The sequence below is a fragment of the Pleurodeles waltl genome, chromosome 3_1 (genome assembly GCF_031143425.1).
Source record: "Pleurodeles waltl isolate 20211129_DDA chromosome 3_1, aPleWal1.hap1.20221129, whole genome shotgun sequence".
In the NCBI taxonomy this organism is placed as follows: domain Eukaryota; kingdom Metazoa; phylum Chordata; class Amphibia; order Caudata; family Salamandridae; genus Pleurodeles; species Pleurodeles waltl.
This window is the reverse complement of record NC_090440.1, coordinates 480,359,314-480,647,671: the sequence shown is the minus strand read 5'-3', so window position 1 is coordinate 480,647,671 and position 288,358 is coordinate 480,359,314. Positions and strand designations below refer to the sequence as shown.

Sequence of the window (288,358 nt, the reverse complement as noted above, 5' to 3'; positions counted from 1 at the left end):
CAGAGCAGGGTCTGGGGGTTCCCTGAACCGGTGTAGACTGGCTTATGCAAGAAGGGCACCATCTGTGCCCTTCAAAGCATTTCCAGAGGCTGGGAGAGGCTACCCCTCCCCAGCCTTTAACACCTATTTCCAAAGGGAGAGGGTGTAACACCCTCTCTCAAAGGAAATCCTTTGTTCTGCCTTCCTGGGACTGGGCTGCCCAGACCCCGGGAGGGCAGAACCTGTCTGTGGGGTGGCAGCTGCGGTAGCTGCAGACAAAACCCCAGAGAGCTGGTTTGGCAGTACCCGGGGTCCATAGTGGAGCCCCAGGGATGCATGGGATTGGCACCCCAATACCAGATTTGGCATGGTGGGACAATTCCATGATCTTAGACATGTTACATGGCCATATTCGGAGTTACCATTGTGAAGCTACATATAGGTATTGATCTAAATGTAGTGCACGCGTGTAATGGAATCCCCGCACTCACAAAGTCCGGGGAAATTGCTCTGGAATATGTGGGGGCACCTTTGCTAGTGCAAGGGTGCCCTCACACTTAGTAAATTGGCACCTAACCTTCACTAAGTGAAGGTTAGACATATAGGTGACTTATAAGTTACTTAAGTGCAGTGTAAAATAGCTGTGAAATAACGTGTGCGTTATTTCACTCAGGCTGCAGTGGCAGTCCGGTGTAAGATTTGTCTGAGCTCCCTATGGGTGGCAAAAGAAATGCTGCAGCCCATAGGGATCTCTTGGAACCCCAATACCCTGTGTACCTAGATACCACATACTAGGGAATTATAAGGATGTTCCAGTGTGGCAATTAGAATTGTTGAAAATTGCCACTAGCCTATAGTGACAATTTTAAAGGCAGAGAGAGCATAAGCACTGAGGTTCTGGTTAGCAGAGCCTCAGTTACACAGTTAGGCACTACACAGGTATACACATTCAGGCCACAAACTATGAGCAATGGGGTCTTGGCTAGCAGGATCCCAGTGAGACAGTAAAAACACTCTGACATATACCCACAAACAGTCCAAAAGTGGGTGTAACAATGCTAGAAAGAGGCTACCTTCCTACACTGCCCACAGAGGAGAGGCTATCTTTATTGGTAAGTGCAAAAACAACAAGGTGATGGACAAGGTGATGGATGGAATGCTTGAATTAATCTCAGCCACTGGCAATTGCTCAGGTCCCAACACAATCCATAATTTATTTGCCCACCATGCCACTTCAGTTTGGATCCAGCCAGATGAAAATCAGTCTTGACCCCGCTTCTCATGGGAACAGTCCAGCCCGAACTGCCAGGCCAGGTCCTCCTTGAACCACAACACAGGTAATCTAATTCCAGTTTAACCATGGTTAGGGCTCTTCATCCATGTATAGCTTGGTTCCAGTGGCACAGTGAGCCCGGAACCCATGTCTGGGCATACCCAGAAAGGCAGCAAATGCAAAAACAACATGGGGATGGATGGAATTGAAATAATCTCAGTCACTGGCAATTGCTAAGGGCTGCATCCAAATCCATCATTTTTTTGCCCACCATGCTACCTCAGTTTGAATCCACCCATATGTAAATCGGGCTTGACCCTGCTCCTCATGGGAACAGTCCAGCCCTAGTTAGGACTCATCAGCCAGGTATAGCTTGGTTCCAGTGGCTGGTCTATTCCCATGAGGAGCAGGGTCGAGACAGATATGCATATGGCTAGGTCCAAACTGAGGTGGCATGTTAGGAAAAAAGCTATGCATTGGGATGGGGCCCGAGCAATTGCCAGTGGCTGAGATTAATACAAGCATTCCATCCATCACCTTGTTGTTTTTGTATCTTTATTTGAAAGCATATTAGCTGAGTGTCTACAAGTGGCAGTCAGATACAACAGGTGTTGGATGGAGTGCACGATTAATGAATCACATGTGCCACTGGCCAGTGTGTACGCTCCAGTTGAGGGTGATCCTGTCCCATTTAATAAATTAATTTAATCTCTAGTTAATGTTGAGGGAGGACTGTTTATTGGAGGAGATTATATTCTCTTATAGAAGCCAGGCCTTGATTCTTTCTCCAATAGAAGGATGCAATTGCAGCCTAAAACGGCAAAAAGCCTGGGGAAATATCAGAGGACTCTGGGGCTAATCGATCCATGGAGGACAGTCAATCCTTTTGAAAGAGAATATTCTTGTCTCTCAGCTAGGCATAAAACAGAAGCGTGTTAGATGATTTCTTAATATCACTTTCAGTTGGGTTTAAAAGTTTGAATATGTTGCCTAATGGTTTTTCTGATCATTCCACTCTGGAGTTAGAAATGTCTTTAAGGAATCAGGCCCTAGAAATTTGACATGGGCAGTCAATAAATGTTATTTAGAAGACGAGGACTGTGTTAGGTCGAGATAGAAAGCTTATTTAATCAAAATAAGGGCTTTGCTTCAGTCAGTATGGTCTGGGACGCCATGAAGGCATCCTTGCGTTCTTTTTGTAATTTCTAGAGATTTAGCGTATTTAAAATCTTTGAGGGAAGAAGAAGTTAGACTCAAGAACCAGGTTGATCCTGAGCATAGAAGGTTTTTCCAGCACAGTTCGGATATTATTTGGAATGCAATGGCGAGAAGCAAACGAGGGCCTTCGTGAATAATATTACAAAAAATGGTGTACAAACTCAAGTTATTGAGAAGATTTACAAAGGAAGTAACATTGCGGGCAAATTCTTGGCCTGGCAGGAACGGGTTATTTGCAATACAATTGAGGCAAAAAAGTGCTCCAGAAAGGAGAGATATTGCACTACAGATGATGATATCAAATGTCAATTATGTTTTTAGAAAATATTAGGATTATTTATAATACCTCTCCCAATAGTAATTTGTCTGAATTGAGTACCTTTTTAGATTCTCTCCCAATACTGCTTCATTTGAATAGAGATAGAAGATTTATGGATAGTCATTTTTCACTAGCTGAGCTAGAAGAGGTGATAAGCAGCTTGCCCAGAGATACAGTCTGCGGCCCTGACGGATTCCCTGAAGATTTTTATGAGAGCTTTGCAGTGGTTTAAATCCTTATGAATTGGAGGTCACTAATTTAATTTTAAAGGGGAGCTTGCCCCCACCGTCCTTTAAGTTAGGGAATGTCATTAGCTGTGGTAACAGGAGCAAGGATTGAACTGACCCTAGTTCCTATTACCTGATTAGGCTTTTAAATACAGATTACAAAATTATAAGGACATTATAAGGACATTGGTGGTGAATGGTATAAAGTGGCCCCTTATTTAATACACAAGGACCAGAATGGTTTTATAGTGCCTGACCTCTTGGGCCGGTCACAGCTCCCCAGCCGCACCTCAGCCATCCTGCCTCTCTGCCAGCTCTGCCTGCATCTCTTTTACATCTGCTGATGCCACTTTCCTGTCGCTAAACCCCCGCCCTCTCCCACATCCTATGACTCATAATGGAGGCTGCAGCGCGGTCTCGGTGAGCAGTGCCTAACCTCTTGGGCAGGTCACAGCTCCTCAGCCACACCTCAGCCGACCTCGCTCTCTGCCAGCTCCGCCTACATTCCTCTTGCATCTGCTGATGCCACTTTCCCGCCACTGCCATTCCTGCCCTCCCGCCTCCTGCCTCCCCTCTGACCCTCCCACCTCCCAGAACTTATAGTGGAGGATGCAGCATGGCATACTGTGTGTGCGCTGCGGGTTCACCCATCTGCGGCCGTCCATGACTGGACCGCGCCCAGCACCAGGACCCCTGGCCCTTCCACCTTCTGCTGTTACAACACCAAGGATCTCTGGGCCCTGAATGTCAGACACCTCAACAACAGCTGCTTCATAGCCTAATCATGGTCCCCCAAAGGACACTTGACCTGCTGACACTGCTGCTTCTCCTGCAACTCTGGCCCACCTCCCCACACTGACACCCGTGTTGCCTCTACGCAGAAGGCTACAGACACCCACGCTACCTCCACGCAGAAGTCTACGAACAACCAGAGCCACTCCAATGCATCCTGCTTAACGCCCTCTCCCTCTGCAAACATGGCACAGAAATCTATAATAGCATTACCACCCACAGTCGGGACATCACCTTCATCACTGAAACATGGCTAAAAACCTCCTCAAACCCTGACGTCGCCACAGCCATCCGAGATGGCTACAAGATGATACACCAAGACCGCACCAACAAACATCGCAGGGGCATTGCCATCATCTTCAAGGAAACCATCCTAAGCACCACCACCAACGACAACCCAATGCCTCACATGGAACACCTCAACTTCCGACAACAAACCAATGCAAAGACCGCAATGCGAGGTACCCTCATCTACAGACCCCTGGGACCACCACAAGCCTTCTGCAATGCCATCTCCAGCCTCATCGCCCACTACACCATCGACTTCCTCCATTACGACCTATTCAGCAATCTCAATTTCCACCTCAACAACCCCAAGTACACCAACGCCACCTCCCTCCTGGAGAACCTCAGCAACATCGGCCTCACCGAACTGGTCACCAAACCCATGCACAAGGCCGGACACACACTTGTCGCCATCTTAACCTCCAGTGGTAGAATCAAATTTCCCCGCCTCACAGAACTTACCTGGATGGACCACAACATCATCCACTTCACCATCTCTGACGCCCAGAACACAATCTCCAAGCACCCCCCACCAGAGCTAGGTCAAGTTAACCGAGACCCAATGAACTCAGGCCATAGGCATCTCTCAACGCGAGCATATGGCAGACCCCAACCAAGTCATCCAGAACTTCACCGACTGAATCACCGAATGTGCCAACAGAGTTACCCAGCTAAAACCAGCAAAAAACAACACCTCCAAGCTAGATGGCACACTCCTGAGTTCAGAAACACCAAATGCAACAGCCACCGACTCGAGAAGTGCTGGTGCATGACTAAGGACTCCTCTGACGGAATCACTCACAGGACAGCCATCAGCAACTACCACCACCACATCAAGGCTCCCCAACCCAGTCAAAGATCTTGAGAAAGCCAACAACCAACAGGAACTAAACCATCTTCTCGGTGTCTCACAATCAGGATCTCAGGGAAACCACAGCACAGAGACCACACTGATTGCTGCCACGGACAACGTCAGGACCCTCCTCGACCAAAGTGAAATGGCAGCCCTAACCCTGCTTGACCTCTCTGCTGCATTCGACACAGCCTCTTTACAAATTCCGATTGATTGACAGCTGGGCTGAAATTGTGTTCCAACAGTAATTATTTAATAGAATCATTGAATATGTTCACGGTTAACAAGATCCCAATAGGTTTTTTTTTTGTTACGTGCAGAAAAGGCATTTATTTGACCTGGTGGTCTGGGAGACCCTTTCCGTCATTCTAGGAAAATCTGGATTTTCTCCCCAGATTACACGCTTTATTAAAAAGATGTATTTGAGCGTAGAAGTTAAACTAATTTTAAATTTTGCTGAGGCAGACTCCATTAGGGTTTAATGAGGAACAAGACAGGGCTCCTTGCTTTAACCAGTCCTTTTTACCTTGTTTATTGAGCCCCTGGCAATAGCTGTTCCCAATGATGCACTAATCTAAGCACTGGTACCTTCAATAGTTTAAATCAAGCTGTCCCTGATGATATCATGCTTTTGCTGGCCCCTAGGAAAGAAGTGCAGGGTAGAGTGCTTGAAATCCTCACAGCTTTTAAATGCTGGGAAGATACAAGGTCAATAGGGAAAAAACAGATGTTATTCTGAGTAATTGCACAGCTGCAGAGCTTCTCCCAGAGCTTTAGCTGTGTTCAGGCTAGCCCTAAGGGTTATTTCGGGGTATATTTTATGGTGGACTGAGCGGTTTATATGATTTGAATTATAGACCACTATTGTTCAAGGTTAAAGATTTATTAACTAGATGGATGTTGCTTCCTCTTACATTGCTGTGGCAGGTGGCCCTAATAACAGTAACAGTCCTCCCATTATTTAACTTTTTATTCACCGCTGCTCTGTGCACTATTACTTCAAAATTTGGTGCTAAAATAAATTTGATTATTTCTTCTTTTTTATGGAATAAAACCAGCCCAATGATTATTATGTAGACACATGGAGGAAGGGGGGCTTGCCCTCCCCTGCCTTAGGACTTATTATTTTACATACTTTGCACAGCACATGCACAGGTTAAATAAGACTTGTACTTTGCATAAACACCTTCATAACAAATTAGTTGATAAGATGCTGGAAGAAAATCAAATTAGTGCCCTTCCAAGACTTATTAACTACCCAAAGAAAGTCTGATATGGGACACTACAAGGGCTCCTCAAGAACATAGCACAGTTTTATAAACTTTTTGGTATTTCCTATATGAATTCAGAAACTTGCCTGAGTCAACTAGAGTGTCAGAGTCACCAGATCCTCGGGGTCTGTGCACGTTCCCAACACTTCCACCACAAGACAGCTCCAATACTCTGATTAGAATTGTCACAGAGTCTAAGAGAGTCCAAGTGGGAAAAAGGGGATTAGGAAGGGAACAGCTGGGAAGAAGACCTGTAGGAAACAAAAATGTTAAAACACACAATATCAAGATTATATCATATTAATCAGTACTAGGTTATGACTCTAAACATTGTCATTCTGAAAACATGGACAACCTAAGCATAGACTTAAATAACTAGGCTTCAAGATGACTGGATACCTGTGAGGGAATCAAGAAAGGTTAAATGCTACTTTCAAATTCAAGTTTTATCTTTTGCATGAGGATCAGGAAATAATCTGAATGATTTCCAAACCATCATATGAATCGTGTTTGAGAAACTTATTATGTACATACAACATTACATCTAGAACTCTAGCATTTTTGTTTTCTCAAAATTGCCGGAACATGAATTGCGCACATTGCAGATTTTCACAAAGGTTGTAAATACCATGGAATGATTGTGCACCATAAATAACATAATTTAGACTCGAGAAATAAATCACGCGTCTTGCTAACTCGAAAGCCACCAAGTAAATGCCATGAAGTGGTAGCGCATAATGAACACTGTGATTTTAAACACAAGAAATGAATCGCGAGTATTGCTGATTCGAGCACCCCCAAGTAAATGCCATGAAATGATAACGCTCGCTGAATAGCATGAATTCAACACAAGTAATGAATCGCGCGTTCTGCCGATTCGAATGTCAGCCAATAAATGTCATGAAATGGTAACACACAATGAATATCATGAATTAGACACAAGAAAAGGAATTGTGCGACTTGCCGATTCGAATGTCACCATATGAATCTCAGGAAATGGTAGCGTACAATGAATAACATGAATTACACACAAGAAATGAATCGCGCGTCTTGCCGATTCGAATGCCACCATGTAACTGCCAAGAAATGGTAGCGCACAATGAATATCAAGGGTTAAAGCACAAAGAATGAATCGCGCGTCTTGACGATTCGAATGCCACCATGTAACTGCCAAGAAATAGTAGCGCACAATGAATATTAACGGTTAAAGCACAAGGAATGAATCGCACGTCTTGCCGATCCGAATGCCACCATGTAACTGCCAAGAAATGGTAGCGCACAATGAATATAAAGGGTTAAAGCACGAGGAACGAATTGCGCATCTTGCCGATTCGAATGCCACCATGTAACTGCCAAGAAATGGTAGCGCACAACGAATATCAAGGGTTAAAGCACGAGAAACAAATCGCGCGTCTTGCGGATTCGAATACCACCATGTAACTGCCAAGAAATGGTGGCGCGCAATGAATATCAAGGGTTAAAGCACAAGGAACGAATTGCGCGTCTTGCCGATTCAAATATTAACATGTAAATGCCAGAAAAACCCAGAGCACATTCACACACACAAGGTAAAATCTCTCAACATGAAAATTAGGCTCAAGAACTCGGATGCCTTCGAAAACAGGATTGAGGGCCCAGCCCGATCTCTGTCTTACCGCCCTGATCAAGGATCACCAATGTAAATGAAGGGCAAAGGCCTGGAAGATCAAAGTAGGCCTCCGGAAACAGGAGCTCAGGAAGTTGCTGCTGCTCTGCACCAGGACTTCTGAATAGTGAGCACATGGAGTTGGGAGGGCTCCCTTTTATAGAGTCTTAGCCCAGCCCACCAACCACACCCAGGCATGCTGCAGGGAAAGCTTCTAGAAGGCCCTGGAAGGGGACCACACCCTGACACAGTCTGAAAGCCTGCAGCAGTACATTACATGTGAACAGTATTTATATGCATGCTGAACATAAGTCTTCAGGATTAAACTCTGCAATGCAAAAGGTTAAACAACATCATATCAGCACAATGCATAAATTATGTTAGCTTGAAATTTTTAGGTTTTTGCATTCTAGTCACCCGTAGAGCGTGCACTGCCCTGATGTTGACATAGAGTTAGATGGAGGGGTAACTGTAGATCGAGTAATAGTAGCTATATAGGGACTGAATAGATTTTTTAAATTGGATAATTTCTTACAGAACGGTAGATGGAAAATTTGGTGTGAGATTGAGCCGCTGATAACCTATGAGAAAGAATGTTTGCAGTGGTCTTATAAAACCCTGCTTAGGGTGTTATGGAATATTGACCCCAAAGTTTTGTCAAGTAAGAAGGAGCTGGTACTGAACTTAGTGGAAAGTTTGAGCATCAGGAAATGAAGTTTATGGAACTGATACTGTGAGAAGGTAGATCTGTATGAGCAAGTTTCAGGGAAATAGCATAGGGAAGAGAATATCACAATATCTAAGGAGCTTTGGTTAAGAATTCATGAGTTTAATTTCTCAACCTTAAGGGGGGGTCAATTTTCACAAAGATGGCCGGCCAAACACACAAGCGCACTTAGGTGCACTCTCTCCTCCTCCCCTCACCCCCCTCCTGTGGCCCAACCCTACCACTCCCTTAAAACGGTAAAGAAATATAATTTTATTTTTCAGCTATTGGCATAGCCAGGGTGGTGATGTTCCTTCGCCATTGCGAAGGAGCCGCCCCTGGAAATGAGGACTCGCAAGGGTAGATATATTGTCTGAGGATGTAAAGGTCGGTTGAAGTTCAATAATTGTTTGTTTCTTTGTATACTGCATCTTATGTATTTATTTATTTATATATTTAATTGTTTATTTATGATGTGTCTAGATGATTGGCTTGCTTAACAGGACAGTAAAGCACTCTACCTCCACTGAAAAATAAAAAAATACAAATAAAAGCAGTGATGAAGTGCACACAGTGTTAAAGCCAACATAAATGGGTTCAGCTAAAATAGAGGAGTGAAGGCAAAAAGTCTAAGAGAACACCAAACCTAAGATATCTGGTCTTACATTGATGTTATACTTAGATGAAAATGTGAGTTAAAGTGTAACTTGTGCTTCCATCATGCTCTGCTTATGACCTCACAGACTGCATCACTCATGACATGTTCAATTACATCATTGATGGTATCACTGATAACATCTCAAATGACATCATTGATGATAATACTTCGCACAGTGGAAGTTCAAGTACACAATGAGTGTGTGGTGACCCCATAAATGAATTCAAATTGTTCACTCATTTTAGAAAAAAGTCTTAATTATGCCGGTGGTCATGGATTAATTCATAAAGCTTACTGAATAATGTGACTTATCTCTGGGAAGGCTGGGTGATAAGGAATCATGTAAAATGTTTTCCAGTGGCCTTAAGTACCAGCAATATTACTGTCTGACTATATAATTAACTGTTTGTTTTTGAGCACTACAGTTCATGTCCTTTCCTTCTTTCCTTGCATTATCCACCTGCCAGAGGCCATGTCCCAGTGCCCCAGTGGGAGACAGTTGCTTGATAGCCCAGATTATGGAGGCCATTGCAGTGGAGTACTACATGCAGGTGGTCCTGGAGGAAGAAGAGAAGAAGGCCACCGCCTCTGGTCATGAGGCAGAGGAAACCCAGTCAGCCAAGGTCCTAAGTCGCCATCCCTTGCACCAAAGATCCACTCCTCCAATGGTCTGGAGGAAGTCCAGGAGGGCCAGCATCGACTAGAAGAAAACCAGTGGGACATGTTAAAAAGGTTGGAGACAATAGAGGCACATTTCTTTAGGGGATTGGACTTGCTGGGGGAGGAGAGCCTGGGAAGGACAGTTGGTGACAGGGTTTTTATGGTTTAAAGAGAGGGGTTAGGACTGTTACAGGAGATGGGGCGAGGGGTTCGAATATTTTGTTAAGAAAGGGTGTATTTTTTCCCTTCATTATGTCTTTTTTTTATTTACTACTAGGTTTCACTGGCCATTGTAGCATCACTGTTAATTAAACAGGAAGCACCACCAAAGTAGTGACGGCTAAGGCTGAGCTCTGCACCTGGACAATCACAAAGCAATTGTCCAACTGTATCCACCCCCTTCAGCGTTTCTTTAGTCTCTCCCTTACCGAGTTCCCTTGACAAATTAGGTAGTTTTTTTACCTTACATCCTCCAGCCCATCCTTTACAATCAGTATTAGAAAACTGTCAGTGATTCTACCCACCATCCATTTAAAATCTTGATCAGGCTGAGCAACATACATCCTCCCATCAGTCATATTCACATACATTTTGCCCTTGCTTTACCCTCTGTAACTCTTGTCCAGTAATGGAATCTGCCAACACAGAATCGAAAAACAACAACCCCTCCTTCACATCATTAGAACTTCATTTCTTACCCAAGTAGAGAAAGTGATGTTTGCTCCCTCCCTCAATCAGCCCAATACCTTCAGCAGGGGTTTCCAAAGGGCCTTCCTAATGCTGGTGGTGGGTGGCTCAATTGTAACAGGAAAGATATCACAGTAAAAACAAAGTTCTTCTTATTTAGATTGAACATGTGAACCTGCTAACGGATTTTCTTTCTGCACCACAGGCAACACTGCTAAAAAAACCTCAGAGTGAATGGAAATCCAAGATAGGGACAATCATGATAAAACAACAACTAGCAAAATAGTGTTGATGTATGTACTAAAGTAACCATAAAAAAGCCCTCCATTCTCTGGACCCCGGAGAAGGTCACATCAGTAGAATCCATAGGGATTAGACTGTGGTTAAAAACACAACTTCACAATACCTATCCTTGCGCAACCATTGCTGTAATTTATTCCCTTCACTATGATTTCCCTTCTTGCTTGGGTAAGAGAGAGAAGGGTTAGCAGACATAAATTTGCAATGTTTAGTAACCTCCTCCTTCAGTACCAATTAACATAGCTTTAACCACATCCTCTCTTCCGTACACAGGGGTAGGCCAACTTTGGCTGTTGTCAATGATACTTTAATATGATTCATCCAAAAAGAGATCAACCTGTTGAACAAGAAAATGGAAAGAAATTGAGTATTATTAAGTAGATAATCTGAGTGGTCTCAGAAGAACCTAAAGATGATATACTTAAGTTAACAAAAGAACAATTAAGCAACGTAGTTATCCCAACAAGCATAGATCCGTAATGTTCACCCAAACATTACATGCTAAGTTTAGTTTACCCATAAGAACCACCCCAGCCATCACATGACTCATCATTATATGATATCCATTGGTACAAGCTACCTGTGTCAAGTGTGGTGTCCATGTACCTATATATCTCTCTTTCCCATGGAAGCGATACACAGTACAGTGCAGTGTTTTACATCCTCAATGGCTGCCCAGAATGAGAATGAAAAAAATGATAATGATGGGAGGCATCTTCTTGTTCTCTTATGAAATGGGGCCTTCGTTTGCAGACTGACACAGTTGCTCTTTCCAAAGTCTATGGCTGACCTGAAGGATGAATTAGTCTTTTTCACCACACTCCTCCGATGATTCAAGCAAGATGCATATATAGCTCATGCTATGTTGTCTAACATTTACAACCATCATGAACAAAGAAATGTCATTAGATGGCAGTAATGTCTCCTTGCCTAGTTATGTGCATCCAATACAAGGAGGATCTAGGACCCCAAAGGACATCACACAACACAATGTTAATGAATACAACATATAGTATTGGTCACCAATACCTGGTCCATGTACTTACCATTGGTGTCAGACAGACTGCAACAACAGGCACACAAGAAGTCTAATTGGCACACAGGAGCACATTGTAGCCTCTGAGAAGGGTAAGGATGGTGTTGAACAGAGTCAATTGTGCACAGGAGGTATAGACCTGCCCCTCTGAAGAGCCACAGAGCTGTCCATACAGGGGAAGGCCCTCATTTACAAGCCGGGCAGGGGCCCTATCACTTACTGGATGATAGCTCCCAGAGGTGGCACGCAGCAGCTCAAGTAGTGGAGGTGTTGCTGGCAATAGTGCCAGGAGTCAAGTGACTGATTTTGCACAACATAGCGGTCATCACCACCGATGTACACAGCCATTGGGCTGTGACCACCACAGGCAACGTTAGCCTATGGTTGTGTCCACCATGGATGGAACCGTCTACTGCGCAGCAAACATCCACCGGCGGTCGCGGGGGGTTCCTAATGTCCAGTGGAGTAGGTCGGACATCGTCATTTTGGCATTCTGAAATATTGTATATGGCTTTGCAAACTGCATCACACCTACAATATATGTGTTGGATCATCACAAACACCCTTATTCTGTCTTGTTATGTAGATCCTACTACACAACCACCAGTATAGTGTGTTACAGGGCACAGATGGCATATGACGTCAGTGCGCGGTCCACCGCCGCCAACGGTATTGTTAGCAGTTCGAAGATACAGTTACATTTCGAGGGGCAATTGAGTAGCAGGTAGTTGGGTTTCACCCAAATCCATGTGGTGGACACATGTGTTGACAACCACTGGGGTCACATGTGACCCTTGTGTGCTTGCCAGCTGGGATGGGTGTCACGTCTCTCCAGACAGAAATTCTTTCACATGATATTGTTGGCATGCATCATGTATGTTGCTGTGGACACACTGACTAATCTTCCAAATCATGTCTTGTCACACATAGGTACCCTGGGAGAGGGAGGATGAGACAACCTCCTGTCTATCGTCCACTCCCAGACCTTCAGACCATGAAGGAATGCCACATCATCCAGTTATACCGTCTGGATAGGCAAGCAATAGTGGGCATATGCCTTCAGTTGGAGCCAGATCTGATGCCAGCTAAAAGTAATCTAACCTACATACCATCCATTGTACAAGTCATCTCAGTATTGCACGTCCTGGCCACAGGGTCCATCAAACATACAGTGGCCCTATCTGCTGGTATGTCCCAACCTATTTTCAGTCTGGTGTTGAAGGATTTCCTCTCAGAAATGGTGAAACACATTGACAGCTATATCACGTTCCCCCGACATGAGGGCATAGCCAATGTGAAGGCTGTCGTTTATGGTTTTGCCCACCTCCCGCATGTGGTGGGGGCCATTGATGGCACACATGTTGGCTTGGTGGCACTGCAGGTTACTGAACAAGTCTATCGCAACAGAAAGAACTTCCATTCCATCAACATGCAGGTTGTCTGTTTGGCGGGGAAACGCCATCAACGCCGACCCCTAAACAACGAAGTCCTGTTTAACGAAAGCGGAACAACGCTTTCGTTAACCACAACTTCGTTTTTTTGTGCCTTAACCAAGCATGTGCTGAACAACGCACATGCGTGGTTAAGGCACAAACAAGGGAGTCGGCTGAGGAGGACGACGCGAGGATGCGACAACTCAGGTAAGTGGGGCAGGGTGGGCGGGGGTCTGGGTTTTAGTTTGTTGGGGTGGGGCGGGGGGTCGGGGCATTTTCTTGTTTGGGGTCGGGGGCGGGTGTGGGGGGTCGGGTTTAAGGTTTAGGGTCGGGGTGGGGGGTCAGGGTATTTTCTGGTTTGGGGGTGGGGTGGAGGTTGGGGTATTTTCTGGTTTGGGGGCAGGGGTGTGGGGGTCAGATTTAATTTTTGGGGTGGGGGGTCGGGGTATTTTCAGGTTTGGGGTCGGGCGGGGGGTCGGGTTTAAGGTTTAGGGTTGGGGTGGGGGATTGGGGTATTTTCTGGTTTGGGGGCGGGTTGGGGTGGGGGTTGGGGTATTTTCTGGTTTGGGGCGAGGGTGGGGGGTCGGGGTTTAAGGTTTAGGGCCAGAGGTGGGGGGTCGGGTATTTTTTGGTATGGGGGCGGGGTGGGAGGTTGGGGTTTAAGGTTTTTTGGCCGGGGTGGGGGTTGGGGTATTTTCTGGAATGGGGGCGGGGGTGGGGGGTTGGGGTTTAAGGTTTAGGGTCGGGGTGGGGGGTCAGGGTATTTTCTGGTTTGGGGGTGAGAGTGGGGTGGGGGTTGGGGTATTTTCTGGTTTGGGGGCTGGGGTAGGGGGTCGGGGTTTAAGGTTTAGGGCTGGGGTGGGGGGTTGGGTATTTACTGGTTTGGGGGCGGGGTGGGGGGTTGGGGTTTAAGGTTTAGGGCCGGGGAGGGGGTATTTTCTGGTTTGGGGGCAGTGGTGGGGGAGTGGTGGAGCATGACCTGAAATGACATCTTGCCACCAGTGCAGCCAATACAATGGAGAATCAATATATGTCTTTCCCATTTTGAGGTCTAGTTGAGTGTGATGCAGGCACACCCAGGAATGTGTTGCATGTGAGCCTGGAGTCATCATGTGCACAGTGGCGTGTCAATGTTTCTGCTGCTGCTGCCAATCTGGTGATGCATCATGAGGCCTTATGAATACTTATTGTAAACTTTGGGTATGGTGTCATTCTTGTCCTCAGTAGTTTCATCTTGGCATAGCAGGTTAGGATGGAGCTAGGTAGGTAGACACATCTCTGATTTGAGCATGATCTGTGACTAAACTTCATTTGTGAGTTGACAAACGGGGTCTTTGGACAAGAGAACACTGGGCTGGTGTTTGGAGTTCCTGAACAGAGCATGCTGGGAGTTGCAGTCAAGTAACTCCCTCTACTCCACAAACATTTACATTTTAGGACATATCATGGATCCTGTAATGTGTTTTTGTTATTTTCAGATTTCAAAGCCCCATTTGAACATATGGCATGTGATGGGCCTTGGTAACTGTGATGCTGGGTCCAGTGATGCACATTGACAGTGTTAAAACACAGATACTCTGGTTATTGAATGTTGGTGGGGTAAATGAACAAGACAGTGGCAAAAGGTGAGCATGCATTACATTTAATTTTTATGACATTTTTGGTTTTGTAACTTACTAGACTCCATTCCCCCGGTATTCCTTTCAAGACCTTCTCTTCCCAAGGAAAGAGTATTAATGGGGCACAAGGAGGGCCACCGCCAGTCTTCTTGGCCTGCAGTTTGTGCCTGGAGACCAGGGAATGGACCTTGCCCCTGAAGTTGTTCCTTCTCTTCCTAATGCCCTACTTTGTGTGCAGGGTGGTGCCTACGGCATTCACTCTGTCTATGATCCTGTCCCAGATTTCAATTTTCCCAATGAGAGATGTAAGCTGGACTTGTGCTCCAAACAATTGTGGCTCTACTCTTATGATTTAATTCACCATGACTCTTACCTCATCTTCAGAAAAACGGGGATTTTTTTAATGTGACATGGTGGAAAAAGAAGAAGAAGGGTAGCAGGGATCTATTTAGCAGGGAAAGTGCAATAGAGTGTGAATGGACAAAAGTGTGTGCAGGGTGTTCTATGGGATGGTGAGAAAAAGGGGTGCCTAATCTATGTACTCTACAAAAAAAGGTGCTCGGGCTTTGTTGCCTTGCAGTGGAAATGCAAAGGATTGAGGTCTGTGAAGGGTGTGTTTTATGGTGTCCTTTGCAGATGGGTCCACTTGGTGATTGTGTGTCAGCTGTGTTGTTTTTTAATTTATCCCATGTGCAGTTGTCTGTTAATTTGCTGACCGCGAGCCGCGGTGGTTGACCGCCATTGGCTGACCACCACAAGGAGACTGCCGCAGCAACCGTGTCACTGTGATAAGCTCGATGGTTGGCTGCGGCACTGACGGCGCTGTAGGATAGACCACCTATGTCCAGGCCGTCCTGTCCTGGCGGTCTGCCTTTTCTGCTTGGTTGTTGGAGGTCCTGCCTGTATGACTCATAATATGGTGGTCTGGGGGTCTGCGAACGTGGTGGCCTTTTCAAGACCGCCAACATGGCGGGCTGGTGGTCTGACTGCCAAACTCATAATCAGGCCTATAGGCTTTAGTTTTGGTGGTAGTGCTGGTGATCCTCATCCAGCCACTTTGTGCCCAGAGGAGGGTGCAGCAAGTAAATCTCTTTTCCAGAAAAATGAGGAGGGATTACTGCCAGTGGTGACACTGGACAGAGACATCTACTTCTCCTCACTGGCCACTTTCTTAGCATGAACTTTCAGCGTTGCAGCCAGCTTCTTTTCCTTTATTTAGGTTAGTAATGAGCACAAGCAGAAGCACTTAGTAGAGGACTCTAGTGTCGCTGTCAGCTAATTTGAGACTTCACCCTATTCCAGTATTGTGCATTGCATGATGTCTCATGCACCTGCAGACACTAAAAATGAAGCAGAAAGTCAATGAAACTTACACAATATAGCCATTGTAGTATATGTCATCATAATCAATGCTTAGCAGTAGTGTACCCATGCATAAACCATTTTTTACTAGACATTACACAAGAAAGGCTAACTTGGTGCACCCACAGGACCCATGGGAAGCGTATTGGAGGCAGAGGGGGGAGGCAAATATCGAATAAACAAATTAAATAATAGCATGGGACCCTATGGAATGCAAGGTGACAGGCACAAATATAATAAATGAATTAAATAATTGCTGGTGTCCCTCCAGGGCCCAAGAGGACCCTGTTGAGGGCAGTCATGACTTAAACAAATTTATATTGCTGGTGTTGTTCCAGGGCTTATGGGGACCAGGAGGTGGTCAGGCAAAAATCAAATAAACTAATAAAAATATTGCTGGTGTTCTTCCAGGGCCAATGGGGACCATATGGGAGGTGGGGTTAGGCAAAAGTCAAATACATTAATTCATTATTTGCTGGTGTCCCTCCAGTGTCAGGGCAGGCAAAAATCAAATAAATGAATTAAATAATTGCTGAATTGCTGGTATACCACCAGGGCCCATGGGTACCCAATGGGAAGCAGCCAGAGATTGGCAAACATTGAATAAAATAATTAAAATAATTTCTGGCGCCCCTCCAGAGCCGATGGGTACCCTATGTGAGGTGAGGGACAGGCAAAACAAATAAATACAATAAATAATAGATACTTTGAATAATTGTCGGAGGCCCATCCAGGCCCATAAGAGGTAGGGCAGCCAAAAATGTACTGTGTCCCTCCAGGTCCATGGAGGAGGCCCATGGGAGGCAGGGTGATGGGGTCTGGGAAATATCAGAGAAATTAATTAAATAATTGCTGGTGTGCCTGGGGCGGGCAAACATCAAATAAATGAATACAACCATTGCTGGTTTTTCTCCAAGGCCCATGGGAACACTACGGGCGGTGGGGGCGGGTGAAAATCAAATAATTTTATAAAATAATTGCTGGTGTCCCTCCAGGGTCCATGGGGGCCCGCACTGGAGGTGGGCTCAGCGAAAATCACATAAATCAATTACGTAATTGCCAGTGACCCTCAAGGGTCCATGGAGGGAATCTGTGAGAGGGCAAAAATTAAATACATGTATAAAATAGTTGCTGGTATCCCTCCAGGGCACATTGGGAGACATTAATGAGGGGAGGGGTCATTGAATAAATTAATATATTAGTTGCCTGTGTCCCTCCAGGGCACACGAGATGCAGAGGTAGGTCGAAACTGAAGAAATTAATAAAATATTTGCTGGTGTACTTGGGGGCACTATGGGAACTGATGATTTTCCTTCAGGGCCCATTCGTGATACAATCCATGGGAAGTGAGGACAGCAAAAATCAAATAAATGAATACAATAATTGCTAGGGTCCTTCCAAGGAACCCGATTGAGGCGGGCCAGGCAAAAATTTAACAAATGAATAAAGTATTTGCTGGTGTCCCTCACCCTAGTGAGGTGAGGGGTGTTAGAAAGTAGCCTCTTTCTAGCCTTGTTACCCCCACTTTTGGCCTGTTTGTGAGTGTATGTCAGGATGTTTTCACTGTCTCACTGGGATCCTGTCAGCCAGGGCCCAGTGCTCATAGTGAAAACCCTATGTTTTCAGTATGTTTGTTATGTGTCACTGGGACCCTCCCATTGGACAACAGTATAAGATTATTGATGTCCATAACTCCACTAAGTTTCTTCCCTTAGCTATAATTCAGTTTAGTTGGGGTGGAGTTACTGGCCCTAAGCAGGTGGTGGTATCACCTAGCTTACCTGTAGACTGTCTCTTAGGTAATGACCTAGAGGCCTCAGGTTGGGCTGATGTAGAGTTTTATGCCCATGCAGCCATGCTGGGCATCCCAGAGGAATTGTTCCCTCTCATTTCTACTGAAATGAAAAAGCAAAGGAGAGAAGGCCTGAAAACTCAGGATCCCTCTCCAACAACAGGTAAAAAGGGTATCACAGTATCCCCTAACCACCCTGCCAATCAGGATATCATTCCTGTGGTGGGAGAAACATCTCCTGGAGTGGCACCTGTTCCAAGGGAAGCATCAGCTGGCAAAGCTGTACTCCCTGAGGTGGAAGTACCTCTCTGTGGGATAACTAACATTGGTGAGAAAAAGAACACCATTTTAGTTAACATGGAGCATCCCTCCAACCCTCCCAGAGAAACTTTAGTGCAGAAACTCTGCACTGCCTCACAACACTTAGGACAGCATCCCTGCCCTAGTGTGGAGCTCATAGGACAGCATCCCTGCCCTGCTCCACCTCAAGAGATACAGCATCCCTGTTCTCTCTTCCAGCCATATGGACAAAGTTTTTGCCCAGCTATGGCTTTGCTGAGACAGCATCCCTGTCTGGCATTTCCATCACTACAAATAGGTTCAGTGGACAATTCCCACTGCTCTAAACTAAAACTTACTGATAGAAACTCTGAAAATACATCTTCACATTGTTGCTTAGCTAAAAAACTTCAAACAGGGTGGTTTACATCCCCACAGGGAAGTAACCATATAGTGGATGATAAAGGGAGTAACCAGTCTATTGCAGAGCTACTCTCTACTTAGCACCACGTAGACAATAAAGTCTCAACTGGCCAAGGTTAGCCTTATTGTCCTTCGTTTGGGGGGGGGTTGTGTGAGAAAGTAGCCTCTTTCTAGCCTTGTTACCCCCACTTTTGGCTTGTTTGTGAGTGTATGTCAGGATGTTTTCACTGTCTCACTGGGATCCTGCCAGCCAGGGCCCAGTGCTCATAGTGAAAACCCTATGTTTTCAGTATGTTTGTTATGTGTCACTGGGACCCTGCCAGCCAGGACCCCAGTGCTCATAAGTGTGCATGAATGTGTTACCTGTGTTATGACTAACTGTCTCACTGAGGCTCTGCTAATCAGAACCTCAGTGGTTATGCTCTCTCATTTCTTTCAAATTGTCACTAACAGGCTAGTGACCAATTTTACCAATTTACATTGGCTTACTGGAACACCCTTATAATTCCCTAGTATATGGTACTGAGGTACCCAGGGTATTGGGGTTCCAGGAGATCCCTATGGGCTGCAGCATTTCTTTTGCCACCCATAGGGAGCTCTGACAATTCTTACACAGGCCTGCCACTGCAGCCTGAGTGAAATAACGTCCACGTTATTTCACAGCCATTTTACACTGCACTTAAGTAACTTATAAGTCACCTATATGTCTAACCTTTACCTGGTAAAGGTTTGGTGCTAAGTTACTTAGTGTGTGGGCATCCTGGCACTAGCCAAGGTCCCCCCACATTGTTCAGGGCCAATTCCCCGGACTTTGTGAGTGCGGGGACACCATTACACGCGTGCACTACATATAGGTCACTACCTATGTGTAGCTTCACAATGGTAACTCCGAATGTGGCCATGTAACATGTCTAAGATCATGGAATTGCCCCCTCTATGCCATCCTGGCATTGTTGGTACAATCCCATGATCCCACGGGTCTCTAGCACAGACCCTGGCACTGCCAAACTGCCTTTCCCAGGGTTTCACTGCAGCTGCTGCCAACCCCTCAGACAGGCTTCTGCCCTCCTGGGGTCCAGCCAGGCCTGGCCCAGGATGGCAGAACAAAGGACTTCCTCTGAGAGAGGGTGTTACACCCTCTCCATTTGGAAAATGTTGTGAAGGCAGGGGAGGAGTAGCCTCCCCCAGCCTCTGGAAATGCTTTCATGGGCATACATGGTGCCCATTTCTGCATAAGCCAGTCTACACCGGTTCAGGGACCCCTCAGCCCTGCTCTGGCGCGAAACTGGACAAAGGGAAGGGGAGTGACCACTCCCCTGACCTGCACCTCCCCTGGGAGGTGCCCAGAGCTCCTCCAGTGTGCTCCAGACCTCTGCCATCTTGGAAACAGAGGTGCTGCTGGCACACTGGACTGCTCTGAGTGGCCAGGGCCAGCAGGTGACGTCAGAGACTCCTTCTGATAGGCTCCTTCAGGTGTTGCTAGCCTATCTTCTCTCCTAAGTAGCCAAACCCTCTTTTCTGGCTATTTAGGGTCTCTGCTTTGGGGATTTCCTTAGATAACGAATGCAAGAGCTCATCCGAGTTCCTCTGCATCTCTCTCTTCACCTTCTGCCAAGGAATCGACTGCTGACCGCGCAGGAAGCCTGCAAAACTGCAACAAAGTAGCAAAGACGACTACTGCAACTCTGTAACGCTGATCCTGCCGCCTTCTCGACTGCTTTCCTGGTGGTGCATGCTGTGGGGGTAGTCTGCCTCCTCTCTGCACTAGAAGCTCCGAAGAATTCTCCCGTGGGTCGACGGAATCGTCCCCCTGCTACCGCAGGCACCAAAGAACTGCATCACCGGTACCCTGGGTCTCCTCTCAGCACGACGAGCGAGGTCCCTTGATTCCAGCAACTCTGTCCAAGTGACTCCCACAGTGCAGTGACTCTTCAGTCCAAGTTTGGTGGAGGTAAGTCCTTGCCTCCCCACGTCAGACTGCATTGCTGGGAACCGCGACTTTTGCAGCCACTCCGGCCTCTGTGCACTTCCAGTGGAAATCCTTTGTGCACAGCCAAGCCTGGGTCCACGGCACTCTAACCTGCATTGCACGACTTTCTAAGTTGACCTCCGGCGACGTGGGACTCCTTTGTGCGACTTCAGGTGAGCACCGTTTCACTCCTCTTCGTAGTGCCTGGTCTGGCACTTCTGAGGGTGATGCCTGCTTCTCAGAGGGCTCCTTGTCTTTCTCGACGCCCCTTCTGTCCCCAGACACAATTGGCAACATTCTGGTCCCTCCTGGGCCACAGCAGCATCCAAAAACACTAACAGCACGACTTGCAGCTAGCAAGGCTTGTTGGCAGTCTTTCTTCAGGAAAACACTTCTGAACAACTCTCCACGGCGTGAGGGATCAGTCCTCTAAAGGAGAAGTTCCTAGCCCTTGTTGTTCCTGCAGAAACCTCAGCTTCTACTGTCCAGTAGCAGCTTCTTTGCACCCACAGCTGGCATTTCCTGGGCATCTGCCCATCTCCGACTTGCTTGTGACTTTTGGACTTGGTACCCTTGTTCCACAGGTACCCTCGACTGGAAATCCATTGTTGTTGCATTGCTGGTTTGTGTCTTTCCTGCAGAATTCCCCTATCACGACTTCTATGTCCTTTGGGGAACTTTAGTGCACTTTGCACTCACTTTTCAGGGTCTTGGGGTGGGCTACTTTTCTAACCCTCACTGTTTTCTTACAGTCCCAGCGACCCTCTACAAGGTCACATAGGTTTGGGGTCCATTCGTGGTTCGCATTCCACTTTTGGAGTATATGTTTTGTGTTGCCCCTATCCCTATGTGTCCCCATTGCATCCTATTGTAACTATACATTGTTTGCAATGTTTTCTAATACTATTACTGCATATTTTGGTATTGTGTACATATTTCTTGTGTATATTTGCTATCCTCATACTGAGGGTACTCACTGAGATACTTTTGGCATATTGTCATAAAAATAAAGTACCTTTATTTTTAGTATATCTGTGTCTTGTGTTTTCTTATGATATTGTGCATATGACACTAGTGGTACTGTAAGAGCTTCACATGTCTCCTAGTTCAGCCTAAGCTGCTCTGTTAAGCTACCATTATCTATCAGCCTAAGCTGCTAGACACCCTATACACTAATAAGGGATAACTGGGCCTGGTGCAAGGTGCAAGTACCCCTAGGTACTCACTACAAGCCAGTCCAGCCTCCTACATTGGTTGTGCAGTGGTGGGATAAGTGCTTGCAACTACTTACCACTTTTGTCATTGTACTTTTCATAAGAGAAAAATATACAAAACAAGTTCAGTGTATGTACACCTAACCAAAAAGTTTTGCATTTCTTTTCTCACTTCTTTTCTAAAGTGCTGAAAAGTACTTCTAAACATTCAAAAAGTTCTTTAAAAGTTTTTTTTAAAAAATGTTTCTGTCTTTCTAAAAGTTCTGACAAACTTTTTGTTCCTTTTTCTATCACTTTAACACTTTCTAAAAATGTCTGGCACAGGCCAAACTGTTGATCTGTCCAAACTTGCTTATGATCACCTTAGCTGGAAAGGAGCAAGGAGTCTCTGCATAGAAAGAGGTTTAAGTGAAGGGAAGAATCCCCCCAGAGAACTGTTGGTTAACATGCTTATAGAACAGGATAAGGCCAGAGGTGCCCCTTCTGTTGAAAAAGTAGCTAATGGTTCCCAATCTGATCCAGGGACTCCCCTAGAAAAAGATTCAGGAAAGAAACTTCCTAGCCTGCCCATTACAAGACAGCCTAGCATAGTTGGTACTGATGTAGAGTCACACCATACTGATAGTGTTGTCTCACATCATAGCAAGAGTATTCCTTCACATCATAGTAGAAGTGATGTTTCTGTTAACCAAGCTGTTAGGATGCCCTCTGTAAGGGATGGCTCTCCTTCTGTACATTCTCACCATACTTCTGTTTCAAGGAATGTCCCACCCACCCACCCTGATGACAGAGTGTTAGAAAGGGAGCTCAATAGATTGAGAGTGGAACAAACCAGACTGAAGCTCAAGAAGCAACAGCTGGATTTGGATAGACAGTCCTTAGAAGTGGAAAGGGAAAGACAGAAATTGGGTTTAGAAACCCATGGTGGCAGCAGCAGTATTCCCCATAGTCATCCTGCAAAAAAGCATGATTCTAGGAATCTGCATAAGATAGTTCCCCCTTATAAGGAGGGGGATGACATTAACAAGTGGTTTGCTGCACTTGAGAGGGCCTGTGTTGTACAGGATGTCCCTCAAAGGCAGTGGGCTGCTATCCTATGGCTATCATTTAGTGGAAAGGGTAGGGATAGGCTCCTTACTGTGAAAGAAAGTGATGCCAATAATTTTACAGTTCTTAAGAATGCACTCCTGGATGGTTATGGCTTAACCACTGAACAGTACAGGATGAAGTTCAGAGAGACCAAAAAGGAGTCTTCACAAGACTGGGTTGATTTTGTTGACCATTCAGTGAAGGCCATGGAGGGGTGGTTACATGGCAGTAAAGTTACTAATTATGAAAGCCTGTATAACATAATCCTGAGAGAGCATATACTTAATAATTGTGTGTCTGATTTGTTGCACCAGTATCTAGTAGACTCAGATCTGACCTCTCCCCAAGAATTGGGAAAGAAGGCAGACAAATGGGTCAGAACAAGAGTGAACAGAAAAGTTCATACAGGTGATGACAAGGATGGCAAGAAGAAAGATGGTGAAAAATCTCAAGATAAGCATGGGGATAAGGGTAAAACCAAAGATCTCACTTCAAATCGTAAACACTCTTCAGAGGGTGGGATAAAACAAATTCTTCCTCTTCTTCTCAACCCACACACATTAAAAAGCCTTGGTGCTTTGTGTGTAACAACAGAGGCCATAGGCCAGGGGATAAGTCCTGTCCAGGTAAACCCCCTGAGCCTACCACCACTAATACATCAAGCTCTAGTGCCCCTAGCAGTAGTGGTACTAGTGGTGGGACTGCTGGCAACAGTCAAGTTAAGGGTGTAGTTGGGTTCACTTATGGGTCCATAATAGAAACTGGGGTAGTCAGTCCCAAGACAGTTTCTGTCACACCTAGTTTCATTGGCCTTGCCACACTGGCTGCTTGTCCCCTTACAATGGATAGGTACAGGCAGACAGTTTCAATAAATGGTGTTGAGGCCTTGGCCTACAGGGACACAGGTGCCAGTATCACTTTGGTGACTGAAAACCTAGTGGCTCCTGAACAACACATCATTGGACAACAGTATAAGATTATTGATGTCCATAACTCCACTAAGTTTCTTCCCTTAGCTATAATTCAGTTTAGTTGGGGTGGAGTTACTGGCCCTAAGCAGGTGGTGGTATCACCTAGCTTACCTGTAGACTGTCTCTTAGGTAATGACCTAGAGGCCTCAGGTTGGGCTGATGTAGAGTTTTATGCCCATGCAGCCATGCTGGGCATCCCAGAGGAATTGTTCCCTCTCATTTCTACTGAAATGAAAAAGCAAATGAGAGAAGGCATGAAAACTCAGGATCCCTCTCCAACAACAGGTAAAAAGGGTATCACAGTATCCCCTAACCACCCTGCCAATCAGGATATCATTCCTGTGGTGGGAGAAACCTCTCCTGGGGTGGCACCTGTTCCAAGGGAAGCATCAGCTGGCAAAGCTGTACTCCCTGAGGTGGAAGTACCTCTCTGTGGGATAACTAACATTGGTGAGAAAAAGAACACCATTTTAGTTAACATGGAGCATCCCTCCAACCCTCCCAGAGAAACTTTAGTGCAGAAACTCTGCACTGCCTCACAACACTTAGGACAGCATCCCTGCCCTAGTGTGGAGCTCATAGGACAGCATCCCTGCCCTGCTCCAACTCAAGAGATACAGCATCCCTGTTCTCTCTTCCAGCCATATGGACAAAGTTTTTGCCCAGCTATGGCTTTGCTGAGACAGCATCCCTGTCTGGCATTTCCATCACTACAAATAGGTTCAGTGGACAATTCCCACTGCTCTAAACTAAAACTTACTGATAGAAACTCTGAAAATACATCTTCACATTATTGCTTAGCTAAAAAACTTCAAACAGTGTGGTTTACATCCCCACAGGGAAGTAACCATATAGTGGATGATAAAGGGAGTAACCAGTCTATTGCAGAGCTACTCTCTACTTAGCACCACGTAGACAATAAAGTCTCAACTGGCCAAGGTTAGCCTTATTGTCCTTCGTTTGGGGGGGGGTTGTGTGAGAAAGTAGCCTCTTTCTAGCCTTGTTACCCCCACTTTTGGCCTGTTTGTGAGTGTATGTCAGGATGTTTTCACTGTCTCACTGGGATCCTGCCAGCCAGGGCCCAGTGCTCATAGTGAAAACCCTATGTTTTCAGTATGTTTGTTATGTGTCACTGGGACCCTGCCAGCCAGGACCCCAGTGCTCATAAGTGTGCCTGAATGTGTTACCTGTGTTATGACTAACTGTCTCACTGAGGCTCTGCTAATCAGAACCTCAGTGGTTATGCTCTCTCATTTCTTTCAAATTGTCACTAACAGGCTAGTGACCAATTTTACCAATTTACATTGGCTTACTGGAACACCCTTATAATTCCCTAGTATATGGTACTGAGGTACCCAGGGTATTGGGGTTCCAGGAGATCCCTATGGGCTGCAGCATTTCTTTTACCACTCATAGGGAGCTCTGACAATTCTTACACAGGCCTGCCACTACAGCCTGAGTGAAATAACGTCCACGTTATTTCACAGCCATTTTACACTGCACTTAAGTAACTTATAAGTCACCTCTATGTCTAAACTTTACCTGGTAAAGGTTGGGTGCTAAGTTACTTAGTGTGTGGGCACCCTGGCACTAGCCAAGGTCCCCCCACATTGTTCAGGGCCAATTCCCCGGACTTTGTGAGTGCGGGGACACCATTACACGCGTGCACTACATATAGTTCACTACCTATGTGTAGCTTCACAATGGTAACTCCGAATACGGCCATGTAACATGTCTAAGATCATGGAATTGCCCCCTCTATGCCATCCTGGCATTGTTGGTACAATCCCATGATCCCACGGGTCTCTAGCACAGACCCTGGCACTGCCAAACTGCCTTTCCCGGGGTTTCACTGCAGCTGTTGCTGCTGCCAACCCCTCAGACAGGCTTCTGCCCTCCTGGGATCCAGCCAGGCCTGGCCCAGGATGGCAGAACAAAGGACTTCCTCTGAGAGAGGGTGTTACACCCTCTCCCTTTGGAAAATGGTGTGAAGGCAGGGGAGGAGTAGCCTCCCCCAGCCTCTGGAAATGCTTTCATGGGCACACATGGTCCTCATTTCTGCATAAGCCAGTCTACACCGGTTCAGGGACCCCTCAGCCCTGCTCTGGCGCGAAACTGTACAAAGGGAAGGGGAGTGACCACTCCCCTGACCTGCACCTCCCCTGGGAGGTGCCCAGAGCTCCTCCAGTGTGCTCCAGACCTCTGCCATCTTGGAAACAGAGGTGCTGCTGGCACACTGGACTGCTCTGAGTGGCCAGGGCCAGCAGGTGACGTCAGAGACTCCTTCTGATAGGCTCCTTCAGGTGTTACTAGCCTATCTTCTCTCCTAAGTAGCCAAACCCTCTTTTCTGGCTATTTAGGGTCTCTGGTTTGGGGATTTCCTTAGATAACGAATGCAAGAGCTCATACGAGTTCCTCTGCATCTCTCTCTTCACCTTCTGCCAAGGAATCGACTGCTGACCGCGCTGGAAGCCTGCAAACCTGCAACATAGTAGCAAAGACGACTACTGCAACTCTGTAACGCTGATCCTGCCGCCTTCTCGACTGCTTTCCTGGTGGTGCATGCTGTAGGGGTAGTCTGCCTCCTCTCTGCACTAGAATCTCTGAAGAAATCTCCTGTGGGTCAACGGAATCGTCCCCCTGCTACCGCAGGCACCAAAGAACTGCATCACCGGTACCCTGGGTCTCCTCTCAGCACGACGAGCGAGGTCCCTTGATTCCAGCAACTCTGTCCAAGTGACTCCCACAGTCCAGTGACTCTTCAGTCCACGTTTGATGGAGGTAAGTCCTTGCCTCCCCACGCCAGACTGCATTGCTGGGAACCGCGACTTTTGCAGCCACTCCGGCCTCTCTGCACTTCGGGCAGAAATCCTTTGTGCACAGCCAAGCCTGGGTCCACGGCACTCTAACCTGCATTGCACGACTTTCTAAGTTGACCTCCGGCGACGTGGGACTCCTTTGTGCGACTTCGGGTGAGCACCGTTTCACTCCTCTTCGTAGTGCCTGATCTGGCACTTCTGCGGGTGCTGCCTGCTTCTGAGAGGGCTCCTTCTCTTGCTCGATGCCCCCTCTGTCCCCAGACGCAATTGGCGACATCCTGCTCCCTCCTGGGCCACAGCAGCATCCAAAAACGCTAACCTCATGACTTGCAGCTAGCAAGGCTTGTTGGCGGTTTTTCTTCAGGAAACCACTTCTGAACGACTCTCCACGGCGTGCGGGATCCGTCCTCCAAAGGGGAAGTTTCTAGCCCTTGTCGTTCCTGCAGAAACCTCAGCTTCTACTGTCCAGTAGCAGCTTCTTTGCACCCACAGCTGGCATTTCCTGGGCATCAGCCCATCTCCGACTTGCTTGTGACTTTTGGACTTGGTCCCCTTGTTCCACAGGTACCCTCGACTGGAAATCCATCGTTGTTGCATTGCTGGTTTGTGTCTTTCCTGCAGAATTCCCCTATCACGACTTCTATGTCCTTTGGGGGACTTTAGTGCACTTTGCACTCACTTTTCAGGGTCTTGGGGTGGGCTATTTTTCTAACCCTCACTGTTTTCTTACAGTCCCAGCGACCCTCTACAAGGTCACATAGGTTTGAGGTCCATTCGTGGTTCGCATTCCACTTTTGGAGTATATGGTTTGTGTTGCCCCCATCCCTATGTGTCCCCATTGCATCCTATTGTAACTATACATTGTTTGCACTGTTTTCTAATACTATTACTGCATATTTTGGTATTGTGTACATATATCTTGTGTATATTTGCTATCCTCATACTGAGGGTACTCACTGAGATACTTTTGGCATATTGTCATAAAAATAAAGTACCTTTATTTTTAGTATATCTGTGTCTTGTGTTTTCTTATGATATTGTGCATATGACACTAGTGGTACTGTATGAGCTTCACACGTCTCCTAGTTCAGCCTAAGCTGCTCTGCTAAGCTACCATTATCTATCAGCCTAAGCTGCTAGACACCCTATACACTAATAAGGGATAACTGGGCCTGGTGCAAGGTGCAAGTACCCCTAGGTACTCACTACAAGCCAGTCCAGCCTCCTACAAGGGGGCAGACAAAATTTGAATAAGTTAGTATAATACTTGTTTTTGTCCCTTCAGAACACGTAGAGGCAGGCAGGACAGTCACAAATTGAAGACATTAACTAAATAATTGTTGGGGTCCCAAGAGGGTCCATGGTGACCCCAGGGGAAGCGTAGGCAGGCACCAATTGAAGATATTAATACAATACTTGCTGGTGTCCCTCCAAGGTCAAAGGGGGCCCAGTGGGAGGCAGGGCAGGCTAAAATGGAATGAATGCATATAATAGTTGCTAGTGTCTTGCCAGGGCCTATGGGAACCCTATGGCAAGCAAGCAAATATTGAATACATAAATAAAATAATTTATGATGTTCTTACAGGGCCCAACGGGACCGTAGGAGATGTGGGAGGACAGAAACAAATTGAATAAATTAATTAAATTATTGCTACACGTGGCCAGCAAAAATCAAATAAATGAACTAAATAAGACAAATATTGAATACATGAATAACATAATTGCTTGCGTCCCTCCAGACCCATGGAGGCCCTACGGGAGGTGGTGGGCAAGCACCATTTAAATATGTGAGTGAAATAAATGCTGGCATTCTTCCAGGGCTCATGGAGACCTTATGAGAGACGAGGGGCAGAGCAAAAACTGAATTAATTAATTATTGCTGGTGTTCTTCCAGGGCCTATAAGTAGAATGTTGGAGGGAGGCGGGCAGACAAAAATCAAGAGAATTAATTAAATAATTGCTGGTGTCTCTCCAGAGTCCATGGGGGTACTCTCTGGGAGTCAGGCAAAAAATAAATAAATTAATAAAATAGTTGCTGTTGTCCCTATATAGCCGACAAAGGGGACTCATGGGAGGTGAAGGTGGAGCAAGCAAAAATTACATAAATTAATAAAAATAAATGCTGTTGTCCACTGGGGCTCGTGGAGACCCTATGAGAGGCGGGGGAAGGAAAAGACATCAAATAAATTAATTAAATAATTTCTGGTGCCCCTCCAGGGCCCATGGAGATACTATGGGGGGAGGGGTGCAGGAAAAAACTGAATAAGTGAATCAACCACGATAACACTGGACTATAATCAGCCACACACAAGAATACCTACAGTATATTACCAAAGAAATTAACAAAAATAACTTGGATTTCTGTTCCTATCTGTTCCTAGAAAATAGCATTTAAAAGTGAATAGAAGGATTGACACACATACTGGTTGCAGAAAAGAGTAGTAGGTAGATCATCCATCACATGGCAAGAGAAGGAGGTAGCATGGAAAACAAAGATAAAATGGCTACCACATACCCATTCTCACTGGTACCACAAAATGGTGTCTGCAGCATGCCCAGCAAAGAAGGAGGCACAAAGAACAAAAAAAAAGTCCACTGTGTGCATGTGTACACACACACACACACATACACACACACACACACACACACATTACCCAAAATGACCACCACCGCATGGGCAGCAAAGAAAGACACATGGAGAACAAAGAAACAATGTGGCCTATGACAAATACACACACACTGTCTACACAAGAAGCCCACTGCCCCATGGCCAGCTAAGAAGAAAACATGGAGAACAAAGAATGTGGTTGGCCTGGAATACCCTTGTCCCCCACCCCAAACAAAGTTGTGTAGCATTGTAAAGAAAAGATTACACAAGTATAAATAGTTTACTAAAAATGTGTCTGGGACCATACATGGGACTGTCCTTTACACACCATCAGTATATCAACAATGTCAGAAAAGAATATTAAGTAAACAGTAGAGAATCCACAACTACAAACAGCTCAGGGCAACATCAAAATATCAAAAATACATTTAAAAGTTGCAGAAAGTGTAAAACACAATAAAAACCATACCACAAACACACAAACTCACATAAAAATGTTGGGCAAGAACATGGGAAAGAAGGTAACTGAAGAGAAAGGAACATGTCTGGCTACATTGACCTAGATTCCCCAAACCACCCTGATCCTTGCCACCACTAAGTACATGCAGACAAAACATATCCTACATTTTGCATTTAGGATAAGGCCATACACAGCCCCCTATTGTGATTTAAAACATATATCACAGCAACACTGAGAATGTCAAGATACATTAAAATAGACCCAAGATCTACTGAAAGGCAGATTAGACCCCAAAAGTAAAACAACAACACAGTAAAATGATTTACAAATATGTAAAAGAAATCCACAAAAATCCCAAAAGGAAATGGGGGAAAAGTATTTATAACATAAGGCCTACACCATCCCAAAACTATGCAAATATTATCCTTTAAAACAACTTAATTCCATAAGGGGCCTTACACCTGACCCTAGGCTATTCAACAACAAACAAACATTAACCTCTTAAGTGCGGGCGTCGGCCACTGGCCGACACCACACACCGTCCCTGGTGCGGGTCACGACCAGTGGCCGACACCAGGAAGGGCATTAATAAATCCTCGGGTGCGTCGCACCCGAGGATTTTATTTTATTTTTTTCCCCCCCCCGGGAGACACGGAAGCTACCGTGTCTCCCCCCGCCCCCCACCCGCCCCTTTGTGACGGCGCGCTGACGTTGCAAAGGTGTTTTCCCCATGAAAGCAGGAAGCAGCCTTGCGGCCGCTTCCTGCTTTCATGGGGAAAACAGCCTTTTACACGTTCGGGAAGGCCTCGTAAGAAAGGGGAGAGTCTCCCCTTTCTTACGAGGCCTTCCTGAAAGTGTTTCCTGGCCCCCGATCGCAGCCGGGAAACACTTTCAGGAAGGCCTCGTAAGAAAGGGGAGACACTCCCCTTTCTTACGAGGCCTTCCTGAAAGTGTTTCCTGGCCCCCGGTCGCAGCTGTGCTGCGATCGTGGGCCAGGAAACACTTTCAGGTTTCCTGGCTCCCCCGATCGCAGCACAGCTGCGATCGGGGGGGTCAGGAAACATTTTGAAAAGGCCTCGTAAGAAAGGGGAGAGTCTCCCCTTTCTTACTAGGCCTTCTGAAACAGTTTCCTGGCCCCCGATCGCAGCACAGCTGCCATCGGGGGCCAGGAAACCCCACTAGACACCAGGGATTTCACTTTTGGGGGGCGGCCCCCCCCGGAAAACGGGCGGCCCCCCCCGGCATAATTTTCATCAAAAAATAAAAAGGTAGGTGCCCCCTGGGGGGTGGGGGGGGCGCGATTGCGCCCCCCCCCCGGGGATTTTTTTATTTTTTTGAAAAAAAAGAAGAAAAAAAAAATAATGAAATGACAGGGGGTCGCCCATGGGCAGGGTGACCCCCTGTGGGGGCAATTTTTTTTTTAGATGTTGTAGGGTTTCCCTGGGGGCCATTTTGGCCCCCAAGGAAACCATACAACAACTAAAAAAAAATATATGTATATATCTATATATATATATCTATGTAGATAGATATATCTAGGTACATGGATATATCGATAGATATATCTATGTAGATATATATTTATATATATATATATATATATATATATATATATATATATATAGGTAGATCTGTATCAAAGAGATTTATAAAGCGCGCTACTCACCTGTGAGGGTCTCAAGGCGCTGGGGGGGGACGGGGGGAGGGAAAGGGGCTAGGAGGTTCACTGTTCAAAAAGCCAGGTTTTGAGGCCCTTCCTGAAAAGAAGTAGGTTTTGGGTCTTGCGAATGTGGGTTGTGAGTGCGTTCCATGTTTTGGGTGCAATGTAGGAGAAGGATCTGCCCCCGGTGGTGGTGTGTTTGATGCGGGGGACAGAGGCGAGAGAGAGGTCAGCTGAACGGACATTTCGTGTGGGGGTGTGGAAGGTGACTCTCGTTGAGGTAGGCAGGGCCTGTGTTGTGGAGTGATTTGTGTGTGAGGATCTTGAAGGTGATCCTTTTGTCAATGGGGAGCCAGTGGAGGGATTTGAGGTGTGGAGAGATGTGTTCGTGTCGGTGGAGGTCGAGGATGAGTCGTACTGCTGAGTTCTGGATGCGTGTAGTTTGCACTTGAGTTTTAGAGTGGTGCTGGCGTAGAGGGCGTTTCTGTAATCAAGCCTGCTGCTGATGAGTGCGTGAGTGACAGTTTTTCTGGTCTCTGTGGGGATCCATTTGAATGTTTTTCAGTATACGGAGTTTGTTGAAGCATGAGGAGGTAAGAGCGTTGATTTGTTGGGTCATAGAGAGGGAGGAGTCTAGGATGATGCTGAGGTTGCGTGCGTAGTTGGCGGGGGTGGGTGCAGGGCCTAGCGTGGTGGGCCACCATGGGGGGTCCCAGGTTTTTTTGGTGAGGGCCAAAGAGGATTATTTCGGTTTTGCTTGAGTTGAGTTTCAGGTGGTTGGCTGTCATATATACATCACTTTTGTCAATATGTGTGTGGTTTCCCTGGGGGGAAAAGGGTCCGACTTGACTAGTGGCAGTTTTAGTGCCATAAAGAAGCGCAGAAGGTTTATATGCCTACTGCAAGGAGCACATCTGTATTTTATGTAAATAGCTGAGTACATTAGTAAAGTCTATGGAGAGATGAAGGGCACTTTTGCTGGGTGGTAATGAGGGAATCCGAGGAGGAGGGAGTGGGAGCACCAATAATGATTGTTGGACTGGGCGCAGGAGGTGCTAAAGACTGTGACGAATGGTATGTGACAAGGTGTTTTTTGAGTGTCTTGAAAGTACGTGCTGATTGAGGGAAGAAGCGCAGGTAAGGTGGCCTCTACTGTTGTACGTATCTCACACACACCATCGATTTTGTGACTGTCTACGTAGGCTAGTGTTTTAGAGCAACAGTTTAGCCAATAGCAGAGATGGCATCTTGATGGATGACTGCTGCCTGCACTCGGGTTATAGAGGACCGCTCTGACATAGGATCAGAGACTGAGACATCAGATACTGAGACAGCATCTGAGGGATAGGACAATGGCGCAGACTCTGGGAGTGATTTTTCAGTCAGAGGAGTCCCATTCGAAAACTCCTCTTCCAGTACATTATGAGGGAGGTGATGAGGACAGTCCTGCTGTCCCTTCGCAAGCTGTTCGTGCAACTGGGTAATAGTGGGTTAGGCCAACCCAGAGAGCAGGTGAATGCGGCGGCAAGCAGAGAGAGAGTGCTCTCTTGGGAGCTCACCAATTTAGTTCAGCCCCAAATTCCACCACCCAAATCATATTGTGGAGACATCAAAATTATCTATGGCAAAACAAACTGGTTTTGTAAGGCAGGCACCTGTGTTTTTGGTCCTGGATTCGGCGGCCATATAGAGAAACACACTAAACCCAAACATTCCTGGAAACTAGACATTCGGGGGAGTCCACAGAGGTGTGACTTGTGTGGATTCCCCAAAGTTTTCTTACCCAGAATACCCTGCAAAGCTGAAATGTTGAAAAAAAACTCTATTTTTCTCGCATTTCTGTCACACAAACTACAGGAATATGCTGGGATCCACAACATTCCTACCACCCAGTGACTCCTCACCTGTCCTGATAAAAACACTACCCCACTTGAGTGCCTACACCTAGTGTCTGTGTCAGGAATGGATCACCCCAGGGTCAACAGCTGCCTCACGTAAGGACCAACATTGACCGTTGTGTGATCTATTCCTGTCGCAGGCACCAGGCCTAACCACACAAGTGAGGTATCATATTTATCGGGAGACTTGGGGGAACGCTGGGTGGAAGGAAATTTGTGGCTCCTCTCAGATTCCAGAACTTTCTGTCACCGAAATGTGAGGAAAACGTGGTATTTTAGACACATTTTGAGGTTTGCAAAGGATTCTGGGTAACAGAACCTGGTCCGAGCCCCACAAGTCACCTCATCTTGGATTCCCCTGGGTTTCTAGTTTTCAAAAATGTGCTGGTTTGCTAGGTTTCCCCCGGTGCCGGTTGAGCTAGAGGCCAAAATCCACAGGTAGGCACTGTTTTCTATGAAAAAATGTGATGTGTCCACGTTCTGTTTTGGGGCATTTCCTGTCGCGGGCGCTAGGCCTACCCACACAAGTGAGGTATCATTTTTATCGGGAGACTTGGGGGAACGCCGGGTGGAAGGAAATTTGTGGCTCCTCTCAGATTCCAGAACTTTCTGTCACCGAAATGTGAGGAAAACTTGTTTTTTTAGCCACTTTTTGAGGTTTGCAAAGGATTCTGGGTAACAGAACCTGGTCCGAGCCCCGCGAGTCACCCCTCCTTGGATTGCCCTAGGTCTCTAGTTTTCAGAAATGCACAGGTTTGGTAGGTTTCCCTAGGTGCCGGCTGAGCTAGAGGCCAAAATCTACAGGTAGGCACTTCTCAAAAAACACCTCTGTTTTCTTCCAAAAATTTGGATGTGTCCACGTTGCGCTTTGGGGCGTTTCCTGTCGCGGCGCTAGGCCTACCCACACAAGTGAGGTATCATTTTTATCGGGAGACTTGGGGGAACGCCGGGTGGAAGGAAATTTGTGGCTCCTCTCAGATTCCAGAACTTTCTGTCACCGAAATGTGAGGAAAACTTGTTTTTTTAGCCACTTTTTGAGGTTTGCAAAGGATTCTGGGTAACAGAACCTGGTCCGAGCCCCGCGAGTCACCCCTCCTTGGGTTGCCCTAGGTCTCTAGTTTTCAGAAATGTACAGGTTTGGTAGGTTTCCCTAGGTGCCGGCTGAGCTAGAGGCCAAAATCTACAGGTAGGCACTTCTCAAAAAACACCTCTGTTTTCTTCCAAAAATTTGGATGTGTCCACGTTGCGCTTTGGGGTGTTTCCTGTCGCGGGCGCTAGGCCTACCCACACAAGTGAGGTATCATTTTTATCGGGAGACTTGGGGGAACGCCAGGTGGAAGGAAATTTGTGGCTCCTCTCAGATTCCAGAACTTTCTGTCACCGAAATGTGAGGAAAACTTGTTTTTTTAGCCACTTTTTGAGGTTTGCAAAGGATTCTGGGTAACAGAACCTGGTCCGAGCCCCGCAAGTCACCCCTCCTTGGATTCCCCTAGGTCTCTAGTTTTCAGAAATGCACAGGTTTGGTAGGTTTCCCTATGTGCCGGCTGAGCTAGAGGCCAAAATCTACAGGTAGGCACTTTGGAAAAAACAGCTGTGTTTTCTATAAAAAAAATAGGATGTGTCCATGTTGTGTTTTGGGGCATTTCCTGTCGCGGGCACTAGGCCTACCCACACAAGTGAGGTATCATTTTTATCGGGAGACTTGGGGAAACGCCGGGTGGAAGAAAATTTGTGGCTCCTCTCAGATTCCAGAACTTTCTGTCACCGAAATGTGAGGAAAACTTGTTTTTTTAGCCACTTTTTGAGGTTTGCAAAGGATTCTGGGTAACAGAACCTGGTCCGAGCCCCGCGAGTCACCCCTCCTTGGATTGCCCTAGGTCTCTAGTTTTCAGAAATGCACAGGTTTGGTAGGTTTCCCTAGGTGCCGGCTGAGCTAGAGGCCAAAATCTACAGGTAGGCACTTCTCAAAAAACACCTCTGTTTTCTTCCAAAAATTTGGATGTGTCCACGTTGCGCTTTGGGGCGTTTCCTGTCGCGGGCGCTAGGCCTACCCACACAAGTGAGGTATCATTTTTATCGGGAGACTTGGGGGAACGCCGGGTGGAAGGAAATTTGTGGCTCCTCTCAGATTCCAGAACTTTCTGTCACCGAAATGTGAGGAAAACTTGTTTTTTTAGCCACTTTTTGAGGTTTGCAAAGGATTCTGGGTAACAGAACCTGGTCCGAGCCCCGCGAGTCACCCCTCCTTGGGTTGCCCTAGGTCTCTAGTTTTCAGAAATGTACAGGTTTGGTAGGTTTCCCTAGGTGCCGGCTGAGCTAGAGACCAAAATCTACAGGTAGGCACTTCTCAAAAAACACCTCTGTTTTCTTCCAAAAATTTGGATGTGTCCACGTTGCGCTTTGGGGCGTTTCCTGTCGCGGGCGCTAGGCCTACCCACACAAGTGAGGTATAATTTTTATCGGGAGACTTGGGGGAACGCCAGGTGGAAGGAAATTTGTGGCTCCTCTCAGATTCCAGAACTTTCTGTCACCGAAATGTGAGGAAAACTTGTTTTTTTAGCCACTTTTTGAGGTTTGCAAAGGATTCTGGGTAACAGAACCTGGTCCGAGCCCCGCAAGTCACCCCTCCTTGGATTCCCCTAGGTCTCTAGTTTTCAGAAATGCACAGGTTTGGTAGGTTTCCCTATGTGCCGGCTGAGCTAGAGGCCAAAATCTACAGGTAGGCACTTTGGAAAAAACAGCTGTGTTTTCTATAAAAAAAATAGGATGTGTCCATGTTGTGTTTTGGGGCATTTCCTGTCGCGGGCACTAGGCCTACCCACACAAGTGAGGTATCATTTTTATCGGGAGACTTGGGGGAACACAGAATAGCAAAAGAAGTGTTATTGCCCCTTATCTTTCTCTACATTTTTTCCTTCCAAATATAAGAGAGTGTGTAAAAAAGACGTCTATTTGAGAAATGCCCTGCAATTCACATGCTAGTATGGGCACCTCGGAATTCAGCGATGTGCAAATAACCACTGCTCCTCAAAACCTTATCTTGATCCCATTTTGGAAATGCAAAGGTTTTCTTGATACCTCTTTTTCACTCTTCATATTTCAGCAAATGAATTGCTGTACCCAGTATAGAATGAAAACCAACTGCAGGGTGCAGCTCATTTATTGGCTCTGGGTACCTAGGGTTCTTGATGAACCTACAAGCCCTTTATATCCCCGCAACCAGAAGAGTCCAGCAGACAAAACGGTATATTGCTTTCAGAAATCTGACATTGTAGGAAAAAGTTACAGAGTAAAACATAAAGAAAAATGGCTGTTGTTTTCAGTTCAATTTCAATATTTTTTTATTTCAGCTGTTATTTTCTGTAGGAAAACCTTGTAGGATCTACACAAATGACCCCTTGCTGAATTCAGAATTTTGTCTAGTTTTCAGAAATGTTTAGCATTCCGGGATCCAGCATTGGTTTCACACCCATTCCTGTCACTAACTGGAAGGAGGCTGAAAGCACCAAATATAGTAGAAATGGGGTATGTCCCAGTAAAATGCCAAATTTGTGTTGAAAAATTTGGTTTTCTGATTCAAGTCTTCCCGTTCCTGAAAGGTGGGAAGATAGTGATTTCAGCACCAGAAACCCTTTGTTGATGGCATTTTCAGGGAAAAAAACACAAGCCTTCTTCGGCAGCCCTTTTTTCCCATTTTTTTGGAAAAAACTAGATTTTCACTGTATTTTGGCTATTTTCTTGGTCTCCTCCAGGGGAAACCACCAACTCTGGGTACCATTAGAATCCCTAGGATGTTGGAAAAAAAGGACGCAAATTTGGCGTGGTTAGCTTATGTGGACAAAAAGTTATGAAGCCCTAAGCGCGAACTACCCCAAATAGCCAAAAAAGGGCTCAGCACTGGGGGGGGAAAGGCCCAGCAGCTAAGGGGTTAAGAAAAAGCTAAAAAAGTGCACAAATAGTGGTGCCTGCCCCCTCAAAAACAACAAACATTTTGTATGATGATGCATTGAACTTAATGGATTTACCCCAAATGTCCAAGGGTGTGAATGCAGCAGAGATTTTAGACAAAAAAATCTAAAATGATCAAGGACTGAAAAAAGAAGAAGAGAGGAGTCTCCGATATAGAAAGAGGAAATCGCTACTGTATGCACAGTAGCCTCCCAGTGTCTCTCCTTCTGTTCATAAAGAAAGAAAACTGCTTTTGCACTCAAAATCTATTTTAAAAACATTTAGGTAATTTGGGTAATAATTCAACTTGAAAATATAATTTTGAGTTGATTTTTTGGTCGCTTGGACTAAAAGAACTGCTGCTTGCATTCAGAATTGAAATTTTAGCTCAGAAAGTCACCCTGAAATATTTGTCGACCACACACGTTGAAGGAATTGACAGTCGTGTTGAGAAGATGCTGCTCATGTTCATGCCAACTGTGTTGCTTCTGTGCATCTCATTTTATTTCTCCCTGTGCTGAAGTTTTATTATGCGATATGGTATAGTGGTATAACCTTGTTAATTACATGTAATTTTCATTAGGCAAAATTACCAAAAGTATGCCAATTATGCCAGCATAATAAAAAAAAATCCCAGGCCTAGTTATTAGGTCTGATTCTACAATGAGGTAGGTCTGCTGTGCCAGAGAATGGGGTTGGAAGTTATGAAGAAGCAGCAAGGATGAAAAGCCTGAAATAGCTCAGGAAAAAAATGTGACTCCAAAAATTATTTTACATGGTCACAATCTGTTGCCTGCACTATTGACCTAACCAAAATATCCTCAGAGTAGACTCTGATGGGAGTTGGCAATAGGCATCCTTTCAAATATTTCAATTTATGGAAAAATGACTGAGAAAACAAAATAAAGCAAGTCACAAGGTAACACACAAAGTTAATTTTTGCACAAGTGTATTCTGGGTGTTTAATGAATGTATTTAAGGCATCCTTACCTTTGTGGTAGAACCTGTTCACTGATCATGCAGACCTTGTCCTTTTTTCTCCCATTTTGATCAGTACTTCGTTTTAATCAAGCCTTGGTCTATTCTTTAATGTATACACTTTATGAACAGTATGTTGTACACCAAGTAGTCCAAATTGTTTGTCTCTTTGCTTTCCTTATATAGCAAAGAATCCTAAAGCCAAATCCCAAAGTAAAAATTCTGGCAATTCTAATTGAAAGCAAATGCTAATGTGAAGTTGCATCTTTCTCTTGTTCATTCCCACAACTTCACTCTGAAACTTTCTCCAGAGAATCTCACAGTTGCTCAACCTAGACTCTAAGTCTCAACTGTGTCATAACATGCAATACATGATCATCTGAAGTTGTAATAACTTGACAAAAGTGATGAAAGTAAACTCACCTACATAAGGACACTGAAAGGTGTATGTGCAAATTTCTTAATTTCTTACATCAAAACCTCTAGCAATTTCCTAAAGAAACAGTTTTAAAATATTGTTTGCCAGTGTCCTCATATTCCCTAAGCATATATTTTGATCACTAACAATACTTTTTTTATTTCACTGTATGATCCAATTAATATATTGCATTATTATACATACCAATTGTAATTGCCCAATTTCACCTATCTATTGGTGCATATTTCCCTCTTCCCAAAGTTAAATGTCCAAATCAAATAAACTTTATTATGATGACAGAGGGTATACAGAGCAGAGTCAGGGCACAACACTAAGCAGTGTCCAAGTGGAGATGGAGACAATTAGAAGGGAATGGGGATGCCTAGTCTCAGATGCGATGCTAGACATTTTCCCCAAAGCTAACCTGGACTCCAAGCCTTTTGTCAAGAGATTAATATTTTTAAAAGCTGTAGATGATACATTTTCCCAAGAGGACTAGGTCTCAGGAATGCATCAATTTTGGTTCAAACACAGGATGCCTAAAAACGACATGGTCTGCAGAACCAAGATTGTGACCAATGTTCATGGTATTTCTGAAAATCTGACTTGGTAGAAATAAAGCACCTGATGCAAGGTCGGGGATGGTGTTGTCCTCAGGTACACATGAGGAAATGTGCTCCAAAAGATAAGATGTAAAACAGCATTTTAATAGCAGTAAGTAAAATAAGTCAAAGCCTATTTCGCAAGCATTGGCAAAGCCAAATTCCCATCCATACAAGAAGTATTGGCTTTGGCAATGTGTGTTTGCCAAGTTGTATACCAGTGTAGCTGCTGTTCAGCATGGCTAAACGTTAGTGGCATGGAGTGTCCTAGACTGGAGTGTGGGAGTAGAGTATTCTAGACTGGATTTTTTTGGAGTAGTGAGCCATGGAGTGAAGTAGGGGGAGTAAAGTATAGAGTTGAGTAGAGGGAAGTAGAGGTCAGTGGTTCAGTGGCAGAGAGTGTTGTAGAGTACAGTGGCGTAGAGTGGAGTGCATTGAGTGGAGTGGCATAGAGTGGAGTGGAGTGCGGTGGAATAGGGTGGAGTGGGCTGAGTGGATTGAGGTAGTGGGGGGAATTGGATTGGGGTGAATTGGGATGAATTGAATTGGGGTGGACTAATTGGGATAGAGTGGGTTGGACTGAGTGGAATGGGTTGGATTGGGGTGGGTGGACTGGATGGAGTGGATTTGATTGGATTGGGGTGAATTGAAACACAAAAAGGGGGTTTGGATTGGGGTGATTGGAATGGGGTGAATTAGATTGGTATGGGGTGGGTGGACTGATTGCAGTGACAGGATGTGGGTGGGGTGGATTGGATTAGAGTGGGGTGGTTTTGATTGGGGTGAATTGGAGTAGAGTGGGGAGGATTAGACTGGACTGCAGTGGGGTGGATAGGACTGGACTGGAGTGGGAGGATTGGACTGACTGGGGTGGGTGGACTGGATGGGAGTGTGGTGGATATGATTGAAGTGGATGGAATAGCAGTGGGTAGATAGGAGTTGATTGGAGTGGTGGATTGGACTGGAGCGGGGTGGACTGGACTGGAGTGGGATGGACTGGGTTGGATTGGGGTGAGATTTTTATTGGAGTGGGGTAGATTGGAGTGAGGGTGGATTGGATTGGAGTGGGCTGAATGGATTGGATCAAGTGTGATGGACTTAACTGGAGTGGGGTTGATTGGACTGGGGTAGAGTAGGGTGGACTGGAGTAGAGAGGAGTGGATTGGAGTGGAGTGGACTGGAGGGGGTAAACTTGATTGGGTGGATTAGATTGGAGTTGGGTAGATTGAAGTAGGGTGAGATGGGGAGGGGCGGGGTGGATTGGATTGGGGTGGAGTGGAGTGGAGTGGGGTGGGGTGGAATGGAGTGGGGTGGATTGCATTGAGGTGGGGTAGATTGGAGTGAGGTGAAATGGACTGAGTGGGGTGGTGGATTGGATTGGAGTGTGGTGAACTAGACTGGGATGGAATGGAGTGGGGTGGATTGGAGTGGGGTGAAAAGGAGTGGGTGGAGTGAAATGGGGTGGATTAGATTGCGTGGGGTGGACTGGAGTAGAGTAGATTGGATTACAGTGGGATAGACTGGACTGGAGTGAGGTGGATTGGGTTGAGTTGGGTGGATTGGATTGAGGTGGACTGGTTTGGGGTGGATTGATTGGGGTGGGTGGATTGGATTAAGGTGGAATGGCCTGGGTACGGTGGATTTGAGTGGGATAGATTTGATTTAGCTGGATTGTGGTAGATGGGATTGTGCAGGATGGATTGAATGGGAGTGGGTGGTAGGAGTGGGGTGGGTTGAAGTGTGCCAGCTTGGAGTAGGGGATTGTTTTGGATTGGAGTGGGCCAGATTGTTTTGGATTGGAGTGAAGCAGAAGGAGTGGGGCAGATTGTTTTGGACTGGAGTGGGGTAGACTGGTGTAGGGCAGATTGGAGCGGGGTAGATTAGAGTGGGACAGATTGGAGTGGGACGATTGTTTTGGGAGTGGGGTGGATTGTGGTGAAATGGAGTGGTGTGAATTGGGATGGAGTGGGTGGATTAGGGTGAGGGGGACTGGATTGGATCTGGGTGGACTGGATCGGGTGGTTTGGAGTGGGACAGATTCAAGTGGGAAAGAAATGTTTTGGATTGAAGTGTGGCGGATTGGAGTAGGGCAGATTGGAGTGGGCAGACTGTTTAGGATTTGATTGGGGCAGATTGGAGTGGGCAGATTGTTTTGGATTGCAGTGGGGTGAATTGGAGTGGGTTGGATGGAGTGGGGTGGATTGGATTGGGTGAGGTGGACTAGGATGAGGTGGATTGGACTGGAGTAGTGTAGATTGGATTGGGCTGAAATTGGGGTGGATTTGATTGGTGTGAGGTGGCTAGGTAGCAGTAATTCTTTATTCGGTTTTTAAAAACAAAACACAAAAGCACAGATACATACAATAAAATCATGTATAAAACATAAAATCTATTTAGAATTACATACCATAATGCAACAGAAATCCAGTTAATAATGATTAGGAAACATTTAAACCTAGGTACAATAGTTCATATATAGAATCGCAGAGTAATAACTATATAGTACTCATGTGTCAAGAGTCTCCTATGATACTAACCCCTCATTAATTAGGGCATTTAAGCCGACCAAAATAATTTGTAATTAATTCTTTCCTGTTATGTTTTTTATAATAGCACATCATTCATCGTCAGTAATACAATTCATTAGAACAGGACTAAAGTGCATATGTGCGATAGATTTCTAAAGTGCAAATACAAAATGTTAAGTACTAATCATTGCCAACAGATATCTATTACATATCCTGACATCCCTCTACAAATCCTTGCATCTTAAGAACCAGGCATATACCAGAACTGTAGAGTGCAAAGCTGAGCTATTCTGTACTGTCTCTTCTAAGGATTCTAATAGTAGTTGTTTGAAATGGGGTCTCTGGTTGGCAGTCAGTTTGCACACTGTTCAAGTAGAATTCCTCACTCTAGTCAAGGCAATTGAGATACACACTTAAGATAACCCCTGCTCACCCCCTTGGTAGCTCGGCACAAGAAGTCAGGCTTATATCAAAGTCAATGTGTAAAGTATTTGTACAAGCACACACAGTAATGCAGTGAAAACACTACAAAATGAACACCACACCAGTTTAGAAAAATAGCCAATATCTACCTAAATCAAACAAGACCAAGATTACAAAAATCCAACATACCCAAGTAAAGTTATGAATATTTAAATTAAAAAGAGTCTTACTCCATAGAAAACAATGAATGGATGCATTGATGTTACACAAAGTACCTGGTTTGCGTCAAAAATAAAGCTGCACGAATGAGCATGCATTGGAAAAGCCAGTGATGCGTTGATTCCTTAGTCACAAGTGAGGCCGTGCGTAGTTTCTTCTCCAGTTGGGTAGGTGATGTGTCATTTTTCTCTCCCACAAGACAGAGATGCATCGATTTCAGGACGGGTAGGTTTACGTTGATTTTGACGCCCAGCGATGATGCACACGAAATCTGGCCACACGGTGATAAGAAACCACACAGCGTGGGGTTTGCATCCATTTCAGCAGCCGCAGGCGGGTGTTGTGCCATTTCTCCAGCCACAAGACAGGAAATGCATCATTTCTCCAGCCGCAATGGAGGTGATGTAGCAATTTCCCAGCTGCAATGCAGGTGGTGCGTCGATTTCGCTGCCACATTGCAGGTGGTGTGTCAAATATTTCCCAGCACAGCTCCTGTGCATGGATTTCGGTCTTGGTTCCACCAGCGGCATCTTTCAAGGGCACAGGCACTGGAGTGTGAACCACTTGGCAGGTAGGAGTCTCAGCAAGAGAGTCCAGGTGCTGGCAGAAGAAGTCTTTGATGGCCCTGAGACTTCAAAACAGGGGGCAAGCTCAGTCCAAGCTCTTGGAAACACTTCACAAGTAGGAATACACCACAAAAGTCCAGTTTTTGTCCTCTTTCAGGCAGAAGCAGCAACTGCAGGCCAAACCAGCAAAGCACAGTCACAGGCAAAGGGGCAGTACTCCTCCTACAGCTATTCAGCTCATCTCTTTGGCGGAGGTTCCTCTTGACTCCAGAAGTAATCTAAAAATCTAAAAGTGTGGGGTTTTGGGTCCACTACCTATACCCCTTTCTGCCTTTGAAGTAGGCAAACTTCAAAGGAAAGTTTCTGTTGTTCACAAGATTCTGTCTTGTCCAGGCCTGGCCCCAGACACACACCAGGGGTTTGGAGACTTTCAGGGGTAAGTGTCAGCTTCTCCCTCCCCACTCTAGCCCAGGAGACTCATCAGGATATGCAGGCCACACCTCAGCTCCCTTTGTGTCACTGTCTAGAGGGAATTCACATCAACCCAACTGTCAGTCTGACCCAGACGTGGAATACATAAGTAGGCAGCGGCACAGAATGGTTAAGCAAGAAAATCCCCACTTTCTAAAAGTGTCATTTTCAAACTGACAATCTAAAAAACAACTTTACTAAAAGATGTATTTTTTAATTGTGAGTTCAGAGACCCCAAACTCCAAATCTCCATTTGCTCCCAATGGGAAACTGCACTTAAAAGATATTTAAAGTCTCTAGTCTCCATTTTACCCTATGAGAGAGATAGGCCTTGCAACAGTGAATACTGAATTTGGCAGTAGTTCACTCTCACGACATGTACAACACATCAGTGTATGTCCCACCTTTAACATACACTGCACCCTGCCCATGGAGCTACCCAGGGCCTACCTTAGTGGTGCCTTACATGTACAAAAAGGGAAGGTTTGGGCCTGGCAAGTGGGTACACTTCCCAGGTCGAATTGGCAGTTTAAAACTGCACACACAAACACTGGAGTGGCAGGTCTGAGCCATGTTTACAGGGCTACTCATGTGGATGGCACAATTAGTGCTGCAGGCCCACTAGTAGCATTTGATTTGCAGGCTCTGGGCACCTCTAGTGCACTTTACTAGGGACTTACTAGTAGATCAAATATGAAAAGCCAATTACACATACAGTTTAGACAGAGAACACTTGCACTTTAGCACTGGTGACCATTGGTAAAGTGCCCAGCAAAAACAAAGTCCAGCCCACAGTCACAACATAGAAAGCAGAGGCAAAAAGACAGCGGAGACTACGCCCAGGATGCCAGGTCTAACAATAGTCTTCGAATGTCTCATAGATAAAACACGACAAATTGGGATTAGCCAATTTCTCCTAATAGCAGTATACCTAGAGCAAAAAAAACTGTATTGGATGGGGCAGATTGTTTTTGGATTGGAGTAGGGCAGAACATTTTATGGATTGGAGTAGAGCAGATTGGAGTGGGGCAGATTGTTTTGGATTGGAGTGGGACAACTTGGAGTGGAGCAGATTGTTTTGGATTCAGTGAGGCAGATAGGAGTGGAGCAAATTGGAGTAAGGCAGATTGTTTTGTATTGGAATGGGGCAGATTGTTTTGGATTGGAGTGGGGCAAATTGGATTGGGGCACATTGTTTTGGATTGGAGAGGGGCAGATTGTTTTGATTTGGGGTAGACCAGACTGGAATGGGGGAATATTGGAGGAGCAGAATATTTAGGATTGGAGTGGGGCAGATTGGAACAGGTAGATTGTTTTGGATTGGAGTGGGGCAGATTGTTTTGGGATTGAGTGGGTAGATTATTTTGGATTGGAATCGGGCTGATTGGAGTTAGGCAGATTGGAGTGGGGTGAGTTGGGAAGATTGGAGTCCGGTGGATTGGAGTGGACTGGATTGTTGTGACTGGTATGGATTGGAGTAGCATGGGGTGAATTGGTCTGGGGTCGACTGGATTGAGTGGGGTGGATTGGTGTGGGATGACGTGGGGTTGGATGGATTGGAGGGGGTCGAACTGAAGTGAGGTGGTTTGGGGTGTACTCCACTATTATATGTCAAAGCATAATTTCAGACATTACACTTAAAAAATGAACAATGTTGTTTTGCAGCATTAAGAACCTATGAAGGTGTATTAAAATATAAAAATTCAGTACAGAAGTCAAAACATAATTAGTTACAATGCCTAAAAATTCAGCCATAGAGAAATAGCATAAAGCTCACAGATTGGTTACAATGAAAGTTAACAGAATTAAAAATAGATGCAGCATGAGACAAATCTGCGACATAGTCCAAGGTCAGAATATACAGCAAATAAATAGAAAATCGAGCAGCATCCTTAGAGGCTTATAGGAACATTCACAATAGAAACCAATGGAAAGTGCACAGTCAGCATAAAGTGAGCAAAAATGCATTACATATTGACAAATCATACAACAGCATTATAAAAACGTTGTATAATTCCACAGCAGTGGCGGCCGGCAGCTTAAGAGGGAGGGTTCGGGCGGGAGGCACACACACACACACACACTCATTCATTCTTTCACACACAGACAGGCACGCACATCCCTTAACAACACTCATACCATTCAAACATGCACGCACGCACCAAACATTCATTTTAAAACATCACACACACTCATTCTTTCACACACGCACGCACGCACATCCATCAACAACATTCATACCATTCAAACATGCACGCACCCACCAAACATTCATTTTAAGAGATCGCACACACTCATTCTTTCACACACACATGCACGCACATCCATTAACAACACTCATAACACTCAAACATGCATGCGCGCACCAAACATTCAATTTAAAATATCACACACACACACTTACCTTCAGCTTCCAGGCCAGGTCCAGGTCAGCCAATGAGGGAAGGCAGCAGTCCCAGCCTCGTCATAGAGTGGGATGGGGTCAGTGAGACTGCTGACCCCACCCCACTCTGTGATGAAGTGTCACTGATTGACACTCGCCCTGGGCACTTCAGGGCTTAAACCTGAAGCGCCCAGGGAGAGTGTCCATTGGTGACGCTTTCCCCGTTACACAAGGGAGGGCCTCGAGGCACCTTTGCTGAGCCGAGGAGGCCACGCCCATAGGAGCTCCTCAGCCCAGCAAAGTTCAGCTCAGTCCGCCAGGAGTGTGCGCAAATCGCGCATATCTGCTCCTGGCTGCCTGAGCAGAACATGGAGAGTGTCTGTCAGGCTGACCTTTGTTCAGCCTGACAGACACTCTTCATGAGGGGCAAAAGGTGGGGGGGGGGGGGTGGCCCCTCTGCCCTAAAGGATGGGCCGCCACTGTTCCACCGTCCTAGCACTATTCCACTTAATGATAATAAGTCTCCTCTGACCTAATGTTATCGGCCTGCTTATACAAATCTGGTTACATTAACAATGAAGGTCTTGCGAATGAATAGGCCTACTGGGATCTGAACAGGAAGAGACCTTGGAGTGCAACAGTTTAACCACAGAACTTTCTGTGATGCTCTCCAAGAAGCGCGTGTCAATTAAAAGCATCACTGAAGTATACGGTGTAAATGAGAATGAAAACATGATGAAAAACATGGCTACGTCGAGGGGCGGCTAGTGCTAATTTGCTTGAAGGGAGTTGCCCTAGTATTTATGTGGGAGGAGGCAGCAGCATAAGGGGCATGCAAGTCAGATGCTCAACACAGAGCTAAATCGTGTTGAAAAACAACGTTCCAGTATTAGTTGAAGATCCAGGGTTATCTAGGCATGTGCCAGGCGTATGGTGAGACTTGCCCTTGAGGTAGAAGCCATCATGGTGATGTCAGGGTGGTAGGCATGTCAATTTTTAGCTTGGCTTCATATGTTGGCCATAGGGCGTTGGCTGATGTAGCCCAAGGCTTGGTTAGCACCACAGAGTGACAGCAACAGGCAGATTGAAAAGGCCGGGCAAGGCAGGTCAGCGATCAAGGGAGTCGGTGGCGTACACTGAACGGAAGGCTCCAACCACCTGATGGTTTAACTGCTGAGAAGGCAGGCTGGGTGAGGAGTCCTTCACCTTTGTCTGTGGGAACTCGGCATGTAAATTAAGCTGGGTTGGTAAGAGTGCTTGAGACACTTGCGCATCCTACTGTCTTCCCATCTGCATCTATACGCGCCCTTTATTTGTATTGGGACAGGGCCTAGAGAAGGCATGCCTTTGCTTCTGAATAGTGCACCCGATCAATTTACATTGCCAGCCCCATCCCCAGCCTCTCTCTGCCCGTGAACAGGCCGTGGGAAGCCCTAGATCAGTGATACGGAAAGTACGGCTCGGGGGGCCTCATGCGGCCCTTCTGACATTAACATGCGGCCCCCTGGTGAACAGCAGCACTAGCACTAGTATAAAATGATGTTAAATAAACAGGCAATCATTTATTTAAAGGTTAATGAAGTTAAAAAAGGAACACCTTCATTTTAAAGACATCTTGCAGCAAAGGTCCCTTCAAAACTCAAACGATTCTTTCATTTACAAACGTGCATTGACAAGTATATTTTTTTAAAGAGATAGTTTCAAAATTTTATTTAGAAGCATTCATCCCCCCCACAACAATGTGACTAGTGAACTAAGGCGCAAGCCTGTTGGTATGTGCACTCTTTGGGTGGCCCGGGTTTCTATTATACATGAACACCATTTTATTTATTAAACCAAACACAGGATAAAGTTTTGTACCGCACATATCCTGAAGTCGTGCATTTTAAGGCCCTCTTATATGTGATAATGAAATAGAAATAAAACAGTTGACTAGAATCACACAATTTACTTAAGTGGGGAAGCTGGGATTAATCTTAGGTTTTCTGGTGCATCGCAGCCACTAAATGTTTATGCTTTGCTTCTTCCCACACCCACCTTACTAACAACCTCCCTTTTCCAACTGCGCCACCTCCCAAGCCCCTGACTGGTGGCATCAATGCGGCCCTCGGTCACATCACAGACCAAACATTTTGGCCCCTGAAAAGATATTTGTGAGTACCTGTTACAAATGGAGTCTTTAGTTGGCAGTCAGGTTACCCCCTGTCCAACCAAGGACCCTCACTCTAGTCAGGGTAAAGAAGAATCACCCTCAATTAACCCCCACTCCTCCTCTGGTAGAGTGGCACGAGCAGGCAGGCTTAACTTCAGAAGCAATATGTACAGTATTTGTACCAACACACACAGTAATACAGTGAAAACACTGCAAAATGGACACAACACCAGTTTAGAACAATAGGTAATATTTATCTAAACCAAACAAGACCAAAATGACAAAAATCCAACATACAAAAGTTAAGATATGAATTTTCAAAAGAATAATCCTTAGAAAACAGTGAGAATGTTGTTGTTAAACAAAATACCTGGTTAACGTAAAAAATAAAGCTGCACGGGCGAGTGTGCATCGTAAAAAGATAGCAGTGCGTCCATCCCTTATTCGCAAGTGAGACCGTGTGTTGTTTCCTTCTCCGGTCTGGTCGGCGATGCGTTGTTTTTCTGCCTCGCAAGTGAGCGATGCGTTGATATCCGGACGGGGCACCTTGAATCCACACAGAGTCGGGTTGACTTGAATGCCCAGGGACGATGCGTAGAAAATCCGGTTGCACGGTATCAGAAAACCGCAGGGTTTGCGTCATTATCAGCCTCAGTAAGCGGGTGTTGCATGTCATTTCTCCAGCCTCGATGCATCGATCTCCAAGCCACGATTCAGGTGGATCTTTGATTTTAGCCGCGAAGCCGGCGGCGCTTTATTTATCAGCCACGTTGCGGAAGGTGCATCTAATTTTTCCCTGCATGGCGTTCTGTGCGAGGAATTTCAGTTCTTATCTGCCAACTTCAACTTTCAAGGGCCTAGGGACTGGATAGGGCACCACTTGGCAGGGCAGGAGTCTCAGCAGAGAGTCCAGGTGCTGGCAGGGGAAGCCTTTGAACGCCCTGAGACTTCAACAACAGGAAGCAAGCTCAGTTCAAGCCCTTGGAGATTCTTCTCAAGCAAGAATGCACAACAAAGTCCAGTCTTTGTCCCCTTTCACAGGCAGAACAGGCAACTGCAGGATAGCCCAACAAAGCACAGTCACAGGCAGGAGCAGCACTTCTCCTCAGCTCTTCTCCTTGCCAGAGGTTCCTCATTATTCCAGAAGTGATCTAATTTTCAGGGGGTCCAATACTTATACCCCTTTCTGCCTTTGAAGTAGGCCTACTTCAAAGGAAAGTCACTGTTGTTTACAAGATCCTGCCTTGCCCAGGCCAGGCCCCAGGCACACACCAGGGGATTGGAGTCTGCATTGTGTAAGGACAGGCACAGCCCTTTCAGGCGTGAGTGAACACTTCTCCCCTCCCTCCCAGCACAGATGGCTCAACAGGATATGCAGGTTACAGCCCAGCTGCCTTTGTGTCAATGTCTAGAGAAGTGCAAACAGCACAACTGTCAACCTGACCCAGACAGGGAATCCACAAACAGGCAGAGTCACAGAATGGTTTAAGCAAGAAAATGCCCACTTTCTAAAATTGGCATTTTCAAACACACAATCTAAAAACAACCTTTACCAGAATTACCTGAAATTGTAAGTTCAGAGACCCTAAACTCCAAATTTCGATCTGCTCCCAAAGGGAATCTGCACTTTAATAACATTTAAAGGCAGCCCCCATGTTAACCTATGAGAGAGATAGGCCTTGCACAGTGAAAACAAAATTTGGCAGTATTTCACTGTTAGGACATATAAAACACATTAGTATATGCCCTACCTTAAACATACACTGCAACCTGCTCATGGGGCTACCTGGGGCCTACCTTAGGGGTGCCTGTAGAAAAGTACCATCTTTCTTGGCATGTTACCCCCATTTTTACCTGTATGTCAGTATGTTTTTGCCTGTCTCACTGGGATTCTGCTGGTCAGGACCCCAGTGCTCATAGTTTATGGCCTAATGTGGGTGTCTATATAGTGCTTGACTGTATAACTGAGGCTCTGCTAATCAGAATCTCAGTGCTTATGCTCTCTCTGCTTTTAAATTTGTCACTATAGGCTAGTGACTTCATCTACCAATTTCAATTGGCACACTGGACCCCCCCTTATAAGTCCCTAGTGTATGGTACCTAGGTACCCAAGGCATTGGGGTTCCAGGAGATCCTTATGGGCTGCAGCATTTCTTTTGCCACCCATAAGGAGCTCATAAAAACCCTTTCACAGGACTGCCACTGCAGCCTTCGTGAAATACCACACATGTTATTTCACAGCCATTTTCACTGCACTTAAGTAACTTATAAGTCACCTATATGTCTAAACTTCACTTGCTGAAGGTTAGGTGCAAAGTTACTAAGTGTGGGGGCACCCTTGCACTAGCAAAGGTGCCCTCACATAGTTCAAGGCCATTTCCCGGGACTTTGTGAGTGCGGGGACGCCATTACGTGCATGCACTACATATAGGTCAATACCTATATGTAGCTTCACAATGGTAACTCCGAATATGGCCATGTAAGGTGTCCAAGATCATGGAGTTGTCTCCCCATTCCAAATCTGGTATTGGGAAACCAAATTGCATGCTCCTGGGGGCTCCACTATGGACCCTCCGTACTGCCAAACCCGCTCTCTGAGGCTTGCACTGCAGCTACAGCTGCTGCCACCTAACAGACAGGGTTCTGCCCTCCTGGGGTCTGAGCAGCTCAGTCCCAGGAAGGTAGAATAAAGCATTTCCTTTGGGAGCAGGGTGTTTCACCCTCTCCCTTTGGAAATAGGTGTTACAGGCTGGGGAGGGTTAGCCTCCCCAAGTCCCTGGAAATGCTTTGACGGGCACAGATAGTGCCCTTCTTGCATAAGCCAGTCTACACCAGTTCAGGGACCCCTTGTCCCCTGCTCTGGTGCAAAACTGGACATAGGAAAGGGGAGTGACCACTCCCCTGTCCATCACCACCCTAGGGGTGGTGCCCAGAGCTCCTCCAGCGTGTCTCAGCCATCTTGCTTTGCAAGGTGTGGGGGCACTCTGGAGGGCTCTGAGTGGCCAGTGCCAGCAGGTGACATCAGAGAATGCTCCTTGTAGGTCCTTACCTGATAAGGTAGCCAATCCCCTCTCAGGGCTATTTAGGGTCTCTCCTGTGGGTTCTCTTCAGATTCTACTTGCAAGTTTCCAGCAGGAATCCTCTGTAATTACTACTTCATCCTCTGCAACTACTACTTCATCCTCTGCAACCACTATTTCATCCGCTGACCTCGGATCAACTGCAGCCTGCTCCAGGAACCACTGTAACAGCAACAAAGTATCCACGAGGGATACTTTTCTTCTGCAACTTCAGCTCCAGCCAGCAACTGCAACAGTTTCCATGGTGTGCACGCTCTAAGGACTTCCTGTCTTTACCCTGCACCAGAAGGACCGAAGAAATCTCCCTTGGGGTGACGGAATCACTCCCCTGCTCAGGTAGGCACCTTCTAAGTCGATGACTGGTTCTTTTGGACTCCTCTCACAGCGACAAGCGTGCTCCTTGGAACACAGAGGGTGGACCCCATTGACACAGACTATCCTGAGGTCCTGCTGTCGCAATTTGCCTTCCCTCACAATGACAGTACCCCTGTGCACCACGTCTTCTTCACCTCCTGAGGCCTCTGTGCAATATTTGCAAAATTCCCTTGTGCACAGCCTGGCCCAGGTCCCCAGCACTCTATTCTGCGACACTCAACTCGCTGAGTTGTTCTCCGGCGGTGTGGGACCGTCCTATGTAGTGCTGCACCAACTGCATTTTGCACCTCCTTTGTCCTCATGTCCTGGGACTCCTGTGGGTGCTATCTGATGCTCTGAGGGCTCTCTGAAGTGCTGAAAGCCCCCTCTTCCTCCTCACACAGAGTTGAGGCCTCCAGATCCCTCCTGGGTCCAGATAGCACCTAGTTGATGCAAAACGCTACTTTGCCGGAACCAAGGCTTGTTGGAGGAATTCAGCACCAAAACTCGCCTGCATCCAACTGCACAACGTGGGACATCCTTTGCATCATGCAGGAACCCTCTGGCATCTTCCTAGGGTGCATTTCTGCAGTCTTTGTCCAACCGGGCACTCTTCTTTTGCACCCTCTTATGGGTTGGCAGGGGCTCCTGTCCTTCCTGGAACTTCTTTCGACTTCTGGACTTGGTCTCCTTCTTTTGCATGTCTTCAGGTCCAGGAATCCACTGTTTGTTGTTTGCAGACTTGGTTAGTTCTTGCAATCATTCCAATGTGTAGTGTGTCCTACAGAAACTTGCAGTACTTTACTCCTGCTTTTCTGGGCTCTGTGGTGGGGTAAGTAACATACCTTTACTGTATTCTTACTCTCCCAGTGATTCTGCACACACTATACTTGTCAAGGGGGGAATTTGTGATTTGCACTCCACTTTCTTACTATATGGTTTGTGTTGCCCCTAGACGTACTTTCTCCCATTGTATTCTATAGCATTTCCTATTGTTTGCACTATCATATGTCGAATTACTTACCTTATTTTCGTGTCTAGTGTATATATTGTGTATAATACTTACCTCCAGAAGGAGTATTGCCTCTAAGATATTTTTGGTACTGTGTCACCCAAATAAACTACCTTTATTTTTGGTAGCACTGAGCATTGTCTTTACTTGAGTATAAGTACTGTGTAACTATAAGTGGTATTGCATGAGCTTTGCATGTCTCCTAGTTCAGCCTAAGCTGCTCTGCTATAGCTACCTCTATCAGCCTAAGCTGTTAGAACACTACTACGTTTCACTAATAAGGGATAACTGGACCTGCTATAAGGTGCAAGTACCCAAGTTACCCTCTACAAGCCAGGCCAGCCTCCTACAGTGCCCTACTTGTATGAAAAGGGAAGGTTTAGGACTGGCAAGTAGGTACACTTGCCAAGTCGAATTGGCAGTTTAAAACTGCACACACAGACACTGTAGTGGCAGGTCTGAGCCATGTTTACAGGGCTGCTCATGTGGGTGGCACAACCAGTGCTGCAGGCCCACTGGTAGCGTTTGGGTTAGAGGGCCTGGGCATCCCTATTGCACTCTACTAGTGACTTACTAGTAAATCAAATATGCCAATCATGGAAAGCCAATTTCATATACACTTTATATAGTAGCACTTGCACTTTAGCACTGGATAGCAGTGGTAAAGTGCCCAGAGTATCAAGAACAGCAAAAACAGAGTCCAGCACACATAAACAACCTGGGAAACAGAGGCAAAACGTAAGGGGAGACAAAGCCTAGGTTGCCAAGGATGCCAAGTCTAACAGTACCCATGCCCGAGATAGTCCGTTCTTCATTGCTTAGTGTTTCCAGTGTCTGCCTTTCTGCCCTCAGGCCTTGGGTGACTTACTGGCTGAGCTTAGCCAGAGTGCAGAACTGGCACTGCAGCAGCTTCCACTCCAGAGAAGTGCTTCGGATGGCAGTTGAGAAATCCTTTTATCATCATCCTGTGGCACCACTCCTGACCACGGTTAGAAAAGGAGTAGGATTAGACCTAACATACATACTGTTGACAAAAAATACACTTTTTACTTAACAAGCACATGTTAAGGTTTGTAGCGTAACAGCTAGAGCTGCTGACTTTGGAAGTGGGGAGCCAGGTTTGAGTCTTGGCGACTCAACACCCTGGTATTCTTGAAAAAATACTTAACCTTCTTGTGCCTAAAGACAAAAAAACTATGACCTTGTGTAATGTGACTGGTACTCATCTAAAGTGCTGCAGTGCCTTTGGGTCGAGTTTGCGCTCTCTATATAGAACTGCAAAAAATAATCATTTGCAAGAGCAGACTGTCTAAGTCTCTCCCAAGTGTTTATAATATTTCATTGTTAGATACAATTATTTAGTGTACTAAACAAACATACTGAAATATATACCGGCCATATGGCATCTGCAGGACCTTATCAATTGCTGCTTATCCAGAAGTGTATTGGGTGTCTGGGCTTAGTGTTTTATTTATCTATTACAATTATGGTCCACAAGTCTCCGGATGCAATATGCACCAAACTAGTAATGCCTTGCCAAATAAAAGTTTATTTTTTCAATTGTCTAGCACCAGTTGGCAACTTTGCCTCTAATTGTGGATTTTAAGGCTCAACTTCTCGCAAGCTCTCGCCCTTACATGGATCTGAAACATACTAAGGGCCAGATGTATCATCTGATTTTGCACTCGCAAACAGCGAAATCGGTCGTTTGCAAGTGCAAAATCAGGGTCTGCAATACATCAAATGCATTCGCAGACCAAAAACAGAAAGTCGCAAAAATTGCAATTTTCTGCGTTGCGACCTGGATTTTGCAAATCGCAATTTGCGATTCGCAAAATCCAGGTCGCAATGCAATTCTGCAAAAAATCGCAAATTGCGATTTTTCGCAGAATGGTATTTTGCAAGTGCAAAATACCATGAACTGCAACCAGGTGGTAACCTGGTGCAAAATTTAAAAATGCAGTAAAACTGCATTTTTTTATTTGATATGTAAAGCACACATGCCCTTTTGGCATGTGTGTACTTTACATGTGGAAAATAAATAAATGGGGTGCAGGGGAGGGGGCCTTAGGCCCCCAGCACCCTGGCCCTTTGCTTTTTCCAAATTGCGATTTCTGTTTCAGAAATCGCAATTTGCGAAATGCAAAAAATGTGCAGCTATGGGCCAACAGGCCCATAGCTGCGAATGGGGCCAGTATTGCAATTTGCGATTCGGTAATTGCATTTGCGATTTTTAAGAAATCGCAATTACCGAATCGCAAATGTGATACATGGCCCTTTGCGATTCGGTAAATTGCGATTTCTTAAAAATCGCAATTACCGAATAGCACTGGGCCAGATTCATACATCTGGCCCTAAATGTCTTTACAAAGCTAAGGTTAGACTTACACCAAGATGCACAGCTTTCTTTGGTACCAGCTGCCTGACCGTTGAAGAGTAGTGGTAAGATGAGGATAATTCAGGAGTGGCAAAATAATAACAGACAAGTTAAATGTGAGATGGTCAGAGCAGAGGTGTGTGTTCGTATTTTTTTCGTAGGTCTACCTGGATGTAGGTACCTATGTGTAAAAGAAGCTGTAATCCCTTTCCTCCCTGGCCTCCTCTCACGCTCCAATGACACCTTCTCTCATGTCCCCAGATAGATTTTCCTTATCCCATTACCAGATATCTCCAACTACAACCCCCAAAGTCTCCTAGCTCTCCTGGATAGCTACTCCTCTCCCTGCTCTCAGTACATACATCATTGTGTGCATGTCTGTGTCTCATGGCAGGTTAGACTTTTTCCAGTAGGTGGGCAATGGATTCTAGGTGTAGGGAAGTCCCTTGTGTGAAGTGTTTCATTGTATTTTTCTCTCTCTCTAAATATCAATATTCAAGAGATAGGGCAACCAGCAATTTAGAGAGATGACTGTGAGACTGGTGCAGTGAAGGAGCTACTTTCCTGACAGAAAGCATTATACTCACTAATTAACTTTTATCTGGGCAGGGATCATGCACAGACAAGGAAGGCCTGTTCTGTGCAGTGTGTTCTGTACTGATCATGAGCTTTCTATAGAGCAACGATCCCCTTCTGTTTCGGAGCTGCAAGTCCTGTGCTTGGCATGGGAACTCTGCACTTAACATGGAGCTCTCAACTGAACAGATTGCCCTGTACCGACCTATTGAGGGCATGGACCTTATGATGACTAGAAATCTGGTCTGAACTGGAGGTACTCGACTAAGCATGGATGGAGCTTTGTATTCAGCAAGGTGTCACATGAGTAACATGGAAATGTGGCTTAACGGCCAATGTTGCTGACTTTGGATCTGGAGAACCAGGATCTTGCCACCGTCCTTTGACCCTGGGCAAATCATTTAATCTCCCAGTGCCTAGACAATATGAATCTGACCCTGTGTGATGTAATCTGGTGCTCATGTGTAGAACACTATATGAACCTTCAAAAAAGAGTAAGGAGGTTTGTAGCTCAGTGGTGCTGAGCAGGATTGCTGGTGAAGTTCAGAGAGCTCTATAATGAGACACGAAGATAGTGCATTTTGCAAACTAAGTAAATTGGTATTGGGACAGTGGTATCTTTTGGCTTCTTTCTAATGATGAAACTTGTGATGTAATATGCACCATTTGAGCTCCCTTTTTCAGACTTTTGCTAAAATTTTCTTGAAACCATGTGTGCTACAAAAGGTACCATGTGAACCTTTTTTTTAAGAAAAAAGTTCTTGCTGGAGGAGGCCCATCCCTGAACACTACTCTTTCACGTTGGCTTGGTTGTTGTGCTCACTTGCTCCTTCAACTTGGATCTCAAATTTTTGGCCCACCAGTTTTAGAATCCACCAGCCACCACTGGCTACGTCTAAATACAAGATGAAGTTGAGGCCTAACTGAGGCCTAGTTTGGCCTATTGCATGAAAATATAGTTCTGTGCATCAAAGGATTGCTATCTCAATTGCAAAATTCGCATGTCACTTAGGGTCATACTTACAAGCCCCTTGCTCCTCCTTGTGCCACATTAGCGCCATTATTTTTTACTCTAATGTGGCGTTAGGTAGGCTTTTCCAAGCACCTTATTTACAAAGTGGCGCAATGCTTGAATTGCGCCAATTTGTAAACCCTTGCCCCACATTATGCCTGGGCCAGGCATAATGAATGCATGTGGGGGAGTTCTGGCGCCTGGGAGGACCTAAAAATGGCGCAGTGAAATCTACCAGATTTCACTGCATCACTTTCTGTGTCATTTTTTACGCCTGCCTAAAATGACGTTTCCTTTTACTTTGCAGGATTAGCGCCACAATTGTTGGCACTAATCCTGCAAAGCGCCAAAATAGCGGCAACATTTTTGACGATATTGTTCTAATGTGCGCCATGGTGTGCTTTATTGTAAATACGGCACAAACATGGTGTTGTTAGAGTGCCGCAGGACAACGCAAGAAAAGTGGTGCATCAGGAGTGATGCGCCACTTTCTTGTAAATATGTCCCTAAATGTTATACCTAACAGCCTTAGGGTGGTCTTCGCCCAACTTTTTGCTTGCCTACCCCATTTTTCTGATCTCATTTTCGTTGGTTTTAGGACTCTGCACACTTTACCACTGCTGACCAGTACTAAAGTGCTTGTGCTGGTGCATTAGCTCATACCCAATTGTCATATTTAATTTACCTATAGGTCCCCAGTAAAGTGCACTTGATGTGCCAAGGACCTGTAAATTAAATGCTACTAGTGGGCCTGCAGCACTGATTTTGCCACCCACATAACTAGCTCCTTAACCATGTCTCAGTTCTGCCATTGCTAGGCCTGGGTGTGCAGTTTCACTGCCACTTTCTTCTTGGCATTTAAAACTACTTGCCAAGCCTTAAAGTCCCCTTTTCTTCCATTTATGTCACCCCTGAGGTAGGCCTGAGGTGACCCGTAGGGCAGGGTGCGATGTAAGTAAAAGGCACAACATGTACTTATAGGTTTCTATGTCCTGGTAGTAAAAAACACCCAAAGTCATTAAACACTACTGTGAAGCCTGCTCCTCTCATAGGCCATCATTAGAGATCCGCGCTTATATGCTTTTAAGTGGTAATTTCTGATCTGAGAGGAATAGACTTATTTGGTATGGTTGGAATGGTAGTAAGAAATCCTACTTATTGGTGAAGTTTGATTTTACATTACTATTCCAGAAATGCCACTTTTAGAAAGTAGGCATTTTTCTGCACCTACTGCCTGTCTCCAATCCGCATCTTGTCTGTGCTGGTTGACAGCTCCCCTTGTGCACTCCACCCAGACAGCCATAAACACAGGACACTCAGCTGCATCCACATTTATCTGCATACAGATGGTTTTCTCTGGGCAGGAAGGGTAGAAGGGCTTTCTCTTACACTTCAAAAGCCAGTAGCCTACCCTCACACAAAGGACTGATAACCCCCTACAGGGCTACTGGCAGACAGGGCTCGGTTGAAACAGGAACTTGTGTACTTCAAAACCACTATTTGAAGTTTCCTCCACTTCAAAGGCATTTTGGGTATATATACTGGGTCTGTGACCCCACCAAATCAGACATTTCTGGATCTACAACTGGACTGCTGAGATGCCCAAAGGACTAATTTGTACTGTTTTTCTGGAAGAACTGCGGTCTTGCTTGTTGCCCTGCTGCCTGATGCTGTCTGACTCTGCGGTAAGGACTCTGTCTTCCTTCACAAGTGCTCTCCAACGGCTTGGATTGAGCTTGCCTCCTGATCTGAAGTCTCAGGACCAACAAAGTCTTCATGTGCTAGCTCCTAGCTAGTCCAACGACTTCAGGGCGACTCCAGAACCGGCGCCGCTGTCCGACGCCGTGCTTCTGCCTGCTCCGTGGTCCTCACTAAGTGCAACAACCGTGACCTGCAATGAAAGTCTGACATCGCCGCAATGCCTCTGAAGTCCCATGGTGTGATTGCGACACTGCAAAGTTGGCGCACCACATCTTGCCTGCTGGACTCATCAACCCCGCTCGGTTGTACAGAAACGACAACTCACCACTGATGCTCCATCACCTCCCCTGCAACCAGAAGGAACCGATGCCTCACCTCCCCTGCCTGGGAGTAAGGACACGATGCTTCACCTATCTGGCCGCTGTAAGGAACCAATGCCACACCGGCTCCAGCGACGACTCATTTCACCGACTCCGCGCAACATCGTTATTGCCTCGCTTTTCCAAAGGTACTGTGCCTGGGGTCCTTGCGACTCCGTGACTGGCATGCACTTCCCCACGAGTGGTGTCAGACTGTTGAGAACTACTCCATCACGAAGTTGTGACAGCCCAAGTTGGAGCCATTGTATTTCTAAGGACTCTGATAGTATTTAATCTTGCAAATATTCATAACTTTACTTGTGTACATTGTATTCGCGACATTTTGGTCTTATTTTATATTATCTATTTTCCTAAACTGGTGTGGAGTACTTTTTGTGGGGATATCACTGTGTTACTATATGAGTTATTGCACAAATACTTAACACATTGTCTTCTAAGCTAACTCTGCCTACTCTGTTCCAAGCTACCAGAGGGTGAGCACGGGATAATTAAGGTTGTGTAGTGACTTTCCCTGACAAGGATTGTGGTTCCTTCTTGGACAAGGGCGTATACTAGAGACCAAATTTCTAACACTAAACAAATACTATTTAAACCTAAAATAACTCCAACACCATCATAGATCCACTGACACAAATTTACTTATGCCTCAGTCAAATACACAAACAATGGAAAAGCTTTTCACATATTTAAGTTCCACTGTAGTGGGGGAAGAGAAAAGGCAGGACTTTGAAGGGCAAAAGGAAAGTGCCCTCCACCTTTTAGGTAGATAAATAATACCAAAGTCTTAAGAATGCAGTATGCAAGGTTTGTTGCCCTTAGATTAAGCATCTAGGCGGACATAGGTGTTGTAGAAGGTTAATACACATGTTTGGACGGCACAGTATCCATTCTTCATGCACTTAGGGTTTGAAAAATAATTTGGCACATTTTAAGACTTCCGGTTCTCTACAGGGAAGGGAACAAATTCGACGTTTGGTTTAACTGAGACAATAAGGTTGCACAGGAGAGTGTTTTGCCTTTTGATTTCTGATGTAGCATTCTTGGAATATGCTGTGCATTAGATATTAAAAGATAGAGGTTTTCTTCCATGGTCTTGTTTTTGTTGACTCCTGAAGACTGGCATTAAACCAGGCCTTTGGACTCTTTGCACTTTACAACGTGCAGTATGCAGCCCTTTGTGCTGAACCTGGACACTGCCTATTCAGGTGTAAGTGTCAGCTCCTCCCTCCCATCCTGCTCAGGACGGCCTATCAGGGCGCTGATGGCTCATCAGTCACACCTAAGCTTCATTTGTGTGTTGCTGTCCAGAGGGAATATGCAAAGTACAGCTGTCACCAAGAGCAGGAAAATGCCAACTTTCTAAAAGTGGTATCTACAAAACTGTGACAATAAATCTGACTTTACAGTTTAAGAGGATTTATTATCACAGTTCCAAAGGTACTAAACATGACATATCTACTCCTCCTCAGTAAGGAAGTACTGCTTATTAAATGTAAATAAGGAGTCGCCAATGTTTACCTATGAGAGTGGTAGGCCTCACAGTAGTGAAAATGTATTTGGGAGTTTTTCACTATCAGTAAATGTAAAACGTAAAAGTGTATGTCCTACCTTTTAATCACACCCTAAAGAAAGACTATTGTGTAATAAAAGGGGGGCTTAAGGCTTGGAAAGAAGGTTTAAATGCAAAGTTGGAATGACATTATAACTGCACATGCAGACTCCACAATGGCAGGCCAGAAACATGTATAAGTGCTCTTTGAGTGGGTGGCACAAGATGTGCTGCAGTCCCACTAGTAGCATTTAATTTACAGGCTCTGGGCACATGTATTGTGCTTTACTTGGGACTTATAAGTAAAGTAAATATGGCAATTGCGGATGTACGAATCAAACCATGTTTAAGGGAGAGAGCACATGCACTTTAGCACTGGCCAGCAATGGTAAAGTGCTCAGAGTCCTAAGCCCAACAAAAAGAAATCAGCAAAAATTTGATGCAAACAGGCAAAAGGTTTGGGGGAAGATCACCGTAGGGCTGACAGGTCTAACAGGTGTGCCCCCAACTGAAAGTGGGAAAAACTACCCAACCTCCTAGGAGTTCCCATCACTAAGGTAGAAGAACCCAGAGAGACCCTCAGCATTGGCATGGTCTGATCTAGGTCTGTGTTCAACTGTAAAGTTGATTCCCTCTAAGGAGAAGACCCACTTCAACAATTTTGGATTCCCCACATCCCCCCACCATTTGCATTAGACACTTGAGAGGCCCGTGGTCTGTCTGAATCTAGAAGTGTGTCCCAAACAGGTATGGTCTCAGCTTCTTCTGTGTCAGATCACAGCAAAGGTTTCCCTTCAATTGCACTCCACCTCTGTACCCTGGGAAGTGAACTCTTAGAGATGAAAGCTACAGGCTGGTCTAGGCCCCTTCTCATTATGTTGTGAAAGTACTGCCCCTATGCCATGATCTGAGGCTTCAGTTTGAACAATGAATTCCCTGAAAAAGTCAGGGGCCTTGAGTACAGGGGCTGTGCACATGGTCTGCTTTAGGGAGTCAAATGCTTTTTGGCATGCTCCTGTCCAAATCACATTCCTGGGATGCTTCTTCGAAGTCAGCTCTGTCAAGGGGGCAACAATGGTGCTATATGCCTTGACAAACCTCCTGTAGTGCCATGTGATGCCTAGGATGGCCCCTACCTCAGTTTGGGTTTTGTGGGTCCCAGGCTATGATAGTGTTTATTTTGGCCTGGTGGCGCTGCACTCTACCCCTGCCATCAGGTTCCCCAAGTACACCAAAGACCACTGCCATATCTGCCCCTTACTGTCCTTGATAGTCAGGCCTGCGTATTGCAGTGCCTGAAGCACTTCCAACGAGCTTGGAGGCCCTTGGATCCACAGGCTCCATCACCCACACTTTCTGCCCAAGCTGGAATTCTAAAGGGTTAGTCGTCTGGTCGTGCCACTATTTCATTACCTCCTGGCTGGCCTCTAAGTTGTCAGAAACTTGCTTCTACAACTTGATCATCTGGGTTCTGAAGGCTAGCATGTAGCTAACATCTTGGGGGGATTACTTGGGAACTTGCTCCCACCCCTTTTTCACCAGACTGAGCAGTCGCCTCACAGAATGACCATACAGAAGCTCAAAGAGGCTGAATCCACCCCCTTCTGAGGTACCTTCCTGTAAGCAAAGAAGGGGCATGGCAAGAGGATGTCCCACGCATGCCTCATGCCCTCAGGTAGGCCCTTGGTCATGCCTTTTAGGGTCTTGTTGAATCTTTCAACAAGCCCACTGGTTTGTGAATGGTAGGGTGTGGAGAACTTATATGTAACTCCGCACTCCACATTGACTGCATATAAGCAGACATGAAGCTTATGCCCCTGTCACACATCACTTCCTTGGGGAAAGCCACTCGAGTAAAAATCCCCATTAGGGCCTTAGCAACTGCAGATACAGTTGCATTCCTCCGAGCGATGGCCTCTGTGTATCTTGTGGCATGATCCACTAGTACGAGGATAAACTTGCAGCCAGAGGCTGTCTGGGGATCAATGGGCCCTATATTGTCAATGCTTACCCTTTCAAATTGGGTGCCAACAACAAGTAAAGGATTCAGGGGAGATTTCAGCTTCTGCCCTGCCTTCCCACTGGCCTGGCAGGTCAAGCAGGTCCTACAGAAGGTATCTGTGGAAACCTTCATCCATGGCCAATAATAGTGGGGAACAAGCCTGGCAAAGGTCTTGTCCTGGCCCAGATGTCCTGTCAAGGGTATCTCATAAACCAGCTCCAGTAGAAAGGCCCTATAGCTTTGGGGGACTACCAGGACCCTTGGTGCCCCTTGCACAGGTGCCACAGGAGGTTGTCCTCCCAGTAAAGCTGGTGACTACCAGAGGCATCACCTGCTACCTGGGCTTCGGCCTGTGGCCTCATGCCCTTCAAGGCTGGGCACTACCTCTCCACCTTGCGGAATTCCTCCTCAGGGGATCCTTGTCCTACTTGCCATCCAGCAAGTTCAGGCAGGTCACCAAGGGATGCTATGTCTTATCCACTGGGCTCTGGAGCAACCTCTTCTGGCGCTCCATCCACCTCAGCTGGGAGACAGTCAAGGGCTGGTTTCCCACACCCCTTGTCTTTCCTTCTTTAGCCAGCTGTCTGGACCATTCTTCCAGGCCCCAGACGTCCTTGATTCCTTTCCTGGGCAGCCATAGACCTGGTGGTTGCACACACCCACTGAGGAACCCCAACATTCCCAGGTGTGACCTGAACTCCACTTCCTTCCAGATAGTGTGCTCGGGCTCATTTCCTAACACACAATCCACAGGCATGGCAGGGTTCCCCTGCCATTAAAATGGAGCAAGGGCCATTGGCTAGTGACTCTCACAGTTGTCTGCTACTACAACCTGGTGGAATGTATTGGGTAAACTCTGCACCTGGATCACCAGCTGACTCCTTACGAAAGTCATACTGACACCTGTGTCCCTCCGACCCTCAAACCTTGCTCATTAATGGTCACCTACTGCCTACACTTTGCAGTATTGGAAGGCAAATGTTTTTTTGGGACCATCTCCACGTCACCCGGGGACACCAGGGTAAACTCACTGAGTCCCCTCCCACTAGATGGGACAAACTCCTATCCAGGCACTACACTCACCATCCTTGGTGTCTTTCCTCCAGTGGGAGGCTGTGCCCTGTTGAGACACTGGGGATCCCCCTCATAGTGCCCATACTCGAAGCACTCTTAGCACTTAGGGTTTTTGTTCTGACTCTTGTTAGAGAAGCTCTTTTTCTGGAGGATAGATTGGGAAGGGGACCCTTTCCTCTATAACTTGAACTGTTTTGGGGGCCTTGAGAAAATAATTCCTTCTTTTTTATCTCCCCCTTCCTTCTTCTGGTGGGAACCCTGACCACGCTTTTGGGAGTCCCCCCAGATGCCTTCTTAGACACTCTGTCACTGACCCAGATGTCTGCCTTCTGAGCAAGCTTACTGGGGCTAGTAAGCTTGCTAGCAACCAGGTGTTGGCGCAGCTCTGGAAAACAAGTATCTGGCATGTGCTCCTTTAAAATTAAGTTGTACAGCCCAGTATAATCATCAACCGTGCTGCCCCTGAGCCAGCTATTCAGTGCCTTGCTAGCAAATCAAGGAAGTTCCCGCATGTTTGTGAAGAGATCTTTTGGCTGCCCCTGATCCTCTGTCTATACTTTTCAGGGGTCAGCCTAAATCTGTTGACTAAAATGGCCTTCATGGGGTTGTACTGCATTTGATCCTCTACCGCTAGTGTTAGGAGTGTGTCCCCCCCACTTTGGGCATATATCTTCATAACCCAACCTCAGGACTCCTCAGGAACCATGTGCATCCTTAGAGCCACTCCATTGGTGGAGAACCATTTGTTAATGTCATCTCCCACAACATAACAGGGTACCAAATCTTTTGGGATGCGGACCATCCCTTCTCCAGCAGGCACTGCAGGTATGCTGCCACCATTACTGCTGGAGTCCATCTGCTTAGATCTGAGACCCAGCTCTCTGAGACTGAGCTCATTTACCATTCTGTGTTCCTCCATGGCCAGTCTCCTCTCCTCTAGAGCCTGGTCATTCTCCAATTTTGCAAGCTCCAACCTTAACTTCTCTCCTCCCTCCTGCCCTCCAGTTCCTCCGGGGTTATGTTCCTGGATGAAAGACTGCTTTCTACCTGTGGATGGGTTTCCAGTCCTAGGAGAATGTTTCCTCCTTCCCCAACAGGTCGCATGTCAAGACCCTCAGACAGGTCCTCAGGCAGGTCCTGTTCCAATCCTCCTCATTTTTTTATCCCTCTCATTGTCTGTTTGGGCCTGGTGGGCTACCGCCCATGTTCTCAAAGCCTTCTGGAGGTCTGTTTCCTTAAGGCGCCCTTTAGCAATCAACCTCCTCTCCTGGCAGAATCTCTTGAGCTGGGCCACTGTGTAGATCTCTAGGTTGGCCAGCTCAAAACCCATCTTGGTAGGTGGGGTTACAGACACAACAGAAAAAAATGGGAATATGGAAAAGTTGGAAAAACCAAGTGTCAATCAGAGAGAATCAATGCAAATTGGTTTACATATGGAGTAGTTGTGTACATCAAGTCACTGTATGGCACTGTCAAAACACAGGTCCTATCCTCACCACTGATCACCAGTGTTAGAAATTGGGTTTCTGGTTGGCAGAGGTATGCACCCGTTCAAGCACGCACTACAATCACAGGTGATCAGTGGTGAGTCAGATGTACACCATAAATTACTCCATAAATTACTCACCTCTGGTAGCTTAGCATAGAGCAGGTGCCTGAACTTGCGACGATCTGTAAATTAGTTGTGCAACATTTAAAACAGTAACACAGATAAACCACCACAGACTCCATACCAGTTTAGACAAATAGATTATGGCCCTCAATATGACACTGGTGGTAAATCCCACTTACTGCCACGCTGACGGCCGCCAATTTACCGCCACGGTGGCGGATATCCGTTCAGCATATTATGACACACACACACCAATTTGACAGAATACAGCCACATACACAAATCCACAAGTCCAAAGGTCAGTGATAAACTGGCGGTCCCACAACCCATACCGTTATGCCATCAAAACAACGCCCATCACAATATAACCCACAAATCACCACGGCGGACATTCAACTGTGGTAAACCATTGGCGGTACATACTGCTGCCCTCAGAATGGACACCCACATACAAAACAACACTACATTGGACAACACCAAATAGACACACCTGACACCCATACACACACCACACCCACACACCCACACCACTATAAAACACCCACCCACATTACGCACAACCCTTTACAAACAACAATTACTGCCAGGAGACTGAGAAGAAGAGCACAGAGACAACTAGACACACACACCACTTACACCCATACACCCCTCACGCACTCCACATCACACACTACCACATCACCCAACATACCCTCACCAACACACATCACACAACACCCATGGCACCACAAAGGCACCCCCGTTTCACTGAAGAGGAGTTAAGGGTCATGGTGGAGGAAATTGTCAGGGTAGAGCCACAGCTCTTTGGAACACAGGTACAGCAGATATCTATAGCAAAGAAGATGGAGCTATGGCAGAGAATCGTGGTCAGGGTCAATGCCGTGGGATAGCACCCAAGAACAAGGGATGACAACAGGAAGAGGTGGAACGACCTACAGGGAAGGTACGTTCCATAGCAGTAAGGCACCAGCTCGCAATACAGAGTACTGGCGGTGGACCACCACCTCCTCCCCCACAGCTCACAGCATGGGAGGAGCAAGTACTGTCAATACTGCATCCTGAGGGACTCGCTGGAGTAGCCGGAGGACTGGACACTGGTGAGTCAACATTTATTACCCATTACCCCCATACCTGCATGCCACCTCACACCCTCACCGTCACTCCCATCACTCCACTACATCCCACACATTGCACCTACACATCTCACTGATCCCAATGCCAAGGCCTGCATGCCATACCAATGCATGGACACCCTTCCCAGCCCTGCATTGACACCCATCACTAAAGCATGCACAGCATAGGGAAACTAATAATCCCACAATATATCATCATACATAAGCAAAAGCTGGCAGGGCATCACCAACCATAGAGGGGAAGCTAGGGAAGTACACATTTCATACACTTGAAGCCTATTCCATCATTTACATCCCCACGGGTACCCCAACTAATGTCAGGGGAGAGGAGGTGCCACTATCCAGTCCCCCAACAGAAGAGCCCCCCCTCAGTGATGACAGTAACTGTGGACTTCTGGATCTGGAGGACCTACTTGCCCATCAGGGACCACTGGACAGCCGGTCACCCAAGCCCACTCATAGACCACCACAGAGCCTCCCCCATCAGGAACCAACACCACAGCACCCACCCACCGTACCCACACCTCTGTCCCCAGGACACGTCAATCAGCAGTGTGCCCACATCTGCAGGGACTCCAGTCCACACCTCGCCCACAAGACAATCAGGGACCTGGGGTCAGTGGCAGTGGGCACACCGTTCAGGGAACAGAGGCACAGGCTAACTGGACAACTGCTGTGCACCAAAGGAAGGACAGGAGCGGGGAACCGACTCTCCAGGAGGCACTCTTCGAAATCCTGGGAGCCTACCAACATACCCAGGACACGATGGGCCAGATCCTTCACAACTTGCAGGAGAACAGGCTGCTGCAGGATAGACCGTATCAGGGGATCAGGGAGGACTTACTTGCCATTAACACCACCCTGATCTCCATAGCAGGGGTGCTGGCAGACATGGCCAACATCATGAGGGAGGCAGTGTCACACCAGCGGGTCCCTACCACTAGCCAGTCAACTGAACATCCCTCCCTTCCGATGCTGCTAGTAGCCAGGAGGCTGCACCACAGGACCCACAGGCCACCAACATCCCTCCCCCTGCAGAAGATGAACCACCCCGCAAACGTTCCCTGCGACACAGACAGAAGCCAGAAACACTTGCCAAGACCATCACCAGGAAATTAGACTCTCCTGAATGTCCCCCTTGTGTCCCACTCAGTCACCTCGTCCACCTTGAACTGCCATTGCTCCCCTTCCCATGTCCCCTTGGACACTGCACCTGTGTTACAAACAGACTGGAACAATACCCTGGACTTTCCTCCATCATCACCCCATTCCATTGCACTTTCCCCTCTATTTTTAGCACTACAATAAACACTCAACTACTAGTATTTTATGTATTGAAATGTGTATTGATTGAAACAGCTGCATCCATTGCAAATGAACTGTACATAGTGAGAGCATAGAATGAATGACCTGTTGCTGGCTGTAGTGATTACATCACAACATTTTTGTCATATCACCAACATCTGTAAAATGATAATCCATAGGTGACAGTAAGTAGAGGTAACACGTGGGTAATGCCATCATGCCACTGCCACATGGAATACAACAATTGTCATAGAAATGTGAAGTTGCACTGTCTCACCTGTGTGTCATTGGAAGTACTGACGGATCACCAATGTTCTGCCATCCACATCCTCATCCTCTGCCTCCTTATCCTCACTGTCCTCAGGGTCCACTGCTGCCACAGGGGCATCTCCAGTCTCCTTCTCCTGCAGAAAAGGTAAATGGCGTCTGAGGGCTGTTGTGATGAAACATGCAGCATGCCACTACTGTCTGGCAGACCTTCTCGGGGTGAGTAGCATAGGGATCCACCTGTCAGATGGAGGTACCTGAACCTGGCCTTCAGGAGGCCGAAGGTCCTATCAATTATCCTTTTGGCTCGCCCATGTGCCTCATTATAAAGTTCTTCATCCCTTGTCCTGGCATTCCTCATGGGGGTCAGCAGCCACAATAGGTTTGGGTAGCCAGAGTCACCTGCAAGTATTGAGGGACAACATTTAGCCACAAACTATCCTATTTGGCTAACAGCAGAGGCATACTCCAAAATACACTGGGTGGGGACCAAGGCTCACCTACAAGCCACACCCTGTGCCTCTGTAGTTGGGCCATCACATTTGGGATGCTGCTATTCTTCAGGGCAAAGGCATCATGCACTGACCCAGGATATTTAGCACTGACGTGGGAGATGTACTGGTCCGCCAGGCACACCATCTGCACATTCATGGAATGGAAACTCTTACGATTCCTGTATACCTGTTCATTCTGGCGGGGGGGGACAACCGCAATATGTTTACCGTCAATCGCCCCAATAATATTGGGGATATGTCCCATTGCATCAAATCCGGCCTTCACAGTGGCCAAATCTTCCACCTGGGGGAAAGCAATGTAGCTACACATGTGTTTTTACCAGGGCACACAAAACTCTTGCCAGCACAATTGAGAACATTGGCTGTGACATTCTGCTGCCAAGCCCACTGCCACTTGGAAAGAACCTGTTGCCCAGAAATGGAGCACTGATAGAACCTGCACAAGAGCGGGGATCCCAGTCGGATGACGGATAGCTGAGATCAGGTCAGGCTCCAACTCGCCACACAGCTCCGTGATTGTGGCCCTGTCCAGTCTATAGGTGAGTATTATGTGCCTGTCCTCCAGTGTAGCTAAGTCCACCAGGGTCTGAACACGGGGGTATGTCTCCATCTCCTATTCATCCGCAGCGCTAGGTATCTAAGGCACACAAGAGTGAGTAGGCTGTCACAATTTGAACAATTATACCACAACAGCAGTCCACATTGTGCAATCATGTTTTGGGACAGTGTAATTTAAAAGTATGTGCTTATTTATCTTGTGACACAGCAATTATCGACAGGCCTCTTCACCCCCCCTGAAATGGCGACTGCCTTTCCTGTATGGAGGGACAGGTGGAAGTGAGGTAATTCCGCCGACGTTGTGCGCCGTGGCAGTAAGCGGTCCTGAACCACCGTGCCATTCCTCATTGGATAATATTGGGCCCTATGTGGTACAGTGGTGTGGCCAATGGGGATCTACGCCAGCGGTGATGGTGTACACTGCTGTGGACGTGACCGCCATTTCCAATCTGATTCCTCACTTGTTTCCTGACCTTCCACGGGAAAAGACCGACACTGCATGTGCTGCTGTGACCTGTGTCTGGAACCTACCATGGCCGGGTGTGACTGGGGAAAGGGCCCCTGCCTTCACTTTGGAGGAGTTGGAGCGACTGGTGGATGGGGTCCTACCCCAGTATGGACTGCTGTATGGGCCTCCAGACCAACAGGTGAGTACACTGTGGGCACGATGCATGTGGCATGAATGCATGGAGACGTGTGTGAAGGCACTGTGTAAGAGTGGGTGGGGGGTCGGGGGATTGTCTGTTGGTGGTGTACATGTTGTGAGCTGGCCTATGTGTGTGCCAATGGTGATGGGATCAGGTATGGTGGGCCATGTGTGTGACAGGCTGGACTGTTGTTTGATGGAGTTCTTCTGTATGTATTACCTCTGCAGGTCAGTGCACATCAAAAGAAGGGATTATGGTGTGCCATTGCCAAGGACGTGCAGACTCTGGGGGTCTATGGAAGGGGAGCACCCACTGTTGGAAAAGTTGGGAGGACCTGAGACGCTGGGCACAGAAGACCGCGGAGGCCCAGCTGAGGATGGCCTCCAAACGAGGAAGGGGTGCCCATCAGACTCTGACCCCCCTGATGGCCCGCATACTGGCGGTGACCTACCCTGAGCTGGATGGGCACTTCAGGGAATCACAGCAGCCACAAGGGGGTGAGTATAGTGGGTATCATTACAACTTATGGCTGGTGGGGTGGTATCCGGGCGGTGGTTGTGTGTTAGTGGGTACCCCTAAGGCCAGGCCAGACATTGCAGCGTGTGTCCACTGAAGTGCAATGGTCACATGGCAAATACAGGTAACCCAGCTTGTTAGTATTCACTTCTAGGCAGGGCTGCGTGGGTCCCAGGTGTGCTTCAGTTGGCGGTGTGTGCTACTCCTCATGCCTTGGTGACTAGCCATTTCACTGGTAGTGCAGTGCAAGGGCCTCTTCCCTGTGTGTGAAGGTGCTGTGTACGCAAATGGTGGTGTTGTTGCAGTCATTGACCCAGTGTATCCTTTGTCTCTTTACCCCCCCTTTCTTGTTTTGTCATCCTGTCCTTGTGTGCATTAGCATCATCTGGCGGAGAAGCAGGGGCACCGGTGACAGAGGGAGGTGCATCCTGCAGGACCCTGGAGGCAGAGTCCACCGACGCCGAGGGAACAAGTGGAACAGAGGGCGAGGGGAGCACCACGGTGGATACTGGAGGGGACAACACAGACTCTGATACCTCCTCCGATTGGAGCTCCCTGGTGGTGGTGGACACCTCTGCGACCACCCCAGCTGCAGGTACAGCCACCACCCCCTTACCAGACCGCCCTCCCAGTAGCCCCTCAGCAAGTTACCAGTGCCCGTTCAGGAGGGTGGGCGTCACCTTCGCCCCAGGCACCTCAGGCTCTGCCCCAGTCAGCCCTGCTGCCCTGAGTGAGGAGGCTATTGACCTCCTGAGATTCACCTCTGTAGGGCAGTCAACCATTGTGAATGCCATCCAGGGGCTGGCATCCCAGATGCAGCAATGCAATGCATTCCTGGAGGGCATTCATTGTGGATTGGCGGCCCAACAGAGATTGATTCAGGCTCTGGCCTCCTCTCTGAGGGAAGCCATTGTCCCTGTTTCTACCATCCCCCCTCCAACCTCCATTTCCCAGTCCCATTCTCCTCAACCCCAACTCATCCCAAGCACACATACAGACGAGCATGCACACAAGACAACACACAAGAGTGTCACAGGCAAATACAAGCACCACACTTCATCCCACAGGCACTCACACAAACACCATACCGTTGCAGACACAACAACATCCACTGTCTCCACTGTCTCCCCCTCCTCCTCCACCTCCATCTCAGTCATGTCCACACTCACACATGCATGCACTACATCTATATCCACTATCATCATCACCACACCAAGTAGAACACACACCTCACTGGCAGACACCTCCACAACAGCCATGAACGCATCCCCTGTGTCCTCTCGCACCGTGTCTGTCCCTCCCCAAAGGACACAAACGCAAGCACTCAGACACTCAACAGCCATCCACCTCACTCCCCCCATCCTGCACGTTGGGGATGGTTCCAAGGACACAGACCAGCACCTCAGCCAAACAGTCCACAGGGACAGTGGTAGCATCACCTGCTCGTGATGGTAAGGATACTAGACCTACAACACTGAAGGGGAAGGGGCCAGGACCACCAGGGAAGAAAGGGAAGAGTCCTGCACCAGCTGTGAAGAAGGGGAAGGGGCCTGCACCAGCTGTGAAGAAGGGGAAGGAGCCTGCACCAGCTGTGAAGAAGGGGAAGGAGCCTCCACCACCAGGCAGAGAGGGGAAGAGCCCATCTACCCCTGCCAGGAAGGGTAAGGGATCCCTGACCCATGGACAGGAGGAGATGAGGCACTCTATGCCAGCGGGAGCTGTCAGGCTAACACCGCCACCACCACCAGCTGTCACAGGCCCCCACCCCCAGCTGTAGATGTGCAGCCATCAGTGAGTGCAGGGGCTGCCCAGGAGACTCCTCCAACCACCACCACAATTCAGCCAACAGTGAGTGCAGGGGCTGCCCAGGAGCCTCCTCCAACCACCACCACAATGCAGCCATCAGTGATTGCAGGGGCTGCCCAGAAGACTCCTCCAATCACCACCACAATGCAGCCAACAGTGAGTGCAGGGGCTCCCCAGGAGACTCATCCAACCACTCCCACAATGCAGCCAACAGTGAGTGCAGGGTCTGCCCAGGAGACTCCTCCAACCACCACCACAGTGCAGCCGTCATCACCGGCGGATGCCATGTAGTCCACCCTCCAGGGACTACTGTACGGGCTACCCCATCCAGAACCAGTGGGCAAGTCACCCACCTGAGAGACTGTGGCCTTGCATTCCCCAGGACAAAGCAATGGGCATGTTGCCCCCTCCAGAACCAGTGGGCAAGACACCGACTTGAGAGACTGTGGCCTTGCACTCCCCAGGACAAAGCAATGGACATGTTGTCCCCTCCATAACCAGTGGGAAAGACACCCACTCCGGAGACTGTGGCCTTGCACTTCCCAGGACAAAGCAATGGGCATGTTGCCCCCTCCAGAACCAGTGGGCTTGTTCCCGCATCCGGCTGAGGTGCACTCCCTACCCCTGAGGTGCCTGCCTATTTGCAAACTGATGCCCCTGCAGTGTACTATCCGGATGTGGTCAGGATTCGAATTGGGCCTTAGACTGTGCCCTCTGGCCATGTGGACCCTTTGAACATTGGACTGGCCAGTGTCCCTTTGTGTACATGTGTACATATCTGTTTCATTGACAAATCGAATTATTAATTTTGAATGTGATCTGTTTACAATAACTCTGGTCAGGTCCTGTTGTCCTTGCATTATTCTGCTGTTTTTCAGGGACAATTTGTTTTTCTTGTGCAGCTGGTTGTGTGTATGGTGTGTCTGTGTGTGCTGGGTGTGTATCGTGCATGTGTGTGTCACTCTCGTTTTCCTCCCACCCTCCCTTGTGTGCTAAGCGGCTGTACTCACCGTCATCGTCTTCATCGGCGTTGGTGTTCCAGGTGGAGCATAACATAGAAGTCCATTGGGAAAACATGCAGTTCGGGTTCCATGGCGGTGTGGTTCTTCCTGTGTCTCCAATGGTGAGTCCTTTCCCTTCTGTGCTCTGTTTCCGCCAGGCTTTTGTTGGCGCTAGTACCGCCCCGGAAAAGGTGGCGGATTGCAGGGTCAAAATATGGTGGGCGGTACTTCGTCTTCCGCCTGGCTGTTGGCGGCTACCACCGTGATGGCTGTTGTTTCCGCTGTGGCGGTTGGTGTGGTACATTGGCTGTCTATGGGAGTTATCACTGCCATGGCCATAATTGTGCGGTACTTACCGCCAGCCTGTTGGCGGTATTACCGCCACTTTATCACCCACCGCCAGGGTCGTAATGAGGGCCTATATTTTTGTGAACAAAACAAGACCAAAACAACAAAAATACGATAAGTAGAAACTGTACTATGGATTTTTAAATAATAAACTTGTTGTACTGCTTAGAAGCATTAAGCACCAACCTGGGCTATCTGGTTGTGCTACACCGGATCAAATCTAAAATGCTAACTGCGATGGAGCACGGGTTGGGTACAAGTGCCAGTCTTGGTTCGATGAAACAGTACCTTGGATCTTAGATACGTCGATGTCGAAAACAAGATGCAAGGAGCAAGGAATATGGGGCCAGATGTAGCAAGGGTTTTGCGACTCGCAAACGGCCAAAAACGCCATTTGTAAGTCGCAAAAGCCTCTTTGCTATGTAGAAATGCATTTTGCGAGTCGGCTCCGACTCGAAAAATGCATTTCCGACTCGCAAATAGGAAGGGGTGTTCCCTTCCTATTTACGACTCGCAATGCTATGCATTTTCATTTCCGACTGCGAAAGCGGTCGGAAATGAAAGCGCAGTTACCATCCACTTGAAGTGGATGGTAACCCAGGCGCAAACAGGAAGGGGTCCCCAGGGGAGCCCTTCCCCTTTGTGTCTGGAATAAAAAATAATCTTTCAGAGCAGGCAGTGGTCCAATGGACCACTACCTGCCCTGAAAAATACCGAAACTAAAGGTTTCGGTTATTTTTTCAAAGTGCAGCTCGTTTTCCTTTAAGGAAAACGGGTTGCACTTTGAAAAACAAAAACTGCTTTATTAAAAAGCAGTCACGGACATGGTGGTCTGCTGACTCCAGCAGGCCACCATCCCCGTGAGTGCCCTGACTCGATATGGGGTCGCAAATTGCGACCCACCTCATTAATATTAATGAGGTGGGTCTTTGCGACCCCATAGCTACTCGCAGAAGGTGTCTGAGACACCTTTCTGCATTCCAAATTGCGAGTTACAATTTGCGAGCCGCTGGGACTCACAAATTGCAACTCGCAATTTGGAATCTTCCTACATCTGGCCCATGATGTGTTGGCATTGGTTCAAAAGCTGTAGGTGATGTATCAGCTCCGAGCCACGCAAAGTCAGAGATGCATTGGGAATTGAGGCCATGTGTCGCACAGTCAGCAATGCTGTCTTCCCAATCCTTGCAGCAGCGGCAATGCACCAGCGCCAATGCAATGTCCTTGTTCCTCGTGCAGCGGTGATGCGTCAACATTGATGGAGATGCGCCGGTTCTGATAGGCACAACAGCGTCACTGTGCAGGTTCTGGCAGTTCCAGCACTTTATACCCACTTCCAAGGTAATCAGGATTGGATTGGCACCACTTCACGGGGCAATACTTGCAGCAAGCAAAGTCCAGGTGCTGTAGATGATAAATTTGAAGTATTTTGTGTCCCTGAGGCTTCAGAAGAACAGGAGGCAAGCCAGCAAACCTTTGGAGTCACTCTGGGTTCAAGTGAGATGGGTCCAGTCCTTCCTCAGGAGGGGAGAGTGCAGCAGGCAGCAAGGCAGCATGGCAGAAAAACAGAACTTCCAGAGCAGCAGTCCAGAGTTGCAGTCTTTGTTGCTGCACAGCAGTCCATCTTCCTGAGAGAGTTCTTCACAGGTCCACCAGTGCACTGGGTTGGTAGGGTTAGAGGTCCAGTACTTATACCCAGTTGTGCTTTTGAAGTGGGGGCGACTTCAAATAAGGGTCTTTGAAGTGCACAATGGTCTCTTCTGCCTGCGCTGTCTCCAGACCCTCTAGAGGGGGTGTGCAGCCCTTTGTGTGGAGGCAGGACATTGCCTATTCAGGTGTAAGTGCCAGCTCCCCCCCATCCCACCCAAGATGGCTGTTCAGGATGTTGATGGCCCATCAGTCACACCTAAGCTTTCTTGTGTGTGGCTGTCCAGAGGGAATGCACAAAGTCCAGCTGTCACCCAGCCCAGACGCGTATTGGAGACATGCTGCAGGAACACAGGGCTTAAGAGCAAGAAAGTGCCAACTTTCTAAAAGTGGCTGGCATTTTTAGAATTGTAACAATAAATCTGACTTTACAATTGTGAGAAAGTAGCCTCTTTCTAGCCTTGTTACCCCCAGTTTTGGCCTGTTTGTGAGTGTATGTCAGGGTGTTTTCACTGTCTCACTCGGATCCTGCTAGCCAGGGCCCAGTGCTCATAGTGAAAACCCTATGTTTTCAGTATGTTTGTTGTGTGTCACTGGGACCCTGCTAGCCAAGACCCCAGTGCTCATAAGTTTGTGACCTATATGTATGTGTTCCCTGTGTGATGCCTAACTGTCTCACTGAGGGTCTGCTAACCAGAACCTCAGTGGTTATGCTCTCTCTGTACAAATTGTCACTAACAGGCTAGTGACCAATTTCACCAATTCATATTGGCACACTGGAACACCCTTATAATTCCCTAGTATATGGTACTGAGGTACCCAGGGTATTGGGGTTCCAGGAGATCCCTATGGGCTGCAGCATTTCTTTTGCCACCCATAGGGAGCTCTGGCAATTCTTACACAGGCCTGCCACTGCAGCCTGAGTGAAATAACGTCCACGTTATTTCACAGCCATTTACCACTGCACTTAAGTAACTTATAAGTCACCTATATGTCTAACCTTTACCTGGTAAAGGTTGGGTGCTAAGTTACTTAGTGTGTGGGCACCCTGGCACTAGCCAAGGTGCTCCCACATTGTTCAGGGCAAATTCCCCAGACTTTGTGAGTGCGGGGACACCATTACACGCGTGCACTATACATATGTCACGACATATGTATAGCGTCACAATGGTAACTCCGAACATGGCCATGTAACATGTCTAAGATCATGGAATTGTCACCCCAATGCCATTCTGGCATTGGGGAGACAATTCCATGATCCCCCGAGTCTCTAGCACAGACCCGGGTACTGCCAAACTACCTTTCCCGGGGTTTCACTGCAGCTGCTGCTGCTGCCAACCCCTCAGACAGGTTTCTGCCCTCCTGGGGTCCAGCCAGTCTTGGCCCAGGAAGGCAGAACAAAGGACTTCCTCAGAGAGAGGGTGTTACACCCTCTCCCTTTGGAAAAAGGTGTCAGGGCTGGGGAGGAGTAGCCTCCCCCAGCCTCTGGAAATGCTTTGATGGGCACAGATGGTGCCCATCTCTGCATAAGCCAGTCTACACCGGTTCAGGGATCCCCCAGCCCTGCTCTGGCGCGAAACTGGACAAAGGAAAGGGGAGTGACCACTCCCCTGACCTGCACCTCCCCTGGGAGGTGCCCAGAGCTCCTCCAGTGTGCTCCAGACCTCTGCCATCTTGGAAACAGAGGTGCTGCTGGCACACTTGACTGCTCTGAGTGGCCAGGGCCAGCAGGTGACATCAGAGACTCCTTCTGATAGGCTCTTACCTGTGTTGCTAGCCTATCCTCCTTCCTAAGTAGCCAAACCTCCTTTTCTGGCTATTTAGGGTCTCTGCTTTGGGGAATGCTTTAGATAACGAATGCAAGAGCTCATCAGAGTTCCTCTGCATCTCTCTCTTCACCTTCTGCCAAGGAATCAACCGCTGACTGCTCTGGATGCCTGCAAAACTGCAACAAAGTAGCAAAGATGACTACTGCGACCTTGTAACGCTGATCCGGCCGCCTTCTCGACTGTTTTCCTGGTGGTGCATGCTGTGGGGGTAATCTGCCTCCTCTCTGCACTAGAAGCTCCGAAGAAATCTCCCGTGGGTCGACGGAATCTTCCCCCTGCAACCGCAGGCACCAAAAGACTGCATCACTGGTCCTCTGGGTCCCCTCTCAGCACGACGAGCATGGTCCCTGGAACTCAGCAACTCTGTCCAAGTGACTCCCACAGTCCAGTGACTCTTCAGTCCAAGTTTGGTGGAGGTAAGTCCTTGCCTCCCCACGCTAGACTGCATTGCTGGGTACTGCGTGATTTGCAGCTGCTCCGGCTCCTGTGCACTCTTCCAGGATTTCCTTTGTGCACAGCCAAGCCTGCGTCCCCGACACTCTAACCTGCAGTGCACGACCTCCTGAGTTGTCCTCAGGCGTCGTGGGACCTTCTTTTGTGACTTCGGGTGAGCTCCAGTTCACTCCTCTTTGTAGTGCCTGTTCCGGCACTTCTGCGGGTGCTGCTTGCTTCTGAGTGGGCTCTTTGTCTTGCTCGACGCCCCCTCTGTCTCCTCACATAATTGGCGACATCCTGGTCCCTCCTGGGCCACAGCAGCATCCAAAAACCCTAACCGCGATCCTTGCAGCTAGCAAGGCTTGTTTGCGGTCTTTCTGCACGGAAACACCTCTGCACGCTTCTTCATGGCGTGGGACATCCATTCTCCAAAGGGGAAGTTCCTAGTCCTCTTCGTTCTTGCAGAATCCACAGCTTCTACCATCCAGTGGCAGCTTCTATGCACCAACAGCTGGCATTTCCTGGCCATCTGCCCACTCCCAACTTGATCGTGACTCTTGGACTTGGTCCCCTTGTTCCACAGGTACTCTCGTCCGGAAATCCATTGTTGTTGCATTGCTGGTATTGGTCTTCCTTGCAGAATTCCCCTATCACGACTTCTGTGCTCTCTGGGGAACTTAGGTGCACTTTGCACCCACTTTTCAGGGTCTTGGGGTGGGCTATTTTTCTAACCCTCACTGTTTTCTTACAGTCCCAGCGACCCTCTACAAGCTCACATAGGTTTGGGGTCCATTCGTGGTTCGCATTCCACTTCTAGAGTATATGGTTTGTGATGCCCCTATACCTATGTGCTCCCATTGCAATCTATTGTGACTGTACATTGCTTGCACTGTTTTCTATTGCTATTACTGCATATTTTTGGTATTGTGTACATATATCTTGTGTATATTTGCTATCCTCATACTGAGGGTACTCACTGAGATACTTTGGCATATTGTCATAAAAATAAAGTACCTTTATTTTTAGTATATCTGTGTATTGTGTTTTCTTATGATATTGTGCATATGACACCAGTGGTACAGTAGGAGCTTCACACGTCTCCTAGTTCAGCCTAAGCTGCTCTGCTAAGAAGCTACCTTTTCTATCAGCCTAAGCTGCTAGACACCTCTACTACACTAATAAGGGATACCTGGACCTGGTGCAGCGTGTAAGTACCCCTTGGTACTCACTACAAACCAGGCCAGCCTCCTACAACAATTTAAGAAGATTTATTATTACAATTGTATAGGTACTAAACATAACACATCTACTGATTCTCAATTGGAAATTACAGCTTATTAAATGTAATAAGGAATCCCTAGTGGTAACCTATGAGAGGGATAGGCCTCACAGTAGTGAAAAAAGAATTTGGGAGTTTTTCACTGCTAGGACATGTACAACGTAAAAGTATATGCCCTGCTTTTTAATTACATAGCACTCTGCCCTATCGGCTACATTGGGCCTTCCTTAGGGGTGACTTACATGCAATAAAAGGGGAGTTTAAGGCTTGGCAGAGGGTTTAAATGCCATGTTGACATTGCAATATGACTGCACATACATGCAAAGCAATGACAGGCCTGAGACATGTTTGATGGGTGATACAAGCAGTGCTGCAGTCCCTCTAGAGGCATTTAATTTACAAGCCCTGGGCATATGTAGAGCAGTTTACTAGGGGCCAATAAGTAAATTAACCCCTTCCCCGCCACGGACGTAATGGTTACGTCCATGGCAGTGCCCATGTAGCGCCATGGACGTAACCATTACGTCCTGAATGCTGCCCTCGGGAGAAGCGCTAGCGCTCCTCCCGAGGGCCGCCTCCCCACCCCCCTAGGTCAGGGCTGACAGGGGAATCCCTTCCCCTTCAACCCCCGACCCCCCCCCACCCCACCTGTGACGTCAGTGCGCGAGCGCGCGCTGACAATCACACAACCTCCCCCATCGCGCTGGAAGCAGAGCTTCCAGCGCGATCGAAAGAGAAATGCTCAGCATTTCTCTTTCGATCACGTGGGGGAGGCCCGGAGGGGCTTCAAAGGGAAGGAAATGTATTTCCTTCCCTTTGAAGTCTCTCCGAGGGTTTCAAAAGCCGGATTGCTTGCAATCCGGCTTTTGAAACCCCACTAGACACCAGGGATTTTTTTTTTTTTAGATGTAATTGACAGAAGGGAGCGACCCCTTGGGCAAGGGTCGCTCCCAGGGGGTCATTTTTTTTTAAGACCTTTTCTGCCCCCAGGGGGGGCAGAAACCTCTAGACACCAGGGATACTTTTTTTTAATTTTTTTTTTTTATTTGTTTTCTTTTGTGTTTTAGGTGTGGGATGCGACCCCTTAGGCAAGGGTCGCTCCCAAAGGGGGGAAATTATATTTAGGCCATTTCTGCCCCCTTTGGGGGCAGATTGGCTTATTTTTATGAGGCCAATCTGCCCCCAAGGGGGCAGAAACCACTAGACACCAGGGAGTTTTTTTTGTTTGTTTGTTTTTCACGTAAGGGGAGCGACCCCTTAGGCAAGGGTCGTTCCCATGGGGGGCAAATTTATTTTAGGCCATTTCTGCCCCCCATGGGGGCAGATCAGCCTATTTTTATTAGGCCGATCTGCCCCCACGGGGGGCAGAAACCACTAGGCACCAGGGATTTTTGTTGTTGTTGTGTTTTACAGATGGGGAGCGTCCCCTTAGGCAAGGGTCTCTCCCCTGGAGGGGCAAATTGTATTTAGGCCATTTCTGCCCGCTTTGGGGGCAGATCGGCCGATTTTAGGTCAATCTGCCCCCAAGGGGGGCAGAAACCACTAGGCACCAGGGATCTTTTTTTTGCGCCGTCACGCAAGGGGGCGACCTTGTAGGCAAGGGTCGCTCCCCGGGGGGGGAGTGAGGGGGGTAAATTTATTTTAGGCCATTTCTGCCCCCCCTGGGGGCAGATCGGCCTATTAGTATTAGGGCGATCTGCCCACAGGGGGGGCAGAAACCTCTAGGCGCCTGGGCAAATAGTTTTTTTGTGTTTTTTTTTTGTTTGTTTGTTTTTTTAGAGATGGGGAGCGACGCATTAGGCAAGGGTCGCTCCCCTGGGGGGCAAATTGTATTTAGACCATTTCTGCCCCCCTTGAGGGCAGATTGGCCGATTGTAGGTCAATCTGCCCCCAAGGGGGGCAGAAACCACTAGGCACCAGGGATCTTTTTTTTGCGCCGTCACGCAAGGGGAGCGACCTTGTAGGCAAGGGTCGCTCCCCGGGGGGGGGAGGTGAGGGGGGCAAATTTATTTTAGGCCATTTCTGCCCCCCCTGGGGGCAGATCGGCCTATTGGTATTAGGCCGATCTGCCCACAGGGGGTCAGAAACCTCTAGGCGCCTTGGCAAATAGTTTTTTTGTGTTTTTTTTTTGTTTGTTTGTTTTTTTAGAGATGGGGAGTGACGCATTAGGCAAGGGTCGCTCCCCTGGGGGGCAAATTGTATTTAGACCATTTCTGCCCCCTTTGGGGGCAGATTGGCCGATTGTAGGTCAATCTGCCCCCAATGGGGGCAGAAACCACTAGGCACCAGGGATCTTTTTTTTGCGCCGTCACGCAAGGGGAGCGACCTTGCAGGCAAGGGTCGCTCCCCGGGGGGGGTGGGGGGGCAAATTTATTTTAGGCCATTTCTGCCCCCCTGGGGGCAGATCGGCCTATTGGTATTAGGCCGATCTGCCCCCGGGGGGGCAGAAACCTTTAGGCGCCAGGGCACATTTTTTTGTGTGTGGTTTTTTTTTTTTTTGTTTGTTTTTTTAGAGATGGGGAGCGACGCATTAGGCAAGGGTCGCTCCCCTGGGGGGCAAATTGTATTTAGACCATTTCTGCCCCCCTTGGAGGCAGATTGGCCGATTGTAGGTCAATCTGCCCCCAAGGGGGGCAGAAACCACTAGGCACCAGGGATCTTTTTTTTGCGCCATCACGCAAGGGGAGCGACCTTGCAGGCAAGGGTCACTCCCCGGGAGGGTTGGGGGGGCAAATTTATTTTAGGCCATTTCTGCCCCCCCTGGGGGCAGATCGGCCTATTGGTATTAGGCCGATCTGCCCACAGGGGGGCCAGAAACCTCTAGGCGCCTGGGCAAATAGTTTTTTTGTGTTTTTTTTTTGTTTGTTTGTTTTTTTAGAGATGGGGAGCGACGCATTAGGCAAGGGTCGCTCCCCTGGGGGGCAAATTGTATTTAGACCATTTCTGCCCCCTTTGGGGGCAGATTGGCCGATTGTAGGTCAATCTGCCCCCAATGGGGGCAGAAACCACTAGGCACCAGGGATCTTTTTTTTGCGCCGTCACGCAAGGGGAGCGACCTTGCAGGCAAGGGTCGCTCCCCAGGAGGGGTGGGGGGGCAAATTTATTTTAGGCCATTTCTGCCCCCCTGGGGGCAGATCGGCCTATTGGTATTAGGCCGATCTGCCCCCGGGGGGGGCAGAAACCTTTAGGCGCCAGGCCAAATTTTTTTTTGTTTGGGTTTTGTTTTTGTTTGTTTGTTTTTTTAGAGATGGGGAGCGACGCATTAGGCAAGGGTCGCTCCCCTGGGGGGCAAATTGTATTTAGACCATTTCTGCCCCCTTTGGGGGCAGATTGGCCGATTGTAGGTCAATCTGCCCCCAATGGGGGCAGAAACCAATAGGCACCAGGGATCTTTTTTTGCGCCGTCACGCAAGGGGAGCGACCTTGCAGGCAAGGGTCGCTCCCCGGGGGGGGGTGGGGGGGCAAATTTATTTTAGGCCATTTCTGCCCCCCTGGGGGCAGATCGGCCTATTGGTATTAGGCCGATCTGCCCCCGGGGGGGGCAGAAACCTTTAGGCGCCAGGGCAAATTTTTTTTTGTGTGGGTTTTGTTTTTGTTTGTTTGTTTTTTTTAGAGATGGGGAGCGACGCATTAGGCAAGGGTCGCTCCCCTGGGGGGCAAATTGTATTTAGACCATTTCTGCCCCCCTTGGAGGCAGATTGGCCGATTGTAGGTCAATCTGCCCCCAAGGGGGGCAGAAACCACTAGGCACCAGGGATCTTTTTTTGCGCCGTCACGCAAGGGGAGCGACCTTGCAGGCAAGGGTCGCTCCCCGGGGGGGTTGGGGGGGCAAATTTATTTTAGGCCATTTCTGCCCCCCCTGGGGGCAGATCGGCCTATTGGTATTAGGCCGATCTGCCCCCGGGGGGGGCAGAAACCTCTAGGCGCCAGGGCAAATTGTTTTTTTTGTGGGTTTTTTTTTGTTTGTTTTTGTAGAGATGGGGAGCGACCCATTAGGCAAGGGTCGCTCCCCTGGGGGGCAAATTGTATTTAGACCATTTCTGCCCCCCTTGGGGGCAGATTGGCCGATTGTAGGTCAATCTGCCCCCAAGGGGGGCAGAAACCACTAGGCACCGGGGATTTTTTTTTTGGCACCAATGTCACGCAAGGGGGGGCGACCCCATAGGCAAGGGTCGCTCCCGGGGGGCAGGGGGGTTGGGGGGTGGGGGACAAATTTATTTTAGGCCATTTCTGCCCCCCCTGGGCCCGGCTGAGCTAGAGGCCAAAATCCACAGGTAGGCACTGTTTTCTATGAAAAAATGTGATGTGTCCACGTTGTGTTTTGGGCCATTTCCTGTCGCGGGCGCTAGGCCTACCCACACCAGTGAGGTATCATTTTTATCGGGAGACTTGGGGGAACGCTAGGTGGAAGGAAATTTGTGGCTCCTCTCAGATTCCAGAACTTTCTGTCACTGAAATGTGAGGAAAACATGTTTTTTTAGCCAAAATTTGAGGTTTGCAAAGGATTCTGGGTAACAGAACCTGGTCAGAGCCCCACAATTCACCCCATCTTGGATTCCCCTGGGTTTCTAGTTTTCAAAAATGCGCTGGTTTGCTAGGTTTCCCCAGGTGCCGGCTGAGCTAGAGGCCAAAATCCACAGGTAGGCCCTGTTTTCTATGAAAAAATGTGATGTGTCCAGGTTGTGTTTTGGGCCATTTCCTGTCGCGGGCGCTAGGCCTACCCACACAAGTGAGGTATCATTTTTATCGGGAGACTTGGGGGAACGCTGGGTGGAAGGAAATTTGTGGCTCCTCTTAGATTCCAGAACTTTCTGTCACCGAAATGTGAGGAACATGTGTTTTATTAGCCAAATTTTGAGGTTTGCAAAGGATTCTGGGTAACAGAACCTGGTCCGAGCCCCGCAAGTCACCCCTCCTTGGATTCCCCTAGGTCTCTAGTTTTCAGAAATGCACAGGTTTGGTAGGTTTCCCTAGGTGCCGGCTGAGCTAGAGGCCAAACTCTACAGGTAGGCACTTCTCAAAAAACACCTCTGTTTTTTTCCAAAATTTAGGATGTGTCCACGTTGCGCTTTGGGGTGTTTCCTGTCGCCGGCACTAGGCCTACCCACACAAGTGAGGTATCATTTTTATCGGGAGACTTGGGGGAACGCTGGGTGGAAGGAAATTTGTAGCTCCTCTCAGATTCCAGAACTTTCTGCCACAGAAATGTGAGGAACATGTGTTTTTTTAGCCAAATTTTGAGGTTTGCAAAGGATTCTGGGTAACAGAACCTGGTCCGAGCCCCGCAAGTTACCCCTCCTTGGATTCCCCTAGGTCTCTAGTTTTCAGAAATGCACAGGTTTGGTAGGTTTCCCTAGGTGCCGGCTGAGCTAGAGGCCAAAATCTACAGGTAGGCACTTCGCAAAAAACACCTCTGTTTTTTTCCAAAATTTAGGATGTGTCCACGTTGCGCTTTGGGGTGTTTCCTGTCGCCGGCGCTAGGCCTACCCACGCAAGTGAGGTATCATTTTTATCGGGAGACTTGGGGGAACGCTGGGTGGAAGGAAATTTGTAGCTCCTCTCAGATTCCAGAACTTTCTGCCACAGAAATGTGAGGAACATGTGTTTTTTTAGCCAAATTTTGAGGTTTGCAAAGGATTCTGGGTAACAGAACCTGGTCCGAGCACCGCAAGTCACCCCTCCTTGGATTCCCCTAGGTCTCTAGTTTTTAGAAATGCACAGGTTTGGTAGGTTTCCCTAGGTGCCGGCTGAGCTAGAGGCCAAAACCTACAGGTAGGCACTTCGCAAAAAACACCTCTGTTTTTTTCCAAAATTTAGGATGTGTCCTCGTTGCGCTTTGGGGTGTTTCCTGTCGCCGGCGCTAGGCCTACCCACGCAAGTGAGGTATCATTTTTATCGGGAGACTTGGGGGAACGCTGGGTGGAAGGAAATTTGTAGCTCCTCTCAGATTCCAGAACTTTCTGCCACAGAAATGTGAGGAACATGTGTTTTTTTAGCCAAATTTTGAGGTTTGCAAAGGATTCTGGGTAACAGAACCTGGTCCGAGCCCCGCAAGTCACCCCTCCTTGGATTCCCCTAGGTCTCTAGTTTTCAGAAATGCACAGGTTTGGTAGGTTTCCCTAGGTGCCGGCTGAGCTAGAGGCCAAAATCTACAGGTAGGCACTTCGCAAAAAACACCTCTGTTTTTTTTTCAAAATTTAGGATGTGTCCACGTTGCGCTTTGGGGTGTTTCCTGTCGCCGGCGCTAGGCCTACCCACGCAAGTGAGGTATCATTTTTATCGGGAGACTTGGGCGAACGCTGAGTGGAAGGAAATTTGTAGCTCCTCTCAGATTCCAGAACTTTCTGCCACAGAAATGTGAGGAACATGTGTTTTTTTAGCCAAATTTTGAGGTTTGCAAAGGATTCTGGGTAACAGAACCTGGTCCGAGCCCCGCAAGTCACCCCTCCTTGGATTCCCCTAGGTCTCTAGTTTTCAGAAATGCACAGGTTTGGTAGGTTTCCCTAGGTGCCGGCTGAGCTAGAGGCCAAAATCTACAGGTAGGCACTTCGCAAAAAACACCTCTGTTTTTTTCCAAAATTTAGGATGTGTCCACGTTGCGCTTTGGGGTGTTTCCTGTCGCCGGCGCTAGGCCTACCCACGCAAGTGAGGTATCATTTTTATCGGGAGACTTGGGGGAACGCTGGGTGGAAGGAAATTTGTAGCTCCTCTCAGATTCCAGAACTTTCTGCCACAGAAATGTGAGGAACATGTGTTTTTTTAGCCAAATTTTGAGGTTTGCAAAGGATTCTGGGTAACAGAACCTGGTCCGAGCCCCGCAAGTCACCCCTCCTTGGATTCCCCTAGGTCTCTAGTTTTCAGAAATGCACAGGTTTGGTAGGTTTCCCTAGGTGCCGGCTGAGCTAGAGGCCAAAATCTACAGGTAGGCACTTCGCAAAAAACACCTCTGTTTTTTTCCAAAATTTAGGATGTGTCTACGTTGCGCTTTGGGGTGTTTCCTGTCGCCGGCGCTAGGCCTACCCACGCAAGTGAGGTATCATTTTTATCGGGAGACTTGGGGGAACATAGATTAGCAAAACAAGTGTTATTGCCCCTTGTCTTTCTCTACATTTTTTCCTTCCAAATATAGGAGAGTGTGTAAAAAAGACATCTATTTGAGAAAAGCCCTGTAATTCACATGCTAGTATGGTCACCCCGGAATTCAGAGATGTGCAAATAACCACTGCTCCTCAACACCTTATCTTGTGCCCTTTTTGGAAATACAAAGGTTTTTTTTATAGCAATTTTTTACTCTTTATATTTCAGCAAATGAATGGCTGTATACCCGTTATAGAATGAAAACGCACGTCAGGGTGCAGCTCATTTATTGGCTCTGGGTTCCTCGGGTTCTTGATGAACCTACAAGCCCTATATATCCCCGCAACCAGAGGAGTCCAGCAGACGTAACGGTATATTGCTTTCGATAATCTGACATTGCAGGGAAAAGTTACAGAGTAAAACGTAGAGAAACATTTATGTTTTTTTCACCTAAATTTCAATATTTTTCTTTTTCAGTTGTTATTTTCTGTAGGAAACCCTTGTAGGATCTACACAAATGACCCCTTGCTGAATTCAGAATTTTGTCTAGGTTTCAGAAATGTTTAGGTTTCTGGGATCCAGCATTGGTTTCATGCCCATTTCTGTCACTGACTGGAAGGAGGCTGAAAGCACAAAAAATTGCAAAAATGGGGTATGTCCCAGAAAAATGCCAAAATTGTGTTGAAAAATTGGGTTTTCTGATTCAAGTCTGCCTGTTCCTGAAAGCTGGGAAGCTGCTGAGTTTAGCACCGCAAACCCTTTGTTGATGCCATTTTCAGGGGAAAAACCACAAGCCTTCTTCTGCAGCCACTTTTTCCAATTTTTTTGAAAAAAACAAATATTTCCCTGTATTTTGGCCAATTTCTTGGCCTCTTTCAGGGGAACCCACAAAGTCTGGGTACCTCCAGAATCCCTAGGATGTTGGAAAAAAAGGACGCAAATTTGGCTTGGTTAGCTTATGTGGACAAAAAGTTATGCGGGCCTAAGCGCGAACTGCCCCAAATAGGCAAAAAAAGGCCTGGCACAGGAGGGGGAAAAGGCCTGGCAGCGAAGTGGTTAAATATGGCATTTGTGGCTGTGCCAAACAAATCATGTTAGGGGAGAGAGTACATGCACTTTAGCACTAGTCAGCAGTCGTAAAGTGCTCAGAGGCCTAAAGACAACAAAAAGAAATCAGGAAAAATGTGAGGCAAACAGGAAAAATTTTGGGGTAAGACCACCGCAAGGCTGACAGGTCTAGCACTGCCCATGTGAGCAAATCAGGCTACTTCTATACTTTCTAGTGTGCCCCTCTATGCCCCAAGGCACACATTGTACTCCACTGAGGTGTCATGTTCTGATGTTCCTCATGTCAGAAGGGTGCATCATGGTGGATGCACATTTTCTTAGCTTGCTACCATATATAGGAATACTTTTCTGTGTCTGGAATCTCATAATCTCCGTTGTCAGAAAGGCTTGTAAATGTGGTGGCTTTTTGGTTGACTGCATTCTTTCTCAGTTCCTTTGTCTCTGCATTTCGCGATCTTTTCAGTTCTAGGACATCCAGTACTGGGTAACAGCTGTGCTATATACATTTCTTTGAAAATACGTACAAGGACCAGCTCCATAAATCCAAGCAAAGCCTGAAGCTTGACATGTAAAGAGACAGAAAGGCTTCCTAGGTCTTAGTTACAGAGAGCACTATAAATTAGTTGTAGTGACCCCTCTACCCATGGCAGCCACTGGGGGTGGGAGGGTGGGTGGGAGGGTCCCTACAACCGATTGATGTAACTCTCTGCAAGTGAGACCTGGGGGACCTTTGATTTTCTATACACTATAAATTTCTCTATCATCGTAATGCTTACGAGATGCAACCTCAGAATACATGACCTTTTTCTAGAGTAAACAAATATCGCTTTGTAAAAATATACTGCAGTCTATAATCTATGATTTTTCATCACATTATCCATGAAACTACGTGTATAAATTCCCTAGCCATTGAAAACGCCCCCGTGAATTATTAAATTATTTTTTAATAAAGAAAATTGCTCCCAATTGCTCCCAAGTAAGAGTTTATATGAAAAAGGCTGCAAGGAATGGAAATACCGAAGGCTTCTACAAAACCGGGAGTGGTGCTTGTGGGCCATAGTAAAGATCCATAGTTGCCACAGTAGATGAGACAAGAATTTTCTCCCACTAGACGTAGTAAATTGACTGTATATGAAAAATAAATCTCCCATTTATTAAATTAATTTAGCTATAAAAAATGCAATTGCAGCCATGAGAACAAAACAGCCCCACCTGAACTATAAAATGCCTCCATATGCTCTAAACATTATGGGGGTGATTCTCACCAGAGTTCCCCCCTCCAAAATACCGCTCCGCGGTCGCAAGACCGCTGAGGGTATTTTGGGTTTTGCACTGGGCTGGCGGGCGACCGCCAAAAGGCCGCCCGCCAGCCCAGTGCAAAACGGCCTTCCCACTAGGACGCCGGCTCAGAATTGAGCCGGCGGAGTGGGAAGGTGCGACGGGTGCAGTGGCACCCGTCGCGTATTTCAGTGTCTGCATAGCAGACACTGAAATACAGAGTGGGGCCCTCTTACGGGGACCCTGCAGTGCCCATGCCATTGGCATGGGCACTGCAGGGGCCCCCAGGGGCCCCGCGGCACCCCCTACCGCCATCCTGTTCCTGGCGGGAGACCCGCCAGGAACAGGATGGCGGTAGGGGGTGTCAGAATCCCCATGGCGGCGGAGCGCGCTCCGCCGCCATGGAGGATTCACAAGGGCAGCGGAAAACCGGCGGGAGACCGACGGTTTTCCGCATCTGACCGCGGTCGAACCGCTGCGGTCAGAATGCCCTGCGGGGCACCGCCGGCCTGTCGGCGGTGCTCCCGCCGACCCTAGCCGCCGGGGTCAGAATGACCCCCTATATCTTATACTTTGTAACGCTTGAATGTTCTTCCCACTACCCAAACTACTGCCCTTAGCCTTAGATAGATCAGTGGAATAATATATCAGTGTCAGTCATCAGAAAAGGTAATAAATTAGACTTGCTGTGGCTTATTTCATTTCTTGTTGTTCAATATTAATTGAAATAGGTACTTAGGCTGTGGGCAAAAACAGCTAATATTTTAGCACTTATAAACAAATCAATTCTTATATTGTACTGGATAAGAGTTATAATATTCATTTAAATTAATATAATGATAAATCTTTCTACACATATGCACGGGATTTCTCCCACATGAACAGTAAAATGTCCCACAGTTTGGGCATAAAAATGAACCTAAGTAATTCCATATGAGCCAAGCCATGCTATTGGCCATACGCGATTGCAAAATTAACTGTATTGCACTGGGCAATTGGTCCCATGTTGGAATGGAATAGGACTCATATATACAGAGAGAGAGAGAGAAAGAGTGATCTTTTGGCTGTGCCTGGAGGAGTATTTCCATTGCGCGTCTTTCATGTTATTGGTTGTTTGCTGCCTGATGCAATTGGTTGTTTGGTGTATCATTCTGTCCCTTATGGAGTGCTTGCATTGCAATGAATGAAAAGGTATTTTACATCTCAACCGTTGGACTCCTCTGCTCTTTGTTCATTTTCCTCTTTGTCTTTTCTATTGACTTTCCATTAAAATTTGAGATTTTTATTCCACTGTACCAATTTTTCAGTTGTTTTCCCTATCGTTCTCTGTCCACTATTTCCTCCGCTCTTTTACATTACTAGATAAGGCTAATAATGTACAAGCATGCGCAAAATGTTGTTTCTGTGTGTTAACAATGTAAAGCCAGTCCTAAATATATCAGTGTCAGCATGAAGAGTGCGCCGCACAGTGCAGTCAGGTAAAACCCCGTGGCTGGCTCTTATGCCATCACTTGGTAACATGGTTCATTGAGAAAACTGTGTGAAAGTTACGAAATGTTTTGGATTTTTTCAAACTGCGTTGTGTCATGAAAGGGCACGCACTGCGCTCGAAATGGATACAATTGAACATGGTTACAAGAGATTGTCGGTGTATTTCCATATATACTGAGCCACAGATAAGCTAAAAACACAGCGCTTATTCAATGCCAGCTCCCGGATCCTGCTCCACAAACACCCTACTGCTGGAGGCGGATCAGGATGCAGGCAGCTTCCTACTCCAGTAGCTTTGAATCCCCGGTCTCCTCCTTCCCTCCTCCTCCATAGGCGTCTTTAGCTGAATCAAGTGACTCATCAGAGCATGCCGCAGAGCAAACTCTTCCGGGTTTGCGAGCTCATTTCCTGCAACTCTTCCAAATGCACTCAGCAGCAGGAGAGCACAGAGTGCTTGGAGGACTGCCTAACTGCAGCAGCACGACACAGGGGTCTGCTGAGACCGTTGTGAATCTCAGAGCCCCAGCATGATTTACAGCCCGGCACAAAGACATACTTCGAAGGGTAACTTCTGACGCCACGTGTTACACACTTCAGTGCACGCACAGTTCCAGCTGCAACTCCAGACAGAGAACTTTTGGCTAATAAACGGGCGACCACCTGAGACTCACTGGGGGGCAGAGATCGGCTGACATTGAGCTCCATCTTTCCCCTCACCACCTGCAGGCGGTCCCTGCCATTGTGTTAGGGAGTGACGGGGCGGCAACCTGCACCACCTGTCCTAGAGTCATCAGTAAGAGCAGCTGCTGGGATCGTAGATCGTTAGGGGAAGCAGTGCGTCTGCAGTTTCATCGCCAGGACTGACCACGATTTTTGGACTACCAGGTAACGGCCACCTTCCTTCTCCAGGAATAAAGATGCCCGTTTTCTTTGTCGCCTTGGTCTTTGCCCTCCTTGCCCACGGAGGGCAAGTTCGCTCCTTGTCCGGCATCGTAGAGCCTAGGACACTAACTCGTGAGAACCTCCAGGCGGACAGTAAACCCGGCGACCATGATAACAACACCGTAACTGCCTCCCCGGAGCCCCCCTTGGTCGAAGGGGGCAACGTTACCATGGTGACCCGCATCTCCACCATTCTCAAAGAGCTGCCCACCATCAAGAACGTGGTGATCGCCGTATGCGGCTTCACGGCCTTCCTCATCGCCTGCCTCATGTTCAAAATCTTCAGGTAACTACCACAATGCACAAATGTTATGTTATTGGGCTGCCCGGCTTCGTGGCACTTCGCCTTTTACTACATCCAGACATACACGATGCGTTCCTTGTCGCTGCCCGATTAATGCTGCTTTTATTTTACTATCTGATGGCAGTATACTGAACCTCCTTGCTATTTGAGTGTTGTTACTCAATGTTTATCACCTGAACTCAGTCCGCAGTCTACTCTATTATTAAGTTAACGCATCCCTGTGTCTCATTTACTGCTTACGTCCACATAGCCCCCTTTAACCCGTCTCCACGAGTGTCTGAATTGTTTCCCCCGCTACACAACTTCCAAGTGACCTCATGTCACAAGCAAGACCTTCAGACTGTCTTAAGTTTTTAGCCAAGCCAACATCGCTTTGCGTTTTTGAGGGTGTACTTTCTTTTTGAGCACTTAAAGCATGAAGTTGTAAACACCACTATACAAAGTGGTGGGGAGAAAAAGCCAAGGCTGACAGGACCACGTTTGAGTTGGGGCCGGTAGGGAGCTGTGAGTGTTAACTCGCCCACATGGCACACTACAGAGCAAGCATATATCATGCAATTCCTTAAATATGTCACACTGTATTACATGCATGAAAACAGACTTTGACAACGTCTTATGTAGTGGATAACAATTGGCCGCTTTATTAATATGGACAAGCGTGCGACTGCCCAATATTGAGCATGAGACCAAATCACTGTCAATCAACATTTGTAAATATGCCAATAAAACATCAGCTTATTCCTTTAACACATCTAAAGTCTAAACTTTTCACAAATTGCAGTGAGTGACTGATGGGCCCTCAAGTCCTGGCCTCCATTTGTCACACCTCCTTTTGCCCTTCGATTGTTTAGGCAGTCCCACCTTTCTTTTTGGAGGGGCTCACTTCAATAGAGTTTTGTTTTACCATGTTGTTTATGGGGTAGCTTCAAGTTCTTTGGATTAGGCCCAACTCGCTACCTGGCGTGTCCTATGCCCTGCAATCCGACTTGGCGGGTCTGGGCTGTGAATACCGTGTTCCGCTTACTCCCCATGTTTGTCCATCTTACACCCTCCCTTAAGGCATCCCCAGGTGTGTGGCTTTTGTTCACACACCCCCTTACTAGGTGTGTCTTCTGATCAATTATTTGGTAAAACCTTGTTTCTTTACGCCCCTTCTATCTGTCCGATATTGCGACTGGTTGCCTTTTCGTCTGGGTGGGTGGGTGGGTGGTGTTTCTCTTCTTCCAGGGTGCGAGCGCGTTGTCTTGATCGTGAGTGAAAAATCCCCACGGGACTGCGCTCCTTAAATGCACCTTTCTTTGCCCCCCCTAGATTAAATTAGCTGTTTGGATTGGGGGATTTAAACGATAGCAACCCCCCATTGGTTGTTTGGATCTTGTCTCTCCCCCCCCCCCCCCCTTGCAGGAACACTGAGGTGGGGGCGCGCTGCCACCTGGTTGGCGCGCTTACTCCCTAAAAAAACGGTTTGATCAGTCCCTACCAGGCCAAGGCGGCCGTTAATGCCCCCTGCGGTGGCAGCCTTTGCACATACTGCCGGGTACTGTCTGAGATCAGGTACTCCAGCTTGAGCTCGGCCTGTACTTCCTGGGATCATATGACACCCTTCCAGGATGCTGTTACTTGCTGAAGTCATGTGAGTTGTGTAATGTTAGATGTTATCAAAAAACAGTTTTTTTTTCTCGTTTTGCGCCCTGTGTGATGACAGTGCCGCTGGGTAGGAGCATATTTAGGCCCCTGTAGCACCTATAGAGCAGTGTGTCCCCTGCAGGGTTCCACTTAACGTCCAAGGCCTTCTTAAATCTGTGAGGCAGAAATGTTTGCTCCTCATGTTTTGCAATGCGGGAGGTCATTTTGCATTATGCCACTACACCCACAGGATTAAGAAGAATGAAGGTGTTACATTCAAGCGAAAGAAACATGGCGCAGTGCAGACATAGACAGAGACAAACCTAGATCATTGCAAGGGGCCGTGGGGCGGGGCTGGGATTCACCCCCAATACATTTTTAGAAAAAATGCAGATGTGGTGCGTTCTACGCCATATTTTTCATTATCGACATTGTCCAATGGTTGAAAGAAAGGATAACAGTGACAGCATGATGAATTGAGCCCCTAAAGAATAACTAGTTCATAGAAAGGGGTTATACAGATGAAGCAATTAATAACATTGCTGTGACTACCAAAGCGCCAAGAAGTAAGCTAATTCCTGATAAGCAAATTACAAAACCATGTTATTCGACGTTACAGAAATCCTTTAATGCACAGCACAAGTAAATGATGACTGTGTGCGTGCAAATTGTTCACTTTTCGGTGCCACTCTTAAAGGTACACATGAAGACCAAGTCAATTTTTACTCACTTAAGGTGTCAAGTGCGAGCCTTGCTAACCGAACAGGGAAGAAAGAGCTGCTTATTATTTTTTGGAATTTCTGAGAAACTATTTAAAAAATGAAGGTACTTTGTTTAAGGATTATCTTTTTCAAATTAAACCCGACCCTTTTTTAAGAATGGTTTTCAGATGAAGTTTGTACTATGCTCTATATCCCGGTGTACTGTATAGAATCAGTACATATCAGTATACAACATGTCACATCCTTGGACTATATATATTTGTCCTTCGGTGATGCAAAGGTTGCCTTGGAGCAGGCCAGGACTAGCGCTACTGGACACCAGGTGTTTTCAAGTGGACTAGAACGGTAGTGTCCGGTTTTGATACAGGGGACTTGCGGATAACATTTCCCGCCTGCCTCGCTTTAAAAATAAACAGTGCAAAAAATTATTTTTAAGCGTTCTATAAAACAATTTGGGTGGTCCCTGTCTCCTACAGGGTCGCGGCCAGCAGCACTAACCAGCAGGGATTTAGGGGGAGGGGTCTCCTGTTGCTTGACACAGAATCCTGTACATGTATGACGAGGACTTCAAAATTCAAAAGTGTATTTCTTCATAATGTGATTTTTGAAACACATTTCAGTTTAGTATATTAAATTAAACTATTGTACTGAGTGGCGTTTAGTATGAGCAAAATATTCTAATCGTGAACTTGGAAACATCCGTGCCCCAACTGTCACTTAACTGTTGTTAAGAGTGGCACCGAAAAGTGAACGATTTGCACGCGCCTAGACATCATTTACTTTTTCTGTGCATTAAATGAGTTCTGTAATGTCGAGTAACATGGCTTTGTGATTAGCTTATCAGAAACTAGCTTACTTCTTAAGGCTTTGGTAGTCATGGCAATATTAATTGATACATTTGTATAACCCCTTTCTATGAACGGAATATTCTTTGAATGCTGATAGGTCTTAAAACATCTTCCTCATTTGATTGGCCGTAGGTAGTTTACTGTGTTGTGGGAATTTGTAAAGTTCGTAACAGACAAACTTACATCACAGAGCTGATTATTATTCAATTGATCTTACAAAGATTATAAAGTGAGTCAGTCTGCTGAGATTTAAATTGGTGGTCTACAGGCAAGACTGCTGAAATTATGCGATTTTGCAGCTGCGGCTTATTCCGCATGTTTATGGATTTGCCTCACTTGCCACATAATATGCCGTGTGCTGCATAATCTGCAGAATTTAACAAACAAAAGATTGGTTTGTAGCCCAAACGGATCAAAATTTACACAAAATCGCTGGAAAAATATAGTTCTGCGTCATGGAAGGCCCTTTGCGAAGGTTGACTGGTCATCTTTCTGTTGCTTATTTAGTGAGAATAATCAAAAGTTTACTTTCCGAAAGCATCCGATGTCTCAAAATCATTATTTGACCTTGTGCTGCATAACCCTTTTTCTGAAACATTATGCAGGGAAAAATCTTGAGTTTTTATGCTGGGAGATCTTGTTGATAACAGGTGATACAAATATGCGTGTGGTTGTACATTAATTGTGACCTGCATGTACAGTGCGGAAAGTGATGAGTAGTGGCTGAAACATGAAGAAGTCCAATTAAGTGACAGTGGACCATCACAATATGGTACTCCTGGTTCCACCTATATGTATTTCAAAATATCAGTAACATAACTAACCCACTGAGCTATGCTACTTGTTTACTGAAAGAAGACTTCGTTCTTTTTGTTGTGAAGCCAAGAAATTATGTGATAGCTAGCAGATCATTTTTACATTGGGCATTACATCAAAATTAATGCCCTGAAAGTATAGACAGGCAATTTTGGTAGCTATATGTTGCATAACATACCTAAAGGGTCTAAAACTTCCCAAAACAGTTATAAATAAATTAGAGACCATTGAAGGCCTGTGGTCTAGAGAATGGTATTTATAAAGCTCTCGTTCACCCAAGCATCATGGCGCTAAGTGAAGGACGTGCAGCACTTACAAGCTAAACTGTAATACATTGGGTTCAGATGCACAGAAGAAGAGAATACTGAAATCTCTAAAGCATTTAAATGATTCTATTCATCACAAGACATTGATTAACACCTTAGTCCAGTCTAGGTTATAATAACAATCTTCTACATTTAGGTCATTCTAAAATTACTGTAGAACAGCTTTAACTTTTCCAAAACGCTGCTGCCTAACTTATTTGTCACACACATAACACACACTTTTTTAAACCTAGTGATTCTTTCTAGAGTAATTTATCTAGGATCCCCTGATTTCTTAGCAGTTCTTCTTAGACTATCAACCTTTACATCTCCAATCGGTCTCTCTGTCCAATGTATCACACTCCTATGGCTCTTGCTAGAACTTGTACAGTTACCAAGTAAATCAAACCTTTCTCAACTGCAGCCTCAAAGACGGGGAATTCTAAGTTGCAAAAAAAAGTTGCGAATAGTTTCGTAACCTGACTCTTTTGCAATAGGCTTGCATCAGTGTAAATGCTAAGATTGTGATCTGAAAAAACTTAGAGCCTTTTGTATCCGGCAGCTCAAAGAATGTGCTTCCAGTGCATTCAGAGTGGAATCGAGGAGCTCAGTTTTTGGAGGGTTGAAATACATTAAGTTAGAGGCCAACCACCAATGAATGATGTAAAGACAATCTGCTGTAGTTGATTGATCAGGGCTGGCAAGATGGAAGATCATTTGAGTGTAATCGACATACTTGCAGGATTGAGTCCCTTGCTGATGTAGTCATTTGGCTAGAGGGATCATGTGAATATTGACCCATACAGCTGACAAAATGGAGCCTTGTGCAAAATCACAACTGGGAGTTTTCACATCTGCTTGCAAAGGTGGAAGAACCACAATTTGTTTATAATTTTCCAAGAAAGACTTAACCCATTTCAAGGCTGCTGTTGAGATGCCCACATACAAAAGTATGAATATAGGTGTAGAGTGGTCTTTGATGTTGAATGCTGCTAACAGTTATAGCAAAATCAGAGCCCCAACACCATCTTTATCTGTTATTCTACGCTGAACATCCAGCGCTGTCACGACATCCAGTTTTGTGTGTCTGTATTGGCCAGAAATTCACCTGACAACTATCCAGGATAATTGATACTCCCAACATGATTTTGTAATTGAGAGAAGACAGGGTTCTCAAATATTTTTTACAAAATTGGTACAGGCGAGATAGGCATATAATTACTCAGCTCAACTGGATTTAAAGAGGGTAGTTTCAGCAGAAGTTTGATAATCGCTGTTTTCCACAGAACTGATATAACGCTGCCTCAGGAGAATTGTTGAAAATAGACAATATGTTTAGGAAGTAAGCTGATTAAACCTTGCCACCAATTTGCAGGGCAGATGTTGCTCTGAGACCTAAATGGATGTGAGTAACAGGTGTTAATTGGGGTTTGAGGTGATACCAGATGGAATTGGCATAATGCAGGTACAGAAATCGAGGGACCACAATCACTCAGAAAGAGGTCAGGTTTAGGTGTATGTTCAGTTAGAATTTTAGCCCAAATCCTTTCAATGCTATCTTAAAAAAGGGTGGCCAGATTGGTGCATAACGTCCTCAACACCACCAACCCCAACTCCTCCAACAACCTAGACCAGAATGTCAGAAACTTCAGAAAGTGGATCATCAACTGTGCCAACACCATCCCTCCAATCTGCAACACCACCCACAGAAGGGCCACCAAGCAGGCTAGTTGACACACTGAAGTTCTCAGAACTACTAAAGGACACTGTAAACAACTGTAAAGAAGATGACTTGTCAGCAATGACACAACTGCCTTCAAGGCATCTCTCAACCTCTACCACTGACAACTGAGAGAATTGAAGAAAAAGGCCTTAGCCTCACACATCGAACCAGTTTCCAGTAACAGCAAATAACTCATCATCAAAGCAGTCTCCCAACCCCTCAGATGCAAAACCCAACATCACCCCCTCACAGGAACTCTATGACAAGCTTGCAAACGTTTTCCACAACAAGATCACCAACATCTACAGAAACTTAAAACCTCAGCCCAAGGCCCCTGACTTCTTCAAGAAACGCAATGAACCCGCTCCGACTAACTGAATTAAACCAGCTTTCCCCCACAGGGAACCGCCACCATCATGACCTCGGCCACTCAGGGGCCCCAATTGACCCATGCTCTCACCACATCTTCAACCTAGGTGAAGCCAGAATTAGCCACACAGTTGCCACCTTGAATAACACCTCATTTGTCATGGCCACCGTCCAGGAGGACTGGAAACATGCAGAAATCAACACCCTACTAATGAAACCATTGGCAGAACCCAGAGAACTTGACAACTACTGACCGATCTCCCTGCTCCGGTTTCTGGCCATAGTATTAGAAAAAGCCATCAACCAACAACTCTCCTAACATCTGGAATTAAACCTCCTACTGGACCCCTCAAAATCCAGATTCTGCATCAACCACAGCACCATGACAGTCCTCATCATGGCTATCAACAACATCTGAGCCCTACTCAACTGAGGAGAGACTGCGGCTCTGATCCTCCTAGACCTCTCAATAGCCTCCGATATGGTCTCCCACCACACACTCATCACAAGGCTGCATAATATTGGCATCCACTCTCAGATGGATTGCCTTTTTCCTTCCTGGAAGAATACAAAAAGTCCATCCCCCCCCTTCACTTCCGAACCCAAAGAAATCATCTGTGGAGTACCCCAAGGCTCCTCGCTCAGCTTCACCCTCTTCAGCACTTACATGATACCTCTGGCCAGTATTGTCAACACCCATGGACTCAATATATTATCCTATGCGGATGACACACAGCTCATCCTCTCTCTGTACAAAGACACCACCAAGACCAACTTCTACAGCTGCATGACAGAGGTTGCCAACTGGATGAAGGTCCACGGCCTGAAGCTCAACACGGACAAGACAGTACTGAACTTAAGAAACAAAAGATCCCCATAGAGTGGATCCTGGTGGCCCTCAGAACTCGGTCCTACTCCTACCTCCACTAACCATGCTAGGAACCTAGGCATCATTCTGGACAACAAGCTAACCATGACGACTCAGTCAGTTTGTCTCCTCCTCCTGCTTCTTCATCCTCTGCATGCTTTGTAAAATATTCCAATGGGCACCCCAGTGCTCAAGATGCACATCATCCAGGCCCTCATCTCCAGTCGACTGGACTGGCAAGGCTCTCTATGCAGGGATTGCAGCTCACCTCCAACGACTACAGAACACCACAGCCCGACATGTTCTTGATCTCCCTAGAGGAACCCACATCATCCCCTCCCTCAGGGAACTCAATTGGCTCCCTGTACAGAAAAGATGCTAGTTCATACTCCTGACCCATGCATAGAAGGCCCTACACAACCACGGACCTGCATACAGAAACCACCCCTAAACTTCCATCAGCCCACCAGGCACCTCTGCTGCACTTCCTTTTCTTTAACTCTCACTCTCTGCATCTGGTGTAGCATATGCAGAGGTAATTTCTTCTCCTACCTAGCAGTGAAGACATGGAAAGAGCTACCATTTCATCTCTGGACCTCCCCATCTCTTCCAGAGTTCCAAAACTCTCTGAGGATCTGGCTATTCAGCTAATCAACTGGACTCTGCCAGCACCTGAATAGCCTCGGGGTGACCAGAAGCTCTATACAAATAACTAATTGATTGCATACGGGTACTGAGGGAGTGACTGACGTTTTCACAGCTAGAGGAGATTGAAGCTCATTGATAGTTCTATAGACTTCTTTGGAATATAGGGCACTGTCACAATCCACTTGAAATAGTAGGCTCTTTCAGCACCCTTAAAATGAGATTATTGATAACATTTATATAAATTAATGTAGTTGACTTTTAAATGGGGTCATGTGATATACCCAGGGGTCTCCAAACGTTTTAATGCTGCGCCCACCCAGTTGGAAAATTAAAATCATTGGGCCCCACCTTAGAATTTTTCACAATTATTTTATAAAGAAGGCAATGTTTGAATATGTCTAGGCCTATTTAAACATTGCTGTTAAGTACTGTTACCTTTTTTTAAATGCAATAACCTGCTTCTGCTTAAAACAAAGGCCTGTTATCTGTATAATGCTTCTTTTGGCCAGAGTCTGCCCCCCCCCATTCCTCCCAGTTTGAAGACCTCTGTTCTACACCATTTGTGCTAAATCTGCGAGCTTGAGTTTTCAAGTTTGCAGAGATCAAGAGAGAACTGTATATTTTTGCTTCTTGAATCTGACATTCCAGTTTTGAAAATAAATTAGGGGGTCTACAGTATCCATCAGGGAATTGTTAAAACATTTAAAAATGTTGTCAAAAGTTTTTATTAGCAAGTAGTTGATGATACTGGACATTAACATTCTGGGTGTTCTGAGTAGCTGTTGATTTATGGGAACAAACGTTCCAGCTCTTTTCATAATAAAATTTAATTTGGATGTTTAGCCTGGGAGACCCAGAAAGAGCGTACTCAAAATGATCATACCACACTAAAGAAATGGTACCACTGACTTCCATAGTATCTGTATTGGAAAACACAGGATCCTGTAGAAGACCTACCTTGCGCCTATGTTGCTGGTTTACAAAAAGCATATTTTAGATCTCTATACTTTAGTTAAATTGACGAGATGCTCCTGAGGGTAATCGAACCAAAGGTCAAGGTCACCTAAAAGCATAGAATTAGCATTCCTGAGCCCAAAATAGCCGATCTCTTCTATTAATGTAGGCAGTTTACTAGTGGTGTTGTTGGGTGGTTGATTTATCAGATGGAAATAGAAAGTGTATTTAACAACTTTCCCGGGAAAAAGTAAGGAAATCCATAGCAGAATCCAAGATGAAAGGCTCAGTGTGAGTTGTAATAAGCAACCATGCAATAATTGAAATTCTAACCCCAGGTTTATTGGGCAGGTCTAATTATTAGGTACTAAGATGTCAGTAAAGGATTGCTATTATCAGAAAGCCAAGTTTTAGTCCAGCAAGACAGGTCATTTTTAGTTTACTCTAAGAACTGCAATCAAGAATCGGTGTGCAATAACTGATCTTATTAATAACCTTTTAATTTTGTCTTTCTGGTAGAGTTAGACTAAAGGGAGGAAGAGATCCATAAATAAAACTGAGGCAGTATAAACGGTAATTGGTTAAAATCTGTTTTATGTGGTAATGGAGCGTTCAGCTAGCATAGTGTAAGGCCTAAAATTGAGAAACTGAATAGGTTATTAAGACACAACTTACAAATTCTGAAATGATAGTAATGAATGCCATTTGTGGGCTGCAGGACTGACTCGGGTCACTGTACGGCATGGACAGGCACTATCAGAATCTACACAACTAGATGTGGCCAGTGCAGGAAACAGAAAAAAACACCCTGGGATCCATAAACTGGTAGTCCAAGGGTGGCAGCAGAAAGGGGGTGAAATCACAAAGGGGTAGAGTCAAGAGGAGTGGAGTCTGGCACTCAGCACATATATTTATTTTCTCAGAAAAGTCTGCAGCAAAGATGTTGGCAGCAAAGCCAAATGTGCTAGTTGGTCGTACTGACCTACTTAATTGGTCACAGGCAGGGCAACATGTTAAAAATAAGACACCTGCTCTAGATATTTGCCCCCAGCCATTTTCCGGATATAGAAAGCTGGCGCCTCTGGATCTGCGGATCCAGGTTAAAGTCTCTGCAGTCAGTTCAACATACTGTGATTCTGGGCACATCACTTAAGGTCTGATTATGACTTTGGCGGAGGTGATTACTCCTTCCCAAATGTGACGGATATCCCACCCGCCTTATTACGAGTTCATAGGATATAATGGACTGTAATTCGGCGGGCAGGATATCCGTCACGTTTTGGCCGGAGTAATCCCTTCTGCCGAAGTCATAATCAGGCCCATAATCTTCCCCGGCCTGACAAAAATGCTGTGTGGAGTCTAGTCACTAGTTGGACTCATCGGAAAATAGGATTGGGCGGGGTGTTAAGGAGCTTGCTGCAATGCACACATACGAGGTCACAAATTTGCATTTTATGTAATCAGCTCATTGGGTTGCTGTGTGTGTGTATTTTTTTTTTTTTTCTGAGTTCCTTGTGTTATCTGCAGGTCACAAGCTAAATTTCTTGTAATGTATGTAGCTCATTGAGTTGTGAACTGGCATCAAGTAAATGCATGCAAATTATAATGCACAAGTGTAGAACCAGTCATTTCTGTCCTTAGATATTATTCAGGTTGCTAAACATGATTCCTTTGTGTAGTAATAATGACTTACTAGTAGGTTTTAAAAATGGATGCTAGTGTAACTTCTGTCATAAATACATCTGACATTATTAAAGTGCATATATATATATTTGTTAATACTGTAAAAAGTAAAAAAAAAAACCTGCCTCCAAACCGTAGTTTAGCTCTTACGAATTTGTGAGATTAGGCTGAGTGACTTTGTTTCCTGGGTAGTATTTGCATAAAAGTTTAAGCTCTAGCTATTTCCAGCCAGATGAGACTCCAGCTAAATGTGTGGTGATGTCCCATAAGTGAGACATTTGTGTTGGAACTAAAACAACGCTAGTTACAAGGACCAGGAAAGTTATGAGTGGTGCCAAAAGCTGCTGAAATCTCCATGTGAAATACCAGAGGTTGGGAGGGGGGAGGGAAGGGGGTGCGGTGATCGGTGACGAATTCCTTCATGTTACTCCCCAAAAACCTAGTAATCTCTATTTCCCCGACCCCTGAGTTACCAGGTCCCCAGGTTGGTAATTCTGGGGCAAGGAAATAACCGAAATCGTCCCGGGCTACTGAAATTGCTAGTTAAAATGCAGGCACCGCTGAATGTGTCCCAGCGTTGTTACATTCGGGTGAATGTCAACATATTTCACTGGGGCTGGCTGAGCTCCTGTTCAGTGCTAGTTGACACATACAGGATCTGCCTGGATCCCCTCATTCGCAGCATTGGATGTTTCTGTTAATTGTAAAAACCGTGCACACGATTATTCCTCACTCCAAAGTATGTGAATCACTTTACTGGCTACAGAAATTATTTTTTAAGGGCAAGCAATAGGTACCGCAACAGAATATCACACTTTCTTCCATTTATAACAAGTTGTAGATATCAAATAGGTGTACAATCAGAGCATTAGAAATGGGCTCTTAGATGCTTTATTCACTGAATGGCACTTGTTGATCGTACAGCTAGGCAAACAATTTTGTATCCACTGTTTGTATCTGTTGTACAATATAGTGGGATTTATTCATATGAGTTTTGTGTTAACTTTGTCAGATAATCTATTTTTAAAGCGACACGACTAATATCGCAAGAAGCAATAGCTGTTCCGCATTACACGCTCAGGAAATCTTGGATGCTTCATATTTCCTACCTGTAAGGTGAAGAAACCAGATAAAGGAAGCCTAATGTATAAAAAAACGACAAGCAAATCATTTTTGCTATTTCTGGATTAGTGGTCAAGGTGGCACAGCCATGATCTCTCTACTAAATCTGATTGCTGCGAGGACATTTCTTGAACTTGGCGTGTGTCTTTCAACTCTGGAGCTCAGACAGCCGATCTCCCCGCAGCATACCCCGGCTGGGTCAGAAAATAGACCTGGGTCTCAAATTAAAGGCGACTCCCATGTGCGAATCGGTCAAGACAAGCTGTGAAGTTGTTTTGGAAGGTGTGTGGAACTTCATGCACTTGTGCTTGCTTGCATGCAATGCCTGAGGTAATATCGGGGAAATCAACAGTAAAAATCGGACCCTCATACCAGAAAACTGGCCCACAAACAGCCAAAAAAGACCCATCACACCGACCTGTCAGACCAGCACTGTCAGGTTGCTCTATTAGCCAGCCCGACCCAGGTTCTGACAAAAGAGAACTGGTTTTGTGGCAGTCAGTGTGAGCTTCAGTCACCGTTGGGAGAGCAGCGTACTTGAGCCACCAGTCTGTTTACGCTGTTATCAGTTCTCTTTTATCAGATGGCGTTGAGTCTGTGTGAGGCGTAGTTCAAGAATTCACACCTGCTTTTGCATGGGCGTCTTACTGTATGTTAGCTTCGTACCGCACCCCTTGACCTCACGTGGGTCCTCGGCAGTGACTGAGCTCAATTCCAGTCAAGATTGAGTTCATCCTCCTTTGGGGAAAAGCCAGGTTTTAACTGCTTATGCAACACAAGATACATCTCTGTGGGTCTGAGTGTACTGGCCAAGAGTTCCACAGTTTGGAAGCCTGGACCCGGGCATTCTTCCGGGAATCTGGGAACATTCAAGGACAGTGGGTTGCCTCGTTGTTGTGTTTACCACACGCCTTGAATGAGAATGTAAGAAAGGCTGGTATAGGCCAGGAAAGAAACTGTGCCTTTCTTGGTCACCTGGTGGTCAGCTTTTTTTGAAGGCAGATGACTGAGTAATGTAGCAGTCCTTGATAGAGGTGAGGATAACCCTTCAACGTTCATGGCTTAGGGTTTAATAATTCTAGGACCCAAATTCTGTATCTCGTCTGCTAAGCACAACATTCAGTATTGGCCTCGATCTGAGGAAGGAAAGTAATGTCTTAGCTTGACTCTAAGCGGTAAGAAGTTCTTTGAAATAAAGTTTAATATTACTTAGAATATTTTACTGTTGTACATAGGATGGCAGATACTAATATGTCAATATGAAAAAAATATTTTTAGCGACTGTCGTATGCAATGTATACAAGTCAGTTAAACTGGTAGCTGAATAGTAAAAATATGGAAAAGGGTTTCAGCAAGGTGGCTGACGTTTCATTGACTCATATCGTTTGATGGCAGATAAAGATTACAGTGCTCGTCATTATTTTCCACCTACACTAGGAGAGCGGGCCTAATTGGTCTCCAGCTTTACTCAACATTCTTCACAACTCCGATATGAAATCTGTTCCTCCCTCTGCCAACGGACTACTCAGTGAAACTCATGATTCTTTCCCTAGGACTCGGTACTCGAATCAATTCACCCAAATCCAATGAGTTGCAAACAGTCCAAGTCACAGAGCTCTGTGAGCAAGGGGGAAATGTAGGGTGCAGGTGAAGTCCAACATAGGCATGAATGCCTAGCCTACCAAAGAAATTTTGAAAATAAATGGCTAAAAATCCACTTTTAAAGCACATTTCTGTAAAGAAATTGGTAACAGTGCTGCGTTTAAAAATGATTCTTAAGTAGAACCTTGGAGATTTACCACAGTTTCAAAGGCAATAACATTCGTTCGCAGCAGGAAGTATATGGATGTGTCCTTCGGAATACTTTGTGCATAGTCAAAACACCTGTCGCACAGCAGACACATGTGTAAGTCATATGAGTAAAAGGACACATTTGATACATCAGGTCCATGCTGGTTTGCACAGAATGGAGATATTATGCAAAAACATATCCACTGCCCCAGATTCAGAAAGGGTTCATTTGATACTCTAGCAGATTTGATTATTTTGCGCGCAGCACAGTACAGCAATGAAAGTTGTGCAAGGCAGCATGGGGTGGAAACAGCCCATGGCCATCTTTATTAAAAATGGTCTGCTTCTGCTCCTTACCCCTGCACTGACGCACAAATATGCCACCAGACCTCACACACAGCCTTTGCACTGTAGTGCAAAGTTGTATGCGTCGACGTATTCTTAAACATTCCACTCGTGTATGTGGTGTACAGTACAGCAGACATGCAATGCGCGGAATGTTAGGAGAAATAGTTCTTCTTATTAGCGTCTCCAAGGTGACATTATCTTTTTTTGAAGCAAAATACGGTCTGGCTTTCTTTATAGATTGGTCTCTGCGTTAAAACTATTGGTGCTTGCGCTGATCTGCCCAAGTAACGACCCCTTGACTCAGAGTGGCAGTGAAAAGGTCTATTTGTGATGAGAAAAGAGCACCTTTCCAGTACAAAATACATTCTGGAGTGGAACATAAATACTCTTGCAAGAGTATGCACTTGTCACTGTGCATGACTTGGCCCTGGTGCAAACTCTTAGCAAATCTCTAAAGCCCCGAGAGCCTCAGAAATTGCATAGGCAACTTCAGGAGACAGTTAGGGTTTGTGACCTGCGGGGACATAAGGATGTCCATGGGCCCTGTTGTTTGCAATGCAAGGACCACAGGAGAAGTAACTTCCCAGGCTCAGTAGGTGAATTGGGCAAACAATCAAATAGATTTGGGTACATAAAGCTCATTGGTTCAAGAGTTGTCATTGCAAGTCTGTGTCTTGATGTAAGTTGTAGGATTGCAAACCAGGAAGGCATTCATGATTCCCCAGTCAATGCAATATGTAATGATGTTTTGATTAATAAAACTCGATCGATTGAGAAAGGTGTATTTACTGCTTTGTTTCTCTCTTATAACTAGTCTGTGACTCAGATCTATTTTGAGTGCATCAGTTATCTGCAGACTTTTGCCTTATTTACAGTTTGGCGGAGTAGAACATTTGCCAGAAAGTGGCGGATGTCCCTTCTGCCATCTTTAGAATGCCACTTACCTATGTAAGCACTCTTAATAGGGCAAACAGAACATCCATCATTTTTTGGCACATGCCCTGCACCTGCCGTACTCTAATAAATGCCCTTTAATTTCAAACAAGTATCGAACTGTACGTGGAAAAAGCCACCTTTGGATTCAAATTTAAAAAACGTTTTCGAAAAGGACATGGCATGTGCACTCTTTTTGAGACTTTTCTTACCAAACTAAAACTCCCACTGTATAGAATATTCCCCTTAGCCTCAGGCTAATGGCAAACTGTGCTCTATAAAATGTCCTTAACACAAACACATAACCCTTCTAGTTTTGAGATACTCGCACAGTCTCCCTCTGAAGAAACGTTCTCTCCCGTAGCAGCGGAAATAAAAGTGTTGCACTGAACCTTAGCACAACATGGTGTGAATATTTAGGAATTACACCCAGAACTGTGCAGTTCTTCTACCGTTTACATGTACAAGAAGTTCACTGCACTAGTCTAATCTACATTAAAATGACGTCTACTATATGCCTAGATGTGTTGAAGAGTTACAGTTGAATATGGACATGTTTTGACAAACTGTGGCTGAAACAAGGAGTCGACCCTCTGCATAAGGTCCCTGTCCCACTCCTCTGACATACTACCCTGCCGACCATTTATGCAGATGTTTTGTCATATATTGTTCTGTTTGCCTCACATTTGTAGTAATCAGTAATTGGGCAGTGAGCAATAGCTAGTTCTTCATTCTGACTTCTCTGTAGAGATTGCTTCTTGACCATCTAGGAGACTGTGTTAGCTTAGATATTCCATGAAATACTGTAGATTGTGTCATAAGAGCTTCAGTGATACGTTGTCGAGTGTGACAAATTAAAAAAGAAATTGGCATGGAAGTAATTTCTGTGAGTAGAGTAATCTCGTAGATATTTAGGGCAAAACTGGGCTTCTGCGTAGGTCCTACAGTTTAGTCAATCATTAGACAAGGGGTGTCAATGCAGTTCCAGAGGAGCTGGATCCATGTCAGATTTTGACATTATTCACTTTAAATACATTTACATGGAGTTAATCTAAATGAAAGCTGTTAAAAATAAAGTGTTTCCCTCGAAAAAAGCAGCATATCACACTCTTCTGTAGCTTGGCAGGACCCCCTTATCCCATGCATAATATCAACATCTCACATTTTCCAGGGGTTAGTAGTTCACTTTCTGCATTTATTGCTTGCACTTTTGCTTTCTCCACTGTAAAGACAGAGTTTGAGACCCATGTTAAAAAGTCATCTTTTGCGAACTGTTGTATTGTTTGCCCTCGGCAAGTGCTTTAAGGCCCTTGACTATAAATAGGTAAGCAAAAACATGAAGGTGAGGCAGAGAAACAACAGAAGTAGGTGAATAACTCAGTCGCCATTGGACACCACAAGAACCCTGATCAGATCAATTATTCTAGGGCCTGTTTATGAGGATCTATACCTAAGAAGCTGTATTTTTTGATCCATTTACCTCCACAATTCTTCAATTTGCACAGACTGAACCTGTTTACTCTTCCTACAGCCACCATTGGAATTAAGAGGTCATTTGTAATGACAGCCAAGGTTGGAAAGTGCAATAGAAATGATGAGGTTCAAAATACTTATCCAATATTGTGACTGTCCTAAAACTGTTTTAGTCTGATGTTCCTGTTAATGCATTTCTGGCGTTACAGTCACAAATCACAAGCATGGTAATATGACTGTGACAATATGGTAATATTAATAGACTTTAGAATTTTAGTTATTTACTTTATTGCCTGGAAGACGATCTCCTTAGGTTAGCAGAGGCTTCCGAATGAAAGGGTCCATTTAACCAAGTGAACTATTGCATCTTGGCAATCAAGTGTTCCTCTGCTCAGTTTTAAAAGAACTGACCAGTTGTTCTAGTAATTGGTCATTGGAAAAAGATCTAGGAAACATTTAGGTCTTGCCTTCAACTGATCCAGAAAATCCTGTCCCCTTTGCAAACTCCTGTTTATAAATGAGTCAGTATAATGATTTGTTCGGAGTGAACTGCCATCTGTAATTACTAGGTGTGATAAAGTCCACACCCAAACAGAAAGTCCTAGGCACGCATTGGCAGATCAAACCTGCAAATATTCACTCACGAAAAATGGCCCAAAAACTTCAGACATAGGGCTTTTTCATGTTATGCTCCATGGTGAAGAGTTTGAGTTACCCAACATATACGGAACTCTGGGATATCAGATTTTACCACTCGTAATAAAGGACTTAATAGTAACAGTAGATCATTTCATTTGATAAAAGCCCACATGTTGGAAACAGAAGTTGCTCTAATACACTACAGGCTGTTCTACATAAATTTTCCTGTGAAGAGTGTGCCCCTGCCAACTGATGCACTTCCCCGAAATTCCCTTTTAGTTATTGCTGAAGAAGATCCTCGGTGGATTCCGGTTTCTGGAATTCTCTTAAGCAAAGTTATATTGGAATTAAAACACTACACACGACACACATACATTTAAGTAGATGCTGTTGTTCCCAATTGTTTTCTTAATTAAAGTGCCAGAAGGTGCACATGCCTAACTGAAAAAACCCAAAGAAAATGGACTTTAGCGTCTTGACCCCATGCTAGTTACTTTACTTTGGGGAAATTCTATAATTTAAAAAAAAACCTCTTTCAAAGTAAATTTGACAAAAAAACATCATAAAAGGGGTGAAGGTGGAAAATAAAAGTGCACAAAAACTGGCATGCAAAAATGGAAGGCGCAATGGAAAAAAGGAAGAAGAAAATATACCAGGCTATAGGTAAGGATAGTGGTACCAGGGTATTGGCAACCATAAAGATACCCATAATATTTAGGTATACAGTTATTAGGGTAAAGATAGAAGTTCAAGGTTTGGATAAAGTAAAACATACTGAAAGTAGAGCTGAGTAATAGATTTGGGTAAAAGAAAAAAGATAGGAGTGTAGCCCGTAGGAGAATAAGACAGGGAAAAGAAAATGGGTCTACAGGGATTTCCCTTACCGTCCCACGTGAAAATAGAACAAGGTATCTATTGGATCCTGGAAAAGGGACATGGAGGGCCCTGTGAACGCTACAGGCCGGATCCAACATCCTGAAAATGTCATTCATATGGAAAGGTTTAAGGAAACCGGGTTATGGACATTTTTGGGAACCTGTTTCCCTACATAGACTTTTCACCCAAATCACATGTCACATTTATCTGTCTGTACTGCGCCATATAGAAGCTTACTGTTACAACGAACAAATGTTTGGTGGAGGTTTGTTAAAAAAGATATGGCTTGTTTTTGCCAATTGGAACTGATTAGCTGCCTCTCTGTACTCTTGGGTTTTGCACTGTGTTGCCTCTTAGATAGGTTTATGCTGTAAAAAATATCCCCACATGTACACTATGAAAAGTTAGCGTGGGTTGACTGCCACTGCACAGATTTGTGGGCAACCTGCGTGCCACAGCTTAAAAATCCTTGCAAGGCTAACTTTCCTCTTTGTGGAGTCGAACAAACCTGAACTACTGGGTGAGGTGATACTTTCACTGCATATTGAGCACAATAAACTTGCCATTTTGTTATCTGCATTATATAAAAGGTTGATAGTAATAATACCAGGCCTGGTCTACAAAGTGTTTTTCCACTAAGTAGGTGGCATGAGTCGTTAGGTGTAAGTAGAGCCTAAAATTGCTGGAGTACCCCATGTGTATATATGCAAAGCAAAAATCCCCAAATAAATAAAACATAAAGCTTCATTAATTCGAGCTAAGGTTTTGGGCCCAAGCTGCAAGAGAACGGATCGGCGCCTGGAATAAGCGCATCTGTACTGAAAGGAAGAACTTCGATCCGGTGATCGAACAGGCAGTATCGCAGTGCCTGCATCCTGCTTGGCCTGCCCACTTGAGTCATTTGGCGCTGTAGGCAGGCACTTTAGGCGTGCCACCGCTTGAAGCAGCCTTTCTTTCTCTGCACAAGATCAACATTGTTACATGCCACACCCTATTGCAACACCACTCCTTGAAGCCCGACGTACTTCAAAAGTGCGTGTTTGCATACTCTACAGCACACGTTTTAAATTAGCTTCATATTTACAAGTTTTACTTCTTTCAGCAGAGGATACTGAATAAAAGACCAGGCAGGATAATTACCGATCTAAAATAAAGTATGTTAGACAGCTCGGCGCTCAGCGGTTCTCTGCGTTTCACCGGGGCACGGTGGGTTTGTTTTACGAAAGCATCTACAGTACGAGAAATAGTTTAACAGGAGTATCTTTACATACACTTACCTGCCTTTGAAAGTCAACCCCAAAACATCCAAGTCATTATTAGTAAAAGTGCAAAGAGAGCACGTGTAGGAGGCTGGCCTGGCTTGTAGTGGGTACCAAGAGGTACTTACACTTTGTACCAGGTCCAGTTATCCCTTATCAATGTAGAAGAGGTGTCTAGCAGCTTAGGCTGATAGAAAAGGGTAGCTTAGCAGAGCAGCTTAGGCTGAACTAGGAGACGTGTGAAGCTCCTACTATACCACTGGTGTCATATGCACAATATCATAAGAAAACACAATACACAGATATACTAAAAATAAAGGTACTTTATTTTTATGACAATATGCCAAAGTATCCCAGTGAGTACCCTCAGTATGAGGATAGCAAATATACACAAGATATATGTACACAATACCAAAAATATGCAGGAATAGCAATAGAAAACAGTGCAAGCAATGTATAGTCACAATAAATTGCAATGGGAGCACATAGGTATAGGGGCAACACAAACCATATACTCTAGAAGTGGAATGCGAACCACCAATGGACCCCAAACCTATGTGAGCTTGTAGAGGGTCGCTGGGACTGTAAGAAAACAGTGAGGGTTAGAAAAATAGCCCACCCCAAGACCCTGAAAAGTGGGTGCAAAGTGCACCTAAGTTCCCCAGAGAGCACAGAAGTCGTGATAGGGGAATTCTGCAAGGAGAACCAACACCAGCAATGCAACAACAATGGATTTCCAGACGAGAGGACCTGTGGAACAAGGGGACCAAGTCCAAGAGTCACGATCAAGTCGGGAATGGGCAGATGCCCAGGAAATGCCAGCAGTGGGTGCAAAGAAGCTGCCACCGGATGGTAGAAGCTGTGGATTCTGCAAGAACGAAGAGGGCTAGAAACTTCCCCTTTGGAGGATGGATGTCCCACGTCGTGAAGAAGCTTGCAGAGGTGTTTCCGTGCAGAAAGACCGCAAACAAGCCTTGCTAGCTGCAAGGGTTGCGGTTAGGGTTTTTGGATGTTGCTGTGGCCCAGGAGGGACCAGGATGTCGCCAATTGCGTGAGGAGACCGAGGGGGCGTCCAGCAAGACAAAGGGCCCACTCAGAAGCAAGCAGCACCCGCAGAAGTGCCGGAACAGGCACTACGAAGAAGAGTGAACCGGAGCTCACCCGAAGTCACAAAAGAAGGCCCCACGACGCCGGAGGACAACTCAGGAGGTCGTGCACTGCAGGTTAGAGTGTCGGGGACCCAGGCTTGGCTATGCACAAAGGAAATCCTGGAAGAGTGCACAGGAGCCGGAGCAGCTGCAAATCACGCGGTACCCAGCAATGCAGTCTAGCTTGGGGAGGCAAGGACTTACCTCCATCAAACTTGGACTGAAGTCACTGGACTGTGAGAGTCACATGGACAGAGTTGCTGAGTTCCAGGGACCACGCTTGTCGTGCTGAGAGGACTGGTGAAGCAGTTCTTTGGTGCCTGCGGTTGCAGGGGGAAGATTCCGTCGACCCACGGGAGATTTCTTCGGAGCTTCTAGTGCAGAGAGAAGGCAGACTACCCCCACAGCATGCACCACCAGGAAAACAGTCGAGAAGGCGGCAGGATCAGCGATACAAGGTTGCAGTAGTCGTCTTTGCTACTTTGTTGCGGTTTTGCAGGCTTCCAGCGCGGTCAGCAGTCGATTCCTTGGCAGAAGGTGAAGAGAGAGATGCAGAGGAACTCTGAGCTCTTGCATTCGTTATCTAAAGAATTCCCCAAAGCAGAGACCCTAAATAGCCAGAAAAGGAGATTTGGCTACTTAGGAGAGAGGATAGGCTAGTAACACCTGTAGGAGCCTATCAGAAGGAGTCTCTGGCGTCACTTGCTGGCCCTGGCCACTCAGAGCAGTCCAGTGTGCCAGCAGCACCCCTGTTTCCAAGATGGCAGAGGTCTGGAGCACACTGGAGGAGCTCTGGGCACCTCCCAGGGGAGGTGCAGGTCAGGGGAGTGGTCACTCCCCTTTCCTTTGTCCAGTTTCGCGCCAGAGCAGGGCTGGGGGATCCCTGAACCGGTGTAGACTGGCTTATGCAGAGATGGGCACCATCTGTGCCCATCAAAGCATTTCCAGAGGCTGGGGGAGGCTACTCCTCCTCAGCCCTGACACATTTTTCCAAAGGGGGAGGGTGTAACACCCTCTCTCTGAGGAAGTCCTTTGTTCTGCCTTCCTGGGCCAAACCTGGCTGGACCCCAGGAGGGCAGAAACCTGTCTGAGGGGTTGGCAGCAGCAGCAGCTGCAGTGAAACCCCGGGAAAGGCAGTTTGGCAGTACCCGGGTCTGTGCTAGAGACCCGGGGGATCATGGGATTGTCTCCCCAATACCAGGATGGCATTGGGGGGGGCAATTCATGATCTTAGACATGTTACATGGCCATGTTCGGAGTTACCATTGTGAAGCTATACATAGGTAGTGACCTATGTATAGTGCACGCGTGTAATGGTGTCCCCGCACTCACAAAGTCCGGGGAATTTGCCCTGAACAATGTGGGGGCACCTTGGCTAAGGCCAGGGTGCCCACACACTAAGTAACTTAGCACCCAACCTTTACCAGGTAAAGGTTAGACATATAGGTGACTTATAAGTTACTTAAGTGCAGTGGTAAATGGCTGTGAAATAACGTGGACGTTATTTCACTCAGGCTGCAGTGGCAGGCCTGTGTAAGATTTGTCAGAGCTCCCTATGGGTGGCAAAAGAAATGCTGCAGGTACCTTAGTACCATATACTAGGGAATTATAAGGGTGTTCCAGTATGCCAATGTAAATTGGTGAAATTGGTCACTAGCCTGTTAGTGACAATTTGGAATGAAATGAGAGAGCATAACCACTGAGGTTCTGGTTAGCAGAGCCTCAGTGAGACAGTTAGTCATCACACAGGGAACACATACAGGGCACACTTATGAGCACTGGGGCCCTGGCTGGCAGGGTCCCAGTGACACATACAACTAAAACAACATATATACAGTGAAATATGGGGGTAACATGCCAGGCAAGATGGTACTTTCCTACAGCACGGTTCCCTTTATTTGTACTAATTGAATGTCCCCATTTTATTCCCCTTTAATGTTTTGGGGTGAATTCACAAAGGTGTCTAAGGGTACGTGCACACAAGTATTACAGAAGTACTACTTTACTTACTCCAAAATGCCTTTGCAATTAAGCCCCTGTGGCTTCTGAAAGTAGCAGAAACATTTGGATGAATCGCTGGGAGAAATGAGGAATTGCTGTGGAATTCAGGTGCGACATTCCCACTTCCACTATTAATTCCTTATTTCAGGTGGGAGAACCCCTGCACCGCTGGGGCTGCAGAAGCAAAGACTCTATATGTCTACATAATTATTCCTCCTTCACCAAAGTATTGCATTTGCACAAAGAAATCCGTCTGTCAAAATAAAATGTACATGCATGCTTAAACTCAGGCTGCACAGGAAGAAAGGTTAATCTTCAGGATGAAATATTCTGTTAAAAAACGGAGACATTAGCCGCTCTGGACAGTTTGTGGTGTTCAGTCAATGCCTGAGCAGCACTTTTTGGCATTCCATGGGGTTAGGGATTTAGCCAGGTGTGCAGTGAGTAGTGCTTTAAAATGCAACATGACATCTATGAGCACATCAAATTGAAAAACAGACTTGCTGGGTCACGTACAGTGAGGTGTGAAGTGTATTAAAAGGTTTTTCATAGGATTGCCCCGTGCTTCCTCAGAGCCACTGTAGGTATACATACTAGAAAGGCTTTACTTCATGTTCTTTTCTTTCCGATGTATCTTGAGTCACCACTCTGAAAACAAGAACCTAGGTTTTAACGAAGTTTAAGATAGTGATGTCAGTTATAGTATGAGTTCCCAGGCATTGTAGGCTTGAGGTCGCAACGTTCTGATAACATTCTTTTTCAATAACCAAGACGGTGCAGCCAACCATCTAGCCTTTTGATAGCTACTGAACTCTGAACTGTCCAGGCATTCTTATTGCTGAAATTCACCATTCAGGTGAAACAAACTATCATTAAGCCACTGTATTCAACAATTAATGATATTTAACCACCATCACTTGTCATAGCTCATGTCGAGCTCTCTGCTAGGAGTCGGCTCTGACCGAGTAACCGACTTGTTCGACACTAACTCCGGTGTAACTTAAATGTATAATAATATTTACCTTCTCCCCTTCTGACTGTGTTAAAAGGAGAAACCTTGCTGTCTATAAAGTCCTATAATAACTCATTAACAAATATTATCATAATTGATGGATCATAACGGACTGAGAATTAAAGATGTTAGCAACACTATAAGTGGGAAACATTGCTTAACACTAAGTGACTCACGATAGAGTTTTGGGGGAAGAGGTAGGACATATATACCACGAAATGCATGGGCACCCCTCTGGCAGTCACTGCATTCTTCTCTTTCCTATCCAGGACACACATGCTCTTTTGCCTTCATGGTTTTAACAAAGTACTTGCATGCGTGCTCTGAATACTGGAAATCTGTGTCGTAGTTAGGGAGAGCCATCTTATGGTGGGCCAAATGACTTTAACTAAAGTAATTAATTTAGTAGATGACACCCATTTTCTGGTTGATATATGCAGTGTATCTAAAACCACTCCGTGACAGATACATGCCTTCTTGTGGTCTGTTTTTTATTTTTATTTGCCATCTTCCAGTACACCATAGATGAATGAACTTAGACCAAACAATTAGTAATGGTGCCTTTTCCTTCCATGCTCCTAATGCAACCAGAAGGATATATTATTTTTTCCAAGTGTGAGTATTTAATTAAAAGGTGGCTTGCTAATACATTGTAATTGTTTTAATAAATGTAGTGGATAGCACTGGCCCAAAGGGTTCAGTGTGGATCTAGCTCTGACCCTGAGGCAGAAGTGGTTTTTTGGCTTCTGTGTCTTACAGTGGTGCTGCAACACAAAGTATTGGAATGTTACCCCATCTCTTATAATACTTGGAAATTGAAGCAGTGAGATCAATGACAAATTATGAGGTTAATGTGAGAATTGTTTAAGCTATTGAGGGGAGTTAATGGCTTTTTTCCGTTACGACCGGTGCACTTTTAGTGAAACATTGATTTGTAAATAAAAAAAGGATCAATGTGCTGTGCCCACAGCAATATGTACAGTGGCATGATACACTCAGATGAATACTATTGTTCGTAGATCACACAACATGAAGCATTTTCTGACTTCCTTGCCTCATACCTATAATATCAACGCATTTGTTTGCCCACTCTGGTGTTTGATCACCATTGTATCAAAACTTAAAATTAAGTGTAGAGAGAGAGGGGAGCCATCACGTCTGACAAAGCCCTTCTTGCTTCCTATGTCATTTAATGGAGTCCTCATTTTAGAGGATATTTGACTGGGTGGAGTGACAACCCCCCTATTTAGGTCGAGAGTGTAAGCCCTCTGACCTGTTGTAATTTATCTGTGGGATTTTAACCACATCCACCGCACGTTCATCACTGTCACTCGCTTGTGGGCTTGCCTTTCAAAAGTCCTTTATCATTGGTAAATGCTTCACGTTTGTTCCTCCTTGGAGCAGTTAGGTTACCGCCTTGGACATTGACCCTGTCACATGGATAATTGCACAATTGCTGATACTTTTGACTGCAAGCAAACTTCTTTTTCCTTTTGTGTCTCTCCTTTGCGCTCATGCTCATGGCCGCTGTGGCGCTTTGAATCGGCTTGCTTACGTCAACTGTTTTACTTTTCATTTTCAATTTAAGTGGCAAGAAAAGTCCAGTTAGCAATTTACAACTTTAACAGCTTTAATTGAGCAAACACGAGACCCATTGCAAATTCTTATTTGTTTCCATAACTGCATGAAACAGAAACGGTTGCTGACCCACAAATGAGCATTTTTAGTATATTATTATCTATTTGTCGGATATATGACTTCATGTGCGACTTTAGAGCACATGGAAGAACCTGGCAGCCAAAACTGGACTGACTGTTCTGCAAATGCAAATACTTCTCAGGAACCTGGGGCATCAACATCCGGCTCCTTCTTGATATGTAGAGCTACGCAATGTGTATCTTTTCTATTGGTGAACCACAATGCCATAAGCAAAGGGCCAGCCCTCATTGTATTATGTTAATGATTGTTTACCTATTAGGTATGACTACATTGTAAGCTTTTTATTGTTATTTTTTGTAAATCAGCAATACAGGGATATTTCTCAGTAGTGATTATTAGTTTGATCAAAACTCTACTGACTGTTTATTATGTAAATGTATATAAAGTGCACATTTTGAAAGGCATAATGGAGGGTCTAATAAACCATGACATAAGCCAAACGGAAGCAAATGTCTCTTAACCAGGAAGAACGACTAAGTGTAAAACTTTTCATTTAAACCACAATCATGGCTTAAATATAGTGTACGTTTCTTCAAAATTACTTCATTCAAATACGTAACGTTACCAGATGAATTTCCACCCACCCTTCCAGCAAGAAACGATGCCCTTTCCCTCCCCGCGCATTGCAGGAGGTGGACACTATGGTAGGAGGTGCCAAAACAGAAAGCTTTCTGAAGCCGCTGCCACTGACCACTTTTATGAAATGATAGTTATCGTCTTACTTTTGAACAAATATTGTTATATTGTTCCAGAGTTTTCCAAGCTGACTAGCCAGTGCCCCCACTTCACGCTTTGATCTGATTATTTCTTCAAATCACCAGCTGACTTCGAAGGCAGTGCTGTACCACTTGACCAAGCCTCTGACGCCGGCCAGTTGTCTCACCCAGAGTGCAGCGTCGCTGAACCTATACCTCGAGACTTCCATGCTTCATATTGGGAACCAGTGCAGTTTCTCCACCTCTGGGGTGATTTACTGCTGCTTACGTCGTCTAAAACATGTTTGTTCTACATGAACTTGGACGCAATCAAGTCTAGTATTTGCACAGGCAGACCACTCTGTATGTAATATGTTGGCATAACTGTGCCTTACCAACGTCAGGGCTTTAAAGTAAATCATTTTTCAAGTTTGTATTGAGTAGTCATTATTACCCAGACATTCTACATTTTTGCCTGATTTAGAATTTCGTAGACTGGTTACTCCTTTACAACGCCTCAGAATAAGTGCCATAGGATATAATACTATAATACCCTTTAGCTAAGATGGACTAGTTACCTTTCTGTTCCTTATTGCTATATTGGACTGTTAAACCGATACCAATAATGTGCAGCCAATTCCCAGACAGTATTACCAAGTTTAAAAATTACAAAACAATAAAGTAATACTATTACAAAGTGTGCCACGTTATGCTGCATAGTTTGCCTTTTCTTGACAAATAATTTACTCAACCCTGCCACATAATCTGGTCTTCTCCTGCTGCATAATTCCAATAGCCCTGGGTATAGGTGACCAATTTACCTGTAATTATCTAGCACCGAGGCCCAGTTCTCTACTCTAGAATTGACTTAATGTTGCAGCATTGGTTGGCCAAAATACTTAATCCCTGATGGAAGTAGTTCATTGCTTGCACTATACACTCTTTGTTTAAAGGTCGTACGTTTGTCTCTGTTGACTATCCAGAGACCACAGCAGAGGTTTGAAATGCGCAAAGACCGACAACAATTGATACTTCTTAATTCCATTAGCATTTAAATTAGTTTTACACGATTATGTCTATGCTAGCCAATAACTAGGATTTTGGTAGATTGCTTGATAGATGAACAGTGTAAAAGATACTAGAAGGGAATGCAGGAAGCCTGAGCATTGCTTCGGAGAAGTGACGATCGATGAACTATCCACGAACGATAACCCTGTTACCGAAATAAGCTCCCCACCATGACAATGAATGCATTTCTATGTTAAGGATTCTAGTAGGATTTAGTTTTACCAGTATACTATGCCATGAATTATGTTATAAACAGTGCTAGAAATGGAAAAAGAAAAGTGTAGGTACTCTGTACTAGAGTACCTGCTTATTTCTGAGGAGTGCCGGTATTCTCCAATTAAAAGTATTACGTTTATCTTGAAAAGTGTAGGTACTCTCCCTCTCAAAATAAAAAAGTGCCGGTACTCAGTACCGGACAGTACCGGCCCATTTAAAGCACTGGTTATAAAGCTGTTTATGTTGAAGAAGCAGAAAGTAACATCATCCCCATTATTAAATATATAATTACATTTATTCATACAAGTTGAATGAAGCCGTTTCCCACTTTAATTCACCTGTTATTGTAATCATGTGTTATGGATTTTCAAACTTCGTGGCCCTTTTAAGTGCAAAAGGCTCTAGTTTTTCAAAGATGTTGTCATTGATCATTCCTGGAGCCCTCTGCATTTAAATTAAAAGTTAAGCATATTTGCCCAATACTTTTTATGTTCCAGCTCGAATGAAATACCTTTATATGAATCCTCAGTAGTGGTTTCTAGAGGAAGCAGGAGTTTCTCCTAAATCACAGTCCTAGAGCACAGGTGGAGTGATTCCTTTCATTCCATTGGTGTTCAAGAATAATTCTGCGTGTCACCAATTTGCAGGTGTATTACCTAAATTAGACATGTTATTCCTGATTTTAGAAAGCCTTTGACAGTGAATCTTTCCTGGAAATGCTCCACCTGATGCAGGAAGGACACGTTTGTCAACTTAGAATGCCTCATTTTCCAGCTGGCAAATGAAAGTGGCTTTTCTTTGAATATTTGTATGTCCAGTATAGAGTAATGCTGTAGACCAAACCTGTTCTCCCTCCTCCCCCCCCCCCCCCCCCCTCCCACCATTGATTTGTCAAGGAAAATGTTGCCCCCGGAACCTGTGCAGCCCAAGGTTTCACCAACAACCCTTCCGAGTTGTGTCTTTTTGTCTGTGCTTTATAAACTTTCTTTATATATAACACTTTTTTGTATACTATAAATAGTGACGTATCTCTCAAGGACGAGCAAAAATAGGCATTTGACAGACCTACATTGGAGCGAACAATTGCGTGAAGGTGAAAGCTTTTCCGAAAAGTGCGTGACTCAGCCTGGGGCGGCCGATGAAAGGGAACTGAAAATACTTGTACTGCCCTTGGGTTTTCAGTTCACAGTTTTTTGGAATTTAGAGCTGCGGGGATCACCAACCACTTTCGATTTACTTATGGGGGAAAGGAGTGCTTGGAAGAACCTCGTTATCTTTCACACCAGGACTTTTTAAACTTAACATTTGTTCTGAAGAATAGATTTTGGAAACCAGGATTGGTAGTGTAGCATTTTGTATAGTTCAGAGTTGTCCGTTCTTGAAAGGATTAAAAAAAGCGTTCTGTGATATGTTGTCCTTAAGGAGCACTTTTAAAAACCATGCCTTATGTGTTGATCGTTTAAAAAAAAAAATGAATTAAAAAAAATAGAAAACAAACCCTATCCCTCACACCACAAACCGAATTCTCTGTTGGCACCTGCACATTGAATTAAAAATGCTGCAACTCCATTGATTCTGCTACTCACAAAAGGAGATTTGTAGAGAGAATATGTATGTATGAAGAAAAACAAAACATTTGTCCCGCACCCTCCTTACCTGTCCAAGAGCTTGTTGTGTAGTGTCTGGGGTCCCTCGGAGGATAGAAAAATGCTTCAGTGATCAGGTGAACATGGCTTCTCAGGACTACATGGCTATCCATAGTCAGTACCAGACTATAAGTCTGGAGCATATACTATGGAAAATGTGTGTAGTGCGGATAAGTTTCTGTACGATGCGTCATGATCTAATTTTTGTAGATGTAGGGGCTGTGACCATTGCAGAGAAAAGCCTGTTTTTCAGCGGGACAAGTGCATGCTGGTTCATTATGCTCTTGTGCTCAGCACAGCTAGTGAGCCACTGTGCCTGGCTCTTTGTGTAGCAGTGCTGGAGGCTCTCTCCCCACCCCAGTGTATGTCGCCAGGGGGCTCCCTTGAGACTGGATTCAAACCTTCTTCAAATGCAGAGACCCAGGTTGCACCTGTGCCTGTTCTGACTGCATGACCCTGGCTAGGGAAAGGTCCGGAACAACACGTCCGGAACCATGCCTGCGTTGTTCATGCAAGCGGAATGATGCTTGCCTGACCAACGCAGACCTTTTTCTCTGCCTTAACCACCCACATGTGTGGTTAAGGCAGAGAAAAAGTCAACTCCATTGGGAGAGGACGCAGGGGCAGGGTTGGGGGTAGGTTTTAGGGCTGGTGGGGCAAAGGGGTTGGAGTGGTTAGGTTATTTTATTTTTTTAAGGGTCGGGGATGAGGGGTCGGTACTATGGTTTTTAGGGCGGGGTGGGGCTATCGGGTTATTTTGTTTTTAGGGGTGGGGGTCGGGGTCATTTTGTATTGTGGGGGGGTTGGTTTTTAGGGGTGGGGGGCCGGGGTAATTTTGTATTTAGGGCAGGTCGGGTGGTGGGTTTTTAGGGCCAGGGGTCAGGGTAATTTTGTATTTGGGGGGTTGGGGTAGTTATGTTTTAAGGGCAGGTGGGGGAGTGGGTTTTTAGGGGTGGGGTCGGGGTAATTTTGTATTCAGGGCAGGTGGGGGGGGTCTGGTTTTTAGGGGCGGGGGTTGGGGTGATTTTGTATTTAGGGCAGGTTATTAGGGGTGGGGGTGGGGTAATTTTGTATTTAGGGCGGGGCAGGTTTTTAGGAGTCTGGGTAATTTTGTATACAGGGCAGCTGGGGGGGTTGGGTTTTTAGGGGCGGGGTCGGAGTAATTTTGTATTCACTGCAGGTGGGGGTGTCTGGTTTTTAGGGACGTGGGTGGGGGCTTGGGGTAATTTTGTATTAAGGGTGGGTGGGACGGGTTATTGTGGGTGGGGATCATTTTGTATTTAGGGCGGGTGTGTTTTTGTGGGGGTCGGGGTAATTTTGTATTTAGGGTGGGTGGGGGGTTGGGTTTTTTAGGGCGTGTGTGGGGGTTGGGGTACTTTTAAATTCAGGTCAGGCAGGGGTTGGGTTTTTAGGGGGGTGGGGTAATTTTGTTTTTAGGGGTTGGGTAGTTTTATTTCTGGGGTTGGGGGTCGGTTTTAGGGCCTGGGTGTGTGGGGGGTATTGGGGTAGTTTTTAAAGGTGGGGGGGTCGGGGTACTTCAGTTTTCAGGGGTGGGATGGGGGGGTTAGAGTAATTTTGTCTTTAGGGGTTGGGTTGTTCTATTTTTGAGGGTGGGGGTCAGTTTTAGGGCTCAGGTTGGGTGGGGGAATCGTGTTAGTTTTTAAGGGTGGGGGTTGGGGTACTTCTGTTTTTAGGGTGGGGCAAGAACCACACATGCCGTTTTCACACATGCCTGCCTTTACAACAAAAAATCGTTGTAAAGGCATGCGTGGAATCAACGCGGTTGTTGTTCCGACCGTGTTGTTCAGGCATGCGTGGTTGCCGCATGCATGGTTCCATCATACAACCCCCTGGCTGCCCCGCCTGAAAGATCACTGGTGCTCCCCACACATCAGCCTACTTTTCGGTTGCCACCCTGCCAAAGTTTCCCTACTTGTGTGTAGAACAGGTAGACCACCCTGTACAGTTCTGCTGCAATTTTGTTGAAGTGTGGGTTCCCCATATGCAGGCTGTGTAATGGAGTACACACCTCGGGAATTGCTGTTTCCCTCGAGAATCTATTGAAGTAACATCCTTAAGTGAGAGGACAAGGGAAGGACCCCTCAACCGCCTGAACCGGTTCCGAGGGGGCCAGTGGGAGCCAAGGAAGTGACAAGCATCTGCTATTTTATCCTGCATCAGTTATCTCTCTAGCCCCTTTAAAGGTGCACACCCTGCATTGCTATGGAAATTAAGAATTGTATTTCAGCACCATTTTTGTGGCTTATGTTAGGATACCAAATTCTCAGTACCTCTCTTTCATTCCCACTTGTTAACAGAAACATTAACTGATAAATGTTCAGCATTCTTGGACAAAGAGTTTGGTGTTCAGTAGAAAACAGTAAAATCTCTGGCAGAAAGCCAGCATCAAAGCAATAAAGGGTAGGTTTAGAGACAGGTTCAACATCCTTCTGTGGTTGCCGTTTAAAACATAAGCATGCCTTGGAAAACCGGTTTTGCTAGATGCTTTGTCAACTGTATGTATCACCTGCTCCTATGCACACTCACCTACGTACCTTGAGGCTTGTGTTATGTTTGTTAGCCGGGAAGGGAGGGGTGACGTCTAGATAAGCACAATATGTGATCAGCGCTAACGTGCCTTGCGTGGTGTCTTAGACCAGGTTACTGTACGAGGTCGTCTTCACCGAAGTATTGGTTAGTCTTAGGTGAGTAAGGTCACTGGCAGAGGTAAGCTGTTAGTTCCCTAGTGTAGCAAGGTTGAAGGTTTTATTATATGGTATGACTGTAGTCTTATCATGGAATACCAACACAATACCCAGGAGTGGACCTCATATTCACTCTCAGTAAACCCTAGCTCAGTCCTCGTAGTGTGGCAAAGAGCAGTTAGGCTACTTAGAGGAACATGTGTAAGGCATTTCACAATACCAACATGGACGATAAGTAAATGACGCAACTCAATAAAAATCTGACACCAATTTAGAAAAATAGATTAGCTTTTAATCTTAATTTACACACCAAAATGAACTTTGTAGCTTTTGTAAAACCAAAGTTCTGAATTTTTAAGTCCTTAGAAAATATACTACTTTGTAGGTTTAAAGCACCTTCATTGAAGTCAATGGGGAAAATAGGAGTGTGCACTCGGGCACTTGTAAAGTGAGTTCAGACGAACCCACAGGAACTTCAGATTCTGCGTGGACCTAGACCAAGATTCAACAGTCAGACTTTGGTTACCTTGCCCAGGGATTCCGTTGCAGAGGTGAGTTGGTTGTTCTTGGTGCTGAACGGTCTACAGTGGCTGGTGGGTTTTGCACTCCGTTGCAAAACTGGACTTGGGGGTGGACGCACACTCTAACCTTCGGATGTAGAGGTCTTTGGGGGGCCAGGACCAGGAATTGACAGTTGGATCTTTACCACCTCGTCTAGCGGCTCTGGGTGCAGAGGTGATTTCTAGCTGTCAATCACGGGGCTGGTCGTGCGAAAGATGCTTTGCTGTTCCAGTTGAAGTCACTTCCTTCGGGCTGCAAATCCACAGGAGAGGGGTCGCTATCGACGTCCGTCTCTATGCTGGAGCGGTGTACTCTGGAGTCGGTGAACATCATGTCGCTGTCGGTTTCCAGGCTGGCGACAGACAAGCCTTGGCAGTTGCAAGGGTGGTCCTTGAGCTTTTTGGCAGCTGGAGGTTGTTTGGCGGGCAGTAGAGGCTTGAAACTTGGCACAGCCTTACTCCCACTCGTTAGATGCTGAGCACCGCATTTCTTTAGGCTCCGACATGCAGAGCCTGTCGGGTCACAGTTCTTCGATCTCAGCCCACCTTTACTCCTGCAAGTTACAGGGGACTGGTATCACCAGTCGGGAGTCTTCCCTGGATTCTCTGTGTCCACTGGGGTACCTCTTGCTGGGGCAACAAGTCTTCACCTCAGGCACATATCTGGCACTTGGTTCCGGTACTGGTCCCATTAGGTCACTCTATGGCCTCACTTTGAGGTGGGGCGCGAGTCGAGGTCCTGTTGTTTGTGCTTCTTTCTTCTTTTCCAGGTAAGATATGAGTTCAGGTGCCAGGGGAGCCCCTTAAAACCTGGTTTAAGGGGCATTAAAGGGTGTGAGTTACAGTGGCCAATGCGCTACTAGTTCCTGTGGCTAATCTGCCCCTGAAGTGCCGACTTCCTGTGGGAGTGCGTCACTTTCCATCCAGAATCCACTATTCTTAGGGTCTGCCAAGATGGCAGAACCCTCCCTTGGCAGACCTCCTAGCCCACTTTAAAGGTGTGGCTACTCTTTTGGAGGTGCACGCCTCCTGCTTAGCTAATTTCCAGCCTGTCTCGCTGGATGGGAAGGGCTTTGTCCTCCACTGGGGGGACAGCTACTTATACATCAAAGACAGGGGGAGCCTTTGAGGCTCACCGCCCTGATGCTCTTCTCACTAGCCAGCCTGGGAGGGCGGAGGTGTGACCTCCTTCCTGCGCAGGCCCTTTCATCCTGCCAAGGTGCTAGCACTACCAGCAGGAAGTCAGACTCTTGTCTGTCCTGGCAAAGGCTCAGGGGAGCCCGCCAAAACAGTACAGGACTCTGTAACTTGGTGGGCACCCTCTTAGAGTGCCTTCTGCGCATCTGCTTTTTAATCCTAAACTTGGCCATCATGTTCAGAGTTAAAAAGCACAGTGTTTGAAACCGTACACAACTGGATTCGGCCGGGCCATTTCAGAGCTGGACATCTGAGCAGTGGTCAGATGCCAACCCATGTTATCCAATGGACTGCCAGTTACTGGGGCCAGCATTGTGTTTTAAATGCCAGCATGGGAGCATATGTGCTCCTACACATATGTCCTCACTCATGGGACAGTGCACCCTGGCTCCTAGGCTAGAGGGGGGCTGCCTTTGGGGTGACTGACTAGTCCATGGGCAGTAACAGGGACTCTGCCTGGCTCTGGTGTGGGCAGAGTCTCACTTGAGCAGCAGGCTGCTCGTGCAGGCTGACATGGCAGCTCTGCAGTCTCTCTTTTACTAGGGTTACTCAAGGTGGCGAAATCAGTGCTACAGCTCTAGTGACCCCCTTTACCAGGGTACCATTTATTAGGGACTTCAAGGGGGAGTAAGGTCCTTGCCATTTGGCCTATGCAATTCAACATACAATTTAAGGGAAAGAGCATTGATTCTGGGGGCCTGGCTAGCAGGCCTCAGTACACTGACAGTTAAAAAAACAATAGCATCTGACTGCAAAAAGTGGGGGGGGGTGACAGTCCAAAAAGGTGCACTTCACAGCACCTAGCCTCCATTTGGTTGCGCTGCATGTCAGATCAACTAGATGCCTATTTAGGAGGAGTGGTTTGTGTAGACTTTAGCAGTTGTACGAAGGAGCACCATCGAAATGTCCCCAAATAAGTGGAAATTTCCTTTAAAGATGGAACTGTTGAGATGAGATGTAAGCCTGCCAGGGAACGTGTGTCAGAAATACGTTTTATTTAGTAAATTAAAACATTCCACTGAACTAATCACTGATTTTATTTGTTGATCAAAGGTTTTCTGCGATCCCCAAACAAGCATATTGAATGTGGGGTCTTTTGAATTCTAAAAATATCTACTACGTATTTTTTTAATTTAGAGATCAGAAGGTTTGATCATTTCCGATTTGCTCAGCTCCTGCTGGCACTTCTGAGTAGCCCATGGGCAGGAAATCCTCACTCTCCAAGCATGTGTGCACGTGAATACCAATACCTAGAAACCTGCAGCATAGTTATTGCTCTCCCACTGACAGAAGATAATGGGCACCATCTGTTAAATTGCATTATCTCCGAGAAACTCCAAGATAATGTAGTAGTATACTGTGGTTTCATGAATTCCCAAGGGCCATTTCTGTTGACAAGGCGATGTTCTCATTTTTTGTTTTCACAGCAATAGCTTTAGGATTACAAAGGCTAATCTTAAAGGGAAGGAAAGTAGCTTCCCTGAAATACACACTTACAGATCAAAAGATGTCTTTTGAGTTATTACTGCAAAGTTTAATGCTAAAGCTATCACAGAATAATGTTAAACTCTGCACCAACAAGATGGCTCAAAGAGTTAAGCTTCTGACATCTGCGTGATGTGCATGCCACAATTTCTAACGGGACAAGCCCAATTCCGTCTTTCATACTTCTGAGGTCGGTAAATTGTGTACAGTTAGCTAGCTTCTTTCTGATCAGATCTAATCTCCAACTAGTCCCCAGGTTCCTGGATGACCTACTAGTGAATCCACTGCGAAGACCTCTCGTTTACCCAGGAACATAACCGAAAACGGCTGTGTGGTATTACAGCTTCGGATGTAAACAGGAGTTTGCAGTTCGAATCGGGATTATGATATGTGTGCATGTTTCGCAGCCAGTAGATTTGATCATATTTCACCAGGTGCAGCATAGAGAAATAAGTTCAGGGGAAAACAAAGGATTTTGCGTGTCGTGTCTATTTGAAAAATATTATCTATAGCAGCCCCCTTTTTTGTAGAATGACCTGTTGGAAGGGGACTAAAATCCTATCTTTACTTTTGCATACCCTTCATAATTTATTTATCCGACGTTTAGATTTTGTTTTACTCTCCTACTGTGTAAACATTGGACTTGTTTTCGTTATACTGAGTGTACTTTGCTGTGATAATTAAGCAAGGATCATTTAAATAACATTTTCCAATAGCTTGAATGGTATTTTTAATGTTATTATGTGCCAGATGCCATCTCACAGATCCAGACTACCTTCTGCCTGTGATCTGAGGAAGGAGCCTGTTGGACCTGGCTTTTTGACAGGGACATCCCCAAACCTTTTGCCTCCTTCCTCCTATTTTTTCTGACCTGTTGTTGTTGGCTTTTGACCTCTGGGCACTTTACCACTGCTAACCAGTGCTAAAGTGCATATGCTCTCTGTGTAAATTGTACTATTGATTGGTTTATCCATGATTGGCTAATTAATTTACTTATAAGTCCCCAGTAGAGTGCACTATATGTGCCTAGGGCCTGTAGATTAAATGCTACTAGTGGGCCTGCAGCACTGGTTGTGCCACCCACTTCAGTAGCCCCTTAACCTTGTCTCAGGCCTGCCATTGCAAGGCCTGTGTGGGCAGTTTCACTGCCACTTCGACTTGGCATTTAAAAGTACTTGCCAAGCTTAGAACTCCCCTTTTTTCTTCAAATAAGTCACCCCTAATGTGCGCCCTAGGTAACCCCTAGAGCAGGGTGCTGTGTGGGTAAAAGGCAGGACATGTACCTGTGTAGTTATATGTTCTGGTAGTGTAAAACTCCTAAATTAGTTTTTACACTACTGTGAGGCCTGCTCCCTTCATAGGCTAACATTGAGGCTGCCCTCATACACTGTTGAAGTGGCAGCTGCTGATCTGAAAGGAGCAGGAAGGTCATATTTAGTATGGCCAGAATGGTAACATAAAATCTTGCTGACTGGTGAAGTCTGATTTAATATTACTATTCTAGAAATGCCACTTTTAGAAAGTGAGCATTTCTTTGCACTAAAATCATGTTGTGCCCTTCAATCCACGTCTGGCTAGGTTTAGTTGACAGCTCCTTGTGCATTCACTCAGACACACCCCAAACACAGGGTACTCAGCCTCACTTGCATACATCTGCATTTTGAATGGGTCTTCCTGGGCTGGGAGGGTGGAGGGCCTGCCCTCACACAAAGGACTGCCACACCCCCTACTGGGACTCTGGCAGACAGGATTGAACTGAAAGGGGGCTTGGTGCATTTCTTAGACACTCTTTGAAGTCACCCCCACTTCAAAGGCACAACTTTAGTATAAAACAGGGCCTCTGCCCTTCCTCATCAGACACTTGCTGGAGAAGAAACCTGAACCAGAAACTACATCCTGCCAAGAAGAACTGCCTGGCTGCTCAAATGACTCACCTGTCTGCTTTTCTACAAAGGACTGCTGCCTTGCTGTTGGCCTGCTGCCTTGCTGAACTGCCTGGTTGCTTAAAGGACTCACCTGTCTGCTTTTCTACGAAGGACTGCTGCCTTGCTGTTGGCCTGCTGCCTTGCTGAACTCTTGTCTGGCTGTAAAAGTGCTCTCCAAGGGCTTGGATAGAGCTTGCCTCCTGTTCCCTGAAGTCTCAGGACCAAAAAGACTTCTCTTTTTCACTTGGACGCTTCGTGCGCTGAAATTTTCGACGCACAGCTTGTTCCGCTGCGAGAAAAACGCTGCACACCAACGCTGATCGACGCGACGCCTTCGGGACAACCAAAACTTTGACGCACGGGCTCGCAAGGACAACGGCGCCCGACTTCCAAGCAGAAATCGACGCAACGCCTGCCGTGAGAGTGAAATTTCGACGCACAGCCCGCGGAACGACGCGCAGCCGTAAAACAAGGAGGAGAATCCACGCACCAGACCCGGGACATCTGGTAATCCCCGCAATCAACAGAAAGAGACTGTCCGCGCGCCGGAAAACGAAGCACGACTTCCCCGCGTGAAAAATAACGACGCAAGTCCGTGTGTGCTGCGGAGAAATCGACGCACACACCATTTCTTCCACGTATCTCTTCCTCTGCGGCCCTTTGCGGAGATTTTCCACCAGAAACCAGGTACTTTGTGCTTGAAAGAGACTTTGTTTGCTTTTTAAAGACTTAAGACACTTTATATCACTTTTCGGTGATATCTTTACAAATTCATATTGCATCTTTAATCGTTTTGACCTGCAAATACCTAGATAAATATTATATATTTTTCTAAACACTGTGTGGTGTATTTTTGTGGTGCTATATTATGGTATTGTATGATTTATTGCACAAATGCTTTACACATTGCCTTCTAAGTTAAGCCTGACTGCTCGTGCCAAGCTACCAGAGGGTGGGCACAGGCTGATTTTGGATTATGTGTGACTTACCCTGACTAGAGTGAGGGTTCTTGCTTGGACAGAGGGCAACCTGACTGCCAACCAAAAACCCCATTTCTAACAGAGCCCATTTAGTCTGATATCTTTGTGAAAATATTGGCATCCACAGTATGCAAGGGTAAGGGCTCATGGGACCTACAGAACCTTGAGTCTTTGGAACTAATGAAATATTAACTTCTTTCACCGAAAACATGGCAGCCTCAACTCTCACAAATATATTTCTCATTTGGACCAAGGGTTTAGTCAACTAAATGTGGTCAGCGTTACAGAAGGCAGACATCAGTCCTGTGTAACGATACAGATTCAGATATAATGCTGTTTTTGTAAATGCAATATTTTTTTAAGGTGTCTCTACCCTCCATCCTTGGAATCCCTGCCTGTGAGGATATGCCTATAATTCTGCTCCTTTTGCACGATGACCCATATAGTCTTCCCAGATGTTTCTACTTCCCCCATGTCCTACTACATCAATCCATATGCACATACGTCCGAGAATAAAATCGAAGCCTTCATTGTTCTCCTAGATCTCACTGTTGCTGTTAGAAACTCACAAACCTCGTAACAAAAGTCAAGGGTAGTTAAAAGTTTGAGATAAAACAATGCATCCCCCCTTTTCCTAAATCTTAAACATTTCAAAGTCTGTTTAATAAATGATTTAAAATGCATTGTAAAGCATCTGCAAAAGAACATAAAGTGCATTAGTGATTGCTCTGAGGAGCTACCACAAGGGCAGGCTACTTCCAGTGCCCCCCACCCCTATCCCCCGCCTCTCCAGCTTTTAAGCCTTGACATTTCAAAAGCCACGCCACTGTATCAGCCCTAAAGGGGAGCAGTAAAGAATGTTCCCATCTTGAGAGTGGCTATGCAAGATACCGCACAGTGGCTTCCAGTACAAGAAACGTAAAATACTCCTTCACCGTCCCCTTCTTCAGCTCTTTTTCTAATCTCTGGAAATGACATGGGTCCGACAACCGCTGTTTTATCTCCTCCTTGTCCGATTTCCTTATTGACAGCAGTAAATGAAAATGTTTTATACGTCCAGACCTTCGCACTTGCAGTAGATCCCAATCCCTACAGACCACTTCCTTCTTGTGCAACCTCAAGGCAAGCTTGTATGCTATATGGGCCACCCGGACCATAAAAGGGCTTTTGGGGTTAGCCGAGAGGGCCTTCTGTAACCTACCGTTTGCCGTGGAGCAGTGTTTATCAAACCAGCGGGGAGTCCCCGGCCCACTCCTTACCGGCTGTAGCAATAACTGCCTAATACTCAAGTTTAAGAAGTTGAAATGTTGAATCATTTCAGCACCCTGTGCGTCAGACAAGCAAGACATAAATGTCACAAAATGGGACTTTAGCAACGTGGTTAATGTTGCCACTGGGTCTTTCAAGTGCCACAAGAGCCTTTGCCCTTCTCTGAAGTGCTGATTTATGGGAATTCATACCACGAGAGATCATTTTTTGAACTGCAAAATATCTTTCTACATACAGTGCATTATGGTCACTCCAATCCATAACAAGAATAGCACCCCTCGCGGACCAAGTTGAGAGATAGCTTGTTGAAAAGATATATAACAGAAATCTGACCATGCCCTCTAAAGGAGGGTAGCAACATATTATCTTTGCAGAGCAATTCAACTAGGTTGACAAGATCATGCTACGCCAGTTACCTCCCCAATTCTTCCCCTCTACCATCTGATCCCCCTTGCGCAATTAATAAATGGTCTGAGCCCTAGATCCTCTACTCAGCCTCCACAAAGGAGAAAGCTGGATTTTTTAAATTTACTAGGTCGAATTGATGTAAGATTAGCTAGCACAGCAAGCATGTTAGAAGTGACTACACACGGGGTTAAGAAAATCATTATGAAAATTAACCAAGTAAAAATAAAAAAAACTGAGTTCATCCTTAATGAGCAAAGTCATAAAAGCCGGATTACTAGTTGCCAAAACTGAGACTTTAACTTTCAGATTGATAACGATCCGGACAGAGGTGGGGAGGAAATTGGCAGACAGTACTAGCATGCAAAACCAGGGCAGGGAAATCAACAATTCCCCACATTTCCTGTAATACTACAGTCCTATTCAGCAATTACAGTTAGCCCTTCTGGACCATTTGTCTTATCCTTTAAGTCAACAATGTTCCAACTCAGCAGTCTAAACCAACCCCCCCTCACATTGACGCCTTTGGAATTCTTTAAGTGCGATCTGACATCTGAAACATTAACAATGCTATAAGATGTATGCAGCAAATTGCGGTTATCACCACGAGTCTCTTTTTAAAACTCAATCCACACTTTAAAAAAAAAGTCAACATGATTTGAAAGGCATAAAGGAGCCGAATCACTCAAACAGAGCTGGAGAGCAGATGGTCCCGCATTTGGTAACCAACCAGTCTAAAAACCTTGTTGCCTAGATCCTCGCTGGATTCAGCCTGACCACTTCACAAAGGAGGGTCTGCAATAAGTACAGCTACATATGGGCATGCAGCAGGGGGTAGATTCATTGTGGGCTGATTCCTGTGCAACTCACTACATGACTGCTTCTCCCTGCAATGATTACTTGGTAAACTAGCTTTGTTAACAAGTGAGGGGGCTGCTCCTGAGGGCTATAACAGTGACCCAGATGGCATATTGCCCCCAGACACAGAAGCTGGGATTGAAGTTTCAGACAGCCCCCGATTGGGCTCCTTGTTTGAGGGAAGAGTTGGGATATTGCCAGTTTGTGATACAGAACTAATCAGTTCTGGCTTACCATTTTGCCAGAGCAAAGTTTGGAATTGCTGTTCTATGTTAATCAGCCTCTCTAAGAGTGAGCAAGTTCAGCACCTAGCAGTTCCCTAAATTTAACACAGCAAACCTCCAAAATTTGATCCAGGTTAAGCTGTTCCCGAAATGTAGGTCCAGTTACCCCCGCTAGAAACTTGGCGAAAGAAGCGTCTGGGGTCCCAGAAAGAACTGACTCTTTAAGCAGATTGTGGACTGTCTGAGTTGCCTGAATATGTTGATTTGTAAGAGCTTTATGTCTTCCGTGTACAGCTTTTTTTTTTTTCGCTTCGTGGGAGTGGGAAGCGACTGGTTGTGCCTCAAACTGGGCTCATTAATGGATCCATCAGAAGTAACTACTAAATCAGTAGTTTTCCTGAGAGCGTTTTGAAGAGGGTAGGGTGCTGGATCCATGCTGGTGACAGAATCCTTGAGCTCCCCATGATTGAGGATTGGAGCTGGGCTGTCCATACACAGCTATAGCCTCCTCTCAGTAAGAGCAATCTGTTTTTTAATGACCTCCATAGCCCTAACCAATGTACGGTCATTGTAAGTGCATTTCGATGCAAAAACAGAGCTACCCCCAGCAGTTTTCTTCTTCCCATAACTGCTTATAGAATGTGACGGTAGGAGGTCAGAACTAAAAAATACAGCTAGACCTTGATACAGATTAACCCTGAATGAAGCAGAAATGATTTGGGGTTAAACTGATGAAGATACAAAGTATCTTAAAGGTGGAACCAAGAGAGAATAGTAATAAAAAATGAGTTAGAAATGGGGTTTATGGTTGGCAGTCAGGTTACCCCCTGTCCAAGCAAGGACCGTAGCTCTAGTCAGGGTAAGTCCCACACAATCCAAATTATCCTGTGCCCATCCTCTGGTAGCTTGGCACTGAGCAGTCAGGCTCAACTTAGAAGGCAATGGGTAAAGTATTTGTGCAATAAATCATGCAATAACACAGTAGAACACCACATAAATACACCACACAGTATTTAGAAAAATATTGAATATTTTTATGATAAGATGCAGGTCAAAACGATTAAAATGCAATAAGTATATGTTGAGATATCACTGTAAAAGTGATATAAAGTGTCTTAAGTCTTTTAAAAACAATAAATGTCTCTTTCAAGCACAAAGTACCTGGTTCGTGTGCAAAATCTCCGCAAAGAACTGCAGAGGAGGAGATGCATGGAAACAAAGGGCTGTGCGTCGATTACTGGCGCTCGGTCGTAGATCCTCTTCGGGTTGTGGGGTTTTCGGATACCCCGGGGATGATGCGTGGATTTCTTGCACTGGCAGGACGAAGTCACAGGAGCTGTGTTGAATCGGTGGGCGTTGCTTCGAAATTTCTACTTCATGGCAGCTGCTGCGTCGATTCCTCTCTGGAAGTCGGGCTGCGTTGTTCCGGTTCGGCTGTGCGTCGATCCAGTTGAATTTTAAATGCCAAGTTGTAGGAGGCTGGCCTGGCTTATAAGTGGGTACCCGATGATACTTACAACTTGTGTCAGGTCCAGTTATCCCTTATTAGTAGATTAGTAGTGTTCTGGCAGCTTAGGCTGATACAGGTAGCTATAGCAGAGCAGCTTAGGCTGAACTAGGAGACATGCAAAGCCCCTACTATACCACTTATATCATATAGCACTATATCATAAGAAACACAATACTCAGAGTTACTAAAAATAAAGGCACTTTATTTTAGTGACAATAAACCAAAAGTATCTCAGAGGATGTACTCCCTTAGGAGGTAAGTAAAATACACAAAATATACACACAAACCAAAATCAGGTAAGTAAAACACTTAGAAAAGTAGTGCATACTCTGTAGAACACAATAGAATGCAATAGGAGACAATAGGCCTAGGGGGCAACACAAACCATATACTCCAAAAGTGGAATGCGAACCAGGAATGGACCCCAGGCCTAGTGTAGTTTGTAGAGAGTTGCTGGGAGTGTTAGAAAACACTAAGGGTGTCCAAGATAACCCACCCCAAGGCCCTGAAAAGTAGGAGTAAAGTTACCCTAGTACCCCAAAAAGACAGTAAAGTCGAGATAGGGGATTCTGCAAAGGCAAAAACTGACTGCAAAGCACTGAAGAAGGATTCCTGGACCTGAGGACCTGTAAAGGACGGGGACCAAGCCCAAGAGTGACACAAGTGTACAGGGGGGCAGGAGCCAACTAAACCCCGGATGAAGGTGCAAAATGGCTGCCTCTGGGTGGAAGAAGCCGAAAATTCTGCAACAAGGGAAGGTGCCAGGAACTTCTCCTTTGGTCAGAAGATGTCCCACGGTGTGCTGGAGGACGCAGAGTTGTTTCCACCCAGAAAGACTGCAAAGAAGCCTTGCTAGCTGCAAGAGTTGCGGTTGAAGAATATGGGTGCTGCCAGGGCCCAGGAAGGACCATGAGGTCGCCCCTTGGAGGAGGAGACAGAGGGGGCGCTCAGCAACAGAGAGCCCATGCAGAAGCAGGCAGCACCTGCAGAAGCACTTGAACAGGCATTCAAGAAAGCTGAGCAGTCGTCTCAACACAACAAAAGAGGGTCCCACGAAGCCAGAGGTCAACTCAGCAAGTTGGGCAATGCAGGACGGAGTGCTGGCGACCTGGGCTGTGCTGTGCACGAAGGAAGCATTGCAAAAGTGCACAGAAGCCCTAGCAGCAGCAGATCACGCAGTACACAGGATTACTGTCTGGCGTGGGAGGCAAGGACTTACCTCCACCAAATTTAGACAGAAGGACCACTGGGCTGTTGGGGTCACTTGGATCCAGCTCCTGTGTTCCAGGGACCACGCTTGTTAAGATGAGGGGGGACCCAGAGGACTGGTGATGCAGAAGTTTGGTGCCTGCATTAGCAAGGGGAAGATTCCGTCGACCCACAGGAGATTTCTTCTTGGCTTCCAGTGCAGGGTGAATGTAGACAGCCCTCAGAGCATGCACCTCCAGGAAACAGTCGAGAAAGCCGGCAGGATTAGGCGCTACAATGTTGCTGGTAGTTGTCTTGCTACTTTGTTGCGGTTTTGCAGGCATCCTGGAGCAGTCAGCGGTCGATCCTTGGCAGAAGTTGAAGAGAGAAGTGCAGAGGAGCTCTAGTGAGCTCTTGCATTCGTTATCTGAAGAGAAACCCACAGGAGAGACCCTAAATAGCCCTCAGAGGAGGATTGGCTACCTGACCAGGAGGGGTCTCTGACGTCACCTGCTGGCACTGACCACTCAGAGGTCTCCATTGTGCCCTCACACCTCTGCATTCAAGATGGCAGAGGTCTGGGGCACACTTGAGGAGCTCTGGGCACCACCCCTGGGGTGGTGATAGACAGGGGAGTGGTCACTCCCCTTTCCTTTGTCCAGTTTCGCACCGGAGCAGGGGCTGGGGGCTCCCTGAACCGGTGTATACTGGCTTATGTAAGGAGGGCACCATCTGTGCCCTTCAAAACATTTCCAGAGGCTGGGGGAGGCTAATCCTCCCCAGCCCTTAACACCTATTTCTAAAGGTAGAGGGTGTAACACCCTCTCTCAGAGGAAATCCTTTGTTCTGCCTTCCTGGGACTGGGCTGCCCAGACCCCAGGAGGGCAGAAAACTGTCTGAGGATTGGCAGAAGCGGTAGCTGCAGAGAAAACCCCAGAGATAGTTTGGCAGTACCCGGGGCCCATGCTGGAGCCCCAGGGATGCATGGGATTGGCACCCAAATAACAGATTGGGCTTGAGGGGGAACAATTCCATGATCTTAGACATGTTACACGGCCATGTTCGGAGTTACCATTGTGAAGCTACACATAAGTATTGACCTATATGTAATTCGCGCGTATAATGGTGTCCCCGCACTCACAAAGTCTGGGGAAATTTCCCTGAACAATGTGGGGGCACCTTGGCTAGTGCCAGGGTGCCCTCACACTTAGTAACTTTGCACCTAACCTTCACCAAGTGAGGGTTAGACATATAGATGACTTATAAGTTGCTTAAGTGCAGTGTAAAATGGCTGTGGACGTTATTTCACACAGACTGCAGTGGCAGTCCTGTGTAAGAAGTGTCTGAGCTCCCTATGGGTGGCAAAAGAAATGCTGCAGCCCATAGGGATCTCCTGGAAACCCAATACCCTGGGTACCTAGGTACCATATACTAGGGAATTATAAGGGTGTTCCAGTGTGCCAATCAGAATTGGTGAAAATAGTCACTAACCTGCAGTGACAATTTTAAAAGCAGAGAGAGCATAAACACTGAGGTTCTGGTTAGCAGAGCCTCAGTAATACAGTTAGGCACCACACAGGGAACACATACAGGCCACAATTATGAGCACTGGGGTCCTGGCTAGCAGTATCCCAGGGACACAGGCAAAAGCAAACTGACATATCAGTAAAAATGGGGTAACATGCCAGGCAAGATGGTATTTTCCTACACAACTCGAATTGGCAGTGAAACTGTACACACAGGCCTCGCAATGGCAGGTCTGAGACAAGGTTAAGGAGCTACTTAAGTGGGTGGCACAACCAGGGCTGCAGGCCGACTAGTAGCATTTAATCTACAGGCCCTTGGCACATATATTGCACTCTACTAGGGACTTATAAGTATATTACATAGTCCAATTGGGTATGATCCAATGTTACCATGTTTAAAGGGAGAGAGCATATGCACTTTAGCACTGATTAGCAGTGGTAAAGTGTGCAGAGTCTTAAAACCAGCAAAAACAGTATCTAAAAAGTAGAGGGAGGCAGGCAAAAAGTTAGGGGTGACCTCCCTAATGTTTTCAGATATAACAAAATGCATAATCGTTTCACAAACATATCAAACACTTGGAAGCTGACATTTCTGACAGTCTGGATCAGCTAACTAAGAGTGGTATCCCGCGCCCAGTTGTTCATTTTGAATGTTCAAAACACATTGGCCTTGTTGGTTGTCTGGCTGGCAAAAGTCTATAATTGGAAGGTGAGCCAAGGAAAAAGTTGGCCATGCTGATGCCTCTTGAAAGCCTGTGTGATTAAGGAAAGCCTGTTTGTCTACCAAGTGCCTCTGAAAAGACAGAAGAGCAGTGCTGCATCATGCAAGTGCCTTGAGTTCACCTAGTCACACTGCAGGCCAATTAAATGAAAGGGCGATACTGTAATGGCTTGTTAAATGAGATGGCACATTGATCCCTATGAAAAGTTGGCACCTCTGGTTTCCTGTATTTCATATGTCAGGCTGGCATTTATGGAAGGTTGGTAGGATAAAGACGTAGTTAGTCTGATTCTAGTTGTGCCTCTGGGAGGCTGAGTTAGTCGGCTACTCAACAGGCTGATAACTCTTGGAGACTGGTATGGCTCAAAGGCTTTTGAGATTGGGATAACATCATTGACACCTCACACCTATTATAGGTAAAGCATAGTCCAGAGACTCGGGCTAAACTCTTACTGGCTTTCTGTGTTTGACCTCTAGGTGTCAGCAATTTATGACAGTGTTGTGACCTATTTGGCTTCTTTACTTTCTAGTCAGAGGCTTCCATTGGGAATACTGGTTTTCCTGATAACCTGGTTATTCCAAAAACTCCAACTATCCCTGCAGCCTCTCCTCACTCTCCTTACTTTGGCACCAACTATGAAACGTTGTTAGACCAGTTTGTTGAAGTTAGAGGACAGGGTCTTCATAGAAGAGTCTGGAGCCATTCAAGTAGCAGGGAAGTTCTTTATTTCATGTTAGCCACTTAGGTCACAGCAACAGCAGGACGGCCCAGCCAGGGATCCATCCTCTGTTAAACTATCACTAGCTTCCACACCACACCACACACCAATAATCTGTTACATGATTTACTCTCATGATTTTAGGCACTGGCTGCATGAGTGCATGAAGACCCTCCGGTTACAATGCGCCACTCTTCCTCACAAACAACACAACATAGGCAATCATTCAACCACAACCTGTTAAACTCTCTGTAAGGAATTGGAGCATTAGTTGAGTGAGGTGAGACTACACCTCTAATAATCATAATTCATGTCAACGAACCACTAATGTCACTAAATCAAAATGTACTTAACCCTCTGGTAGTTTGGCACAAAGCAGCCAGGCTTAACTTAGAGTCAGAGTGTATTTATGCAGCACACAAACACTAATAACGTGAAAACACAATACAAGAGTGCCAAAACAATTTAAAATGACAAACAATATTTTTATAAGTAAAATGACACCAAATCAACAACAATCCAATAAGTAGAACCAGATATATGATTTTTTAAAGTTTGAATTGAAAATAGTGTCAAATCACAAAGCACCAACCATGGGTACCTGGTTGCGCTAGACTGGGTCAAAGTAAAAAGTTATGGCTGACTGCAATGGAGTGCAGGCCGGTTGCAGGGATCAGTTTGTCCCAGTGGAAAGTCTACCTTCTAACTTAGCAACTTTTATGGAGGAAAAGTGGTTGTTGACAAGTTGTTGGCAGGGCAAGCTGGATCTGAAGTGGCCTCGATGACAGTGTGTTCCAGTGTGGTGTTTGATGAAGGCGGGAAAGCTCAGAGCATTCGAAGTCCCTGCCTAGGAAGGAGGAGTACACTAGCCAAGGCTCCAGGACCTTCAAGCACCACTTGAACTCACTCTAACAGAGGGAAGCAGCAGGTCCAGGGCAGGTCCAGGTTGAACAAATCAACTGGGCAGTTGCAGGGAGAGAGGCCTCTGTAGGCTTTTTGTGTCCCTATAGCTCAAACAGCTGGGGTTCTGGGTTCATGGGAAGCAGGCCCAATCTTCCTTCAGACAGAAGGGCAGTCATTCTTCTGATTCTTCCCAGGTCTGGGAGTGTTCTGAGGAGGGGTTTGTGGTATCTGCTTGTATGCCCAGTGCTTGCTTAGGGCTGGAGGGCAAGCCTTTGTTTACCCGCTAAACCAGTTCTGTTCAGTTCCTCCCTTCCAAATGTCTTTGGGGCCTACCCGACTAGAGAAACAAAAGAGAGGCAGGCCTAGATGTGAGTTATATCTACCAGTGACAAGGTAGGCATCCTTTGAAGCTGAGAAATTGTCCGGGCACAGTTTCCTCAGCCATCCTGTCATGTGAGAATTCCCTCTTCCCACACCCAAAGTCCTTTCCCCACTGTCTAGGAGCAGTACACATCTCACCACAGTGGAGCCAAAAGTGCTCAAGTGAAAGTGTTTTGGTTTTATGCTGTAAAATTACAACTTTCTAAAAGTATTATTTCCGAAATATTAATGTGAAATCTTACTTGACCATAAGCTTGAATTTTACATTATTATTAAAATGAAGATTTGAACCATTTCTTTACATATTCCTAAAATAAATATAGCACTTATTAAAGTTAATAGAATAAGCCAGTGCTAACCTATGGGAGAGGCAACCTTTCCACAGTGAAAAACGAGTTTGGGGGCTTTTCACTCGCAGCACATGTAAAACATAAAATATTCACATACTACTTTTTTATAAATCATGCACCCTGCTTTTTGAGCTTTCAGGGCTTACCTTAGGGTGACTTATAAGTATTAAAAAGGAAGGTTAAGCCTGGCAAAAGGTTTATTTTGCCAGGTCGAAACTGCAGTTTAAAACTGCACACCTAAGCTGCAGTGGCTGATCTGGAGACATGTTTTACAGGTCTACTGTAGTGGCTGGCACTATGAGTGCTGCAGCCTGCTAGTAACATTTAATTTGCAGGCCTTGGGTACAGGTGGTGCCATGTACTAGGGACTTACAAGAAAATTAAATGTGCCAATCAAGGGTATACCAATTTTACCATGTATAAGATAGATAGCACAATCACTTTGCCAATGGCTAGCAGGGATAAAGTGCACTGAGTTCTACAGGCAGATAATATTGTTCAATAAAAAGGCAACAAATCCTGAGTGAACCTGCAGGAAGGTCAAATTTCCAACACTGCCCAATACCCACGCATTCAAACAGCCAATAAGTTGCACCTAATTTCAAACAAATAAATGTGAAAACAACTAGACTGTTACTACTATTACACAACAGTACAAGATGTGCAAGTCTAGACATGAGGCCCTAGCAGCACAATTCTGCACACCCACAAAGAAACCATACAACATTTATGCACACAGACCACGTAGTCATGTAGCTTGATCACACAATGGCCAGGGCACGGAGCCCACGGGCTTCCTTCAACAAAGAGTGTCTCTGTCATCCCTATGTCTACACATTCAAGCACAAAAAATAAAAATGTAAACTTTAAACATACATCATTCTAAATCAAAACTCCCTTGACTTGATTTCAACATAAAATCTGTCATCTCAGCTACATCACTACAATGTTCCCAGACAGCTATCCCACATTAGTAAATCACATAGGTGACACAGACACAACTCTCACACTTTCACCATCTTCTACAAACAGTGCACTCTGTCCCAGAAGGATAACACACTCCACTACACACAAGCTCACAAAAGTACATCCCAGTACTTCAGTATGCCCCACATGCAATCAAACTGTTCCTCAACCCAATGAACCTCACCGTTAGTGAGGACCATTTCGTGATAGATGTACACAGAATATATGAACCCCATGAATGCCAGAAAAACCCTGCTGGCTAATTATATGAATGTCATATTTTCATAGCACAACTAGGCAACTGCCAGGCAGATGATAATTCAACTTCCCATGAGTACAGGGCACACTATACCCTGCGCTGCCCAGGTCGGGATTACATTTCCAACCGTTGTTAGTTTGAGAAAATATTAGAGAAGAGCTGGTGAAAACCCCTAAATCATGCACGTTATCAAGTTTGCTCAGACTCCTAGCACATTCCAACCCTGGAACTATTGCTTAATGCTACCTTCAGCCCAGTATGTAGATCTATGGAAAGGTGGCAAAATGCGGGGTTTACTAGAATTCAAATGCTACAGTAGTGGGGTTTGAACTCTAGCATACTCAAAATTCTGGCCTAATCAGAGAGGCTATTATCAGAGCTCCTATATAATGAGAGTGCTACCTTAATTTATCGCTGCGCTCTGTGGCGACAAACGTATTTCTTTACAGGACGAGTAGATTTATAAAGCAGCCTGTTCCATGGACAAATAGATATTTTATTAAATTCCACACCCCTATGCTCAGCTCCATCATTGAGGATGACTGCTGTGGAGCAGCATATTATTGCTTTTTCAGTTACCCCACAGATCGATCTATATGCATTCTTTTTTTACAGTCTATTAAAGAAAAGCACTGTATGGGAATACCATCTCTCTGTGCTCTGTAATTTCCATCAGACATGAGTGGCATAAACCCAGCATCTTCATCTTTTCAAGTTGCCATTAAAGGCAGTAACATAAGTTTTGCTGGGACAGTTTACCCACCACATCAATATGTACGCTATGAATGAATGACCGGTGTTTCTGCCAGTCATAATCTGAGAAGGTTAGGTTCAGGTCAGACCCCAATCATCTGAAGGAAAAAGTGCAGTATAGACACTTAGCCGAGCATCTCATAAAGCCTGGCACTTTTCTTTTGAAAATCTCAGCAAACACCAAATGTAGCAGCTTATATATTCATCCTATTTTCAAAAAACATAAATACAGACTTTCATATTCAAGTCATTTCATATTACACAGCACACAGGAATATTGTTCTCCTACAGCCTGCTAAATGATAGATTTATTTGTTACAACGTGAAACCACCAAACTACCTTTGTGAGCCCAATCCTTCCACATGAGTGTAACATTTGCACTTTTATCAGAGTCTCATGACAATTGTTTACACTGACTATTCTCTGTAATTGAACTCATCCCTTGTAGAATATTCCTAGCCTTCTAGAGACCCTGAGATTAAAATGATGGCTTTGGTTCTACGCAAAGTGGTCTTTACTGACTTACCATTCACACTCTCCCAGTAGCCTTAGTATTTTCCCAGTTCTATGGATGTCTACTTCATCACAACCTGGCATTAAATGCACAGTAGGTTATATTAATCTAGCTAGTTCTGCCACCTTGAGAAGCGTATCATATCTTAACCCCTGTTAAAATTTGTTCTTTCTATAAACTGATTTGAGAGGTTCTATAGCAATATTGAAAGGAGGAAGGGAAATATATATATATATATATATATATATATATATATATATATATATATATATATATATATATATATATATATATATATATATATAAAATAATCTCCCTCTTTTAATTTACTCTTACTTTAAACGTTTCAAGATAGAATGTCATTAGTATCTAATTGATTTATAGAAGTCCTTTTAAGTGACCCAACACTTTTGCATCTATGTACGTGAATTTCATTCTCTAGAAAACCATCAGTCAATAGTTCTAATCCTGGTGATGCCATGCATTTTCCATAATCATTTGAAATTACTACAGCTAGCATATTGCTTTCACTGACATTTATAATATCGAAGAAGGCAGATTATCTGGTATTATCATGTGTATGTATGCCCTTACCGAGATCAACGTTCTACTTGGCAAATTAGTTTCTAATTATGCTTTTGGATCTTAATGTTTTGTATCTTTTCAAACTTTAGTCATTGAAACTGGCTTATGGTTGTGACCTAACTGCGTGCTGGGTGCTTCATGAGGCATCATCTCACCTGGAATGCAGCATTACAGGCACTGCTTTTCACCTTGACAAACTCAAAGCAGTAAGCTTTCATGGTGAGCAGCAAAGGTTGCAGGGAAATTACATTTAAAAATATAACTTCAAGTACCAGAGCGCACGCGGACCAAGCAACCAACATTTAATGAATATTGTTCGGGATACAGCCATGTCTTAGACCTGTTTCACCCCTGTTTGATGTATGTCCATACTGATGACTGTACTAATGGCTATAGTCTACAATATGAGTGGGATACATATCACCAAAAGTAAAAAATAAAATTCTAAGCTGTTTTGGACATATGTAAAGGGATATTGTGATTCCTCAAGGGTGAATGGCTACAATATGTTGTCATTACCTTGCATAACACTTCACAGCAAGGGCGGTAGGTGTGAACATTCTGGAAGGTTACTGATGCCTAAATGAACCAAGTGAAGTAGGAGCCCTGAAGGGAAGGTTATTATTCTGAACATTAAATTAGTGATGCTGATTTGTTGCTTCGGTATCTAAACAGAAATGCAGCTGCAGCAGCTTTGAAAAATAGGCAGACGATACAAGGCCTCACCAGGTGCTATGAATACACGTATGAAAGAATAAATAAGCAAAGATAAAGAACTGGCATTCAGGATAACAGGATAACTGAGCCATTGGACGCATAGAGGTTGTATAACTGTCATACTCCAATACATTTGATAACTTCTCAAGAATGGCTGAAATACTCTGCAGAAAACCTGACCATGGCAAATTAGGGATCATTCCCATCCATTACCATGTGTCCCTTATGATAAAATCTAGTATGAAATCAGCAGGGATGGGTAGAACTAATTGGATGCTCATTGTATCCCAAGGATAAAATTGTGGGGGCGTCACAAAAAGATTTTAGGGTGTTTTGGGAGTCTAAGAAATACTCAGTTTCATAGTGGACTGGTGATACATATGCACTGAAATCCCACTTAAGGAACTGTATTATAATGTAGCGAGACATGCAGAAAGAGAATGGTCTAAGGGATTTGAAAGTAAATATCGAAGACCTGAGGAACAAACTTATAAAAATACAATAAGAGATTATCACTGATTACACAAGGATAGCAAACTCTGTGGTAGAGGCCTTTATGTGTATGTGTGTGTCAATTGTATATTTGCTACACGTTGGGGCCAATGCTACTTCCTGAGTTTCAGTTGAGATTTTTATATATTGTAGTGCTAGTGTGCTCATTTTCCAAATGGCTGCGGGAGAATTCATTTGTCTCGATTTTTCATTAAAAAATACATGCTACATTGTTGCAAGTTTTATTTTTTCTGTGGGTTTGGTTAGGCAGAATGCAAGTCTGTTATGTAGTTGGATGAAAGGTCTTCATTCATTGAGCTGTAATTTGAGAGGGTGCCAGGGTTTTTTGCGGGTGGATTGCTTCCTTCCCCATAATCACTGCTGCTAGAAGAGTTCAGGTGTTTTTTCCTTTTGATATTCTTTCTCTTTTCATTGCACATAAAGTGTACGAGGTCCAATTATGAACATTTGGGGATCGTCCCATAAGTTAGCGATGGCCATATTTTACGTCCCAGCTATAGACAGCCTTAGCTATTTGTTGGGCTGTCCTCTTGTTTCCAATATACAGAGAATGTCTTTTGGCAGCCCTTTACTCATGCTTTGAGCGCTTTGTTGTCTGTCTTGCTCCCCTGCTCTTGATTCATTGGCTTTTCTCCCTATTCTTGTTTGTCTTGCCAACAACCATTTGGATTTCACATTGTTCTGATTAGTTGACTTTTATCCTTCCACTGCTGACGTTTCTTACTTTCAAGTAACCAAGTTTTTGTTGTTTTCAGCATTTCGTTTGGGTGCATGTCCTTTCTTGCTCTCTCCCCCATGTGCTATGTCCCTTCTCCCATTCCTGCCATGTGCTCCTAGTTTGTGCATTGCTTCCCCTAATGGCTTTTATTTTTTTTAACAGAAAATATTACTCTACTGTTTGCCCCATGCTCTCTCCACTCATCGTGACTTACTTCCCCACAACCCCTGCCCACACTACATTGCTCCTCACCATCACATATGTTTTGTTAGTTAATTTATTTATTTTCTATTTTGGAGAGCCCAGCAGCTGTAATTTGGTAGCAGGCTTCTCCTTTCTGAAAATGTGCTATGGCACACTTTTTTATTTTTTTATCTTATTGCTTCAAGATGGATGGCTTCCATCTGGAAAAAGTAAATGGAAAAACCCCAAACAAACGGTGATATCATAATTGCGCATGTGCACTTACACATCATGATGCATTTTTGCACGAGTCATGACATACATGTGTGTATCCATCATGCCACCTATTGACTTTGCCAGGGCTTGTTTGTATTTTGGCTGCCAGGAGTCCAATGTATCATGGCGACCAATGTGTTGTAGTGCTGCATAAGAGTACTGATCATGCATGTAGTATGCTGTATAATCTATTGGTGCTAGCATTGCTTAGTGATTACCAAGCATTGATGAGATTTACGTTTTGGAACTGGAGCTCACACTGTTATGTGGCTACTTCTATTCCATCAGCCATCCTCTTCAACCTCTTTGTGCTACTCCTTCCTGAGCCTCCTCGCTCATCCTGCTCCTCTCTGTGGTCCCCGTGCATTAAGGCATATTTCACCCATTGTTCCTTACTAGTTCTCTTCTCACTCCACTGTCTATTTCCTGTCTCATCCTGCTCCCTTCTGCCCCTCTGTTGACTGGCACATCTTGCTCCATCCTCCTCCTTTCTTCCCTGACTCCTGCACTGAGTTTACTGGTGTCTACTGAGTCACCGGCTGCCAGCTTCTCGCCACCACTTTCCACTGAAGAGCCCCAGCTATGTAGTGATCTTCTACAATCCATAACTCAGGATTGGCAGTAATGTGTTGGTTGAGTTCAACTACCACCCACAGTGGGTAAGACAACCCTTTCTAATGAACCGGTGGCTAACCAGAGGGCCAGAAGAACTGAGGCAGAACAGGAAAGCGAAGACATTAGAACCCCCCATTGAAAAAGCCACTGAAAATTGATTGCGGAAAACTCAGGTTACTGACCAGCAAATGGAACAGATCATGCAGTCCAGGGGTGGGGTCTCGGGGTGCAGGGCAGCCCCTCTGCCATGAAAAACCAATAGTACACTTGAAGCACACATGGACCACAAGTGAAAGGGAGTGCATGCTACAGCCGACAACAGCACAAACCTGCAGAGTACTCCACAGGGCCAATGGACAGAAGGGGCCAGCAGCAAGCAGCACACTGCACACAGGACAGGTACACCCAACCCCAAAGAGCAATAGCAGCAGACAGGGAAAGGCCCTAACCCAGACGACCAACCTAGGGTATATGCGGAGGTCCATAATCCGCGACTAAGGCACACGGCGCAAGTAGAATAACCTCAGCCTCTGTCCCTTGCGCAGCAGTAATGTCCTTAGTGACATTAGACTAACGTACATTAAATCTGGGTTGTAGGAGCTGTAGCACAGAAGAGCTATTACCTCAACCTAATGCTACTAGAGGACTGTCATTAAACTGAGAAGCAGATGAATTCCTCTCAGGCGGCAAGTTTTCAGACTATTCTTCAGTCTGAGGTGGTTTTTATTTATTAACTAACTAGATTGTTTTTCTGGCAATTTGTGAGTAAAGAATACATCATGATAAATGAAATAACATTTTCCCTGCAGCGTGCCGAAAACTAAATCTGTGGGTACGAGCGATTCGGGGGCGTTATCAAAGGTCATAACCAAAAATACACAGTTCCTTTATTCCAAAAATAAACTCAATCATAAACTGTGTGTCAAGGCTGATGAATCGATTTTTGCATTTCTTGAACCACATGATGTGCTCGAAAGTAGCATAAGGAAATGCATGTGACTAGGATTTGAGCAAAACACCCTCAGGTGAAAATAAAAAAAAACACTTAACAGCTGTAACAGCCATGTTCACTGTGGGCCTTCTTCTAAATCGTTTCCCGATTTAATATGCGTAGCTCAGTGCACGGCATCAATTTTGAAATGGCAGTTCCAGTTTTGTGTGTTTTGTTCTGTAGCAATTTCCTATACTAGCTCCGTGTGTATTGCACAGGGAAAAGGGCCAGAGCTTGGCCGCTTCTTTGGTGTAGTGTGAGCAAGAGATAAGACAAGATGGATGACTGAGAGGGCTACCTTGTAACACTGGGTTAAAATGCTTTCCCCGCCACTTCTTTCACATGCCCTATGAAGCAAGCAACTGTTGATTAATAGATTCTGCTTACTCATTAAAAAAACAAATTTTTATCTCCCCTAACCAGGCCGCTAAGGTGCTACACAAGGCTCACTCACAGAGTTCAGTCAAACCCTGTCTCGAATCTGATGCTCCATGTTTGACCAAGGAGAAATTGCATATAACCATTATTTATCCGTATAAGTAAGAATAAATTGTGCAGCATGAATCCTTTTCTGGATTCACAAGCTGTGCATTATTCTGCCATCTAGTGGTTGGGTCCGTAATTGTCTCTTCTTCCTTTTTTTTATTTTTTCCCCTTGAGTGTCGTCTACCACCATTTGGTGCTTCGTCTGTCCCCTGCGTGATGTCAGACGGCTCCCTGGAATTTCCTGTGCGTGGTAGCCATCTTCATCTTTTTTTTTACTGGTATTGGGTCTGGAAGCAAAAGGAGGAGCTCTGTTTTTTGGGACTATGTCGAGAAAAATAGAGAAAAAATAAGGCACCTTTTCTTGAACAAATATCGAGAAGAGCAACAGAGAGAAGGGTAACCACTGAACATACCCCCGTTGGGTGCCACCGAGGGAATTCGCATGTGGCAGGAGAATAAAGCAAGGTAGGGGTCATGGAAAACACCCCCTTTAAATTCTGCCCAAACTGCCGGAACAAATTTGCCCAGCGCGACCTTCTCAAAGTCTGAAATCTCTGCCTGCAGAGAGACCACAGGGAAGAGGGCTGCGAGGCCTGTGCCGCTTTTGTACCCAAGACACTCAGGGCACATTGAAAGCAGAGAGGGGAACACCACACAGCTATGCAGAGCCAAAAAACCCTAGGTGTCCCTGATGGACCTAATCCTATCCAGCGATGAGGAAGAACAGGTCTGATGCGGAGAATCGACCCACCGGGGGTCAGATGTTGAACTTCTCAAGGGGGCACTAAGAAAAAATGTGCATTGAAGAAAACAACGAAGGACATTGAAAGGAGGCTCGAAAAGGTAATTAGAAAGCCCCTGTAGGAGGGTGATGGGGGAGGGGGGTGGTCCCCCAAAAAAGTCTCACAAGGCAGCTCTGACGTCCAAGAAAACGGCGATCGAGGGCCAGCCACAAGCAAGGTGGATCCCAGACCAGGGATACCGAAGTAGGCCGATCGTCGAAACAGGCAAAAACCTCTCTGGGGAAGGAAACCCCAAAACCGTCAGAGGAAGAACAGCCAATGCTGAAAAAGAGACCATCGACAACACAGGATGTAGAAAAGGCACTAGAGGTGGAAAAGAAGAGACATCGACTAGAGGCTGAAATGGCAGTACTCCTACAATACAAAAAGGAGTTTGACAAAGCCCTAAAACAATTCAAGATCCCACCAAAACCTTCCACAAGTACAGACGTCGAGGTGAAAGAGACCGACTTCGATGCACCAGCACCCTCCGAGCCCCACAAATAGGAGGTGGAGGAGGACTTCTATGACCTCGAGGGGGAAGAAGCAACAGAAAGCTTTGAGGATGAATTAAATGACCTTGATACAGAGAGCCTAGAAGAGGAGGTCAACAGCTAACCCTCGACGCCTTCACCTCCGATGACATTACAGTCTACAACAGCCTAGTTAAGAGGGTAGCAAAAATATATGGCGTACACTTGGAGGAAGAGAAGGGAGACTCCTGCTTCTAACTGCAAACCCTCATGCTAACAAGCAAGGGAAAGATAAATCTGCGAATGCTACCCAGCATACTGGACCAGTGCCAGGAGGCCTTCAAAGAACCCACTGCAATAAAAAGAGTGACACCACAAGTGGAGAAAAAAATACAAACCCTCCCCCAAAGGAACCCAAGTACATCCAGGGGAACATGGTGGCCAACTATGTCATCGTCTCTATGGCAAGAAGGAGGAGCAATGCACACACCTCCACAGGACCCCCTCCTGAAAGGGAAAGCAAAAGGCTGGACACGGTAGGAAGAAAGATGGAGAGGGAGGCAGCCCTCTTCAATAGATATGGCCATCAGCTGTGGGACGAGATCAAGGAGCTAATGAAATGGCTCCCGGCAGAGGATAGGCAAAGGGCAAAGGCGATCATCCAAGAGGGGAAAACCATTGCCACCACCTACCTCAAATCAGTGCTGGATGCCGCCGACATGGCCAGTAGACAAATGTGTACGGTGACAACCCTGAGGAGACACCCATTGGCTCAAAATCTCTGGCCCAAGCCAGAAGTACAGGCCTCCATTATAAACAAGCCCTTCAATGGATATGCTTTGTTTGGCCAACAGGTAGGCGAGTCCTTCAATAAATTAAGAATGACACTAAAACAGTAAAGGTAGTGGGGGGCCTCCAATACAGAGGCAACTTTAGAAGAGGAGGAAACACCCTTAGAAGACCCACAGGAAGGGGATCTTTTACATCAGGGCAACAACAACAATCCCAGGGGAGTACACAACAAACAGGACACCTAACCGGGAACCAGCAGTGGCAACACCTTGCAAGACATCCCTTTCGAGGTAGGGGGAGAGCAAGGGACCAAACCCCCAGAGGGGAGGAACATCCAAGTGACTCAGTGTGAGGCAGAATAGCAAAATACCCACAAGTTTTCTGTCATTAGCATGTTTTGATTCAGACATGGGATAATGTTTTCATACTTTGAAGATAGCTGCCACGTTGCGTCTTTTGATGTAGTGTCATTTAGTGTGGCAGCAATCCTCTCAAGATGGGCGCCGCCCAAGGTCATCACATTGCATCACTCAAACTGATGGCTATCTTGAAAGTATAATAAGTAGACTTAGACTTTCAAGATGACTGTTCACTATTATTGTTTTTTTCAGTCTGGGCTCATTTTAAAAGCATCTGGCAGTGGTAAAGCCAATAGCAGTGGCCAGCATAGAGTTGGGAAGAGGCGATGGGACAGTGATGGCAAAAGAGGGATGAAGGAGGGAGAGAACAGTGGAGAAAGAGGATGCCAGGAGGTACAGGAATGTGCTTTTGCACAAGATCCAGTACATTATTAAGCACACTATCCACCACTTTGAGAGAGGGTGGGAGTAGCGACTGAGAATAGTGGAGGTTCCTGGAGTAAGTGAAAGGATGCATGCACACTTAGAGGAAGGAGCAGGACACACACTCCCATGAAGTACTAATTAGGAAATGAAATTCTTTTTAAAAAGTAGTTCCATAAAATCACCAAATAAAGATAAAGAGAAAATGCTTCAACGGTGAGGAACACAAGGATAAGGAGTAAAGCAATCCAATCAAGAGCAAGGATCTGTCATAGAGAAGATATCCATCCATTAATTGGCAGGGACTTACCCATAATGTACTCTGCAGTATTGTATGCAGTGCAATCTGCGTCAGAAAACTGAAGCTGTCCGTAGCAAGAAGTCAAAGAGGAAACAAAATGCTCAATATTTTGCTGCAAAATGTCAAAAGAGCAAAAAATATTGGGGGGGGAATTGGCATGCTGACCAGGGTCACTTGTCGAGATCCAGTACCGGAGGCCTTGGACAGGTTCCAGGGGCAAATTTATGTTGTGGTTAGGACAAAAACTGGCCTTTTGGATCAATTTCTGTGAATACACACACTATACTAAGGGTCATTGGTCTGTACTGCATCAATTTACCAATAATACTGCTGATTTAAAAATTGTTATTCTAATAGTCACATGCTTTAATTGCCATACCAAGTTGGTTTCACCATTATTTTATTTACCCAAATGGTAAGTAATGAAAATGGTTTAAATTACAATAGCTAAACATATGCATTAGGACTGTGTTTCCCAGTAACAGCTAAAGATGCAGGCATCTGTCTGTTTTCAGACTTGTAACTTTGGTGTCAACTTACCAGATATAAGCAATTTTGAGAAATTAAAATGGACCTCCCTTAGCTTCAGCCAGCTCAAGTGTCTTTTGGGTGTGTACAGGAAGGCAATCACCCAATACTGAGCTTTATACAAATGTTATGGCATAAGTGATGTCCTAATGAAACTAATCAAATTCCTCAACAAGAGCAGGTTGATGTCTACCATACTTCAGTTACAGCACAAGAAGCACAATGAAGAGGGCTTACCACCTAATTATCGTTCAAGTGACGCATGTTCATTTCCCTGATTCATTAATGAATTGAATTTGTGAAAAATCAGTCTTTGACAGAGATTCAAATAATTCAATTTTATGTTTTAAAAAAAAAAATATGAGAATGAAACAGATAATCTCATTCTTTTATGATTTAATCAAGCAGTTATTAAATATTATCCTTCCCAAAGAATTTTATATAAATAAGCCCAAGAGGAAACAACCCTTCATTAGGATTAGTACACAGCTGCAACAAGAATTTCCTTTTCAGTCCTAACTAATTTGCAACAGTCTATGGGGGTACCGCTTACGCACAATAGTACACATATTACTGGTGATGCACAGTGTAGGAGGCTGGGCTGGCTTATAGTGGGTACCTTGTGGTACTTACACCCTGTGCCAGGTCCAGTTATCCCTTATTAGTAGAATAGAGGTGTTTCTAGCAGCTTAGGCTGATAGAAGGTAGCTATGGCAAAGCTTAGGCTGAACTAGGAGACATGCAAAGCTCCTACCATACCACTTAAATCATATAGCACAATATCATAAGAAAACACAATACTCAGAGTTACTAAAAATAAAGGTACTTTATTTTTATGACAATATGCCAAAAGTATCTCAGTGAGTACCCTCAGTTAGAAGGTAAGTAATATACACAAGTTATATGTTCACAAACCCAAAACAGGTAAGTAACAGTAAGAAAAGTAATGCAGACAGTGTAGAATTACAATAGGATGCAATAGGTGAACATAGGTCTAGGGGCAACACAAACCATATACTCCAAAAGTGGAATGCGAATCACGAATGGACCCCAGACCTATGGGAGCTTGTAGAGGGTCGCTGGGACTGTAAGAAAACAGTGAGGGAGTCCAAGATACCCCACCCTAATACCCTGAAAAGTAGGAGTAAAGTACACCTACTACCCCAAAAGGACACAATATTCGTGATAGGGGGATTCTGCAAGAACCCCAAACGCCAGCAAAGCACTGAAGAAGGATTCCTGGACCTGAGGACCTGCAAGGCAAGGGGACCAAGTCCAAGAGTCGCAATAGTGTCCAGGGGGGGCAGGAGCCCAGGAAACCATGGATGAAGGTGCATGGAAGCTACCTCCGGATGGAAGGAGCTTAGGATTCTGCAACAACGAAGAGAGCTAGGAACTTCTCCGTTGGATGGAAGATGTTGCAGAAGTGTTCCCACACAGAAATACCACAAACAAGCCTTGCTAGCTGCAAGGGTCACTGTAGAGGTTTTTGGGTGCTGCTGGGGACCAGGAAGGACCAGGATGTCGCCCCTTGGAGGAGGAGACAGAGGGGGCGCTCAGCAACCCAGAGAGCCCCCACAGAAGCAGGCAGCACCCGCAGAAGTACCAGAGCAGGCACTTAGAAGATTTGGGAACCGGAGCTGGCTCAGAGTCACAAAGGAGGGTCCCACAACGTCAGAGTCCAACTCAGAGGGTTGAGCACTGCAGGATGGCGTTCCAGGGGCCACGCTCATCAGGATGAGAGGGGACCCAGAGGACCGGTGATGCAGTCTTTTGGTCCCTGCCTTAGCAGGGGGAAGATTCCGTCGACCCACGGGAGATTTCTTCTTGGCTTCCAGTGCAGGGTGAATTCAGATGACCCCCAGAGCATGCACCACCAGGAAACAGTCAAGAAAGCCGGCAGGATGAGGCGCTACAATGTTGCTGGTAGTCGTCTTTCTACTTTGTTGCGGTTTTGCAGGCATCCTGGAGCAGTAAGCGGTCGATCCTTGGCAGAACTCAAAGAGGGAAGTGCAGAGAAACTCTGGTGAGCTCTTGCATTCGTTATCTGAAGAATACCACAGAGGAGAGACCCTAAATAGCCAGAAAAGGAGGTTTGGCTACCAAGAAAGGAGGATTGGCTACCAAGAAAGGTAAGAGCCTAACAGAGGGGGTCTCTGACATCACCTGCTGGCACTGGCCACTCAGAGCAGTCCAGTGTGCCCCCAACACCTCTGTTTCCAAGATGGCAGAGGTCTGGGACACACTGGAGGAGATCTGGGCACCTCCCCTGGGAGGTACTAGTCAGGAGAGTGGTCACTCCCCTTTCCTTTATCCAGTTTCGCTCCAGAGCAGGGCTGGGGGAACCCTGAACTGGTGTAGACTGGCCTATGCAGAGATGGGCACCATCTATGCCCATCAAAGCATTTCCAGAGGCTGGGGGAGGCTACTCCTCCCCAGCCCTTCACACCTATCTCCAAAGGGAGAGGGTGTAACACCCTCTCTCAGAGGAAATCCTTTGTTCTGCCTTCTTGGGCCGGGGCTGTCCAGACCCCAGGAGGGCAGAATCCTGTATGTGGGGTTGGCAGCAGCAGCAGCTGCAGTGGAAACCCCGTAAAGGCAGTTTGGCAGTACCCGGGTTCTGTGCTAGAGCCCCGGGGATCATGGAATTGTCACCACCAATACCAGAATGGTATTGGGGTGACAATTCCATGATCTTAGACATGTTACATGGCCATGTTCGGAGTTACCATTGTGATGCTATACATAGGTAGTGACCTATGTATAGTGCACCCGTGTAATGGTGTTCCCGCATTCACAAAGTTTGGGGAATTTGCCCTGAACGATGTGGGGGCACCTTGGCTAGTGCCAGGGTGCCCAGACACTAAGTAACTTGGCACCCAACCTTCACGAAGTGAGGGTTAAACATATAGGTGACTTATAAGTTACTTATGTCAGGGGTGTGGAATTTATTAAAATATCGACTTGTCCAGGGGACAGGTTGCTTCTCAAATCTACTTGTCCTGTAAAAAGATCTACTTGTCCCTTTGGTGCCATGTAGTGTGGCGACAAATTATGGCAGCGATCTCATTATGTAAGAGCTCTGATAATAGCCTCTCTGATTATGCCAGGGCTACTACCATAGTAGGGCTTGCAGTTTCAATCCCTACTGTAGCAAAATTCTTATTTTGCCACCTTTCTGCAGATCTGCATACTGGGGCTGGAGGAAGCAGTAAGCAATAGTTCCAGGGCTGGAATGCCTTTGAGTCTGCAAACCTACTAACCTGCATGTTTTAAAGATTTTCACCAGCTTCTCTCTAATATTTTCCCATAATAAGAAAGGTTGGACATTTACTCCTGACAATGGCAGAATTAGAACTTCTTCCAGGGTTGGGAAGAAAGTGGCTGGAGGGAAAATGAACTTGCAAATGCTCAATAGATTTTCACATGAGCAAATCTACACATCGTATTTACCCATGCTAAAATACAGTTCACAAATATTTTATAGGGGTATGACATATACCATGGGTGCACTTTTGTGACTTTCTTTAAGAATTTGGGGCCACATGTAGGTAGGTTCAGATTTGCGACCCGCAAATTGCAAGTCAGAGCGACTCGCAATTTGCGAGTCGCAAATCCGAATGTAGGATGGTGTCCCTGACACCATCTGTGATTCGCAAGGGCTTCGCAAATGCCCACCTCATGAATAATCATGAGGTGGGTCGCAATTTGCGACCCCCTTGCAAATGGCGGCCCTCACAGGGATGGTGTCCTGCTGGAGACAGCAGACCACCATGTCTGTGACTGCTTTTCAATAAAGCATTTTTGTATTTTTTTTTGTAATGCAGCCTGTTTTCCTTAAAGGAAAACGAGATGCATTACAAAAACGAAAAATGAAACGTTTTCGTTTCATTTTTTCAGAGCAGGCAGTGGTCCGCAGGACCACTGCCTGCTCTGAAAAAATGTTTACAGTGACATTCACAATGGTTTTGCGAAAGTGTTAGCACCCATTTGAAATGGGTGCAAACTGCGATTGGTTTGCGCCCGCGTTCACGGTCACAAAACAATCCTACATTGCACTGCGAGTCGCAATTAGGAAGGGAACACCCCTTCCTAATTGCGAGTCGCAAACCCGTTTTGCGATTCAGTAACCAGGTTACTGAATCGCAAAACTGGGTTTGTGCATCGCAATGTGCTTTTTGCACGTCGCAAACAGCTAAAGTCGCAGTTTGCGACATGCAAAAAGCATTAGGTCTAGTGTTAACAAAGACATTTTGTTTTTATTAAACTTCTATTTCTCTCTCTTTCGGCTGGCTTTACTGTGAGTGATCGCATTCTGCTCTTCCACACGGAGCATATTGGCACACAAAGTAGTTTTGTTCAGTGTCAGGAACTACAGTGGCAATCAGTGACGTAACGAAACTGGAGGGTGCCCCTTTGCAAAGAACATGGAGGAGCCCCCTCTCCAGACTCACTCAGGGCAGGTGCTGTGCTGAAGGGGCCCCCTGGAGGGCGGCTGATGGGCCTTTGTTTTGCCACTGGTGGCAACGTGTGCTTTTAGAGTTCAAAAACTTTTTTTTTTTTTTTTGCCAGTGTTTGTTACAATGTTGAGGGCCTGGTAGCTCCCACAACAATAAAGTGTTACAAAAACCATGTCAAAATAAGACACGCATTGATGAAACTAAAAGACTTATAAAAATATGTCAGATCAGTTGGCTTTGTCAGTGTTTGTTTATTTTCATGCTTCCCATAATCGTGTTGAAAATGGTTACACTGATTTTCCATTAGAAATATTTTTGGGAAATACTAGCATGCATCAACACATTTTACTAAATGACACTTCATTTGCATCTAATCAGAGAGCATTCTGGGAGCATTATACTTAGCCTCATAGACTAAACTTTTCAAAAATGTGTATACATGTTTGTTTTTTTTGTACTGGAACCAACGTCGGTAGTGAAGTGTGACCTTAAAACATTTATTTACAGCACTTACCCTAATAATGAAGGCTTTCAAATAATGAACCATAAATACAAGTTCGAACAGCATTGTCTTTTGGAAACACATTACCTCAACTGCAGAGAGTTTCACTCTCTGTAAACAGGCAGCCAAAGGGTTTGTGCTGCAGAGGGTTGGGCCTACTTGTCCCAAGGACAAAGTAAACATAAAAACTTGTTGCCCTTGACCCCAAACAGGATGTCGGGCGATAGGAATTCCACATCCCTGTTATGTGCAGTGAAAAATGGCTGTGAAATAACATGGATGTTATTTCACTCAGGCTTCAGTGGCAGGCATGTGTAAGAATTGCCTGAGCTCCCTATGGGTGGCAAAAGTAATGCTGCAGCCCATAGGGATCTCCTGGAACCCCAACACCCTGGGTACCTAAGTACCATATACAAGGGAATTATATGGGTGTACCAGTGTGCCAATGAGAATTGGTAAATTTAGTCACTAGTCTGCAGTGACAAATCTAGAAAGCAGAGAGAGCATAAACACTGAGGTTCTGATTAGCAGAGCCTCAGTGATACAGTTAGGCACCACACAGGGAACATATATAGGCCACAAATGTATGAGCACTGGGGTCCTGGCTAGCAGGATCCCAGTGACACATAACAAACACACTGACAACATAGGGTTTTCAATATGAGCACTGGGCCCTGGCTAGCAGGATCCCAGTGAGACAGTAAAAACACCCAGACATATACTCACAAACAGGCCAAAAGTGGGGGGAAGAAGGCTAGAAAGAGGCTACCTTCCTACACACAGGGACCCCTATCATGTACATTTGTGTATATATTACGTGTTTAATTGTAGTTCACAAGGAACACAGAAGAGGCACCCTACAATATACAGTTTGCTATCAGTGTATCAGGGACACACTAGTGAGATAGAAGTATTAGTGTAGATTTGGAGTGCATTCGTTTGACCTCCAGACATTTGTTCTTTACATGAAGTGTGTGTTCCTTGCAATGAATAATTTGTGCACTGCTGAAATTGAAAACCCGTATTGCCTATGTTACCACGACTGGATGATACATTGGTGATCTGCAGTTGTGTGTGTTGTGAGAATTCATGGAAGACACCTGTTACCACCGATTATTAGGGATTTACTGCAAGTGCCATAGGGAAACCTCTGTAGCTTATATTTATGTGTGCTACCAAGAGTGCATGAAAGACATACAAGGGAGCTACAATCATGTATGTACCAGTGAGAGTAAATGTATACACGAAGACTGCACAAAAAGAGAGAAAGAATTCAGCATTTAAATGGGGTGTACAAGTAGGGGCTGAAGAAGCTGAGGAGGAATAGATAGCAGACTGTGAATTTGCATATTACTAGAACTACACGGAACACACAATGTTGAGCTACAAGCATGATCTACTGATAACATGAGAGAGACAATTTGTCACAGGTCTGTTCTTCAGGCCACAGTCTTAAATGTTAGAGACATCAACATCCCTTCTTGATGAGACACCTCGGATCTCAAATTATTCCAGTGCTGGTATTAGGCCACACCATCTTCCTAGTGGATTCTGAAACCGGGCTTACGGATCTTGTATAAAAAAATGAGTAGTGTGTAGGTTTTAGCATAATGAACCACTAGCTAGATTACTTGTAAAAATCCCTTTGGTGCACCAAGGATATTCCTTTGGTTTGGTAAGAGGGTTGTTGTAAAGTGAACCCATTTAGTTGATAGGTCTGCTGTTTATAGAAGACTAGAAGAAGCCTACATGAGGACCAGAACTTGTGAACTCTGTAGTTTTCTGAGATGATTCTGTAACCATCTGATCCATCTCACTATCCATCTGACCGATGATGGTTTGCAATCAGTACAGTTGTACGCGTTCTTTGTCCCAGAGAAGACATCTCCTTAATTTCTTTTTCAGAGTGGTGTGGAATTTTATAAAATATCTACTTGTCCATAGGACAGGTTGCGTCCCAAATCTACTTGTCCTGTTGGTGCCATGTAGTGCGCAACAAATTACGGCAGTAATCTCATTATATAAGAACTTGGATGATAGCCTATCTGATTATGCCAGGGCTCATACTTTTGTAGAGTTTGAATACTAGCAATTTGCTGATTTTTCACCTTTCAGCAGAACTGCATCCTGGGGCTGGATGTAGTGCTAAGCAATAGTTCCAGGGTTGGTATGCCCTTTTGAGTCTATGCAAACATACTAACTTGCATGTTTTAGGGGTTTTGATCAGCTATTTTCTAATCTTTTCCCATACTGAGAAAGGTTGGAAATGTTCTCCTTCCAGGGATGGGAAAAAAGTGGTTGGAGGGAAAATGAAACTGTAAACGTGCTACAGCTTTTCGCATGAGAAAATCTACACATGCATATTGGATTGTGATAAGATGTAGTTCACAAATATTTTCTAGCATACGTCTTTAAATTCTTGTGAATTCATGAACTTTGTAAATCTGCAATAATGCAAGGACGTATACCATGGATGCACTTTTGTGATTTTCCTTAAGAATTGGGCATCCAATTGGTTATCCAAAACCTCTTGTTTTTATTAAAATTCTCTCTCTCTCTATCTCTCTCTCTCTCTCTTTCTTTCTTTCTTTCTTTCTTTCTTTGCTTCACAGTGAGTGACAGCATTCTCCTCTTTCCCAAGGAGCGTAATGACACGTAAAGTAATTTTATTCAGTGCCAGGAACTAATGTGGCAATGTGTGCTTTTTGAGACCAAAACATGTTTCTGCTTGTTTCCAACGTTTGTTATGATGGTGAGGGACGTCAGCTCCGACAACAATAACATTTTACAAAAACCATGTCAAAACAAGACACACATTGACAAAACCAAAATGGTGACCACCATTTTCGGACCTATTGGCTTTGCCAAAGCTTGATTATTTTCATGTTTCCAGTATTCTTGTTGAAAATGGTTATACTGATTTTTCCAATAGGAATATTTTTTTTTTAAATACTAGCATGCATCTACACTTTTTTTTTTTTACTAAGAAATGGTACCTAAAATTTCACAGTAGTTTAGCAAAACATTTTTTCCTAGTTGCATTTTTAATGAGGATTTTATTTTGAAAGCAAAGGATGACTCTGCTTTCAAGCATCTGCAAATATTTTCATCTACCCAGAGAGCATTCTGGAAGCATTATACGTATTCTCCGATTTTTAAACTTTGCCAAAGCGTCTACACGTTTTTATGCTGGAACCACTGTCAGTACTACAGTCCGAACTTACAACATTTTCTTAAAGTGCTCACCCGAATAATAGGGGTCCTTGCATTACTGAACCATAAATACAAGTTTAAACAGCTTTAACACATGAACACAAATAATACCTTTACTGCAGACAATGCCCTTCATGTTGTGGTACTTTAATCTTGCAGCCAAGCGGTTAGTGCCTCAGAGGGTTGGGCCTTCTTGTACCAAGGACTAAATAAACATGAAATCTTGTTGTCCTTGACCCCAAACAATATATCCTTGGCATTGGGCTATAGGAATTCTACACCCCTGGTTTCAACTATTGACTAACCACATTCTTAAAATCTTTTAAAATGTGAAGGTAAATCCTAAAATCATGACATTCTAATGGATACCATTGTATGTCAAACATTCAGATTGCTTTTTCTAAAAGGGTTTATCACATGTGTCTTGGAGATCTAAATGTATACCAAATGTGGTAAACATTGGATCGTATTTGTGAGAGGTTTGATTTATCCTCTTTTGCCAATAGATGACTCTGATATTTACACATTTTGAATAGACCAAACTTGCTGACGTTCATATTAAGGTTGGTCATTTTAAGGTTATTTCCTAGGATAATGTTTGGTTTAACTATTTGTCCAAATTTCTGTATATCGATTAACATGTTACCTTGCTGCTACTTCATAACTGTTTGTTGCAGGTATGTGTGTAATTGTTAATGAAGGAGATTTTGATAAAGCTTGAGATTAGTCATAGAGAGGCCAGTATGTGGGTTGAGTTCTCTATCAAGCTGCATGATGATTTTTTTTTGGATTGCCAGCTTTTAGCCAAAGACTTATTTGAACAGTTTCTTACCAAGACCCATTTAAAGAACAGGCAGTTTGATGTGAACTCCAGAGAACCTACCCCATTGTTCTCACTTCTTGAACTTTTGTTTTTTGGACTGTGTTCACATTGAATAATCAAATGTTCCTCAATGATATGTGATAGGGGTGGGCAAGTCAACAAATTGGAAGCCAGAGTCAAGTCAGTCATCTGACTTGGCCCTAAGAGCCAGAGCATGAGCTAAGCCATCAAATTATTTAGCATATATCTTCCACAACAAACGTCATTTAAAAATAAGACACTGGCTCATAGAAAAATCTTTAACATTCGGAATTGTTTTGCTTAATGCATTAGATTATTGCTTCCTAATGGGTATGAATAAATATTTAGATGCAATTAAAATACAGTTCTATCACTGCACTTAGTGACATTTGGTAAATGTTTTAATTTTAAATGTTTCAATTTCTCCCCCTCTCCAACCCGGGCGACAATGTCATTAGTGAAACAAGAAAAAAGTCAGTGGTTTGTGTGTCCCTATGTAGTAAAATAAAGTACTTATCTAAGATAACGCATCTGGTGCGGTCTGGAAGCTGCGATCTGAGCACTGGTTTCATGGGTACAGATTGTCCAGTTCGGCCACTGGTTGGATATATCCATCTCTATCCTGTATAACGCCAAAAAACACAATGCTTTATGTTTAATTCTTTGAGGGGCTAAATCAATACACCATATCGTGTTTTGAATCCACGTGATGCAAGAAGAAGTTCTAGAAAGAATCACAAAATAAACATAAGGAAAGACATTTTTTTTAAGTTACCAGTTCCCTTTTACTCACTTACCAAACAGACCAGTTTCAGGAGAGAATCAACACCCAAGTGAGGACAGTTGCAACTAATTAGCAAAACAAAGATGTCCCCAAAAACTCACATTTACAGGCATTCACTGAGACACATATGATGTGTATAGCTATGCTGTGAAATAACTTACATTTACATGTTTCTACGAAAGGCGTTCAAGCAGATAAGACCCCCTCCAGGTACGATGCATGCCCTTTTCTCTTCTGCGTTGTGCAGTTCCTGTACTGGCATTTGTTAAATTTGGCAATAGACGTGTGTAGGAAGCTGTCTCTGTATATACTATCTCAAAATGAGAGATGGTGTGCACAGCGTCCAGGGGTTTCTCAAGAGGCTTGACAGAGGCAATAATAGATAATACTAATGCTCTATTTGTGGTAGTGTGGTCGAGCAGTTAGGCTTATCAGAGGGTAGTGTTAAGCATTTGTTGTACACACTCGAGCAATAAATGAGAACACACACTCAATGACTTAACTCCAGGCCAATAGATTTTTATATAGAATATTATTTTCTTAATTTATTTTAGAACCACAAGATTCAAATTGCAGTTAAGTACATAAAATGTGAGGTACTTTGCATAGGTATAGTTAGGACTTTGAACCAAAACAGTAATGTACACAGTTTTTCATAAAATGGCAATAAGCTAAGTGGACACAGTGCAAAATTCAACAGTTCCTGGGGGAGGTAAGTACAGTTTGGTTAATACGGTAAGTAAAGCACTTACAAGTTCAGTCTCTGGGGCATAGGTAGCCCACCGTAGGGGGTTCAAGTGAACCCCAAACACCCAGCAACACAGGGCCGGTCAGGTGCCGAGGTCAAAGAGGAGCCAAGATAACATGGGCACCTATGGAGACAGGGGGTGCTCCGGGTTCCAATCTGCTGGCAGATAAGTACCCGCGTCCTTGGGAAGCAGACCAAGGGGTTTTAGTAGAGCACTGGGGGGGAGGGGCCTAAGTAGGCACACAAAACACACCCTCAGCGGCACAGGGGCGGCCGGGTGCAGTTGGCAACCAGGGCGTCTGGATTGCAATAGATTTCAATGGAGGGAACTGGGAGTCACTCAGACGTTGTAGGCAGGGCCCAGGGAGGCTTGTCAGGCCAGCCACCAACTGGGCAAGGGTGAGGGCCGCCTGCTGGTCACTTCTGGTCACTGCTGCACCGGTGGTCATTTTCTCACGGGTTTGGGGGCTTCGGGTGCAGTGCTTCTCCAGGCGTTGGATATCTCCATTCCGGGCAGTCAAGGGGGACCTCGGGATTCCCTCTGCAGGCGTCGTCGTGGGGGTGCAGAGAGGTCAGCCCAGGGTGGACACATCGTCGGAGTCGCCTGGGGATCCTCTCTGGGTTGTTGGTTTTTCTGGACACGGGCCAGGGGCGTCGGGTGCAGAGTGGTGGAGACTCACACTTCTGGATTGAGAGTCCCTTTAAAGATGGTTTATTCTTTCTTTGGTTGGACAGGTCAGCTGGAGTTCTTGATCCTTTGTAGTTGCAGGGCAGTCCTCTGAGTCGGCAGAGGTCGCTGGGCCTGCAGGATGCGTAGCTGGTGCAGGTTCTCTGAAGTTGGAGACATGCCGGTAGGGCTGGGGCCAAAGCAGTTGTCATCTTCCTTCTTCTCTGCGGGGTTTTTCAGCTAGGCAGTCCTTCTTCTTTGTAGGTCGCCAGGAATCTGATTGCCTGGGTTCAGGGTCGCCCCTAAATACTAAATTTAGGGGGGTGTTAGGGCTGAAGGGCAGTAGCCAATGACTGCTGTCCCTGAGGGTGGCTACACCCTCCTTGTGCCTCCTCCCGTGGGAAGGGGGGCACATCCCTATTCCTATTGGGCTAAATCCTCCAAAACAAGATGGAGGATTTTCCAAGGAGGGAGTCTCTTCAGCTCTGGTCACCTTAGGAGTGGACCTTGCTGAGGGGCTGAATCCTCCTTATTTTCCTCATTTCCCCAGACTTGCCGCCAAAAGTGGAGGCTGTGTCCGGGGGAGGTTGGGGGGAGGGGATTGGGAGGCAGGCATCTCCACTAGCTGGAGTGCTGTGGGGTGCTGTCACACCAGGCTTAAGCCTTTGAGGCTCCCCGCCAGGTGTTCTAGTTCCTGCAGGGGGAGGTGTGAAGCACCTCCACCCAGGACAGGCTTTGTTCCTGGCCACAAAGGCACTCACTCCATGTGGCCAGAAACTTGTCTGGGAGTGGCAGGCTGGCAGAGACTGGTCAGCCTAGCACTAGCAGTTGGGCTGGTATGTAGGGGCATCTCTAAGATGCCCTCTGTGTGCATTTTTCAATAAATCCCATACTGGCATCAGTGTGAGTTTATTGTGCTGAGAAGTTTGATACCAAACTTCTTAGTATTCAGTGTAGCCATTATGGAATTCAATCAGTCAGTCAGTCAATCAAACAAATTTCTTAAGCGCACTACTCACCCGGTAGGGTCTCAAGGCGCTGGAGTGGGGGGGGGGGAGTTACTGCTCGAAAATCCAGGTTTTGAGGTGCTTTCTGAAGGTCAGGAGGTCCTGGGTCTTGCGTAGGTTGGTGGGGAGGGAGTTTCAGGTTTTGGCGGCGAGGTGGGAGAAAGATCTGCCGCCGCAGGTGGTGCGTTGGATGCGGGGGACTGTAGCGAGGGCGAGGTCGTCGGACTGGAGCTGTTGAGTTGGTTTGAGTAAGTTGATTCGTTCGTTGAGGTAGGCCGGTCCAGTGTTGTGGAGAGCTTTGCGAGCGTGGACAAGAATTTTGAAAATTATCCTTTTGTTGATGGGCAGCCAGTGTAGGGATCTGAGGTGGGTGGAGATGTGTTCGTGGTGAGGGAGGTTGAGGATGAGGCATGCAGCTGTCTTGGCTGTGGTCCCTGCGTAGAGTGTGTTGCCGTAGTCCAGTCTGCTGCTTATGAGGGCGTGGGTGACTGTTCTTCTTGTTTCTAAAGGAATCCATTTGAAAGTCTTGCGTAGCATGCAAAGGGTGTTGAAGCAGGAGGATGATATGGCGTTGATTTGCTGAGTCATGGAAAGGGATGAGTCCAGTATGATTCCAAGGTTGCGTGTGTGTGTGGGTGGTGGGTGTTGGGGGTGGTCCAAGGGTGGTGCGCCACCAAGAGTCGTTCCATGCTGTCTTGTTGGGAGCGAAGATGATGATTTCTGTTTTTTCTGAGTTCAATTTGAAATGGCTTGCTGTCATCCAGTTAGCGATGGCGAGGAGTTCGGTGCGTAGGTTATTCTTGGCGTTAGCTGGGTTCCTCGTGAGGGAGATGATGAGCTGGGTGTTGTCAGCGTAGGAAATTATGGTGAGGCTGTGGGAGTAGATGATGTTGGCGAGAGGAGCCATGTAGACATGAAAAGGGTGGGGCTGAGGGAGGATCCTTGGGGGACCCCACAGATGGTCTTGGTGGCTGTAGGCCGGAAAGGAGGGAGGCAAACTCTTTGGGTTCTCTTGGAGAGGAAGGAGGTGAGCCAGTCCAGGGCTTTGTGGGAATTCCAGCGTCGAAGAGGCGTGTGCGGATGGTTTAGTGGCATACGATGTCAAAAGCTGCGGAGAGGTCTAGGAGGATAAGGGCGACGGTTTTGCCCTTGTCCAATCTGGTCCTGATTTCATCTGTACAGGCGATGAGGGCGGTCTCTGTGCTTTGGTTTTTGTGGAATCCAGACTGGGAGACGTTGAATATGTTGTTATCGTCTAGGAAGCGAGACAGTTGTATGTTTACTCTCTTCTCCGTGACCTTTGCGGGGAAGGGGAGAAGAGAGATGGGTTGGTAGTTTGTGAGGTCTTCAGGGTCTGCTTTGGGTTTTTTGAGAAGAGCGTTGACTTCGACGTGTTTCCAAATGTCTGGGAAGGTTCCGGTCTCGAAGGAACTGTTGATGACTGCCCGGAGCTGGGGAGTGATGATTTGGTTGGCCTTGTTGAAGATGTGGTAGGGGCAACGGTCTGTTGGGGAGCCAGAGTGGATGAAGCTCATGGTTTTGCCGATTTCTTCGTCGTTGGTGGCGGTCCAAGTGTTCAGTAGGTTGGTGCGGGAGGGTGTTGTGGTGTTGGTTGTGTCAGTGGTGGTGATGGTGGGTGCTGACGGTGTGAAGCTGTCGTGTATGTCTGCGATCTTGCGGTGGAAGTAGTTGGAGAGGGAGTTGCAGAGGTCTTGGGAGTGTGGGGGGGTCGATGGTGCAGGATTTGGGTTTGGTGAGTTCTTTGATGATGGCAAAAAGTTCCTTGCTGTTGTGTGTGTTGTTGTCTATGCGTTCTTTGTAGAAGGACCGTTTGGTGGTCCGGATGAGTTGGTGGTGTTTGTGCATGGCTGATTTGAGGGCGGAGAAGTTGCTCATTGAGGGTTCTTGGCACCAGGCTTTCTCAATTTTTCGACATTCTCGTTTGGAAGACCGAAGTTCTGTGGTGAACCCGGGGGCGGTCTTGATGGTGCGGGTGTTGTTGTTCATTTTGAAAGGGGCGAGGGAGTCCCCTGCGGCCCGCCCCCTCGTGCCCCCATTGGCCACACCCTCCCGCCTCCCAGCTGCTCCTCTCTTCCGCCTCCCCTTCTTAATGGCGCCCGCTGCGCGGCACCTAGTGTGACACCCTGACCTGCTTTGGGCCAGGAGTACACTCTGCTCCACCAGCCTGCCTCCATGCCCCTAACCACGTCGTTGCTGCAAGGAAAAGTCCCTGGTGCCTAGTGGTAGGCGTATCTGCATTGCACAGTGTATTTCGTCGTTTGCCTATCGTATTTCGTTTCTTGCAATTAGTTTTTCGTTTCTCAAACTGTTTTAAAGTTTGCCATTTTCTGCTCCACTTCGTCGTATTGCCCTGATTGTGCCAGTTTTTCTTTTTTCTGCTGCTGCGTCCCCTGCGGCCCGCTCCCCTCGTGCCCCCATTGGCCACTCCCTCTGCCTGCCAGCTGCTCCTCCCTCCCACCTCCCCTTCTTAATGGCGGCCTCTGCGCGGCGCCTAGTATGACGCCACTGACCCTGGAACTGTGGAGTTCCTTTTTTGAAAAAACTCCCAGACCATATACTCTGTATGGCTACCCTTCACTTAAAATGTCTAAGAATTGACTTAGACACTATAGGGGCATAGTGCTCATGCAGCTATGCCCTCACCTGTGGTATAGTGCACCCTGCCTTAGGGCTGTAAGGCCTGCTAGAGGGGTGACTTACCTAGGCCACAGGCAGTGGGTTGTGGGAATGGCACTCTGAGGGGATTGCCATGTCGACTTAGTCTGCGATGCAGTGTGCATGTGCTGAGTGAGGCATCCCCAGGGTGGCATAATACATGCTGCAGCACTTAGAGACCTTCCCTGGCCACAGGGCCCTTGGTACTAGGGGTATCTTTTACAAGGAACTGTGTGCCAGGGCTGTGCCAATTGCGGAGACAAAGATACAGTTTTAGGGAAAGAACACTGGTGCTGGGGCCTGGTTAGCAGGGTCCCAGCACACTTTCAATCAAAGCTGGCATCAACAAAAGGCAAAAAGTTAGGGGGTAACCATGCCAACAGGGACATTTTCTTACAACGTGTAAGTCACGTTGCAGCAGTCGTGGCATGCCCTGTCAGTGCTCTCATCTATGTGACTTAACGATTGCTTTGAAGAGGTGCTAGATATTTTACATTCATGTTAGAATCTGTAGCCCTTGTCCTCTTCATTAATTTTAGGGGTGATAGTTTTGTTTATGCCTCTGTGCTGCCTCTTGTAATTTGAGTCACAGGACTGGAGCCAATTTCTTGTTCATGTGGCCCGAGATCAACATCTTCTTTTTGATCCATTTAGACTGAAATAACCTCCCCTTTGTCCACATGTGAGCATGATAAAACCTGTTTTATTTTATGGGGGAGAAGTAGATCTGAGTGTTTTGGTGTACATTTGGAAATGCAGTTGGATTTGTTCTATCGCTTAGAAAGTGCATTTCGAATCACAAGGGTCGAGGGGAAAAGTACTGCAACACTTCTCACAAAGTCCTGAAACTGGAATAACCCTTAAGTGCTCCAGGTCCTATCTTAAGGATGTGGTTTTGGAGGACTGCTTGGGTCCACTCTGAGCTGGTTCCTCGTTTTTTTTTTATCCACGCTTGCAGTTTTTTCATGCAAATGTCATGGTCCACAGAGTCATTGGGGACAGAAATATCAATTTATGTCAAAGCTGCTGGATGTCCTTTACAAGGGATTGAAGATTCTCTGGAATATTTTCTAGTGCTGTTTCTTTCGGTCTATCTAGAAGAACTAGCAGTCATGTAGTAGTGTCCCACATATTCATGGAGTTGTTGGTACATCCTTAATTGTTATTTTATTCAAGTACAGTATGTTGGAGATAGATCAGCATTCAGCTAGCACCTTGAGGTCTGCAGCAGATGACTGCATTTTTTATGAGGTTGGTGGCTATGCTCTACTTTAAAGATATGATTACGATTTCCGTGATGCTGTGGAGTTATTTCTGCTGGGTGATTGTCCACAACCAATTTATCATTGTGTGATGTCCTTGAATAACCCTTTTCCTGGCAGACAACATACATGAGTTGCTGCAGTGGAATGAAAAAGTCAAGCACTGAAGCTGGTTCTATATACACCAACTGCATCTAGCATATTCACATTGCCAATACTTGATACTAATAGCATATAGATGCTAGTAATGCCTGGTGCTGGGGGTGTTTATAAACCAGCAATATCTTGTAATAAGGGCATAAAATATAATTTACTCATTTACTTAAGACCAAAGGACAAACATCCTGTCAGTAGAACGGGAGATGTGCAATTTCAAAGTTTTGAGTAAACTGGGGTTATTTGGTCTCGAGGGACGGGGACAAAGTCACAGGTTCAGGCTGACCACAATGGAGCACGGGCCCGATACAGGGACAAAATTAGTACCTTAAATCCTCGTTGCGGAGCTTTGCAAGATCCTGCATCGGAGATGCTACACACAGCGGCGGTTCCGGAGAAGCTGCGGGACTGCATTGCAGAGTCCTGCGCTGACTTCGAGGATGCTGTTGATGAGGGGCATGTGATGCGAAGGTCTGTTTTGGGGATGCACCATGCTGCGGTAGTTCTGAAACGGAGCTGCGAGGAGTTGTGTTGTGCTGCATTGGTTCTGCTCACAGGACCACAGTTGTGCTGGAAGAGCACCTTCAGGCCCAGTTCCAAGGGTTCAGTAATTGGGTGGCACCATTTGAGGAGGGGTGGTTAGAACTCAGATCAGTCATGGTCCATTTGCTGGGTTCAAGCTGGCTGAAGCCTTTTCTGCAGCTGTGGCTCGGATCAGGTCAGCCAACTACCCCTTGGAGTCACTCTGGTGTGGTGACTCTGGTGTGCCTGAACTCAAGATGCAGGTCCAGTCCTTTAACTCGGGCAGCAGTCCTGCTCAATCTTCCACAGGACCAGTGGTATACTGAAGACATGTGTCTGAGGGTCCAATATTTATTCCTGGTGCCAGCTTTGAAGTAGGAGAAGTTTCAAGGGGCTTCCACCCTCAGAGGTGCTTGGAATTTCCTGCTCCCCATCCCTGGCCTCAGATTGTCTGGGGTCACAAAAGATAAATGTCAACCTGTTTGCAAGAGTGCTCAGGAAGAGCGCTTGTGATGTGCAAATGTGGTAAATGACAGCTCCATCCCCTCAACAAGTCAGAAATGGCCCATCCTGCTCCCTACTAATCATCTTTGACTCACTGTCTGGGAACAGTACACAAAGACCAACTGCCAGCTACACTTATTCATGTGACCTAGGACACATGCTAAAGGCAACATATGGTTGGGGTGACTATGTATAAAAAAGATGGTTTATACCTGGGAAAAGGTTTATTTTGTCAGGTCGAAATGGCAGTTTAAAACTGTGCACACATGCTGCAGTGGCAGGCCTAAGACATGTTTAAAAGGCTAATTTAGTGGCATGATATGTTCAGCAGATCCACTAGGAGCATATAATTTACAGGCTGTGGGTACATGTAGCACCACTTTACTTTGGATGTATAAGTACATTAAATGTGTCAATTGTTTGCAAGCCGATTTTACCATGTTTAAAGAAGAGAGCACTTTAGCACTACTTAGGAGAGTCCTAAAAGCCATCAAAAACGGGTTCAGAAAATAGGAGGGTGAAGACAAAAAGTTTGAGGGTGACCCTGCAGATAGGGCCAAGCCCAACAGCTAGTAGCATCAGTTTCTGTGGTAATGTATTCCTTGATAATCCATGTGTTTTGTGGCATAGAGATGTTGGTAATACCTATTGTGGACACATCGAGTGTGGCAGAACATGGGTCATGTATAGCAGTGTATTGTCAACCATTTACCGCTACCACTGATGTCACAAGGACAACCAAGCACAATCCGAGCTGAGAGTTCTCGTGTTTTCTACGGACTAGGTTACTGGGTAATTGATCTGCATTGGAAGGATGCCTTGACTTTCTGGGCAGATGAGGTTGAGCTTTAAAATAGAGCACCTATGTTAAGCACCCCAAGCTCATGCTTGTGCCAGGTAGCTGAAGCTTGTAGCTCATCATCATAATCCTTATCATAACATTTATGAGGTAGTGATTATTTTGTCTGCAATCACTTTGTTCTGGTCTCGCTCAGCCATTCTTGCCTGAAAACAAAGGTGATCATTCTCACATTTGCTACTAAAGTAGCAAGTCACGTTGACATCTGCCTTACAGTATTCAATCTCATCAGCACATAAGGGGATAGGTCTGAGAGCAGGCCTTAAACAAACAGTGCATCTCTAGCGCACATCTGTCCTGGAGGCGGAAAAACAAAATGTCACATTTTTTCCCAGAGAGGTGCATCCGAAGCTCACGTCTTCTAAAAAAACAAAAAAAAAAAGACACACAGCCATATCTGCCATAAAGCAGCATATTCAAACCTAAATTCGATCATAAATCAACGCATCCCTTCCTGACACCTGCCTCTCACTCATCCCATCCTCACATCTTTTAGAAAGCTGCACATTAATAATTCATGATTGCACCCACTATAGCACATTCGAAAAACACATCTGCATCCAAGCAGCACATCCCAAGCTCACTTGTGCCTTCAAAACAGTGCATCTCAAACTGACTTCCGCAGAAAAAGAAGCATCTCGGGCAGCGTATTCAAAGCTCACATCTGACGCAAAGCATAATACACAAACTGACATCTGCTGAAATGATTACAGCCTAAGTTCATGCCTAAACACAAACTTACACCTGTACCGAAATACAAAAAAAACGTGTATTTTAAAGGCAATACATACCTCTCTCTTTCACATCTGTCAGCCATGGGCTAATGTTGAACCAAGACACAAGTCTAACAATGCTCATCCTTGCTTGATCACCTCTGGAATATCTCGTGACACATCCCAGCAGGAATAACTATGCCACAGTTGGGGTGGGGGACTTAGGGGGGGGGGGCAGAGTAGAGGAAATGGGGGGTGTTGTGAAGAAAGAGCTACTATTCAAGCACTAACTATAAGCTTTTGTTTAGCTTTAAGAAAGCACTCATCTGACCTTTAAAACCCTGCTTAACTTATTTCTTATTTCAGAATTCCAATTGCAAATCATTGACTGAAATCCGTAGAGCACGGTGGACATTGTCTCTCCCTGGATTGTAGAGTACCAACAGTATTGCCTCTGATCACTCTTCTGCCTTCAGGGGCTGGGGCCTTTCTTGCTCTGTGCAATTCCTGTCCCCCAGCCCCCATTGGGAAGAGTCAACGAGCAAAGGCAGGCCTTCACTTAGCAAAAACAAAAAGCAACAAAAAAAATAAAAACATGAGAGCATGGCCTAAATAAATGCTCCTATAACCAGAGGTGAACAATTTGCCTCCCCCGCCCCTCACACCGGCTGCACTACTGATAGCTACACTAGTGCTGTGTCACTCCACTCAATCACTGATCTCGGCAACTTGGTGTCTGATATATACAAGTCCATTATATACACTGTATCCAGGTAATTCATGGAGACAAGACTGAATTTGTGTCAGTGTGCTAAGGAGAGTAATCCTAGCCCTTTCATTTGTTCTTCAAATGACTTACTTACATGTGTTCCTCACTTGTCTAATCCATTTTTCATGTAGCGTTCTGCAAAGTTCTACAAAAGACATTAATGCTTTCCTCACAAAATATTGTGGCTAAAAGTCATTTTGATCTTTTTACCTTAGTGAACTTAGAACAGGTTGTATTTAGTTCTCCTTCCTCCGAAAGATCCACCCCTAGCCCTGCTGTATGTCTATATGTGACTTCTTCCTTTCGGCATGAATGAGAGTTGGACCCAGAACCTAGTTCAGAATGTGCATGTTGAAGACGTAAATGTGGGTGGGCCAAGTGTGTGCCAGGGCTACAAGTTTTCAACAAGCATTTTCAATGCAAAGGGTCTCGCATTTGCTCGCGTTAGAGCTATTAGTGTTGTAAACTCCTAACCGGACTTTTCTTGCCACACAAATTAAAAGAAAAAAAAACGCAGCGCGATCGCACTATGTAAAATGCAGCACGATCGTGGTTAAATTGAAAACGGAAAAAGCGAGTGCGATCGCGCTATGTAAACCCCAGCGCAATCGTGCTGTATCGGAAAATAAACAGATAAAGTAGTCCGGAAACCATGCTGAAAACATTGAGCCTCGTATGTTTTCAGTAGTTTACCGGTGCTGTGTAGGTGGGCCAAACACCGGAAAAGCATGACGTATGCATGCCTTTCACAAATGAAAGTAAGCGGATTTTAAAAGGCAAGCCCACGAACAAATAAAAGTGACTGACGTGACATGGGCGTGGTTGGAAGCCCAAAGAGAAATTACTATACAGGGGACGGAGCGCTTTGCGCTTGCCCCTGAAAAGGAACAGAACTTTTTTGGTGGAGGTGCTCTGTTTTCCACCCGATGAGGAGAAGTATTTCATGAGAAAGGGAAGATTACTACCAGTAAGGGTAAATAGCTTATACTTCGTGATCTTTCTCTGTTTTTCTACCATAAGATGACAAAAAAATAAAATGCAGTGCAAATAACAGATGTTGGCAGCGTCCTGAGAAACCTGAGCACCCTGCTATGTGCTCCCCGTGACGTTCTTGGACTGGTAGGCCTGTTGCCCTAGTGTGCCTTAACACTTCACTTAATCACGGGATGTCACTGATACCTCAACTTTTAACAGTTTGACTCATAAATTATTTTTCATCTTAGTTGACTTGCTGAGAGGAAGAATACCATTGTTCGAGCTTTAAAAACAAGCCCAGCAAGTCCCCCTTATGCACACTGTGTACTGCAGCCACATCTGCAAGAGTATCATTCTTTGTTGGAAACAAACACGTCTTTTCAAGCCCTGTGTGCTTTCGCTTGACTACTGTCACGGATGGCTCTGGGGCAGTGTCAGAGGGAGAGTGGACATGTCAATGAAATAATCCATTTGTGTTTCTCTTGGTTGAGTTAACCCTTTTGGAAAGATGAGCTAATATATATTTTTTTAGTTTGAGCATATGTAAGAGCAACAAAAGAAAACAGCATTACAATAAGTAACATAAGTAACAAAACAGAACAAGAGTATTAAGTATAAAATACAGTGCTTGAAGATAGTATTTGCTAATAATGTATACAAATGTAGGAAGGAAAAAAGAAAATGCTGTAATTTACTGAATAAAACAGAAGGAATATGGGGAGAGGGAAAAAATACAATATCTAGCTACAATTTATAAATTAGAAAAATGAGAACAGCAAAAAAAAGCTGGAGACATTATAAAAAGAAATAAAAAATAAACATATTTGTATAGAATTCTATACATCAGCTTATTAGTACAAAAAAAGGGTAAGCAGGTTAAGTTCAAGGCAGCTTCTTGACATCATCTGACATGGTAATATTGTTATTAATAAGTGAGGCAGAAAGGGATACATAGTCAGTGGAAGCCATAAGACATCTCTCTCTAAAGATAAAGATATAAGAGAAACATAGTTGGAGTCTTATCTGTGACAAATGAGTTTGTTTCCAATTTAATGTTATTAAATGAAAAGCAACAGCTAACATAAAATCTATAAACTTATAACTTGGGGTTGCGTGGGGTCATTGAGGTGTCCACTACCTAGAAAACAGGAATAGCAACATTTAAAATCTACTCAATTTAAGACCACACCAGTTTCCAAAATTGATAAATAAGTGGCCATTCAAATGACATATGCTTTAAATCAGCAATGGAATTTGATCAAGACCAAAAAGAAGAAGATTCAGTTGAGGAAAAAGATTTGAAATTCACAGGTGTAAATAACTGACAGTTGTTAGAAATGGGGTCTTTAGTTGGCAGAGGTATACAACCTTGTCCAAACAGGGATCACAATCCTAGTAAGGGTAAGTCACACACAATCCAAATTATCCTGTGCCCACCCTCTGGTAGCTTGGCACTGAGCAGTCCGGTTTAACTTAGAAGGCAATGTGTAAAGTATTTGTGCAATCAATCATGCAATAACACAGTGAAAACACCACAGAAATACACCACACAGTTCTAAACAAAATATGAGATATTTATCTGAATAAATTAAGGTAAAAACGATCAAGATTTGATAATCACTAGTTGAAATATCACTTTTGTAAGAAGAAGAGCCTTTAGTCTTTGAAAAGCAGCAAGTGTCTCTTGCAAGAACAAAGTACCTGGTATGTGTCAAAATTACACGCACAGAGACAGTCAGAGGAGGATGTGCGAGGAAACCGAAGGGTGTGTGTCAGATTTCCGGACGCACACAGATAATGCGTTGATTATTTTCCATGTGGTAAGTACTTTGAGTCAAATTCCGGCACGCAGGCTTGAATCCTCTTTGCAATGTGGGGTCTTTTGACGCCCAGGGACGATGCGTGGAAATCCTGGGCGTGCAGGACTAAGTCACAGGTGCTGCATTGATCCTGTGGGTGATGCGTCTGAGTTTCTCTCGTATGGTAGGTGCTGAGTCGATTTCTCCTGCAAGAAGTCGGGCTGCGTCGGTCCGTCTCGATGATGCGTCGATCAAGTGGGCTGTGTGTCGAAGTTCCAGTCACAACGCTGGTGCTGTCTCAATCTCCACTCGAGGAGCGGGGCTGCGTCTTTCCGGCTTGGCGATGCAATGATTGTTTCATTGCTAAGCAGGCTATGCGTCGATTCCAGCAGGGTGTGCATCGATTTTCACCGCACAAGGAGTTCTTTTGCAGAGATGAAGCCTTTTTGGCCCTGAGACTTCAGGAAACAGGAGGCATGCTCAATCCAAGCCCTTAGAGAGCATGTCTCCGCAGAGGCCAGCATGGCAGCAGTCCTTCACAGCAAAGCAATCCAGGTGAGTCCTTTGGGCAGCCAGGCAGCTCCTCTTGGCAAGTTACAGGATCTGGTTCAGAGTGTCTGTCCCAGCGAGTTTCTAAGTTGGTAGGGTGAGGGACCCAGTTTATATACCTAAAAGTGCCTTTGGAGTGGGGGAGACCTCAAAGAGTGGTTTTAGTGTGCACAAGGTCCCCTTTCAGTCCAATCCTGTCTGCAAGGGTCCCAGTAGCCAGTTTGGCAGCCCTTTCCGTGAGGGCAGCCCACTGTCATTTGAAATGTAAGTGTCAGGCCCTCCACTCTTCCAGCCCAGGAAGACTTATTCAGTATGCAGATGTGTGCAGGTGTGACTAAGCATCCTGTGTTTGTGGTTGTTTAGATGAAATGCACAAGAGAGCTGTCAACCAGCCCAGCCCAGATGTGGATTGAAGACAGGCTGTAAGGCACAGAAGGATTTTAAGTGCAGAGAAATGCTCACTTTCTAAAAGTGGCATTTCTAAAATAGTTGTATAACATTTAACCTCACCAGTCAGCAGGATTTTGTATTACCATTCTGGTCATACCAAATATGACCTGTTTACTCCTTTCAGATCAGAATCTACCACTCAAACACTATATGAGGGTTAGCTTAATGTTAGCCTATGAAAGAAGCAGGCCTCACAGCAGTGGAAAACAAATTAAGGAGTTTTCCACTACCAGGAGATCTAAAACGCATAGGTATATGTCCTGCCGTTTATCTACACAGCACCCTGCCCTATGGGTTACCTATGGCCTACCTTAGGAGTAACTTATATGTAGAAAAAGGGGAATTTAAGGCTTGGTAAATACTTTTAAATGCCAAGTCGAAGTGGCAGTGAAACTGCATACACAGACCTGGCATTGGCAGGCCTGAGACATGGTTAAGGGGCTACTTATGTGGGTGGCACAAACAGTGCTGCAGGCCCACTAGTAGCATTTGATATACAGGCCCTGGGCATAGGCAGTGAACTTTACTAGGGACTTACAAGTAAATTAAATATGCCAATTGGGTATGAACCAGTGTCACCATGTTTTGAGGGAGAGGTCATATGCACTTTAGCACTGATTAGGAGTGGTAACGTGCGCAGAGTCCTAAAACCAGAACAAAACAGTGTCACAAAGTGGAGGGATGGCAGGCAAAAAGTTAGGGGGGAACACCCTAAGGCTGTCGGGTATAACAACAGTTAAAAACAAAGTCAAGTGTTTGTGTAATTTTAGCAGTTTCATGAAGTTTAATCCCTAATCTTTCCCATAAAGTAATAGGCCAACACTCCATAAGATCCCTTTCCCAAGGGAGGTCACTCTGTCTTTGCCCTAGCTGACATCATTTGTAGTGATTTATAAGTAGCAGAGGCCAATGGGTATTGTTTAATAATCGAAAAATGTAATGGCTATGGAGGGAGGAGGGAAGTAGATGGCAGAGTGAAAATTTGAGTGAGGTCAGTACATAAAAGGTCATATTGAGTTTTGGAGGTAGATAGCAGAGACAACTTTACTTGGAGTTCAGGAAAGGGTTAAAGTTGATCATCCTCAAAAAGCTGCGATATCCAACTCAAACCTTTGGCTTGCAAGATCTTCCAATATATACATCGATTCTTAATATGTATTGATTTATTATGCCAAATGGGTTGTTGTTGATAGACCTCTGTTAGATTTATCCTTTTTTTAAATAAGGCTAAAGCTATTTGAGTAGATGTGCCTCTCCAAAGGAATTTCGATAGGAGAGAATCTATTTTTTTTAAATAATAATCAGGGCAGGAATCATAGCGATAACATATAATAACCAAGGAATAAGCATCATTTTAATGGAATGAATTCTGCCCTACCAAGAAAGAAAAAGTGGTTGCTATCAGGCAATATTATCATTTAGTGTTTTGTTAATGTAATCAAAGTTCAGTTTTAAAGTTTCTTTAATTGTCTGTGTAAACCACAATCCTAAATACTTTATCTTGGAAGGTTGCCAAGCAAATCCCTTATGATCAAAAAGTTGCTTGTTACCCAAATATTTAAAGGTAATCTCTCACACTTATCAGTATTAAGCCGATAACCTGACATTTGGGAAAAAGTAGTAACTTGGAGGAAAGGAGAAAGAGAGGAAATAAAGTTGTAGGATTGGAAGAGTATAAAAGAATGTAATCTGCATAAACTGACATCCTAATTTGTAGGGATCCATTTTGAAAACCTGAGCCATTTTATCTTGTTGAATTTTAGTTAGAAAAGGTTCAAGTGCAATGATAAACATAAGAGGCAATAGTGGGCAACCTTGGCGTACCCCTCTAAAGAAAGGAACATAATCTGAAAGCATACCATTAACAAACATTGTAGCTTTAGGACCTGTATATAACAAGGAATTTAAAGCAATCAATTTGGGAGGGAAACCAATCAATTTTAATACATAAAACATAAAATCCCAGCCAGTCCTTTCAAAAGCTTTTTCTGCATCCACAGCAACAGCAGCAATATGATGATTCAATGCAGAGGCCTTGTTTAGGACGCTGAGAAATAACACGAGCATTATCAGAGAATAGTGCTCCCTTAACAAAACCTCATTGTTCCGGGCAGATGAGATCAGATAAAATAGGATCAATACAAAATGACAATTGTTTTAAAAATGTTGTAGTCAGTATTAACTAAAGAAATGGGACAGTAATTTTGCACTGTGAGAGATCTTTATTGTCTCTTGGATTTAAGTAAATAATAGCATCCTGGAAAGAGCCCTGAGAAGCATTCTTATTGATGAATTAGATAAATAAAAGTAAAAGGCTGGAAATTAGAAGCTTAGCAAAATTCAGTAGTAAAACCATCAGGACCTGGAGCTTTCCCCCTGCATAGTATTGAGATTGCATGAGTGATTTCTGAAAGTAAAATATCTGCATCTAGCGGGCTGAAATCAATATGGTGTGAAGGAGGGGATGCAATGGTTTGAAAGTCGTTTATCAAATCTAATTGCAACGGTTGTGTTTCTAGAGGCTATACATTTGTGTAAAAGTGTACAAATTAATTTAAGATATGATTGTCCTCAAAGAGAATAGTTCCTGCACTGTTTCATAAAGACTCTATTCTAGTTCTATCTCTTCCGATTTTTAAATAGTTTGCAAGACGTTTTCTCATTTCATTTTGGCCCCCATTATTAAGATGCACTGCTCTTCAATAGAGAAAAAGAGGCGTCATTTGTAGTTGAGCTATTAAAGGTGAGTTTAGCATCAATAAGTCGGTATAAAGAAATTTCGGTCTTAGAGTGATAATGATTATGCACCCATTTTTTAATGTTATCAAGTATTTTGTTGGATTGTACTTCCATATATGTTTTCTTTTGGTAGACAAAATTTATTATAAAACTTCTTGCAGCTGCTTTAAAGGAATACTAAATCATTGCAATTAAATTAGTATCTAAAAGTAATGAATTATTAAAGCGCCATCTACCTGCATATGGTGAATAGTGCATAAAGTCAAAGTAAGTGCACTGGTGCATGATCTGATATCAAAATTGATCCTGTGTCAGACTGAAGAACATGCTGGTCCAGTGATTTACTGAGAAAAAGATAATCTATGTGGGATTGTGAAAGATGCGAAGCGGAATAAAAAGTATATTCCCGTAGATCCGGGTAACATAACTTCCATATATCAGCTAACGAATTACGCTGGATAATGGATTTAAATTGAGAGTGCATTTTTGTATGAACAAACTCGACTGTTGAATTTCTATCCAAAATGGGATCATGAATTTAGTTGCAGTCTCCACCAAAAATAATACATTCATCATCGCACAAAAGCAATTTACCAGAAATTTTGGTCCAAAAGGTATTAACAACAGAAACAGGACCGTACTCATTAAAGATAGCTAAGGGTGTGTCATCATTTAGAATCTTAGCAATGATCCATCAACCTTCAGCGTCAGATTCTTGGTTAACAACAGTAACATGCAACTTTTTTGTGACAAGGAATCAGTACTCCATTCTTTTTCCCCAAAATCAGGGGAAGCTAAAACATTACCAACCCAGCATCTTTTTAACATGGCAACATCTGGATCAGAAATATGCGATTCTTGCAGTAATGCAACATCGGTTTTCAGTTTAACTAAATATGAAAGCACGCTCTGCCGCTTAATAGGGTTTCCTAACCCTTTAATAATATATGTAGTAGCCCGGAATGAACATTAGTATACACAATCAACATGTCTACATTAATAAAATGAAAACAGTAATAAACCAAATATTTGGGAAATTAGAATTTTGCTTAGTGAAAAAGGGATGTGAGGAGAGGAAACAGGAAAGCGTTATTGGGGAGAATAAGAATTTATTTTCATTAGAGACGGAAGGGGGTAGTGGAGAGGGAAACTGGAAATAGAAATTAAAAAATAGAACCAAAAAAGAAACCAGTAAACATTGTGCAAAACGGAAATCGTATAGACAGTAAAAGTCATACAAATGACGATCTAGAAACATACCTACAAAACACATAAGGAGAGGGAGGGTGGAGACACACCGGAAGACAACAGCAACAACATCTGAACTCCTAAGGACAGTAGGGCACCTTTGATTTGGTAGAGAGCATCACATAACAGTGAGACCGTAGGGAAACAAGGCATGAGAACAAATACCTCTATCATAAAACAAACATTAAAAAAATTAAGTTATATTATAATAAAAGAAAAATAATCTGAGCAATAAAAGATAAGAGAAACTAGTAACTTGGGTAAGTGAAAACAGACATAAGAACAAATTAAATGTAAGTAATTCTTGAAGTGTCCATATCCTCTCTATGTTGTTGAAGAAATGTCTCAAGTGAAACAGGTTCCCCATAAGAGGTTGCCTTGTCTTTATCTGTCGCCTTAAACAAGCACGGATGAATTTGGCCAAATCTAGCGTTTTTAGCTCTCAACTGAGGACACATATCCCTGAACTGCTTTTGGCGATCTGCAGTGACTTTCGCCACATCTTGGGTCGACCCAGATGATTTGTTTTCTGTCTTGAACAGCAGACATTACTTGTAAAAGGTCTGTATATTGCAAGAAAGGCAAAATACCTCCACGTGGTTTAGCATAAGTTCTGGTACCAGGTCTATGGGCTCTCTTTATATTGAAGGGAGTAGTTGTAGACATAGCCAGAAATTTTGGGCGAAAGGATTGAAAATAGATGGATGGATCAGAGCCCTCCGTGTTTTCAGGAATTCCGTAAATGTGGAGGCTATTCCTCCTGTTGCAGTTTTCAAGATCCTCAGTGTGCTTTTTAAGTAAAGAAATCTCCGACTCCAAATAAGAAATATATATGGCAGTGTGTTGAATGTTATCCATTTCTTGCTGTACTAGTGATACTCGCAACTTCAATGAAGACCATTTATCGTCTAAATTTTGCAACATCTTGGTAGTCTTTTTCATGAAGGGTTTCAGTGCGCAAATCTCCTCAAGTATCATATCCATAGAAGTTGGCGAGGATCTTATTGGAGAAGGGGGGCTTTTTTGGCCTTTTATTTGATCCCATATGCATTTTACTGAACAAAAAAGTTTTTGTGATTGTACCTGAGTGGGAATCAGGTTTCTGAGAGCTAGTGTCATCCATATTGATAGAAATTGAGTCAGAGTCTGAGAATGGAATGGTATTGGAAGTACCAGAGAGTTTAAGATGCATTGATTTCCCCATATAAGAGATAGGGTGCCGAGCTGAGTACTGATGCACCGCAAGCATGTGAGGCAGGAAATTAAGTTGGGCACAGAAGAAAAGTGAGGGCCTCACATACTCACACTGAGGTGGAATACTTTAGGAGAAACATAAATTAAATAGAAACCAGTTAACTGTGCAGAAAAGTAATCTTTTCATTTCAAAAGGTCAGTCTTCCAGGAGGTTGAGAAACATGAGGAAACACTCAAAAAGATGACTTGAAAGTGTTTGATAATTGGCAAACACTGAGGATTATTGGCCATGCACAGATTCCAGAGGCTAATTAAACAGAAGAAAACGGAGGACAAATATAATTTTGAAATTCATGGGAGACTGCAAAGTGCTTACTGTCCATTTTCAATTAAAAAGGAAGAAGGTTCTGTGAGGGAAAATATGGGCAGAAAAGAGAACAATATTCTTTTTTTTATGTGTGTGTATGTGTGTATTGAGATATATATATATATATATATATCTCCAACACCAACAATTGCCAAACAATTCATTTGTTTGCACTCCAGGAGAGTTTAATTGCTTCTATTCAAGAAAAATATAAAAAGGCACCACCAACGCGTTTCAACCTCTCGGTCTTGATCACAGTTTTGCAAAGAAAACCTTCCCATGAATCTCTATTTATAGTTCATCTTACTACCACCACCCAAGTGCATGCTGGGACAGGTAGTCCCCTACAAAAACTTGTGACAATTAAAACATAATACAAAATTCAATAAACTTTTCTGTTACTATAAACATCTAAAAGGAAGTTGAATGATTAACTAGAGAAATATCTCTAAAGCCAAGACTAATTAATAATAATTTACAGATAAATGAATAGTATCTGTGGGATAGATGTTACCATGCTAACCACATCTATGGGATGTTGGGCTGAAAAATATGTCTTATACATGAAATATTGCTGACAATGTTTACATTGTAAGAGTGATGATGTTTACCTAGTTTCCGGGACATTGATCTACCTTGTATCTATAAATCCACTGTGTATACCTGGTATAGTATTTGAGGCCACATGTTCATTACTTCATGTATATCTCTCTTCCAGACATAATACTAATCTTAGTACATGTAAATGTCTTCAAAATCTATACCTTCAGACCCGTTCCTCCATATGGTTGACCCTATGTCTGTTACCTTACAAACATTAAGTACTTGTTTACCCTTCACACTGTCACTTCATTAAATGGCCTCTAATTACACCAATTTCTTTTTTAGCCACAAACCATCATAGGTGGTAATGAAGCTCCTCATCGCCATTTAATCCCCTCGGAGTCTATGTTTTGAGTTGTACTATTAATCTAGACTCTAAACGTCTAAGCCCGAGCTCACGGTTTCCTCCACTTTCATTATGCTCAATGGTCGCGATCCCAAAGAACTTCATATTCTTCCAGGTTTTTCCTTCATGTGTGACTAGATGTTTAGCCAAAGCATAGTTTACATCCTTATTTCGCACAGCCCTGATATGTTCAAGTATACGTGTGTATGTGTGTATATATATATATATATATATATATATATATATATTTGTGTTTACAGCATACTTTCCCAATTTATTTTTAAATGTGGTGGTAAAAACAGTTAATTGATTAAATAGTGTTTCAGCTCCAAAATTGCAGCCTTAGGTAAGGAACGCGCTCACCGCCTGTCAAAATGGCAGGCGCAACCTCGAGTTGCAAGGCAAACTCCCCTGGGGTCGGCCGTGAGCCTTTGGAAGATGAAGCCAAGCACATCACAGTCTCCTCCATCAGGCGAGTCTCAAAGCGGTCTCAGCAGGTAGGATGCTCCTCGTGTTCTTTGGAGGGTCAGTGAGACGCCACCATCTTCATTGGAGTTGAACCAACGCCACCCCCATATTCTTTTTAAGCTTCTTAAATGAGTGGACACGGTGGGCTCCTCCACTGATTAAACCGCAGCCCAGGTTTATGAAGAGTGACAGCAGAGAGACCCATTAATCAGCGGAAGCAGAGCCAGGAAAGACCATGGGCTGGTGTCCACAAGGCCAAAGACTGATGTGCTGGCCTGTTCTAGGTAAAAAGGAATGAAGGGCCTTGCTGCTGAGCACAAACTCAGGATAGGAGGAGGTGGGAGAGTGGGATTCAATTCATGGGGCTTGGCATCCTGTGCATATCCTTAAGAAGAGAAGAGGTTTCTGTACCCCACTGGGCCTCTTTTGCCTTTTAGGGTTCAGAACATGCACATAAGACAGGCTCTGGCTTTCATGTTTTAGTTTTCTCGACGGCATTCTTTCCATTTAGTTTTAAAACTTAAGGCCTTTGGAAAGACAACTGCTAGAAGGACACATGGCCATCAAGGCAATCTCCCTAACATATAGTGTGCTCGTACAGTATGCCCATAACAAACACATAGGGAGAGCTGAGCAAACTTGGGGTACGTCGGCAGGCAGATGTGGGAGAGGTGGAGGATGAGGTCTGGACAGAAGCCCTACAATTCCCCCAAGGGTTGGCAATAGGTTTGCACTTCCGACTGATACAGATTAGAATACTACACAGTATACTACACTCAAACACTACTATATTACATAGGAAGGGCAACTAATGACAAATGCCTCATAGGCTGTGGTCACCAGGGAACATTTCAACACACTCTATGGGACTGCCCTTCACTGGGACTGTTCTGGACAGGGGTGTGGCATAGCTTTGAAGTTGCAGAGGGAACACCGATAGAAGGGCAGATGATCCTAGGGTTGTGGGCTGTATGGAGGACCTCCCATCTAACAGTCTACCAAAAAGACCTGGTGAATCTGGGGTACCTGCTGGCCAAATGGGAAAGCACAGACAGGCTAAGGATGGGTGTATGGGGGAAGGAGATGCAGAGATGCCGTGACATGGAAAAACTATAATACAAGGGTAAGGGCTGTCCATGGAAATTAGAGAAGATATGGGAATGCTGGGAATGTGATGGCAGCTAGTGAAGGTAACCGTGTGAGGGGGGACGATAGACTGCAAGGAAACGAGGAACAAGGAATAGATTCAGAGCTATGACACCAGATATGGCCATATTCTTCCTGGTGCACAGAGCCCAACTTAAAATACCACTGTGAGGACAAACCAGGAAGGGTTTGGTGATCCCTGGGTCGGGGGTAGCAGAGTGGAGGGAGCGGGGATAGTAGGTGGAAGTGTCAAGTTGGATTTTGGTTACTTTTTTGAACTTTCAGATAACTGTACGAGACAGAGATCTGAACTTAAGTTTGTAAATGTAAAATCAATAAAACATGTTTATAAAGAAAACGGCAGGCTTTAGAGTTTGACATGTGGAGGTGTAATGCTATCTGTATTTAACCACCGGCTCCATCTCAAACACTCACTCTATTTTGTGCTTAGCTTAGCTGCAAACGCTGTCACATTATTGGCGCAGGTATTTTTCTGCTCACAGCTTGTGCAACGTGTTTTCGGTCTTTCACACCAAGGACAGGCATATACCATGGAGGAGTAGTAATGATAAGATGTAGCAGGCTGAGAATGGTTATGGCAGAGGTCTTCAAACTGGGGGGCGGGCCCCCCTGGGGGGGCCTCAAGTGATCCCAAGGGGGGCCCCAGACTCTGGCCAAAATAAATATTATGCAGATAACAGGCCATTGTTTTAAGCAGAAGCATGTTATTGCAGTTTTAAAAAGGTAACAGTACTTAACTGCAATGTTTAAATAGGTTTAGACATATTTAAACATTGCCATGTTTATAAAATAATTGTGAGAAATTCTGAGGGGGGGGCCAATGATTCTTATTTTTCAACTGAGGGGGCGCGGCATTCAAAAGTTTGGAGACCTCTGGGTTATGGTAAAGCAGGGAACAGCTCGGTCTTGGAAGTGCACCTTGGGATTTGACCAGTCTCTAAACGTGCTCTTTCAACACTAACCTGGTACTGGCAACGTTTGAACAACAACTTACCTGATGGGAGGGGGTTTCTAGAATTTTCCTCTTAAGGTTGTTTAAAGTATATAAGGTAGTGGAGGCTTGACTACTGGGTAGAAGGAGCTCATATGAGAGTGGACGCCTTGCTCAGAAACTAATCCCTGAAGTTGGCAGACAAAGGAATGATGTTGGTGTCAAGCCCCTTGGTGGTGCATTTTTAAATCTTATTTTTAGCTTTGAGTTGTGCATGCATAAATACATAGTATATATATATATATATATATATATATATATATATACCATTTCTCTTTTTTTGCAATCATTAGTCTACTTCTGTGATTATTTTTTGAATTACACTTGTGTTGCTGCATTTGAAATAAAAGCTCAAGTTATCCTTTCCGTGTATGAAACTTTGAAAGTGCTTTAATAAATGTATTACTCAGACTAAGAGTGCTGCATTCTTTGCAGAACAGGAGGGAAACTCCATCACAAACATGACAGATATCCCGTCTGTCTTATTACATATACAGTAGGATATAATGCACTTGTAAAAAGGTAGAAGGGATATCTGTCATGTTTGTGATGGAGTAACTTCCATGTCAATCTCTAAATTAGGACCTTACTGTGTTTGAGAGAAAAATTAATGGTACATGAAAAACGTCATATATTTCATGAAACCTCTCACTAAATTGTTGCATTTAAATATGTGTATATAAAGAAACCCCCTAGATTTCACTTTGAAAAGTGGATTTATCGAATCAAAGGGGCCTCATTCAGGTAGATTTCAATAAGTGCGCTGTCCAAAGCACAGTATGTAAAGTACACTAACTCAGTGAGGTATCAAGAACTACATATACTTATTTGAGATATGCTATTTCAGAAGCAGAAACTTCAGTTCAAACAGTGTGGTGCACAGTGAGGAAGTGATATGAGAAAAAAACAAAATGCATCTGCAAAATAAATATTACCATCCAAAAAGTAGGTCTATAGCCTTTGTTAAAATAAAATCACAAAGCCTTATTTGGGGGACGTTGCCAACTCGCTATGGAAACAATCAGTGGGTGTCTTGAGGACTGAAGCCGCCTAGCTGAAAGAAGCAAGGCAAGCTGTTCTTGTATGAAGGGTTGAGGGGAACCCCTTATTCTAATATTATAACTCTGTATGTCTGTCTGTATATTTTTATGAGATTGCCTACCTTTTTACCTGTATGAGCCCACCTGCCTTTCTGTCTATAAACCTATTGTGTCACTCGGTATCACTTCTTTATTGATGACATGGTGCATTATGTCCTATGTAGCGTTGTCGGGTGTTATCAGTAAATGCTATAGAATGGAGTTGAGGGTGCATTTCTTAATTTTGTGCATTATACCTTAAAACTGGAACAATGCAGAATTAACCTTCCTGGTTAGAATTCACTTTCTACATTAGCAGCTGTCCTTCAAATAACCTACCTGCTTAACATTCTCTACTTTGACGTTGTGTTGTGTTTATAGTATTTGTGTAGCACTTGTTACCCCTATGTGGAGCACAGACACACTTGTAGCACACTACACCATGTGAGTGTTAGGTTGAAAGATTGCAGGCTTTAGTTTTAACCTGTTTTGAAAGTATTTCCATGTTATGAGTAGTGACCACTGAGGTGTGGTCATCATGCTATGGGACACAGTGTTAAGCGGTTTAATTGATGAGGAAGTGAGAGAAAGACAAATTTTTTAAACTTGTTAAACTGGCAGTACCGAATAGCCCTGCAGGTCCCTTTGTTATGGTGGTAGTTTTTATTTTATGTTCTTGATCTGATGTCTTATGCTGGCTGTGGTGGGAGGTTGTTCCCTCTATTATCTTGTGGAGTCACAAAAGGTAACAGGTGTCTATAAAGAGTGACCAAGGATCAGAGATCTGCCAGTAGAGTCCGTGGTACAGTCCTTCATTATAAGATTTCCATTATGAAATTATGAGATGGACATTGTTAGTGTCTTCTTTGTTGTCATTACAGTAGGGCAGTGCTGAGATAATGTGACTATTTATGGACCTGCAGGGTAAACTGTTGTAGGGTCTTCTTTGGACTAGCAGTTTGTGGCAGATCTCTTTGGTGTTGGCGGCCTGTCTAGTTAGTATTGAGTGGTTGTTTAAGTATACTGGTGTAGTGGGGATCTGTCCCATTCAGTTGCCATCAAGATGGGAGGGAGGAGCTGACTCACCTGAATGGGCTGTGCCCTGTCCCCACACAAAGCTCAGCATACTCCCTTGTAATGAGTGTGGAGCCAGAGCAGGAAGGGCAGGAACTTTGTGACTTTCAAAGGCCACTCTGAAGTGTCCCTCACTTCAAAGGCACAACTGGCTATAAGTACCGGACTACAGACACCCCCAACTCAGTACACTTCTGGACTTGTGGGTTCTCTGCCAGGAAGAAGAACTGCTGTGCTACTTAAAGGTCTGTCACTCTGCTGGGCTTCTGCTCTGCTGAGCTGACCTGCTGCATGTTTCCCTCCTTGCCTGGTAGTGGGAAGTACTGGACCTGCATCTCTCCAACTCAGAACCAAATTGATTCTAAGGGCTTGCCTCCTGTTTTCAAAAGACTCAGGGACACAAAAGAAATTCCAACACACCTGCTACAGCACCTAGAGTCTGCCAACTGTGAGTCTTACCCTGCCAAGTGGTGCCAATCCAATTCTGGGCTCTGGGAAGTGTGTATAAAGTGCTGCACCAGTAGAAATAATCCATGCATCAACGCCATTGAGGGAGTCGGAATTGGTGCATCAACACCGTTGTTGGAATTGGACCCGGTGCATCACACTTAAAACCAGTGCATCACATTCTGAATCGATGCATCCTCTGCTACAGGAGCCATAGCAGCGCATTACATTCAGACCCAGAGCATCGCATTTGAAACCGATGCATCATGGCCGTTGCACAGAGAAGATTGATGCATCGCCTCCACTGCATGGCCTAACACTGACGCATCGCTGTGACTGCGCCACGCATCTCCTCAACAGCAATGCAACTCGGATCAAGATACTTTTGATCAGTGGGCCACTGCTGGTCCCTGTATCTGACCCACACTCCATCTCAGTCGGCACCGACTATTGACTTTGTCTCAGTCCAACACAACCAGATACCCCGCACAGGTGCCTATTGCTTCTAAGCGCTATATTGTAGATTATTCTTTAAAAATTAAAATCTCAACTTCTACTTATTGGATTTTTGTCATTTGGTCTTGTTTATTAAATGATTTAAGATCTATTTTTCTAACCAGATTTGGTATATTTTTGTGTGGTGTTTTCCCAGTTTTACTGTCTGAAGTGTGCATAAATATATAACTCCTTACCTCTTAAGTTAAGCCTGACTGCTCTGTGCAAAGCTACAAGAGGGTGAGCACAGGTTAATTTAGGGTGTGTATCTGACTTACCCTGACTAGGATTGTGGCTCCTCGTTGGACAGGGTGCATGCCTCTGCCAACCAGAAACCTAATGTCTAGCAGTGATCTGTTATGGTGACATGGATTATATCAAATTGATACCAGGAGGAGTCCTAAAACCAGATTAATTATATGGAAGACGTAGTTTACTATGTGAAGTCTGAGTGGACAAGGTGCCACAGGGAAAAACATGAGGGAAAGAAATGAGGGAAGGCTTTTTGCGAGAAATGTAGAGCAGGGCCAGCAATGCAAGTCTAGAGTGTCTTAAAGATGGAGTACAATTGTGAATATCATGCTGAAAATATTGAAAGGGGAAGAATGAACTGCCTAAGACATCAAATAAAAGAAGTGCTAATGTCTAGGATGTAGGAGTGGTATGCCACAGTTCACCCTCTATCGAGGACTAATTCCCCGTCGCCTCAATCCCTACACCTTAAAGTACCTGTGTGCCATCTAATGTTTATAGCTACCCTATCTTCACGCTCCCAAAGGTCCAGATGAGTTGATGTCTCCCCTAGGAAATAATACTTTACACCAGTCGTTCCCAACATTTTGAGTTCTGTGGACCCCCCACTTTATCAGTACTGGAACCCAGGGACTCCCACTGAATCATTATTTGAATCCGGGGACCACCCCCATGAGTCATTACTAAAAGCTGGGGACCTAAACTGTTCATATTATTAATTTTCTAAGCAGTCATGGACCCACTGGGGAGGCTTTGCGGACCCCCAGGGGTCCCCGGACCACAGGTTGGGAACCACTGCTTTACACTGTAATGGGCGCATCATACTCCTTCAAGGGTGGGTATTAACTTTCCAGACACTAATGGCATACTTGATGGTCTCAGTTACCTTGAATGAACACGCCCACTGCACCTTGACCTCAAACAAAACATTCCCCAAACAAATGTAAGGGTGGGATAGTACATACTCAATTTAAATACCACCTCCTAAAAAACACGTGCAGTGAGATTGATATCTATGTAACATGTTGACAATTGCACATGGAAGGTTCATGCAGTTTTACATGGAAACACGGTAACACGCTTTCAGAAATGATGTTCTCTGTGAATAAGTCAACTGTTAGAAAGATAGGAAAGTTCTTTCAGACTTCAATCTATAGAAACCCAGGCTCACACTCACCTTTTGTAATTCCCTTCCTTTAGCTGCCAGCCACAGAACGCAGTCCGGTCCGGATATTTTAGTCTCGCAAAGCAACCAGTCTCCTTGGGAACAGCATACAGCAATCCCTGGGATCTGCCATCTTATCTAGAACTCACACACCAGATCCAGCATGACTGGTACCATCAGGGGTCGCTGTGTACTCCTATGTGGTGGTTCTTAAGAAAAGGATCGGTGTGCCTGTTTGACTAGTTTGCCCACGCCGTCTCAGTCATGTCTCATAAAAGTAAAGATGGGAAGGTATCTCAAACTATTTCTTTCATGATTATTTAGAAGATGGAGCCTAAAGCAGTATATATCAGTGCCTGATTAACAACCATTGCTTTTCATATTTTTATGCGCAGAGATGTTCATTTATTTATGCTTTTAAACAAATCACTATCTCCAGTGATAACAGTCCTTTGAATTTAGGATTATTTTGAGCTTTCCTTTAAAGCTAGTGTTTCCATTGATATTGATGTGGGTTCTTCGCGTTACAATGAGTTATACCTTTATGAAGAAGAGTATACTTATGCAGTGACCTCATCGTGCCGTGGAGAAAGATAGGCTATCTAACCCTGTTTTGGCTGTGATTTAATTCAGAAAACCCTTATCAGGCAATGATCACGAGTGAGCCATTATATTCCTATATGTGTGGTAACCATATATTTGAGCTACATTTGTTCCCAAACATATGCTTTTTTTGCATTGTATAGGGTAGTCTCCGCTTGTTGAATTGGCTTCTGTTTAAAAGGCTGAAGCTTTAACCTTGACTTTTTTTTTTAAGAAGTGAAAGCTCAAGGCAGCAGTCTCCAGCCTACCATAGCGGAGATGCCATTTAATTTGACAAACATTTGCTTTTCTGTACGCGTGTTAAATAATTTGACCATAACAGAGGATCGGGCTACCTTAATTCATACCCGCTCTATCCAGAATTACTGGTTTACAAAAGTTCGAGTCACAACTGCTGCTACTAATTTCTGTAGTGATCTAAAATTGTGGGAAAATAGCCTTGAGTGTTTCACTTTTTAACTACTTCGTGCAGTTGTGTTCTGAATATTTATAGAAATGTTATAAAAAAATATTGAGATATCCGTCATTGAGCTTCAGTGGCTCAAGGTGCTTCGAAGAAAGGAGTTAGATTTCAGGTGTATGTGTAGTAGTGTTTAAAGGTGTGTGTAGGTGAATCCTTTGCCTATGTGGGGTAAAGGCAAGCATTGTATGTTTTCACTTTGGCGCTTGAGGAGGACTGCAACTTTTTTTTTTGTTTTTTTAAATTAGCCCAAGTCAAGATTTATAGAATAAAGACAATTCTTATTGGTTTATTGCTGAAAAAACAGTGGATCTATTAATATTTACGTTTGGAAATTGATCATCAAGCCTTTCTTTCCAACAGTCATGATGATAGAAGGAGCCAAGTGGTTAAGTTTTCGACCCATGCCCAGAGTCCTAAGTCTCAGTTTCCACATTTTCTATTAGATCAAGATTCTTAGCAAATCATTTCATCTCTGTCTGCCACGTTGCCTGCAAAATTTAGGGATTCCGCTGGACGAGATTACCTCAGTATTGCATGTTATAAACAAATATACTACATTGAGAACTTTTTTATTTTGCACAACCTTAATAAGAATTGTCAAGCGCATTGTATTCTTTATAGACTATTACCCTGATGAGAACATCGTCAGTCAATGTTTAATGTCTTTCTTAGGTCTGGTAGAAGAATAAGAAAAACACGGAAGTATGACATCATCACCACTCCAGCAGAACGAGTCGAAATGGCGCCTCTGAATGAAGAAAATGATGATGATGACGATTCAACAGTGTTCGATGTGAAATACAGGTACAGGTAATGTGCACACAGGCACTGTAAGGCTGCCTTTAATTCATTATAATCCTGGTGGTGGCTATTTCATTCTTCTCTGTATTTGTTTCCATAGATTTTACTGTTTTTTTCTTTTATGTTGCTAATGACATCATCTATTTCTCTTTAAATAAATATGTGGAAAAGTGGTTGCGCTAGTTTCTCACTGTAATGGACCCCCACGAGGACTGTAACAACATATGTGTACCTAAACCGTACTCCCCACACGATCATTGGTTTGACAACACTCCAACAAAGTTGTAGCATATGAGGAAGAAACTTGTGTGGTATAGTCCTCAGTAATGCTTTTGACTAAGAGGATAGGAGACCGACTTAAGCTTACTGAAAATGAATGCTGCAACTCCCAGTTCTGTGGGGATCAGACAGGTGGCGTCTTATCAGGCTGTGCGATCGACTGGGAGAGGCACGAGCATCCATAGTATGACCTCAAAATGCAATCAATAACACTTGCGTGCTATGTATGTGAGACATCTAAGCTACCAACCTACTCACAAAGAAAAGGAGTGCTGTGCAATAGAAGTTAATAGCATATATGGACACCGGAAGTGATTGAGGGCAGTAGTTAAGAGTCCAGATATCTGTGTGTGTGCGCGTGTGTGTGGGGCGCTGTAGAAGAAGAAACACGGTAGTAGTAGAGCTGTGGGGAGGGGTTCTGCTATAGGATGGCACTAATATTGGGTACTTCCTTTTCATTCTGCTCTCTGCGTGCAAGTGCTAAAATGCACAAATTCACCAATTTTCAAAAATAGGATACTTTTTTACGAAACACAAATTCTTACAACTTGATTTATTTTTCAAAACTAGACTAGTTTTAGTGACATATCAGTTGTTTTGTAATTTGCTTCGTGCTTACTGTAATGTTGATATTTGCTCTAAATTTCATTTTTTTAAACATTTGTTTATTGTTTATACAAACATGCAGCAGGTAAATGTGTATCTTTCAGTGAGGCTGTTTTTGTGCAGTTAAATTTATGACCAGTTCCACAATTTAAATTATTTTAAAACAGTGAAAATGCAAATAATTAAATTATACTAGTCCACGTCAAAACATACTATTTTGTCATTGAAACAGCGAAAAATATACGTTTGGAGTTAGTGTTTTATGGACATTATTATTACAACTAATACATTTGTTACTTAAAATTCACCATTTTACTCAAAGATTGTAATGTTTAAAGGCGTCTTGGCCCTTTCCATGCACATGGCTATGTACAAGGAAACTATGTGTAGGGATCTCTACAGCACCATCTACATGTCCTTTAGAACTTTATGCTAAGATTCTGAAAACTGAAAGCTGTGAATGACTTATCAGAAACATTAAAGTTGGACTAAATTTTTTTTCAGCGACTGCGGAACACATGATTACTTACTAGAAAACACAATCCCACATAGGGAACATATGAAAGTGAGACACAAAGAGGAATTAAATGCACCTTTTCCAAATCGTATCAGCAGAATTCAATTTTTTTTATGCACATGAAAATGTACATCCTTCTACTAGTCGACTATTGTGACAGGAGGTGGAAAACGAGGCACAGGCCAACCTGGGACGTTTGGTATCCCTGTTGATAGCAAGAAACTATCTATCTTTTTAAATAATTGGTCATTATAATCCAGTGTGATGGCACAATACTGTATTTCTGTTCAAGCTGTCAGCTACTGCTGACCTACCTCTGGTTACAGGAGGCCAGTCCAGCTGGTGCAGATCTAAGAAACAGTTTGAGAGCTGCCCTACCTGCTGCATTCTGACTTGTTAAAGCACGAGCAGATGCTCAGAAATGCCCATATGTCCCTCATGAGCAAAACCAATCATTATAGTACATTAAAAGCTGTGGGAATGCTCACATCCTGGCACATAGGAAAACCATTAACAATTGACAGCTCTTCAGAAACCTTAGCAAAAGGTTTAATATCAAAGTACCAATTCCTGTCCTTGGGTGAACCATTCATGATAAACCCTGAAACGTTTTAAAATCATGTAATTGCAGAGCTTTCAACCATGCATTTCTAATAACTTCTTCTTCAACATGCCATCCACCAAAGCCACCATACACTCAATACCCTCGTCTCTATCTGCTGAACTATTAAATTCTAAAGGCATCCTAGACAAGCAGTCTGCCTTACTGTTCTTTCCTCCTTGAATGTTCTTAATGGTTAACAAATACTACTGGAGATGTGCTACCAACCCGACTAATCTCAAAGAGGACTTGCCAGTGCCACTAACATCGAACACGTAAATCACAATTATCAAGAGCAGCAATTGTAAATCATTTCCTGGTAATGTGACTTGGAAGTGGTGTGCTGTTGGGTTCACAAGATTTTACAGCATGAGCTGCTAAAAAGTTCCTGCTCTGTACTTTAGTTTGTAACAATTGTACTGAAATTAAACAACAATGTTAAAATGTTAAGAAAACATCAGGCATTCTTACTGACTTACTACTGATTTTACTGCATCTTGTGATCTTTTTTTGGCAGCAAAAACTTCAGGAGTCAACTCAGCTGAGAACACCATAAGTGGCTTATTATTTTTGTTAGACTTACGAATCAATATAGTTTCATTAATGATGACCATTATTTCTCTGACCTCACTGAGGGTGAACCAGTAGCCAACACTCAAGAGTAGCTTTAAAACTTGATTTACTTTTTCAAAGAGTGCATACTTAATTGAAGGCTGACGGTTACGTTGCTACTGGTAGCTAATTGTGCATTCATATTATCGAATGTATGCATGCATGCATGCAGTTTGGGTGGGCATACTTCGCTGTTTAAGTCAGCTACTCGGCTGAAAGCTTCATCTTGGAAGAAACTAGCTGCAGATAAAAACATGTTTGCCCTTTGAGACTCAAATACTCTGTACTTTGTTCTTTCGTCAATCCATTTGGCCCTTGCTCTGGCTAGTTCACAGAAAACACGTTGAAGATCCTCCCCTTTCTAATCAGTTGTTGGAGGTGGATGAGGGGTAGCCATTGATCTTCTAAATGGATGGGCATTGAGTTTGGTTGTCGTCGCTTTCTCAGAAGACTTGTGATTCACTGATTTCTCCTCTTCACCCATCAATTTCAATCTTTTGTAAACTTTGTCTTGCCGTATTTCTGCAGCATCTCAAACACTGTTCTGTCCAGCCGCAGTTGATGTTAGCTTTTCTTTCGGATTAGTTTGGCAAATGACACATTTTTGTTGTTGAAGTTGTCCTCAGACTTTGTAGTTAGCAACACTCTGCAGGAGATAAAGATCCTCTTCTACCACCTGCTTCACTCATGTTGACGAATTTGATTTAACGGAAGACCTGAAACAAAAGCAATATTAAAATAAATTACTAATATGATGGCAAAAAGACATCATTATAGAGCCGCCATTTTGGAAAATGGCATAAGTGTTGCTCTGAGGAGGTATTTTTTTTCTCTATAAGACTACTTGAACCCAAAAACCTACATTTTGACAATAGAATGAAGTATATAGGTCTATGGTTCCCGAAATAATACATGATCACTGCAACACATTCGCCATATTTAGGGTTGAGCGCAATCTGGCCCCTGTTGTAATCTGTTGTGGGTTTTTAACCACGCGCATGTCATGCTCATCACTTTCATGGGTTTGTGGGCTTGCCTTTTAAAATTCGCTTGATTTAATTTGTGAAAGGCATGCATAAGTCATGTCTCTTGCAGTGTTTAGCCCCCCTCGACAGCACTGGTAAACTACTGAAAACATACAAGGCTCCATGTTTTCCGCATAGCTTCTGGACTACTTTTTCTTTTTATTTCCTACGCAGCGTGATTTTGCTGAGCAATAGTTGAGCACTTTACTTGACATCGGCCCTGTTACATAAATAATTGCATAACTGCTGATACGTTTGACTGCGAGTGAACTTCTGTTTCCTTTTGTGTGCCTCTTCACGCTCATGCTTATGGCGTGGAGCCTCAAATCGGCTTGCTTATGTAAAACTGTATTACTTTTCATTTTCAATTTATGTGGCAAGAAAAGTCCGGTCAGGACTTTATAACGCAATAGCTCTAAGTCGAACAAATGCGAGACCCATTACGTTGCAAATGCTTGTTTAAAATGTCGTCCAGAAGAAATTGGCCCAGATTAATAATGCCTACCCAAGCTAAATTACTTCTCTAATGATACAAAAACACAAATCAAAAATGAAATTCTCTAGACAATAATTTTTTTACGGCGGTATCTCAAGGGGCCAGACTACAGTGGCCATCAAGACTAATCTCTTGACAGAGGTGGTGGAACCGGGAGCTTATACCTCTGAACCCCTGCTCCTTTTCAATGATGCCCTCACTGACGTCCTTTTGGGTACTTGGTCCAAACCAGTATATGGGCTGCTGTGAATAGGGCGATTGCCCACTGCCAACACTTTGCACCTGGGGGACCCAGGTTTCCCGATGCAACACCCCACCCCGGAGAGCTTGGTGGTCCAAGCCTCTACTTCCACTGGTGCATTCCCTACCGCTCCCCCAGATAGGGAATCCAAGGTTGGATTCATTTAGGAAGATGTTTTTTGCCAGCCTTGTATTGTGGTCTGTGAACACCGCATGCCTTTTGGGCCGTTATTCTCACACACTCTGGGATATGGTTTCACAAGTACTGCCATAGGTCTTGGAAGAGCCCGGGCTGCACTCTCTCAGGCTGTTACTGACGGGAGAGACTCAGCAACGTTTATGATCCGTTGCGGACTGGACACAGCCGACTCACTAGGTAGAGCGGTTTCTACGACAGTGACCCTGAGGTGCCACGTCTGCCTGAGGATGTCTGTATTTTCTAGGGGTGTTCAAGCTTCCCCAATGGACATGTCCTGTGACGGCACACATCTCTATGGAGACAAAGCAGATTCAGTGCTAGAGTGCTTCAAACATTCTCGTGCCACACCCAGGTCCTTGGGCCTCATGGCGGTTCCTTGTCACCCCTCAATCTACCCTGTGCGGCTACAGAATGGGCTGCCAGCTGTGCACCTTCCCATTCAGCAACCATGCCTTACATGCTACCCAGATGGCCAGTGGTCTGGTCAATCTCCCGCCCTCCTGCCCTGCAGCAGCCTCTATTTCCTCCTAGTCTTCCTCTCCCCCACCAAGGACCAGTTGGCGGCAGGATTCACTATCACCTGTCCCACTGGCAATCCGTTACTTCAGATAGGTAGATTTTGCAGATAGTCTAAAGGGGCTACTCCCTCCCCTTTGAGACTACCCCTCCATCCGTGACACCATCTTACGACCAGATGATGGAGGACCATGTGTCCCTTCTTTGTGAGGAAGTTGCAGCTCTCTTGGCCAAGAGAGCAATAGACAGGGTTTGGTGCCAGAAGTGTGCTGTGATTGCTATTCCAGTTACTTTAAGGTCCCCAAAAAGGACAAGGGACTTTGCCCTATCCTAGACCTACAAGCCCTCAATCTCTTCCTCAAGATGGAGAAGTTCTGGATGCACACATATGCTCAGGTCTTGCTTGCCCTGGACCCAGGAGCCTGGATGGTATCGTTGGACTTGCAGGCTGCTTTTTTTCACATTCCTGTCTTGCCCGCCCGCAAACGTTACTTGTGGCTCATGGTAGGGCACAAGCACTTTCATTTCACTGTGCTCCTCTTTGGCCTTACTAGCACCCTTCAGGTGTTCAGCAAGGTGATGGCATGGTTGCAGCTCATCTGCGGAGATCATGGGTCTCAGTCTTTCCCTATCTCGGTGACTGGCTGTTCAATGCGAGCTCTTTCTGCCTCTCTTTCTGAGGGTCCACTGTTCATTCTGTCCCTTGCCCAGCAGGGCTCTGCTTTGGGCTCTCCTAAAGGCTATGTATCTGCTATTTCTGCTTTTTTGCGGTTGCCTGATCAAACTTCCTTGTTCAAGTCTCCTATTGTACATAGGTGCGTCTAAGGTATTACACATCTCTTCCTTCAATCCCCATTCGTTATGCCCCAGTGCGATCTTAATTTGGTTCTGATCTTTGTGATGTTCTCTACTTTCAAGCCTCTTCACAACTGTCCCCTCAGGCTTCTCACGTTGAAAACAGCTTTCCTTGTGGCAATTACATCTGCCTGCAGAGTGAGTGAGCTGCAGGTTTTATCATCCAAGCCGCCCTACCTTTCTTTTTATCCTGACAAAGTGGTGCTTCATACTAGGGCCTCTTTTCTGTCAAAAGTAGTCACTCCTTTTCATGTCGGCCAATCCATCGCCTTGCCTACTTTTTACACACCTCCACATACTCCTAGGAAGAGGAGATACTTCACCACTTGGACCCAAAAAGAGCATTGGCTTTCTACTTTGGTCGCACAAAAAGCTCCGGGTGGATTAACATCTCTTTGTAGTGTATGTGGGTACAAAAATAGGTCAGGCAGTGCAGAAGCGGACCATTTTCAGATGGGTCGTACTCTGCATTAAGATCTGCTATGCAGAAAAGCAACCCCCAAGGGCTTGCACACTTATTCTACCACAGCTTAAGCTGTGTCCACTACATTAGCATGGTGAGTTCCAGTCCTGGGCATCTGTCAGGCACTAACATGGGCATCTCTGCACAAATTTACCAAACATTACACCTGGGCAGTCAGGTCCGTAGGGACCAACACTTTGCCCATTTGGTCCTGCAGGACTTTGTTATTTGAAATTAGTTTGCAGACCCATCTGCGGGGATGGTATTGCTTGGGTATCTATTCAAAGGTAAGGAATCTCAGCTAAAGGTCTCCATCAGATGGATAAGTTACTTGCCTTCAGTAACTCCTTATGTTGTAGAGACTGTATTTAGCTGCAGATTCCTTACCGAATGATCCATTCCCCCTGCTCTCCGAACGGATTTCTAGGGGCAGGGATGTCCCTTTCTGGGCACTAGTTTTGACACACCACTGGTCAGTGTTCTTCATGGCTCCGCGCTACTGGAGTGAAAACTTTTGAAAAGAAACTGATGTTGGCGCTCCTGAGTGGCACCTATATAGGAACCACAATATAATATCCTGCGCATATGATGCCGATCACGGATGCAGAGCCGATCGACTCCACCTCCCGGCGAGCAGGGGTACGGCTCATTAAAATTGGCCGGACCCAGTCTGACGCCTGGGCAGAAATCAAAGGTAAGGCATCTGCAGCTAGATATTCTCCACCAGCCTTTCCATGGCGGTTTTACTGCCACAAAAAGGCTGGCGGAGAACAGGTGCTGGGAGCCACAGGGGGCCCCCTGCACTGCCCATACGCTTGGCATGGGCAGTGCAGGGGTCCCCCCTGCCCAGCACCCTCGCAATGATAGTGAACATTGCGATTGTGCTGGTGCACCCTGCAGGTGACAGTATTGCCACCGATCTATTTGAAGCCAGAGACAATGCTACCCCCTGTTTCCAGCTAGGCCGACCTGCCCGACAGCCTAGCGGGAAACCTAATAAGTCCAGCGGTGTGGTCGCCACTATGGCGGCGGACACCGTGTCAGGAGTTTGGCGGATGGGCTTTTCCATCCACCAAACTTAAAAAGAGGCCCATAGTCTCTACCTGATAAGGTATTACTGAAGGTAAGTAAATTGTTCAATTAATGAATCAATTGCCAGCTGTTAGATTTTACAAGCACTGCTTTGGACTGGTTTGGTAAACAATATATTTAAGATGTTATCAAAATCTCACTTTGTCCCTGCCTTTCTCCATTTCCAAAGAGTGATACCTACGTCTTCAGCCCTGCCTCAAATCTGAAATTCCTTCTAGTTTGTACTTTTGAAGGGCTTTTATATTTGGAAGAAATAAACATAGACTTCATAGGCTGTGCATTTCTGGTTTGATCTTCTGTTTCTTTAGCAGGTTCACTGCGATCACTGAAGGGAAAGGAATCATATAGGGAATTCACTAAATCGGCTTGTCTTATCCAGAGCCCCAGAGATTTTTAGACAATCCCAATAACATCCCCACCACCCCCCAGCACCTTGTGACCTTTACGGGTGAGTAGCTGCGCTCTACAAAAACTGATTGATTGATTACATTTCCCTTTTCTCTGAACCGTCCCTAAAGTCATATGGCTTGTAAAGCAACAGTAATCAAGAGAAGTACACCATTCTGTAGGAATGCTGGCATGAGTATCAAGCCTCTTGTGCCCGGATAATTAGAATTCTGATACAGTTTGTAAGATCAGCTTCTGTAGTTTCGGGCAGAAACAAATGTGGTGGAACGGATACCAGTAGAAGATTAAACAAAAACAGAACTGTTAATCATCTTACATGAAAGGGCTTTCGATCAGAAGGTAAAACAAAGCAGTCTGGTCAAACACAGTGCATCTTTTGTGTGTTCGCCTTCCTCTTCAGAAGTCCTTAGCTGCCACAGTTGTAGGATGCCTTCCTACTAACCTCTCCCCCCCAAAAAAAGCCAGGTTGTTACAATAGAAATTCCAAATAAATTAGCCACTTGTGTTGGTCTCAGGCCAGGGTATTCTCTGTCGACCCTTTTGGACCCTCTGACACCTAATGTTGTCAAGTCATAACCGTCTACATGTCCTCACAAAGGAGTGGTAGAAAGGAAGACACTGGAAAACCACCTTTCCATCGCTGCCCTCATTTTAGATCACCCTGTCATTAGCATCCTGCTCTGTGTCCTCCTCTATCATTATGTCCCACCTGCCTCTCTATAGTGCCCTTCCCTGGTCTTTTGTCATTGTTAGTAATAGTGAGTATATATGAGCATACAGATCGAGTACTGGAGATGAAATAATAATTGTGATGTCCAAATAATCAAATCAAATCCTCACCAAATCCTAAACTTTGGTTTTAGTTCATAATTTATGTGCTTCTTTTTATGGATCAGATTTTGATTAACTCTTTGTGATTTATGTTTAATTCTGCCCTTTGTCTGTCAGTATGGAGTTCAAAATTGATTGCCCATTTATCTAATTCAGAATGCCCCTATAGTCAATTCTCTAACATTGTGATAATTATGTTTCAATAAAATACTCACCAGTGCTCACTCATAAATTAACTATTATAGCAATAAAATCACAGCAGTAGCTGTAAATCATCCAACATATTTTAAGGAAATAACTCATTTCACTTAGTGCAGGGTAGAGATGTAATGTTAATTGATTTACCAATAAGTTCCCTTTTGATGATAGTGTATTGCAGTAAATGTTTTTCAGACATTGAAATGCTGTACCCATTTAAAATATCTTGTACATACTGCCAGATACTTGTGATGAATTGTCCTAATTGGCTTCATAAAAATATTTATCAATGTATTGTGTACTTTGTTAGCACGTCTGACCTTAATAAGTAAACTTACAAGGGGATGCGAATAGGTCGATGAAGCTTTGGACTCGCAATTAAGATGATCCCACCATAATTCCAGTACATGCAGATCAATAATCAATAACCAATACACTATCAATAATCAACAATAATCAATAACATTAATAATCAATAGTCAGTAATTGTCACACACCATGACCTTTCATTCATGAATAACCCCACCTTTTAGTAAAAGGTAGAATATTTATTTCCCTATATTAACAATGCTAACGTCATGTAAATTAATCTCACAATCAAATGATACGCATACAGAATCAACACTGGCTGTCCAAAGCGATGGAAGAAAGGTAATCTAATCAAAGCTTGAGCTATTACACATTCTAAGGTTACAGTGCAAATAAATAACAAGAGCAATTGCTCAAACGAGATCACATACAAGTAGATTTAGCAAAAAAATATATCAAGCATCGTTCCTTATTAGTAGATTTTCATTAGTGAGAATCCTTATCTAAAATCAGATTAGCATCAGTATGTTGGGCTTCATGCAAAACAATTTAGTAACATGAATTTGGAAAAACATCTAACTATGGCTGTCGCAAAACAGTGCGGTTGGTACCTAGAAAGAAAAAAATATATGTCTATCATACATGGGTACAACAATACCTCTCCTCAGTTGGATCTGCAAGCTAAGATAGTCTTCATCATCAGGACATCAGTCGCTCAGCAAGGCATCCGGATTCAGCATCAAAGTTCAGCAAACGCGAAGTCTTTAAGCATTAAAGTTGAGCATGTCTCTTGTCAAGACGCACAAGAAAATATTGACCTTTCGGCCAGCAAGCAAATGGGCAATGGGCTGTCTTCCCTCGGTACAGTCTTGTTAAGTTAAATTCACTAAAACTACTTCCCAAATCCCTATTGGTCAAGGAATCGCATGGTCACACTTTGTCCAATAAAAATAAAACTCCAATTCTATGGATTCTACCATTACTCTGTTCACATGTCGCTGAATGGTTTTTCCTGCAATGTTTTCATCATTCGGCTCGTCAGGTAACAATATTGTTTCAGCTTCTACTCCAGTCAGTGTCTTCATTGTTCTCCACCTGAGAAAGTCAGTCTTACACAAATTACATACATATTGTAACATTTAGCAAGGACAGCATCTTCTAGCAGTCGGTTTTCATGAGAAAAGATTCTCAGCTAATCACAGTTTAACTCTCTAGGACAACCATTTATTAAACGTTAAGAAATACAGCTTGACGTGAGGCCTGGCAACCAGGCCAAGACCTTCACTAAGTTAAGACCTACAATTAATAAAGCTAATACATAATGAAACCCTTAATATGACATATTGCTACATTAGTCAAACATATGCTCAATATTTCATAGCATTAGACTATTAAAAAGTACACTTCGTTAACATTGACGGCCACTCATTGTGATCACATTTTCAAATGCGTGCATTATTTCTCTGTTATTATATTTTCTACACAAACCCATTACTCAGATTACGTAGACACCTATTAATATATATATATATTTTTTTATTAAACGTCTGCGCTAGCAACTTCATAAGGTAGCATATCATATGGGCAGTTGAGTTTTTTACAGATAATATTTTGGAAAGATCACTAACACAACCAACAATAGAGTGTTATGCAAAACTCATACTAAGGCAAAAGGTAATAAATTGAAGTCAATCATGAGGAAGTCAGGGACGTAGAGAAAACCTGGAGCCGAGTAGGGTGATGGCAGGGGATTTGCTGCTGCTGTGAAGAAACCCCACATTACATGTAATGCTTGTTTTAGAGTCTTTGGGGCTGATTTAAAGCTGGGAATCTACGCATGTGCAGAAGAAGTGATGAATCCTTAAAGGAGAGTTATCCATTGGTGGGGATGAAATCCATTAAAGGAGACTTCTCTTCAAGTGGAGACTCACCTGGTGAACTAACATACACAACAGTGATAGAAAGGTGAAGGGAAATCATTCTGTTTTCCTCCAAGTGTTAGACTGTGTCTGGTGCAAGGCATTTTACCTCTGCCTAGCACAGTCTACCACCATTTGCTTTTTTCCGGAGACGACTGTCGCATACTGCTTCTGCATGCATGAGACTTCTTCCACACCATTGCAAAGTCATAGAGCAAATGTCTTTCCATTTGTGTAGCAGACTGTTCATCCATAATCTGCAAGGCATATGGATTAGGAGGGCTTTTTTTTGGCTCTCATCCCCTTACAACATTTAGGGCTGCAGCATATAACACACTGGCCTCACAGTCACACCTTGTTCTGAATCTTTGTGATCCTTATAGTGTTTTCCTAAAGCCACAAACCCTTTATTGGGAATGCAGATAGAACAGCACTGTTGGCTGGCATACCAGTCTGCTCTCCCCTGAGAAGTGGGCATTTGTAGGCAGCCAGTGGTGATTAACATTATATGAGTTGTTTCCAACTTATGTAATTTAATAGTACATGCACCAGGGAATACTGCCCTACTTGCATGTTGATTACAGGCATGCAGATAAGGAGCCATCTGACCCATCTGTAATTCCACTGTGCGCTGAGCATGCAGTTATATGCAACAAAATTCGACTTATGACGGTTTTACATGATTCTCATTCAACCTATACATAGAAGCTGTAAGCAGAAAGGAAATGTTATGTTTTTCCCAATGTTACTGGGGTTTGTGCACTCTAAACTGGAGTACTGACTATGGATCAAAGTACCTCATAAAATGACCTCAGAATATTTTCTACTTGCCTCCAAGCACTGTCGGTGTCCTTTTATCTCCACCCTAGCTTCAATTCCCAGGTGCCTAGGGATAGGTGTACTTCCTTGCAAGGGCACAAACAGTATAACTACTTCAGTATTCCATAGCCCTTAGCTCGGGCACAAAGAAGTTAAATATTCCTAATGTGCTGTATTATTGGTGGTTGCTTTTTGATTGGGAGCAGGGACAGTTGGTGTTGACCACTGGTGCTTAAATATACACTGCCAACACAAGGAGCAAGGCTGAAGCAACCAACATGATTTCACGTAGGTCTTAGAACATTATTAGCACAAGGACCACTCATTGTTGAGATTTATAATTGTGTAGGCGAAAATCAGACTCCTAACGCACTTCTAGTCCACATTGAGCCACCTGAGTCCTAAAATGAGGTAACGTTTATTGATGAGTTTGGAATATGATCTTCTTACTGCTTACGCCATGTTGGTGGAAGCAGTCATGGAGGACACTCGAGGTCTGTTCACAGATACACCACTTTGAGTGTATATTTATGTCAAGGTGTAAACTATAAGACTCCACCCCCTCATATCAGAAGGGTGGAACCTCCTACAACAGGGTTTACAAGTGTAAAGTTTATTACTCCTACAGATCGATAGAGATCTCCAGCAAAGTACTGAGTAAATTATTTAAGTTTATTATTCCTGAAACAAAATATAAAAATATTTTGTAAAATGTAAACATATTTTTTTTAAGTATTGAATTGTAGCTTAGAACTAATACATTGACATTTTATAGCACATTAACTCACCAAATTAATTGTGTGTAAAATAATTAATTTACACATATCAGTACTTTTGTAAATACTCATTTTTAACAATAATTTAAAACGTCTTGCCCTTCACCAACATTCTTATTTCTATTTAATTAGTTGTAAATTGTTTTAAAAATTGTTTAATTACTTTACATTTTTTACATTTTGTAACCCCTTCACTGCCAGGCCTTTCCACCGCAGGTGCCAGGGATATTTTTCTGGTTATTTGGGGCAGTTCGCGCTTAAGCCCTCATAACTTTTTGTCCACCTAAGCTACCCACATCAAATTTGCGTCCTTTTTTCCCAACATCCTAGGGATTCTAGGGGTACCCAGAGTTTGTGGGTTCCCCTAGAGGAGACCAAGAAATTAGCCAAAATACAGTGAATATGTCGTTTAAAAAAAAAAAAGAGGGCTGCAGAAGAAAGCTTGTGTTTTTTTTCCCCCTGAAAGTGCCATCAACAAAGGGTTTGTGGTGCTAAAATCACCATCCTCCCACCTTCCAGGAAAATGCAGACTTGAATCAGAAAACCACATTTTGGCATTTTACTGGGACATACCCCATTGTTTACTATTTTTTGTGCTTTCAGCCTCCTTCCAGTTGTTGACATAAATGGGTGTGAAACCAGTGCTGGATCCCAGACAGCTAAACATTTCCAAACAGTAGACAACATTCTGAATTTAGCAAGGAGTCATTTGTGTAGATCCTTCAAGGTTTTCCTAAAAAAAAATAACAGCTGAAATAATAAAATATTGAAATTGAGGTGAAAAAAAACAGCCATTTCTCTCCTCGTTTTACTCTTTAACTTTTTCCTGCAATGTCAGATTTTCAAAAGCAATATACAGTTACGTCTGCTTGACCCTTCTGGCTGCGGGGATATATAGGGCTTGTAAGTTCATCAAGAACCCTAAGTACCCATAGCCTATAAATGAGGTGCTCCTTGTAATGGGTTTTCATTGTAAACTGGGTATACAGCAATGTATTTGAAAAAATATAAAGAGTCAAAAATAAGTATCAAGGAAACCTTTGTATTTCCAAAATGGTCACAAGATAACGTATTGAGAAGCAGTGGGTATTTGCACATCTCTGAATTCGGGGATCTCCATACTAGCATGTGAAATACAGGGCATTTCTCAAAAAGACGTCTTTTTTACACATTGTCTTACATTTGGAAGGAAAAAATGTAGAGAAAGACAAGGGGCAATAACACTTGTTCTTCTATTCTGTGTTCCCCCAGGTCCCGTGGTACAAATTGGTACCTCACTTGTGTGGGTAGGCCTAATGCCTGCTACAGGAAACGCAACATGGATACATTACATTTTTACATTGAAATCAGACGTGTTTTTTGGAAAGTGCCTAGCTGTGGATTTTGGCCTCTAGCTCAACTGGCATCTAGGACAACCTAGCAAACCTGGACATTTCTGAAAACTAGATACCTAGGGGAATTCAGAATGGGGTGACTTGTGGGGCTCTCACCAGATTCTGTTACCCAGAATTCTTTGCAAACCTCAAAATTTGGCAAAAAAAAAACACTTTTTTCTCACATTTCGGTGATGGAAAGTTCTGGAATCTAAGAGGAGCCACAAATTTCCTTCCACCCAGCATTTCCCCAAGTCGCTCAATAAAAATGGTACCTCACCTGTGTGGGTAGGCCTAGTGCTCGCAACAGGAAATGCCCCAGAATACAACATGGACACATCACATTTTCCCCAGAAAACTGACCTGTTTTTTTTGCAAAGTGCCTATCTGTGGATTTTGGCCTCTAGCTCAGTCGGCACCTAGGAAAAACTAGCAAATCTGGACATTTCGGAAAACTAGACACCAAGGGGCATTCAGAATGGGGTGACTTGTGGGGCTCTCACCAAGTTCTGTTACCCAGAATCCTTTGCAAACCTCACACATTTCGGTAATGGAAATTTCTGGAATCTAAGAGGAGCTACAAATTTCCTTACACCCAGCATTCCCCCTAGTCTCTCTATAAAAATGGTACCTCACTTGTGTGGGTAGACCCAGTGCCTGCATCAGGAAATGCCCCAAAAAACAATGTGGACACATCAAAATGATCTGTTACAGAACTACCAGTTTTTGCGTGGTGGGGGGGTCATCTAAGGAAACCTACCAAACCCAGGCACATTTTAAAATTAGACATCCGGTGGAGTCCAGGGAGATGTGGCTTGCGTGGCTCCCCTAACATTTTCTTACCCAGACTCATCTGCAAACCACAAATATAGCTAAAAAAAAGATCACATTTTCCACACTTTTCTTTGTTGAGGCCCTGTGTCGGTACAAATTTTCTACCATCCAATGTTCCCCTCGGTCTGCCGATAAAAATGATATCTCACTTGTGTGGGTGGTTCAGGTGCCTGCTACAAGAAAATGCCAAAAATATGTCGAGATTGAGGGGATAGCACAGCAAGTTGATAAGCATAATTTTTTTAATACATTTTTAGGCTGACTCTGCTTTGGGGAGCCACAAAAGTGAGGTATCATTTTACTTAGGAGACTGAGGGGAATGCTGGGTGGTAGGAAATGTGTGCCGGCGTGGTGATCCTACAAATAAAAGTGAGGAAAATTGCATTTTTAAGCAAATTCTGAGGTTTGTAGGGAGTATGGGTAAGAAAATGTTGGGGAATCCATGCAAGCCACACCTCCCTGAAATTCACCGGATATCTGTTTTTCAAAAATGTCTGGTGTTGTAGGTTTCCTTGGATGACTGCCGCACCAGGGACCAAAAACGCAGATGGCAAACCCCTCCCCCCTGGAATAAGAGGTAGTTTTGTAATAGATCATTTTGATGTATGCACATCCTTCTGTGATGTTCCAAATACTAAAATTTGGAAAAAAGCACTTGGTTTATGTTAAAAAGACCCCTTGCCCACCAACCAAGTTAGTGGCATGCTTCATTATCAGGGTCCTGCCCGAGACACCTAGCATGTCATGGGTGTGCTTCGATGCCCGATTTACAGCGGAGTAGATTTTGTCATTTTTACCACACATACTGGTTGGATTTGGCACAAGGATGAGTGATGGTTTAGTAGATCAAATTTTATTAACAAGAGATTTCACAAAAATGGAATGCACTGTTAACTGAGAGGCCAAAAAGTGAACCAATGACTCAAAGCTGGTGAGCTGTAAAGCCATGTCAAGGCACACATCAGCCAAGCACCACTCCGTGCACACCGCCATCATTTTTTTTTTTAAAACAACAAAGATACCAATAATTATAAATAAGTACAAAACTACAAACACAAAAGCTCTAACTGAATACATGACAGTAAAGCCAACGTGAAACTGAACATATGAAAATATAAAGCAGGCAGTTTATGGTCACAGTAGTTCCCAGTAATTCTTCAGAGTGTGGTAACTCCTGAAACAGACAGCCACACACAGCCCAGGCTTTGAAGGGCAATTTGGGCAGTACATCCGGCTCTCCCTCCGGATGCCTCTCCAGGCACACACTTTATATTTCTTAGTGGGCAAGTCTTTTTTGGGAGTGGGAGGAAGGTGATCATGAAAATGGCGATCGTTCAATCTAGCCACATCCTCCCCCACTGCTACTCTAGGAACTCTTGCCTGTTTCACCACAATAAGGCTCTCTATCACCAACTCCTGAAATTTAACAAATTTCATCCTTGACTAAGGGGAACAATCCTTGAACACAATAAAAGCATTAAAAGTTGCTAAATTAAACAAATAGATCGCCAACTTTTTATACCACATGTAAGACTAACGATCAGCAGTGTAAGGTTCCAACCTCTGTTCTACTCTATCAACACCACCCATGTGCTTATTGTAGTCCAAAATGCACGCAGGTTTGTGCACTTCCGCAGCCTGACCCCAAACAGTCACAGGGGAAGTTCTCTCATCATGGATGGTAGTTAGCATGTACACATCCCTCCTTTCTGCAAATTTCAGAGCTAGCAGTTCATTATTACGCAAGGCACTGCAATGTCCCCTCTCAAGTTTTTTACAGACAAGCTCCCTTGGATTGCCTGTGCCGTTAGAACGGATTGTGCCACAAGCAACAGCGTCCACTCTGAACAATTCCTTGAACAACTGCACTCCATTGTAGAAGTTATCTACGTACAAATGGTGACCTTTGTTAAACAATTCTCTACCAAGTTCCCACACAACTTTCTCACTAAATCCAAAACTGGATGGACAACCAGGGGGGTCAATACTGGAATCCCTAGCAGTGTAGACCCGGAAATTAAACACATATCGTGCACTACTTTCAGACAGTATATAGATCTTAATTCCATAATGTGCCCTATTACTAGGAATCTACTGCTTAAAAACGTAATGCCCCTTGAACAGGACCAAAGACTCATCTACAGATATTTCTTTCCTTGGAACATAGACGTCTGAAAAGCGATCTGTAAAATGATCAAGGACAGGCCTAATCTTAAAAAGACGGTCAAAATCAGGGGATCTCATGGCAAGGCTAAAGCATTGTCAACAAAATGCAGCATCCAAAGAAGAAGCAAATACCGATTACGAGACATGGTTGCAGGAAATATAGCCATTGCCATCAAGAGAGTAGTAGACCAATAAGAAGCCAGTGACGGCTCCCTTATCAACCCCATCAAAAAAGTCAAACCCAGGAATTTTTTGAACTCTTCCAGATATGTGGGAATCCACTGGGTAGCTCTAGACTGAGTCTCGCAGCATTGTACCTCAAATACTGCTCTGCATACAAATTAGTATGCTCAACAATCTCTTCCAAAAATAGATCGCCCATAAACAACTGAAAGAAATTGACAGGCAAAAAGTTTTCTGTATTCGCTTTACACCCTGGGAGACAAGTAAAAGCAGGCAACTGTGGCTGCTCCATGTTTGGGGAAACCCAGAGTTCAGGTCTTCCAATGGGAAACCTTTCAGCCCCAGGCTGCTGCACTATTGGCACATCAGTGCCCTCCTCTAAAACAGGCCCTTCATCTGCACTGAGAGTGGCTTCCTCAATAGAGGATTCCTCTCTGACAGAAAATTTACTGCCATAATCTCTCACTTCCTCCTCTGCCTCAGATGCAGAGTCAGTCTCATAATCATGGTCAGAAGACGACTCAAAAAGCATGGCAACAACCTGCTGAGTGGTCACTCTGCGGCTAGCCATGATCCTTTCTAAGAAGTGTAACTTGACAAATGTGCCAACAACAACCAGCACTGTCTAAAATAAGTAATCAACTAAGTGTGGCTTTATCACAAAGAGTTATGTACTCAAAAACTATACCACTCACTTGCCTGAAAAAGCTAGTCTCTCCAGCAACTACGCTGCACAGACACAGCAATCACCAATGATATCTCACTAAAAAGAAAAGCAAATTAGACATAAGACAACATAAATATCATTGTGCACAAATCTAAGGACAATTTCACACACAATCCTGCATTTAGTACACCACCTTCAAACATATCATTCATGCATGCCAATAATACTCTTTTGAAGTAGATTGTTTTTACTTACCTAAAAATGCAACTATGCAAACTGCACTTCAACCACTACCAACACCGCAAGGAGCCACAGCAAAGGAAGCAAAAGCTTTGAACTAGAACAAAAAGGAGAAATAAACTGTTATAATCACAAATGCATATACTTTGCCAGTTGACAAATACCCCACCACCAAGAATTTAGAAATGTTCCCTGGTGCCTAAGTGGATTCTGCCCCCCCTTAGGGGCAGATAGGCCTACAAAAACTATGCCATTCTGCCCCATGGGGGGAAGAAATGGCCATCAGTAATATACTCCCTTTGGGGAAGCAACCCTTGCCAAAGGGGCCGCCACCCCACACAAAACACACACACAAACACAAGATCCCTGGTGCCTAAGTGGATTCTGCCGCCCTTGAGGGCAGATGGGCCTAAAGAAATAGGCCGATCTGCCCCCAAGGGGGGGGCAGAAATGGGCAACAGTTCTGTGCGACCCTTGCCAAAGGGGGCACCCCCCCCCAACACAAAAAAAAAAAGAAAAAAAACCCTGGCGTCTTGGTGGATTCTGGGCCTAAACAAAAATAGGCCGATCTGCCCCGAAGGGGGGCAGAAATGGCCATCAGTAATGTGCCCCCTTTCAAGGACGATCCTTGCCAAAGGAGGCGTCCACCAACACAAAAAAAAAAAGAAAAAAAAAGAAAATTCCTGTGGCATTGGTGGCTTCTACCCCCCTTGGGGGAAGATGGGCCTAAAAAAATAGGCCGATCTGCCCCCAACTGGGGCAGAAATGGCCATCACTAATGTTCCCCTTTTTGCGGGGGTGACCCTTGCCCAAGGGACGCTCCCAAGACACAAAAAACACACACTCAGCCCAATCCCTGGGGCCTAGTGGGTTTCGACCCCCCTAGGGGCAACATTGGCCAAAAACATGGCCTATCTAGCCCCCCGGGGGGGTCGAAATATACAAAAAAATCTTGCCCCCAGGGCAGCAACACTTGCCCAAGGAGTTGCTGCCCTAAAAGATTCTTAGTAATGTAATCCCTGTTTCCTAGTGGGTTTCGACCTCCCCCCCTTCACCCCCCCCCCCCCCCCAGGTGGCAGATTAGCAGAAAAAACAGCAATCTAACCCCCAGGGGGGCCCGAAACAGGGATGTGATATTGCCCCCAGTGGAGCGACCCCTGTCTAAGGGGTCACTCCCCAAAATCAACAAAAAAAATCCCTGTTGCCCAATGGTGGATTCCTGCTTCATGGTGCAGGAATCCATTGAAAACAGGCACAGGAGGAAAGGAAAAACCTGTTCCTTTCCCCTTGTCTGTTTTCCCCCCACCAACTTCCCCCCAAGGAAAAGGACTCACCTCTAACACGTACTCTCTCCTAACATGCTGGAAGCAAATGGCTTCCAGCGCGTCCCCGGGAGCATTTAATGATGTCGGTGTGCTGTGAGTGCGCTGACATCATCAGATTGCTGGGGGGTGAGGTGGAAGGGGAAGCGATTCCCCTTCCATCCCAGATGGGGTGTGTAAGTGGGATGCCCATGGGGAAGCGCTAGGGCTCTCCCCATGGGCCGGGTGCAGGACAAGCTGGTGTTGTCCTTGGCACATGGGAACCTTGGCCAAGGACGAGACCAGCTCGTCCCAGGCACCCGAGGGGTTAAAAGAAAGTTTATTTTGTATATAAGTTTATTATTTACTTTAAAATAATGAAACATTTATTTGATAATTATATATATTTTAAAAGTCTAAATAATATATTTTTTAACATTAGTTCCTAGGAGGTGTTATTTTATTTTCCTGCCTCTACAGGTTTTTATGGGAGTGTGTTACAATACTGTTGAGTGGCCATGTATGGTGCTTGACTTACTTGAGGACTGGATTGGAGGACACTTACACAGCAGGGCTGTCGTAATTTTAGAAGTGTAGTTTGTAAATAGTGATGGTCTTATTCTTTTTTGAATATGTGTTTGTATTAGCATGCCCTTCTCCAAACCCTTCCTAAATGTCTTCAAACCACTCCCATGTAGGAGTTAATATTTCAGATTTTCCAGACACTCTCCCTTGTCCCTCACACATTTACTAATGAAAAGTGTACATCTGTGTGCAGAGATCTCAGAACAAAAAAGGTCAGAAAGGCTTTGGTTTCTGCCAGTAGGTCTGTGAATAGCATTTTGGAGTACATGAGCAGAACTACTTTACATACTGTGAAATGCAGTATGAGAGTAGGACCTTTTGTATGGTTTTCCAGAGCAAAGAGTTCACCATAGATTAGTCATGTAGCCATGCCACTGAATGTATAGAAATAACCTGAGGTTGCGTTTGCTGGAGAAGCACATTACCTCAGTCCTTAAAATGAATTTCTTGTTACAGAAAGAGATGTATAGGCACCATCTAGATCTATCAGGGCTAAATGAAAATGCATGCACACCATCTAATCATACCCTTAAAAGAGTCTTGGGGATTGCTCAGGCTGTAAGAGCGGGTTCTTGGAAGTGAAACTGAGGTTCAGGAACATAAACTGTCATGCCCAGAATTATTCTTGGCAGAATCTGCTTAAAGAGCTACACAGGGCAAGCTACTTTATTTAGTGGCTCAAGTTCTCATGCACAGTTCCCATGCACAGTCTTTCAACCTTCAGTGAGGTATGAGTATCATTTAGAACTAACATGTTAAAAAGATCTGTAACACTCGCCAGGCGTCACCAACTTTACACTGCCAGTCAGTGTTGAGAATGACCCTATTTCTGGCAAAATAACTAGTAGTTTTCCCTGATAAGTAAATAACAGTCTGTCAAAAACATTGCAGTCGGACTGGGAACAGGATATAAGCGCTTTGGTCGAACAACCAGCTTTTAGTCATTATCCTGGCTGTATGTCAAAGCAAGGAGAACATTTAGAACATGCTGCCAGGTGTACATACATATTTAGCTAAGCTTCAGCTGCTATTGAAAGAAACTCATGAAATGCGTAGATGTGTTTTAGATCAACACACACAAACCCTCTGATCTTTTATTGTTTTAAAAGCACCTTGGTATTTGAAGTGCATTTTTAAAATTAATTTTGGTGCCCAAGTTAAAGAATAGCCTTGTATGAATATCCTTTCTTTCCCTGCCAAGTATTTTCTATGGCATGAAGGCTTCTCTGAAACTTTGCAGAGCGCAGGCTGTTTACTGCCGAACAGGAGATGGTAGGCAGGTCATCAGAGGGGCTTGAAATAATCTCTACTGATGCGTTCTACTTCATCTAGACGAGGAATATATTTTAAGTACTCACATCCACTGCACTGCTATATCAGATAATGTGAGAATAAGGAAGCCGCCAGGATTATTCTCTAGTACAGACAGCTGTGCAATCTACAAATTACGTTAGGCTTTCAGCCTCCTAAAGTGCTTAGTACGATTGAATGAGGGAAAGATCTGTATAAAGGTCAGAATCTTTACTCAATTAATGTTTATAAAACCACTTTTTATTATTTATAATAATGTTTAAGCTGTAAAACAAGTGTCTTGATTACTCCCCCAGCATAAAATCGTCCGCTATGACAACCGCACCTCAAAGGCTGTTTACCACGTCCTAGCAGGACTCATGCCACTCTTTATGTTCCCTCCTCAGAAAATTGAATGCAGATATTGGTTTAGAGCTTTGATTCATTTTTAACAACATAAAAACTCTCTTTCGGTATTGGATGTCCTCATGGTATGGAAAGTAGTTTTCAAATGTGCATCCCTACCGCACCCAGCTATTTGAACTTCTTATTCATTTGTCTAACATATGAGGACGACTAGTTTCGGGAAGTAACTTAAGTGCACCCATATCCTTTATTAAGAGGAGTCTTGTTGGCATGTTTTTTGAGGTGATGAAGAGTGGAGTTCCTCTTATCTTATCCTCTTATTTTTACAGACTCCTTCCCAAAAAGCTACAAGAAGAAGATAGAAACAACTGACAGCATTCTGTTAGTTCAAGGTAAATGTACTGTTGACATTTGCTTGGGTTCGTGACCCCCAACCTCTGGCCATCTTCTGAAGCATCTGCAGTCTTAGTAACCATGGCTCTGATGATTTTCAGTGCACAGAAGCTTAAATGTGAGTGTTATGTATTTAGTGAGATCCCAAAAGTATAATGTGGGTCTCAGCCTTGCTATTATTATGGCTCATTTACTTTCTATCTCAGGGTCCTGCTCCGCATATACAGTCAAGCTTGCCTGTGGTGGCTGCTTTTTTTTAAATCCCTTCAGACTAGTGTATTAAGGATAATTTGTATACAAACATAGATGATGTACCCCTGACAGCTTTCTTGCTTGGGTCCAACCATTGTGACTGTTTGATCGCTTTAGGGTGGAGCTGGTACTGATACGAACTTTAAGTAATTCTTTGTCTGGTTCAATTTGGTGGAGGAGGTCTCCCGGGTTACCACATAGCAGGATCTTCCACCATTATTATTTAATTTGTACATTTATCAGTAGGAAAGTAGAGAGTGACAGTAAAGTGTAACATGAGTGAAATACGGCTACAGCCATGACATCAAGATGTTTTATTTTGAACCGTGATCAAGAAAAGTTATGTAGATGTAAGGAATATCTATATCTGGCAGATCACCATTCTCAGTATAGAATTGATTAAGAATTTTTTTGGGGCGTCAAGGAGGTCCATTGCTAGGTACATGACACAATCTCAGATTCTATATTGACGTCAGCATTTTCTGTTGTTCTGATTGCAACTCAGCAGTGTGTTTCCATTTTGTCTTTTTAGGGGCAAGCTAGATCCTTGTGACTTCCTCTTCTATCTACATGTATTTTTATAGGCCAGACCACTGTGGACTCATGTTTTTCCTTCACCTTTTCTCCAGTCATGCAGTGTGTAATTCTACACTCAGGCCCACATTTCGAGTTTGGCGGGCTGTGGAAGCTGCCTGCCAAACTTGTTAGGTTAAAGACCGCCAGTTCAGTTTTCCGCCTGCTGGCCCTATTATGAGTTTCCCGCTGGGCCAGCCGGCAGATACAGAGTTTACGGCCACTGGCCCAGCTGTAAACTACCCACAACATTGACACCGGTTTATAATCGAGCCCGTGGTAATGTTGCGGTGCTCGGTTGCAACAGCCCCCGTCGACCTGAAAAGCGCAATGGGGCTGCTCATGTGAGCCCCTGCACTGCCCATGCTCTGGTAGCTTGGCACTGAGCAGTCAGGCTTAACTTAGAAGGCAATGTGTAAAGTAGTTGTGCAATAAATCATGCAACAACAAAATAGAACACCACAAAAATACACCACACAGTGTTTAGAAAAATATATAATATTTATCTGATAAGATGCAGGTCAAAATGATTAAAATACAATAAGTATATGTTGAAGATATCACTGTAGAAATGATATAAAGGCCCTCATTACAACCGAGGCAGCGGGCGCCAGAAAACCGCCAGTGCTGGCGGTATTCCTGGCTCCCTATTTCGACTTTTCCGCTGGGCCAGCGGATGGAAACAGTGTTACCGTCTGTTGGCCCAGTGGAAATGTCACATCAACATTGCTGCCGGCTCGTAATAGAGCCAGCGGCAATGCTGATGTGCGGCAGGTGCAGTAGCACCCGTTGCGCATTTCACTGCCCGAAATTCAGGCTATGCCTGGGGGCCCCTGCACTGCCCATGCCGGGTGCATGGGCAGTGCGGGGGCTCCCAGGGGCACCCTAAGTCCCCCTTACCGCCAGCCTTTCCATGGCGGTGTTAACCACCGTGGCCAGGCTGGCAGTTCGGGACTCATTCGCCAGGAAAGAGCCTGGCGGTATAGTGGATGGCCGGCGGTATGGCCGTTGCTATAGCACCACGGTCATAATAGTTGGCGGTGTTACCGCCAGCTTACCACCGGCCGCCAGGGTCGTAATGAGGCCCAAAGTGTCTTTAGTCTCTTAAAAGCAATAAATGTCTCTTGCAAGCACAAAGTACCTGGTTTGCATTCAAAATCTCTGCAAGGAACTGCAGAGGAGTAGATGCGTGGAAAAGAGGGAGGTGTGCATCGATTTCTCGGGCCACACACAGCGATGTGTTGTTTATTATTATTCACGCAGGGAAGACTTTGCGTTGATTTCCGGCACTGGGTCCTGGATCCTCTTCGGGTTGTGGGGTTTTCGGACGCCCCGGGGACGATGCGTTGAATACCGGCACTGACAGGACGAAGTCACAGGAGCTGCGTCGATCCGGTGGGTGTTGCTTGGAAATTTCTTCCGCACGGCAGGTGCTGTGTCGATTCCTCTCTGGAAGTCAGGCTGCGTCGTTCTGGCTCGGCTGTGTGTCGATCCAGTGGGCCATGCGTCGAATTTCCAGTCGCTACGCTGGCACTGCATTTATGCCACACATGGAGTTCTTCTTGCAGGAATGAAGTCTTTTTGGTCCTGAGCCCTTAGAGAGCACTTCTCACCACAGCTAGAGAGCAGCAAGGCAGCAGGTCAACAGCAAGGTAGCAGTCCTTCACAGAAAGAAGTCAGGTGAGTCCTTTGGGCAGCTAGGCAGTTCTTCTTGGAAGATTGCAGGTTCTGGTTCTGGTTCAGGTTCTCTTCTCCAGGAAGTGTCTGAGTTGGTAGGGGCGGAGGCCCTGTTTAAATACCCAAATGCGCCTTTGAAGTAGGGGAGACTTGAAAGAGTGGCTTAGAAGTGCACAAGGTCCCCTTTCAGTTCAATCCTGTCTGCCAGGGTCCCAGTAGAGGGTGTGGCAGTCCTTTGTGTGAGGGCAGGCTACTGTCCTTTGACATGCAAGTGTCAGGCCCTCCACCCTCCCAGCCCAGGAAAACCCATTCAAAATGCAGTTGTATGCAAGTGAGGCTGAGCATCCTGTGTTTGGGGTTTGTCTGAGTGAATGCACAATGGAGCTGTCAACTGAACCTAGCCAGACGTGGATTGTAAGACATAGTTAAGGGGCTACTTAAGTGGGTGGCACAATCATTGCTGCAGGCCCACTAGTAGCATTTAATCTATAGGCCCTGGGCACATATAGTGCACTTTACTAGGGACTTATAAGTAAGTTAAATAATCCAATTGGGTATGATCCAATGTCATCATGTCCTAAAACCAGCAAAAACAGTATCCAAAAAAGTGGAGGGAGGCAGGCAAAAAAGTTAGGGGTGACCACCCTAAGGCTGTCAGGTCTAACATATTTACATTTGTTTGTCAGTGTGTTGCTCCCTAATGCACAGAAACAAGCGTTTTCTTTTCTCTTTCTTTTTATCATCAAGGCCATGTGATTGAATTAACAACTGTTGACCTTATGACTGCTAAAAACACACAGGCTATTCTATAAGCACAAGTATCATGGCAGCCACCACATGTCATACTTTTGTGTACAGATTTGTGGGAAAAGTGTTTGGGTGTGCGGACTACTTTTTCCTCTGCACCTTCTCCGATGCTATTTTGGCTCATACACAGTAAATATTTTCTTTGGGTTCAGAGATTTGTAGTGTAGTAGACTGTTTAGAATAACTCCCCAGTCTTGTAGGGAGTAGACAGAAGTAAGCAGCATGTCCAACACATTGTGCCTCAAAATGTGGTTCCATTGGTATTTCTCTGCTAACTTCTATACAGAGGTTTTATTTGCCTGGTTCTGCCATAGACACGTCTTGGAACATAGCCACTCTAATGGCGGCCTACACTGTAATACTCAAGTCATCTTTACATGCATGTTCTCTTTTGCATTCTGTTACTTTATATTTAATTGGTTATGTGCACAGTGGATAACCACAGAAAGAAATTACTGCCACAATGGTTTGGGCAGACAAGGTAAAACAGTATTGACCAGCCGCCATCTTAGATTGGGAGATATTAGACCTTCCAAGATGGCACCTACCAGCTCAGGAGGCCGTGGAAGCTTGCAAAAGCAAGCAGGACTCCGTACTGTGCTCACCCACTAGCCTCCCAGCTGGACCCAGCAGCCCAAAACACCATCGAACTAGACCACTGCCCTCCACCCAGTAGGCAGCATACTGAGCGCTGCGTCCCGTAAAGCGCAAGGAAGAGAACCTCAAAAACGATGAACACCAGGTTTCTCTAGTTCTACTGTTTTGCTCTAAATCACATCCTCTATGTCCAATTGTCACTTGTTAGATTCCATATGGAGTGATTTTACCTTATTTAAATAAGTAAATAGAATATGTTGTGTTGCAGTTTATTAAATTACGTTTTTGGATTTAACAATAACTTTAAATAGAACCTTTCTGGGGTAACCTCCCACACAGAATTTGTACATAGTATTTTGTTCTGCTTTAGCATAGTCTTCATTTTGCTACAGCTTCCCCAGTGTCTCAACAGTTCCCCGTATGGAATATTGTTTTTTTCTTTTTTAATTAAAGGCATACCCTATTTCAAAGAGTAAAATGCTGTTAGCAGATTGCAGTTTTGTAAATGTTTTAATGTGTAGCCTTTTTTCATACACATTCAATTTTAAATGTAGAAATTTGATTTTGTGTATTCTAATGCAAATTCCACATTGATCAGATTGTTGTTTAAATAGGTGTGGTATTCTTTCACTGAATTGACATTATTATTCAAGATAACGTCATCAATATATCTAGCCCCAAAAATTACATATAATTAACCTTATCATGGCCACAGATAGCACAAGCAGAAACACATCCAACCATTTGTGGCCACGGTTAATATTACTTATCGGCCATGTCACCCTTTTTATGTATCTACCATCATTTTTTAAATAACCTGTTGTGATGAGTCTTCCGAAAGAGTTACAGCACCTGTTTTCAACCAAACCTCTTGTGATGCCTCAGTAGGACCTTAATTTGGTTCTCACATACTCATATATGCACCCCATTTGAACAAAATGCTCAGCTTTGCTTTGAGTCTTGTAAAACTGTCAACAGTCTTTATCATAACAAAAAAATCAGCTCTTCTCATGAGTGAGTTGCAATTGCTGTCTGTCCAGCAATCATATACCTCCTTTTTTTCCAGGCAAACTAATGCTGCATTCTTGCCCAAAGTTATGATGCCTTTCTGTGATGGACACTCCATCACCCTTCCAGCATTCTTTGATCCACCGCATCCTTTGAAAGATGAAGAAAGGCTTCATCCTTTGGATCCCAAGGGAGGTTTGAGCTTTTATATCAGTCACACCAAGGGCCATTGAGTGGACGGTCAGCACTTTGTGGGTTCGCAGGGGGAACGAAGATTAGAGCAGTGCAGAAGAGAACCATATCAAGGTGGAAAGTCCTCTGCATCAAAATCTGCTGGGCGTTGGCCAGGAAGCAGTCCCCAGTGGGCTTTATCACATTGGGCCATGGATTCTAACACTGTATTGGCACTCAGAGTACTTGTCCTTGTTATCTGTCATGCTGCAATGTGGGCATCAATTCACATGTTCAAGAGACACTACTTCCTTGATAGGGAGGCCTGCTGGCAGGGACATTTTGTCCGTTCAGTCCTGCAGGACTTTTTAATCTGAATAATTCTGCAAACTCACCACCTTGAGAGGGACTGCTTTGGCATCTGTTCACAAGGTGAGGACTCTGTGGTTAGAAGTATCCATCACAAGAAAAAGTTACTTACCTTTGGTAACACTCTTCGTGTGGATACTCTATCTCGCTGCAGATTCCTCACTGATTCTCCCGCCTTCGTGTTCTGTGAAATGGACTCCTTTCTCCATGTTTGAAAGGGCCCAGTTTAGAGACCTGCACACTGTGAGCCTGAGCAACCAATGACTCAGCATCTAAACTGATGGCAGTTATATGTGGCTCAGTCATTACTTACAGGGTGTGAAGGAGTCTACACAGAGCCACACAATCTCACCTACTGACCCTCAAGGGAATTGATGTAAAACTTCTACAGATCCAGTCTGGCACCTGTGGGTATTCACAAGGTGAGGCGTGTGCAGTTAGGTCCAGTATCCACCAGAAAGAGCATTACTGAAGGCAAGCAACTTGTCTGTCTACAGTGTTTCTATTTGGAACAAGAATTACATTTGAATGCTTTTTTGCACATATGTCTTGGTAGATGTATTTTTGTTAATATTGAATTGTTTGTATGACCTCCACAAACACAAAGCTATTTATGAAGTAAAGGCTTGGCAAGGTTTTACTAGGACAAGTATGTACCTCTTCACAGAACATAGACTATATTTCACCACACGTCAGAGTACTATTTGCCTTAAGGAATGTTTCCATATAGGATGTAAACCCTTTTCCAAATTCTTACACACCATGGAAAGAGTGGCAATGTGATGACTGTAAGCTAATGTTCAATCATTCTGTTTTGTGAAAGAATCAAATCAGGTCCTTGTATAAAGTCAATGTTACCCCAGAGAATTCTACATATACAATTACCCAGGGCAGCATCAATTTCAGTCAGCCTGCTGAGTTTCCTTTAGAGCCAGGCAAGGACAGAGATTCAGGTCCCAGCTGATCAGGTCATCCCAGTTATTACTCATGTGGTGATAAACACAGGAACTCACATTAAGTCTTTCACAGGATAAGGTGATACCAAGGTGAGAAAGAACAAGGATGTTTTTAGTCGCTTGCCTCTGACTAACAACCTCCCTCCTGCTCAGTCAGAAACATTTCCCCCTCCTCAGTCAAAAATATTTGGTTGTAATTTTACATTCAAATGAACTTAAAATGACTTGCTAAAGATCATTCTTCCCTTCACGTTATGTTTTTCTAAAGCCGTTCTACCTGGTTTCTTAGTAAGCTCTACTATAGCCTCCCACATTAGTCCATCTTCTCCCAAGAAATATGTCCTCAACTTTACCATTAAATTCCTATTCCGTTTTGCAGGCGCCTAGTATATTCCTCTTTAGACACCAGACTGGCTGGTTCTCAAAGCACAAAGCACTGCATACAGATTACTAAGCTTGGTTTTCAATTTGCTCCAAGGCCTAGATTCTCCTCACCAAACTAGCTTCACCTATTCCCTAGTCTCCATCATCAATCTCCCAAATATTTTGGTCCACTACAGACTTTGGCTCCTTGCCTTTCCATTATCCCTCCATTATATTGCTCCCCTCCTTAATTCCCAACCTCTCAAATAAGCTATCAAGAATGGCATCCTCCGTTGTGAAAATCCCCAAGAAACGCCTTTTCAGATGCACTGAAACTGCTGGAGCTGCATCAAGTCCTACATGATAATTGTAATTGACGGATACAGATTGCCACCTATACTATGCATTGCTTCCGCTTATTCCCCAGTCATGGTTTTTATATTTCATCCTGTTAAGTGCTAACTTATGCTCCTTTACCATTTGCCGTTTTGTAGGCACATTTTTACAAAATCATTAAATTCAATTGCTGAACCAGATCAAACCAACACTAGAATTAATTTGATAGGTGTTTATGGCCTTGCCAAAAGACAAGACAATTAAAAAAAGATACTGTTGGCAAACGTAACAACTTTGATCATAAGGTGTATATAAAGATGGTTTTGCTTAATTTTTCTGCTTAGAGTTTGGCACTTGCGCCATTCTGGTTGAACTTATTGTATTGTATATTTAATTTCAGGGGCTTTGTTATAGCTTCATTAAGCCATTAGCTTCTTTTGCTCTAGAACCTTTTCCTATTAAATTGACACATTGTCAATCACATCTTGGTCAGACCACAGAAGTATGGTAATCTCACCAATTTTTCTACTGACCATTTGGTATTCCTCTGTCTTCACTGGAATGCATTAAGGACAATTTTACATCTAAAATCAGTCGACATTAATTTGGCATGGCAGTATGCGAAAGTGAGCAGGGACAACAACCAATGTTGAAGGAAATAAAGCAACCCTTTGTAAGATTCATTTTTAGATACCTTTTCTCTCCTTTAGTGTAATAGGTTTGGCTGGCTGCACGCCACACAGTGTCGTATATTGGAGTTGCCAATGCATGTTTTCTTATTATTTAACATATCGCTTGATTTAAATATGAATACGACTTCAAAATTGGATGATGGTAAGATGAAGTCGAAGTATAGTTTACATCATTAAATGTTTTAGCATTCTTAGTTTGACTTAGTTAATGTAAAACTCGGGACAACAAAACATAGATCAAGTGATTACATTTTTGAGTCACTTGCCATTTCCCCACGTGTATGTTTGTTTTTGAACCTTGTGTTTTACAGTCTGTATAATTTTGCCACTGTCGGGCTTTTCTGTTGCTTCCAGGCTTATCTTGCAAATGTTGGCCAACCACAACTTGTATTGTTCAAGAAAAAGAATTAAGTTGAATTGTTAGATGAAAAACCTCTGTATATGTTTTCTTTCCTATAGTATGTATAGCCTTTGCTGGAATTTCTTTCAGCTTTTTACTGATCATTGCACAGTCAATCAGCTGCCTCAATTTTTCTTTTATGACAGGTAATCAACCATCAATATCTTGATGCATTAATATTTTGGATTTCTTTTTTAATAGGATTTTCACAAGACTAAGAACATATGACTGTGTGGCTTCAATATCATGAGTTAACTGAAATGATTAGGAGGGATAGATTTGACTTGGTGAGATAGTTTTGACTTGGTGTTATGTCTCCACATAAACCCATTTGAACTCCTGATGCACAAGACAGCCCCGCATGTCCTTCCATGCATGTGGCAGTCAACACCAGAAAATCTGTGTGACATTTCATGGTTTTTATGTAGTACGCAGTAGGAGAGGTCACTCTTGGCCTATGGTGAGTGGGAAAGAATTTACCCATAGTAGAATGCCATGGGTAAACTAGTTTTTGGCATATTAAAGCACTAATGGCACCTGTGGCACACTTAGAGATTATTCAGACTAGAAACTTGCTAGTAATTGTTACCATAACGTAGAGTCCTACGACATAGTGCTATAGTGTTTGCCCTAGCATACTGAAGATAATTCTTGACATATGGGGGACATCTACGTGAAGTTAGAAATAAATTGTGGTCATCTCCCGGGGAGGTACAGGCTTGCTTGACACACAGTGAATGCAGGGTAGCATTTCAAGAGAGACCTTTCAGAGTCTAAGGCTTTTTAGCTTGTCTTTGTTAAAATTATGCTTCAGAAATCTCTCTTTGACCCCGTAATTCAAAACTGTTTCTGGATCGGACGGAGGACTGGCCCTGAGCCCTCCTAAAAGATGTTTGGTGTGTTTGTTTTACTCACTTGCTGGAATATGGGACTGGTGTTGTGTCCCGTCACTTTAAAAAAACACCAGCCACCAGTGCATGTAATATTCCTGTGCAAATAGAAGGCAACATCCTATGAACATTACTTTATTGAGTTGTGGTTAAAGTATTATCTGATCTGCCTGAAAATGGTACAACTTTAGGACATGGAAGTTAATATAATTTTTAATCACTCTATCTGTATCTTCCTTTCATGGCAGGTAAACCAGCATGTCACTGACGTCAGGAAACACGGTTGGCAAGACAACATGAGCCATTTTCTAGCCTCAAGAAAGAAGGTGGATCGACTTCATCGTCCCTGTGGCACCCAAAAGCAAAATCAGTATATCTTCATACACTATTATATTAATGAAAAGAATCCAAGCAGCCAACAGGTCTTCACCTACTAAGGCTATGCCCAGGCGTCCTCTGTGAAGACCCTACGTACTATAGCCTTGATGTCTTGCCTTCTACGAACACTGTGTTTTTTAGAGCTTTCAATACAACAAACAAACATACATCCATAGGCATCTGTACGCATATATTATTACACTCATAATCTATGTGTATATTCGCATATGTGTATGGTACTATATTTTACCATTACAAAAGAGCTTGGAAGGGCTTGTGTTTAACTGAAAAATATTCTGCCGCCCCAGAGACCTTGGAACAAAGATGTGCTTTATCTTCAGTACCAACTCTGCAGTGATAACACTAATTAACAGGGAGAGTCTGCATATGAATTAACATTCAACAGATCATCTATATTATTCTTGACTATAGCTTGAAAAACTGCTAACTTATTTTAATAAATGCAAAACCCAAGATTGTAATGCTGCATTTAAGAGAGCAACAGTGAACTGTGTTTCAGTTAAAAGGAGTTAGATTTTTTTTTTTTATGTATTTTCCTTCCTCTGAATTCGCCAATTATTTCCTTTATGGCTGCCTTTGAGTAGCTTTTGTTCTGTTAAAACTTAGAACTATATTCTGCTTAGCAAAGTTTTTTTAAACAAATATCTTAAAGGTAAATTTAAATATAAAAAATTGTGGAAATTGATTGAAGCATATACAACAAAAGTCGTCATCAAAATGTATTTATCATCCCCTGGTGTCTTCACGAAGGAGCACAATTTCTTCAAAGTATGGACAATTGAGTGACCTGGGAACCACATTTTGATAGTGATTACATTCCACTTTAATGGTCAACACTTTCACCAGCACTGCTTGTAAAAAAGAAAATAACCATACAAGCAAGGATAGGGGCCGTTGCAATTGAGACTGATCCAACCCCACCACGGGATGGCAGTTTATTACACATAAAGACATAAAGTCAGACATTCTGAATCGAAGGGCTCTGTTGTTTTTGGTCATTTATTTTGTTTTCCTCTTGAATTTGATATTTCATATCCATATTGTGTGTGTGTGTCTGGTGTTTAATATTTAACAAACACAGTGTTTAGGTGCGACAATCAAATGGGAGAAGGACATTGAATACACAAACTTGGCCTAATGGTCATGTGAATTACGGCTATAATGTCTTAATAGTTTAATGAGTCAAGATGATTAGTTTTGTTTGTACTGAGGTGCCCATTACAGTTGGAGATAGCTGTTCATGTTTTCTGCTGAGACTGCTCCACTTAATATTTACAGTACACTTTGGTGGAGGAGGTGGAACTATCTGTTCTTTGTCTCAGTCCTGAGACTGAAGAGTTTGGGTGACCTTTGACAAGTCCCAGAGCTCTCATGTTTCTTAGGTCCAAGTGTATGGAGTTTTTCAAATCAAGTTTTCTTTCTTTAATGAAATAGCAACAGACTTTGTGCCAGATCAAATAGAACTACTTTTTCACCACTAGAGCAGTATAACACTTGCCCTTGAGCTGGATTTCAGGAGTTCCATGATGTTAGTCATGTTCACTCTCTATGTGGTTTTTGCCAATTCATTTATTTTGCTCGGCCGTGTGCACAAAGGTAAACCAAAAGAGTTAAAGGCATAATTAAATGATCTCTCCTTACCACAACGTACTCACATTATTGCTCTAGTGGGTATGTTTCATAAAGAGGCTTAACCATCTAAAGATTTTTTTGTTATGACTTAATAAGCTATTGTATTCTTTTTGTGGGTATTTGATGTGCTACACATCTACCTCATTACATGCTAGATTTTTACTGCAGCAGATGATGTACAAACAACAGTGGTCTGTATGCGGGGTATGATTGCAACTAGGGTGTGATGAAGAAAGTGGCAAGACACACAGAATTGGTGCAGTACTAGATAATGCCTGGTTTTCCACATATTCACAGTTTTAGGCGGAAGAACATGAAGTAATTTGCCCAGACTCATAAGATTGGCAAGTATATCTTTAGTTTGCAAAGAAATCATCTTAAGGACTAAACTGTATCTTCTCCTTCTACATCTCATAAAAATACTGTTATCTCCAACAGGGAGATGAGCCTGGAGGAAAAAATCTGACTGGCACCGCAGACCTCATGAAACCTTTCACCTTTTACAGTTACTACTGTTTGAACAGGAACATGGCACTGTTGAATTTGTGAGCCGTAGCTGGCCAGAGTTCAATGAAAGTTGGGTCAGAATGAATGAATGGATGTAAATGTCTACCTTCGCAGAGGTACACATGGAGCTGATGAACACCAGAGATATACGTGTGCAGCTGACAAACCCGCTAAATGTACACATGGAGCTGCCAAGCCCCATAGATGTACACGTGGAGTTGTGCACGAATTTGATATTTGCATTTGCAAGTTTCCATGATATGCGTCAGTCCCAGTACTTTCAGAGTGCTCAGAATTTCACAAAGCTTTGGCCATCGGCTTGGGCCTCCATCCTATTCATATGCGTTATGATCTTTATAAATAACGTTTAAAACAAGTAGAACCTCAGTCAGTCCAGGAGGATTACTTGGAATTTTTATTGGTTGAAATATTTATCTTTAGGTGCAGGTAAATATCACTATTCTTTCCATACCATGACATCTAGATTTCAAATAGATATTATTTGTTTACATTATTTTCATTTCGCAGACAAATGTAGATTTCCATTCGAATCCGTTCTAAAGCTTGCACCTGTCATTTATCCTGTACAACCATCTCAGCAATGTGGTATGCCCATGAGACTTTGTGAAGAGTGTGTATACTGATCATAAACATGTCACACCTACTCAGCCTGTTCTCTTTAGTGCAGACTAAAACACCGTGAGCACTGCTGACCACGTGAAATTCTTGCGGCCTGGTCATGTTGTCACAGTCTCCAGTAGGCAGGAAGCCCACATTTATCTTGAATGACAAAAGTAGAGGGTTGAATAGAAATGATCTCATCTTAGATCAGCCATGTCCTGTTAATGGCAGCCTCGTTTTTGCCGTATGATTATCTAGATGGCTACCAATTTACACATCCGAGATCAGACTTATTTAGTTTACTAGATAATTTCCAATGCCAACATACACAGTTGGTCAACTTTGTGGGTAGCCTTCATGCCATGCTTGAGTGCTCTGATTACTAAAACTTGCAAGGAAGTTAGATGGAGGAGTGGTTGTAAAAAGTGCATTGCATTAGCTCAAGTACGTTTCACTGTAGTCATTTTTTGTGGGTTTAAGTTTTTGTGATTTTTTTTATGTTTGAGAGTGTGCGTTTTTTACATATGCCTTTTATGTTTTTTAAATAGCTGTCATTCTGCTTTAAAAAATCTTAACGTTAGGATTCATTTGTTATTTAAATGTTTATTAAATCACTATATCTCTTTAATAATTCTGTAAATTGTACAAATATGTGCCCTGGATGTTTCCCATACAAACGGGGAAATAAACTGGAAACACTCTTGTTTAGGATAATCAATTGGAAGTGTGTAGATAGGCTTATTATTTGCGGATCAAAGGCATGCCTTGAACCTTATTCGAACTTCTGTGTTCAATTCTTCTGACCGATCTTCGTCTGCCATGGAATCAGACATTTCATGACAAACGTGGAAACACATAAAACATTTTACATTTTATATTCCTTTTCCCGGTTTGACCACAAACTTAAAAGTGTGTTTTCCTGAGGCTTTTGTATTGGCCGTAAAATCATGCTTACGTTTCCATAGTCATTTCGTAACGCTTTGTACTACCATACGATTTCTGGGGTTTAAATATATTTATGCTGAGCAATCTCTTGAAAGGGACAGTAATCTTTTTTCCAGGAACTTTGCAATTGGATAAAGGTTCAGCAGGACACTGTGAAATTCACACGTTTTGCAGAGTGCATGTACGTTTTTTTGTTAATGTGATAATCACAGCAACAAAGGCGGAATTATAATCCCCTTGGCAAAGAAGGCAAGGGCCATAGCATGTTTAAATGTGTAATTTAGAGAGTTCTGGCCCTAAAGGTATTGATTTTAGAATTATTCAAGATAAATTCTGCCCTCGTAGGATATTTATCGGGATGTTGTTGAATTAAAAACAGCAATGTTTGCAAGTTTGAATTTCAAGAAAGTCCTGATCTCGGAGTCATTTTAGTGACCTATAGGATTTTGGCACCTGTTAAATGATTAATGAATTTTTCCAAACGTGAAGTCCACTCAGATTTTTCTTGCTAAATTTAGTGAGGTTAAGTGAGTATAAAGAGGGGAATATGGAGCCCCTTAATATGATATCCTTGTTATGCATGGCTCTCATAGAGTGCCATTAGCGTGAATGACTGGATTCTAAGTCCAGTAATTCACTGCTATGAAGTCGCAACGGTGGTTAACAGAACTTGTTAAAATTGCTACATTATGACGGAGTTCCAAGCTGCTCTGCCAGGCTGTATGAGAGCCCGTTAGAGTCGCACTTGAACACAGGGAGAGCAGCTTTTGAAGAGAAGCAAAGGGGAGGCACAGGGAGTAGGTGGGTGGCAGGAGGCCAAGTATTTTTTTTTAAATTTGTGACAGGAGGAGAAGCCATGGTTTTCATGGCTCCCGCATTATGACTCTGCCCCTGAGTAGCTGTTGAATGCAGGGAAAGATTATTTTGACTGCCATAGACAACATAATATTTTAGTAAAAAATGGATTACGGAGAGCTTTTTCTCCGAGGGACTATGAGTGACATCATAGACAACTTGAGCTTCGTTCTTGTCTATTTCACGTCACTCAGAGCCCCTTGGTGAAAACATCCCCGTAATTCACTGTTACCCATCTATATTTCTATATAAAATATGCTTACAATTCATTGAAAATGCTTGCATGGAGGGATGTTAAAAACAGGTAGTAACGATTGCGAAGTTGATCTGGCAAGTTCCTAATGTGTCCTGCTTTTCAGGCAAGTAAACCCATGTATGGCAAACAGTGGACTTTCAGGGTAGAGGTTACCAATTTTCCGTGATCATCGGTCTGCTTGATTTTCGGAAGACAGTTGTAATTTGTGGCATACACTGTTGAACCTGTCTGCGCTACAGATGAAATTATTTTACCAAACACATGACGACTGTTAGAAGGAATAGGTGTAGGTTGATGGTATTTATGAAGCACACATACATACACCAGTTTCCTTATAAGTATGTGCAGATGTTTACTTGTGGGGAAACATTTCCAGTTTTTTAAAATTATTTTTACTTCTACTTATCAATATATTGCCTTACAATATTCTACCATCTATTCCTGCCACACTCTCAAAACGTACAAAATTTGATTTTTATGTATGTACCCCTGAACCTTTCATGTGCAATGTAAATGTCCTGAAAAGTATGGGAAGTGTTTTAACAAATGTTTGTGGTTATCCACTAAGTTACGCCTGAGTGGGTTTCCACCACATTTTCCAGATTTTCCTAACCACTCCGCAAACTCCTGGGAACACATGCAAGTGTGACTTGCAATACATTTTAAAAGTATGCAAGTTATACACAGTCAGGAAGTTATGAACGTCTAGTTCACAGACTTATGGCTCTACTGACGCCATATAAATATAGCGTAAAGTACGCTACATTAAGTTACACCTGATAGTGAAAGACTGCTTTAAGGCAGGGATCAACTTCATTATTCAGGCTCCTAAGACTTTTCTTATATTTCTGTGCAGATATTTTTAAACTGAATATTTTTAAGAGATATATACACATTCAGGACCTATGGAAGTCTCCCAAATGTGTGTGTATGTTATTATAAAACGCGATGTCATATTTTTTTGTAAAGCACAACTATCACCTTTGAGCAAGCATCCTGGTGCTGTGGTAGGCTAGAAACAGTGAAGCAGAGAGGCACAAAGCAGGTGATATCTGGAACTATGTACAATGCCGGCAGTGCTGATCTTCTTGGTGTATTTTGTCTTTTACTATAGCCTGGATGTCACAGTATATAGTTCCAAATATACAGGGATGAAAGATTTGATTACCTTTCTAGAGAATGCTGGTAATCTTCTAAAAACAGTATAGCTATTGCTAAGAAATGTTTTGCCTGTTATCTTTTACAGAATTGCTCTGTGGACATATAGATTACCATAATGTCAAAAACACAGGGCCTTCTACCCCTGTTTTTGCAACATGTGTTTACACGGCTAATTTATGCTTGTTGGTGCTCTCACATGATGTAAAAGTATGCCCGAAGGAATGATTAAGAGTGTAACTCATGCAAAGAAATGGAATAAAAACCAGAAATAACTAGTGGAATGCAGCCTAAAGTTAAATGTTCTTGCTTTTTCGCACTTGGAGCCAAATTACCCTATGTCAAATGTTGATAGGTTCTTTTGAGTCTAAAGAAGTTTATATTGTCTCTTGAAAGTTTTCATGCTGTTGTTCAGGTTCTGGGTTTGTAACGCAGTTAGATTTGAATACCTACTTAATATATTTCTCAATAGAATTAATATAAATGTATATATAAATATATTTTTACTCAGACTCTAAAGATAGATTTACGCGTGATTGCAAAGTATGTGTAAAGCCAATCACGTTTCTTTATGAACCTGCCGTGGTTGTTAACCACTAAAGTCATGTAAAATATTATATTTTCAAGAAAACCTATGCTGCCAAGTAAACTGCAAAATGTGATTGTATTGTAAATCTCAATATTTGCTGCTGTTCGCGTTGCTTCTTGTTTTAAAATGCATAATGTTTTTTTTATTTTACATTTATTGATGTTATGAAATAAGATAAAGTAAATGGAATACGTTTTTGTGTTAAAAATTTGGTGGTGGCAGGCAGTTGGTTGCCTCTTTATGTTTTGAAAGCCCTATACATGTTGGTTGTTGCATTTCCATTACCTCTACCTTTCTCTATGAGTTGTTCTCCTAACTTGCATCACTACTGGTGCATTCTTTTTCCTTTTATTCTAATCTCAAAGAGACAGGAATGTTGAATGAACATTTGTTTTTATTATTAATTTATATCTACACAAATTGTAAATATTAACATTGAATATAAACATTCCGAACACAAGAAGTATAATTTCTACGCAGAAGACGGATGCTGGAAATGAAATGTGTTGTGATGTTTAAGTGCCATCAGATAATATTAAACTAACAATTTCTATTTTTCACATGAATAGAATGGTTTTTGCGAATTTATACAACATTTGTATTGGTTGAAAATTTGTATTACCTTATTTTGTCATGCTGATATTTTGCATTAATTTGATCCATGTGTTGTATACATAACAGTTTAATATTGGTAAGATAATGTTCTTGCTTGACAGAATACTTAGATGATATCAATTCAGGAACCAAGAGATCTATTAAAGCAAACCTGTTACAATTTAAATAAACAATCTCATGAATCAGTCTTTGTCAAACGATTCAATTTTGAAAAATGTGCTTTTCTAAATTCCCATCTGACTTCAAAATTAGTATGTATGTATGTGACATGTGTCTAGCACATTCCTAGCCAAATGCAGCAAAATCTGAGTACAGGGTCAAGGACAAGGATGCAGTCAAAAAGTGATTTGAGAGGTCGCTGGTTTGTAGACTGTTACTACATCACAATGTAGTTTTTCTTTAAAGGGGTCTGTCTTTTCAACTCTTTCCAGAACTGAAGCCAGTATGGGGGTGGGGAGGATGGGTCCTGATGGATATTGGAATTTTGAATGCTGGCTCCTCTGATTGTGTATGCCGAATTATTCACAACACAGAGTTGTGCGGCCCTGTAGTATGTAAGTATGTTTGGCAGTGCTATACCTCCTTTTATGTCAGTTTTTGTACTGTCGTTAGTGCTGTATGTGGGGTGCCTCCCGGCCACATTAATGCTCTGGTGGTCTAAAAAGTCTGTTTTTGAAAAGAAGCTACGGGGTATATGGTTAGGGGTGTTTTTTCTATGTATAAGAATCTAGGAAGGGTGCTCATTTTATACACAGCTTTACCAAAGGGTGGCAAGGGGGCATTTACTCCAGCAGCAGACATTTGCCTGTACTTTATTTGCAAAGGAACTCAGATTGTCTTTATAAACTTTATACTCGCCCCTAGAAATCCAGATATTTAGTTATGTAGCTTGCACATTTCACCCTAAGGGACATAGGTACTGGAGCCAGTGGTCGCCATTCACCCAATGAGTATAGTAAAGATGTTTCCTAATCTGATAGAATCATCTAGTTGCAGATTCCTTACCTTAGAATGTCCCCCCAGGCGTAAGCCTGGATCCAGAGATTTTTCTTGAGCAGTACCCCTGTGTGCTGCTAGGTGGTGTCAATCGGCTCTGCGTCCATCATTGGCATCATCCTTGCTGGATAGAGCATCACAGGTCCTATATATGCACCACCCCGGCGTGTTTTCGTGAGTTCCTTTCTTTCTTTGCCAGCCAGCGCTGATCTGAAGAGATCTACCCCTCAGTAAATTTTTTGTCTGGCCTTTTTTGACTTTTTATCGAAGTTTTTTCGCGTTGCTAACTCCTGATGTGTCAAGGGATGTCATCAAGGAGGATACGGTTCAAGCCCTGTGGGTCTTGTCACTGGGCAATGTCTATGATGGATCTGCACCTCGTATGCTGGAGTGCAACCACAACCCGAAATTGTGCTCAGAGTGGCAGGCCATGAATTCTAAGTCTTTAAGGGAGAGGTTCCTGAAGCTGATGGCAGCCCAACACTGCACTATGCTCAGGTCGAGATCCCGGTTGAGAGGAACATCACAAGAACAGTTGTGGAGTCCCCCCTTGTCGTTGTCCCACTCTAAGTCCTCACACTGATCGGGTAAGTCGAGGCATAAGAAGACATTGAAGAAGATGAAACGTACTTAGACTTCCCCTTGTCCGTTGGCTGATAAGACAAGGCAGCGGAAGCATTGTTGTTCTACGCCACCCTCCACGGAGCCTGCGCCTGGGCGGACTTAGTGCTTCCCTGAGTTTCTGGGAGATGAAGCAACCCTTGCCCAACTCAAGGAGCTCTATGAGACAATGCGCCTCATTTTGGGCAGTCCGACACCACTGGTGCGCCTTCAGGCCACCTTGGAGTGCGGAGGGGCCCTTTGGGTTCCACGCTGGCTGCTTCGGCTTCAGCTCCGAAGGACACCCATGGACCCATACTTGGATCTTAGACAGCACCGACCTCGACCTTCCCCCAATGCCGGTCCTGACACTGAGGCTCCCGGTGCCGCCTCTGTCCCTGGGCGTCGCGTCCCAACTCTCATTGCCGACTCCAATATGGATCTGGATGGATGTCGTGCAACGCCAACAGGAGCCGTACCTTCTATGTTGGATCCTGAGCCTTTTTCCTATGGACTAGGGGCCAGATGTAGGTAGGTTCCGATTTGCGACTTGGAAATTGCGAGTCAGAGCGACTCGCAATTTGCGAGTCACAAATCGGAATGTAGGATGGTGTCCCAGACACCATCTGTGACTCGCAAGGGGGTCGCAAAGGCCCACCTCATGTATATTCATGAGGTGGGTCGCAATTTGCGACCCCCTTGAGACTCCCGGCACTCACAGGGATGGTGGCCTGCTGGAGACAGCAGACCACCATGTCTGTAGCTGCTTTTAAATAAAGCAGTTTTTTGTTGTTGTTATGCAGCCCGTTTTCCTAAACGGAAAACGAGATGCATTACAAAAATGAAAAATGAAGCGTTTTCGTTTCATTTTTTCAGAGCAGGCAGTGGTCCATAGGACCACTGTCTGCTCTGGAAAAATGATTTTAATGCCATTCACAAAGGGTGAAATGGGTGCTAACTGCGATTGTTTTGCGTTCGCGGTCACAAAACAGTCCAACATCGCGCTGCGTCTCGCAATTAGGAAGGGAACACCCCTTCCTAATTACGAATCGCAATCCTGTTTTGCTATTCGGTAACCAGGTTACCGAATTGCAAAATGGGGTTTGAGCATCGCAATGTGCTTTTTGCATGTCGCAAACAACAACATTTGATGTTTGCGACGTGCAAAAAGTTTAGTACATCTGGCCCCTAGTTATGATGAGGAATGGAAGGGGTTGCTAGACCATTAGGAATACCAGCCCCAAGACCCTATGGACTGACACCCAGACTTGGGTGAAGACAGTGGTCTGGATACCTCCCGAAATACCGGCATGCTTTCTCCCTTTACCGTGGCTACAAAGGAGGGAGTGTTAAATTCTATGGTGGTGCGAAGAGCAGATGAGGTCCTGGACTTTGGGTTGCCTTCGGTGGCAGTTAGGACTAACCTCCTGACAGGGGTGCTTCAACTTGGAGCTTCATCCTCCAAACCCCTGCCCCCCTTCAATGAGTCCCTTACAGATGTACTGTGAACAGGAGAATTGCCCGCTGCCATCACCCCACTCTGGGCGACCCTAGCTCCTGAGAGCTTGGTTATCCAAGCCTCCACTTCAAATGGTGCATTTTCTTCTGCACCCCCCAGATAGGGAATCCAAGGAGCAGGACACACTTGGGAGGATGTTGTTTTCTGCCAGCCTGGCATTACTGTCTGTGAACACTGCATGTCTTTTGGGCCATTACTCCCACATGCTGTGGGATACCCTTGCACAAGTGCTGCCACAGGTTCCGAAGGAGTCCTGGGCTGTACTTTCTCAAGAAACTGCAGCTGGGAGAGAAGCAGCAAAGTTCACAATCTGATGTGGACTGGACACGACCGACTCACTGGGCAGAGAGTGGGTTCATTGACAGTAGCCATGAGGCGCCACGCCTGGTTGAGGACATCCGGCTTTTTGGGGGATGTCCAAGCCAACTTTATGGACATGCCTTGTGAAGTCACCTATCTCTTCTGAGAAAAAGCAGACTCTGCACTCAAGTGCTTCAAGGATTCTCGTGCTATGGCCAGATACTTGGGCCTCACAGCAGCTCTTCGTCCCCCTCAGTCTGCTTTTCGCCCCTTTTGTGGCTTTGGAAGGAGCGAACAACTGCATCCTTTCTCATCCTGCCACAGGGACGCACATGCTGCCCAGCCTCTGCATGACCGGGGACTTGGGATTCACTGACCTTGTGGATCAGGGAGCCAGCTGTCTGGCCAGTCTCCCCCTTACCCCTTCTCCCCAGCAGCTGCCTCCAAACCTACTTAGTCTGACTCTTCCCCACAAGGGACCAGTCGGAGACAGGATCTGCCATCACCTGCTTCGCTGGCAATCCATCATGTCAGACAGGTGGGTTTTGCAGATAGTACAAAGGGGCTACTCCCTACCCTTCAAGACTACCCTTACATCCATGCCACCATCCTACGATTGGACGATGGAGGATCATTTGGCACTTCTCCACGAAGAGGTTACAGCTCTCTTGGCCAACGGATCCATTGAGGGTTCCTGTGCCATAAGTAGGTCATGGTTGGTATACATGCTGCTTTCTGGTACCCAAATAGGACAAGGGCCTCCGCCCTATTCTAGACCTTCGATCTCTAAATCTCTTCCGCTAGAAGGAGAAATTCAAAATGTTTGCTCAGCCTCATGCTGTTTCTGCCCTGGACCCAGGAGACTGCATGGTAGTGTTGGACTTGCTGAACACTTGGGGCCAGATATAGGAAGCATTTTGCACATCGCAATCAGCGAAAATTGCTGTTTGCGATGTGCAAAATGCTGTTTGCAATGCACAAAACCCGTTTTTCGATTCAGTAACCTGGTTACCGAATCGCAAAACGGGTTTGCGAGTCGCAATTAGGAAGGGGTGTCCCCTTCCTAATTGCGAGTCGCTGTGCTATGCAGGATTGCTTTGTGACCGCGAACGTGGTCTCAAAGCAATCGCAGTTTGCACCCATTTAAAATGGGTGGTAACCCATTCGCAAAAGGGAAGAGGTCCCCATGGGACCCCTTCCCCGTTGTGAATGGAACTGCAAACATTTTTTCAGAGCAGGCGGTGGTCCTAAGGACCACTGTCTGCTCTGAAAAAAATGAAACAAAAACGTTTCATTTTCCGTTTTTGTAATGCATCTCATTTTCCTTTAAGGAAAACGGGCTGCATTACAAAAAATAAAAAAACTGCTTTATTATAAAGCAGTCACAGACATGGTGGTCTGCTGTCCGCAGCAGACCACCATCCCTGTGAATGCCGCCACTCGCAAGAGGGTCGCAAATTGTGACCCACCTCATGAATATTAATGAGGTGGGCCTTTGCGATCCCCTTGCGAGTCGCAGATGGTGTCAGGGACACCATCCTACATTCCGAATTGCGACTCGCAAATTGGGAGTCTCTCTGACTCCCAATTTGCAAGTCACAATTCGGAACCTACCTACATGTGGCCCTTATTTCCATATTCCTGTCCTGCCTGCCTACAGGAGTTACTTGAGGTTCATGGTAGGCTGCGAGCACTTTCAGTTCACTGTGCTCCACTTTGGTCTTACCAGCCCCCCTATGATGTTCACCAGGGTGAGGGTGATGGTTGCATCTTATCGGCACAAAAGGGTGTGTTAGTTTTCCACTATCTCAACAACTGGCTGTTGAAGGCGGGCTCACCCCAGGCTGTCGTCTCCCACCTCCAGACTATGGCGGACCTCCTACTTTTGCTGGGGTTCACAATAAACGTGCCAAAGTCACACCTGACTCCCTCTTTGATGCTCCCTTTCATTGGAGCTGTTATGGACACAGTACTGTTTCAGGCTTATCCTCCCGAGTGACGAGTCCAGCATATTCAGTCTATGATACCAATATTTTAGCCTCTATCCTGGATTTTGGTGGGAATGACTCTGAGTCTGCTGGGCCTCATTGTCTTTGGCATCCTGATGGTGAAACATGCCAGATGGCATTTGTGGGGTCTGCAGTGGGACCTGAAGTTCCAGTGGGCCACCGTCAGGGGAATCTCTACGTCATGGTCCAGAAATCAGATGGAACTGCACAAGATCTGCATTATTGGCTAACGAACTGCGATTAGGTCAAAGGCTGATCCCTCTCCCTTCCCCAACCAGATGTGACAGTATTGATAGATGCTTCACTCCTGGGCTGTGGCAGCCATCTGGGAGAGGTGGACATCAGAGGTATCTGGCCTTCAGTAGAGTCTGGCCTCCACATCAACCTGTTGGAGCTCCGTGTGATCAGACTAGCATTGAAAGCATTTCTTCCCTCTCTCAAGGGAAAGGTAGTGCAGGTGTTTACGGACAACACCTCTGCCATGTAGTACTGCAACAAGCAGGGCAGGGTGAGGTCGGGGATCCTTTGGCAGGAGGTTCTGCACCCCTGGACATGGCTGGAACAACAGGGCCATTCCCTGTTGGTTCAAAATCTGGTGGACTCTGAAAGCCAGAGCAGACAAACTCCACTGACAATGCTTAGTCGATCACGAATTACATCTCCATCCAGAGGTGGCACAATGTCCCTTTCAGCAGTGGTTTGATCTGTTTGCCTCTGCAGAGAGCGCACAGTGTCAGCAGTTTTGCGCATTGGAGTTTCCAAAGTATCTTTTTGTCTCGAGCAGAACTTGGGTCTCCTGTATGTCTTTCCACCGATACCACTTCCGCCCAGAGTTCTCAAGAAGATCAAAAATGACCGGGCCCAAGTCACTTTTGTGGTGCCGGACTGGGCACGTAAAGTCTGGTATCCCAAGCTACTGAACATGGCCATCAGTCCATCAGACTGCTCCTTAAGGAGGATCTTCTGTCGCAGCAGCAGGGAAAGGTTCTCTACCCAAACCTTCTGGGGTGGAGATTTAGCATGACAGGTGACAGACATCGACCTTCCTCTCGAAGTCTGTAATATAACCTTGGCAGCTAGTCGTCCCTCCACCAAAATGGTATACTCCTGTTGTTGGAAGAAATTTGCAGCATGGCGTACAGACAAGCCTGTTGACTGCCTTTCTGCTCCTCTATCTGAGGTTTTGTTGTTCATCCTTTCTCTGGCCCAGCACGGTTCTGCTATGGGCACCCTCAAATGTTATGTATCTGCCATTTCTGCTTTTTTGCGGTTGCCTGCTCAACCTTCTTTGTTTAAGTCTCCTATTGTACATAGGTTCTTCAAAGGCCTTACTCATATGTTTCCTCCGTCACTATTCATTATGCCTCAGTGGGACTTGAATTTGGTTTTGACATTCATGATGTGTGCTTCTTTCGAGCCTCTCCACAATTGTTCTTTCAGGCTTCTCACCGTGAAAACAGCCTTTCATGTGGCCATTACCTCAGTCAAGAGTGTGAGTGAGTTGCAGGCATTGTCTTCTAAGCCACCCTAGCTTTTCATCTACCGTGACAAAGTGCTGCTTCACACTAGGGCTTCCTTTTTGCCAAAAGTGGTCATGCCCTTTAATGAAGTCCATTCCATCATCTTGCCTTCTTTTTATTCACTCCCACATCCTTCTAAGGAAGAGAAGAGACTCCATCTCCTTGACCCATAAAAAGCATTGGTGTTCTACCTTGATCGTACAAAAGAGTTCTGGGTGGATAATCAATTCTTTGTCAGTTATGTGGATGTGAAGAAAGGTCGGGCATTGCATAAGCAGACCACCTGCAGATTGGTTCTCCTCTAAATAAAAATTTGCAACACACTAGCCAAGAAGCAACCCCCTGAGGGTATGTGTTCTCATTCTACCAGAGCTAAAGCTGCCACCACTGCTTTAGCACGCGCAGTTACAGTTCTTGATATCTGTGAGGTGGTGGCTTGGGTTTCTCTGCACATGTTTACCAAACACTACTGCCAGACAGTTAGGTCCGTAGGGAAGAGCACTTTGCCTGTTTGGTCCTGCAGGACTTTCTACTATGATCTTGGTTCACAGATATATTCTAAGGTAAAGAATCTGCAACTAGATGTCTCTATCAGATGGACAAGTTACTTACCTTCAACAATGCGTTACCTGGTAGAGAAAATATTTAATAGCAGATTCCTTACCAAACCCCACCCATCCTTCTCGCTCTACTAACTGATTTTTAGGGACAAGGACCCACCCCTTTCAGGGCCCTACTTTTGATGCACTAGTGGCCAGTGTTCTTCCTGGCTCTGCATTTATTGTGTGAAAAGTCATGTACAAAACCGATGTCAGCGTGCTGGGGTGGCACCTATATAGGACCTGCAACCTCATATCCAGTGCAGGTGACGCCGTCGATGGACGTGGAGCCGATCAGCGCCACCTACCACAGCTTGCAGCGGTACTGCTCAAGAAATATCTCTGGACCCAGCTGACGCCTGGGGGGAAATTCTAAGGTAAGGCAGGCTGCAAGTATATATTATCTCTACCAGGTAAGGCATTACTGAAGGTAAATAACTTGTCCATTTATGCCTGTTTCCAAATATCTTCAATAAATGTCTGGAACACCTGAAATAGATTTTGGGGGTCATTACGACATTGATGCCGCCCGCCAAGATCTGACCGCCAATGCAGCCGCACCCCGCCGCGGCCATTTGGAGATCCCCGCTGGCCCAGCGGGGATCACGGCCGCAACATAGGAGCCGGCTCCAAATGGAGCCGGCGGTGTTGCGGCCGTGCGACGGGTGCAGTTGCACCCGTCGCGCTTTTCACTGTCTGCACAGCAGACAGTGAAAAGCCGCATGGGGCCCTCTCAGGGGGCCCCTGCACTGCCCATGCCACTGGCCCCACGACTCCCCGTACCGCCAGGCTGGTGGTCGGGGACTCGTAATCTCCTGTGGCGCCACGGTCATAATACGCCGGGAGGCACCGCTAGCCTGTTGGCGGTGCTCCCGTCGTTTTGGCCCTGCGGTTATAATACCGCCAGGGTCATAATGACCACCTTTGTCTTTTGCTAGGGAGATATCCCTAGAGAGGTTGGGATTCTGTTTGTTGAGCCTGAGAGTCAGGAAGAATTATGAAAAAGATTGGCTTTTCATTTTAAAATACTACACCTTAAATCATTATGGGTTTGTTTTTGCAGTAAGGCACCAGAGTGAAGCAGTAATGTTGCAGCTCAGCTGGAGAAGATTGGAGAAGGCATTTTAGAAACACTGGCTGGGTTTTGTTAGCTATTATTGCCAATCACTGCCACTGGTGGGGTCCCCATATGAAGAGTGTTGCATCCATTCACAAGTCAGAGAGCTCCTTGGGATAGAAGAAAGGACAAGACAACTATGGCGGTGATTCTAACCGCGGCGGGCGGCGGTCGCCGCCCGCCATGCGGTTACCGCCAAATGACCGCACCGCGGTCACAAGACCGCGGCGGCCATTCTGGCTTTCCCGCTGTGCTGGCGGGCGACCGCCAAAAGGCCGCCCGCCAGCACAGCGGGAAAGACCCAGCAACGATGAAGCCGGCTCCAAATGGAGCCGGCGGAGTTGCTGGAGTGCGACGGGTGCAGTAGCACCCGTCGCGAATTTCAGTGTCTGCTAGGCAGACACTGAAATTCCTTTTGGGGCCCTCTTACGGGGGCCCCGGCAGTGCCCATGCCATAGGCATGGGCACTGCAGGGGCCCCCAGGGGCCCCGCGGCACCCCCTACCGCCATCCTGTTCCTGGCGGGAGACCCGCCAGGAACAGGATGGCGGTAGGGGGTGTCAGAATCCCCATGGCGGCGGAGTGCGCTCCGCCGCCATGGAGGATTCTCAAGGGCAGCGGAAAGTCGGCGGTACACCGCCGACTTTCCGTTTCTGGCCGCGGCTGAACCGCCGCGGTCAGAATGCCCAGCGGTGCACCGCCAGCCTGTTTTTACCGCCAGGGTTAGAATGACCCCCTATATGTTTTATTTTATGTATTGGTTTGTCAGTTCAAATACATAATGACCCATCAACAAAACATACATAAAATCTCATATTCCATGTAGAATTATTCAAAGTTAAGTTGCAAACTTCAGAGTTCATCTTTTTGTTATAAAAAACACTTTTGCACAGTGATATAGTGTATTCAAGAATTCAAAGACAAGATCTCAGTGTTTTGATTCCTATGTACCAAATAGCTTGCAAACATCTTGAAATACTAAATACTATGAAGATGCTAGTGTCAAATTTTCAAATTCTTACAGTCTCCCGGTAGTGTCTTATTCCTAGAAGCAAGCAAAGTGGCTTGAATAATTTTAATCTCTGTCTCTTGTAAGTTGGACAAAAGAATAAGAAATGCTCCTCGGTTGCCTCCGTTTGGCAAATAGCTCACAGCTTTCAAATTCAAGAGCCAGTCACACACTTGTGAAGAATGCCAGTGGAATCGTTGTCCACAGAGCTCTTCAAAACATAATTGCATTTCAGGTCTAAAAAAACAATTAGTCAATCTGCCCATAGTTGTTGATTTGGTTTCATTTTCTAGAACATAGACCCAGAGCTCCAGAACTTCTCTTTCACAATTTGATGCACATTTGGAGAGATAGATACAGTCTTTCACCGCACACTCATCACTAGGCTGCACAACATAGGCAACGAAAGTGCTGCCCTCAGAAGGATCGCCTCTTTCCTCACCAGACGAATGCAAAAAAATCTGTCTTCATCTCTGAACCCAAGATAATCATCTGTGGAGTACCCCACGGAGCCTTACTCAGACCCACCCTCTTCAACACTTATATGACGCCTATGGCCAGCATCCCCAAACCCCACAGACTCAACATCTTATCTTATGCCTACCACACAAAACTCATGCTTTCCAAAAACACCAAGACCAACTTCCACAACTGCATGACAGATGTCACTAACTGGATGCAGGACAACTGCCTAAAGCTCAACATGGACAAGACAGAGGTACTGATTTTCGGAAACAAAAGCTCTCCATAGGCCGCATCCTGGTCACCCTCAGAACTTGGACCTAATACTACCTCCACTGACCATGCTAGGAACCTAGTCATCATTCTGGGTAACAAGCTAACCATGACGACTCAGGTCAGCTCTGTATCCTGCTTTTCATCCTTGACATGGTTCATAAGATATTCAAATAGATACCCCGAAGGTCCAGGCGCACCATCACCCAGGCCTTCATCTCCAGCTGAGTGGTCTACGCCAACGCTTTCTATGGAAGTATCACAGTTCAACTTCAACAAACCATACAGACCACTGCAGCCAGACTCCTGGATTTCCCTAGACAAACACACATCACCCCTTATCTCCGGGAACTCGACGGGCTTCCTGTACAGAAAATATGCCTGTGCCAGCTCCTGACCCATACATACAAGGCCCTACACAACTGCGGACCCCCCTACTTGAACCACCACCTAACCTTCCATCAGCCCACCGGTCACCTTCACTCCGTGTCCCTTTTTTATAACCTTATCCCCCTGCATCAGACGTAGCAGATGCAGAGGTTGCTTCTTGTGCCTAGCAGCCAAGAGATGGAATGAGCTACTCTTTCACTATCGTACCTCCCCATCTCTTCCAGAGTTCCAAAAGTCACTGGAGACCTGGCAATTCGGTTAATCAACTGGACCGTGCCAGCACCTTGATTCCCTCACAAGTGACCAGTAGCACTCTACAAATCTACTGACTGATTTATAGATTGACTATCTGACACATAATTGCCAAGCCCAAGATCTAATATGGTCTTTTCAACATATTTAACCTTTTTTTAATCCCTTGTGGTAAACTTGTAACATCAAGTAGACCCTCTTGATAAAGTCTCAGCTGTTTGTTGACCACATTCTATCCAGTACAGTATGGACCTCAACTTGGCATAATCCAATATTGTTTTCAAAGTCAGATCTGAACATAATGGCAGAAGTGGTGTGCTCTGAAGAAGTATTAATAGTGATCTAATGAAATCTTTCTCAACTTTATTAAGACAAACCACACCAGAGTGCCCCCAAAGCTCAGAACTGTAGAGAGCAGCACTAAGTGCCTCAGCTCTGTACATCTCTAGGGCTGGTGACCAGGTTTAGTAGATGCCCGTTGTGCAAATATAACTATTGCAAATGATCTGTGTTTTAATAAATGTGTGATTATTTAAATTTGCTTGTACCATATACTGGAGTCTGTTATCCTCGCTCCAAGATAATGGAACTCTCTTTAACACATTATCTTCCAGTATTATTTTACTTCTGGTTTTTTGTAAGCATTAATTTATTTGTTTGTACATTAATCTATGATCTATGGCTTGTGCATTTCTGGGAAGCTAATTCCAGTGAATCATTTTTTTTTGCAATTGACCAAAATATCACCACAACCATTATTATGAAAAAGAAAAAGCTTACGAGCACATCCCTGGTGGAAAACGTTACTAACATCTATTCTTTCAGTGAGTTCATCATTTAAACCCCAAAGAATCTGGGCAAAATTGTCTGTTAGCAAACGCATTATTATATCTAAAATATCATAAGGGACACCCATTTGAAAATACTCTTGCAATAGTTTCATTCTGGGGACCATGTCAAATATGGCACAGAAATTAACAAATGCAACATAAATTGCTGAGTCCGATTTCCACCACTTTCCACTTATTCAGGAGATGGTGGAAAGTTGATCAATCTTGTAAGTCCTTGGTCTGAATTTAGCCTGGATTTGACTCAGGATGTTATCAGTCATCGAAATATTTTTTCTAAATTACCAACCAGACTATTCGGTTGATAGTTACTAGGTGTATTTCGAAAGCCTTTCTTAAAGATTGGATCTGTTTCCGCTCCCTTCCATGAATCTGTTATAGGAGCACAATCTCTTTTGGCTTCTGAGAGGGCATTTATATATTGAACCAAAATATTGGGTACGGACTGATATAAATAATGGAATTTTGTCTAGCCAAGTTGCTTTACTTAGTTTTGTGCATTAATAGCTACTCATTTCTCAGAAAGGGAGAAAAAAATAGTAGATTTCAAAATGTGCTTTTGCTCAGTACAAGAGGTTTTTTCAAGGATTTCAAAATTGTCATTTTCTGGGGTAGCGATATAGAGAGCCCTAAAGTGTGTTATACATCCGCTTGCTTGTATGTGGACTTCGGGTCTCGTGGCTTATTTCAACTCTTGTGTGTGACAATGTGCCCAAAAGTTCTTACATCATTACCTTTGGCTGCTACTAATAGATGGTATGCTAAGTATCTACACCCTGCAGAGGAGAGCCCAAGTCAGGTGGGTGGGCCACCCTGTAGGTATGCCAGACACATACCTCCCCAAAAGACTGTTCTGTGGTGAACTGGTGGAAGACAAACTCACACAAGGTAGGCAGAAGAAGCACTTCAAGGACACACTGAAAGTCTCTCAGAAGAGCTTTGGCATTGACCCAGACTCCTTGGAAACCCTAGCTCAAGAACACCCCATCTGCATCAGCAAAGGCGCTACCTCCTACAAGCAGAGCAGGACTGCAGAGGTACAGAAGAAGCATGAGATGCACAAATCCATAGCCAACTCTTTGCCAACCAACCCAGCAGACTACTTGTGCCCGACGTGCGGCAGAGCTTTCCGAGCCTGCATTGGACTGATCAGCCACAGCTGGACACACCATACCCAGTCAACCTCCTCAAGATGATGTCCTTCATCATCGTCGACAACAACGGACAAACAACAATGCAAGGACTGTAGTGTAGCATATTGATTTGACCATTGTTAAATTATTAGCAATGTAACAACACTTAACATTTGTCCTATTTTTGTAATAATCAAGTCTTTAGTACTTGAGCAAGAGGTTAAATCATTCATCAAGGAACGGGATAGATGGAGAGCCATGGGGACATTGATCACTCTCATACCTTGGAACTACTTTCATGTCAACCATTTAGGCCCACAGCTGCAAATTGAGAAAAATGTACAAGTGTTGGCAAGCTAGTAAGCAAGAGTAGAAAATTATGGTACACAATATGGCACAGTGAAAGTACGAATTAGGAGTGTACCACCAAGGAGAGGGTCTTCTGAGAGAGGCATGTAGCTAAAAGGAAGCACAATTTTTTTTTCTTAAAGCATTACCATGTAGACGTCACACAAAATATACTGGAATTTGGAGACATGCAAGTCTGAATTAGGGGAATACCTATGAAGAGAAAATCAAATATGGTGTCCATAACTATCTAACCTCCGGGCTTTATTGTGCATTTACAGGAATTATCAAGTAGTCTATTAGAAAACGAGGATGGAAATATGGGCTAATAATAAAAATAATAAAAGTTGGATCATGTGAGAAAATGGGTTACTAGTTGACTGGGGTGTGAGCCCTGGTGAAGCAGAAACCACAATCCTTTTCAGGGTAAGGCACAAGCAAACCCCAAACTAACCTGTGCTCAGCCCCTTGATAGCTGGCCAGAGGGCTGTCAGGCTTAACTTAGAGGCAATTTATACAGTATTTGTGCAATACTTCAAACAGTAACACAGTGAAACTACCACACAAAAAGGATCCCACACCAGGGTAGACAAATAGAGCAAAATGTAATAAATAAGATGACCAAAACGCCATTCATTCAATCAGTAGAACCGGAGTTAAGAATTTTTGAACAATAAAGTGTGAACTAGCACCTAAAAGAACAAAGTGCCAACCGCGGCTATCTAGTCACACTGGACCAGATCAAAGTTAAAAGTTCTAGCTGACTGCATTGGAGCACAGTTTGGATACAGTCCTAGGTTAGTGCTGCTGAACTTTGACCTCCTGTTCATGCCAAGAGACCCTTTTCGCTTTGCAGAGGATCCCGAGGAGCAGGCAGAGCGCTGCCGGACATTATCGGCAAAGCTCGAGGAGCAGGTCGGCATCGCTAATGGCTGTTGTTGGAGCTTCGTGGTGGCGCTCTCAGCAAGTGATTGATGCAGCAGTGCAGAGTCAGGCTGATGTAGCACTGCACTAATTTGTGGTGTGAGCCCTCAGGTCTTGGCTTGAACGAGCACATTTAAAGTCGCAAAGAGCCCAAAAGCTTGATTTCAGCACCCATGAGCCTCACTTAGGGTCCAGGGATTGAGAGGCACCACTTGGGGTCCGGTAACTCTCTGCATGGGCTCAGAGGCTGGTCTAGGATGTTGGGTAGCCTTTTATGTCCCAGAGACTCACATGAGGAGGCCAGCAGACTAGCCTTGGAGTCACTCTGGGGCCCTAGGTTCAAAATGAAGTTGCTAGTCGAGTTCTCATTCACCAGGTAAGTGGGATACAGGAATCAGGTCAGCACAGCAGCGCAGCACTTCCAGTAGTGCAGAAGCATGGCAGACTTTGCAGCAGCACAGCAGTCCTTTCTACAGGGCATCCACAAGTCCAGAAGTATACTGAAGTGTTGATCTCTGAGGTCCAGTACTTATACACAGTTGTGTCTTTGAAGTGTGGGGAAGCTTCTAGAGAATGCCTTTGAAGTGCACAGATGCCCTGTTCCCCTGCTTTGGCTCTAGACTAACTACAAAGGGATATGCAGTCCATTTTGTGGAGGCAGGCCACAGCCTATTCAAATGTAAGTAGGGCTATGACCAGCTCCTCCCTCCCATCCTGCTAGTGATGGCCCATCAAGTCACACCTAAGCTCACCATTGTGTGTGGCTGTCTAAGAGGAATACACAAAGCTCAACTGTCACCCACCCCAGTCATGTGACCCAGAGACAGGCTGCAGGTACCAAAATGGCTAAGGCAATAAAGTCCCAACTTTCCAAAAGTGGCATTTTCATAGTTGCAGTTTAAAATCCGACTTCAACATGTGTTAGGGTTTAAATTTGTGATTCCAAAGATACCAAACATGAAGGGGTTATCTTCTCCCATTTGGAAATTACATTTATACAAAGTAATACGGTAACTCCAATGTTATCTTATAGGAGAAGAGGTAGGCCTCCCAGCAGTCAAAAACAAATTTAGGAGCTTTTCACTACCAACTTAAAAGTGCATGTTCATCTTTTTAAAGACACTGCGCCCTACCCTTGGGCCTGCCCAGGGCCTATCTTAGGGGTGACTTATATGCATCAAAAAGGTTTGGGCCGGACAAAAGGTTGACTCTGCAAGGTCGCAAAGGCAGTTCAAAAAGGCACACATACAGGCTGAAATGGCAGGCCTGAGACATGTTTAAAGTGCTACTTAAGTGGATGGCACAATCAGCTCTGTAGGCCCGCTAGTAGCATTTAATTTACAGGCCCTGCGCACAGGCAGTGCCAGTTTACTAGGGACATACAAATAAATTAAATATGCCAATTGGGTATAAGCCAATGTTACCATGTTTTGAGCACATGCACTTTAGCACTGGCATCAATCAAGAGCGCAGTCCGAAGGCCAGCAAAAACGAAGTCAAAACAGGAGATCTGGAGGAAAATAATGTGGAACCACGCCAAGGAGGTCGGTCTAACAGATCATATTATTCATCAGATGGCACCAACATGAGGGCGCAAGTTTTTAAGTAGAGGATGAAAGAGCAAGTGCAATATACACGTTTTAGCAGTGTCTAGGGGAACCAAAAAAAAACACAGGAGTTCTCTATACTGTAGATGACACCTTGCTAGAAGAAGGAACATATACACTGGAAGAACAATCATGTTGTATATCTCACAATTGTTGAAGATAGGCCTAGTGAAAGAGCAAACCATGTGTAGAGATATGCTTGCAGGAGGAGAATTGTATGGGCATTCATGATGATGTAATTTAGAATGTAGGGATGAATGGGATTCTGGAGAGAGCGGTTAGTGAAGCTGGAAGCTAGGGGTTACTACTGATGATGAAGAAGACTTCTTGAAAATAAAGAGTAGTGCAAGTCATATTTAATTACATCATTACTATACCAAGGCCCTTATTTATACTTTTTGACGCAAAACTCTGTTTGTGCAGTTTTGAGTCAAAAAGTATAGTGCTGACTTGTGCCATTCCAGGATACCAGCCAGGCGCCAAAATTATGGAATGGCACAATCTGGCGCAAAGGGTGGGCTAGCATTAAAAAAATGACTTTGGCCAAGTGGGAGTGGCAGTATGGGAGAAGGGGGTTTTGCACCAAAAAATGACGTAAGGCTGGTTAGAGGCAAAAAAAAAAATGCCTCTAAACAGCCTAGCATCATTTTCTTACGCAAAACCATCCATACCACATGACTCCTGTGTTAGAAAAGACAGCAGTCATGCCCACTACCTCAGTGGCCAGCACAGGGGACAAGGATCCCCTGGGCATGGCCATTGCACCCTGTGCCATGCAGGGAGCCCCAAGTTGGGCCCCTGATGACACTTTAATTAAAAAAAAATAATACTTACCTATACTTAACCTCCTTACCTGGGATGGGATCCCCTATTCTCTGGTGTGGGTGGTGGTGTTCCTGTGACGTGAGGAGGGCACCTGTGGACCCATTCTATGGTGTTTAAACATGGAATAGGGTCCACAGATCCCCTAACGCCTAGTCTGACCCAGGTGTTAAATAATGGTTAAAGCAAGCTTTGCACCATTATTGAGCCCCTTCTCCCACCCGTACATCATTTTAGCATGGGGGATAAATACGGGGCTGTGGGGTTAGCACCATTTCTTAGATGGGAACGCCTACCTTGCATCTCATTGACTCAAGGTAGGTTCACGCATCTAAAAAATGGTGCAAACTCCAATATTTTGATGTTAGACATGTCTAGCGTAAAAATATAAATTTGGAGTTTGTTTTGCATTGAATTTTCGTAAAACAAATTATGCAAATTCGGTGCAAATAGAGTATAAATGTGCCCCCAAGTATCTTTACTAACCGGGCATGTGCAATATACACATTTTAGCAGTATCTAGGGGAACCAACAAACCATGGGTGTTCTCCCTACTGTAGATGAGACAACTACGTAGAAGAAGGAACATAAACACTGTAAGAACAATCATGTTGAATATCTCACAATTGTTGAAGATAGGCCTAGTGAAACAGCAAACCAGGTATCTTTACTAACAGGAATGCGTATTGCTGCCCAAAATATTGAGGAATAGAGAAATAATGTTTCCTGTGTTCCTTTGCAGGATTGGCAGACTTAATCATGTGGAGTATCACACTGGAGTACACACTGCATAAGTATGATAGGGCGCATGTGAACTTGCCATAACTCTTGGGTAAGCAGTAGCATAGTTAAAGTACAACATTTACCTTATTTAAAAACTCATCCACTGTTTACTTACTGTATCACTATTCACATCAATCAGCTCACCCACTAATTCACTCATTCCATCCATTTACCAATCCACCTATTCACACAGGTGTACCTAACCGTGCACCTCCTTATTCATCTATGCACCTACCTATTCACCTATCGATCCACGCACCCATTCATCCACTAGGAACTCACCCAGCAACTCACTCATATTATTCATCACACACTATCCATTCCATCAAAACACTGTCCTTCTTACCCATTATCCATTTCATCGAAAACATCCACCATTCATCTATTCAATGATAATCCACCTACTGACCCACCATCCTCCTACTCCTCAAACTTACATACTAATTTAATCATTCGTTTATTGTTCTACTGACATACCCGTGTAATAGTACATTCACCAACCTAGTCTATCATCCTTTGAACCACCTACTCACCCACTATGAACCTAATTGCCAGTTACCTATATTTATTATACTTATCCTTTATACTACCTATTCATCTATCATCATAGTTTTCACTTCACCATCAACTGTCAACCCTCTCACTCATCCACCAATAAGCTACTCACATATCTATCCACCTACCCATACATTTGTCTACCTGCTCACCTACACAGCTACGAATTCAGCTCACGATCAGCTACTCAGTCATGCAGTCGCCACCTTCCTCATCCACCTACTCCAATACCTATGTACTTTCACACATATCCACTTACTACATTACTATTCTAATTGCTCATTCATTCACCTGTTCGTTCATCTATTCACATACTCATTTATTCAACTAACCACACATTATTTCGCAGTTTTACAATCCAGACACTTACACACTAACCACCTACTCATTAATTCAGCCAGTACCTACACATACATTCATCCACCATCTCACTTACTCCATCTACGCATTCACTTATCCACCTACCTGCTCAGTCAACCACTTGTGGATCCACTTTCTCAATTATTCACCCACTTACCCCCCCCAACTTACAAACTCCTCTATTAATCAGCTTACACACTTATGCATCCGCCTGCCCACGCACCTATTCCACCCACACATTTGTTTTCTAGCAACATATTAATGTCTTTACTGCACTACCTACTCACTCACCATTTACCTTCTTAATTATCCATAAGTATGTTTAGAAAACCACCCACCGCCTTACATATCTATTCGATTAGCCATCAATCCACTCATCTACTCACCCAGTCACATACACGTCCACCATCCTTCGCAGCTGCGCATATCGGTGTTTTTTGTGTGCAGGTTCAGTGTGCTATTTTGCAGACATTCACCACAGTATTTGACTTTCTGTCTATGTGTTTCTTCAAGTGATGTCTTTTGTTACGTGCACCGTGTTCGACGTATAAAAGCTTTTTTGGTACACTTTAGCGAAATAATCACAGCCACCCCACCCTCTAGTTACTCAAGAATATTAGTGCTCCCCAAGCAGTCAAAACACTTTACCTGGGGCCGTAAGAACCTGATATAGAACTTTGGGTAATGCCTTCAGGGGTGTAGTCCTGTTGAATGCCCTGTACAATGCTGGTAATATTAATCTGACCTGCTAAGCAGGTTCATGTACTCACTTCGCTGCTGACAACAAGTTTGAATACCGACAATGCAATTCAGCTTTTCATCCTTCCAAAGGTGATCAAGTGTGTACAATTGAATTGAGTTATAGTAAAACCTGACATATGCAGTGCTATGAACCCATAAGACTGCAGGTAAACATAATAAAGGCAAACATGCATTGGCGAGCCAATATGCAGGTGTTGGGTGTCCGCCTTCTGGCTTTGGCAATTCCTATTTTGTTCCCTTAGGGGTTTTTCAAGAAGCTGCCAGGCCCTTATCTATTTAAAAAATACCACTGGCTAAAGGCAAAAATACTTTTTGGTCTCTAAAAAGCATACGCTACCATAAAGATAATTAATTCGTGTGTGGATATGCTCCTTGTGAAATGGCATCATGTTGCAACACACAGTGAAGTCAACCAGTGGCTGAAGTAGGCTGATCCATTGCTCTATGATGCATTCTGGAGTTGGTGGGACAAAAATGTGAATTACGCAACAACAGACTATTGAATTAAGTCTGGATTAATACCCCAATAACTAAGTGTGGTCTTAGCTAACACCAGAACTAAAAAAAAAAAGCCAGTCCGTCTGACATTGGCTGCCAGCCTCTTGCTTTTGCTCATGCTGTTATTGTAATGTTTTTGTAAATCTTTGTTATAAATAGAGATTGTTGAAGATAAATAGAAAGGTTTGCAAAGACGCAGAGGAATAGACAGATTTGCATATGTAGAGTCGCATAGATGGATATACTTTCATAGAGATACATAGATATGGTTGCATAAATAGAGTTGAAAAGGTAGCTATAGATAGCTAGGGTTGCATAGATAGATTTGCAAAGATAGATGGGCATATAGATAAGAACAGTAGGGTAGATAGGGTTGCAAAGATAGATATATCGATAGAAATTGGAATAAATGGCACAGTTTCATCTAGGAATATTACAGTTAAATGTCAATATAAGTATGACTTACAAGAGCACTGAAATTAACAAAAGGACATACATACTAAAGTAGTGTAGCCCTCAATTTAAAATGCATACCAGAATGACATAGAGTGCAGCTAAATATGCACTTCATATTGTGCATACTAAAAAGAGGACTTTTTCATATTACACATCTGGTATGTTGAGAAATAGCAGTCAGATAAAACAAGCATTTGCAATGCAATGGGTCTCACATTTGCTCCAGTTTGAGCTGTTGGAGTTCTAAATTCCTAACTGGACTTTTCTTACTACATAAATTGAAAATGAAAAGTAAAACAGTTAACATAAGGGAGCCGATTCAAAGCTCCATGGCCGCCATCAGCACGAGAGCAAAGAAGAGACACAGAAGGAAAAAGAAGTGCACTCACGGTCAAACATATCAGCAATCTTGCAATTATCCATGTAACAGGGTGGGTGTCCAAGGCGGTAACCTAACCGCCCCAAGGAGGGACAAACGTGAAGCATTCACCAATTATAACAAAGGTTTTTTGAAAGGCAAGCCTATGAACGAGTTAAAGTGATGTGTGTGCGGTGGGCTTGGTTAAAAGTCTACAAAGCACTTGTGCACTCAACCTAAAAGGGACACTCCAAAATGGATTTATAGCTGCATTAGCAGGAGACAGGAGCTGAAAAAGCTGAAATACGCCCAGTGCTCACATCAAAAATAACATGAAAATCTGATAGAAAGCATTGTGCTACCACACCAGGCTCTAAACACAAAGGCAATGTTAAAGTAATAATAAAGAAAAAAGCGAAACACTGGCATTGAAGGGAGCGACCTTGTGTGTGGAGGTGCTCCTTGCAAAAGTGCAAAATGTAGTCACTCAAAGTGAATTCAAGCATGTGGCAGAAGTAGGGTGACCCATAGCCCCATGCTGTACTCTGTAGTGGGCGGAAGCAGGATGTGAACAACACAACAGACTGATGGATGAAGAGAGCCGGCTAAAATATCCTTGGAGTAGGTATATTATACATTTAATTTTAGTAATATCAAAAGGTCCTAGCTAATACCAGGCCTAAAACCTAAGCTGTTACATATAGGCAACAGTAATCAATCAATCATAGCATTTGTAAAGCTCACTACTCACCCGTGAGGGTCTCAAGGCACTGAGGGGGGTGCTGCTACTGCTCGAACTGTCAGGTCTTGAGGTGTCTCCATGAGACGCTATTGAGGTCGTATGATCGTACGATGTTTGCGAGCGGTGTCCTGTAAACGCTAAAGAGGGTCGGGCTGAGGGATGACCCCTGGGTTATGCCACAGATGATCTTGGTGGCTTCAGAGCGGAATGAAGGGAGGCGGACTCTCTGGGTTCTGCCGGTGAGGAAGGAGGTGATCCAGTCCAGGGCTCTGTTGTGGATCCCTGCATCGTTGAGGTGAGTGCGTAGGGTGTGGTGGCAGACGGTGTCGAAGGCAGCCGAGAGGTCCAGGAGGATGAGGGCTGCAGTTTCACCATTGTCAAGTAGGGTCCTGATGTCGTCGGTGGCGGCGATGAGGGCGGTTTCGGTACTGTGGTTGCTGCAGAATCCGGATTGGGATGAGTCCAGAGTGGTGTTGTTCTCGAGGAAGCGGGTCAGTTGTCTGTTGACAATCTTCTCTATGACTTTTGCCGGGAAGGGGAGCAGGGAGATTGGCCAGAAGTTCTTGAGGTCCTTTGGGTCCGCCTTAGGTTCTTGAAGAAGGCGTTGATCTCGGCGTGTTTCCAGCTCTCCGGGAAGGTGCCAGTCTGAAAGGAGCTGTTGATGATCTTCCGGAGTTGGGCTGCGATGATGGAGCTCGCTTTGTTGAAGATGTGGTGAGGGCAGGGGTCGGATCCTGAGCTGGAGTGGATGGTGTTCATGATTTTGATGATGTCTTCGTCATTGACGTGGGTCCAGGAGAGCGGGAGGTTGGTGTGGCTGGGGGGCGGTGAGTCGGTGGTGTCGGTGGTTGATCGGGGGTGTGGGTTTTGAAGCTGTCATGGATGTCTGCGATCTTGCGGTAGAAGAAGGTGGCTAGGGAGTCGCAGAAATCTTGCGATGGCGGGATGTCGTTGGCATTGGAACCGGTTTTGGAAAGTTCCTTCATGATGTTGAAGAGCTCCTTAAAGCTGTGTGCGTTGTTGTTGATGCGTTCTTTGAAGGAGGTTCTTCTGCCGGTTCGGATGAGTTGGTGGTGTCAGCGGATGGCATTCTTAAGGGCTGTGTGGTTGCCTGGTGTCTGTTCTGGGCGCCTCTTCTTCTCGAGTCTTCAACACGTTTGCTTGGATTCTTAGAGGTCGGCAGTAAACCAGATGCCCTTTCTGTTGGTGCGTCTGTTTGAAGGTTTCTTGCTCGGGGCGAGATCATTGGCACAGTTGTTGACCCATTGCCTGAGGTTTCTGGCGGCTGTGTCGGTGGTGTCGATTGGTGGGTTCCGGGAGAGGGTCGTGATCAGCTGGTCTTCGGTGACCTTGTTCCAGCTTCGGCGGGGAATCCGCTGCGGGTGGTGGTGCGTTGTGGGTTTCTCGAAGGTGAAGTGGATGCAGCGGTGGTCGGTCCAGTGGAGTTCAGTGGTGTGGCTGAAGGAGACGTGTTTTGTTTGCTGCTGGAGAAGATGGGGTTGAGCGTGTGTCCTGTGGAGTGGATGGGTGTCGTGACGAGCTACTTGAGTACGAGGTTGGCAAGGTTGTTGAGCAGAGTGGTGGAGTTGTCGTTGGTGTTCTCGAGGTGGAAGTTCAGGTCCCCAAGGAGTTTGTAGTCTGTGGATGCGAGGGCATACGTGCTGACAACGTCGGTGATGGAGTTGGGGGTCCGGGGGGGGATTGTAAATGAGGGTTCCTCTGAGGGTTGTGTTTGGATTGGTGTGGATCTGGAAGTGTAGGTGTTTGGTGGCGCTAAGGGTGTCTTCGGTGCTGTTTGTGATTCTGAGGGTATTCCTGTGGACGATAGCAAAGCCTCCTCCTGGTCTGTTGGTGTGGTCCCTATGGGTGATCTTGTAGCCGTCCGGGATGGCTATGGCGATGTCGGGCACTGAGGAGAGGTTCATCCAGGTCTCAGTCAGGAAGGTGACGTCCGGGGAGGCTGAGTCAAGTAGGTTCCATAGCTCGATGGCGTGTTTGTGGACAGAACAGGTGTGGAGTAGGATGCATCTGAGATGGTTGCGTCCTGCCCTGGTGGGCGGGTCGCTGGCATGGAGGCTGGTGAAGGTGCAGCTCCGGCAGGAGAAGGGTCCACGGGTGAGTCTCAGAGTGGCCTGGTGGCAGGTGGATGAGCGGGCGGTGTTTAGTGCGTGGAGGGTGATGGCATAGTAGCTGAGGCGGTGGGAGGAGCAAGAACCAGGGGTGCCAGCGCTGGGCGCGGTCCAGGCGCAGACGGGCACAGATGGGCTTGCCTTAGCGGCACCTTCGGCATGCCCGCTGCACGCAACCACCATTAAGTAGGGAGGGGGGAGGAGAGGACAGCTGGGAGGCGGGAGCAGGGGCGGAAAACAGCATGAAAAAAAGGGGGTGGGGCAGCTGGGGTAGCAGGGGCAGCAGCGACAGGGATACAGCGTGAGAGAGAGGAGGGGGTGGGGCAGCAGGGGCAGCAGCAGCAGGGGAGAGAGAGAGGGGGGGAAGAGTGAGAGTGAGAGGAGAAAGAAGCAGGGAGGAGAAAGGAGAAGAGAGGCAGAGGGCAGCCTAGTAGAAGAGCAGAGCTCTCCCACTAGACACCAGGGATGAGGTGCAGGCAGAAGCCTGCGGGTTGGAGGAGGGCCTTGAACTCCTTACAGAGGTCAGAGGAACGAAGGGCTCTACTTGCCGGTGGAGCTACAAGGAGGCAGAGCAGTTCACTGACTAGTGAACAGTAGAGGTTTTGAGCACCCTTCTACACTTGCCATTTAGTTTGTCTTCATATGACTCAATTGCTTTATCTGGCTGGCTTAGCTGTCAAATTACACATGCTTGCACTAAGGGCTCACAGCATGTTTTGAAGGAACCCTTGTGGGCCATAAAAATTATTGTGATCATATGTATTTTGATCTATCAGAAAACATTGTGATCACTCCACAAACAGCAGTTCAGAACTTTCCCACTTTACTGCAATCTGATGTGTTTATGGACAAAGTTGCATTTAAAATGTTCACATATGGATGCAGCTCAAGGGAGTAATTAGGATATTAGCAATAGAGAACAGAGTAAGAGGCAGTTTTAGTCCCAGCCAAAATATAAAATATTGCACTATCTGAGAAAAATTTAGACCTAAGTGAATTGGCTCTATTGTCTGAAAACCTCCAACAGGAGACAAGGCTAAGCAAGTTTTAAAACTTAAAAGAGAGCTCTTTAAGTAAGAGGAAGGATTTTGGAGAGCAATTTGAAAGGAAATTAAGTCCCAGAGAAACAACATCCCAGGTGGAGTTATGCCGGGTAAGATGATTTCTCTTAATTCTAACACCCTTCATTGATTGGCAAACCAGATGGCCCTTTCCAATAGAAGGGGAATTGACAAAGTTGACAAAGGGGAGATATAAAGCAACTGCCTAATGGTAAATATTGATAGGAACCCTTGGCAAACTGGGAGGAAAGAAAATTGACTACAAAAACAGGAGAGGTTGTAAGGCGAGGGGGTGAAGCAAACCTCTTTCTACGCACCACAAAACCAAGCTGACCAGGAAGACTGTTAGGCTCTTCACGTTCCAAGGTACCAGATGGTGCAATTAACTAAGTAGCAAGTCCACAAAGGCCTGACTACAAAGAGGATACCCAGAGATTCATTTGGTGAGAGGTCAGAGATGTAATAGTAGGACCAGGTCATGCGGAAGACCTTTTAGACTCTGGAGACGAGAGGTGAAAGAAGGAAGTAAGCAAGGATATTTTTATGTCAATGCAAGAATGTTAGGAAAGCAAGCCTGAAAAGGACATTCTGGAAAGATGAGAATGAGTGAAGAAGAAAGATGCCTCCATACTGGTAGGATCCTCAGAAGGGAAAAACTTAGGAAAAGGTGTAAGGAGGCAGTTTGCTCTATTTCTGGAGGATGGTATCCATTGGTAGAGCATTGGTGTCTGGCTGCCAATTCACAAAGGCTGGGAGTTGATCGCTGAGTAAAGAGGCAATAAGTTCAACATTGAGGGGTCCCAATGAAAGAAAAGGTGATGGAAGACTAGAGGTTCCAGTATCTAGTTGGTGGAATCTCAGAGGAGGTGATAGACCCTATTGACAATTTGATTGGAGACCAGAAGGATACTCGATGTTGACTAAGGTTTTTACAGAGGCTGTGATCCCAAAGATTTTTTGAAAAATTGTCAAGGGATTTCGATCTAAGGCCAACAATTTTGTTTGCATAATGAACTGTAGACAAGTTGTCACCCTGAGAGCACAGTGGATTCAATGTTTGACCAGACTCTTGAAGGTGAAGGTAGCTCCCAAATGTTCCAGGGTTTTGATATGGAAGAGGTGTTCTGGCATGAACCAAAAATCTGTAGTAGTTACCTCATTAAGGTGAGCTCCCCCACTTAGATTGCTGACGTCCAACTCAATGAGGAAATGGGGGGTTAAACCAAAATTGTTTTTTCTTTTCAAGGCTCCTATGTTGGTTAACCTGTAGAGCAGCTTGAAGTGGAAGTCCTCTTCTAGGATGATATGTTTCGCATAGGAAAGAACTAGAGGTATGTGGGTGATCTTCCAGTATTGTAGTTTGTGATAATGCGGAGGGGCAAGAAAATGGCCTGGATTGTGGCAGATGGAGTGATTAAGTGAGACAGGATTCTGAGGGTAAGGGAAGGATAAGTTAGGGCCAAGCAAAGTCATTGCTTGATTTTGGAAATAATCTTCTGAGGGAGTGTGAGAACACAAGAGTGTGTCTATGGTAAAGCCTAGGGCACCCATAGGTTGAAAAAGAGGACTTCTTGAACTTGACAGAAACCCAAGGTCAAGGAGAATGTAGACCACTGAATTGAGGTGGCATTTGAAAACTAGGGGTCATTGATGCAACAAAATAGTATTGTCCAGGTATGTGATGAGACAAATGCCCTTTGCTAGTAAGTGAGCTACTATTACATGTAAAACTGTGGTGAAATACCACAGAGCAGAAGAAAGACCAAAGCAAGCATTGAAAGTGCTGTAACTGATTTCACTACTAGAATTTGAGATAGAGCTGATGCTGAACAGATAGGATTGAAAAATAGACCCCTTTATGCCCAGTCTGACCACGCAGTCACCCAGAAGAATGATGTTATGCAGAAAACATATACCCTCCAACTTGAAGTGATGCTAAACCAACAAAAGATTGAAGGATAGAAAATGTATGACCTGTCTTAGACCCATGTGCTTAATCTTAATGAGGAAAAAGGTACTCATGAAACCTCCCTCATAGGGAGAAGATATGAAGGCACCCCTTTTTGAGCATGTCCTCAACTTCCTGGTCTAAAGAAGTTGACTCAGGGGTATGGCCAAGATGGTGGACAAGTGAGATGCGTTCTCCCGTCTCTCAGTCCCTGCCAATCTTTAGCGACCAGAAGCGCCCTTCCTGCCCATCCTAAAGTCTCCCCTGGCGCCCCACAGACATCACTTCCCCCCGCGGCACAAATGGGTCTCGCTGAACAGATGCTGTGGTCCCTGCATGACACCTGTAGCCATGGACTGCTTAAAGGCACGACCACCCCGGATGACAAGGTGGCACCACAATGGTGGTGTCTTGAGCAGTGGCACAGCCAGGCCCCTGTGGGCTCACGGGATTGGGCGGGCTTTGCCTCCAGCAATCCTCGTTACCCTGTACATTGTTGGGCTCTCCTGGCCAGTGGAGTATTGTCGGCTCATCTGGGCTTTGCAGAGGGGTACAGCAGCGCTGACGGAGGAGCTGTGGTGGCTGGGGCCCAGATCTCCTTGCGAGGAGGGGTGAGGTGGACGAAGGCACTCCCCCCATAGTGACTCCTTTCCTCTTGTTGGTTCTGCCGCCACTCGTAGCGCAGAGCGGATCCCGCGGCACTGCGGAGCCTTCCCCCCCCTAGCCGGCGAGCCTGGTGCGGAGCACTGCTGGCAGACGGCAATGCCCTTCTCCTGGATTGCTGCTGGCTCTTTCAGGCTCAGTAGCTTGGAGCGGACCTTTGCTACCTCAAGCAGCACCGGTAAGGGGGCAGGCTCAGCCCAGCCATGTGAGGGGGCAGTGGATTATGTGACCCCTCTCTACCGCAGTGGGCTCCCGCTGCTTGTTCCTGTCACCTCCTGGGGTGCGGGGCTGCTGAGACGGTGCCTTGAGGACTTCTCCTCCCAACAGGCAGGCTGGGTGTGGGGACCTGTCCTTGCAGTGGAGACCAATTGCATCAACCTGTGCCCCAGGGCTCTGGTCTCGTGGGGTGGGACCGCGCTAGTCCCACCTGCTGCCCGACACTAGCTTTGCTACCAACCCCCGGTGATATAGAGGGCACCTCCTGGGGGTCCCCGGAAGGAAGTGTCTCAGCACCCAGCAAGCTCTCCATGTTGGGCGTGAGCCTAGTTCACACAGCTCAGGGGCACTGGACTCCCTACTACCCTCCACCTGGGGCTATCGCCTGGCTGCAGGGGCACACAAAGTTGCACCATAAGCCAGTGGCCAGGCCTCCAGCACTTCGCCTGCATCAAAGGGACAGAGAGTGGGGGAGCCCTCTGTCTACCCCTTGCACCATCCCACAGCACCACAAAGGTCCCATGGGCCCAGTGACACCTGCATCTTGCTACTTACATCAGCTGGCTACCTTGTTGGATGTTGCTTTCGTCAGAGCTCTCATCATGTCCACTGCTAGAGCTAAAAAGGAGCGCTCCCTTAAAGACATGCTCACCAAATTCGCTGGGCTCTCGGGGGATGGCAAGCTCCCAGCTCAAGACACAGACCATCAGAGTAGCATGTAGCATGGATCATGGTGAGGGCCCAGTGAGGTGGACCTTTCTGGAGGCCCTTTTCACATCCTTCCGTGACGATTTGCAGGAGGTAAACAGCCGACCTGCGCGTGGTCCAATGCAATCTGGATGAAGTCGGAGACAGGGTTGCAGCGATTGAAGAGCTTGAAACCACCAGAGAAGAGGAAGTCGATTGGCTATAGCAGGAGATCCTGCCCTGAGGGAGCAACTCCAAGCCCTTGCTCGTTCATGGAGGAACAATGTGCGGATCAGACGAGTCCCGACACATGCAGAGGGTGCAGATCTCAGGGAGTGCACCATGGCGCTGTTCTGACAGATCCACAGGACACAGACCTCAAGCTCGATTGAGTGCATCGTGTAGGGCCCCTGAGACCGGTGGGAGTGCCTCTGGCCCATATCCTTGTGTGCGTCCACGACTTCCAAACAAAAGAACTTATCCTTCACAAAGCACAAGAGGCTTACCCAGAGGAGTTTAGAGGCCACTTACCTGTGTTAAAGCAGGATTTCACAGCGATTACCTTCCAAAAAAGACGAGATTTCCACCCCATCACTACCCACTTGAGTAAACTTGGTGTAACATACTCCTAGGGCCACCCCTTCTGACTTATATTCCATCTAGACAGAAAACTACACCAACTCTGATTGCTTAAAGAAGCCTACCAACTCTTGAACATTACAGAACCTGCCACCGATACTTTGGATAGAGACCCAGATTCTAAGAAAAACATGGCATCCTGCTGGCAACGTGTCAAGAAATCATCTCCAGCCACCAAGTCGGACCCCACCTCCATGGGTAGGGAGAGGCAAGCAGTGCTTCAGTTTCTATCAGGGACAACTGACTAATTGGGGGAACTCTGATGCTTGGGACTGAACTGGATCTTTCTTTAAATATTTTGGGCAGGAGGGTTGCTTGGGGCTAGGGATAAATGATCACCCCCTAGTGTGATGCCTTCACTGCTCCCCTCTCGGTGGATAGGACCATTTCCTCTCCTCGGTCAGGCCAATGGCGTAGGTTACCATCAAAGATGGACTTTTTCATATGTTGTTTCTTTCAGGTTGCTTTCTTTATTTACTTGTTGTTTGGGATGCTATTCCTTCTTACAGCACAGCAACACAACCCTGCACCTGGGTAAAAACCACCACCACCCCTCTACCCCTAAGGATGCACACTATCCCTTTCAGGGGTCAAGGTTCTTCTTGCATCTCTCTGCCCAGTAACCCTGGACATCAAGGTCACAAGTCTCAAAGTTAGGGGCCCTAACAACTCTGCGAAGAGAAAAGTGATACTTTCCCTATTAGAACATTCTAGCAGCGTTATATGGTTACTTCAGGAAACCCATCTTTTCCCCAAAGACATACACTGTATGTGCTCTCAATGATTCCCCCGCCAGCTGTGGTCTACCAACTCTACTAAAAAAGAGTGGGGGTGACAATTCGATTTTCATCACGGTTTAAGGGAGACATACTCACTATGGTGACCAAGATTAGGGGGCGCTTCCTTGCATACCGGCTCCAACTGGGAACCTTCCTCTACACCCCAGCAAACATGTATGCCCCCAATGACCAACAAGAATTGTTCATCCTAAACACCCTCATCCCACACTTCCAAACCCCAGAAAGCACTATCCAGATTGGATACGATCTAAACCTTGTCATGGACAAGAATCTTGACAGATCTGCCCAGCGATCGAACCTTGAAATGGGAATTCTTGCCTTCAGGCTTGAACTGGTTGACGGAGTGTGGCCTTGTAGATGCTTGGTGCTCTCAGCACCCGGGCACCATAGATTTCACACACTACTCTGCTGCACACAAAACTTACGCCCGGATCGCTCACTATCTGGCAACCCCAGCCACGCAGGCCCTTATCGCAGATTCTGATATTGCCCCTAGATTACTATCAGACCATGCACCCCTATCCCTCACTTTCCACACTTATGCCCAGATTTAAGAAAACTGGTGGTTCATGCAATGAAGCACTTCTTTTCTTGCGCCCCGCTAACGCAACCAAGTGTGTGCCATATTTAACATATGGCGCACCATTACACACGTTAGGAACAATAGCGTCATCATTTTTAACGCTATTGTGGTACTTTGGAGGATTAGTGCCAAAAAGTTTGACGCTAATCCTGCAAAGTATTTAGAGGCCCATTATAAATAATGGTGTACCTCATGTTAGTGCCTGCTCTAAGCAGACGTTAAACATGACGTTAAAAATGGTGCATTGGAATCTCATAGATTCCACTGTGCCAATTTTCGTGGCCTCCTACGGGGGAAGGCCCCCCTTGCATACATAATGCCTAGTGCAGTCATAATGTGCTGCAAGGATTTACAAACTGGTGCAATGCCAGCATTGCTCCACTTTGTAAATATGGTGCAACGTTTTTGCCAAGCTAGCGCAATATTAGTGTAAAAAAAATGACTCTAATGTAGTGCTAGGCCCTTTCTATAATTCGGGCCTAATTCCCTGCCAGCCTATAGTCCACGCTGGCGTTTAAGAGACACACTACTACAGGTCCCCTCTACATTCACAGTTATTCAGAAGACCATAGTTGACTACCAGTTACGACAACGGCCAGACTGAGCTATCCTCTTTCTGGGAGGCACTGAAACTGGTTGTCAAAGGGGAATTTATCGCAATATTAGCCTCTGAAAACCAACGTCGGTAGGAGAAACAAGCAACATTGGAGCTGAAAGTACTGGACCTCAAGGCTATTCACAAGCGCACAGGTGCACTGCAGATATAGAGAGAACTTGAGAGAATGCTCTCATGTCTTACGTGCCTCGATCTCCACAAGGCTGAGAATGCACTTACTCAACTGAAACACAAATTCTACCTTAGAAGCAATCGCCCTGGTAGAATGCTTGCTCATCGCCTATGGGCCAAGATACAGAGGGCCCTTCTGGGTTATCCACCCCACACTCACCACTGAGGCACTCTTGGATATGCAGATTGCAGATGCTTTGCGTCATTTTTACAGAACACTATATACAGCACTGACAGGTCCTCTAACAGACCCTTCTGAATACCTGGTGACCAACTCCTGACTTCATTGCCTCCACAGTCAGCAGACTCCCTGGATAAACCAATCCAAATTGATGAAGTGGTCTTGGACATTGCCCGTCTCAAGCTTATGAAATCCCCTGCGCCTGATGATTTCTCACCAAGAGTTTTACAAAAACTTCTGCTATGAGCTGGCCCCTATCCTCATATGATTATTCCACTCTTTTGCGTCTGCTGGCACATTTACGGACTCCAAGTTGGAGGCCTCCATATCAGTCATCGCTAAACTGGCCAAGGATCTTTCCCTCAATGGATCTTATAGACCTATATCTTTGCTTAACGTGGACGCTAAATTTTTCACCAGCATACTGGCCCACTGCTTAAACCCACTTATGCTGGGATTGATCTCTGCGGACTAGGTGGGATTTATACCAACACGCCAATGCGGGGACAATATTAGGCACCTCTGCCATCTGATTGACAAACTTTTTAGGTCCCACATAGAAGCTCTTCTCCTTTTTATTGACGTGGATTGCTGCTGTCAAAATGACCATACTACTGCCCACCCTGTACCCATTTCAGGTGCTGACCTTGACCCCAACACCACAAGCCCTCCACTCCCTACAGGCAGACATTAACAGATGTATCTGGGGGAAGAAGAAAACGCACCTCCATAAGCAGCTCCTTTATCAACCACCTCGTGAGGGCGGACTGGCTGTGCTCTGCCTCTTGAGATATCATCAGGTGTTTCTACTGCAATTCACTGTGGAATGGATCAGGCTACTTAGTGAGAAGCATTAGTGCTTCATGAACCAGGTGGGGGCCGGTTCCCACATTTGGAAGGAACCCCGGCCCACAAGAACCACAGGGCCTGGGGTCTCTACTCCTCTCCTGTAATGAACGATATCATCTGAGTGTGGGATGCCATGGCGTTAAAGGCATGCCTGCCGACTTTCTCCTCCCCGCTGATGCCTATCCTTTAGAATCCAGAGTTTACTCCTGTTAGCAACCAGATTGGTTCAAATGCTGGTTAGACGGAGGCAGTAAAAGAATAGGGTGCTTAATCGACCCTCAAGGGATAAACCCCTTTGAGCAGCTCAAAACTGAGTATGCACTGGAAGAAGCAGACCGAATGCCTTTACTTACAAGTTCTCCACTGGGTGCTTCACCCTAACGGGAACCCACACTCGAAAAGGCCTTTGACGCATTTAGAAAAATGGCTTATCAAAATAGATGGCAATTGACAACTGGTCTCTGAGCTGTACGCCATTCTTAGCATATTAGATCCTCTCCCACACTCCCCAGGGAAAGTGGGAATGGCCCGATATCTACGGCACACATCACACAATATATCAAGTGAGGAGACAACATATAAGGTTGTATCTTACTAGTACCTCATCCCCCCAATGCGTGGCACCTGAAACACAGGACATTTGACGACATGTTGGAGGGGTTGTGGGGAAACGGGGGCACTTCTCCATTTAATATGGCACTGCCCCAAACTCAAGCGGTTTTGGGACCTGGTGTTAGATGACAGGGCGTTTGGCACCACTCTCCCCAGGTTTCCGGCCTACTACACAATCTTAGGGCTCCCAAATCCAATGACGTTCCCGCTCTACTAGCAGTGAGGTAGAGACATGGTGCTGGCTTTTAGTGTGGCGCATCAGGCTACACTCCCACATTGGGGCACTGAGAAAATCCCCCAATGCACAAGCTGGTTACACAAACTATGGTACATCCTGGACATGGAGAAGTTGTCGCTCATGTTCAAACAAAGAGTGGATGATTATCCCATAGACTGGGCCCCTTTCATCCGAATATTATCCACAGAATTTAACAAACTGACTTGCTTTACCTATCTGTAAATCTTTTGCTTGCTTCCCACTACAGACTCCCGGCTAACCCTGATTCCCACACAGCCTGACTGATTCTCCGTTTGCAGCACTGAGGTCCTTATTTATACTTTTTTAGCGCCGCATTTTGCGTCAGTCTTTTGACGCAAAAGTGGCGAAAACTTACAAAATACAGGGCCTTTGGTACAAAACTGCACTAACGCAGTTTTGCACCAAAAAGTTTTGCACCGGCTTGCACCATTTTTTAGCACCAGCTGGGCACCATATTTATGGAAAGGTGCAAGCCTGTGCAAAGGGTAGGCTAGCTTAAAAGAAAATGATGTTAGGTAGGTTTGAGTCAAAATAAATGATTCTGACCAGATTAGCATCATTTTTTGACGCTAAGGGGCATATTTATACTCTGTTTGCACTGAATTAGCGTCATTTTTTTTTACTCTAATTCAGTGCAAAACTACCTCCATATTTATACTTTGGTGCTAGACCTGTCTAGCGCCAAATTTATGGAGTTAATGTCATTTTTTGGAAGTGGAAACCTACCTTGCCTTAATGAGATGCAAAGTAGGCGTTGCCTTGCAAAAAATGACTCTATGGCCTTAACGCCATATTTATACTCCCATGCAAAAATTGTGCAAGGGAGGGAGGAGGGGTCAAAAAATGGGGCAAAGCTTTCTTTGCCCCATTTTTTTAAAGCCTGGGTCAGCACAGGCGTTAGGGAACCTGTGGGCCTATTTCCATGGGAAACACCATGGAATAAGCCCACAGGTGCCCTCCCCAGGCCCCAGGGGCACTTCCACCCATACTAGAGGGACTACGGAGGATGGGGGACCCCATCCCAGGTAAGTGCGTGTAAGATTGCATTTTATTTTTTAAAGTGCCATAGGGGGCCCTGAAATGGGCCCCCATCCATGGCACAGGGTGCAATGGCCCTGCCCAGGGGACCCCTGTCCTCTGTGCTGGCCATTGGGGTGGTGGGCATGACTCCTGCCTTTTCTAAGGCAGGAGTCATGTGGCATGGTAGGTTTAGCACCATAAAATGATGCTAATCTGGTTAGAGTCATTTTTTTTTTACTCTAACCTGCCTAAAGTCATTTTTTGGTGCTAAACCCTTTTCTATACTGCCAGCCCCACCCGACTAAAGTCATTTTTTTTTACTCTAGCCTACCCTTTGCATCGGCTTGCACCATTCCGTAAAGATGGTGCCTGGCTAGTGCACAGAAATGTTGCAAACCGGTGCTAAACTTTTTGGTGCAAAACTGAGTTGGTGCAGTTTTGCAGCAAAAAAGTATAATTAAGGTGCCAATATTTTGTAAGTTTGCACCACTTTAGCGTAAAAAAATGGCGTTAATGTGGCGCAAAAAAAGTATTAATCAGGGCCTTGGTGCTAGACGGGTCTAGCACCAAAGTATAAATATGGAGTTAGATTTGCACCGAATTAGAGTAAAAAAAAATGACGCTAATTCGGTGGAAATAGAGTATAAATATGCTGCAGAGTATAAATATGCCCCTAAACATGGCGTTAAGGCCATAGAGTAATTTTTTGCACGGGAACTTTTTCCATGCATCTCATTAAGGCAAGGTGGGTCTCCACTTTCAGAGAATGACTTTAACTGCATAAATTTGGCGCTAGAGGGGTCTAGCACCAAAGTATAAATATGGAGTTAGTTTTGCACCGAATTAGAGTTAAAGAAAATACACTAAGTCGGTGCAAACAGCGTATAAATATACCCCACAATTGTATTTTGTAAGTTTGCATCGCTTTTGCGTCAAAAAGTGGCGCAAATGCAGCGCTAAAAAAGTATAAATAAGGGCCTGAGTGTCCTCATGCAAGAACGACCACACTGCCTGGCAGCCCTACACACCTGCAAAATGAATGGGAGGGTTGGTTTGGGGACTGTATTGTTTATGTTGGTTTTAAGACTTACTGAAGCAGCTTACCTCCGGGTCTTCAACATTAGTTGTACACCCTCTTTTCTTATGTAAGACGCGTGGCCGGCCCCGTGGTTGTAGGCCTTCAGCTCTGTGTACTTTTTTTACGTTCCCATTAATAAAACAGAATTGATCCATAAAGAAGTCGATTCTTTGTGTGTGTGAAGGTTTGGGGGCAAGGGGAAGCAGGTGCTTTTTCTGAGGAGGAGCTGGCCAAAATTCTATGAAATACTGACTAAGTCTGTAGGTCCAAGGGATTTGTGGTAATGTGTCATTTTGAAAAGAATCATGCATACGACCCCACATTGAGGGACATGAAAAAGGTGTAAGTCAAGAAAGACTGACCTTCAGTAGCAGCGAGGGTGAGTTATTGTTACACCAGCTATGGGCAGGGCCTCAGATGGCACGTCTATGATCTCCCTGGTGGAGAAAGAATGTGTAAAGACAGGAGTTAGAGGAGAAATCACTGCGCCCAAAAAAGTACAAAGGAGGAATGCCCTATATTTTACCAGCCGGGGCAAAAAAGGCAAGACTTCCGCAAAATGCATTTGATAATAGATTGAACCTTATCTAATGTGGTAAAGATAGCCAGATATTTATTAAGAGACGTATTAGTCTTACTACTCGTTCCATTATTGCTGCTGGTAATAGTATTCTAAGGGATGTTTGCATATCATGCCGCACTATTTATTATATTGACCTAAAATCAGTACAATTATATGTGTTTTAGCTATCAGAAAAATGTGATTAGTCTATAGAGAGCTATGTGGTTTCACTTCAGACCTTTCATTCCGATATCCTTATGGACACTGTACGTTTGTACATTTTAAATAGTGATACAGCATTTCAGAAACGAGTCTTAAATAAGAAAATAACAATTTAAGGTATCATGCAGCATGGTGAACACTCTAACACATAAATGTGACAGTTCAATTTTGTTACCAAATGTGGATTCAGGGGATCGCAGTTCTAGTCACAGCTTCCCCGTTTAACCATCCGATGTGATCCGACCTAGGCCCTGGCAAATCATTTTACATCTTTAATGTACCTTAATAGAAAAAAGCTACACGCAGTGTTACAAGGGATGTACAAACGTGCCTATTTATGCTAAAATTGACAGGGTAACTTCCTGGAAATGTTTTTCTGAATCCCCAGAACCATTTGTTTATTGCTAGTTGTGTATTACTATTCAGTTGAACTAATGCAAAAGCAGCATTCTGGAAGTGGTGTTAGCAGACAGATTTAGTTTAACACTTAACCTTTCTTCAATTCTCACTGGCCTTTGTTATCAGGACCAACAAGGTTATATAATCCGATAATTGATTAAGTGATGAGCCCACATTTTAGGCCTGTTGACTGGGTTATCAATTATTAGTTGTTTCCGTGCATTATTTTCCAGTGCCCCGACCCCCCCCCCCCCCCTTCCCGTTCTTTGTTCAAACTTGTTACTTCACCCTGTGACTATCCTACATACTTTTGCACTAGGAATAAAATAACTATCTATTGATTAAAGTAGTGTCGGGTCAGCAGTTTTTACATGTTCCTCTGCGGCACGGGCAAGTAAAAAACATTTCTAGGAAGATTCCAAACATTTGGTTTTCCCAGAGTGTGTTTAATGTTCCGGATCTGGTTCTTTATCATAAAGCTTTTTTGTGTGCATTTTTTAACACTTTTGGGACTAGCCAAGTACTGCTAATGAGCAGTTCCCATGACTAAATTACTACTTTGAACACAGTTTGTTCAATGTATTAAAGACGTACTGGGTCGCTTAAGTTAGGTGGATATGGGACTTTCGACAAAAACCTGCGTTGCAAGTTTGTTTGTGAAATACGAAAAATAGAATGTCAAACAGGTGAAAAAAATGGCATCCAACACTGTTTTAAGTGCGTTCGACGCAATAGTGGATGCACAGATGGGGATCTCTCAAAGAGGAGGTTGGTCTTTGACCAGGGTAACGGGCCTCGTGGACCACTCAAAAGCACCGAACTTGCCATTTTAATCCCTCTGTGGTCAATGAAAGACATCCAAATCCTGCTATGGAAGCCATTGGCTTTCAGCTGTCCAACGGTTTCTTGAAGGGGTGTTTGACAGCCTAATTGAATATGAAATTCTCACTGCAGCTATTTGTCACATGCCCTTGACCTGACATCCCAATTTGGTGTGCTGGATGGTCACTGAAGAGGAAAATGTGAGCAAAAGACTTTGCAAATGTGTAGCGAGATTGACACAAATGTGCATGTGGCAGTGCGAAGTTAAAGTAATCCATTCTGCTTTTTCATGGTGGAAAGGAGGCATTTGGTTATTTCTGATTGATCCATTTGTTTGCAATATACAGTTTATATTTCACAAAGATTTTTTGTTTTATGTGCACTCAATAACGTTCCTTTAACAGCACCTTATGTAAAGTTGAATTCTTGTGTGCTATTACCACTCTAGTCTGTGCCTTTTTACCATTATTTTCTTAATGCCTTTTGAACTACTTTGTAGCAATTGTTTCAAGTTTCAACTTCATTGCCTTCTTTTGCAGTTATCTATTTATATGGCTAAAAACCTCATTACCCTTTTATTTAGTGCACTGTATTGCATACGATACAATACCTGTTTAGGACGGATTGCACTTTTAAAAATTATGTTTGCACTAATTCTGTTTTGCTTCTAGTTTTACCTTCCTACCGCAAAAAGAACCATGATTTACCACAATATCTTTACACGTTACTCTTTTTAATGGTGCTTCTCAAGCCAGGGGGAGAGATATCAGTTGGTTGCTGCTATTTCCATAAAATGAATCGATGCAGCCGCCGTTAGGTAAAGGTGGCACCGAAATACCGAAAAAAGACTAGGAAATGACCTTTTTCATTTGCGTCGTGTGTTTCATCCAGAAAAACGTACATTTTGCCATAAATAACTAAAATCCTTGTTCACGTGGTTCATACAAATAACGTGCTTCATTTGGTCAGTAGGCATTACGACCACGATAACCGTGGGATGAGAGCCGTGTATACCCCAAAGCAACCCTGAATCGTGACACAAACATCAAAACTGTCATTTAATGGGTACGTTGAGTGAAGTCCCCAGCTTTTTGATTTGATGCTCTTATGTGGTGATCGGTGCGGCTATCAATATTTAATTCCCCTGCAGTTAGGAAAGAAGTCAAACGAACTGACTTCAAAAGCCAGCACAACTTCCATAGCTTTTGTGGGTGCTAGTAACCAGATTTGTACCAACTCATTAATGTAACAAACAACACTTACTAAACTGATGTCTAGTCAATGCCTTTTGTTATTAGAAGGAAACACACTTTATTACACATACTTCGAAATGCAAATATATAGTAGAAATGCCTATGGTAACAACCTTAAAGGGTCTCACAACCAACAGGGAGCACAGACTAAACTTTTTTCCCATAGATAAGCTGATCCCCTTAATGCACCCTGTACTCCCTGTGCTGGGGGCACCTCTAAAGGTGTGTGCACCAGCTGCACTGAACCATAAAAGCACAATACCTCCATGTGCATTTGAGGATGGTACCTGTTGGACCTGGCCCTTTTTGCAGGGTCAAATCTTTTATATTTCCTTGTGCCATTTTTTCAGCCCCCCCTAATGGGGGAACGCCCCCTTGCATACATTTTGCCCGGCGCAGGCATAATGTGGCGCTAGGGTTTACAAAGTGGCACAATGCATGCATTGATCCACTTTGTAAATATGGCGCAGGGAAAATGCCACTTTAATGCTGCCTTACCGTAAAGAAAATAACACTATGGTGGTGCTAAGGTGGTGCTAAGGGCTCTCAAATATGCCCCTAAACGTCCCATCTTCAGAAACAAAACTTTCTCCAGAGCTAGGGCGGCAAAGCAAGACCAGATACAAGCCTGTTGGAGAGGTTTGCTGCAGCCCCATGACCGCCACAACTAAAACTCTTCTAGTGGTGCCAATGCCCTCCTCTGGACACCACCAAGCAAATATGAAATTTTAAGCCCATCATGGGGGCTTATACGTTGATCTGTGGCCCGGCTGATTCAGTAGCTAACTGCACTTCTTTTGACACACCGATGGGCTGTTGTTGATTTCCGTTTTTTTAACAAAAGCACTCTTTTGCATGGCTCTTTTAATTTTTTACAGGCTCCTAAGCCTCAAGAAGGGCACCTGTGGCATGTATGTGGTGCCCTTGATGGAACCAGCAACTCACTAGCTGTACAGTTGTTTGGGAGCGAGCTTGGGAGGTGACCTCATCTGTCTTCTCGTCCTGCGTCTCCTTGGGTGGAGACTAGTGAAGTGGTATGTTAGCTACTCTACATGGATGCTGGCACGAGGAACAGGGGAGGCACACACTGCCATGCTCCTGGGGCTCTGGCTCTCCCTAGGAGACTAACTGAAAGGACCATGGCACAATCGGAGAAACCCTTGTATTCCCCAGTTGCATTCAAAGGGTTAGGTGATGGGCAACGCTAGGCACTTAATGGGAGATATTCTACCTCCCTGAGGCTATGCCCTCCCAGGGCATTTGTGGTAAATGAGGAGAATGGGGTGCATATGCCCTAACTGGATCCGAGGAGTTCTGGCATTTCTGGGGGCTATAAAGACCTAACAAAGCATCGGGCAGTAGCCAAAACAAATGCTGCTTTCTCTTGCCCCAGCACATGGAATTTGTAATGTTTTGTTCCTGGTGGCATGCTCTAGCCACCAGGAGTATCCTATTGAGGTCTCCTGGCCTGTAAACCTTTGGTGATTTTTCAAGAAGTTGATTTTCAAGACCAGAGCCTGATGGTTACATTTCATAGAGCATACGTTGCAGCACTAACTAGATGATGGATAGAATGCTTGATTTATTCTCAGTCACTTTAAATCAATAAGGCCACATTCCACTCCATTGTTTTTCACCTACCATGCCACTTTAATGAAAGGCTCGTCCTTTTGCAAATCAGTACCCACCCTGCTCTTTATGGGAACAGTCTGTGCCCAGCTACCAAGTGAGGATCCCTCCAGAAGGGACCACAACCAACCATAGAAAGGGTTTGTCCTACTTGGGTCTCATCAGTGAGGTACAGCTTGAGTCCTGTGGTCCAGGATGCACTGAACCTAGGTCTAGGCATATTCATCACACTTAGGGCATCAACAAGTTTATGGCTAGAATGCTTGAATTCATCTCAGCCACCAACATTCATGCTGTCAAGCACTAACCCATTCGTCCCACAGAGACACAATGCTGACTCAAGTTGTTTGTTCCCAACTTCACCTAGATGTTGCGTGCATCCCACTTACTTGTACGTGATCCACACGGTAACGTTGCGGGAGAAAGTGGATGGTTGCGAGAGAGAGAGAGAGAGGGAGAGACACGGATGTCGTCTGGCAGGATCAGGATGGCTAGCGGTAGTCTACGAAGAGCAGATCTCTGCTATGACAAACTAAATATTTAGTCAAATAACACTTTTCATGTAACCGATATACTAAAACTACTCTTCACCAATTCCCACAAACTAGGTGTACCTATCCCGCTTTTGATGGCTCTCCCCTCTCTTTAAAGGGTCTTCAAGAAACAATATGGAACCTGCAACCAGATACGATGTTTAGCCTTCTATACTATTTACATGTATTCCCACCTTGTTCCCACATCACTCTGGCCCCACTTGAAGACTTACCTAAAGTGTTCCAGAATTTCAGTGAACATCTTGCTTGTTGGGTCTTGATGGGACTTTCTAAAACACAGTCACACTCATAGTCATAGACATATAACAGGCGATAAAGAATGAAAATCAATTCTTAAGTATTTAGAATTCTCAAACATTCAGGGATTAATCAGCACAGCGTGTTAGTATAGGAAAGAATACAGTTCAGTGTTTTAACCACACAGAGTATAGGGTTAACATACTAAAGCTCACTTTCGTATGTAATTGGTGTCATCATTGTTACATCACAGTGACAATTGAACAAGGAAATAACAGACCTTTGATTCACATTTTGAAATTAGCATGTGCCAAGCACTGATTGTTCTTTATCATAGGCAATGATTGGTAACACAAAAATGCTACATAAAACTCAACTATAACAAACATGTTCATAGTACATGGTTAAAACAATTGTCCAACACACATTTAAATCTGTACTATCAAAGGTAACCGCCTTTCAAGCGCGTGCAGCGGGTTACCAACTTTTATAATGCTAATCTTCTTGATCTTTTCTTTTCTAGGATTGGCATCCACGACGCTGGGCCGTGGAATAGACGATCCAGGAACAAGCTCAGAGGGGCCGAAAATCCCACTCTGCATCTGAAGACTCCTGACAGCAAGCAATCACCTCAAGACTGGCGTGGCTTTAAACGTCTGCAGGACCTGGTCACACCCAGTTTGAGTCTCCTGGCCACACCTAGTCTGAGTCATAAGGCTTCTGTACCCGGCCACACCCAGTCTGAGTCATGAGAATGCCACAAGCACAGGTAACAAGTTACATGTGCCCCAGATTCCTTCATGAGTTCTAAAACAAGCATTGGCTCAAGTAAAAATTTCTCAAAGGCAACAACAATCATTGGCCCATGCAGGGGCAGGTGTTTGCTTAGGGGCACACTTTACTAAACTCCAGATGTGGGTTCTGGAGCATATTCGGGTTTGCAGGCCTGACACACGCAGGCCCATCATTCTACTCTAGACAAAGGTCCGCCGTACATAAATCAGTACCAACCTTGCTTCTCATGAAGATAGTCTCTCTCGAACTGCCAGGTGAAGCCCCCTCATAAGTAACCCCAGACCGTTTTCACAGTGAGGTACAGCTTGAGACCTCTGGCACCATGAGCAAGGGACCCATGTCTGATCATACCCGTCACACATAGCATGTCAGTTACAACAACAACAAGGTGATGGATAAAATGCTTGAATTAATCTGTGCCAGTGACAATATCACGGGCTGCATTATGTCCATCATTTTTCACCCTCCATGCCACCCTAGACAAAGTAAAGCCTTACGCAAATCAGAAACAACCCTGCTATATTTTTGGGAATAACCTAAATTGCCAGGCCAGACCCACTTCAGAAGGAACCACAAACTACCCCACACCAGTTTTGACCTACTCGAGCCTCATCAGTGAGGTATAACTTGAGTCCTATGGTATAATGAGCATGGGGCCCATGTCTGAGTATATCCTTCACACTTAGGGTGTCAACTGCAACAATAACAAAAGAAGATGATGAACCGAATTGCTTGAATTAATCTCAGCCACTGTCAATCGCACTGGGTGCATTACAAACCATCACTTTTTGCCCACTATGTAACTCTAGTCAAAGACCCACCTTATGCAAATCAGTACTGACCCTACACCGCAGAAGAATAAATCCAGGTGGATCCCTTCAGAACATTACCACAAGCAACTTCAGACTGGTTTCGAGCTACTTAGGGCTCATAAGTGAAGTACAGCTTGAGACCTATGGCGCCATGAGGATGAGACCCACATCTGGGCATACCTGTCACAATGAACATGTCAATTGCAATAACAATCGATGAAATACTCGATTTGATCTCTGCAGTGGCAGTCTCACGGGGCTGCATTCCAGTCCATCTTTTTTCACCCACCTTGCCACTCTAGACAAAGGTTCACCTTATGCAAATCAGTACTGACCGTACTCCTCAAGGGATATATGAAAACAAATGGTTTAGTGGGACTGCACATAATTTGATTGTGTGTATATGTTAAACTAAGCCTATTTTGGAGAATAAATTCAGAAAAGTGTTTTATGTATAACGAGAAAGTTATATTCTTGCGTAAGAAAAAGAGTCCCACAGAGATATTTTGTTTGCTTATATTCTGTACTCTGGTTCTGCTATTAGGCATAAGGGTGAGGTCCTTTGTTTTATTAATCTTCGTGGGAACAGTCTGTCCCGAACTGCCAGGCAAGGCCCCTCCAGAATGGACTACAAGCAACCCCACACCAGTTTCGACCTATCGAAGTCTCATCAGTGAGGTATAGCTTGAGTCCTACGGCATAATGAGCATGGGATGGACGTCTGGGTACATCTGTCACACTCAGGATGTCAACTCAAACAATAATAAAAACAAGGTGATGAGCAGAATTACAATCCATTGTTTTGGCCCACCATTCTACTTTAGAAAAAGACCAGCCTTATGCAGATCAGAACCGGCTATGTTGCTCTTAGGAGCAGTTAATCCCAAACTGCCGGGCAAGGCCTTCTCTAGAAGATACCACAGGCGACCCTAGACTGTTTTCGAGGCTTCATAGGTCTCACGAGTTAGGTAAAGATTGAGACCTATGGCACAGTGAGCACAAGACCCATGTCTGGGCCTATCTGTCAAACATAGGGGGTCAACTGCAATAATACCTAGTCTTGCATTGGTTGTGTTTCAGTTCAGGCAGGACCTGGCTGGGCAGTTCAGGCTGGACTGTTTCTACTGGAGCAAGTTCAAAATGGGTTTGCCTATGGCTAGGTTCAAACTCGGGCAGGATGGTGGCCAAAGAAAGATGGGTTGGAATGCTACCCTGAGTGATAACCAGTGGTTAGATTTTTTGAAAGCATTCCTCCCATCACCTATTGTATGCTTAAACCTCTAGGCAGCACCCAGGACCTGCTTCTCTGTATGGGCACTTACTACTTCTCCTTTGCCTGTGGCCTTCCTCAGGGGTGCCCTGTGGCCTTCAAGGAAGATTGCCATCCCTGACTGCATTTCCTAGTCCTCACTGTTATTTGGATCCCAGCAGGTCAACCCCTCTACCGTCCCAAAGAGACAGTGAGGAGGCCAGTGCCACTGACCCTGAAGACTCAGATCCACAAAGTCCAAGTCAGAAGGAGTCGAGTGTGTCCCACCACTCCAAACAGAGATCTATCCATCCTTGGGTCCATTCCACTTCTTCTCTTAGTCAATCTCTTGTGCAGGGGCTTTTAAGGCGGGGTGATAAGTTCCAGAAAGTGGGCATCTCTACCCAAACCAAAGGTATGACATCATCGATAAACCTCATTCCATCACTCCTGCACAGCATCTTAAGACATTTCAATATTGCGATTTCAATTTGCCAATGGCCACAGCCTGCTGAGGGCTTTAAGCCTTCTCCCAGTTGCGACTGCCAAACTGGTTTCCTACCACCAAAACCCCAAATGGACATGCTGGAGAAAATGCAGATAGGGGAATGGCTGCTGCCCTATTGATTCTCTGAAATGGGCATGTCCGATCTTGTCAAGCAGTATGAATGTATTTACCAGATGCAGATTCTGCCCTCTTCCTCTCCCAGGAACAGTTAAATCTCACACTAATGGGCCTATTGTGTGAAGAAGGTTTTGGTATACCCACTGGAGAGAAGAGTAATTAACTTGGCCTAGCAGTGTAGTTCAAAGGCCAAATCTAATTAAGGGCTGAGTCAGAGAAATACAACCAAAAGTCAAAGTTCATGAACAAGTGTTAAACAGCTCAATTATTAATATATTTGCACATGGTACATTTGTTTACCTACAGCAAGAGACATCAGGGGCAGCCCCTCCATGAGAGCAGAGGAGAGTTGCCCCGCTAAAAAAATCCCCTCAGAACTGAAAAATAAAATGGTAATAAAGTTTATTTATTACCATTTTATTTTTCAGCAACCCGTCCTGAACTGAGTGTCAGAACAGGGTGGGGCAATTGCTGCTGGGAGGCAGTAAGGAGCTCTGCTTTTTAGTTTAAAGTGAGCATGTCCCTTTGGCTAGCCCTCTTCTGATGGCCAGCCCGACATGCTCACTTTAAACTTCTCTAACCCAGAGGTCCTAAGATAGCTGGGTTAGAGAAAGCCCAGTCCTCCAGCGCTCTTAAGAGTGCTGAAAAGAGGCAGTTCACTCCAACCCTGATGCTTCTCTGATGCTGCTTGACAGCATGAGAGCAGCACCAGGATTGGTTAGTGCAGTTTCCTGGGTCCCGCATGGGAGCTTCCAGGAGAGAGGAGAGGAAGATGCCATGAGGTGCCATTTTTTAAAATTATTATTATTGTACTCCCACACCTCCACTGTAAATACAAGCCAGCTGCCACTGAGAGACATTAAACTTTTTTCTAGGCTCAACCAATTTAAAGTTGTTCTTTTGTGCAGCTTTCAATTACAGTGTCAATACAGTTAAGATGTACAATGAAGCACTACAGTCTCATACCATTGTCAAAATGAAATGAGGATATTCCTTTTTGTATGCCCAAATAAAATGTATGGTCTATATAGGGCATAAAAAATATCAAAGACTCCTCCTGTGCTAGGCTACCTATGTGCAGATACTAGGCTGAGCTGGTCAGTAGTCCCATTTGCTCCGTCTTTACACTGATATGTGCACGTAATCATGTGCAACCAGCCCAGATTCTCCTGAATGAGTTGTGAACCAGAAAACCCTATTTTAACAGGTGGTTAACACTGCAAAACCATTTTACTATAGCTTATAGTGAGACCCAATCATTGCAACTCACAGCAGAAGTACAAGTGCAGAAAACAGCAGTGTCCAAAGGCAAATAATCTAGGGGCCTAAATGGGTTACCACCACCATCTAAGGGAAACAGCCTTTACAACACAATATCTTTACCATGCATCATTTGTCATGTAATGCCTTTGAAGTTTGGACTTTGAAATGGGGGAGATTTGAAAGACAGGAAGAATTTGAAGTGTGCAGAGGTCCTGCCCTTCCTGCCCTGGCTCTAGACTCACTACAGGGAGTTATGCAGCTTTGTATGGGGACAGGACGCAGCCTATTCAGGTACAAGTGTGGGGCTGTGCCCAGCTCCTCCCTCCCGTCCTACCCAGGAAGCCCCATCAGAATGTGGATTGTGAATCAGGACAAACATGACTTCCCATTGTGCGTGGCTGTCTAGTAGGATTACACAAAGCCCAAATGTCACCCCACCCTAAACATGTGATGAGAAACCGGGACCGATAGCAGGCGCCAAATGGCTAAAGTGAAAAAATGCCAACTTTCTAAAAGTGGCATTTTCAGAATTACAATATAAAATCCGCCTTCACCATAAGTTGTGATTTTAATGTGTGATTATAGAGACTCCAAACTCGAAAAACATCTCTCTTTCAGATTGCGAATTACACTTTTAAGATGTAATAAGGTAGTCTCAATGTTATCCAATGGGAGAGATAGGCCCTGCTGTAGTGGAAAATGACTTTGTTTTTTTTTCACTACCAGGACATGTAAAATCTAAAGTACTTGTCCTGCATTTTATCTGCATTGCACCCTGCCCTCTGGGTTGTCCAGGGCCTACCTTAGAGGTGGCTTATTTGTATAAAAAGGAAAGGTTTGAGCCTGGCAACTGGGTTATTTTGCTGGGTTGAAATGGCAGTATAAAACTGCACATGCAGGCTCTGCAATGACAGGTCTGAGTCATGGTTAGAGGGCTATTCAAGCACAATCAGTGCTGCAAGCCCTCAAGTAGCATTTAATTTATAGGCCCTGGACACACATAGGTCACTTTACTAGGCACTTCTAAGTAAATTGAATGTGCCAGTTGGGGGATCAGCCAATATTACCATGTTTAAGGGAGAGAGTACAAGTGTGTTAGGTGTTAGGCATCAAAAATGAGGTCAGAAAAGTGGAGAAGGTAGGCAATAAGTGAGGTCTTTATATATATATATATATATATATATATATACACATATATATATTCACTGAAAAACAAAGGTTATAGTTAGGTTCAGATTTTACATTCACAAATCCATAGAAATTCAGCTGTTCTACTTAGAGTTATTTCAAGTAACCATAACTCGTGCCCTAAGGTAACTAGAACTCGCACCCTTACCATGCACAGTTTTTTCATCAATAATTTAACTGCAAATGTTACAATGATATTATTAATTATGTCATAGAAGATGTCATGAGTGATGTAATATCTGGGGTAATTAGCAGTGCATGGTGAGGGGTCGAGTTATAAATACCGTAGGGCATGAATTATAGTTACTTGCAATAACTCTAACAAGAACAGCTGAATTTCTATGGTTTTGTGCCTGCAAAATCTGAACCTAACTATAACGTCTCTGTAACCTTTTGTTTTTAGTGAATTTCTAAGGTTTTATTTAATTCTATTTTCTTAGCTATAACGTCCCTGTAACCTTTGTTTTTTTCAGTGAATTTCTAACGTTTATTTAATGTTAAGTATGATGCTCACTGCAATGCACAGTGGGGGGCGGAGTTGAACGCAGAGCCTAGCCTGGCATTGTGCTGTCCCCACCCAAGCCTGCTGCTCTTGCCCCCTCCTCCTCCATGCCATCCATTGTCTAAGTCCATACCCCTGCTCCCTCAGTGCAGCCCTGTTGAAGAACCAGAACCTTGTGGGCCTGGCGGCGCAGGGTACGCCTGAAATCTCCTTGGATTCACCTGCCTCAACTAACAGAGACACGGGACACTCTGTCAGGCGTAAAAGATCAGATTTTATTAGCTGCAGCTAGTACAGTTGTCCAAGAAGTACACAAGGTATGTTCTCAGGAGACTGCCACTTTACTTTGTGGCGCACAATCTTATATACCGTATAAAAACCATTTATTAACTACATACACTCCCAGAACACATAGAAAGGAGCCAGTAAGAATAATGTAAAGATAGAACAGAGCCAATAGAAATGTCGGAAAACAAGACAGCACCAATAGAAGGAATTGGAAAACAAAGTATCAAGTGACTTAAGGTTGCCTCCCCTCCAGCTGTGTTTGTCACCCCTCCCTTGAACTAATTCATTAACCGATCCACAACGAAGTTGCATGTGGTGCGATAAGTTTGTGTGCGTTTGGAGGACAGTTGTGAAATGAGAGAATACTAGCAAAGGACAGCGAAGGCCAGACGATAAGATAAGATCGGCGGAGAATAGTGTGAGCCTACAGATAGTTGAAACAAGGATTAGAAAACCAGACAGGGATTAGTGTACTCGGTCAGACCTTAATACCAGCCTTGTAAAGATAGAGGCAGAAGGCTGTTTTGAACACCATGTTGCAGAATAAGCAGAAAAGGCAGAATGGACTTCGTTCGCTGTGCTGCCTGAGTGAAGGCAACATAAAATGGCGGCGGGCCACAAAATGGCGGGTCGATACGATCGTATTAAAAATCGAATTTCCTCAGACCCTCCTTTTGCCAGAACTCAGGCAAGATACACAAACTCATGTTAATCTGAGTCGATGTCTATGGCCATGAGGTCATCAAGCTGTTGCTGTACCATCATTTTGATATTCTCTGCTCTTTGTGACTTGGGTTTGGGAATACATGCAGTAGCACATAGGTTGCAGATGGCAGGACCGCAGTGCATACAAAGACAACAAGAGAATATAAAAGCTAAAATTACTCCAAAGAATGTCAATACCTTCCAACCCCATTTGGACAGTAATCCCCAAAACCACTCTGAAAAGGACCAATCTCCTTCGTCCTGATGAATCGACTCGGAGATTATGTGTAACTTAGAGATAGCTTGGTATACTGTCGGAGCGTCATTAGGTATGAAAATACAGCAACTTGATCCGATCAATTTGCATACTCCACCACGGTCCGCAAGAACAAAGTCTAAGGCAACACGGTTCTGCAAGGTCATAAGACAATCAGCCTGTAGTTCAGCTGTAATGTTACTTAAAGCTCCTACAGTGATGTCTATGGTGGTTTCTACGACACGAACCAATTGCCTTATATTTCTGCTGTTGGCCATTGGACCCCAGAAGGGAAGAAATCCTTTGAGGAAATCTCCTCCCTCTTGTCCTGCTGTGTCTTTCGAATCCACAATCCCTCTGCCATATCTATTTTTATGATGGTTCGCAGGAGCGGTGTATGTAGGGGGAAGAAGAAAGGCTATATAACAAGTACCAGAGAAATCAGCTGGCAACCATGTATAAGCCCTATCGTGGCAAACGAAGTATGTACCTTGAGATGGTACTAACGGCAGTGAATTCAGGGCTGAATAAACATATGTATGGGAACATAAACTTTCTCTTTGTCCGGTGTTTGGAGTTCTACCATTTATTTGCAGACAGAAATTTCCTTGTTGGGGTATGACCCGTATCGGAGGAGATTTTCCTTGCTTAACCTTATCATTGAGGCTGGAAATGTAATTAGTTATGTTCCAATTGGTATATGCTTTTCTTTCATCTATGGAAGCTTCACTTTTTTCCATGATTTTAGCCATAGCTACCATTCCCTTTATCAATAAACTATGACTGAAATTTGAACCAACACTATGTGAACTGACAGGTTGTTTAATTTTACTTTGATATGCATTATTGAAAATGACAAAATAAGCCCAAGCGGAACCTTCATAGGAGAATGGAAGAACTAAATATGGCATTCCTTTTTCTACCGTATGTGGTATGAGTCCACACACCCAACAGTCAGTTGTATTGATCACTAACTGATGTTGATGTAACAACTGGACGAAGGAATTGTTAAAGTATTCAGTTCTTCTGATGAGTTCATGCTGGGGAAGAGTGTGAAATAGGTGCGGAGAGATAGTAGAAGAAGATGTAGAGGTAGGAGAAGAGACAACTTTTTGCTGCAGAGTAATAATGATCCAGTTTACAGATGCCAAAAGAATACACGACAATATAATGACGCATAGAGCAATACTACAACGACTACATATTTCTTTACAATTATTCTTTACATTTTTACTTTCTCTTTTATCTAATGTAGCCTCCATCTTTCTAAGTGGATGCTCACGGCAATCTTCCTCAATCACTGTAGTCACGATTATCTACCGTCCTATGACACTGTGAGGTCCTGCAGGCCTATTGCCACTTACTCAGGTCGTAACTAAGACTCCTACCGTGACCCTGCAACCGGGATAGAGTACTACATAGGAGAGAAATTTACAAGTTCTTTGGTCTTGGTCTCAAATTATAGCGTTCCTGTCCAGAGGCAGTCTGGTTTTGAAACAATGTTCCTGGATTTGTCGTGTTCAAGCGACGATGCGATGGTATTGCTTCTTGAAGGATGTCGTCGTCCTCTTTCTCAGAAAGTGTTCCAATTAGACGCGCATCACTGAATGGTACAAATTGCGGAACTTTCTCACTTTCAGAGTCACTGATGCCTCTACGGACCCACTGATCGAAAGGCAAGGGCAAAGGCACTTTCTTGCAGTGCACGGCATGCACCCAGTTTTTCTTTCCTTCGACTTTAACTGCTGTTCTTGTGGTCAAAAGAACCAGGCGTGGCTCTCTCCATCTGGGCTCCAAATTTCTCTGTCGTTGGAAATTTTTCGTGCAGACCCAGTCACCTGGTCGGATGGAATGACCTGGGTCTGTGGAAGCCTCTGGTAGAGCACTCTGAACCTGTTGATGAAGAACACGCAATTTAGTTGTAAGGTCATACAAGTAGTCAATCAACATCGGGTATGGCAAGTCTGAGTATTTCTTAGGGCGTGGAACTCCCCATACATTAGCTGGGCGACCAAATATCACTTCGTAAGGGCTAAGCCCCAAACGAGAGTGTACTGCTGTTCTGGTGGACAGAAGAGCCAATGGTAAAGCATCAGGCCAATTAAGTCCTGTGCTAGCTTGCACCTTAGCAATTTTAAGCTTCAAGGTTCCATTGTAGCATTCTACTAAACCAGCCGACTGTGGGTGATTCGCCGCGTGGAACTTCTGTTTTATGCCAAGACCTGCACAAACTTTTTGCATGACTTGACCCACAAATTCGCTCCCATTGTCACTCCAGACAATGCGCGGCAAACCAAACCTAGGGAAGAATTCTTTCAAAAGTATTTTGGCAGTTGATAAAGCAGTATTGTCCTTCAGAGGGTAGGCTTCTACCCATCTAGAAAAAGCACATACTACCACTAGAACATATTTGAGGTTGTTGCATCGTTCCATGTGAATATAATCGATCTGCAACACCTCAAATGGATATGTTGGAGGAGCAAAATGACCTGCTGGAGTTGGGGTTCCCTTTCCCGGATTGTACATCAAGCAAACAATACAATGTTTTACTACATTATTTGCACACTTTGGGATCCCCTCATTTTGCCACACTGGAGCCAGAAGTTTACATATTCCTTTTGCACTTAGGTGAGCTGGACCATGTGCCATAGTAACTACAGGTAGCACATAAGCATCTGGTAACAGCCAACGTTGATGTTCTGATAATTCAACCCAACATCCCATCTCATCTAACATTCCTGTACTTTCCTTCCACTTTCTCAACTCATTCTCCGTAGCCTCTCCTTGAATTGATTTCACACTCTCTACTGTATCTTCACACATTCCCTTTTCTCTTACGCAGTTTGCGGGACCTGCAACATACATTCGACTTGTGTTGTCTCTGGCTGTCTTTTTCGCTACCTCATCTGCAAATGCATTTCCTCGACCAACATCGTCCACAATCTTTTTGTGTGCACTACACTTCACGATCGCTATCTGAGTAGGCATTGTAAGTGACTCAAGAAGTTCAGTCACTAATTGACCATGTTGTATCTTAGTACCATGGGAAGTAAAGAATCCTCTTTCCTTCCATAAGCGCCCAAAGTTAAACGCTACACCAAAAGCGTATTGGCTATCAGTGTACACGTTTACTCTTTTTCCTTTGGATAACACACACGCTCTAGTTAAGGCTATCAATTCAGCTGCCTGAGCTGAATTATGTCTAATGCGTGCTGTCTCCACAATCGTATGCAAAGTAGTAATAGCGTAGGCTGAAACTGTATCTCCATTCGGGAGCTTGAAACAAGAACCATCTACCCATAGTGTTCCATCTGGATTCACTAATGGCGTGTCTTTTAGGTCAATTCTACCCTTAGTCTCTTCTTCAGTACGGAGAAAACAATCATGCTGTTCAGAGACATCTCTCTCTTCTGGAAGAGGCAACAAAGTAGCTGGATTCAGGGTATTACATCGTTTGATGTGTATGTGACTAGCCAAAAGCGTCAGCTCATATCCGGACAACCGAGCACTCGTAAGATGCTGCGTTTTTGTCCTATTTAGTAAAGTATCCACTGCATGTGGCACCATAACAATGAGAGTATTATCTAGCACTACTCCAGCAGACTGTCGAATAGAAATTGCTGCTGCCGCTGTTGCCTTAAGACAACTAGGCAATGCTTTAGCTACTGGATCTAACGTAGCTGAGAAATATGCGCATGGTCGCTGTTGATCTCCAAAACGCTGCGTTAAGACTGACAATGCACAACCCTCTCTTTCGTGGACATAGAGCGTAAAGGGCTTACTGTAATCAGGAGTACCCAATACAGGAGCAGAACACAAAGCAATACGCAAATCAGTAAAACTCTTCTGACACTCGTCAGTCCACGGAAGAGGCTGAGGCGTATCTTTTAAAGTTAGCGCCAACAGCGGTTTAGCCAATAAAGAGAAACTCGGAATCCACTGTCTACAATAAGAAGTAATGCCCAAAAAGGCACGTACCTCTCTTTGTGTGGATGGCACTGACATTTGTGCAATTGCCTGAATTCGTTCGGGGGTCAATCGTCGTCCCTCCTTTGACAAGAGATGACCCAAATAAGTCACCTCGCGACAGACATATTGTAATTTAGAAGGAGAAACCTTGTGATTCAGATCAAACAAATGACGCAACAGTGCAACGGTCACGTTTTTGCAAATCTCCTCTGAATCAGCTGCAACTAATAAGTCATCCATGTACTGAATGAGAGCGGCACCGGACGGTAAGGAAAAGGCATCAAGATGACATTTTAGAGCTTGACTGTAAATAGAGGGACTTTCACAATAACCTTGAGGTGCGCGTTTAAACCGGAAGCTTCGGCCTCCGAGGGAAAAAACAAAAATATCTCTACTCTCTTCGGCGATGGGAATACTAAAGAAAGCATTCTTTAGATCAATAACTGAAAACCAAGTCGCTGTAGAAGGTATCATCGTCAACAGAGCAGTGATATCTGGGACTACAGGAAACTGCGGTACGACAATCTTGTTTACCTCCCGAAGATCAATTACAAAACGATAAACAGGAGGCTGAGAAGGATCAGTGCGTTTAAGAACCGGAAGAACAGGACTGTTACATGTATTTCCTCTCGTTTCCTCAACCACACCCTTCTGGATCAAATCATGGACAATTTCCAGAAGTGCTTTCTCACCTTCAGTAGAGATTCTGTATTGCGGAATACGTGGCATTTCAGCATTGGGCTTAAGAGTAACAACATAAGGTGGGATCTCAAGACAACCAACGTCATTCGGACCCGTAGCCCAAAGCGTTTCGGGAAGAGAAAGCAATTCAGGTGGGAATTGATCTTTTGATAAGTACATTGGACTAGTCATTTTCTGTCCTAGAGTGAGGTATACACCAGAAGGTGAACAATATATCGTAGCATGCATTCTTTTTAATAGATCTAAACCCAACAGATTTTCACCACAACCATTCGTCAGAAGAAGTGGAGCTTCTAAATCATAAGGGCCTATTGAAACAGGCAAAGGGCAAGAAACTGGATTGCGAACAGGGGCGCCAGAAAATCCTACAGATACATTCGTTAAGCCAGACAAAGGTGCGCCAGGGAGTTTAGAATGAATGATAGAGCTTCTCATGGCACCAGTATCTAAAAGAAATGGCTCTGAAACACCCATTGTAGTGACATTAACATAAGGTCCATTCTGATCCACTGGAATTGACGTAACCCCCTTACTTTGTCCATGGCTGTCCTATTCAAAATGAAGACTTTCATTCCCTCCTTCAATATACTGATCCTCACTGTAATACTGTGTAGACCTAACATTTTGCTGGTCAAAGTAATTTCCGGAATTTGGAGGAACAAAAGAACGCTGCTCTTGGGTTAACACACCTCGACCTCTACCTCTATTTGCTGACTGAGGACCACCATGACCTCGTGAAGCAGATGTTGCTCCATTACGCTGCAACAATGCCGGACAACTGTTCTTAAAATGACCTTCCTCCCTACAATAAGCACATTGATTGGGACCTAGCAAAGGTCTTGGAATGAATGGTTCAGGCTTTTGATACAACCTCTGAAACTGCGGAGGCTGTTGAAACTGAGGCTGAACATAACGAGGAGGATAAGCCTGTTGCAAGAGAACTTTAGTTTTTAATTCTTTCGTCTTTTTCTCTTGTTTTTCCCTTTCTTCTTTGTCTCTATTTTCATAATATTGTGCAGTAGCCAATATCTGGGCAGAAGAAGAAACTGCCCATGAACTCTCGGAGTCTTTTAGCTTGTGTGATAGTTCAGGAAGCAAGTTATATACGAACTTATCCACAAATAATCGCTGTCCCCCTTCTGTAGCCATATCTTGACCACTGTGATCAATGAATGTCTCCTCGAATCGGGTAAAGAAATCGGAAACACTTTCATCTTTCTTTTGTTTACATGCTGCTAGCTTATCCCAATTAACTCTCAAAGCAGGCATCATTGTTTTCATTAATGTAATAATCCTACCAGGGAGTTCTAAGATCAAAGCGTCGGGCTTTGCACCACCTACTTGACCTCTATCTGCGGCAATAATAGCGTTCCAATCGCCGCCTAATTCTTGAGCGTGATCCTCTCTACGAATTTTAGCCCATATTGTCTGTGGAACTACATTTCCCATCAACATGTCAATATCTGCTAGATTCATAGTACATGCATCAACTGTTTGCGACAACTCTTTATAGTAACCAGCAGGATTTTTGCGTGAATCTGGTAGTGACTGTTTAAGTGCTAAAACTTCAGACCTTTTCCAGGGGACATGTATCCATATGCGCTGAAAATGCGCAGGAATAGCTGGATTAGCACCTGCTGCTGCAACTTCTTCCTTCCATATTGGAGAAACCTCTCTCATGGGATAGTTTTTCAGTGCTGTCCTAACTGAAGGATCAGAATCAGGAAAAGTCTGTGAGAACAATAGGGATCTGAAAGAAATAAGTGTTCTGACAGCGTTTTCAACCTTAGGACCCACAATAAGTCCTTTGTCAAAGTCAGCCTGAACATCTAACATATCCTGTGGGACCGAACCCAAATTCATATCCTCCCATTCTTTAGCGAGAGTATCGCACATAACTTTAAAAACATATCTCTGCGTAGGTGCATTCCATTGCAGAAAGGTGGACATAATATCAGACGTACTATATTGGGGACCCTTCTTGATCCATCTACAAGCAAGTGAGTCCAATTTTTCTCGCTCTTCGGAGTCTGGGAATTGACTACGAGACTGTCTTCGAGAAAAAGCTGGAGACACATTTAAAGCTTCAAAGAAAGGTGATAAGAGACCAGAGACAGTATCTGCAAATCGCTTACGCATAGATGGAGAATTTGACATAAGGATAGGGGACAAGGTATTAGGTGAATTAACTAAAGGAGCATTAGGAATTGCCAAAGGAGCAGAAGGCAAAGGAGTTAAAGGCAAAGCTGGCATAGGCAATACTTGAGGAGGCAAATGTGGAAAAGCTGGAGCAGGCGGAAGCACAACTGGCGGCTGAACAGGCTGTAACATCGGGGGTGCATTAGCACCTTGTACATAGGGCGGAGGCAATTTCAATAAGTGGGACATTAAGGGATCTTCCTCAAAATCTTTTCTCTTATCAAGGGAAGAGATAGGCAACGTCGGATAGCATTTATCTATTGCCATTCGATGCTGTCTGTCTGAAATTTCCATTGCATTATATATTTCATCATCTTTGAATTGCTGAGCAGCCTGTATAATCGTCATTCCCTGTGTTTTCCTATCTCGTTTCGCTTGTTTAATTTCTCTCTGTTTGGCTTCCTTACGCCAAAGGCGAAAAGAGTCAAACATTGCCGGCCGGGCTTTTCTTTTAAATAACGTTGCTTCTAAATTATCTAGCACATCAGTTTCGAAACTACCATTTTCTGGCCATTTTAAAACACCATCTTTCTTTGTATATCGGGTCCATGTCTTATTAAAGGAAATAGGACCAACACCATGTTTAGAATAGAGCTCATATGTGGGAGTTCCAACCGAAGGAATCGGACAGGAGTCCTCAAGCTGGGAGTCCCTATTACAACCAAAGCAACAAAGTTTTCCAAACTTAGTCAGACCAGACATCTCACGATTTTTACTGGCTGTTCACAAACATCAAGGGGGTAAAACTTTCAGTTTACACAGCACAAATGCACTTACCCCTCGGCTTTGGCCACTGCAATGGCCAAATCTAAGGACCTAAGGACAAAACAAAGACCAAAATTTGTGGGCGCGACCCACCAAATACTTAACTAAGGATGTCTTCTTACACCAACAGAGGCCCGTCTATCGTCTCGCTTTACCATACATCATCAAAGAAAGGGCCAAGGCAGGGCGGCAGTCAGGGCAGCAGTCGTCAGTAGCCGTCAGGAAGGAGTAACCGCGCTGAAAAAGACCTTCGGACCACTTCGACATACAGGGGTCGCTTGACGTGGCTCGCGATTCCTCCAGAATTTTCTTGCGGGGTTCCTCACGACCTTCAGGCAGAACCGGTACCGCTGAAGCCGCCCCACGTTGGGCGCCAGTTGAAGAACCAGAACCTTATGGGCCTGGCGGCGCAGGGTACGCCTGAAATCTCCTTGGATTCACCTGCCTCAACTAACAGAGACACGGGACACTCTGTCAGGCGTAAAAGATCAGATTTTATTAGCTGCAGCTAGTACAGTTGTCCAAGAAGTACACAAGGTATGTTCTCAGGAGACTGCCACTTTACTTTGTGGCGCACAATCTTATATACCGTATAAAAACCATTTATTAACTACATACACTCCCAGAACACATAGAAAGGAGCCAGTAAGAATAATGTAAAGATAGAACAGAGCCAATAGAAATGTCGGAAAACAAGACAGCACCAATAGAAGGAATTGGAAAACAAAGTATCAAGTGACTTAAGGTTGCCTCCCCTCCAGCTGTGTTTGTCACCCCTCCCTTGAACTAATTCATTAACCGATCCACAACGAAGTTGCATGTGGTGCGATAAGTTTGTGTGCGTTTGGAGGACAGTTGTGAAATGAGAGAATACTAGCAAAGGACAGCGAAGGCCAGACGATAAGATAAGATCGGCGGAGAATAGTGTGAGCCTACAGATAGTTGAAACAAGGATTAGAAAACCAGACAGGGATTAGTGTACTCGGTCAGACCTTAATACCAGCCTTGTAAAGATAGAGGCAGAAGGCTGTTTTGAACACCATGTTGCAGAATAAGCAGAAAAGGCAGAATGGACTTCGTTCGCTGTGCTGCCTGAGTGAAGGCAACATAAAATGGCGGCGGGCCACAAAATGGCGGGTCGATACGATCGTATTAAAAATCGAATTTCCTCACTGTGTGTCCATTGTTCTGCCACTTCTCTTCCCACCTGCTCTAAACAGTTAGCCTGTTGCCCCATCCACCTCCTCCATACCCTCTGTTGTCTGAGTTCCTGCACCAGTCTCCTCCCTCCTGCCCTGCATGGTCCGATGTGCTGCCACTGCTTTCCATCTAGCTTGATGTTCCTACCCACTCCTCCTGCCCTCCATTACCCATTTCTATGCCCCATCATTGCCCTCCTGCTTAGCCTCAGTGTGTAACTTGCTTCCCCTACCCTCCTTCTGCATACCCTTGGATATCTGTGTGCTTGCTACTGCTATCTCCAGATTGCCCATCATGTTCCATGGACCTGCCACTGCCCGTCTATCTACTCTGAGTATTCTGTTGCACTGCCACTGTCCTTCCCACCTGCCTAGCAGGGTCAGATGACTGCCGCCTGTTCCTGCCTCCTCCACCGTGCCTGTCAGAGTTCCATGCCCCATCCCATCCCCCATGTCTTCCATGGTCCATTTTGCTGACATTCCCTTCTGCCCTCCATGCTCTGCTCTGCTGCAACTGTGCCTCTTGCCTACCCTGCATGGTCTGTTGTGAAGCCCCTTCCCCTGCACTTTCTTGTCTGTTACCAGCCCGTACCCATCCCTCTTTCCCTCCATGGCCGGTGTGCTGCCACTAACACCCTCCCACTTGCCATGCATGGCCTTCTGTGCTGCCACAGCCCCACCCACCTGCCCCGTGTGGGCAGCTTGCTGCACCTGACCCCCTCCAACCATCCCACTATTCTCTTTGTGTATGCCATTATAGTCTCATTGTTTCTCTCAATGGTGTATTGTGCTTACAGTGCCCATCCTGCCTGCCCTCCATTGTCAGCTTGCTGCTCCAGCCCGGCCCCCTTGCCTCTGCCTTCTGATTTCCATGTGCAGGCTCCTATCTCCTCCCTCCTGCCATATGTGGTCTGTTTTGCCCTTGCCCCCTCTTTCCTGCCCTTCATGGTCCGTTATGCTGCAACTGTCCCTCCTGTCTGTCTGGTATGGTTAGCTTCCTGCCCTTGACCCTTTCACCTCTGCTCTCTTTTGTCTATGTGAATGGACCGGTCCCCTCCCTGTTGCTTTCCATGGTCTGTTGTGCTGCACTGTCGTCCTGTTGGACCTGTGGGATGTATTGTGCTGCTGCAACCCCTGACTTCTGCAGGCCAATTTGGTGCCCCTGCCCATCTTCGTCCTGCCCTCTGTTACCTGAGTCCATATCCCTACCTCATTCCTCTTGCCCTCAGTGATTCAATGTACCATATTTGTCAACATTTTGAATTTGGTAAGGGGGAGATTTAAACAAAAAAAAACAATAGGAATTGATCCTTCCAATTGACTTACATTGAAAAAGAGGCGATTTTAAGCAGGAGACAGATAAAATAGAGCCCTTTTGAGCTCAAAAACATCAGGTGTCTCCTGCCTGAATTGGGTCTGTATATTTATACCACCACTGCCTCTGCCTTCTGCCCTCAATAGTCTGTTATATTGCCACAGCCTCTCTTGCCTGACCTGCATGGTTGGTTTGTTGCCCCTGCCTCCCTTTCTCCTGCCTTCAACAGCCCGTTGTGGTGCCACTGCCCCTCCCACCTGCCCAACGTGGTCAACATGTTGCCTCTGCACCCTCTTCCCTGCCCTCAGTTATCTGAGTCCGTGCCTCTGACATCTGCCTTCCCACAGTATTCTAATGAACAACTAGATTGCTAGCATTTTATATTTAATACAAAAGTGTGCCATGCCTGACATCATCTTAATGTTATAAAAGCTGTCATACCTAATGCATTTTCTTTAGAAATTATATAAATTGAGAGTGTCTTATTCCCATAGAAATTATGGTTAGTGCACTACAAAACGAAAATGGGGACATATTTTCTGAGTTCTCAAATAGTGACTAAGCACTTTTAAATTATTTGCTATCTTGATGTTTTTCTATCCAGCTGATCACTTGATTATATTTTATAGTTAGGGAATAGAATGTGGCGTTATGGCCAGAGCTGTAGACCTTGTAACTGCGGAACCAGGTTCGCGTTTTGGCATCAGCTCAACATCCTTTGATTCTGGGCAAATCACTTATTTTCCCGATGCCTAAAGCCCAAAAGGAATGTGTCATTGTGTAATGTAAATGATGCTCATGGAAAGCACTTCAGTACCTTCAGGTAAAGTCTGTGCTATATAAAACAGCAAAAAAGCAAACAAATAAGTGTTTTGCACACTTATATCATTGGGCTACATATGGGCTACATTTGGGTGATATTTGTGCTTAATTTAGGCTCTTTTTTCTCTGGTGGCCATCTTGGGAGACATATTTATTATGAAGCTCCCTAATCTCATTTACTGCAGTATCCTCAGTTAAAAATGATGATAGTTTTCCACTTAGATTCCTTCAAGATGGCGGTCGGATGTGCCTCAATTTTGGCATACATTCAGAATGTTACTATTCTAGTTGCTCATTAAAACACTGTAGTAAACTGCTGATCACCAGGGGTTTAACTGGCAGTCGGTTGATGATGTTCAAAGTACATGTTTCAGTCTACATGTCAGAATGCTTTAATGAAATAGAAGAGGACGATATTTGAGAACTCACTTAAAACGAGTCCTCATTTTTCTTTCTACAGCACTAACAATATTTTCTATGACAAAATGAAAACCCTCATTTTGTTCCTTTCTAAATTAAATGTTTTACGTTTTACCAGTTTGATTCAATCAAGATGGCGTCAGATGTGCCACACTTTTGCCATAAGTAAGACTGTTACCACTATTTTTGCTCTTTAAAACATTCTGAGAGGCTGCAGTAGAACACAAGGGAATTAACTTGCAGGTTGCTCCTTTTGGAAGTACATATTTTACTGAGAATGTCAGAGTTCATTCTCATATGGCTGAGAAAGATAGTGTGACTTTACAGAAAATATGCTCTAATTTTAGCTTTTGGAGAACAACCCATAACCTCTGTGGGAAAAAACATGAAAAAACTGTTTTTTCTCAAGCATGGTTCATGAAATCCCAGCAGAAGGCTTTTTCACAGGGTAAAATCACATTAGCAACAAATGATTTATAGTGTAACTAAAATCTGTTATCACCAAAACCTGCCATTCACCACCATGCATTTCAATGGGTGCTTTCATGTATATTGGACCCAAGATGGCTGCCTTTCTGGTTGATGTGCTGGCAGTCAATCAGATCTCACCATGAGACTGCGCTTTGTATATATATATATATATATATATATATATATATATATATATATATATATATATATATATATTTACCAGTAGGTAGTTATAGTTAGGACCTAGTTTCCGTAGAAAAGGCATTTTTGGACTTAGCTATAACTTTGGTGCTGTTTGACGAATCTTCATTACATTTCCCCCCAAAAAAGTGTCAAGTGTGTCTTCTTGCGAATGTTTCAGGGTGATCCGTGAAGCGGGGCGAGCAAAAGGTGGGGTCCAAAAAAGTAATTTCCCATGTTATTTCCCATAGAGATCTCAGAAATGACTACAGCCCGAACTGCTGTGAGAAAGGTAGCTCCTGGTCCAAAAAGTGCCCTTTTTGTTCTTTGGTGTAAATCCGTTCAGTAGCTTGTGAGATATTAAAGGGAAGAGAAATATAGATATCTAGAGTCGCAGATCCCAGAGATCTCATGCGGTAATCTGATTGGTGCCAACACTTAAACCAGGAAGTTTTGGCAGTCATTTTGGGACTCGGCTTCAGGTAAGAAGCATACGTGCACAAAACAGGTCTGAGAGCAAGAAGAAAGCAGTGAGAAGGAGGGAAAGACAAGCAGCAGGCACATACAAAACATGTCTGAGAGCAAGTAGAAAGCAGTGACAAGGAGGGAAATTTAAGGAGGAGGTACACACAAAATGGGGTTGTGAGCATGCAGAAATCAGCGGGGAGTGAAAGGCAAGCAGCAGGCACGCACAAAATGTAGCTGAGAGCAAGAAGAAAGCAGTGAGAAGGAGGGAAAGGCAAGCAGCAGGCATGCACACAACATGGCTGAGAGCAAGGAGAAAGCAGTGAGAACTAGCCAAAGACAAACAGCAGGCACACACAAAAATGGGGCTGAGAGCAAAGAGAAAGCAGTGAGAATGAGGAAAATGAAAGCAGCAGGCACATACAAAGCAGGCTGAGAGCAAGGAGAAAGCATTGAGAAGGAGGGAAGACAAGCATCAGGCAAGCACAAAACATGGCTGAGAGCAAAGAGAAAGCAGTGAGAAGGAAGAAAAGGCAAGCAGCGGGTAGCAAATAACGGGGCTGAGAGCCAGGAGAAAGCTGTGAGAAGGAGGGAAAGTTAATTAGCAGGCACACAAAAAGCCAAGAGCGGGAAGCAAGGAGAAAGCACTGAGAACAAGAGAAAGGCAAGTGTTGGAAATGGCCCTTTCTACAGGGTCAACCCCAAACATGTTGCCTTCCTCCCCCTTTATTTGCTGGATTTGTTACTGTTAACCAGTGTTAAAGTGCATGTGCTCACTCTCTTAAACATGGTTTGATTGGCATGCACCTGATTGCCAAATGTAATTTACATGTAAGTCCCTTGCAGAGTGGCATAACAAATATCCAGGGTCTGTATATTAAATACTACCAGTGGACCTGCAGCCCTTATTGTGCCACACACTTAAGTTGTAC

The 288,358-nt window shown here is 44.7% G+C and overlaps 1 protein-coding gene across 3 annotated transcripts; it reads left to right on the top strand.

Annotated features, from left to right (window-relative positions):
• The first annotated feature begins 89,525 nt into the window (after positions 1 to 89,525).
• Positions 89,526 to 226,990, top strand: FAM174B (family with sequence similarity 174 member B). 3 transcript variants are annotated; one of them, XM_069222747.1, is made up of 4 exons: positions 89,526 to 90,350; positions 187,850 to 187,987; positions 210,074 to 210,136; positions 219,477 to 226,990. In XM_069222747.1, exons 1-3 carry the CDS (start codon positions 90,040 to 90,042, stop codon positions 210,114 to 210,116), a joined length of 492 nt encoding a protein of 163 aa, XP_069078848.1. In that variant the 5' UTR covers positions 89,526 to 90,039; the 3' UTR covers positions 210,117 to 210,136; positions 219,477 to 226,990. The 3 variants fall into 3 exon arrangements, with proteins under 3 accessions (XP_069078848.1, XP_069078849.1, XP_069078851.1); XM_069222748.1 differs by lacking the exon at positions 210,074 to 210,136 and having other exon boundaries at positions 89,568 to 90,350; XM_069222750.1 differs by lacking the exon at positions 210,074 to 210,136 and having other exon boundaries at positions 89,896 to 90,350; positions 187,850 to 187,981; positions 219,477 to 219,609.
• The last annotated feature ends 61,368 nt before the right edge of the window (positions 226,991 to 288,358 follow it).

Coding starts and splice junctions, on each gene's coding strand:
- FAM174B (XM_069222747.1), top strand. CDS start 90,040: ATGCCCGTTTTCTTTGTCGCCTTGGTCTTTGCCCTCCTTGCCCACGGA. Junction 90,351..187,849: donor CTCATGTTCAAAATCTTCAG/GTAACTACCACA, acceptor TGTCTTTCTTAG/GTCTGGTAGAAGAATAAGAA. Junction 187,988..210,073: donor GATGTGAAATACAGGTACAG/GTAATGTGCACA, acceptor TTATTTTTACAG/ACTCCTTCCCAAAAAGCTAC.